Below are 288,358 nucleotides of genomic sequence, written 5' to 3'. Positions count from 1 at the left end.
GCAGACATCAAGGAGTGGTCAAGATTTTCTCTATCATATATTTACCCTTTTAAACATTTTTTTTTTTTTTCCCAATTTTTCTTTGTTTGGATTGATTATTTATCATCTAACATATCAGGGAAAATGCGACAGTAACAAAAAAAAAAAGAAATATAATTAAGCCATAGTTATGAGGTAGATATCCGTGACTTATTTACAGACACCATTTTTTTCATTGTGACGAAATTTAAAAGTTTAAAATATCTGAGTGAATAATATTTTAAAGTGTTTTTTGTTGTTGTTTTTTTTTTTTAAAAACTAAATATTAGGCATCATTTAATGATTTTAAGCTAAAAATGACAGACATATCAAATAATAAATATAACTAGGCCTGCAAGCAGGACTGAATGGGCCCTCGCAGTTTGGCGCAACTCAGACACCACGCAAACTCTGACGGCATGCAGGTCGGGGTGGTGGCAGACAGCCCCATCTAAATCTCCCAAGTTATCACTGTTCAAAATATGTGGAGAGAGAAAATGATGACAGTCATAATCACTTTCCTTTTGGACCCTTCTGCTTTACCCAAACCTCAATAGTTTTCATCAGCCATCTCAACACGTCTTAAGGCTTCCCTTATGCAGGTTCGAGGTTGATTGATTTTTTTTTTCCCTTAGAGGAGTGTGTCCCGTAAAAAAGTGCATTTCCTGTTCCCACTAGGAGGCGCCAGGCACAATTGGTAATATTTCAATCCAGTCCTGTTCAGGCTGGGATACCTCACACACATGCCAGATTTAAAAGAGATGGAACGTTGTATGAGGGAGTTATCAGTCATTATCCGAATTTGGCGTTTAGCCGAAAAAATGGACAACTTTGGCACCTCGCCTAGGTCAGGCCCGTGAATGAAAACACACCATTTTGATAAATTAAGATTTCATTTGTCTCATGAACAGTCTCGCCAATATTGAGGATGATCAAACTAATTCCCTCCGTGCCAAGGTCTCAAATGTGCACACTGTAAATCGATAAAAATTTCACATTCAATCCCAAATACCCGATTTCCTGTAGGATTTGGAATGTGTGTGCAATAGACTTTTTGGAGCAGTTTTGCACAAGGTTTTGACTCTCCGAATTTCATCACTCTATGTTAAAAAAAAACCTTAATGGAGAGGCCTTTTTGAAAAATTCAAGGGGGCGCCACTGAGCCATTTTGTTACATTTTTTCGTAACATTGCAAGATTATCGAACGTTATCCAAAGCCGCATGTATGTGAAAATTTTGGTGAGTTTTTGTGCATATTCAAGCCTCCAAATGTTAACTCCTACTGTGAACCCATGAAAATTTCACATTCGATCCAAAATACCTGATTTCCTGTAGGATTAGGAATACGGGTGCAAGAGACTTTTTGGAGCAGTTTTGCATAAGGTATCTACTCCCCAAATTTCCTCGCTCAATGTTGAAAAAACCCAATAGGAAAGGCCTTTTTTAAAACTTCTTTCTGTCGCCACTAGTTGGCACTGTAGAGTTGATGCAAATGACCCCTACAAGAACCTTCAGGGTATGACTCTCAACAAACACGGGAAGTTTGGCGCAGATATGTTGTATATCTGCCGAGTTATGACTGTTCAAAGTTTTTGGCGAGACAAATTGTTGACAGTCATTTTCACTTCCAGTTTGGACCTCTCCGCTTCAACGAAACCTCAATATTTTTCATCAGGCACCTGAACACATGTCTTGAGGCTCCCCTGAAACAGGTTTGAGGTCAACAGAATTTTTTTCCCTTGGAGGAGGAACCTGTCTCGTAAAAAAAAGGCATTTCCTATTCTCACTAGGGGGCGCTAGGCCTAATGGGTAATATTTCAATGTACTCGTGTTAAGGGTGGGATACACATACATGCCAGATATGAAAAAGATTGAACGTTGTGTCAAGGAACTATTAGTCATTTACTGAATTTGTCATTTTGCCGAAAAAATGGCCGACTTTGGCACCACGCCCAGGTCAAACCCGTGAATGAAAACGCACCATTTTAAAAATTTAAGATCTCATATGTTTCCTGAACAGTCTCACCAATTTTGAAGATGATCCAACTAACTCCCTCGGCGAAAAGGTCTCAAATGTGCACCCTGTAAATCGATAAAAATTTCATATTCGATCTAAAATAACTGATTTCCTGTTGGGTTTGGAATATGGGTGTAAATGCTTTTTTGGAGCGGTTTTGGACAAGGTATAGACTCCCCAAATTTCATTGCTCTACGCTGACAGACCCTAATGTTATAGGCCAATTTTAAAATTTCAAGGGGGCGCCACTGAGCCATTTTGTTAAATTTTTTTGCAACGTTGCAAAATTATCGAAATTTACAATTTTCCGCACGTATGTGCAAATTTTGGTGACTTTTCATGCATGTTCAGGCCTCCAAATTGGCCTGAAAAAAAAAAAAAAAAAAAAAATCCTTTGCAAAACAATAGGGCCTTCGCACGCTTAGTGCTCGGGCCCTAATTACTTACCTTCTTTTTATGGCTGGGTTGAAACAAAAGCGGTTGCACGACGTCTGTAAACAGGGGTTTCCAGGGTAAAACGGACAAATTAAAAATAGTTCCGGGGCTTAATGCACCATGAATCTGCTATTGCAGCATATATACATATTGATCTATCAAACACAACAGTTCTTTTGGCTTAAAATACAGCAGTTTATTTTAAAGAGGGGTTCAAGAGCAGAAACTTCTTTTTCAGACTTATTTGTTTGTCACATTGGTATCAAATATTTGCCCAAAAATCTGCCGTATTGTGGTCGACCTATACGAGGGTGAATCTAAAATAACTACTTTTACTTAACCACAAAGTATGGGTGCGACCTATTTCCCGGTCGCCAAATACTTCACCAATCACTCCAAAAACGGTTCCTTTTTTGTTGTCGTCAATCATAGGTGTTACAGTTGAGCCTTCTTAAGTCCTCTGTGCTCCTACACTTAATGATTTGTCTTCAAGAATTATTTATTTGTTGACTCATGTTGTGTTTTAACACCAGGAGTCAACTGTAGATTTGCAAGGAAAAGTTTCTTGCTTTTTGTGTGTGGGTTGCTAACTAAGCAACCACAAATAAAATACAAAACAACCCAGAATGACTAACATCTCCTATGTGTACAGCTGAAGCAATCACTTGAACCTTGCACATTTCCATCAATAGGTCTGAAAGACCAGTCAGTTACAGTTTGTTGTGCAATTGCAGTTCTCCAGCCGAGAAATACTCAGGTATGCTAAATATTTTGTTCGCGTTCTCACATAATTTTCCAGTAAACATGCCCAAAGACATCACTGCAGGGAGATCAAAATTAGTGGTTTTGGGATTTTATTTTGTGGGAGGTTTGTATAATAAGTATGGAAAACATGTTTTAACAAGTCATCAAAAATGTTTGCTTCAGGTACGAAAAAATGCAACCAGACAAAGACGTGATTGTTTTTATGATTTGACTGCTGATAAAGAGTTGAAGAATAACAATGAGACACCTGTGCTGTGTGGGAAAATTCAATTAAGTTGAATAATAATGAACCACTGGAACACGAATGATTTCCGTGTCGTCAAGGTTTCTCAACTTGTATTAGTCTTTAAAATAACAAGATATGTTATTCTAAGCGATCAAAATAAAAGGCATTGTTTAAAAAAATATGTGTGTGTGTGCAGGTGTTGCAGTGTAAATGTGCATCGTTATCAAACCTGTCAGGCATTGACTTCGTAAAGCACTTAGTGCGCATCTACACCGGCTGTAAACTCCTCCAAGTGTGTTAACTTGTATTGTAACAAAGTGACTTGAGTGCATTTTTTACGGCCATGTTATGACATCCTGAATGGTCCCACCATCTGCAGGTGGTCCTTCAAACTTTTGCTTGACCTTCCCATGTCATACCCTTGAGTTGTGACAAAGGAAAACAGGGGGAGTGTCCTAGCAATTCCTGTATGTATATATATATATATATATATATATATATATATATATATATATTAGGGCTGTCAAAATTATAGCGTTAACGGGCAGTAATTAATTTTTTAAAATTAATCACGTCAAAATATTTGACGCATGTAACGCACATGCCCCGCTCAAAAAGATTAAAATGACAGCACAGTGTAATGTCCACTTCTTACCTGTGTGTTTTGGTGTTTTTTTTACCCTCTGCTGGCGCTTGGGTGCGACTGATTTTATGGGTTTCAGCAACACATGAGTATTGTGGAATTATTGACATCAACAATTGCGAGCTACTAGTTTATTTTTTGATTTAGAATTTTATAAATTTTATTAAAACAAAAACATTAAGAGCGGTTTTAATATAAAATGTCTATAACTTGTACTAATATTTTTCTTTTAAGAACTACAAGTCTTTCTATTCATGGATCGCTGTAACAGAATGTTAATAATGTTAATGCCATCTTGTTGAATTATTGTTATAATAAACAAATACACTAAGTACACTTATGTACCGTAATTTGAATGTATATATCCGTCTTGTGTGTCTTATCTTTCCATTCCAACAATAATTTACAGAAAAATATGGCATATTTTAGAGATGGTTTGAATTGCGATTAATTATGATTAATTAATTTTTAAGCTGTAATTAACTCGATTAAAATTTTTAACCTTTTGACAGCCCTAATATATATATATATATATATATATATATATATATATATATATATATATATATATATATATATATATATATATATATACACATATATATATATATACATATATATAGGAGGAGCGACTTATGTGTGAAATTATTAACACAATATGATATCATTTCACATGTTATTTTGGAGTGACACTGATGGTTTGGTAAACTTGTTAGCATGTTCTTTATGCTATAGTTATCTGAACAACTCTTAATAGCTATATTACGTTAACAAACCTGCCGTGTTCACATTTCGTTGTACATTTATTCAGCATGTAGTTCTCTATTGTATTTTTATTTGAAATTGCCTTTCAAGATGACATATCTACAGTATGTGTTGGATTTTATCTAGTAAATTTCCCCCAAAAATGCGACTTATGTGTTTTTTTCCTCTTCTTTGGGCATTTTAAGGTTGGTGCGACTTATACTCAGGTGCGACTTATAGTCCGATGTGGTAAATATATCTTAATTCATTCATTTTCTGTTTGTCCTTATTAGGGCCACAGTTATCCACTGCTTATTGTAGAAGACGTTATGCAATCTTTTTATACTTTTGACAAAAATGTGATGTATACTCTTTTTAGCACTCAAAAAACATAACATACATGTTTTTGGAATTAGAAACTCCAAAAAAGCACTGGGAGAACATGCAATCTCATCACAGGAGGCCCTGAGCCAAGATTTGAACCCGTGACCTTTCGATTCTGAGGTAGACGGGCAACTCACTTGATCCGGTTGCAGGGTTGTCAATAGACTTGCAGGGGCCCGGGGACAAGAGACCATTATAGGGCCCATCCACCCCACCCCACCCCTGCCACCGGCTTGTCACGACAATATATGCAGTACTTTTAACGCTTTGCAAACAATGACAGTGTAACGTTTCAAATAATTTATTTTGAGATGGACAATTAAATTTAACAGGCCGTAATGTAATGTGATACAATATAAACAAACAGGCTACAATACAATACAACTGAGGGTGCTATGCCAGCCGGCTAAGAAACAAAACAGACTAACATATATCCCTGATCTCCCATCACCTTCTCTCTCCTCGGCTCAACGCGAGCAGCATGTCTTTTCATACCGTCTTTTCATAACGTTCAGTGTTAGCGGCTGTTGTTCACTTACCGACGTCACAGTCCACAGCCAACTCGGGCCCTAATTCTCTGGCTTCTTGTCCCCCTTTTAAAAACTTCATCATTTTTTCTTGTTCACCTCGATGATCTTCATCTCTTTTTCTTTTCTTTTCTCCGCACCCGATTTATGATGACTTGCTATATTAAGAGTTTATAACGATGAAAGATTTTCATTGGAGTGGGAACCTATTGGTACCTCACGGTACGATACGATTTGTGATACCAAGCTCACGATAACGATGATCTGACGATATAGCGATACAACGATTTTCGATACATTGGTCAGGAAATCATTATAGGATACTCTACAAAAAACTAATAAACAGAAAAACAAGCTTCTTCTGTGAATTGGAATGAGTTTATCACTAGTAGACATCCAATCCATTTGAACTGGGAGGGTGGCGAATGTTCATTCGCTGCTATCCCTCCCACTTCAAACGGATTGAACGTCTATGCAAGGGCGTAGGTTTGCATAGGGACGGTAGGGACATAACACTAGCAACTTTTCAGGATGCTCAAATTGTCCCCACCAACTTTTAAGCAGCCTTATTTCATTATATAAAGAGTTCAAATATATAGGTAATTTAGATTGTCTTACCATATGTTATAAGGATAGAATAGACCCTATCATTATTCAGTGAAGTATTTTCATTATGTTCAGACTTACATTTATCCCTTTTCACTTGTTGAATGTGCCGGTCCATTTTTTCCCCCTCAAACAAACGTTTGGTTGGCTGATGACTTGAAGCCCCCCCGTCCCGCCAAAAAGACACACACAGAGACATACTCACACAACGCCGACAGATTCATGTCGATAACATGCCACCCCTTTTGGAGAGGAAGGATATTAGATTTTTTTTTTCGGCCAGCAGCAACCACTGCAAGTCATGTAAAAAGACGATAATGTTGTGGAGGTGGGGGAAACGCCACTAATTTTTGGGAGGACAGAGCCTTCTCCATCGTTGCCCCTTCCCTTTGGAACTCACTACTTAAACCCATCTGCACCTGTTCAGAGCTTCCTACATCCACAAATGGTTAAAAACTCACCTTTTTAAATAGGCTTTTAATTTATCATTATTTTCTCCATTGTTTTGTACTGCTCACGTTGTGTGAGTCTTTTCATTGTTTCAACTGTAATGCGTCTTTGAGCAGTGGTAAAAGCGCTCTATAAATAAAATTTATTATTATTATTATTATTTTTTTTTAATTTTGCGACTGAAAGTCCGACCTGCAACAGTTAGCATAACATTAAACTTGCTAACCTTCAAAACTACTAGGGTTGGGAATCTCTGGCATGAAGCTGATTCGATATGTATATAGATAAACAGGTTACGATTCGATTAAAAAAACGATACATTTTTTAGGCCGAGCGATTCGATACGATTCGATACAGTTTAAGAATGATACGGTTCGATAAAGAGTGAAAACGATACGACAGTAAATATTTGTTGTGTGTGTTCGTACAGTATTTTAAAAATATAAAAAAGACCACATTTTTTAATAGCAAAATTAAACAACAAAATTTCACACCAATGTTATGTTTTATTTTTTTATGAGAAAAAAAAATCAAGGCTTACTATATGACCGTCATTTTGTTGGATGGGATTGATAATACAGTAAAACTCCAGTGACAGACAACAATAAAGTGCAGTAATTTAATTACTGTATTTCCTGGTGTTTTGAACACAATAGGTAAGTAATTTAAGTGCAAACTTTCAACGTAAACATGTTACAAGCAAAAAATATTATATGCAGCAGCTTTTGAAAAAAAGAATTAAACCTGTTAGTGTTATCATAAATAAATAATAAATTATGCTTTACCACTGGTATAACTGGTGGAATAAAACATGGCATTTTAGACAGACAGGTCTATAATCTTTACTTCAACCTTATACACAGCAAAGTCATTCACTTATGCCTGTGCTTCCAAATTTTTTTTATTCCTCATCACTGTCTATACCTCTTTTGAAGGGAAGATTTTTCTTGAGGAAGATCAACTGATCCACATGTTCATGTTTAAGTAGACTGCATTTTGTGGAAACAATATCTCCAGCAGATCGTGCTGCCTTTCCACCATTGCAGTGGGTTATTTTTCAGGGTTAAAAACTCACGATCTCTGTACCGCTTCACACTTCACACTCGCTCTGTCCCATGCGAACAGATCTGGCTGCCTTCGTCACGTCAAAGTCCGACTTTTGTTTTCATGGGTGCGTTGAAAATCAATCGCTGCACGTCGCTGGCGTGATGCGCAAACTGTCCATTGTTTTAGCATGTTGCTTCGTTGCCACTTCTAGTTTCATTTTGGGTTGTGAAGAAAACGCTACAGAGCGTGCGTTACAGTGGTTTTGTTAACTCTCGCGTTGTTATGACACGCCTGTGACGATTGGGTAATGACGGCGACTACTAGCGGTTCTACCTAAATGAATGGGAAGTTGAGGCAACCACGACGGCGGTCACGATCTAAGTGCCCTGTGTGGTGAATGACACAAGCGCAGCATGTGAGGTAAAAGCTAAATTATTATTATATTAAGCAATGGATTGAACTAGGCATTAGAAGCCGATTCTTATGCTCGCGATAGCGGAAATCTATCTCTACTATCGGTTCATTGAATATTTAATGGCTAATTACTGTCGAATGGTAACGTTACTATCGATACAGCTGTATCTCTCACCTGTAAAACCGGACATCCGGTCATATCGGTTTATCGTTCTCAAGCTTAAAACCTACTGCGGTCAGGCCAGCCTCCACAAGGAACAACGAAGTCAAGCTACTCCTCCCTTATTTGGATCATTGTTTGCATTGTAATTGCATTGTAATATCGTCCCTACCAATGTTGAGACCAAACCTACGCCCTTGCGTCTATGGCTGTCAGTGGCAGCCAATGCCAGGCAATGAGTAATTTTGGGCCATTTAAGTTCATTTACCTGTTGGTTTTCAGTTACTTCCTGTTGATTTAGGAGTGTTTTATGGGTCACTTGCTGTTTATTTTACGTTACAGAACAGGAAATGGCCTGTAAATGCCCTAAAATGAAAAGCAAGTGACCTGTAAATGCCCTGAAAATCAGACTGAATGACTGCGAATGCTCTGGTTTTGAATGAACGAAGATTCCCAGTCTAAATGGATTGGGCGTCAAGCACCATCAATGACAGCCTTTTATTTTATTTATTTATTTATTTTAAATGACACCTTTTTAAAACGATATCTCGATTCTTGACAGGAGCATATCGATAACCTTTTGGGATACAAAGTAGCACGATATATCACCATTTCGATATTTTGTCACACCCCTAGATTTTTATTTCCCACTTCAGGGCACATACGTAGTGTAGCCTTGAGTGCGCCAGAGCGGGGTCAAACCATTCTCTGCTAAGACAGAGGGGGGGTTGCGCAAAAAAAGGAAAACATTTATACAGTATTTGAAATAATTAATATGTTAAAGTTTTTAAGTATATATCGAGTAGAACATAATATTGTTAAAGTTTTTAAGTATATATCGAGTAGAACATAATATTTAATCAGACAATGATTTCAATAAAAAAGAAATATGTGAATGCAAAGTAAAATATATTAAGGGTCATTCAGGGGCCCCTATGGTCCTGAGGCCCAGGACAACATACCTGTTTTCCCCCGCCTGTCGACGGGCTTGTCCAGTTGCTACCCAAAAATCCATTCAGCTGTAGTGAAAACGGCTGTGCTTCGTAATAAAATAAATACTTCAACAGATTACAAGCAGCTCAACCTGGATTTTATTCATTGTTGTTTCATATGTAGAGGCTCTCGATATTTTGTGGAACTGTAAATATAAACCGTCATGTTATTGTTTTGGTTCCTAAAGTACAAATGGTTGGATAAAATAAATCGGATAAAGTAAATAAGAACATTTCCTGATGACGAAGCAGAATCAGAATGCTCAGGATCTTGTTTAAGATCCTGAATTGGCCTGGGGAAAGGTTCAAAGTAGAAGTAGCGCTTTTCTAATTGCTGGACAGTCACTCTAAATGAGTTCTTAGAGTCACCATTTATGTGTACGATGCGTCCTTCCAGTGACCTCTGTAGCTTGGGGGAATGATGAAAACTAAACATGGATCTTTGATGTGGGTTCATGGAAATTGGATCTACGTTATTGCTGTACTCCTCTCTATTGCTCTCCCCTAACTCTGGGATGAATTTAAGTAATCCAAGCAAATTCTTCCCAGAGCACACACACCCCTCAGGAACAAAAGTGGCTTAAAGAAATGATACATCTCGAATTGAGTTTTCACTTGTCAAGTTAAAGTTAATTGTTTAACTCTAACAAACAAAAACACTTAGATTCCACTTTTTTGGAAAACAAAAAATGAATTTCTTATAATGTTTTATTTATTCATTCATTAAAATGTCTAGTCCTGTTTAAATGGCATTTAATTTGACGTGAGGCCAGCCAATCATTTCGGCCTAGTATGAAGTACGGAAAAGTATTACATGTGCTAGAGGCGCCCTCATGTGTCGAAAAAAATAACTTGAAACAAAACAATAATACATATTATATGAATATAACATTATATAGCAATAGTCAATTGAAAAAAAAATCATTGGCTGCCATTGAAGGTGATACTGAGGCATTCGTTGCCATCCCTTGCAGTTTAAACGGATTGGACGTGTATAAGTAACAAACTAATTTAGATTCACAACAGAAGGATGAAAAGAGTCACATGATTCGACGTGTATCATCGTCAATAACACAAGAAAGAGAAATTGATAAACTACTTACAAATAACATTACTTTTTGACTTCCCATTCATTGAAATACTCTTGCAATTTTAAAAAGGATGTGATGCGTTCACGTGAAATTAAGCACTCTCACGCTAAACATTTTTTTAAATCATTTAAAATTCTCGGTCCAGCCTGAGGGTTTTTGAACGTGAAATTATAGACCCGTTTAATTATTTAAACTAAAAAAAGTAATTTAAAAAACAAAACAAAACAAAAAACTTGTAATGAGATGCCCCGTTAATGAACAGCAGGTGGCGTTTCAAGTCAACATTACGTCAAGCTGTTGCACCACGTTGCAGACGCGTGAATATGACGTCAAGTGAGGTATGTAAACCTGCATGTAACTCTTTCAGCCCACAAATAACTTTGAAAGTATTTTCAAAAAATATTTGCTATTGTGTTTAACTGCTATCACAAGCCATAAGCTAACCTATACCCACAGGCCACATCATCAAGTAGGGACTTGGAAATATTTTAATAATTGGTTTAAGTACAATTTATGTGATCAGTTAGAGCTTAATTTTCCTCTCAAAGATTTATCAATCTGTTTCAGAGTTATTCAAAGTTTAATGCTCCTTCGATTACTATGGATGAAGGGAAACATTTTGCGATCTGATTTCCACTAGGATTCAAAACGAAATATCTCAGAACTGAGCAAAGAATTTTGGATGAAATTTTCAACAGATTTCAATAGGTAAATTGGATGTGATGATGAGTAAATGTGTACTGTAATTGGCGAGTGTACAGTATAGAGCAGGTGTCCTCAAATACAAATCTTGAAGGGCCACAATTTTTTTTTTTTTCTTAAAAACATGGGTCCATTAACTCCATTTATTAATGTCGGTCAAGCACAAGGCAGGTCGAAGGTGGTATAGGTGGTTTTCTTTTGACCAAACAAAAATGCAGTGCACATTCTGATTAAATAAAAATAAATTAACAAAACATTTTCTTGTCTTCAAATAAAAATACCAAAAAAAACAAACAAACAAAAAAAAAACATGCAAGTACAATGTTTACACATTTATACAAAATAATTCACAAGATCTGTCATCAGGGCTGTCAACAGACTTGAAGGGGCCCAAGAGACCATTGTAGGGCCAACCCCACCCCACCCCTGCCACCGGCTTGTCACTAAAACACACGCAGTACTTTTAACGCTTTGCAAGCAGTGACAGTGTAAGTTTTGAAAATATTTAATTTGAGATGGACAGTTAAATTTACCAGCCGGTAATGTGATGTGACACAATGTAAACAATTTTCATCTATTGTCCAATGTAGGCTGCAATACAATACAACTGAGAGTGCTATTACTGCCTGCTAAGCAACAAAACAGTATAACTAAAAATCCTGTGCCTGCCCCCTCCACATCTCTGGGGTTATCAAGCCCTCAAACAGTGATGGGCCTAGATTTTTTTGACAGCAAAGCCATTTATAACTTCAGTGAAATCCAGTTTTGAGCAAGCTCAAGCTCTTAGCGAGCAAGCTCTAAGTGAGCACTTCCTTGCAATTTGTTGTTGTGTCATAGATTTAACAATAACCTCCCTTGACTCTTGATAAGACTGCTTCAACTTGTTAATTTCTTGCCTTCTCAATTCTGATTTAGGAGGAAACTTCTCTTCAAAAGAGCTGTGCTCTTTAACATAATGGCGTTTCACATGTTCACTTTTTATCAGAGCAACTGTCTTGAAGCATATTAAGCACATACTAGGTTTTGTACTTGCAGTCAGTAAAATGGACGCATATTTGTCAGTCCATTCCTCACTGAAACGGCGATTTTCGTTGTCCACTTATCTTCTCTTGGTCAACTTTGAGCATGCAATTTTGTTAGATTTGGTCTTCTTCTGGTGTCACAGAAAACAAACAGATTGCAAAGTGCTGGGTGCGACTGCTGTTTCACACTGCTGCGGTCTGTCCACTCAAGCTAGCTACAGTAGCAGTATGCACGCTCTCTCAGCCAATCAGCGCATCAATGCACGCTCTCTCAGCCAATCAGTGCTTACATGCAGGCTCTCTCAGCCAATGAGCACATCGTTGTCTTAGAGATGACAACAGAAATGGGAATATGGAAGATATATGACAGTTTTCCTTTTTTCTAAAGTCCCGATTTGCTCTGGGTCTGCTAACTGAGGACCCCGGGTATAGAGTATACCATGTATTGCCCAAAGTCAGCTGGTATTGTCTGAAGGTACAGTATATTGGTGGTTGGACATCTAAACGAAATGTCAAAATAATATCCTGTACATTTTGAATTCAAAAGATTATTGCTGCAGGAGGTAGGCCTTGGTGTTGTTTAACGCAACATGTGGTTGTCACTGAAGGCCATTCACTTTTAGAGTTTGCCTTCTTCTTTTACCCTGCTCCAGGCAACATCTTGACAATAGGCCTCACTTGAGAGTAACTGAGCTGACATACATAATCTAGGTAAAAGAGATCAGTGTTCCCATAGTACAGTATGTGTCAGAGCAAATATTCTCATCCACTAGTGGCATGTTAATACATTTTAGTGGTTGTGTAGATTTGCAAAAGTTGGAGGAATGCCCCCTTTCTAATTTTTATCCGAATGTTTTCTATTGATATATTTTGTAAATCAGAAGTAAAAAAGTTTGTCAATCAATTGTTCAATTGAAAAAAAAAGCAGTATTGATTTTCAACATCTGCGGCTTAAGTGATTATTTTTAGCCTTAATTACTGTACTTTCAAGGGAAACAGAATGCATGCTGTTAGTTGATGTTCATTGATTAAACACTACACATAATGGAAATTCAAACATGGTTAGCATGCTTATCAAGGGACTGGCTAATAGACTTTTGTATTCCTCAGATGTGCTGTTTTGACTGCGAAATAGATTGAATATGCATTAGCAGTGCCTCAACCAGTGCAAACCTCAACTGACAGGCAGCCGTGTTATTTTTCTGAATAGACACCCTACCAGACATTTTATACATAGATGTGAGTCTTAATGTCATGCTGCTTGCCAAGACATCCATTCATAGTAAGCCCTTAACTTTGTCCTCGAATCACATATTTTTGGAGAAAATTCTGTATGTAAAATGTAGATTTTTATTTGTCTTGCAAAATAGCAGTTTTGTATTTCTCGGTGAAGCCTCTATACTTTCGTTTAAAAAGTCCTCTGCAAACAGTATTTTGAATATCCTGCGGTTCAGATAACCGTTGATTTCTCTAACAGTTTCTTTACAGCGCTAATAATGTTTCTCCCATCATCAGTTGTTTTTCTTGGTCGACTCGTTCGACGTCTGTTACTTAGTACTACTGGGACATTCCAAGTGATTGCCGGCTACACAAATGTTTGTGTAATGGTTTTGATTAATTTTCCTGCATATGTCAGGCTTCCAATAACTTATTTTTCACTCATAGACCCTTAAGGCCGAGTTATGCTTCCGCGTCAGACCTGCGCCGTCAAGGAAGACCCGATTTACGACCCTCCGCCGTAGCCTCTCTGACTCCTTCCTTTTTTTCTGACTTTGAGTCGCGTAAACGTTGTACAAATGGACTATGATTGGTCCGCTCAGACTGTTGTTTCCGGTTCAGCACGAAATCGCCGCCATTGTCAAACATTAATTTATTTTTCTACACGCAAAAATGGACCAGACCGACGAGAATATCAACGAAGAAGTAGGACAAGTAGTACAACTTCTACAATGTCTCGTCAAGACATTATGAGGATTGCCAAATGGCAAGCAATTCGTGGGAGGAGATTGCTGAAAATACGGGGCTAGAGGTCAGCCAGCGATTGAATTTTAAAAAAATGTAAGAACCACGAGACAAATACCGTATTGGCCCGAATATAAGACGGTGTTTTTTGCATTGAAATAAGACTGAAAAAGTGTGGGTCGTCTTATAGACCCTACCCACCGACGTCACAAAATCACGTGCTCGCTGTATGGTTCCGCCCCCTTGTCCGTCATTTTGTGTCTGTATTATCAATGGTCTCAATTGATCGAGCAATTTATAATGCATTTCATGGAAGACCCGGTGCTTTCGGATGCCGTAAACTCACTTGATGTGTTGCATAAAAGGCGTTATGTGGAAAAGCTTCAGTTTATCCATTCGCCAGATCCATATTTGATGCCTAAATCGATGTTTTTCGACCCGCTGTCTCCGCCGTATTTGCCTGACATCTGCTAGCTACCCTGATATGTACAACTATCTTGTCCACACAAAATCAGCCTATTCTCACGAAAGTTTGAAAAACTTTAAGAGCTTGGAGGCTTATAAATACTTTGTTGCTGGTTGGGTGAAACAGGTCCTCGTCCACGAAAATTCGGCAGGAATCTATCTTGTGCTTGGAAAGGTGAGTTACGAAATTTTCAATTCAAAATCTTTTGTTATTGCTAACATCCACTGTCAAGTCTAATGTATTTCATGTCGTTTGTCAATGGAGTTAGGGCTTTTAATGTTTATATGGTTTAGCGATAGCACTCTCACTACATACATACGTGTATGTTGTCGGCGATTAGCCTAGCAATGATCTTAATTGTGGTTGTCAGCCCAAAACCCTCTAAATATATATTAAATGCATCTTACCAGATATAAAATGACTACTACATAATCTGTGGTAATCGTTTGGAGCCCAGTTTTCTCGTCGAATTGCAGCAGCCCATCTCGCTCTCTTCTCTCCGGGTCTCTCGGAATCCGGTAGAACTTCAAGTCTCTCCGTCTTCTCCGTCTATCTTCTCTGTTATTGCAACCGCCCGCCACACACGCCTTCACCATTTTGATTATTAATGTTAACGAGCAGAAAAACACGTCGTAAATAGGAGGAATGTACGTAGCCGTAACAGGTAAACATGATGTGTTGACGGACAATTGGGCGGCACCAGTCAGGAGGAAGGAGTTGTGACGTCACGTGGGTAGGGTCTATATTCGCGGTCTAGACATTATACCCATTCAAGACGCTGTATGGCGCCAGATATCATTGAAGCGATGTTCTCTCATGACAAGTGTTGTTAATAACGGCGTTACAATATAACGGCGTTGCTAACTTTTCAGTAGTGAGTAATCTAATTAATTACTTTTCTCATCTTGGCAACGCCTTTACCGTTACTGAGGCGGGAAAGGCGTGCGTTACTATGCGTTACTAAGTTGGTTGAATAAAAAAAAGTCAGAGAGACGGACTCACAGAGACGAGAGAGCAGAGCAGGAGTGAGGAAGACGCCGTTGCAAACGCGATGCTTGGTGGCTCCAATAATACCTGACTGTGGCCTACAAACTACACCCACATGATACGGTAGATATCACATATTATAGAACTAGATGCAAATGATAGACATGGCTGCATTGGCAACATGTTTTAAGGACTACATGCGTTAGTAAACAGCCGCCATCTTAAAGCAGCAGGAAGGCTCTGTTGAAGAGATCCTTCCTAGCGAACTTTTTTTTTTTTTTTTTTTTTTTTTTTTAAATCTAAAATGGTCCTAAATCGGCAAAATCTTGACTTAAATCTATCTTTAAATGATGTAACAGTTTTAAAACTTACCCATGTTGAAAGTAGACAGAAGGGAACTAATGCAATAGCGGGAGCAATTTTAACAACTTTAACGGTTGATTCACAACTTTAAGTGACTTCCACACATAGCAAAGGTTACTATCTAGTTATCACAATACCCTTGTGTCTAGTTAAGTGGAGGGTAAAGAATTGGGCTAGGGCCAGTTGTCCCCAAAACCCTTTAAACTTCACATTGTGTGACCTTTTTTTTTTTTTTTTTTTTTTTTTTTTTTTTGAGGAAAAAAAAAAAATGAAAATTATCAGTAGTTACTTTGCCAAGTAACTAATTACTCTTAAATTCAGGTAACTGAGTTACTAACGCAATTACTTTTTGGGAGAAGTAATTTGTAACTGTAATTAATTACTTTTTTAAAGTAAAATTGACAACACTGGTCATGACAGATCTCAGCTACACTGAAGTTTAACCAGTTTGCATTATTTTACTGCAATGTTTTTCCTTATTCAGATTTGTTTCAAGACTATAGTTACAGTTAGACTTCACTTTGATGGTTAATGCAGTTATTGCAATTTTGTTGTTTTATCACAATAGATTGGTTTATTTACATTTCGAAAACCAGAAGCCATTCATTTACAAATGTGAATACACTTTAGTTTTTAGTTTATGTTCAAATATTAAGATTTGAATGAGGCAAAATAACATGCCTTTTCTCTCAAATATATTGTTATAATCATTTGTTTCAGATGTACTGTAATTATTTTCTGTATAAAAAATAATTCGGTTTTCAAAAAGTCTTTTTTCAAACTTGAGTCTTGAAAAAGAAGGGGTCGTCTTATAATCAGGGCCGTCTTATATTCGGGTCAATATGCTATGTGTGTGTTCGGAATCGAGTGGCCACACGAAGCGGTGACGCAGTCGGCCAAAACTGCAAGCTTTTTTTTATCACTTTATGTCGTATTTTTGGTTGGTGCACTTCCATCATTTATGGTGTACATATGTTTGCTGTGAGTCTGTGACTTATTTACATGTCACACTTCAAGTATATGAAGAATAAAGCACAGGTTTGGTGTCAAAAGAGTTGTTTTGATGTTTACTTTACAACAACAGACAGTTCACACACGATACATCACTTATTGAGAGTGCCTCGGTGCTTTTATGATAACGTTAAAACATCAAGGCTTCCAACGCAGTTTGTGAAGTTCCATAGAAGCCAGAAATCTGCTATGGCTTCCCACTGGCTGGTTGTAGGGTTGGGCATCGAGCATCGATGGGATCCGGTTCTAACGCTCCGATGCTCCCAGAATCGTTCAAATTTTAAAATTTTGATTCCTTGGTACGATGCCCTGACCACCGAGCGGACAAAAATTGCTGAAGTTCAAAGAGTGATATTTATATACAAGTTAAAAATTACCCCCGATTTTTAAAAATCGTTGAGAAGTTAAGACTTTAATATAAACTATGCCATTTTTAATGACCCTGCATTTTTTTTTACCCTGCCTCTTAAAAGAGTCTGAATCGAGAATCGTTCGGAACCGGAATCAAAACGTGGAACTGGAATCGTAACCGGAATTGCTAAATTTCAAACGATGCCCAACCCTAGTTCAGTTTCAGTTTATTCGCACATCATCAAATACAGTACATGATCATACGCTAGCAGTTCACATGTTAAGATGGGTGAATAGGACACTCCAAAGAAGCTATTCAAAGCTTTTAGCGGGGGCCCAGTTAGACAACACACATACACACACACACACACACACACACACACACACACACACACACACACACACACACACACACACACACACACACACACACACACACACACCTAGTGCTCGACGTCAGTTTGGAGCTAGCCACCACAGCTAGCTGGTTTCCACCCGAGGCTAGAACTTTATGAGGCATCAAAAGTTGGACAGACCGCCTCGAAACCCTCTTCTGCGTCGCCTGCGCCTCAACATTTGTATGATCAACATTTATTCAATGTTGATGAGCTGAAGATCCACATTCAAGTGTTCCATCTTGCATTGTTTATTTTTTCTCCATTAAACTAGACAAAATGAAGTCGACAAGCATGCCCCAAAACCGTACAAACATAACGCTACACCGCTCTAGTGGCTTGGCGGTGAATTACAGAGCAACGCGTCACCTGGCCGGAGAACCATCGAATGTCGAATGACGCCGCAGTCGCTGCGCTGTCACCGCAACGCGGGAGCATAACTCAGGCTTTAGGTCTTTTAGGTAACTCACAGACCCTTCGGTCTCTTGTCTCAAATTTGTCTCTGTCCTGATGTCAACACCTAATGTTTACAGTAAACCTTTGGTCTGGACAACACCTGTAATATAGTGGTTGAAATCCGCAAAGGGGTGGCTGTTTAAATACTAATATATTCCAAAGCTGTATGAAACTCCACACACTCTTAGGCTACGTTCCCAATGCAGTTCAAATCTGATTTCTTTACCCATATGCAACATGTATCTGATATATTTCATGTATTGTGAACAGTCCAATTGTGATTTTATTTCTCAAATCCGACCTGTACTCATTTATATGTGAATGAAATCAGAAATATCTTACGCCTCTGCAGTATGAACGCGATCTGTCAGCATCCACCTTCTACATTATCAGCAGGTTAAAAAAAATGTCACTATGGTTCGACAAAACAAACAACAGACGCGAACTAGCAATGATGGACAAAGGTGTGGAACATTTCTTTGAAGCTATCAAGTTAAGAAAATGTCTACCATAAAATCCAAAAATTACCACAACAGTGTGAGAGGGGAGACCTGCTGAAGGGACAATATTGACTTCATAAAACACTGCGACATGTGACGACGTATTGCAGTGCACACATGTGTCACTTGTTGGAAGGATACCGTTCACCTTCAACTTGCGTTTTTCTACGGTGAATGGCTACACACACAAAAAAAATCTGAGTTAACAAAAATTCTGAATTGAGCATCATTGTAAACCACATTCTTATATGCATTTCATGGACTCTTAAACGCTTTTTACCCTCCCAAAAAATACAGATAATGTTAAATCAATGAGTTAACTGCATGTAGAATTCTATTAGAGTACTCAGAGACGTAGCAAGGGTCCCCGGGGGCCCCAGGCAACAAGCAACACGGGGCCCTTCGAGCATGTGCAAGTAAGGGGGACAGTTGGACTTGGAGCAATAGAAAAAAGAGTAGCAACACAAAAATACCCCCATCAGATGCGGAGGTATATGCGAAGGTGTGAAATCAGTAGTCAGGTTGGCCCTACGACCCACCAAATTCAAATTATTCCATAATAACCACTGATTGGTGGACTACCGATCGAAATGAGTATTAAATTTGCTAGTAAAATTGTTTAGGGTTATTTTAGATGCATATATGTTGTATTTTTCTTATAGAGTATTCGACGAGGAATACAATAGACCCATTAATAGACTTTTTTTGGGAAAAAAATCACCTTTTCTTTAAGTAGTCACATGAATAATGAGGTGGCTTGTGAAAATCAACGTTAAACAACTTGGCAAGGACTTTCCAGAGAGTACTTGGTGAGTCACTCTGTAAACAATCATGTGATATTAATAGAGGGTTGGACTTTCTTAAACATGTATACTCTATGAGACATGATTAGTGCTGATTGGGATTGATAATAGAATTGTTAGATAATCTGCCAAGTGATTCCATGGTATTGAAACACTCCCTACACTTGTCGCTGCGACAGTGCAGTAAAGCTGCGTGTGCTAAATCTGTTGACCCTCTGGGGGCCCTTGCTGGCTGGGGGCCCTAGGCAACTGCCTGGTTTGCCTAATGGGACGCGACGCCTCTGAGGGTACTCTGTCCCCATCAAAGTTGAAGGGGAAAGCTTCCCGAGGCTTTTCTTTTCTCTTAACATGTCGAAAAATAGTTTTTCGGTTCCGTTATTTACATTTTTTAGGGCAGGTGCGAAACCACATAATGTTTCAGTGGCTTCCTAGGGCTCGAAAAAAAGGATTGCGATGTCTTCCATTGAGACGCTATTAGATGTTAGTCTCATGCTTATTTTATATATATATGGAATCACAGGAGTGCCAAAATTAAAAAATACAAGAATAAATACATTTATATATGAAATAAATACAAAGGTATATTTTGTTATTGGCTTTTACTTTTTGTCATTTTAAAACTGAAAAAACAATGACACTTTTTATCTTTGCAAAGGCACTTAAACCGACAGAAGGCTGTCAATTTAGAAATGGACAATGTTGAGGATTTAAGGGAATGCATTCAACAGCAACTGTTTACAATAGTTAGGTATTTGGAGGAAAACGTTCAGCCGGCCTATATTTTTTAAGTGCCCTTGTGAGTCTTGTCGCTCAGATGAGGTCCCTTCAGGTAAGCTAGGACTCATCAGTTATTGTCTACTACTCCTGGTTGGAAAGCCCCTCCCAGTGCCATTTAATTGACAGACCATTCCTTTTGGTAAAAACAAAGGAAAAGGCAATTGTGAAAGAGAAAGGCAAAAGCAAAGACAATGAAAAGCAAAATACTGTAGAAAAAGCAAAGAAAACTGCCATTTTTTCCCGTTTGTTTTTCACTAACAAAAAGTGAAAGTCAATGACAAAAATTGTCAGGGTTTTTCCGTTTGTGTTTTTCAGTAAAAAAGTCCAAACACTCAGGTGACTTGAACTTCTGCTCTGGGACCCCCTATTTAACCAAATTTCAAAATTGTCCTATATGCATGTGTGATACATCTTTGAAAGCTTAAAATCTCAACTTTCTGGGTGAAGAAATTTTTTGAACAGGAGGAAATTTAAAAAAAAAAAAAAAATGAAACCCCTAAACCCTAACTTGAAGTGAGAACATGAGAGAGCATAATTAAAGACACCAAGATTTTAACGAGATATTATCGCGTACCTACCTTGTTTTGATCCAAAAACTCAGTGTCGCATTTCTCAATTAAAAGGGCTGCAAAAGCTACACTGATATACTCTTCATTTTATTTATGTATTCATTTATTTTTTAATTTTGGCGCTCCTGTGATTCCATAATCTTTCACTTTTTGATTATTCATTCATTTTTTAAATTTTGTGCACTCCTGTGACTCCATAGTCTCTAATCACTTATTGATACAGTAATGAAATACAGTAGGAAATGCATTAAAAACCCTGTGATATGGCAAATTGCCACCAATATTAATATTTTCTTCTGCTCCCTTTGAATGGGAGTTTAAATTAGGGCTGTCAAACGATTAAAAATTTTAATCGAGTTAATCACAGCTTAAAAATTAATTAATTGTAATTAATCGCAATTCAAACCATCTATAAAATATGTCATATTTTTCTGTAAATTTTTGGAATGGAAAGATAAGACACAAGACGGATATATGCATAAAACACTGTACATAAGTGCTTTATTTGTTTATTATAACAAATCAGCAAGATGGCATTAACATTAACATTCTGTTAAAGCGATGCATGGATAGAAAGATTTGTAGTTGTTAAAAGATAAATGTTAGTACAAGTTATAGAAATTTTATATTAAAACCCCTCTTAATGTTTTGGTTTTATTTGTAAAATTTTCAATCAAAAAACAAACTAGTAGCTCGCCGTTGTTGATGTCAATAATTACTCAATGCTCGTTGTGCTGAAACCCATAAAATCAGTGGCAGCCAAGCGCCAGCTGAGGGCAACAAAACACCAAAAAACACAAGTAACGAGTAGACATTACACTGCTGTCATTTTAATCTGTTTGAGCGGGGCATGTGCGTTAATTGCTTTAAATATTTTAACGTGATTAATTTAAAAAATTAATTACCAACCGTTAACACGATAATTTTGACAGCCCTAGTTTAAATACATAGTTATATAGCTTCTTGGTGTTGAAAAGTAAACTCTTATGCAGTATCCTTAAATAAGTACTTATTTTGCACCTTAGGTTACCTCTTCTCTACTTGTCTACCCTTCCCACGCCAACTACCCTCCAGTGTCTCATATCCATCCATCTGTGTTCTTCTCTCCCTGACATTGTCATTCCTCTGAAGGGCTTCCAGCCGCATTGTGTTTTGATGTGTTTTTACTTCTAATGAGCCAATTGTTCCAGTGTTTCAGTCCCCTAAGGGAGTGAGTGCTGTGTAGCTAACAGAAAGCGTTTAATACATAGTCACTGCACCATGGAGAGATTTAGGCGGGAAAAAAAAACAACAGAAAAATGGCTAAGAGCGCATTCAATGTGAAAAATGTGTTGATGACAGTTCATGACAGCACATTCTTTTCCCGTCAATTAGACTGTGGTTATTCAAAAGCAATTTGCAACTCCCCGCAGTGGAAAATGTACAGCATCTTCTGGGGCCTGGCTCTGTGATTGCGTTAGTGATGGATCCTTACGTTTTCTCTGCGTGGGTCCGAGCTGAAGAAGCAGAAATATTATTAAGGGGAGAAACAAGCCAAAGCACTCCATCTTGATAGCGCTCTTTTACAGACAGAGATGAGGTGTACGTGCATGCTGTAAGACAGCGTGAGGAGGCAGAGTATTGATACAGCCGGTGTTGGTGTGCCTGATTAATTGACATGACATTTGGCTGTTCTTGCTAAATGTCACATCCCATGCTGCGGAGTCAGTTCACGGACGTCTGCCCACTGCAGATGCTGTCTCCCTTCACCATCCACCTCATCCTCATTCAAAGGTTATACTACTGTATGTGTGAGTTATCAGCAAGAATAGACAGGTGAGTGTGATCTCTTTTGAAGTCCATCCCTTTGACAGTTTGTCCAGTGTGGGTACGCGGTGCTGACCCTGACAACATCACTTCAAAGGAGCTTAAGGTTACAGTGGAGCAAATAAGTATTTAGTCAACCACCAATTGTGCAAGTTCTCCAACTTGAAAAGATTAGAGAGGCCTGTATTTGTCAACATGGGTAAACCTCAACGATGAGAGACAGAATGTGGGGAAAAAAACAGAAAATCACATTGTTTAATTTTAAAGAATTTATTTCCAAATTAGAGTGGAAAATAAGTATTTGGTCACCTACAATCAAAGAGATCTAACTTCTTCTAATGAGGTCTAACGAGGCTCCACTAGTTACCTGTCCACAATCTCAGTCAGTCACACTCCAAACTCCACTATGGCCATGACTAGGGTGACCATATTTTGATTTCTAAAAAAGAGGACACTCAGCCCGGCCTCAAGATACTTGAATTTTACTCGAAGTTCACTCAAAGATGCCTATATCACTTTAATATATTTAAAGTGTGCCCCCTCACTCTGTTTGGAAAAATACAGTTTGAAAAAAAAATAATGACTTAAAAAAATATATATATAAAAAATATAAAATATATATATAAAAATATATTTTTTAAATATATATATATATATATATATATATATATATATATTAGGGCTGTCAAAATTATCGCGTTAACGCGCGGTAATTAATTTTTTTAGTTAATCACGTTAAAATATTTGACGCAATTAACGCACATGTCCCGCTCAGACAGTATTCTGCCTTTTGGTAAGTTTTACAGCAAGGCTTTTTGTGCTGTCTAACAGCGAACTCTTGTGGTCGCTTTGTGACATGGTTTATTGTTTACTTGTCAGTTAAATATGGCTGCACGACGTCTCGGGCTGACGCCTGCATTGTAATGTTGTGCTTATATGATCCTTGGACAAGATTTGTCCGTAAGTATGGTTGTTGTAAAGAATGTACATATTATGTTAGTAAACGAAATGTTATATTTTTTGGATGAGACGCTTTTTGTTTATGTTTAGTGAACCTGTATAGCGTGCTAAGCTAACGTTGTTGCTAATGCAATGCTTGTGTACTTTTTTTTGTAGTTTTACGACGGTCTAAAGAGGACAATGGTTTGAGGCTATTTTATTAATAAATCAGATGAAAAAGGAAGAAGTCTGATTATTAAGGCGTCGTTCACTAGCTGTCTAGCTTTGGAAAAAGTAGACACGTCGGCATGAGGACAGCATAGACAGATTTAAATGACAGTAGAGTGAAATGCCCACTACAGTCCTTATGTACCGTATGTTGAATGTATATATCCATCTTGTGTCTTATCTTTCCATTCCAACAATTTATTTTACAGACTATATATATATAATTTACAGAAAAATATGGCATATTTTATAGATGGTTTGAATTGCGATTAATTGCGATTAATTACGATTAATTAATTTTTAAGCTGTAATTAACTTGATTAAAATTTTTAATCGTTTGACAGCTCTAATATATATATATATATATATATATATATATATATAATGCAGACCCATAGAAATGTAGTCCAGTCAATACACATAGACACAGTAGGCTATGTGCCAACTAAACATTTTTACAAATTACTATCACGACAATTGTCCTTGACAAATTGTTATTCCCATTCAATTGATGTTCTCATTCAATGTTCTAGATTGCACACAAACAAAAACCGAAATAAACTGACAAACTATTCAATCAGCATGTTTCCAAACGTAGCAGTTCAAAACTACGTTTCCCATCATGCCTAGCGCGGTTTAGCTTACTGATAGCTAGCTGAGGCAAAAATCAAACTTTGCTATAAAAGTTTACAATCATCGGCAGCGCGCCGATGCGACATCAAACGGGATTTTACAGTCAAAGCTCCGACAGAAGTCAACAATTGCCATTATATACGTATTTATCATTAAAAAAAAAAAACTTCAGGCATTGTGGCCAAATCGTCAACCCAGTAGATGGCGGTAATGCCTCATGATGGGGTAAACTGCCAACAAAAAAAAGAAGAACTGCTACTTCCCTCCATTCTCATAGGAGCCATATCAACTGCTGCCACTCAGCGGTTAGAGGGATTCTCTTCAAATTGGTCCCGTGAAAAATCATAAAAACCGGACATTTTTATGAATTTATAAAACCCGCCCGGACCATGAGGACATTACGTGAAAGTAGGACTTGTCCGGGCAAAAGAGGACGTTTGGTCACCCTAGCCATGACCAAAGATCTGTCGAAGGACACCAGAGACAAAATTGTAGACCTGCACCAGGCTGGGAAGACTGAATCTGCAATAGGTAAAACGCTTAAAGAAATGTAAAGTATAAAGAAATCAACTGTGGGATCAATTATTAGAAAATGGAAGACATACAAGACCACTGGTAATCTCCCTCGATCTGGTGCTCCGTGCAAGATCTCACCCCGTGGCGTCAAAATGATAACAAGAATGGTGAGCAAAAATCCCAGAACCACACGGGGGACCTAGTGAATGACCTACAGAGAGCTGGGACCACAGTAACAAAGGCTACTATCAGTAACACAATGCGCCGCCAGGGACTCAAATCCTGCACTGCCAGACGTGTCCCCCTGCTGAAGAAAATACACGTCTAGGCCCGTCTGCGGTTCGCTAGAGAGCATTTGGATGATCCAGAAGAGGACTGGGAGAATGTGTTATGGTCAGATGAAACCAAAAAAGAACTTTTTGGTAGAAACACAGGTTCTCTTGTTTGGAGGAGAAAGAATACTGAATTGCATCCGAAGAACACCATACCCACTGTGAAGCATGGGGGTGGAAACATCATGCTTTGGGGCTGTTTTTCTGCAAAGGGACCAGGACAACTGATCTGTGTAAAGGAAAGAATGAATGGGGCCATGTATCGATAGATTTTGAGTGAAAATCTCCTTCCATCAGCAAGGGCATTGAAGATGAGACGTAGCTGGGTCTTTCAGCATGACAATGATCCCAAACACGCAGCCAGGGCAACAAAGGAGTGGCTTCGTAAGAAGCATTTCAAGGTCCTGGAGATTTCCATAGAAAATCTGTGGAGGGAGTTGAAAGTCCATCATCACTGCTCTAGAGGAGATCTGCATGGAGGAATGGGGCAACATACCAGCAACAGTGTGTGAAAAGCTTGTGAAGAGTTACAGAAAATGTTTGGCCTCCGTTATTGCCAACAAAGGGTACATAACAAAGTACTGAGATGAACTTTTGGTATTGACCAATACTTATTTTCCACCATGATTTGCAAATAAATTCTTTAAAAATCAAACAATGTGATTTTCTTTTTTTTTTTCCACATTCTGCCTCTCATGGCTGAGGTTTACCCATGTTGACAATTACAGGCCTCTCTAATATTTTCAAGTGGGAGAACTTGCACAATTAGTGGTTGACTAAATACTTATTTGCCCCACTGTATGTCCTTCAGTGCGGTTCAGAGTAAAACTGGTATGATGAGAGTTGAGGGAGAAAGGCTGTACCTTCATGAGCGCTTGTCCCAGAAGACCCAATTTAGGATTGTCTCTATATCTTTGAGAGTGGGGGGGAAAGTATGGAGAATTAGCTTTCATTCTCAAGTGAATGAGTTTGCTCTATCTTAATGAGGTTTGCCGTGTCAGAGGGAACAGTTCAGCGCCTGCATGCTAAACAGGCAGAAATTGGACCACAGTATTAGCGTCTACACTACAAGAATCCATTCTTTCACTCCAGTTCTAATTCCAACTCTGCTACACAATTACCCTCATACAAAATGTTATCTTGTCACTTCCAAATGAGAATAAAAGAGCAAGTAAAAGCGTGACCATCTTGTATTTTTCTTTCTTTTGGGAAAACTAATTCAAGAATCTAATTAACTGCAGGAAAAACATGCCAGGAGTCTGACTGGAGACATTGAGTGCAGTTATGCAAATGAACCCGAGGATTGTAGGATGTCATTTGACAGAATCTCATTCTGGATGGTGCCAGTCCAGATAGAGAGATTACCCAGCCGTATCTGAGCGCAGGCAAACAGGAAGCGATGAGCCTCGTAATTTATTGTGTTGGTATTTCTCTTGTTTGACTTCAGACAGCTCATTAAGGGGCGACTTGTCACATCGCTGGACAGAAAGTCAGACTTTAATAAGCCGTCCTGCGCTCTGTCAGCATCAGCTTTTTTCTGCCCTATGCGTTGACGTCCTTAAAATGCATCGCCAACTGAGATTTTACACAATTCATCATCTTGCTCCCTCTCCCGGGAAGGAGTTATTTCATCCTCCCACTTGTCGTTAGTCTGCTTACAGGGCTGCTTCAGGGTAGCTATTCAGACATGGCCAGTGGGTAGAAATGAGGAGAAGCACTTTATAAAAGCTACTATGTTTTAGTGCGCATTAAGTATCATTCTGCTGAGGCTGGTAAAATGTCCTCATATGCCTAGTCCTGGTCCTCGGTGTCTCATGAAATATTTTCATGTTATGCTTGTGTGTCATTCTAGAATTGGAAGACATTTTATGCCCTGTCCTTCATATTTTAAATAATCCACATACAAGTAGAGCTGGGAATCTTTGGGCACCTAACGATTCGATTACGATTCAGAGACTCCGATTCGATTATAAAACGATTATTGATGCACCCCCCTCCTTTTTTTTTTTTTTAATGTTTTGTAAATTAGTTCCAAATTTGTTCAAAATCCTCTCAGGCTAAACCAAACTACTATTTTAGTATCAAGTTGACATATAACAGTAAACAAATATACAAAAATAACAGTACCCTAATGTTCGCACTATAAGGCACACCTGACTATAAGCCGCAGCCCACCAAATTTGGCACGAAAATGGCATTTGTTCACAGATAAGCCGCACTGGACTATAAGCCGCAGCTGTCCTCACTGTATCATGGGATATTTACACCAAAAGATATAAACCGGTACAACCTTATTTGACAGAGGCATCATACGACTTACTGTCATAAGACCAAATGAACCATCATTAAACTTTGAACCAATTACTGCAAAGCTTTATTGCTTCAAGAAGCTTCATTTGGCCATCACTGCTCCCTTGGGGGAGACAGTCAACCTCTACTGCCACCTGCTGTTGACTGTTGTCATCCAACATGCCTCTTAGCCTGCATTGCAGTGCTACAGATGTAAATAACAATCAAAAATCATGTTCTGTGCTAAATATTTCTTCAGTTACTGTTCCAATTGTTTCATCAATTGCTAGTTATGGTATTTGCTAACACTTTATTTGACAGTGGTGCCATAAGACGGTCATTACACAATCATAATTATGACATGTCTCTGTCCTGAGCAGTGTTGTTAATAACGGCGTTACAATATAACGGCGTTACTAACGGCGTTATTTTTTTCAGTAGTGGGTAATCTAATTAATTACTTTTCTCATCTTGGCAACGCCGTTACCGTTACTGAGGACGGAAAGGCATGCGTTACTATGCGTTACTATATTGGTCGAAAAGTCTGAGGGAGACGGACTCACCGAGACGACAGAGCAGAGCAGGAGTGGGGAGGAGGCAAGAAAGTTGTGACGCCGAGCAAACGCGATGCTAGGTAGCTCCAATAATACATGTTGTAGCCGATAGCCTACAAACTACGCCCGCATGTTATGGTAGATATGTTAGACATGGTAGATATCACATGTACTGTACATAGATATAACTAGATGCAAAATGACAGACATGGCACTAAATGAGTTAGTAGACAGCCGCCATCTTAAAGCAGTAGACTTTTTAGGACGGCTCTGTTGTAGAGAACATTCCTAAGTAACTTTTTATCTAAAATACTTGTAAATCGGCAAAAGCTTGACTTGAATCTATCTTTAAATGATGAAACAGTTTTAAAACTTTCATATGTCGAAAGTAGAGAGAAGGGAACTAATGCAATAATGGAAGCAATTTTAACAACTTTTAACAGTTGATTCAGGGTAAAGGGTAAATTAGGGTAAAGAATTGGGCTCGGGCCAATTGTACCAAAAACCTTCACAAAAAACTTCACATCGTGTGGCCAATGTTTTTTTTTTTTTTTTTTTGAGGGAAAAAAAAAAAAAGTAATTATCACCAATTACTTTGTAAAGAGTAACTAATTACTCTTACATTCAGGTAATTGAGTTACTAACGCAATTACTTTTTGGGAGAAGTAATTTGTAACTATAATTAATTACTTTTTTTCAGTAAGATTAACAACACTGGTCCTGAGCATTCATGAATGCTTATAACAGATGTCATTCAGTGTTATCCGGCAAATGATCTCACTTTTGAATGGATGCAAAAGATCCAAGATGGACAAAAATTGAGTTAGTGACATAATTTGCCAAACGACACTTAATGATATAAGCATTCAGTAATATCCATGATAGTGTCATGTCATAATTTTGATGATCTTATGACAGTCTTATGACACCGCTGTCAAATAAAGTGTTACCTAAAAAAAATCAACAAATAAGCCGCACTGGACTATAAGCCACAGGTATCAAAATGAAGGAAAAAAGTAGTGGCTTATAGTCCGAAAATTACGGTAACTAAAATACTCCAGTCCCCATTCTGTATCAGCAGTTTAAACTACATTCAGTTAATTTAATGTTCAAAATGAATGAATGAATGAATCAACCGTTACAGTTGTTAAAATTGCTCCTGTTATTCCATAATTTCCCTTCGGTCTACTTTTGACATGTCAAAGTTTTAAAACTGTTTCATCATTTAAAGATAAATTCAAGACAAGATTTTGCCGATTTAGGAGTATTTTAGCTAAAAAGTTAATTAGGTTCGCTACAACAGAGCCTTCTGGAGAAGTCTACTGCTTTAAGATGGCGGCTGTTTACTAGCGCCGGCAAGTCTGTCATTTCGCATCTCTGTTCAATAATACATGTTCTAACACCGCCGTCGTCTGTCATTTTGCATCTAGTTCTACATATATATGATATCTACTGTAGCCGTATGTTTGTAGCAACTAGCAACCAGGCGTTGTTTGTAGCCTCTGTCGGCCCGAGGCAGGTATGATTGTTTTTTTTTTTAATCTAACGGCATGAGTTGAACATGATATTTACTCTCGGTCCATTCCTCATTGCGTCCCAAAGACCGCGCTGAATGTGTTTTACTTCCGCTTTACCCGGTATAATTCAATAATCGGAATTTGGATGTTTGTGAATCGTTCTCGAATCTTCCACGGCCGAATCGCGAATAATCTAAGAATCGGAAATTTCGCACGCCTCTACATACAAGTGCCACAAACATGCAGTCTCAGAGTAAGTTTGCTAGTTCTGACAACAAATGCAAAACATTTGACAAGACAAACAAGAAAGGAATGCTTGATGATGTATGTTATTTTTTATTTATCTGTACATCTGCTTTCTCTGAATAATTATCACACTTTAAACAACTGCAATGCGAATACAACAAACTCCCATACATGTGGTACATTAAAGATGTCCATCCATTATCTTCCGCTTGTTCCGGGGTCGGGTCGCGGGGGCAGCAGCTTTAACAGGGAAGCCCAGACTTCCCTCTCCCCAGCCACTTCAACCAGCTCCTCCGGCGGGATCCCAAGGCGTTCCCAGGCCAGCCGAGAGACATAGTCTCTCCAGCGTGTCCTGGGTCGTCCCCGGGGATGTTCAGCCTATAAAGACACTTAGGCTAGGTTCATACTACAGGTCTTAATGCACAAATCCGATTTTTTGCCATATCTGTGTTTTTTGGCATGCCCGTTCAGACTGCCTTTGTCCTTTGGGACCGTTCAAGTATCACGCATGCGCACTAATTCTCAGTCCGTGATGCACTCAGTAAAGAGACCCGCACGCACAGAAGCATCAAAACAAATTACACATGCTAGCGGTATGTCATTCCAGAGTGATCATATTTTGATTTCCCAAAAAAGGGCACAAATAACAGACATTAATAATCCCCGTTTAGTCTTATATTCAAAGTTTACATGGACTGATAGAACGCATACACGCATTGACGTGTGTGCGTGAAATGACGTGGGTGCGTCAGTTTGCCCCGACTCGGCCATGTGTGCATTAATGAAATATTGCTCATTCGGCGCACAGAATGAAAATCAAAAATTGTAAGGCTTATTCTTTTCTTCATTTTATTTTTTTATGACTGTGGTCAAGCCCGCTTCGTGCTTAAAAGCAGAGTTTAAGCTAGGCGCTAATGCCTACATGGCTGCCATCCTCCATGCCTCTTGCTCTTTGCTGACGTAATTGCTGCATGAATTCCGATTTGGAGTCTTGACAATTCAGACCGCCAGTCACGTTCTGAAAAAATGTGGCCCGGATCGGATTTGAACCACATACGAAAGTGACTCGGATCGGATTTGAAATGGTCCACTTCTATGCGACTTGTCCTGTTCAAACGGTCAAGTTAATGCTTGACTCGAGTCGGAAAAACACGAAAAAATTGGATTTGTGCATTAAGACCTGTAGTATTAACCTAGCCTTAGATTCCCATTCTCCGTGGTGAAGCAGCTAAACAAGACAAGTAAAAAAAAAAAAATGAATGGGTAGGGCAGATTTATGTCCTCTATTTTTCATATTTTTACAAAAAAGTTAGAGCGAAACATTCAATCAAGACTGTCATTCAACTCTGATCAGATTGAGACAATTATTATTATTAAACTTAAAGTGATTAAATATAGTATGTACAGTCATGTGAAAAACTTAGGACACCCCATGAAATATTCAGTTCCTTACTAAGAAATGTTCACATATCATGTCTGATCTTGTTTTTCTTTATGCCTGGAAAAGAAAGTTATTTAATTGCATGTAAACAACCAAAATTTAACATTGTTTTACTCATTAAACCAAATATATCAACAAAAATGCCTATTCTAACTGAGGAAAAAGTTAGGACACCCTACCACCTAATAGCTAGTGTTACCCCCTTTGGCTAAAATAACTTCAGTGAGACAATTTTTGTAGCCATCTACCAGTATTTGACATCAGTCTGAAGAAAGTTTGCTCCACTCCACAATGCAGAATACTTTCATCAGTGACTGACTGTTAACGTGAGATAAAGCAGCATGGTGAGATCAAAGGAGCTGTCTGAGGCCTTCAGAAAGACGATTGTAGATGCGTATGAGTCCGGTAAGGGACTTCAAAAGAATATAAAATCTTCCATTCCACTGTCCAGAAAATAGTCTACAAGTGGAGGACATTCAAAGCAACTGCCAACATGCCCAGGTCTGGCCATCCAAGCAAGTTCACCCCAAGAGTAGACCGCAAGATGCTAAACGAAGTCTCCAAAAACCCTAAAATGTCATCACTGGCCCTACAGCCGGCTCTTGCTACTTTTGATGGGAAAGTGAAAGCCTCAACAATCTGAAGGAGACTACACAAATTGAAAACATTCATGAGAGGTGTGCGAGGAGGAAACCTTTACTCTCCAAGAAGAACATGAAGGCCAGACTGAAATTTGCTAAAGTCAATGTAGACAGAGACCAGGACTTCTGGAATAATGTTCTTTGGATAGATGAATCATAAAATTGAACTATTTGGACACCAGAACAAAAGACATGTTTGGCGTAAACCCAATACAGCATTCCAGAAAAATACCTTATACCAACTGTGAAGCATGAAGGTGGAAGTGTCATGGTTTGGGGATGCTTTGCTGCAGCAGGACCTGACCAGCTCACCATCATAGAATCCACACTAAATCAGAGGATGCATGAGGAACATGTAAGATCATATGTGAAAGCTGAAGCGAAACTGGACCAAGCAAACTGACAATGACCCAAAACATACCGGTAAATCCACCAAGGGCTGGCTGAAAAGGAAGTCTTGGAATGGCAGAGTCAAAGCCCAGATTTTAATCCCATTGAGATGCTGCGGGGTGACTTGAAACTGGCTATACATGCAAGAAACCCCTCAAACATCTCACAGCTGAAAGTAGTCTGCGTTGAGGAGTGGGGCAAACTTATTTCAGCCAAAGGGGGTAACACTAGCTATTAGTTGGTAGGGTGTCCTAACTTTTTCCTCTGTTAGAATATGCATTTTTGTTGATATATTTGGTTTAATGAGTAAAACAATGTTAATTTTTGTTGTTTACCTGGTATCATATCACTTTCTGTTCCAGAGATAAAGTAAAAACAAGATCAGACATTGATATGTGAGCATTTCTCAGTAAAGAACTGAATATTTAATTGGGTGTCCTAATATTTTCACATGACTGTATGTTATTTAAAAAAAAAAAATTTTAATCTATTTTCTGTCCATCTGCTTTCTCTGAATAAACAGCACAATATAAACAACTTCATTGGGAATACACCAAACTCCCATACGTGTGGTACATTAAAGCTGTTCATCCGTTAAAGACAGTCAAATTTCCATTCTCTGTGTTTAAGCAGCTAAACAACACAAGTTTAATAAAAACAACAACAAAAAATGGGTAGGGTAAATTTATGTCCTTTTCTATTTTTCATATTTTTACTAAAAAGTGAAACTGAAACAATCAATCAAGGCTATCTCATTCAACCCTAATCAGATTGAGACGATTATTGTTATTATTTTTATTAAACTTACAGTAATTAAAATACAGAATGTAAGTTTGTCCTCATATTCAGAAGGAACAGCAGCAGATTTGCAGCCTTGTTACTGTGATTATGCCAAATATTGCAAATAACCCCCCAAAAATCATGTAATAAAATGTTTTACCGTTGATCTGTAAGCTGAGCTAATCAAGCCTTTCATAGTTTAGCATCTATTTTCATTTCCAGATGCAAATTTTAATAGCCCTTGAATCGGAACGTATACATGGAGCTAGATTTATCTGAGGATCGCATGGAAGTGACGGAAAAACAACTCGCGGAAGAACACAAAGAAATGCCCGGCTTTTGAGAAAAACAAACTAAGGACTCTGGTCATATGGCTTCGGTCACATGAAGGAAGCCATCCTCTGCCATTTTAGCCGAAACCATTCATGCATTCATCTGTAGTCAGTGGCGCAGGAAGTGGGGTGCTGAGGGTGTAGGCGTGAAAAAAAGTGTTGGTAGAGTTTGTAGTTTTTGTTTAAAAAAATCAATAAATCATATTGAAAATATCGCGTAGCATAGCGTTTTTTTTTTCGTTATGTTGAAATTCGCCTCCCCAGTCAAGCCGCACGGAAACAGCAACAGCCAAAGCAAGTGCCGCTTGGCCAATGCTGCCTCGCGTGCGCCAACCGGGAAGGTGGAACTTTGCGTGTTCTTTTCTTATTTTAACCCTTTGTACTGACTCCATGTTTCAAAAGTTTGAAGGAGACTCACCGAAAACAGGTTGACAATTTATCCGTCGACAACGGCCAAAAACAAGGCAAAAACAGACGACGGAGGGAACAATGCTGAATCCAAAGCAAGGCTACATAGCAAATGTTTCCGAGCAGCAAAATCTGTCTTATCTCATCCAGTGTTTTTTAAGTCCGTGGGCCGGCCGAAGGTGTGTCCAGGCGTTGCTTTGGGATCATCCCTCTCTGGCCGGTTTCGGGCTGTTTAGGTTCGTGCGTGGATGGGATGTGGTTGCCACAGCGACCGACGCTGGTCTTGACGTCACAAGCGCCCGCTATCAACTTTGTTATCCGGGCTGGCTCTACTTGTTTTAGGACAAAGAGTGCTTTGTCCTTGCAGAACTGATTTGCAAGTTTTGGTGCGTCAATCTTGCTCGTGACGCATATGTTGGGCTTCTATGATAAGATATCGTTGTGTATCTATGCTGCTTTTCATTAAACTATGGTGTGCTATTTATTTTATATTAGGTGCAGTCCTACAGTAAATATGAGAAATGATACTATTCCCTGGTTAATTATATTACGTGTGTTCAAGTAATGCAAACAGACGGTGCCTATGAGAAATGGTACCCTTTTAACCTCAGGAGCCCCGATAAGGTGATTAACTTTACTGTGTCAAGGGCACTGAAAGAAGTCTGCCTAAACTATAGTTAGATGAGTGTGTTAGACTAATGCAAACAATAATATGGTGTGTGCGAGAACAGTACCTTTTCCCTTCAGTTAATAACATGGTCACCACCTGACACCTTTTTTTGCAACCAGGTCACGTTGGATAAGGTGCTATTGGAATGGAAAAATTCATTTTTTGACAGAGGACATTAACATGGCACAAAAACGAATTAGCGATTGTTTATTCACAAAAACACCGAAATTTTCTAAAATTCAATTCAAGGTCGAAAATTAAGATGATTATGACAATAGTGCCCAGCGAGGAAAAGTTATCTGCAGAACATCAAATAGTATGCATTGTAGCCATATTATTGTTTGGTGTTGCTGTTGAGCTTCTGCCGTGCAGAGCGGTGTTGGATATTGGTGCGCAATTTTATTTGAGTGTCGTGAAAAGTGGATGTTAAACCGAGGCTTATTGGGCCTCTTAGTTTTCAAATGTGTTTGTATGTCATTGCACCATGTGGCTGCGGGGATTTGCATTATAAAACATGGGCGCTTTTATTTCAAAGACAAAAACTCCAACACACACTGTTTTGAAAGATAACGTTGTCTTTGTAATAGCCTAGTATAGTTCGTAAACTATCCAGCATTTGCATATACTGTAGGGCTGTCCCAAACGACTAATTTTCTCCCGATTAGTCAGCCGACTATTTTTACGATTAGTCGACTAATCTAATAATTATTTTTTATTTTTTTTAACTAATTTAGCAATGAAATTTTTGTTGACGCTTATCAATTTAAAAAAACATATTGGAACACTCAAATCATTTATTAAAGTACAAATAAACACGTAAATAACAATAATAAATCACAAATAAACAATGAGTTCAAATGCTGATAGAATTAACTAGTGTAGCATCCCGATTGAAAAGATGGTCTCTTAAACTGATGGTTTACAACTTTTATTCCATCCTTGATGTAAACACACCGTAAGAGCTACGGCGCACACAAATAAAGCAACACAATTAGAAATTAACAAAAACTTTTCACATTTTTCCTTTTAAACCTTATTTATATATCAATGAATTGCCTATATGAATTGCCTTTACCTTATTACCTTATCATTGACAATCTCTCCCTTGAGTGCAATCACTGTATATACTGTATATATTTATGACCTTTTAACCTTATATAATTTTCTATACCATAAAATAAACCATAACATGAAATAAACCTTTCAATTAGCATTAAGAACAATACTAATAGCACTTATAGGCCCATTGTCAATGAAACATTATTATTTAGTAAGGCGACAGCACCCTCTGGTGTACAAAAAATGAAAAAAAAAAAAAAAAAAAAACTTACAAACTGCGTGAAGGCGCTTGAGGTGTTTATTCACGGCCGACGTGCAGCTAAGCTTGGCACTGAAGAGACAGGACAGAAGAGTGTACTCTCCTTTGTTTCTTTGAAATAAGTCAATGTTTTGGACACTCTGGTGCGCTTTTTTTGGCTTTGTGCCGCTTTCCCTGCTTGCAAACAGAGCATCCGACATTCTAACTTTCCACGCATATATTTTTTTAACCCTTCATTTACCGTCGACGGCATGTTGTGCTCGTCGACGGATTTACGTCATCGATGACGTCGACTACGTCGACTAGTCGGGACAGCTCTAATATACTGCCATTGCGCACGCCTTGTATGGAGAAAAAGTGTGGCCGTGACAAATTTGCACCGAAATGGCTTTTTTTGGATGTGAAAAATAAAATAAGATCCTCACCACCCACTGCTGTGGGTGACTTCCAGCGCCCCTGTCTGCAGTGTTTGCTACATCTCATCCTTTTAATGTAAACTTCAGGCATGTGTGCACTTCTGATGTTCAGTGGCGGTTGCAGATACATGCAAGTAGATGTCACCCGACTTCGTTTTGTAACCGGCGCTGACAAACGGAGACCAACTTCTTTGTTTCCAATGTGATACAGATCCTTGAAAAAGATACTGTATCCTATACTGCCGGGGTCCTCAATTAGCGGACCGCTGTCCACGACCGGACCATAGCACACCTCTCTGTGGACCCAGAGCAAATGGCAAAAAAACAAAAAAAAAAACAAAAAAAAACCTTTTTTTAACATATATTATTTGTATGAATCGCCGATCTATCACTATGCGCTACTATTCTATGGCTAAATTGTGTTTCATTTTTCGTCAAATATCTTCCATGTTCTTATTTCTGTTGTCATCTCTATGTTAACAATGCGCTGATTGGCTGAGAGAGCCTGCATGTTGCTAGCTAGAGTGGATGGACCGCAGAAGTGTGAAACACGAGTCGCACCCAGCACTTTGCATCTGTTTGTTTACATGACACCAGTGGAAGACCGAATCTAACAAAATATGATGCTCAAAGTTGACCAAGAGAAGAGAAGTGGACAACAAAAATCGCCGTTTCAATGACAAATGGACTGATAAATATGCGTCCATTTTACCAACTGCAAGTACCAAACCTATGTGCTTAATATGCTTGAAGTCAATTGCGCTGTTAAAAGTGAAAATCTTAAACGCCATTATGTTAAAGAGCACAGCTCTTTTGAAGAGAAGTTTCCTCCTAAATCAGAATTGAGAAGGCAAGAAATTAACAGCTTGAAGCAGTCATATCAAGAGTCAAGCAAGGTTATTGTTAAATCTATGACACAACAACAAATTTCAACGGAGTGCTCACTCAGAGTGTCATGGGTGTTGGCCAAACATAAGAAGCCGTTCTCTGATGAAGAAATAATAAAAGAGTGCATGACTGAAGAAATGGCAGCAATTTTCGAAGGAAAAGAAAAGGAGGAAATGACAACAAAAATCAAACAAATCTCATTCCCGGATTCATCAACCACAAGACGCACTGAAGTACTGGCTGATGATGTGAGTAAACAGCTTTGTGACCCCGAAATGCCATTTCTCTCATTGAGCAATGTTTTACAGTTAAAGTTACTGTCAATAATTATTTTGTTTGCACCTTAATGACAGAGCTTGTCATTTATGTTCTGTACATGTGAAAATGTACTGTACTACTTGCACATGTTTTCTTTTTTGTCCAGCAGTGTTTTACAGTTCCAAAATGTACTGTCAAGAGTTATTGTTTCCACCTTAATGACAGATCTTGTCAATTATTTAGTGTACATGTGTAAACATTTTACTTGCATGGTTTTTTTGGTATTTTTCTTTTAAGTCAAGAAAATGTTTTGTCAATGTATTTAATGAGAATGTGCATTGTATTATTGTTTGGTCAAAAGAAAACCACCTTTACCACCTTCGACCTGCCTTGTACTTGACCGACATTAATAAATGGACCCATGCTTGTATGAAAAACACTATTGTGGACCTTCATGATTTGTATTTGAGGACCCCCACTATACTGTATCCTCACAATAGGTGATAAAGTTGACAAAATGCTCAGGAATCAGCTATGACGTGCGCATGTATAGCATGTATAACCAGAAAAGTGTTAAACACAGTAAAACACCTTACTGAAGGACCTATGTTTGCTGCATGTGTTTGACTTCAACCCTGTCAGCTCCTCATTGTATGCCACAGAGTGTTCGCTTGCTAATGCACATAGCGACACTAAAAAGAAGAAAGGTCCACTCTGGCACAAACAAGCAATTAATTATTGAGAACACCAAACTCGGCTGCTTGCTAATTTACATATTTGTTTAAAGTTAGTTAATTTACAATTCAGGCCCTTCAGTCTTGCCACTGACTTTAAAAGATTGCAGCGTTGCATTCAAGTGTACTTTTAACTGGTCTATGACTGTGAATGCATGCAATGAATGAACACAGAATATTTTGGCCTGCCACTTCTATAGTTTAGTGCACTTGGATGCATAAACCAAACAAATTCAGACTAACATTCTTTTAGTTGTAGTGTGCTGGTTGTCCCAGTAGTTTTGCTCCTCTTGCCACCATCTCAACGCTTTAAACAGATTACAAATGTATTTATGCTGAAAACACTGGGGTGCCTTGTTAGACAAGCCCACAAGCGCTTCTTATTAATATGTTTGGCAGACTTTACACTGAGTGCTGTACATTACGAATGCAAATAACACACCGTCAAAGGGGGTTCAGCTAATTGTATTGAGATATGCTGGCTCTTGGCCCATAGCACCTTGCGTGCATTGAGATTGCGGACCTCTTGGGGGAAAAGCCTGTTTGATTGAGAGTGGGGAGTGGGGTGTACCTGGGGGAAAGCTCTTTGATCTGTAGATCCCACGGTCTGCTCATGGTTCTTCAATGTCAGTCGGCATGCTGTGGACTTGAATACTGTAGATCGGAAGGTGTATGTGTGTGCATGTTGTAGTAGAAGCTTTGTGATGGAATTATGCTTTTACAAGACCAAATACTTCCTCACTATGTTTCTTCTACAGTGGAAGGAATATAGAGGATTTTGCCAATTGAATTGAAGAGGAGAAAGCGTAAAATTGAAGAAATTTGTGGGTACACGGTTGTCATTCATAAAGCATACAACAGTTGTTGGTGCTAATATCCACCATTATTTAGGGCAGATTGTTTATTATGCATGTAATACAAATAACTGTATACATACTCTATTAGTTTCCCTTGGAGATTTGCTGACTACCAGGCTGAACTCAGGTGAAAGTAATGAGAAACAACGAGATGTACAACACAGACACACAAAATACACAAACACGGGGAAAGCACAAAATACACCAGGGACTTAAAACAAACGAAACAGGCCAGAACAGAAAATTGTAGAGTGCCAGTACATTATGACTGCAGCCAACATACAGCATTATCATAGCAATATCAATCTGAAAGTGTATAAATTACAGTTTGTACAGGCAATATCTTATTAAATTTCACCGCACAACGAGTGGCTCCGTTTACATGGACACTTAAATTCAGATTAAAAGCCTAATCGTGATAAAAAGGCTTCATGTACACATCCCATTCGTAATATTCTGACCCAATCCAGCCCATTCCAATAAAGATTCTATTCTGAACAAGAGGGCTGGTTTATGTCGATTGATGATCCGATCAGCGCGCATGAAAACAATTTATTCCAAAATTTTTGAACAGTCAAGCAAAAATCCCTTTCAGACATCCGCTCAACTCCGGTTAAATCTCGGGATTTAAACGGGTAGCCCTTATTCTGAAAGCAATTTCTCGGGTCGACTGTCACTAAGATGGCACGCACATTAACCGGGTCGCATCCCGATGTAATGTCCGGGATTGACCCAGGAAGCGGCATGTGTGAAAGCACCGGATTCCCGGATCACAACGTGAAAGCTGATGACATAAATATCCTGGCGGGCCGATCGTCATTTTCTTTCTTCGCAGTAAGACTAAAAGCGGTAAACAAACCTCGCAGTTATCAACATGGCAAACTAGAAAAATAGGAAAATTAAATTGGAAACATAACAAAATTGAATTGCTACTGGATCTTAGAGCCAAGTAAGAGACAGTCCATCATCCATCTTTGGAAATGTGTGGTTTGTTTTGTTGCCGATGCCGACCAAAAAGGACGTAATGTCCGGACTATAAAATCCCAACCCCCGCATTCACAGAGAGCACAGAGTTTCAAACCGGGACAAGTCTGAATGTGTCCAACCCGGGTAATTCCCGGTACATCTCCCCATGTCTGAAAGCCATGACACGGGTAAATCCCGCATAATTTTACAATTTAGAGGGATATAAATATTAAATGGCTAAAGAGTAGCATGTCTTTGACATCAGTATATACGTTTCTGTTAATCTGAGAAGCTGGTTGAAGCAGAGCCATCTGAAGACAGGGTAGGCTCAAGACTAATCTGGTCATTATCTGTGACGAACACATTGTTGAAGATATTTAAAGGTCTTAAAATTCTTGAAAGACTTGATGCATACCTGTCAAGCCGAGGCCGTTGGCAATCTTACAAATAGTGACGTATGCCCTTACAAATTGGTGACTAATCTTACAACGTTTTATATAGTGTGCAGTATGAAACAACAATAAAACTCAATTTTTTAAAAAATAATTTCTTGGTAATATTATCACGTATAACCTGGTGCAATCAAAGAACAATCAATATCTACAGCTACATCATCATTACTAAAATTTAACAGTGACTTTTGTTATAATTGTATGTAGCACTTATGGCAATTTCTGAACTTCAGCTCGCAATTCAGTTTGACTTGAAGGTAGTTTGTTAGTGTGTCCAATTATGAATTAAAAAAAAGGTCATTTGATAAAATTAACTGACCGATGCAATCTTTGAGTCAGGGAACATTCTTATGCTAATTCTGAGTAGTGATCCGCAATAGTTGCAGGAAAATTGTGTTCGGCAACAAATTGGCAGAATAAAATCTCTGCTTTCGTCACAGCATAGCTTTTCATTCTGCAGACTGCATCTTTATGACCAGTGTTGTTAATCTTAATTTTAAAAAGTAATTAATTACAGTTACAAATTACTTCTCCCAAAAAGTAATTGAGTTAGTAACTCAGTTACCTGAATCTAAGAGTAAATAGTCACTTGGCAAAGTAACTGGTGTTACCTTTCATGTTTTTTTTTTCATTCAAAAAAACCCCAAAAAACAGTAACCTTTGCTATGTTTGGAAGTCATTTGATGTTGTGAATCACCCATTAAAGTTAAAATTGCTCCCGTTTTTGCATTAGTTCCCTTCTGTCTCCTTTCAACATGTTAAAGTTTTAAATCTGTTTCATCATTTAAAGATGATTCAAGTCAATATTTTGCCGATTTAGGAGTATTTTAGAGATAAAAGTTAATTAGGTTCGCTAGGAAGTTTCACTACAACAAAGCCTTTCTGAGAAGTCTACTGCTTTAAGATGGCGGCTGTTTACTAACGCCGCCGAGTCTGTCATTTCGCATCTAGTTCAAAATGCATGTGATATTTAGTGTAGCATCAACTGGGCCTGAATTGTAGGCTCTCGGCTACAGTCAGGAAATATTGGAGCCACCTAGCCTAGCATCGCGTTTGCGAAAGTGTCACAACACTCTTCCCTCCTTCCCATTCCCGTTCTTCTCTCTTCGTGTCTCTGACTTTTCTCGCGTCATTCAGCCAACGTAGTGAGGCATAGTAACGCATATTGTCTCGTTGCCGAAACGGTGACAAAATCCAAACGGAGAAAAAAACTAGGGCTGTCAAAATTATCGCGTTAACGGGCGTTAATTAATTTTTAAAATTAATTCCGTTAAAAAATTTGACGCAATTAACGCACTTGGCCCAGCTCAGACAGATTTAAATTACAGAGGAGTGAAAGGCCCACTTGTTAATTGTGTTTTGCGGAGTTTTGCTGCCCTCTGCTGGCGCTTGGGTGCGACTGATTTTATAGTGTAAGTAATTATTGCCATCAACAATGGCGGGCTACAAGTTTATTTTTTGACTGAAAATTTTACAAATTTTATTAAAACGAAAACATTAGGAGGGGTTTTAATATAAAATTTCTATAACTTGTACTAACATTTTTCATAAAGAACTACACGTCTTTCTATCCATGGATCACTTTAACAATGTTAATAACGTTAATACCATCTTGTTGATTTATTGTTATAATAAACAAATACAGTCCTTAAGTACCGCATGCTGAATATATATATATCCATCTTGCGTCTTATCTTTCCATTCCAACAATAATTTACAGAAAAATATGGCATATTATATAGATGGTTTGAATTGCGATTAATTGCGATTAATTACGATTAATTAATTTTTAAGCTGTAATTAACTCGATTAAAATTTTTAATCGTTTGACAGCCCTAAAAAAAACGTAATGCACGAAAAACGTACAGATTTTGAACGTACGGCGCACACATTTAAAAATCAATACTCACATGTACAAATTAAGCCGAAACCGTACAACTATGCAGGTATGCTTGATGGTAGAAAAGGGAGTAATACACAAAATAACGGTAACGCTTTATGTAGGAATGGACAGAGCAATGTTTTGTTGACACGGAAGTCAGTACGGCTTGCTGGGAGTACTGCCTCGGGAGACAGCGGCTTTTATGTATGCGGAAGTGAGGGTAGTACACTAGTGCTGCAATGATTAATTGATTTACTCGACTAATTCAATTATAAAAAAGTTTCGAATCAAATTTTACTACTTCAAGTATTGAAGTTGGCTTTGTAATGGTTTGTTTTGAAAGTGTTTGCATTTAGTTTTATCGATATGGGCGAATACACTGCCCCCCTAGTGGCAACAGTGAGTACGACATAAGTAAATTAACATGGCTGAATTCAGCCGCTCCCTGTTAAGACCAGCATGAGGTAAGATTTTTTTTTAGGAATTTGTAATTTAGTTTGGAGGTATATTTAGCCGTTTTTTCTTGGGATTATGTGTCTCAACGATTTGTTAAGAGCTATGTTTTAAAAAACCCATTTTATAGCATTTAAGATAGCGGACTTTTGCTATGCAAGTTAGCCAATTTGTCTTTTGTTGTACTGTTTGAGGCTAAGACCAGCTCTTTTAATTCGATTTGAAATGAAAGTGCAATCCTGCGTAGTTTGAAGAAACACTCAGGAATTTTATTTTGTATTCACATTTAATGCTCATTTGCAAATGCAATCTTAGCAAGCCTTTGTTTTACATCTCCTAAAATTTATTCTTCAACGCATTAAATGTTCCTAATCCGATTACTCAATTATTCGAACTAACTAGTTGATAGATTAATCGACTACTAAAATAATCGATTGCTGCAGCTCTAGTGCACACACAGTTTTGTTCATGGTGTGACACTGATTTTACACTTTGGACAGAAAAAATAATAATACTAGTTTAATCTTTCAGGAGTACCGTGGGTGTATCTTGCATATACTAAACATGTTTTGAGACTTGTTAATGAGAAATGCTATTACACTCTCAGTGAAATGATCTCCTTGAAAAAGCTTATGTGGTGCACTAGAGCCTGCAAAGAGGCTTGTCTAGGATGACTACACCTTTTAATGAGCAAATATTGTACGGGGGTAAGAAAAACACCATTGAACGGAATTATCTGTTATCTATAAGAGCCTTTATTCCCCATTAACACAACCAACCGTGTAAGCCTAATCAGGGATATTCAACTAAAATTTAAAAGAGCTGCTGGATGAGAAAATGCCCTTAAGCAAAAATGTTCAAGTAGCATGCTTGAAGTCAATAGTACAGTCTCATCAATTAAATTGAATACAATAAAAACATAACAGAACCAAATGAATATGTGAGACTGTCAATATGTAAAAATGTGCGCATACTGAAAGTTTCTTGATGCAGAATTAGTGAAGTAATTGAAATGTTTTCTGAAAATATAACTGATAACTGAACTGGATCCTTCTCATTATTTTCTTGATTTCTATAGTTTAATGATTGAAATGCCCCATACAGTTTTAGTTGATTTGGATGTGTTTGCCACTTTTAACCCAAGAGAAGATACAAAGATTTTTACCCAAATGTTTAGTCGAAGTATAAAAGTGCGTAACATGAACGACCATCAGTGCATAAACTACTAACGATAAAAAAGCAACATTGCTGTAATTTGGGCAAACAGCCTTTAGTAGCTTCAGGCTGTTCACTCAATTTACAAGCAGATCATGTACTTTCAAGAAATTGTTTAGTCCCGGCTTTTTATAGACAACTGTTGTTATAAATTCCCACACATTCTGGCACTGCTTTGGATATTCGATTTCCAGAACACAGAATGCCTTGAAGCAGACATCAATAGGTTGATTCTCTTCTCCTGTATTGTGGGTAGTGTCATATTGTGTTGGCATCATGAAGATAATCCCCTAAAAAAATAACGAAGTCATGCAAAAGAAGCTGTCGGACCACCACCATTCACACAACAAAAGTACATAGGTGGTGCCAAAACTATTTATGAAAACACTGCTATGCTAACCAGTATACATGTAAATTGCGCTAATATTTTCAGCTTTTTGCAATTCCCCCAAAAGTTTCCAGGTCTTCCTGGAATTGTACGTAAACTCGCAGATTAGCCATCGAGCAAAATAATAGGCTGCAAATTAGATTTCAAGCTAACGAACCAAATCAGCAAGCTAGCCGACAAGCCAAAAATAAACATAACCTCCGGCATTGTAAGCAAGTCTCATTAATTTATTTGTTTAATGACAATGAAATAAAACTGAAAAGCTGTATCAGTTTGTGCCTCTAAAGCATGTGCTGAGTAAATGCCAGATATAAATAACCCAGAATGGGTAAAGCAGTTGAGTAGATAAAATTACCCATTCTAGATTAACCCAGTACAAAAATAACCCAAAATGAGTCCAGGTGAAATTACTCTCCCTTAGCTAATAAATTATGCTTTTTGAACATATCCAAACCATGTATATGGCTCAGTTTCAGATTCTTCACCCATTTCTTTTATACTAACTGTGAATTGACCCACCGACATGTGTGTTTGAGTATGTAAATAAACAAACAAAAATGCCTACAGTGTGTATGCAAGTGACTGGACTGTCAGGTCTTTACATTATATTGGTGACTGATGGTTGCAATATGGTGGCCTGGGAATCTGCAGACAAGTGTTTACATTAGAGTAAGGGTGTAACGGTACATGTACTTGTATTGAACCGTTTCGGTACGTGGTGCTCGGTTCGGAACGGAGGCGTACCGAACGAGTTTCTGACGTAATGTAACTAGGGCTGCAGCTATCGAATATTTTAGTAATCGAGTAATCGACTGAAAATTCTATCGATTAATCGAGTAATCGGATAAAACAAATATATTTTTAGGTGAAGAGCAATTATAAATATACATGAGAAAACAAGACATTTCATCCAATCTTGAACCATTTTCAGTCAATCAATGTCTTTATTTTCGATGTATATTGTTGAAAACAGCCAACAATTGCATCTCAGATGTAACTAGAATAAAAAAAAAGACAAATTCACTGCTTTCACTCAAAAAACCTTTAGATCTTATTAAAATATATATATATTTATACCTAAAAATGCCATTACGCTTGATAACACACATCACTTAAAAGTTAGATTTTTTTCCCACCTGTTTCAATTGAATTTCTATTTGTGTCAAGCCATTTTTAAGTTCTAGTTAAGTTTTACGCTACTCTAAACTGTAAGTCCTGATAGGATTTTGTGTTTTTGCAGTGTTCAAGATAAATGTATGATACAGGCTGTATTGGAGCACATTAGGGACCAGTGCTACTTGGTGTTTTATCCAGCAATGACTACTAAGCTAAAATTGATAGTTAGCATTATTGAGTTTTTATTTTACACACTTATCACTCCACAAAGCTATGTTATGTTAAAGCCTGTATGTAAGACACGTTAGCCACGCATCGAAAGTGGTCATAATTAATAGAAACCTAGTCTTCCGCAGGGCTAACGTTGCGTGAGCTAGTGACTCAGACAGTAACGTTAATCTTATTTTTTTAGCGCTTAGCGTTCTTTATTAGCGCTTAGCGCTCTACTGCTTTAAGATGGCCGCTGTTTATTAACGCTGCCCAGACGCGGCCGAGTCTGTCAAATTGCATCTAGTTCAACATACATGTGATCTCTATGAGACTCCTAAGATGCTACCTGCTACCAACTTTACATCACGCGGGCTAGTTTTTAGCAACGTCGGCGTAGTTTGGAGCGGCTGTCGGCTGCGGAAATGTTTTTTATATTTTTTTATTGCTTCTTCCTCTACGCACGTGACGTCAGCGCGTTGTCCCGCATTAAAAGTAGTCCGAGCGAAACGTGATGCTTAGAGCTGTCAAAATAAACGATTACTCGAGGTGAATAAAATTACTCGGATCAGTTTTTAAACTCGAGTTACTCGAGTTGCTCGAGTATTCGTTTCAGCTCTAAATGTAACCCTTACTTTTCGAGGCTGTGAGTCGATCGGGTTACAGTTTCTTTGTGTAGAAATTATATTTACTCCGTCTTCTCTACTATAATGAGGACCAACACGCTACGACAGTATAACCCAGAAACGTCAACGGCACGACAATGTGGCCGCCACGAGAACGCAGTGAAACACGGGCGTCAATCAGCCATTGCACACCAGTCGCTGTGCGGCCGCGTGTTAAACGCATCCCAGATGCGGCTCAACACGACGCACGCGAAAAGAACGGCAGAGTTTATTATTTGACGCGAGACGCGACCCTCCTGCATCAACACTACAACCGGTAGCTAGGATCGGGCAGACCGGAAGTCACTTGTGTAAAAATACGGTGGATCCGGTCAATTTTCAAACTAATATGCAATCGTAACCCACTTTTTGGGTCCATCAGATCTCTTGAGAGGTAGATCTGGGCACAGTTGACTTGTCTTTGTTTATTTACTGCTGTCTTCTCTGCTATAACCAACACGGCCCCGTGTTCAATACAAAACCCTCCTACCACAACAAAACAAGTAGGAACTAATATTCACATAGGAACTAAAGTTATACAACATAAAATATACAATATAAATGAATACTACATCACATTTGTAAAATATAAACACATAATAAAATAAATAAGCGCATTTAAATAAAATAAATTGAAATGAGCTAAAACACCTGTAATTAAATAATAATAATACACAGATCCTGCTTACACAATTAATTTTATTGATTTCTGTGTGGCGCTTTAACTTCAGAAAATCCACCAATAAAGCTTTTGAAAACCGTTCATAAGAAGAAAAAAAAGATTCATTGAGGCATTTCATTTGTGAAATACATGTTAAAATCTTTGTCATTGGGATTGCTTTTCTCTTTAGCACAGGACTTCTTTTTTCTTCTTTCTTTCAGAAAGAAAGCTGACCAATACGCGGGGTCTGAAAGGCAAATTCTTGTTGGATTATCTATTAATACCCGCTACTTTTTGAGCAGAATTCTAGCTTTGTATAGTCTAATGTTCCTATTGTTGAAAGCACAAGGTGTGTAATAAACAACTAGCACATTTATATTTTGCATTTTGTTTTCTAACTGTACCGAAAATGAACCGAACCGTGACCTCAAAACCGAGGTACGTACCGAACCGAGATTTTTGTGTACCTTTACACCCCTACATTAGAGTACCTGTTTTTGTGATCATGGTGGTCACACATATTTTTAAGTTGTGTGTATTTGAATGCCTAGTCCAGTCGTTCTTAAACTTGGTTTGGTGAGTAAGTCCAAGGGGTTCAGCGAAGGTAAAGAAATGCAGAGCCCTATTTTCGTACGCTGATTAAATCTAGGCAAAGTGGCTTTTTACACCAGGTTTTGGACTTGTTTGTTCCCAATGTACTGGTTTAATCCATATCTTTTAACTGCAAGTCCTCGATCTGATGGGTGGAGGAACTGGTTTGCTCAGTGGAAGGTTGACTCACTCTTGGTATGAGGGAATATAACATACCAATGGGCAGTGTGGGCTGAAATTTTGACCTGTTTATAAAACGCTGTCAAAATGAGAAGAATTTTGAACGGGAATTTGCTAAATTATTAGCTTGCTAGCTTAGGCAATTCGGTTTTAAATTTGAAAAAAAAAAGTTGCTTTATTATCTAATTCCGTAGGATTTGGTGAATCCACATGTAAAAACTTGTGGGGTTCGGTACCTTTAGCAAAGTTAAGAACCACTGGCCTCGACAGTTTGGCTTAATGTACTGTATATTTACTAGGGGTGCATTGAAATTAAAATTCTTGGCCGGAAACAAACTTGAAAACAACTGAGGCCGGAAACCGAAACACATTGTTATTTAAAATATTAAATAGATACTGTATATACATATATATGTATATATGGTGTATGTACGTATACACACAATTAAGCAAATTATTTTTCAAGATTTTTATTTTTTTTATGATCATTTTATGGACTGTATTTATTTAAAAAGATAGAATTCTTAATGCTTAGATTTACAAAAAAAAAACATTTATTTGATATCTATTTACTGACATTTCAACAATGTACAACATAAAATAAAAAACCTGCCATAGATTAAAAAGCACTTTTTGTATTAAATTTTGATATTCTCTCCCTTTTGTGTTAGCGGATGGTCATTGAGAGTACCATTTGAAAACATTTTCTCCCAGCAGCATGAGGGAATGAGAGCAAAATATACGTTTCCAAACTGGAAAGCAAACCTGGTAGTCCTATTTTTCGCTTGTCAAAGAAGGGTGAGAGACAATCTGAATGTGGGAAGTGAATGTCGCACTTGTCGCAGGTACTGTTCCACCTACGGAATATCAGAGCTTCTCAATTATTTTCTGTCAACTCAAGGAAGACGTAAATGTTTCACCCCCTCCCTGCTGCCACTGTAAATAGTATCATTTGTCTATAAAATTAATATTAATATAAGTACACATGTGGATAACATTGTGCCCTTTTTAATATTAAAGAAAAAAAGTAATATAAAACTTATAATGAAGTATAACTTTATTAACTTTTTGTTTGTAACAGAAAAGACTTGAAGCGCATGAATTTGACTGAATTAAAAAAAAACCTGTAAAAATAAAAATACGCTCAAAGTACTTTTTTAACAATTTTATACTGGAAAATAAAATTTAATAAAATCCATAAATAAAATCCATAAATAATAATTCAAATTGATTAGCAACATTAACACATGAGGACAATATGTAAAACAATTTGACTGAAAAGACAAAAAAGAATACGACAAAAACGACAGTGTCATTGGACAGAGGGACAATTTTTATTTTTGCTGCAGGCTGTATCAGCTCCTTTGCTATGATGTGGGGTTATTTTGTACTGAGCAACTTGGTATGACACCTTATATGATGGTAACAGTGCTTGCTGGTTTACTGATGTAACACTAACAAAGCAGGGCTATTGTTGGCAATATTCGACATGTTTTCGCTGGAAAACATTCGCGTGCTCTCACCTCCAGATAGGGTTTTGCTGTTTAATTTTTCAATTTTTTTAAAAATGGCCTCCCGTTCAAAAATTTTTCTTCCCCCAGAAAATTGAGATTTTGAGCTTTCCAATGATGTATCACAAATGCATATAGGACAATTTTGAAATTTGGCCAAACTGGGGGTCTCAGAGCTGTTGTTTTCCACCATATGTGAATGGACTAATAGATGTTTGCCACAAGTGTCCATGTGAATGGGTCAAGGGCTGTTGGACTTGCCCAGAATTATAAACAGAACATCTGCAAATGTGAAAGGCACAGTAGTTAAAATTGCATAACTTGCATGAATTGATAAAACAAGTTTTAAAGTAGGATTAGGTATCATGTGCAGGTCACAGTAGCGTTGTTGGATTTTTCTGAGAGTGGGGTCATCAGTTCAGTTATGTCATGATTAGGGATGTCCCGATCCAGTTTTTTGCACTTCTGATCTGCTACCGATATTGTCTTGCACTTCCGATCCGATACCGATACTGGCCGATACCAATACCGGCCTATCTGAGCATGTGTTAAAGTTTAAAGTTATTTAGCCTCCTTACTTAGTTGTCAGACTCATGTTGAAAAGAGTTTTAGTACTCTCGATATCAACTAGCCAGCTGAATTAGGTGAGTTTGAATAACACACAACGGTTGGTAACAAGAAACTGACCTGTTTATTCAATTACAAACACAAAACATTATAAATAACAAACAGAAATGGCATAGTCAGTCCGTAAAACGTGCAAATAATATTGTAAACTGTCTTAAAAAAGCAAAACACACAAACAACCTAAGTGGACAATCCCACAACCCCCCCCCCCCCCCCCCAAGCTATTAGATGCTTTTAATGTGCATTAGTTACAATAATTGTATAAAAAGCCTCTCAGGTTTAAATCAACGACTATTTCAGTATCAAGTTAACATTTTGAAACAGTAAATAAAATACTCAAGTCCCAATTCTGTATCAGCAGCTTTAAACGACATACAATTCATTTAATTTTCAACTGCTAAAGTTGTTAAAATTGCTCTCCTTATTCCATAATTTCCCTTCTGTCTACTTTCGACATGTGAATGTTTTAAAACTGTTTTGAAGATAGATTCAAGTCATGATTTTGCCGATTTAGGAGTATTTTAGATAAAAAGTTAATTAGGTTCGCATGGAAGGTTCACAACAGCCTACTAGGGAAGTCTCCTGCTTTAAAATGGCGGCCGTTTAGTTTTCCATACTTCAATGTTGCTAACGCCGTCGAGTCTGTCATCTTGCATCTAGTTCTATATACATATGATATCTATTATCTACAGTAAAACAATGTTGACGTAGTTTGTAGCGTCTGTCAGCAGCAGTCAGGTATTCTTGTGTTTTTTTTCCAGCGGCATGAGTTGAGCTAAAGCCGTGAGTTGAGCATTCGCATTACCCGTGTCTATGACAAAAATGATGTTTACTCTCGGGACGCAATGCGGTCTGTTTCTCATGGCGTCCCATGGCTTTGTATTAGTTCCACTACACTTGACATATTTCAAGAAACGGAATTTGGATGTTTGTGAATCGTTCTCGAATCTTCCACGGCCGAATCACTCAAGGATGTAATGACGGCTGGGCATGTTGTACCAAGGTTCTAAGTGTTGGATGGTGCGTCTTTACTCACGAGAGATAATGGCTTGTCATCCAGAATGTATTCTTCTCTTGTTATTCCCTGGGCTTTGGGACTGTCGGGTGCCAGTTTGCCACGCATAGCAAAAGTTTCTGCCAGTGTTAGTTGCGTAGGACCTTTCTTTTTGTCTTTGGTTTTCTCAACATACGCCTTATATTGTTTGTGGTGGTATTTCGCTAAAAGCTTGATTAGGTTGGTTGTATTAAAACTTCTTACAGCTTTACCACCACGCTTGACTTTATTGTGGCATATGTTGCACTCTGCCTCTTCGTCTTTGTCGTCCTTTGAGGTGAAATGATCCCACACAGCTGACATTTTTACCGATAAAGTCTCTCGGTAAATTGGGAGACGGTAATGTAGTGTGTTGAAGGCGTGCCGTAAAATACGGACTGGACTTTAAAAAAAAAATAGATCGGAAGTCTGGATCGGCATTTTTCCGTGTCGGCTGATCCGATACCGATGCGCATTTTTTTGCCCATATCGGCGTCCGATCCGATCCAAATATCGGATCGGGACATCTGTAGTCATGATCATATATACAGTTTCAAATTATTCTTATGGACTGCTGCATATGCACTCATTATGCAGACATTTGTTTTAAAGGATGAAAACAATTGCCTTGCATACAAGAAAGCTCCCAAATTACCCTACTAAAATTATCACAATCATTACCATGTCACACACAAATATGCACACAAGCAGTAGGTACATTTGTGTCACAGAGAAAAGAATGCTAGCGGCAATGAATCAACAACCCAAAGAATAATTGGAGCTGTAGGAGAGAGTGTGATGAGTACAATACAGTAGAATGAGGGGTCTGGCTCATCTGCACCCCTCCTCATGCAGCGGCTGACAAGGGAATATTTTATCAGCCTGGCACAGGAACAAGGAACAAATTCATTTGTAACCACACACTCCCAGGCAAGGACACAATCACAGCAGGATGGAACATTGCACTATCATTCATGGTTATGTATGCACCTGCCACTGTCTTATTATCAAATGGTTTTGTATAAGGTCTCACTCAGTTCTTGTCCCCAGAAAACTGTAAACACACTCCCTGAGGCTTCTATTGTTTTTTGTGAGAAAAAACACATTTTTTGTTGCTTTTCCTTCGAGTTTCTTAATTTTTCTCTTGCACTGCATCTGAGGTTTTTGTTCACGTCCTGTTAGATTTGGGATACAACTGTTGATCTATGCTAAACCCAATTAGAAGTCAGCTGAAGAGCACGCAAGAGTGAGCAAGAGAGTTGGAGCATGAATAATCCATGGGCCTAAGTATTGTCAATGGGCTGCTGTGTTGGCATGTCGGCACCGCTCAGGAAAAACATGACTGTCTCTGGGGCATAGTCTGGAAAACAGCATTTTGGGGAAACTTACATGAGTCTTTTATGTGAACAGTCCCCACAGACTTAAACGTCAACTGATACGTATTAAACACATCTATATTCATGGAGCAGGAAAATGTGCTGGTTTTCTGCTATGTATTCATGAATGATAGGTAATAAAATATCGAAGGCTGTATTAGCTCATCTTTCTGATCAAAAGTAAAATTAATGTCACATGATTTATTCGATATATACAGTATTTGGCATAATCACAGTAACGGTGCTGTTGGTAACAGGGTTGCAAATCTGTACTAATGTAAGATTTTTTTCATTAGTAGAAGCTAGCTGTTTAGCTAGCTGTTACTGCTGCTTAAGCGGACAAACCCACTTATATTCATAAGTAAAGAAAAAAAAATGAAATAATAATACAGTGATCCCTCGCTACTTCCTACTTTAAACTTCTCGCCGTCAGTCCATTGCGGATTTTTTTTTCAATTAAAAAATGAATAAATAAATGCAGTATTTTATAGAGCTGTCCTGATCCAATCACATAGTATCTCACTCTCGCTCCTACCGCTTTTCTTGGTCAGGCAGTGTACTAGAGTTGCTTATTAAAGTTAACGATGAGTGACAGAAAGTTGAGGTTTGATCCTGCCAGAGACACTTGTAAGCTGAAACTTCAAAGTGCTGCATGCGTCAACATCGTCTAACTTGTTAAACAGTTGCTGTGGCAACTCATTGTGTGTAAGCGAGCAGCTTGAGTGGATTTCAGTGGACTCACTCAATGAAGCATTTAATAAAGACAAGCATTTTTCTACTTTTAATGGATTGGGCGTCTACTTTTTTTTCTTGTTTAAAAATAATTCGGTGTTACAGTAACATGTTTAAAACTATATACATGTATATATATATATATATATATATATATTTATATACTGTACATTTTCACTAGCTATTCTTTTTCAGAACTGTCTGATTCAGCTTGTCATATCTGTATGCCTTCTCAGTTGTTTTTTCTTTCCAGCATCTGATTCAGCTGGATGGGCGGGGCTGTGGCCGCACACCTGTGGCGCATTAGGAGCGCTCACTATTTAAGGACTCCTGTCACCGTCTGCGAGTGTCGGACTATTGCATATGCTTGTTCCTGCCTTGCTTACCGCTGTGTGCTCATCGTCATCCTCGGTGCCTTCCGACGTTCTTCGGTCGTGTTCTGGTTTGATCTTATTTACTTTTGTGCTCTTCTGGATTTTGTAGTTAGGATTTTGTACTCTGTTATATTCACGCCATCTTGGGTGCTCTTTTAGTTATACTTGTTATATCCGCGTTTTCTAGCGTGCGTCCTAAGTTGTACTTGTTATATCCGCGTTTTCTAGCGTGCGTCCTAAGTTGTACTTGTTATATCCGCGTTTTCTAGCGTGCGTCCTAAGTTGTACTTGTTCTATCCGCGTTTCTAGCGTGCGTCCTAAGTTGTACTTGTTATATCCGCGCTTTCTAGCGTGCGCCCTTTGTTATACTAATTAAACACAAACATTTGCTCTATTGATCTCCTGGTCTGTGTTTTTGGATCCACAATAACGGCTTGCCGTCATAACAGAATAGTCCGACCATGGATCCCACAGACTCGGAGGGTATTCGCCACGCGCTTGCCGGTCATGGTCATATGATCAGCAAGCATGAACAATCGTTAAATGAACTAGTGAACGTGATCACCGCGCTAACCACTAGAATTGAAAATATGGCCCCACCTGCACAGTCCGGTGGCGTAGGTAACGCTGCCGCGGCGCCCGATCACTCCGCCCCGTCTCCGGTTGTTCCACCGGCTGCTTTCCGGGAGCCAGTGTTGCCACACCCCCATCGTTACGAGGGAGAACCCGGTGCTTGTCGACAATTTCTGCACCAGTGCTCCCTTGTATTTGACCAGCAGCCATATACGTTCGCGAGTGACAGGTCCCGTGTAGCGTATACCATGAGTCTCCTCGCCGGTAAAGCGGCCACTTGGGCAATGGCGGTAAGCAACGCTAATCCCGCAATCCGTCAGTCATTCGAGACTTTTAAAACAGAGTTTGTGAGAGTGTTTGATCACCCGGTTAGAGGCAAGGAGGCAGGCAGCCGCCTGCTGGATTTTTTTCAAGGCGAGCTTAGCGTGGCGGACTACTCCATCCAATTCCGCATTTTGGCCGCGGAGTGCGGTTACGACGAGGCGGCGCTGTGTGGAATTTTTCGGAGGGGGCTGTCGTCTGCGGTGAAGGACGAGTTGGCGGCCCGGGAGGATTCTTCGGGCCTGGAAGACCTTATCTCCTTGTCCGTGAAGTTGGACAATCGATTGAAGGAGCGCGAGAGGGAACGAGCCTTGGAGCAGCGGGGCCGTCGTGGGTCGTCATCGCGGTACGGTCCGGCAACGTTACGTGCAGACGGCTTCGTCGAATCACCACCAACCTCTACGCCGACGCGGAGTCCGGTCCTGGCGGGGGAGGAGCCAATGCAACTCGGCAGCGGTCGTCTTTCTACGGAGGAGCGGCGGAGACGGATGAGGGCGGGCTTATGTCTTTACTGTGGCTTGCCGGGGCACCACGTTGCCGCCTGTGACGCGATCTCTTCACGTCGTCCTGGATCTTCGGCCCCTGGGGTTCCTCTCGCCAGAGGGGGGACCAGGTTCGTACATTATGGCAATCAGTCAAATGATTTGCCTCGCAACGAGTCGATTGAACTAAAACAAACTCGAGGTGAAATGAGACTGCAATTGCCGGGAGAGGTTTCGCATGGGGGGGTTAATTTTAGGTTCACTGCTTTAATAGATTCAGGGGCAGATGAATGTTTTATAGACCAGAGTGTTGTTGATGCTCTTAAATGCCCATTAATAAGACTCTCTACTCCTAAAAAGGTTCTAGATCTCGATGGGCGACCCCTGGCGGACGTAAGGTTTATAATGCCCCCGCTTAAAACAAAGCTGTCCGGGAACCATTTTGAGGTTCGTAGCTTCTTCGTTATGCCATGTAAATCGGCTTCGGTTGTGCTAGGGCTCCCCTGGCTAAAGATGCATAACCCTAATATTGACTGGACTAAAACACAAGTAGTGACTTGGAGTTCCTTCTGTTACGCGCACTGCTTACGCTCGGCGTGCCTACTTCCGGATCAAGCCCAAACAGTTGCCGAGCCTGTAAATTTAGTAAATGTTCCTGCCGAGTACCATGATCTCGAACAGGTTTTTAGTATAGACCAGGCTAAGACCCTGCCTCCGCACCGCCCTTACGACTGCGCCATTGACTTGCAGCCCAATGCCCCACTACCTAGCTCGAGGTTATATCAAATTTCTAAACCTGAGCAGGAGGCTATGAGAGATTATATAACCTCTTCCTTGGCAACTGGCCTAATTCGCCCTTCGTCCTCACCGTTGGGAGCGGGGTTTTTTTTCGTTGGCAAAAAAGATGGGGGTCTTCGGCCATGCATTGACTACCGGGGCCTTAATGAGATTACTGTTAAAAACAAATATCCGCTGCCATTATTAGATTCGGCCTTCGCACCGTTAAAGTCAGCCACCATATATACCAAGTTAGACTTGCGCAGCGCTTACCACTTGGTTAGGATTCGGGATGGAGATGAGTGGAAAACCGCTTTCAAAACCCCGCTCGGACATTTTGAATACCTAGTCATGCCTTTTGGTCTGACTAATGCACCCGCTGTTTTCCAGAGCCTCATAAATGATGTGCTTCGTGACATGCTAAATGTTTTCTGTTTTTGTTTATTTAGATGACATCTTAATATTTTCTAGAAACTTGCAGGAACACCGCCAACATGTCCGCATGGTCCTCCAAAGGCTTCTGGAGAATAGGCTGTTTGTCAAGGCCGAGAAGTGCGAGTTCCACCGCGGGTCAATGCAATTTCTTGGTTTCATCGTCGAAAAAGGGCAATTACGGCCTGACCCAGCCAAAATTCAGGCAGTTGCAGATTGGCCAACCCCCACTTCACGTAAGCAGTTACAAAGGTTCCTCGGGTTTGCCAATTTTTATAGGCGTTTTATCCGGAACTATAGTATGAGGGCCGAGCCCCTTACCAGGTTGACCTCTAATAAACGCCCGTTTGTGTGGTCCTCTGTGGCGGAAGCCGCTTTTGTAGGTCTTAAAAGGGCATTCACTAGCTCACCTGTCCTTGTTCACCCTGACTCAGATCTTCCTTTTGTGGTCGAGGTTGATGCGTCGAGTTCCGGAGTGGGGGCCATCCTATCCCAGAGGTCTGCAGTCGACCAGAGACTACACCCCTGCGCATTCTACTCCCGCCGCCTCACCCCCGCGGAGGCAAATTATGACGTCGGCAACAGGGAGCTGCTCGCTATAGTTCAGGCTTTACAGGAATGGAGGCACTGGTTGGAGGGGACGGAGGTGCCGTTCCAAATACTCACCGACCATAAGAATTTGGAGTACCTCCGGGCTGCCAAGCGCCTCAACACACGCCAGGCCCGTTGGGCGCTGTTCCTGACACGTTTCAACTATGTGATTACTTACCGTCCGGGATCACGCAACGGGAAGCCCGATGCCTTGTCAAGAATTCATGAACCGGTGGAGGAAATGTCTTCAGAGGAGCCTGTTGTTCCAGAGAACCTGATCATCGGCGCACTCCGATGGGAGGTTGAGCGGCTAGTGGAAGACTCTCTACGGGGTGTTAGGGTGCCCGGAGGCTGCCCTGCTGGCAAACTTTTTGTTCCGGACGCTCAGCGTGCAGGAGTGCTAAAGTGGGGGCACACCTCGAAGTTCGCCTGCCACCCGGGTGTGTCCCGCACGTTCTTCCTCATTTCCCAGAGGTTTTGGTGGCCGGGTTTGCGAAAGGACGTCATGGACTACATTTCTGCGTGTTCCATCTGCGCTCGGGGCAAATCGGCCCATCAAGCTCCAGCAGGACTTCTGCGTCCGTTGCCTGTTCCATCTCGTCCTTGGTCCCATGTTGCACTCGATTTTATTACTGGCCTTCCACGCTCAAGGGGATATTCCGTCATCTTGACAGTGATTGACCGATTCTCCAAGATGGCGCACTTCGTCGCTCTCCCCAAGTTGCCTTCAGCTCTGGAGACCGCTGACCTGCTGGTAACACACGTTTTTCGAACCCATGGCATTCCGTCTGACCTAGTTTCTGACAGGGGACCCCAGTTTGTGTCTCGGGTTTGGAGAGCATTCTGCAAAGCTCTGGGGGCCACGTCAAGTATGTCTTCCGGCTACCACCCACAGTCCAACGGACAGACAGAACGGGTCAACCAGGAGCTGGAGGCTGCCCTCCGTTGCGTTTGCCAACTGCATCCGGCCTCCTGGGCCTCACACCTGCCTTGGGTGGAATATGCCCACAACACCCTCATTAGCTCAGCCACTGGGAGGTCGCCTTTTATGTCGGCATACGGGTTCCAACCACCACTGTTCCCTTCTCAGGAAGCCGAGGTCGTCGTGCCGTCCGTCCAAGTGCACCTGCGGAGGGCCCATAGAGTCTGGAGGGACGCTAGGGCTGCACTAGTCCGCACTGCAGCCCGCAACCGCCTGATTGCTGACCGCCACAGAAGACCCGCTCCGGTCTATCGTCCGGGCCAGATGGTCTGGTTATCAACGCGGGATTTGAACCTTGCTGGGACTTCCAAGAAGTTGGGCCCTAGGTTCGTGGGCCCTTTTGCTGTGGACTCTGTGGTGAACCCCGTCGCGGTCAGGCTACAGCTTCCCGGTTCAATGAAGATCCACCCAGTCTTCCACGTGTCTCTGCTCAAGCCGGTCTCCACTAGCCCCCTGAACCCTCCACCAGTGCCTCCTCCTGCCCCTCGCGTGGTTGACGGTGGGCCGGTATATACGGTGCGTACTATTCTCGATTCTAGGAGGCGGGGAAGGGGGGTGCAGTACCTGGTCGACTGGGAAGGTTATGGCCCTGAGGAGCGCCAATGGGTCCCCCGCTCCTGGATCCTCGATCCATCGCTTTTGCGGGATTTCCACTCCCTTCATCCCTCGAAACCAGGTGGTCCGCCAGGGGGCGTCCGTTGAGGGGGGGGTTCTGTCATATCTGTATGCCTTCTCAGTTGTTTTTTCTTTCCAGCATCTGATTCAGCTGGATGGGCGGGGCTGTGGCCGCACACCTGTGGCGCATTAGGAGCGCTCACTATTTAAGGACTCCTGTCACCGTCTGCGAGTGTCGGACTATTGCATATGCTTGTTCCTGCCTTGCTTACCGCTGTGTGCTCATCGTCATCCTCGGTGCCTTCCGACGTTCTTCGGTCGTGTTCTGGTTTGATCTTATTTACTTTTGTGCTCTTCTGGATTTTGTAGTTAGGATTTTGTACTCTGTTATATTCACGCCATCTTGGGTGCTCTTTTAGTTATACTTGTTATATCCGCGTTTTCTAGCGTGCGTCCTAAGTTGTACTTGTTATATCCGCGTTTTCTAGCGTGCGTCCTAAGTTGTACTTGTTATATCCGCGTTTTCTAGCGTGCGTCCTAAGTTGTACTTGTTCTATCCACGTTTCTAGCGTGCGTCCTAAGTTGTACTTGTTATATCCGCGCTTTCTAGCGTGCGCCCTTTGTTATACTAATTAAACACAAACATTTGCTCTATTGATCTCCTGGTCTGTGTTTTTGGATCCACAATAACGGCTTGCCGTCATAACACAGCTTAAATGTTCTAAACACATCAAATCCTCTTTCTCATTCACAAACTTTTTCGTGACATCATCGTAACCAAATCTCTTGGTGTCGTCAAGCATGTGCGAGTCACATCAAGTGCAGTAGATGCTCAAAAAGGTCGCAAACATACGCATGCGTGTTTAGCTTGTGCATGTACTGCGCATGCACCACTCACGTCCTATAACATAGTTATGTGATACATTGCTTTCTTCTTCTACTAGGATAAAAAGGTAAGGGTAACAGTGTTGGAATGCATGTTGTAGGACACACATTCCAAGATTAATAATTAGTATTTGAAATTTTATGTTTTTTAAAACAGATGTTGTCACCAAAGTTAAGAGACGCCAATAAAATAATGATGTCAAATGTCAAAAATGACATTTAAATTTCATTTTAACTTGTTTATTCAAGAATAAATTTCATTACTAGGAGGGTGGGACAAAAGAAGAATGGCATTTTATGAGGTACTACAGAGTTACTTGGCACAACAGTATGGCCTAGCGTTACCGGGCATACTACGGCTATGTTGTTTTATATATATATATATATATATATATATATATATATATATATATATGTATATATATATATATACACAGTGGAGAGAACAAGTATTTGATACACTGCCAATGGGTTTTCCCATTGGCAGTTTATCAAATATTAAACCCTAACCCTGTATATACATATATGCTGGATAGATTTGTCAAGCAGTATGGCCCGGCGTTGCTCGGGTGAAAAAGTGAAAATTGGCATTTTCTATGCTAATTTTTTAATTCATTTTCCACACTAAATGGAGGCCTACAGAGATCAAACCCATCTAAGAACACTCCCAGACACATAAAGTACAACTGTGTAAAATTTCGTTAAAATACGCCCAGCCGTGCAGCGTCCATAAAACACGAACACACAGACACCCACTCAGACAAACTCGCCTTTATAGAAATTAAGATATCTGTTCCAAATGAGTCCCTTATCAATATTCAAGAAAATTGTAACAAAAAAATAATAATAATTAAATCCAGCTTGTTGTGGAGTATTCTAAGCCACAACATATCAATACAAAACATTTAAATTTGCACATTAAACCGGTAAGTTTGAAAGCCAACTGCTACATTGCAATCGCAAGAGATGCCTCTTTTGCCCAAAAGATGGCGCTGTCGCCTTCATAATCAGGGGTTTTCTATGCTAATTTTTGGAGTTTCAAAATCATTTTCCACACTAAATGGAGGCCTAAAGAGATCAAACCCATCTAAGAACACTCCCAGACACATAAAATACAACTGTGTAAAATTTCTTCCAAATCCGCCCAGCCGTTTCGGCATCCATAAGACACGAACACACAGACAAACTCGATTTTATAGAGATTAAGATAAGTGTTTTGGGACTGAGAAAGGCGTGTGCCTGGGCGGGTGCACATTCGAGCAAAGTGCAGCCACCTGTTGAGATGTTCGAGGAAGTTTTGATCTGTGTGTATTTTTTCTTCATTATGGAGGGTTCCAGCGATAGGTTGGAGCTGCTACATGCGCAACCGTTTGTAACTTTGCCGTTGCAATGGCGGGTAGTCATCGGCAAGCATTGTTTACATCATATTCGTGTTGCACTTTTATGCCATGAGGTGACGTCTTCATTTAGCATCTATGGGATGTGTTTTAAGTCCAATTGAATGTATAGTGCTTAGTTGCCGCCATGTTTTGTGGCTCAATTGACCGCGTGTGTGTATGACGTGTTCCGGGTTGTGCGCGCATCCACAACCGTCCCCACCTTAGTGTTTATTGCACTGTGCAATTCATTTGTGTGTTGTTGATTATTGTGCAGTCAATTTGCATTGTTTTACATTGGCACTAGTATGCTGTTAACCTTAACCCCTAAACCAGGAGTCAAGAACCTGTCTGGCGAGCCATATATGATGAGCGCATAAGGCTCTCTGCCAACCCGTCATCTTAAATGTGGAACCCACCAGCTCGCTTGACATGAAGCTACAAGGCGCTGGTGGCGCATTCGAACATTAATCTTGGACACTTCAAGGACTGCCGACCTGACTGTTGTCCAGAAGGTAAATGGTAAATGGTGTTATACTTGTATAGCGCTTTTCTACCTCTCAAGTCATCATTGACACCCTCAACCAAGAGGCTAAGACACAGAAAGAAATTTCTAAGCGAATAGGCTGTTCCCAGAATGCTGTATCAAAGCACCTCAGTGGGAAGGAAAAAGTGTGGCAGGAAATGCTGCGCAACCAGAAGAGGTGACCGCACCCTGAGAAAGATTGTGGAGAAGGGCCGATTCCAGACCTTGGGGGACCTACAGAAACAGTGGACCGAGTCTGGAGTAGAAAAATCCAGAGCCATCGTGCACAGGCGTGTGCTGGAAATGGGCTGCAGGTGCCGCATTCCCCAGGTCAAGCAACTTTTGAACCTGAAACAGCGGCAGAAGCGCCTGACCTGGGCTACAGAGAAGCAACACTGGACTGTTGCTTAGTGGTCCAAAGTGCTTTTTTCAGATGAAAGCAAATTTTGAATGCCATTCAAGTACGCACAGCCAGTGCTGGTCTGGGGTGCCATGTCAGCTGCTGGTGTTGGTCTACTGTGTTGTATCAAGGGCAGGGTCAATGCAGCTAGCTATCAGGAGATTTTGGAGCACTTCATGCTTCCATCTGCTGAAAAGCTTTATGGAGATGAAGATTTCATTTTTCAGCACTACTTGGCACCTGCTCACAGTGTCAAAACCACTAGTAAATGTTTTACTGACCATGTCATTACTGTGCTCAATTGGCCTTCCAACTCTCCTGACCTAAACCCCATAGAGAATCTGTGGGATATTGTGAAGAGGAAGTTGAGAGAGTCCAGACCCAACACTGTGGATGAAGCTTAAGGCCGCTATCAAAGCATCCTGGGCCTCCATAACACCTCAGCAGTGCCACAGGCTGACTGCCTCCATGCCACGCCGCATCGAAGCAGTCATTTCTGCAAAAGGATTCCCGACGAAGTACTGAGTGCATAGATGATATAATTAATTGAAGACTTTTTTTGTATGAAAAAACACTTTTTGTATTGGTTGGATGAAATATGCTAATTTTTTGAGATAGGGATTTTTGATTTTTCTTGACTTTCTGCCAAAATCATCAATATTAAAACAATAAAAGGCATGAGCTACTTCAGTTGTGTGTAATGAATCTAAAAAATATGAAAGTCTAATGTTTATCAGTACATTACAGAAAATAATGAACTTTATCACAATATTCTATTTTTTTAGAAGGACTAGTGCACTGTGTGTTTATATAGTATATACTGTACATACATATAGACACACACTGTATGGCTCTTGTGGAATAACATTTTAATATATGTTGGGTTTTGGCTCTTTGTCTAAAAGGTTCCTGACCCCTACCCAAAACCCTAACCCAAAATTCAGAATTTTTGACATTTAGCTTTATCTTCAAGTTAGTGGGATTGAATTAGTCGGTGGAGTTGATTTTAACCAATTCAATACAGTTTGTCAGTTATTTGTTAGTTTCAGGGATCGGGAGGGGCCAAGGTAGTGCGAGTCAATGGTGGTTGAAATCAACTCAATCAACTAATTAAAACTCTGCTAACTTGAAGATTAAGCCTTACGTGAAGAATTCTGATCTTTTTCAAAAAAACGTATTTATTATTTTCATTTCATTTCTCCTTTAAATTCATTTATCGGAAAGTCAATTACATGCAATGACATATTTCTGTTGTCATTCTTATGTTGAGAGGGCAAAGGGAGAAACATTGGTAAAAGTAACCTAAAGATTACTTTTGAAGTAACCTAGTTACTTTGCTAATAAAGTAATCAGTAAAGTAACTAGATTACCTTTTTGATGCATAATCAGTAATCAGTAATTAAATTACTTTTTCAAGTAATCTATGACAACACTGCCCTTGACACACCAATCTGCCTGCCCACTCGATTGACTAAACCTGTATTAGCAAACAAAAAAAGTAGGACTGTCAAACGATTAACATTTTTAATCAAGTTAATCACAGCTTAAAAATTAATTAATATTAATTAATCGCAATTCAAACCATCTATAAAATATGCCATATTTTTCTTTAAATTATTGTTGGAATGGAAAGATAAGACACAAGACGGATATATACATTAAACATACTGTACATAAGTACTGTATTTGTTTATTATAACAATGAATCAACAAGATGGCATTAACATTAACATTCTGTTAAAGCGATCCATGGATAGAAAGACTTGTAGTTCTTAAACGATAAATGTTAGTACAAGTTATAGAAATTTTATATTACCAGCCCTCTTAATGATTTCGTTTTAATAAAATTTGTAACATCTTCAATCAAAAAATAAACTAGTAGCTCGCCATTGTTGATGTCAATAATTACACAATGCTTATGGTGCTGAAACCCATAAAATCAGTCGCACCCAAGCGCCAGCAGAGGGCGATATAACACCAAAAAAACACAAGTAACAAGTGGACTTGACACTGTGCTGTCATTTTAATCCGTTTGAGCGGGGCATGTGCGTTGTTTGCGTCAAATGTTTTAACGTGATTAATTTAAAAAATTAACTGTCGCCCGTTAACGTGATAATTTTGATAGTCCCATAAAAAAAAAAAAAAAGCCAACAGGGAATGAACAATTCCTCTTTTCCTTTCTCTCCCTCAAATTTCCTTGGAGAAATACCTCTAAGCTCAGATAATAGATTAAAATAATGTCGTTCCACCAAGTAAGAAAGGAGAGGCGAGGAGTTCGCCATCACCAATCTCTCTGGCTGTGACTGCATCTAAATAACCTGCAGAAAGGGATAAACAGTTGCATCCATCATGGAACGGCCATGCAAGACAATGATTGATGTCTCTGCTCTCCATTTTGCCTCTCCCTCCACGGTCAGGGTTAGGAGGTGACACGTGCACTCAGGAGAAATGCCTGGCATAAAACTAGGAAGAAAACCTCATTGTGAAGAAGGGATTTGGGACACATGGTTTCTTTGACTTCATAGGATTATCCATCTCAATTGATCCTGTTTGTAAGGAAAAATTGTGTGTTTTTTTCTTTTATTTGGTTCGTGAAGTCACCCGTGGAAGGAGTTTGCATGCTTCCGGATAAATCGAGGTATCTGTCTTCTATTTTTGTGCCTACGTGCCATATCGCCAATGTTGCCTGGACCCACTGTGTAGCTTGCTGGCCTCAGAGGTGCCAGCCTAATGAATATTGTGTGTGTGCCAGGCACTGCGAGTGTTCTCTCCCCACGCCTGCCCCGCTAAGATTGATCCCTCATTCCCTCCCATTTCTTTCTCTCAAAATCCTATGTGCCTCTGCCTTTATCAGAGTGTGAAGAGGTGAAGCTCTCTTGTTCCAACAGATGGCTTGGGCTGCAAATGAGAAACTCTTACCAAAGTAAGCATTACAAGAGATAAAAAGCAAAAACTTTTTGACAACATGGCAGAACAGTTACGGTGAAGAACAAAAAAAAGCCAGTAGCGAAAACAATGATGAGGGACGTTAGAAGAAAAAAAATCTAGCAAAATTGAATTGTAAATTGAGGGAAACTCACTCCTCCTTCTTTCCCTCCCTCTTGTATTTATCCCGTATGAGACCACGCCTCTCTCCTTTCACTTGTCAGTGCGTCTATAATAGTGAGCTATCTGCACCGGGGCTGCGCGGGGGGTGGGAAGTGATCCTCACTCTGCCAACGGAGGCGACTGGATCCGAACAGACCGGAAAGGACTAGATGCTACGGACTTGCCGGAGCAGGTGTGTTCTGTTATTTGCTTACATGTGTGACTCAATACAAAGAGGAACATGTGTATGAGCCTTTAGGTGGTCGCTTGTTCCTCTGCGGGACTTGTCTAGTGTGTAGATGGAACAGTGCTGGAGCTTTGCCCTAGTTTACACTTGAATACTCTCATCTGTTCTCCTCGTCTCTGAGATTTGTGCATGTAGCAAGACCGGACTCCATGTATTTAGCTGCTCACATTATCAAAGCCTTCTGCGGTTAGGAATTCAAGGACAAAAGTTTATACTTTGGACACTATTAGTGCTTTTAAAACTATAGTTTTCTACATTGTCATGCTGAATTGATCAGTGTTGCGTTAAGTATCCGTCGGGGTAAAAAGTCATCTGTTTCAGTGATTAGGTATTGACTCTTTGTTTCCGCGGGTGCTGTTTTTAAATAAGGTACATTCATTGTGTCAGACTCTGTCTAGTCAGTCAAATATAATACTTGCAGTCGCTGGGTTAGCGCTGGTCTAAATTTAGAGATACAACTTAAAGCATGAAAAACTATGGAATTCTCTTGTAACACTTTTAGACTTTGCCTCCATCCATTCAAGCCATTACGACAGTATCTGCTGCCTCTCCAAACGAGCCAGCCTCATATTCTTGGCAAAAGAGTGTTCTCGCTATCAATGTTTTGTCAATATTTTTATGGGTCAATCGCGTGTGTCAACACTTACCACTAAACTGTAGTGGTTACGATAGTAGAGAAGGCTGCGAGAAGTGACCTCGAGGTTGAAATATTCATGTTGAAGCTGGCTCAATGGTCCATGCTGTGAGCAGCGATATGGGTGGATGGATGAACAAATGCGAGGATGAAGGGATGGAAGGAAATAAAGAAGCTCCGGGAGATACATGTTCTTAAAGCATTCATTATTTATCGCAACGCACTCTGCCATGGAATCGCTAACCCCCACATCAACTGGCCTCTTTTCTCACTGAGATGCCCGTGGACTCAAGTAGGAAGATGCTCCAGCTAAGTCTACCTGTCGACAGGTCCCCAAGGCAACACACACAAAACGCCCGTGCACACCCACAGATGTGCAAGTCATTTTCTACATACTCACTATTAGGGGTGTGACAAAATATCGAAATGGTGATATATTGTGATATTTTGTATCCCAAAACGTTATCGATATGCTCCTGTCAAGAATCGAGATATCGTTTTAAAAAGGTGTCAATGTCTAAAGAAAATAAATAAAAATGAACTAACAAGTTGCTACCAAAATCTTGCATCATAATAGTGTCTCAGTTACCTCTAAGGCTGCCATTGACGGTGCTCGACGCCCAATCCATTTAGACTGGGAACGTTCGTTCATTCAAAACCATAGCATTCAGTCATTCGGTTAAAATTTCTGGGCATTTACAGGTCATTTTCTGTTGAGTTTGAGTCACTGCCTATTCATTTGGGTGATTCCCAGGTCACGTCCTGTTCTGTAACTCAAAAATAAACAGGAAGTGGCCCATAAATTACCCCCAAATAAACAGGAAGTAACTGAAAATCAACAAGTAAATGACCTTAAAGTGCATGTGACACGAAAAAGCATGTTTATTTCATAATACACACGGTATTTTATGCTCCTGAATGATATGGACCGCTTGGATGTGTGTAGAAGCGATCGCTATATTTATTTAGTTTTTTGAATCTCGCGCCATGAAAATGAGTGACTTCCGGCTTCGGTCTTGCATTGAGGAGGAGGGCGCTGTGACGTGTACGGGTGAAGGCGTCCTCTTCACTAAACAGCCGTACTGTTGTGTATGAGGACTAAGGATTCAGCTGATTTTGCGGATTAATACGTTTATTTTTCGCATCACGCCAGCCAAACGGCTGCAGAAAAATCTTGCTTTATGAGGAGAGGCGCGTTCGCCTTTTTGGAGTTTCAAAAGGTTCCCATTCACCGTGGATATTGGCCAAAACAAGCCCTACTACTACTGTGGGACCATTGGACTTACGAGGAAGTGAGTAAACATCTTGTTTTGTCTTATGTCAAATACGAATACAGCGATTACAAAGTAAACACTACAAACTTTCTTTAAATAAAGGACTACTTACGTTTGCTCATTGATAGGCATATAAAAAGCTCTCCTCATGCACATTAGCTGCACGTTAGCTGCACAACAACTGCAGCCGCCCTCCTCCGGGGAACGAGCTGTAAATAGCTCTCCGCCGGGCGGTTTGCCGATCCGCAAACACAATCGACAACCCAGTTGTCATGTCAAATAATCCGGGCTAGTTATGTGTGATTTTCCGCTTCGAAGACTTTGAAACATCACTCGATTCGGGTTAGCATGTCGGCTAGCTGTCACGCCTCTTGGTTTGTTTACATTCTCCGAAGCCGGGGAAGGGAAATAACATATGTCCGATTCGGGAGGTGCGAGAGTAAAGGTGAAGTCGACAGTTTTGACCATTATGGAGTAATTTTGCCATGTCCTGAATAAGTGCATTTTTATTATTTCATATTCCATTTAGCACAAGACTGTTATTTGTCATGACCATGCCATTTATTTAGCAATTGGGGAAAATATTTGGATAAAAAGAATATCCTGTAAAAATATTTAAGTAAAGAGACAGAAACAATGACATTTTGCAGCTCTCTTCGTCGCGTTTTCCTCGTTGTGAATAGTTCCCCCTTGACGGGCTGACTGGTCCTTCTCAAGCCATTTATTTAGCTATTGGGGAAAAATAATTGGGTAAAAAGAATATCCTGTAAAAATATTAGAATAGAGAGACTGAAACAATGACATTTTGCGGCTCTCTTCGTCGTGTTTTCCTCGTTCTGAATAATTCCCCCTCAATGGGCTGAATAGTAAAACCGATGAGCCCAGTCGCCCGCTGACGTCATCCACCTGTTGGGGACGCTAGAGCCCTATAATGGTAGGCGTGGCTAACTGGCAGATTAAAAGACTAATTTCTCGTCATCTGCGCTTTGCTAAATTGTTGTATAGAGTCGAATCATCTCAAAATATGATTCTAATTCACATAATAATGCTATTTAAGACTTTTTTTCTCCTGTCATATGCTCTTTAAATGGCCCAGAATTACCTCATTGCCTGGCATTGGCTGCCACTGACGGCTATAGACGTTCAATCCGTTTGAAGTGGGAGGGATGGCAGCGAATGAACGAATGTTCATTCGCTGCCACCGTCCCAGTTCAAATGGATTGGACGTCTACTAGTGATAAACTCATTCCAATTCACAGCCAAAGCTTATTTTTCTGTTTATTAGTTGTTTGTAGAGTATCCTACAATGATTTCCTGACCAATGTATCGATAATCGTTTTATCGCCATGTCGTCAGATCATCGTTATCGTGAGCTTTGTATCGCAAATCGTATCGTATCGTGAGGTACCAAGAGGTTCCCACTCCTACTCACTATGTTAATGGGGAAGTGAGCACAAATTTTTTTCAGTTATGTGGTTAAATATTAGTATTTTTCACCTTCGGTCATCTTATTCTGAGGCAAATTAAAATCATTCACAATCTAGGAGCGGCGACCTTGAGACCTGTTGATGTTGTTGTCTGCCGCCGTGCTGTGAATGCCTAAGTGACCGTGTGGGATTTGTAAGGCTCTTGACGTGCTGTTTTGTAAAGTGGCTGGAAAATGTGCAGAAGAGGTGGCGATGCAGCCAAGGCACACACATGAATATGTATTGCATGCTAATTCTGCGGCTGTTGACGCAAGCTGTTGATGAAGCAGAGGACATCGTCCTGATGGCGTTCGATTGATAAACGCATTGTGGACGCTCAGGTCCGCATCTCTTGCCACAGGGTGACAGGTGGCGGATATCAGTGACAGCCGTCAAGGTGACACCACACAATTGCCTCTGTGGGGATCATATATATGACTAGAGATCACTGACTTCTTCCCATTTTATTGTCGCCACAACCTAAAGGGAATGATTGGCATATTCTGCATATCCGCTATTGTCAATTAACCTTCTCCATTAGCAACATGTTTAAACTTTTATAGAGTACTCGTTTAATAATATGAAAAAAAAAAAAACATCTCTCAAGTGTTATTGGAGGCCATAACCAGAGTATACTTCTGTTTTTTTAATTTTCTTTTAATTACCATTTTATTCATTTATAAAACAGTGGTACCTCGACATATGATCGCTTCGACACACGATCTTTTTCGACATCCTACATAAAATTTGACTGGCCATTTGTTTCTAGATCCGCTCTAGATCCGACGACATGCTCAAAATACGACAATTTATGACAGCACCGCAGTTTCTTTGTTTTCCCGCAAGACGGACGCACGGCAGATTTTCATGCGAGAGAAAAAAAACAGGGATTCCAAGAATGTTAGTGCAGGTGGTAAAAAAAAAAAGAAAAGAAAAAGGTGACCCTTACCAGTGAAATGAAGATGGAAATGATAGAAAAATATGAGTGTTGTGTGCGCGTCCGTGAACTGGCTCTACAATACGGCCGTAGAATGTTGTCTACTAGAGGTGGGACTCTTTGGGCACCTAACGATTCAATTACGATTACGATTCAGAAGCTCCGATTCGATTCTAAAACGATTATTGATGCACCACAACCCCCCCCCTTTATTTTTTGTACACTAGTTCCAAATTTGTTCAAAAATCCTCTCAGGCTAAACAAACTACTATTTCAGTATCAAGTTAACCGTTAAAAACAGTAAATAAAATACTCAAGTCCCCATTCTGTATCGGCAGCTTTAAACTACATTCAATTAATTTAAAGTTGTGAATCATCCGTCAAAGTTGTTAAAATTGCTCCCGTTATTCCATAATTTCCCTTCTGTCTACTTTCGATGTGAAGGTTTTAAAACTGTTTCATCATTTAAAGATAGATTCAAGTCAAGATTTTGCTGATTTTTTTTTTTTTTTTTTTTTAAGATATAAAGTAATTACAACAGAGCCTTCTAAAGAAGTCTACTGCTTTAAGATGGCGCCTGATTACTAGCGCGGGAAAGTCTGTCATTTCGCATCTAGTTCTTGGTATATGATCTAACACGGCCGTCGTCTGTCATTTCACATCTAGTTCTAGATATATGTGATATCTACCATAGCCGTCTGTTGCCGTATGTTTGTGGGCAACTAGCAACTGGGCGCTGTTTTTTTATCTAGCGGCATGAGTTGAACGTGATATGTACTCTCGGTCCGTTCCTCATTGCGTCCTGAAGACAGCGCTGACTGTGTTTTATTTCCGCTTTACCTGGTATAATTCAATAATCGGAAATTAGATGTTTGTGAATGGTTCTCGAATCTTCCATGGCCGAATCGTGAATAATCTAAGAATGGGAAATTTCGCACGCCTCTATAGTCTATGATCTCGACGGTCCTCCTCCGACCTCCCTTCGCCAGTCTTTATAAGTTAAGGTGACAATTATTATTGTGTTAACATCGCCAAAGAAATCGAAACTGTGCAACACGACACGTCTACTTGCCGCCGCAGCTGACGCCAAGTTCGCCAACAAAAGATGAAAAGTGAAAGTAAAAACTCTAATGCACCTCTTACTCAGCCACGCAAAACACATCCGTAACATTAGAACCCGATTCGTTACATTATTACAGGTATTATGATTATTTTTATTACTATTATTTTATTTTTATTCCGATTTTTATTTAGAATTTATTTGTTTTGCTCTGTGTAATTGCTATTTGCAATGTACCAGCAGTATTTATGAAGAATTTAGTGTAGGTTTTCGGGCTGTGAAACGAATTAATGAAATGATAATTTATTCCTATGGGAGAATCCTGCTAGACATACGACCATTTCGACTTACAAACAAGGTCCTGGAACAAATTAGCTTCGTATGGAGAAGTACCACTGTATTAGTATTGTGTGTAATCTGTATAAAATAATGTTTAAAAATTAAGTTTTGACTAATAATATAATGACACCTGGCCATATATGTGTACATCACATGTTGGTTCATACATACCAGGTCTTCATGGAGTTAAGTTTCTATTTATTTATTTTCAAATCAAACATCGTCACTTGCCCTTTAAACGGATCCACGGATAGAAAGACTTGTAGTTCTTAACAATAAACGTTATTATGAGTTAAAATAATTTGATATTCAAACTCCTCTTGATGTTTTCGTTGTTATACAATTTGTAAAATTAGTTTAACGAGTAAGTCGCCATTGTTGTTGACGTCGCAGGGAGGTGACGTCACATGGTTACGCTGCCGGGCTTCCAGAGTATGACTCTAGTGACAGAAACAGGTAATCTGTTCAACCCTTTCAATTTGAACCCAAGAGGAACATTAATGAGCAGGACAGCCCTGTCGATATTTCACAAAACAAGCAGCAAAAGCAAAATGAACAGGAAAAACTGGATGAGAGAGACGAGAGGAGGGAAAAGTGTCATTGCATCTAATTGACTTTCCTAGATAAACGTCATCGCTACGAGCATCCATTGGCGCATAAAACATGGCGTAGGTCAAAACATTTACTAAATATTATAGATTTTTAAATTAATGGCAATACTTTATGTGTTTCTAATAACATATTTTAGTAAAAGAGAACAATTGTGGCTTATAGAGCTTGTAACTCTTTAAGTCCAAGGTTCCCTTTAAAGAGTTATACAGTTTGCATATGTTGCGCAGTCTGGCCAAAAAATATCATCCGATCACAATTCACAATTTTTTTTTCAAACTTGGTTTTTATGTTGTCGATTTTTAACTGGTAGTTTTTATACATTGGTGTCTGTACGTTAGCATTTAGTTAGCGGGCACTTGTATTATAGTGCACAATATGGGTAATTTTCTTTTTGTGTTTAGCTTTATAGTTACACCTGCAGTGTAATAAACCATTTGAAAACCAGCAACATTGGGCTGTTTTTGAGGGACCATTCAAAATCTGCAGAAACCAGTCAGTTTGCATCTTCATATGCACATAGTCGAGTTCATCTGTGACTCAACTGACCACTAAGATTGCAGAGTGGTGCAATATTAATGTAATTTGAGCAAGATTTTTTATTTATTTATTTATTTTTTATGTAGGGAAAAAAACCATAAACGATGCAAAAGACGTATTTTTTTCCCCCACCCATTATTGATAGAACTTATCGACGGAGCAGATGTAGGTGGTCCACCCACTGAAATACACTTCTTACATAACTGCAAAGACAAAAGTGTATAACAGTATAGACATGAACATCTTCATAACAACCACGCTAGTTGCCAAATGTACTTTTCAGCCTTCAAATTCTGCAAATACATTTGAAATAATGATTCTAAGTACACTTTAAACCCATTACAGCCTTTCTTTGTACTGTCATGATAATGGTAAAAGTGCAACTATTCTGACACTCACAAAATAGCATGTACTTTAGAAATTACACCTATTTTGCTGTCTGCTTTGTGAATGCAAAATGTCTACCACATCAGGCACTTCAGATGGCATATCCCGTATTGCCTCAACATAATGACACTGTCAAGTAGGGGTGTGACAAAATATCGAAATGGTGATATATCGTGATACTTTGTATCCCAAAAGGTTATCGATATGCTCCTGCCAAGAATCGAAATGTCGTTTTAAAAAGGTGTCAATGTCTGAAAAAAATAAAAAGGAAACAAGAAGTTGTTACCAAAATCTTCTACCATAATACCCAGATAGCAGACCGACGTTGAACAAACGTTGATTTTTTCATCAAAATCATCAGTATGGTTGACATCAAAATTTTCGACGTCAAGTGACGTTGAAACAACGTTGTTCTATAGCATGTCAGGCGATGGTTGGGTTAACATTGTTTTATAGTTGATGAACTAATGTTGGCAAATCGTTGATTTATGATTCAACAGGAAAAATGATTGAATAGTCAATGAATTATGGATGAGCAGGCGTTTTGGTCGAAAACATAACATTGACTCTCTAAGGCTGCATTCACGATGCTCGACTCCCAATCCATGTTGACTGGGAACGTTTGTTCATTCGAAACCAGAGCATTCACAGTCATTCTGTCAAATTTTCAGGGCATTTACAGGCTACTTGCTGTTCATTTTAGGGCATTTACAGGTCATTTTCTGTTGAGTTTGAGTCACTGCCTATTCATTTGGGTGATTCCCAGGTTTCTTCCTCAAAATAAAATGGAAGAGACCCGTAAAATACCCCAAAATCAACAGGAAGTAACTGAAAATCAACAGGTAAATGACCTTAAATGGCCCAAAATTACCTCCTTGCCTGGCATTGGCTGCCACTGATGGCCATAGACGTTCAATCCTTTTGGAGTGGGAGGGATTGCAGCGAATGAACTAGGGCTGTCCCAAACGACTAATTTTCTCCCGATTAGTCAGCCGACTATTTTTACGATTAGTCGACTAATCTAATAATTAAAAAAAAAAAAATTATTTTGTTTTTGTTTACTAATTTAGCAATGAAATTTTTGTTGACGCTTATCAATTCACAAAAAACATATTGGAACACTTAAATTATTTATTAAAGTAAAAATAAACACATAAATAATAATAAATCAATTAGTTCAAATGCTGATAGAATTTACTAGTGTAGCATCCCTGATTGAAAAGGTGGTCTCTTAAACTGATGGTTTACAACTTTTATTCCATCCTTGATGTAATCACACTGTAAGAGCTATGGTGCACACAAATAAAACAACACAATTAGAAATTAACAAAAACTTTTCACCTTTTTCCTTTTAAACCTTATTTATATATCAATGAATTGCCTTTACCTTAATTTATTACCTTATGATTGACAATCTTTCCCTTGAGTGCAATCACTGTATATACTGTATATATTTATGACCTTTTAACCTTATATAATTTTCTATACCATAAAATAAACCATAACATGAAATAAACCTTTCAGTTAGCATTAAGGACAATACTAACAGCACTTATAGACCCTACTCACCTACGTCACAAAATGGGCGTGTCGCTGTTTCCGGCCGCCATATTGTACCTCTTTTTCAGACTTATTCTCATTGTTTTCAATTAGTCGAGCAAGTTATAGAGCAATTCATGGAAGCCCCGGTGTTATCTGACGCTGTAAACTCATTGGATCCGTTGCATAAAAGGCGTTACGTGGAAAAGCTTCAGTTTATCCATTCGCCAGATCCGTATTTGATGCCTAAATCGATGTTTTTCGACCCGCTGGCTTCGCCTGACATCTGATATCCTGATATTTACAACTATCTTGTCCACACAAAATCAGCCTATTCTCACAAAAGTTTGAAAAACTTTAAGAGCTTGGAGGCTTATAAATGCTACGTTGCTGGTTGGGTGAAACAGGTCCTCGTACACGAAAATTCGGCAGGAATCTTGTGCTCGGAAGGTGAGTTACGAAATTTTCAATTCAAAATCTTTTGTTCTTGCTAACATCCACTGTCAAGTCTAATGTATTTCATGTCATTTGTCAATTGAGCTAGGGCTTTTAATGTTTATATGGTTTAGCGATAGCACTCTGACTACATACATACGTGTATGTTGTCGGCGATTAGCCTAGCAATGATCTTAATTGTGGTTGTCAGCCCAAAACCCTCTAAATATATATTAAATGCATCTTACCAGATATAAAATGACTACTACATAATCTGCGGTAGTCGTTTGGAGCCCAGTTTTCTCGTCGAATTGCAGCAGTCAATGTCGGTCTCCTCTTCGGGTCTCTCGGAATACGGTAAAAATTCAAGTCTCTCCGTCTATCTTCTCTGTTTTTGCAACTGACCGCCACACACGACTTTACCGTTTTGATTATTAATGTTAACGAGCAGAAAAACACGCCATAATAGGAGGAATTTACGAAGCGCTAATGCATTAACATGACTAGTATCCGGACATCATGGCGCGGGGGCGTGGCTGTGACGTCACGTGAGTAGGGTCTATAGGCCCATTGTCAATGAAACATTATTATTCAGTAAGGCGACAGCACCCTCTGGTGTACAAAAAAAAAAAAAAATTACAAACGGTGACGGCGCTTGAGGTGTTTATTCACGGCCGACGTGCAGCCAAGCTTGGCATTGAACAGACAGGACAGAAGAGTGTACCCTCCGTTGTTTCTTTGAAATAAGTCAATGTTTTGTACACTCTGGTGCGCTTTTGGCTTTGTGCTGCTTTCCCCGCTTGCATACAGAGCATCCGACATTCTGAACTTTCCACGCATGTATTTTTTTTAACCCTTCATTAACCGTCGACGGGATGTTGTGCTCGTCGACGGATTTACGTCATCGATGACGTCGACTATGTCGACTAGTCGGGACAGCTCTAGAATGAACGAATTTTTCCGTTTATTAGTTATTTGTACAATATCCTAGAATGATGTCCTGACCAATGTTTCGATAATCGCTGTATCGCTATATCGTCAGATCATCGTTATCGTGAGCTTTGTATCGCAAATCGTATCGTATTGTGCGGTACCAAGAGGTTCCCACTCCTACTCTCAAGTGAAGAACAGATGATAAAATGTAAGAGGGACTCAAAGATTATATTTAATATACGGTGTCAATGTCAGACTGCAAAACAATGATAATGATGATCATGTAAAAAAAAAATCTCATAATTTTACTTAGTTCCTTAGAAATAGGTTCATTCTGTATGATGCGTGGCCACAATATATGGCGAAAAACACTCAGGTGACTTGAAGTTCCGCTCTGAGACCCCCAATATGGCCAAATTTCAAAATTGTCCGATATGCATGTGTGATACATCATTGGAAAGCTTAAAATCTCAATTTTCTGGGGGAAGAATATTTTTGAACAGGAGGGCATTTTTTTCTTCTCTTTTCTTATGTTTTTTAACGCTAGAAAACCCAGCAGAGGCCGACTTGGCCTTTCCCTTGACAAACACTCCTAATATTCCCTAGCAATGGCCGATTTGGCCTTTCCTCCTTGACTCGTGTGATAGTTTGTGTCAGTTCAAGTCAAGCTACATTTATTTAATTGCATTTATGACACTTTTTACACATTTTTTAATTCACTTCTCCTATACTCCACCCACACATTACAACAGAAAGAATGGCCCAAATGTGTACATTGTTTTGAAGAATTAAAAAAAAAGCATTTTAGAATTGCAATTTGAGGAATTGTGTCTTTCGTTTAGAAGGACTGAATCAGGGGCATGGAATATGGATTGTGGTCATTGTGTCTTGAAGTTAATGTATGTCTAGTGGTTGCATTTCCATATGAACGGCTGTTGTCTGTCCGACAACGACGGGCCAATTCAAAAGCACTTGGGTCATTTTTGCCACCTCTGGGTTTTCCGGGGGAGAGGCCATATCAGCCATTGTTTGGGACGAGTAGGAGTACCAGAATTCTCTGGGACTTCTAGTGTTAAATAGCAAAACCCTATCCGGAGGTGAGCGCACGCGAGAGCAGAATTACAGACGCCATGACTTCAACGAATTATTATCACATTTTTTTGATCTAAAAACTCTAAAACATAAATTTAGGATGTATCATTGAGTGTCAAGACACAGCTGTGAATAGCCACAGCAGGATTTTTTGGGGAATTTTATGGGTGAAGCATGGCAATATAACAAGGGTCGCGATGCAGAAATCGCAGACATCAAGGAGTGGTCGAGATGTTCTTTTTCATATATTTACCCTTTTAACCTTATTTTTCTTTGTTTGGATCGATTATTTATCATCTAACATATCGGGGAAAATGCGAAAGTAACAAAAAAAAAAAATACAATTAAGCGATAGTTATGAGGCAGATATCTGTGACTTTTTTACAGACACCAATTTTTTCATTCTGAGGTAATTTGTTTAAAAGTTTAAAATATGCGAGTGAATAATTTCTTTAAGTCTTTTTTTTTTTTTTTTTTTTTTTTTTTTTTTTTTTTAACGAAATATTGGACACCGAATAATGATTCTAAGCTAAAAATGACAGACATTTTGAATAAATTTTTCTGGCTGGGTTGAAACAAAAGCGGTTGCGCGACGTCTGTAAACGGGGGTTTCCAGGGTAAAAGGGACAAATTATTAATAGTTCCGGAGCTTCATGGGCCATGAATCTGCTATGGCAGCATATAGACGTATTGTTCTATGAAACACAACAGTTCTTTTGGATTAAAATACAGCAGTTTATAGAAATGTCTCGATCGGGTCCGATCACGTCATTTTCAAAGTATCGGAATCGGCAAAAAAATATCGGATATGCCTTTTTTTAACATATATATATTTTATAATTAAATCGTTATCTAATTGTATTTAACGTTTCAAACATAATATGTTACTACATTCATCCAGAGTCTTTAGATTAGGCTTAAGGTAGGATTATCAAATTTATCCTGATAGCGACAATAATTAACTTTTGTTAAAATGTATCACGTTAAAATATTTAACACAATTAATGCATGCGCTGCAGGATCCCCACTCTAGCTTTGTCGCACTCGATCTGTAATGGCACTGTTTTACCCATATAGAGAGATTAAAGACAGTGTATAATAAGAAGGGTGAATTTCGGCAGCCTTTGGAACCGACTTTTAATTGGTTAATGCCTTACAAAGCTTCTCTCTATGAATAGAAATATCATTGGAAGTAATGTGGATAAGCAAGGTAGCAATTGATCTTTATTTTAACACCTTAAGTTGGGCACCAACGCAGAGAAGATTTATCAAATGGTAGCACTACGCACAGTCATGGATGCACTTCCCATCATGCATTTGGGCAGAACTTAAATGCCTGAATTATCATTTACTGAAAGCTCATAAAAATCCACTAGATGGCAATATTTAGTCACAATATACAAAGTCACATCTGAATTACAAATCTTTCTATCCGTGGATCCCTCTTACAGAAAGAATGTTAATAATGTAAATGCCATCTTGAGGATTTATTGTCATAATAAACAAATACAGTACTTACGTACTTTATGTTGAATGTATATATTCGTCCGAGTTTTATTCTTTTTTTTTTTAAGCATTGCCAAAATGTATATGATCGGGAAAAATGATCGGGAATGATTGGAATTGAATCGGGAGCAAAAAAAAAGCAATCGGATCGGAAAATATCGGGATCAGCAGATACTCAAACTAAAACGATCGGAATCGGATCGGGAGCAAAAAAACAGGATCGGAACAACCCTAGCAGTTTATTTTATAGAGGGGTTGCCAGACCAGAAACTGCTTTTTCAGTCTTGTCTGTGTTTTCCGCCATATACAAAAACATGCATTGGAGGCTGATAAGCACGCCTTTTGCACATTTATTTTTCCTCCAACTGTGACTGCTGGAGTGGGAATCGCGTTTTTTGGCAAACATTTAATGTGCAGTGAGCGTTCCAATGTGATCTACAGTTAACTGGCCATGCACTGAAGTGGCATCAGTGTGTAAATCTCACTGCCATGGCTCTAATGATAGTGTAGCAAAGGGACTCTTTTGATGACACTCCCATTCCAACAGTAGCAAATTCGGTATCGTTTGCATCTGTGCCTGTGTGCGCATATTAAAATTCCAGTGTGGGTGGGCCATGTGTTAGAACAATCAAATTCCAGTAATTTCCCTGTATGTGGCTGAGCTGCAGTGGTGCAGGTGCTACACGGGCTGCTGCATTAAGACCCCTGCTAGCCGTAGAAAAGAGCCTTACTGCTCTTTCAACCTCATGAGACTCACCATCATTAAATAGCAAAGATGATACTAAAACCTTGTAATATTACCACTTTTTATATTGGGGCCTGGCTCCAATCAAATTTTAGATCTCTGGGTCATCTGCGACCTTTATCTGCAGTTTTGTCGCAGTTGTGAATAACTTATGATGCTATTAACTCGCTAAGGGCAGTGAGTGGGAGATTGGAGCCCTCCACACGCTGCGATCCTGTTGGATAAGGCAAATCTCATTTCCATAATCGTAATTACTACCATAATTATTTTTATCTGCTTCAGCCAAAGATTGAGTGTTGATTTGAAGTGTTTTATCTTTCTTTTTAATCTTCTCGTCTCTACCATCTAATGAGTGTGTGTCCTCCAGTATTTGCAACTGGCTCCTCAGGTACGTGCTCATTCATTGAAGGCACTTTGACAACAGATGGCTGAGATGCATGCATAATGTCAAAAAGATTTTGTGAGATTTTATAAAAGCGGATAATATACTCGCAAATTCACATGGTTGAAAACATACAGTGAAACAATGAGTTCTAAAAGCAGCTGACATTTTGTGTGGCTGTGTGATGAGTTTGCTTCATTTTGTTGTTGGTTTGTTTGACATCAACTCTACTAGTCAGCGTGTTTCGTTGGGTGTGTTTACATGGAAAATTTCTTTGAATCCGATCAGCAATCGGATTAAAATTATGATCATGGACACTAAAAATATTGATCCGATTAGTTCTTGAGTGTTCACATAAGCGGATTTTAAGGGGGGGGACAGGCCCTCCTGGTGGCCGAAAAGTCTCATTGCATCTAATTGACTTTCATATATACAATCGTGAAGTGGAACAACATTTATTGGATAATTTAAACTTTTTTAACAAATAAAAAACTGAAAAGTGCGGCGTGCAGTATTATTCGGCCCCTTTACTTTCAGTGCAGCAAACTCACTCCAGAAGTTCAGTGAGGATCTCTGAATGATCCAATGTTGTCCTAAATGACCGATGATGATAAATAGAATCCACCTGTGTGTAATCAAGTCTCTGTATAAATGCACCTGCTCTGTGATAGTCTCAGGGTTCTGTTTAAAGTGCAGAGAGCATTATGAAAACCAAGGAACACACCAGGCAGGTCCGAGATACTGTTGTGGAGAAGTTTAAAGCCGGATTTGGATACAAAAAGATTTCCCAAGCTTTAAACATCTCAAGGAGCACTGTGCAAGCCATCATATTGAAATGGAAGGAGCATCAGACCACTGCAAATCTACCAAGACCCGGCCGTCCTTCCAAACTTTCTTCTCAAACAAGGAGAAAACTGAACACAGATGCAGCCAAGAGGCCCATGATCACTCTGGATGAACTGCAGAGATCTACAGCTGAGGTGGGAGAGTCTGTCCATAGGACAACAATCAGTCGTACACTGCACAAATCTGGCCTTTATGGAAGAGTGGCAAGAAGAAAGCCATTTCTCAAAGATATCCATAAAAAGTCTCGTTTAAAGTTTGCCACAAGCCACCTGGGAGACACACCAAACATGTGGAAGAAGGTGCTCTGGTCAGATGAAACCAAAATTGAACTTTTTGGCCGCAATGCAAAACGATATGTTTGGCGTAAAAGCAACACAGCTCATCACCCTGAACACACCATCCCCACTGTCAAACATGGTGGTGGCAGCATCATGGTTTGGGCCTGCTTTTCTTCAGCAGGGACAGGGAAGATGGTTAAAATTGACGGGAAACTGGATGCAGCCAAATACAGGAACATTCTGGAAGAAAACCTGTTGGTATCTGCACAAGACCTGAGACTGGGACGGAGATTTATCTTCCAACAGGACAATGATCCAAAACATAAAGCCAAATCTACAATGGAATGGTTCAAAAATAAACGTATCCAGGTGTTAGAATGGCCAAGTCAAAGTCCAGACCTGAATCCAATCGAGAATCTGTGGAAAGAGCTGAAGACTGCTGTTCACAAACACTCTCCATCCAACCTCATTGAGCTCGAGCTGTTTTGCAAGGAAGAATGGGCAAGAATGTCAGTCTCTCGATGTGCAAAACTGATAGAAACATACCCCAAGCGACTTGCAGCTGTAATTGGAGCAAAAGGCGGCGCTACAAAGTATTAACGCAAGGGGGCCGAATCATATTGCACGCCCCACTTTTCAGTTTTTTATTGGTTAAAAAAGTTTAAATTATCCAATAAATTTTGTTCCACTTCACGATTGTGTCCCACTTGTTGTTGATTCTTGACAAAAAATAAAAATTTTATATCTTTATGTTTGAAGCCTGAAATGTGGCGAAAGGTTGCAAGGTTCAAGGGGGCCGAATACTTTTGCAAGGCACTGTATGTGTGTATATATATATCTATATATATATATGTGTGTGTGTAAAGCAATAAAACTGCAACAAAAATGAATGAAATGAACAAAAAACATTATTATAATGGGTCAAAATTATTTTTCGAGGACCTTAGACAGTGATTTGTTTTGCATATAATTAAATATATATATTAGAGAAAAAAATATTTTTAAAAATGATTTTTTTTCCTTTGAATTTTTTTTTTATTTGAATTTTTTTTTTTTTTTTTTTTTTAAATTGAAGCAACTTTTTGGGGGTTTGAATAATTTAGACACAAATGTCCTAATCATAATATGGGCCAAACACAAAAAGGATTGCTTAAGTCAAAGAAAACTTTTTCAATAAAAAATTCAAATGTGTTCAAATGTAAATTTTTCAATCTCAAATATTTTTTCGCATTCAAAAACTTTTTTCTATGATTAAAATTTTTCTTTTTTTGATTGAAGTGATTTTTCTTTTTGAAAATCTATATTTTTTTGAAGCAACTTATTTTTTGATTGAATAATAATAAAGAGAAAAATGTCCTAGCCAAAATGTGGCCCAAACACAAATCAACATTACTTCAATCAAAAATTTGCTTCAATCCCCCCAAAAAACTTGACTTCAATCAAAAAAATAAATAGAATTAATCAAAGAAAAATAGCTTTCACATGCATTTTTTTTTTTTTTTTTTTTAGTTTTTTGAGTTTCAATTTTATTTATGCATTCAAACACATTTCTTTATTGAAGCGCCTTTTTTTGGGTTGAAAATATGTTTTGATTGAAGCAACTTTTTTTTTTTTTTTTTTAATTGAAGCAACATTTTTTTGATTGAATAATAAAGACCCAAATTTTTGACTGGGGCAACTACTTGAGGGGAATTCTAAATCAGGCTGCTTGGGCAATAGTTTTCGCCAAGATCGTCATCCATTGAGTTTGGTTCGCCCGGTGTTGTGCCGAAAAATAGCCGCCCCGCGTGAAGTGTCCCCCCTGACGGGAACGCTTAATTATAACGCTTTATTGAGCGTTAATTTTATTTATTTGTCCATTTATTTTATTATTGAGCGCCCACACGTCACTCGAACAGCTTTTTCTTACCAATCGATGGACATGGAAACGATTTTCTTGTACCGTGAATATGTCTTATTTTACTCTGCTTGAATTGATAAATGTCATACCTGTGTGATTCTTATTGGGATATGGTCGTGAAAACTATTAGACTAATACATTTCTGTTCAAAGATGGTTATGTGGCCCAGTCCACTATTTTTTTACTAAAATACAGTACTAGCATTTTGTGTAATTTATTTATTTAAAACTGATTTTACAGTCTTAAATCCATTACTGTAAAGCATCCATGAAAACATTTGATGTTTTCACCTCAATAAAGCGTTATAAATAAGCGTTCCCGTCAGGGGGGACACTTCATGCGGGTCGGCTATTTTTCGGCACAACACCGGGCGAACCAACTCAATGGATGACGATCTTGGCGAAAACTATTGCCCAAGCAGCTTGATTTCCCTTAAGAATGTTTGGAAACAAAAAACGCTCATTAATAGTCAACTTATTATTTTAAATATTCTTGTAAGTTAATTTTATTGCTGACACTGCGTTTTGGGGTCATCAACATATTGTGCCCCCCCCCACCCCTAAAGTCAAACTCCGCCTATGCCTGCTCATGCATTAGAACAGTTGGAACAAATTATTTTGACGTGTGCAGGTTGATAATACTAAATTTTAAAGAACATTTGTTGTCAATTTACACGTTTTTTTTTTTTAACACCAGAATTATAACCTAGAGTAAACATTATTTTCGAACCAAGTGTTTGCTAAAATGTTCAGTTACAAACAAAACTTACCGTTTGTATTTTGATGCGTGCAAAAACACAAAAAAATCTGATTTGTGCAAGACCTGCGGTCTGAACCTAGCCTTAGTACCTGGCAAGTTGCGCCTACCCTGTGTTCTGCTCGCTCTGCTTCTACTAGCTTCCGGGAACAAAAGAAACGCATATATTGAGGTCACAAGTAATGAATTTAAGGACGGTTTGTTCCAAAACTTTGGAATTAATGGTTTACATGCACGCCGATCGGAATGTCTTTAATTATTCCGAATGGGGTGTATACACGAAGCATTTTTATTCCAACCAGGCTTTTAAACCGAATAAAAGTGTCCATGTAAACATACTTAATGAGGGGATTCACAATTCCCACTGTGTCCTTGCAGTGTATGCTTCCAGTTGTGCCATTTTTATGGTTCGATGTCAGCTGTCTCGGGGGGGGCCACCTTGAACTCGGGCTCTTAAAAATTGCCTGAGTTGACTCCCCTGTTGTGGGTTACATTTGTCTGTGTTCATTATAGTGTTGCCACAATACAACATCTTAACTGCACTTTTATGTCTGTATAAAGAATATGAATACTGGTATTCATTAAAATGAATACCACGACAAGACCATTGGAAAATGAAAAGTGTAATGAAAGGGGACAAAACGACTTCAAATTTTTACTTTTTGTTTTTAATGATTGAAAAATTCCAATGATCATAATTCAAACACACTTTAGCACTTCATGTTATATCCTAACTGTATAAAAGTCTTATTCCACCAAAAGATTTGTTGTTTTTGTAATTTTATCATGACCATCATTAGAAGGCTACTTACGCGGTAGAGGATGTCATCTCCACCAAGGATCAGCTAGAAATGTGAAAACAAGCCATCGGGCCATATTTGGGTTTGATTGTCCATCCTTTTGTTAGCTAGCATACAAATTCCTGGAGAATGGACAACCCACAGGAGGTGCCGATATATAATTCTGGGGGTGCACTGTTGTATTGTTGTCATGGTGACTTATAATTAGGGCTGTCAAAATTATCGTGTTAACGCACGGTAATTAATTTTTTAAATCAATCACGTTAAAATATTTGACCCAATTAACGCACATGTCCCGCTCAGACAGTATTCTGCCTTTTGGTAAATTTTACAGCAAGGTTTTTACTGCTGTCTAACAGCGAACTCTTGTGGTCGCTTTGCGACATGGTTTATTGCTTTCTTGCCAGTTCAATATGGCTGCATGACGTCTCGGGCTGACGCCTACTTTGTAATGTTGTGCTTATATGATCCTTGGACAAGATTTGTCCGTAAGTATGGTTGTTGTAAAGAATGTACATATTACGTTAGTAAACGAAATGTTATATTTTTTGTATGAGACTCTTTTTGTTTATGTTTAGAGAACCTGTATAGCGTGCTAAGCTAACGTTGTTGCTAATGCAATGCTTGTGTACTTTTTTTGTAGTTTCACTACGGTCTAAAGAGGACAATGGTTTGGGGCCATTTTATTAATAAATCAGATGAAAAAGGAAGAAGTCTGATTATTAAGGCGTCGTTCACTAGCTGTCTAGCTTTGGAAAAAGTAGACGCTTCGGAGTGAGGACAGCATAGACAGATTTAAATGACAGTAGAGTGAAATGCCCGCTACAGTCCTTATGTACCGTATGTTGAATGTATATATCCATCTTGTGTCTTATCTTTCCATTCCAACAAATTATTTTACAGAATATATATATATAATTTACAGAAAAATATGGCATATTTTATAGATGGTTTGAATTGCGATTAATTGCGATTAATTACGATTAGTTAATTTTTAAGCTGTAATTAACTTGATTAAAAATTTTAATCGTTTGACAGCCCTACTTATAATACATATAAACACATTACTATCTGTACCTATTAATTCAGATTGCCAACAACATTAAATTCCTTGTCACAAACCCTTTTTTCAAAGATTTATGGAAACTATTTCTAATTTTTATGTGTAAGCCTCACTATTCAAAGCATACAGTACGTAAAAGGGAGCCTTTACTTTTGAGTTATGTATACATTGTGTGTAAGATTTAACCTACATGTATACATCGTTGTTACTTTTGACTGTATTTTTCTTCCATTACAAACAGTATATTTACATATATTTATTAGAGTACTTTTATGTAAATTTCTTCATTTAATTGCTACTGCTCCAATGCAACTCCGTACCCTGGGGCTGTTCTGTGTGCTGTACTATAAACTGTGCCTCATTAATACAACCAGTCTGGAACATGGTTGCTTATCACAACATAATTCATTCACATTTGTTGCTTGAATGTGTAGCTCTTTGTGATAGATCTATCAATCCTATCAGTGAGGACTTAAGATAGTTACAAAATAGTTATAAAAAAAAAAAGAAGCTACAATGCTCAAGTAGGTCGAAATCCAGCGTAGGGCTACTGCACCTTAAAACATGTTATGTTTTCTCCTTGAAATAACTGTTGTTGTGAATTGTTCGAAACAAAAGTTGATTTGATTTTATTTGACTTAGAACACATCCATAACTGAACAATATGGACATGCAGGTGACAATGTTTTTGTTAGGTAACCTAACGGTTTTATTATTATTATACTGTAGTTATTCTTTGTTCCACAACCCCTTTGAGCTCAATTTAACCCCCTGAGAATGCTTCAAAATGCACCAAAATCGGCAGGCAGGTCAAGACAGGTGCAATCTTTGATAGCGTGTAAAGACAAATTCCAAATACACTATGTAGCGCCCCCTAGCAGTCATTCTTTGTCTAGCCGACTCTTTGAGCCCTACTTTGACCCCCTCAGAATGCTTCAAAACTCACCAAACTCAACAGCCAGGTGAACACTGATGAAAATGTTGATAAAATGTTAAAAAAAAAAAAAAAAAAAAATTCAAAATATGGGTAAATGTGTGTAGCGCCCCCTAGGAACGAAAGCAACATTTCAGTGTATTATTATTATTATTTTTTTTTTTTAAGGTGTAAGAGGAGGTTTTCTGTTGGCTCGCCCACCCGAATCAGGTGACGTCCTGCAACAACACAAAGTTGAAACTTAGAACACATCAGTACGATATGAATGGGATACCATACGCGGTGCCCAGACTGCCGTTATTACTACATCCAGTTTTCTTTGGCTGGGCAGAGCATGTCCGTGGGTAGGCACTGCCCACCCCTGCCCCCCCGGTAAAGCCCCTGACAGACAGACTTTCCCATGGCAGTTCGGTGCACTAAGCCTGTTTGCCACGGGAGCAAAATAATTTCTGATAACACAGAAAATGTTATGTTTTAGAGCTGAAACAAATACTGCAGCAACTCGAGTAACTCGAGTTTAAAAACTGATCCGAGTAATTTTATTCACCTCGAGGAATCGTTTAATTTTGCCAGCTCTAAGCATCACGTTTTGCCCAGACTACTTTTAATGCGGGACAACGCGCTGACGTCACGTGCGTAGAGGAAGAAGCAATAAGAAAAGGAAGGAAAAAAAAACTTACTGCAGCCGACAGCCGCTACAAACTACGCGACGTTGCTAAAAACTACGCCCGCATGATGCTAGTGTGGTAGCAGGTAGTGTCCAATGCGTCTCATAGATGTTGCATGCATTTAGGACTAGATGCGAAGTGACAGACTCTGCCACGTCTGGGCAGCGTTAGTAAACAGCCGCCATCTTTAAGCAGTAGACTTCTCAGCACTAATAAATATAACGTTACTATCACTCGCTCACGTAACGTTAGCCCTTCTGAGGGCTTGGTTTCTATTGATTATGACCACTGTCGATGCATGGCTAACATGTCTTACATACAGGCTTTATTTATTCTGTAAAAACACAGCACTGTGGAGTGATCAGGGTCTAAAATTAAAACATAATAAAACTAACTGTCAGTTTTAGCTCAGTAGTCATTGCTGAATAAAACCTCAGTAGTCATTGCTGAATAAAACGCCAAGTAGCACTGGTCCCTAATGTTCTCCAATACAGCAGGTATCATACATTTATTTTGAACACTGCAAAAACTTAAAATCCTATCAGTATTTACAGTTTAGACCAGGGGTGTCCAAACTTTTTGCGATGGGGGCCAGATTTGGAGTGGTAAAAATGTGGGGGACCGACCTTGACTGACGCCCTTTATGTAGAACAATATATTTAAGCAAATTTTAGCCATTCTGTGTGTCACATTTGATTGATTTTTTTTTTTTTTTTTTTAATGAATAATTTCAACAATCTCGCAACTAGCCTTTGTGGCCCTGTCTTTCATCTCTCGGGCTCCTGCGAAATACTGCTGCTATAAAATTAAACTAAATTAGAGTTGCTTCATTTTCTCGCTACGTATCTCCCCTGTAATCTTGTCGTACATGTCAGCGTGTCTTGTTTGGTAATATCGCCTCACATTGAACTCTTTAAAAACAGCGACTGTCTCTTTGCAAATGAGGCAGACACAGTTGTTGCGTATTTTAGTGAAGAAATATTCCAATTTCCACCTATCCTTGAAGCGTCTGCCGTCGCGGTCAACTTTCTTTTTTTTGTTGATTTTCGCCAATTTAGAAAATTGAGAGTAAAGGGTCACACGGCGTAATGTTTCATAGAGTACTGCTGCCTTTTAGTGGGTAAATGAGGAGCAGCATTTAGTGTGGAGGCAACTTCATATGCTGGTAGCAGTACTGCTGACCAATTTATTAGGTCTGTGTGCGGGCCAGACGTTATTGATTTTATGACAGAGGCTGGGGGCCAGATGAAATTTGGCCGCGGGCCGCATTTGGCCCCCGGGCCGGACTTTGGACATGTCTGGTTTAGACTAACTTAAAACTTAACTAGAACTTAAAAATAGCTTGACACAAATGGAATTCAGTTGAACCACGTGGGAAAAACACGTTGCTTTCAAGTGATGTGTGTTATCAAGCGTAATTACATTTTTAGATAAGAAATTTGTTGTTGTTTTTTTATAAGATCTAGACGTTTTTTGAGTGAAAGCAGTGAATTTTTTTGTTTTAGTCACATCTGAGATGCAATTGTTGGCTGTTTTCAACAATGTACATCGAAAATAAAGACATTGATTGACTGAAAATGGTTCAATATTGGATTAAATGTCTTTTTTTCTCATGTATATTTATAATTGCTCTTTACCTAAAAAAATGTTTTATCCGATTACTCGATTAATCGATAGAATTTTCAGTCGATTACTAAAATATTTGATAGCTGCAGCCCTATTATGTTTTTTTCTGCAAGTATGTCAGCAAGGGTTTGTCACCTCTTGTTATATGCGTATTTATCCGGCTTGTGTATTTTAAAGTTTTTATATCTCTTCAAATACCTGTACTTAAAAATGACGTTTTCGACAAATTTTTGACTCAAAAAAAAAAAAAAATCACAAATTAGTTGTTGGACCGGTACTTTGGGCAACTAACTCTATTGTACATATCGAGATGATCTTTTGAGGCCTGTCAGGCGTAGGTGTAATGAGGTATGCTGAAGTTTGGCGCTTATGACCCGTGAAATTGTATGACTTCAGTGGCATTCGATTTCAAAGAATCTATTGTATAGATAAATGTAAGGGATGAATTCATGTCACAACAACCGATTCCAAGTCTCGTTGTATTATGATACCCCCCGTCTTATTTTGGTCTTCCAGAACACTGTGTGAGCTTGTATATTCCTCTTATTTTACACACTCCAGCTGCCTAGATTTCCATTTCTGTGTCCATCACCCTGCCCGCGCCCCGTGTTGATCCCGGTCACAACTCCAGCAGGCACGATCTCCCTCCACCCGCACCCCTCCTTCATGCCTCAGGGTGCAGCAGCCATTGTGTTGCTGTAATAAGGTTTATGGAATTACAGATCTCTGAAATTGGATTTTCTCACTCCACCAAAGCAGTGTGACTACAGGTTTAAAACTGTGTGCATCGGGGGTACAAGTGACCTGCAACTGAACTGCTATTCTCTGCGACTGAGTCCTCAAGGTATGCGTAGGAGTATGTATTTGTTGAGTGAGTTCATGTCAATTAAATCAAATTAGAGTCAGACAGTGTTTATTCTATTTGTAGGTGAATGCCACTCCTATAAACAAAAACTTAGCTTCTTTTCCCTCACAACCTGTACATTTGAAGCAATCTTTACCCAGTGCATTGTTTTCTCTACTTTGTCTCGTAGGGGAGAACGGAGTTTGTTGTCACACGGATTGGTTGTCACACTTGCTTTAACTCGACCACCAGAGGGCGGTGTTGTGCAATATCGGTACTGAAATCATTACAATTGCGCCAATAGAGAATAATCTACAATGTGTTCACTGTATCACTTTTAGGTAAGAAGCATTTTTTAAGGTCAATTTAAAAATGTTAAATCTTTACTATCCTTTATGAGCTTTTGCAGAATTGGTTTCTAGTTATGAACGTGTTACCAGTAAAAAACCTGAGGACAAAGCTATGGTTTTTATTCACATTCTCTAGCTAATCCTTTGCTTGCTAGCTGTTAGTCTAGTTGTTAGGCTATAGACTCAACCATCAGTTGACAAGACGGCTCCCACAGACATTGTGCCACACCGTCCTGTAGGGAGCCGGCCCAGGTAGAACGTTGAGTTGGCCTTTACTGTGATAAACACACGCTGCGTTCTAACGCCGGATTTAAGTAGAAACAGGACGAAGGTTTTACTGCATACAAGCAAGCAGGAGTGTCTCAAGAGTGATTTGGTTGAGGATTCAAGGTAATTTTTATATTAAATGGCAACATGCAGGCACTTTGAAACGTGAAAAAAAAAAAATCAATGGATAAAATGAGTGTAACTTTGACTTGAAATATTTATGTAAAATGAATGCTAACTGCCCGTTTTTTGCTTTTAACCACATATCTAGACAGTTTTTTTTTTACGTTCATGTTGATAGAAATTCCGTGATTTAAGCATTTGTTTTCAAGCATGTTCAGCTTAAAAAGGTCTTTGTTTCGTGACGGCCGTCATGTTGGATTACACAACATTAACTTTTGCTTGAAATATTTACGTAAAATAAAAGATAACTGCCCGTTTTTTTGTGCTTTTAACCAAGAATCTAGACTGTTTTACGTTCATATCTATGGAAATTCCATGATTTAAGCATTTATTTACAATTTTCAACTTAAAAAGGTCTTTGTTTTATGACGGCCGCTATGTTGGATAACACGATACCGTAACTTTTGCTTGAGATATTTCCGTAAAATAAACAATAACTGCCCGTTTTTTGCTTTTAACCAAGAATCTAGACTGTTTTACGTTCATGTGTATAGTAATTCCGCGATTTAAGCATTTATTTACAAGAATTTTCAACTTAAAAAGCTCTTTGTTTTTTTGACGGCCGCCATGTTGGATTACACAATACCGTAACATTGGCTTAAAATATGTACGTAAAATGAACGATAACTGCCCATTTTTAGTGCTAACCAAGAATATAGACTGTTTTACGTTCAAATCTATTGAAAGTCTGTGACTTCAGCATGTATTTCCAAGAAAATTTCAACTTAAAAAGCTCTCTGTTTTGTTACGACTGCCATGTTGGATTTTGTATCGCTACACAATAGCCCACAACAGCCAAATGTACACGCTTTCAGAAAGTGAAAAGCGGATGGACTCCAGCAAGCATATTTACTATAGTCCCATGCGCCAATGCATATATTTTTCATTGTTGCACAAGAAAACAGCGACTTTTTCTATTTCAAGGTATAGGGGAGAATATAATAGCCGTGTAAAGAGTTTTGCATGCTTTTTTTTGTTATTCATGAACTACATTTCCACAAAAATGCACATTGCGATATTATTTAGCTCAGCAAGGAGAGATGTGAGACTCATTTTTCCTTGTTGTCCAGAGATCGTGAAACCTATTAAAACAGCCCATTTATCAAGGTTTCGTCATCCGTGATTTGTGTGTATCCGTCCGTCAGCCTGATAACACAGATATCGGTTCGCCTGCGACTCTGCTATTGGATGTGTTATTGACGTCAGCTCGGCAACGTTGTGAAAATGGAACAAGTTTCTAGTTTGGGCCCCACCCGTCTGAGAAAATCCACTCATGACCTGTCGCTCCGTCCAAAACAGCCACTTTCACCGAGAAGCCCCTCATATACACAATGGATGGGTTGCCGGCACCCTTTCTAGCTGTGACTATACCTCAAATCTGGCTGCCTCTGAGGAGATTTATCCTTTACAATGTATGGGATTTTTCCCCTTGTCTTTAATGTGCATTAAGAGTCCTTTGCTATCCCCAGTACAATCAACTACATCTTCACAAATACCAGCTGCATTGTTCAGAGGGTATTGAGCATTCAGTCGACGGATAGAGTAGCAGGGATGTGAGGCAGAACTTGGGAAAGAGGTGAGACAGGCAGCCTAGCAAGAGTAACATTAGGGTGTTGGCAGGGACTTGGAATTCATTAGGAGTATTCTATAGTGGCGGCTTAGTGAACTCTTAATTGGAAAAGAGAGAGCATTCGGGATGGGGGATCGATAGGGGCAGTCCTGGGGTTCCAGCCCACTGAAATCAATCAGCCTCCTACCAGATGAGGAGAAAGCAGACAATCAAAAAAAGACCATCAGGGCTTCGGCGCTTTTATCCCCTCAGCCAAAATTCATTTGGATCAACCTAAACAGATGTGAGGGTCTCTTTTGGCCCATCCCTGTCACGTTGGAAAAATGTCAAGAGCTTTTCTCTCTTATCGAGTATATTTGATCTCATTTGGAGTGCAATCCTTGCAAAACTGCCAAAACAAAAGATTAGAGGATACACAAAAACAATGATATCTAAAGAATGTGAAAGTATACAGTCTGATTCAGTCCCTATTATTTAAACCCTATCTCTCTTTTCGTTCTTATACCTTTAATATTCTCCTCAGGCAGTAGCAGCTATAATTCTTGTGTTTTATTTACTAGGGATAACAAAGTGGTTGCTCCTAATAAAAAAAAAAAAAAAACAGGACTGATTATTACATAGCAGCTCTACATTTAGAGAAATATTAAATGAACCCCTAGCGTATTTTTACACCATAGCTGCTAAAAATAGTCACTTTCTCCTCATTTTCTTCTCCCGGGTAATAGCCTACGCTCTTTCCTTTGACTTTTTGATGTATCATGCTCTTACTCACATCAAGGACAAGGCCAGGTGTTGCATTTTCGCTCAGTTGTCATGCTTGTCACACAACAGTATTGCCCACACCCTTTCCCCACTCTTTACTTCTATCACTGTCTCTCCTGATTCATATTGAATCTCTCACTACATTATTGTCGCGAGACAAACTAAAGTATATCTCCGTTGCAAACTGCTGCATTAGCTGGCATGGGCATGGAAATGCGGATGTCATGTTGGGCCAAATAATCCCGTCAAAAAAAAAAAAATGTCTGCGGTGTTGGACAATTATATGTACTCATTCTTGGCACAGTTGTGTTAACCTATCCAAGAAATGTGACCCCAGAACAAAGCAAACCTTGACAGAGGCCAATGGTCTTATTGGATTGTACTGCTCCAGATGGACAGACAGAAAGATTGACAGGCACAGGTGTCCACTCAACTCTCTTTGATGCCCATGAGTGGTTTGGCAGAACTTCCCAGAAAAGAGCAGCTGGGATCAGAGATTTACTTTGGCAGCAACATATACTGTATGTGTGCCCACACGCTTAATCAAACCCTTATAAGCAAGTAACTCTATGGATGCTATAGGTAGGGTCAGACATCCAATCCATTTAGACTAAGAATAAAGTTAGATTCGATTGGATGTTGATCGCCTTTGATGGCTGTTTTAACTACTTCAGACCGAAGCATGCTGCTGAAGGACATGACACGTTCATGTCTTTGACCAGGGGTTGGCATACCAAAATGTTGAAAGAGCCATATTGGACCAACAAAATAACAAACTACAAATATTTCTGGAACCGCAAAAAATTAAAAGGCATACAGTGGGGCAAATAAGTGAAATAGTCTCTACGCCGTCACTGCAATGCTGAAGCATCAGGCTTTTTACAGGTGAAATTTAAAAAATGTAAAAAAGGATGACCTACTGTATGTTTTTTTTTTAAATGAAAAAGACAGTTCAATTAAATCAGTTAATATAAACATACCGTATTTTTCTGACTTTAAGTCGCACCAGAGTATAAGTCGCACCAGCCATAAAATGCCCAACGAAGAGGAAAAAAACATATATAAGTAGCATTGGAGTATAAGTCGCATTTTTGGGGGAAATTTACTTAATAAAATCCAACAAATAGAACAGATATGTCTTCTTGAAAGGCAATTTAATATAAAAATTAAAGATGAGATCGGGTCCGATCACGTCATTTTCGAAGTATCGGAATCGGCAAAAAAATATCAGACATGCCGTTTTTTTAATATATATATTTTTTTAATCAAATCGTTTTCTAATTGTATTTAATGTTACAGACAAAATGTCTCACACTCATCCAGAGTCTTTAGTTTTGACTTACAGTAGGGCTATCAAATTTATCGCGTTAACGGCAGTAATCAATTTTTTATTAATTAATCACGTAAGAATATTTCACGCAATTAACGCATGCGCTGCACGACCCACTCACACTTTGTCGCGTTCAATCTTTAATAGCACCGTTTTACCTATATATAGAGCTAAAAGGCAGCGTAAAATGAATAGCGTGAATTTTGGCAGTCTTTGGAGCCTATTTTTAAATTAGCTAAAGCCTTAAAATCCCTCTCTCAACAATTAGAAATATAATGTGAAGTAATGTGGGGAAGAAAGGTAGGAGTTGATCTTTTTCTTAACACCCTATGTTATTTCCCAACGCAGAGAAGATATATCAATTGGTGCAACTACGCACAGTCATGGTTGCACTTCCCATCATGCATTTGGGCAGAACAGTTAAATGGCTACAGTATCATTTACTGAGAGCTCAACAAATACACTAGATGGCAATATTTAGTCACAATATACAAAGTCACATTTATCCTTTAAGAATTACAAGTCTTTCTATCCGTGGATCCCTCTCACTGAAAGAATGTTAATAATGTAAATGCCATCTTTAGGATTTATTGTCATAATAAACAAATACAGTACTTATGTACTGTATGTTGAATGTATATATTCGTCCGAGTTTTATTCATTTTTTTCTTAATGCATTGCCAAAATCTATATGATCGGGAAAAATTATCGGGAATGATTGGAATTGAATCGGGAGCAAAAAAAAAAAAAAAAGCAATCGGATCGGGAAATATCGGGATCGGCAGATACTCAAACTAAAACGATCGGGATCGGATCGGGAGCAAAAAAACATGATCGGAACAACCCTAATAGAAATACAATAGAGAACAACATGCTGAATAAGTGTACAGTATGTCCATGATGCATGAACAACGAAATGCAAATATACTGTCCTCACCAGGACGCTGTGGCTCGGTCCTGGCTATACAGTGAGCTAAACTCCCAAATGACGATGCTGGACGTCCGTATAATTTGCTGAATCAATTTCGTCCTCGATACCAAACAGGTTCGCATCAACGTAAATAAATGATAATTAGGTGCCATTACAGCAATGACACAAACGGTTAGCATGCGTTCATCTAGCATTAGCACATCGTTCAAACAACCACACAACTGGCTCTAACTGTCCGATCGCGGGTGGAAAACACACAACAACAACAGAAAAGATGATAAACACAGGTGTTGCCTCTGTAGATTTTAAAAGCATAAACAATGAACGTAGGTTCGCAGCCGTGTTTCTCTCTCTCTCGCCCACTCGCTCAGACACGCTGCGTAGCTGTTCGTCTTCTTCTGGCGTCTGAGCGCTATTCTACGCGTAAACAAGTGCGAGTGCGCCCCCACGTGGGCGTGAAAGTTCCACAAACTAAAAGCATGCATTTCAATATAAAAAAGTCAATAATACAATTGATCACACATTGCCAAAGGCAGAACGTGAACCTGGCCATAGCTATTAAGTTATTCAAATAACTATAGCATAAAGAACATGCTAACAAGTTTACCTAACCATCAGTGTCACTCCAAAATACCAAAATAACATGTGAAATGGTATCATAATGTGTTAATAATTTCACACATAAGTCGCTCCTGAGTATAAGTCGCACACCCAGCCAAACTATGGGGGAAAAAAACTGCGACTTATAGTCCGAAAAATACAGTACTTGATGTGAAAGACATTATAGAATGGATCATGTAACAACATTTAGACCATGAAAAGTAACGTCAGTTACTTTGCCGTGTAACTAATTACTCTTACGCGGAGGTAACTGAGTTACTAACTCAAACTCAGTTATTTTTGGGGAGAAGTAATTTGTAACTTTTTTAAAGTAAGATTAACCACACTGTGTAAAACACATTTCAAGCAGAAACAAAGCCATGAATGCATCTTGTTTTCTAACTGACACCTAAAGCCCGAGGGGATTTTAAAAAATATTTTTCATGTGACAACTACTCATCTACTCTGGACTTTGTGTTTGTTCCAGAGAGAGTGCCTTCAAAAGCAGCGGACGTTGAGCTCTACTTGTTGTTTCAAAGACAGGTAAGATTCTTTGTATGCATAATACAACAAAGTCGGATCAGCATTTCTACGGGGTTTCCCTTCAAATGACAATTTAGTAATAGTGGTAGTAGTACTAATGAGCTTTGGTCATATAAAACACTCGTATATGAAAACATTTTCACTTCTCATTAGGACAGCGAAATGAAAATGGGTCCCCATGCACAATTATAATTATGACTATCCAAAACAATTGTACAAGCCACTAAACCGCTGTATTGCGTGTCTTCAATTCTAGTAGCCAACAGTTAATAGGCTGAGACACAGGATCATTTAGGTCATATTCAGTGTAGCCCTGTCTAGTGTCTTAATATTTATTTGGGTGTTACAGCAACTGATTTTTATCTTTTAATCTACTCGTGTTTATTTTGCCTGATGTTTGTTAGTGCAAGAAATCATGTGCATCACTGAAGAGTAATTGCAGTAACGTGATCTGTAGGAAGCGCAATCTGTCAGTGGTTTATTATTGATTAGCCTCAAGAAATCCCTTTACATGTACTCATCCAGCACATGTTCAGGTAAACCTGCACAATGTAATGATTTACTGTTTGTTGTCATAGAGGTATAATATTTGATTGTGTGTGTGTGTGTGTGTTTACATAATTAAGTGTTTTGTTATTGTTTAAAAATGTTTGCTTGGAATAGTGTCAAACGCAGATTATTGTTACTGTTTCAGTCGATTTATCATACCTCGGGAGAAACCAACAATCGAGCATACTTCTGTAAGCTGTTTTTTTTTTTCTGTGAATTCGTCACATCCAGACACAATCCTGGCGTCTTTGTGCCTTCGATTTGTCGCCTTAATTTATCTGTCTGACAGTGATTAGCACAAAGAAGAGAGCGTGCTTATTGTCGGCTTCTGTGGATGAATCTGTGATGGTATAGCCCTGAAGTGGTCGCGGCACGTTTCCCCGTCTTTGGTTGTCAAGGCTGTATGGTAATTAGAAAGAGATGAGGACAGAGTGAAATGAAGCATCGAGGAGAGAGAGAGGGAAAAAAGATGAGCATTACGGAGCAAGCCAAGAAGGGTCAGGATTATTAAACCGATAGCTGGAAAAATAGCCTTCACTTCTCACAGCTTGAAGCTGTAAACCTACTTTCATCTCTAAACAAGCGAGGATAGTGGGAAGTGTTTCATGCTTGAAATTAATATTGGAACTGTTGGGCTTTTCTTAAGATGACATACACAGTAATTGTGGGGATGTTTTGCAAAGCAAAGCTCCGCACATGTAATATTTGTATTTTTTCTCTTCTATTTTTTTGGGCGTGCTGCACAGATCACGTTGTGTCCTATTCACAGTGCTCCAACTTTGAAACATTCCATAAAAGGATACAATACAGCCTCTGTCGAGTTCCCCCCTAATATTCACAGTTGCACCAAAAATATGATTTTTCGGGTGGGACCAAAAAAAGCCCAATAGCGAGCGTACCGCACGCAACACGTCACCTTTGCTCATTAATATTCATGACGTTAGCAACTGTTGCTAGGGGGGTCAAACTTGCGTTTGTCCCTCATGCTAGATGCATGTAAATAGTGTCGAACAGGATGTTTACTAGGGTTGTTCCGATCATGTGTTTTTTGCTCCCGATCCGATCCCGGTCGTTTTAGAGTATCTGCCGATCCCGATATTTCCCGATCCGATTGCTTTTTTTTTTTGCTCCCGATTCAATTCCAATCATTCCCGATAATTTTTCATATACATTTTGGCAATGCATTAAGAAAAAAAATGAATAAAACTCGGACGAATATATACATTCAACATACCTTACATAAATACTGTATTTGTTTATTATGACAATAAATCCTCAAGATGGCATTTACATTATTAACATTCTTTCTGTGAGAGGGATCCACAGATAGAAAGACTTGTAATTCTTAAAGGATAAATGTGACTTTGTATATTGTGACTAAATATTGCCATCTAGTGTATTTGTTGAGCTTTCAGTAAATTATACTGTAGCCATTTAACTGTTCTGCCCAAATGCATGATGGGAAGTGGAACCATGACTGTGCGTAGTGGCACCAATTGATATATCTTCTCTGCGTTGGGAAATAACATAGGGTGTTAAGAAATAAAGATCAACTACTACCTTGCTTCCCCACATTGCTCTCCATGAAATTTCTAATTGTTGAGAGAAGGATTGTAAGGCTTTAGCCAATTAACAAAATGCTCCAAAGACTGCCAAAATTCACTTTACTCATTTCATACTGCCTTTTAGCTCTATATATACGTAAGACGGCGGCGTGCGTCGCATGCGTTAATTGCTTTGAATATATTAACGTGATTAATTAAAAAAAAAAAAATTACCGCCGTTGACGCGATAAATTTGATAGCCCTACTTTAAGCCAAAACTAAAGACTCTGGATGAGTGTAAGGTATTTTGTCTGTAACGTTAAATATAAATAGAAGACGATTTAATTAAAAAATACATATATATTTAAAAAAGGCATGTCCGATATTTTTTTGCCGATTCCGATACTTTGAAAATGACGTGATCGGACCCGATCGATCGGCATCCTGACCGATCGGGACATCTTTAATGTTTACTGAGCTAAACCTACCAAATCTGTCCTAAAATGATGTCCTCGGGGCCAAATTCACTGGCATGTGGAAGAACATACAAATGTTTATTTAAAGAGATGGCTTGAGAGTCAAGGGCTGAAAAAGACGGGAAAAAGAACTGAACTGATTCAGTGGTAGCTTTTTTTATCAACACCTTTTTTCTTGTGTGCATTGCCTTACGCCGCATTCTCCTGTTTCAACAAGCTATCCTTTACCACCATATGCACTGTCTTTCTTATATATTATATCCTCTGGTTGTCTTACGTCTCTGACCGTTCTTGGGGGTAATTTATATTGCTATTTTTGTGTAGCAATCGCAAATGCTTCTCAGTGACAGCCAACGAACGCGTTTATTTTTTTTTCATTAATTTATTTACACTTCCCCCTTACTATAGTTGTTTCTTTACAACAGAAAAGGTAACGACAGTGGCAGTCAGATACCATTTTAATTTTTTTCAGGTCATTCATTGTCAGACAGAAGCAGCACGGCAAAACGCCACGCTAAAAAATAAGTAAAAATATCAAAATGGCTTACCTTTTCGGGGTGGGCTGTGGATCAGAATTGTCATCTGTAGAACCATGGCCCCCAACAAAATGTTTACTGTATATGAAGGTGAAAGTATTCACCTTGCTGGCATTAAACTGGTCTTTTGGACGTCCGCACAAGTCGATATATTGTTCACATTTTTTCCTTCGGGAAACGTATGAAGAAAACATCCTCCATATGTTGTAATGTCTGGAGTCGTTTCTATAAGTTCCAAAGCAGCAGTGTTACTTGGCATGTTCTTTTTTTGAAAGATTACTGGCAGAAAACAAGCAGTATGGGCTCTATGTGAGCGCGCTTCTATGTTGACCCCCTTCCGGTTTACGATGGTGACGTCTCACAGCCTTGCGGTCTAAAAATAGCATTTGTGTGGTACGCTATTCATTTACAATGGTAAAAAACATACATTTCCTAAATGCTACTTGTCCTAGAGTTTTTGTTCAATTCACATAATTCACACCTCAAAAAAATCACATAAAAAAGGCGTGCAAAATTTGTCATCCAAAATTGGCAAAAACATACGATTCTGCCAAAATTTGATAAAACTTCCCATAATTTTTCAATGGCCCTGCTTGCTTCCAGTGCTTCCATTAATTTCCAAAGACACATTCAACCTGCACAAAAATGTTTTGATCCACTCCTACTGATTTTCAACTTGAATCTGCAAAAAATCTCCATTGATGGAGAGATCGATTGGTGGAAATTTTCATTGACAATTCATTGACTTAATTATCAGTTGATTGGAAACAGGGCGGGAGGTCGCTCCGTAGGGGGTCTATTCTCAAAAACCTAAAATTCAAATGTTTTCAAAACCAAATCCGTTAGCGACCTAAAACCAAAACAGGCACCTTCGTTAGGCAGATATGAGTCTCCATGAGAGGCGGCATCAAAAAATTCATAGTTGTACCCTCATAAAATCCTGATTAATTATGTTTTATATAAGTATAACAAAACTTAAAATGGCTATGACATTCCCAGATTTTACGCTAGATGCACAAAAATCACCAAATGCAGAGATAACCAACTATTTTTTCAGGATCAAGAGCAATATTTAACAAGTTTTTGCTCGAAATAGTGACTTGATTTTTTTTTTTTTTTTTTTTTTTAATTTTAGTACAATTTTGAGTTTTCAAGAGCTAAAAAAAATCACACAACTTTCACATCAGAAACGTAAGACTCGAGGAAACATGCAGAATCATCTTAATTTTACTCAGCAAAATCAAATGTTGCGTTTTTCTATATACAATCACAACTTATTTAGGTTGAAATCCGATGTCATTAATATGTCAATACATCTTGCTGGCTATCTGTCCCTCGTCGTTTTTCAATTTGGAGCGTTACATAAAACACGTAAAAACTGATTTTTTTTTTTTTTTTTTTAATTACCGGTTTTTGTTGGCCCAAAATTACCTGATTTTTTAAAATGTATTGTGTATGGGTACAAAATCCAATATGGCAGCCGTCACAAAACAAAGAGCTTTATGGGTTGAAAATTCTTGTAAATATATGCGTAAATCCCTGAATTTCTATACATATGAACGTTACGTATAAACGTAAAACAGTTTGGATTCTTAGTTAAAAGCAAAAAACCGGGCAGTTATCATACATTTTACGTAAATATTTCAAGCTAAAGTTATGCAAATTTTTTCCATACTTTCATTTTTTTTTCACAGCATTATTTTATATAATAATTACCTTGAATCCTCGACCAAATCACTCTTGAGACACTCCTGCCTGCTTGTATGCATTAAAACCTGTTTCCACCTAAATCCAACGTTAGAACGCAGCATGTGTTTGAATTTATCACAGTGAAACCACCTCAACGCTCTGCCTGGGCTGGCCCCCTACGGGAAGGCGTTCGCATCGGCGTTCGTTGGAGCTGTCTCGTCAATTGACGGTGAGTCTAAGGGCAGTTATTTTTTGGGAGGGAAAAAAACTTCTAATTGCTCCAAAATCCACGAAAATGCCATTTCTTTGCATCTAACTGACTGGAACCATTTGTTGTGAGATTTGTTCCCATATGTTTGTTCATAGTACCTGGTACATTTATCTCTACTATATCATTTTTTCTTTCTGACCAGATAATAATAGCTCAGCTCTTGGCTTCTTCTCTGAAGCAAGGCCATAAACAGATAACACAGCTGCCTCACAAATTCCACTTTCATGTGAGCCACTTTATTGGTTAACATGGGGGCCTGTCTATTCACATTGGAAATAACAAAAAGCGTATGCGTTGAGAGCTTGGGGCGTATCGTCTCAAGGGCACTCGGGGACGTCAGTCCTAGCCAGCCAGCTTTTAATTTTTATTTCCTGAATAAATCTATTTATCTTAGGTGATGATTTTTTTTTTTTTTTTTTTTTTGTTCCTGAATTGTGTGTCGTCATCTCCTGTTCATTAAGAAAAGAACCTGTGAAAAGAGAAAATCAATTTTTTTCTTCTTCACATTTAGCGTGAATCAACACACAGCAGTCAGGTTCATTTACTGAATAAGAATAATTGCAATGTTATGATCAGCTTCCCATTTAGCAAGTAATAGGATAATAGTTTATTCACTCTATATCTGGAAAATAAAATAAGCCTGCTGACTCGACTTTGCTGGTCGCTTGCGGGCTAAGAACTTTGATTCTTCTTTTTGTCGCACTGACACTATCATGAGTCGACAGGTGAATGATATGCCTTTGGTAAGCTATTCTCTTTGAGGTCTTCAATGCCCCAGTATGAGGACACAATTCCCTTTTCTCTTTGTTCCCTTTCTCCTTCGCTCTCTGGCAGAGGCTACAACAGTACAGTGACGAAAAACCAAAAAGTATTCCAATCTGAAAAATGTTCCATTGGTGCAGTTTATCTGGCATATGTAGACATAACACAACATCAACTTGCCTTCTTTTAAGCTCATGATTTTTTCAGTGCTGTTTTATTTTTGCATCATTCCGCGCAGCTGGTTGCAAGAGTGTGATCTGACGGGCTTTCACATCTTGTGAGGACAAGAGGTTCTTACCCTTTTTCAATGAGAGCAGCTCGTTGTTTGGGGCTGTTATATGCGACACACGTTTTTGAGCACCGTGCGATCCTTCGCTGACCCTCATTTTCAACATCAGCAAGACTAGAAGTGCCAGCTTGCGTCCATGCTCCACTGATTAGAAGTCAAATATTAAAGTGCTGTGTTGTGAGCTCAGCCTAATTGATTCCTTCCGCATGGTGCACACATAATGGCCTGACAGCAGGCGATACCAGGCTTTGTCAACATTGGGCATTCTGCCCAGGACAGCACCCCACTGAAGACCCCCTATGAGTGCGCCAACCTGTGGCCCCACAGGCAGAGAGGCTTCTTGGCAGACTCCTGAGGCCCAACGCAGAAGCAGCTCATTGTCTGTGTCATCAGTCGCCTCGTTACTGGCAAGGAAGTGCTTGGCAACAGAAAGCGTTGTACTTGTTCATCATGCAAAATTGTATCACTTTTCAAAAACTTTCAGATCGCCATTATCCAATGTTTTTAGAATTCCTCCCTCTGATTTCCTCTGTTAACACTCACTTACAGTAACCCTTGAGTTAAATACAATGGTACCTCGACGTACGATCGCTTCGACACACGATCTTTTCGACATCCGATGTAAAATTTGACTCGCCATTTGTTTCCACATCCGACGACATGCTCGAAATACGACAATTGATGACAGCGCCGCAGTTTTTCTTTCCCACAAGACTGACGCACAGTGGTTATTCAGATAATTATAATTATCGGTCCGATATGGGAATTATGACATCATCCCAATTAATCCGATAACTATATGTTATCGGCCCTATTAATAATATTTTTGGCACAGTTTCGGATTGGGATGTGTGCGTTTGTTTCCACTCCTGTTTTGCCAGTATTCAAAGTTTTGTTCTGTTCTAGAGGCTATATTTTACCTTCACTGAGTTATAAACCTTACTATAACAATTAGCAAATATTTGCATTTTACAGTGTTATGTTTACAAGTTCTTGAGAGGCCTTTTGATTATTGACAGGCTTGCTGTTCTACAGTATAATTGCCAGGTTAAGAAAGTTGTTTCATGGCCCAAGACGACAAAAGTCTCCTTTCCTGTTGCACTAAATGTTTTATCTGCTGACAAAGCACAATACCTGTTGGGTTTATGTTTGTTTTCAGTTCTCATTGTTCAGGGGGAACACATCGTCAATGATACTGACTGATTGTGATTGACTGAGATTATATTCATTTGAAAAAAATAATATGGGCACTTTATTTGAAGTCAAAACTGTTCTTTGTTTTGTTCATTATAATAATGTTCATGTCATCATTCTGTCATCATTCTGGTTCGGTCAAAGGCAAATGTATGCTGAATCAACCACTAGTATTTTTGACCTAAGGGTATTCAAAAACTAAGGCGAATATACATAGAAAAATTATATATATATTATCGGTTATCGTATCGGTATCGGCCTTAAGGAGCAGGAAGTTATCGATATCGGTATCGGTTTGAAAAAATGGATATCGTGCACCCCTATTATTCATGTGAGAGAAATGAACATGGGTTCCAAGAATGTTAGTGCAGGTGGTGAAAAAAAAGGAAAAAGGTGGCTTACCTTTGGAATGAAGATGGGAATGATAGAAAAATATGAGCTTGGTGGGCGCGTCAGTGAACATGCTTGACAATACGGCTGTAGAATGTCTACAATCTCGACGGTTCTCCTCTTACCTCCGTTCGCCAAACTTTATGAGTTAAGGCGACAATTATTATTATTGTAACACTGCCGAAACATCGCCAGCTTCGTCAGGTTTTTAATCTTTTATTTCAGAACTTGTGCATCACAACATGCCTACTGTCCGCCACAGCTGAACAAAGTGAAAGTAAAAAGTCCCACTCTCACACTGTCAAGTCAGCCAAGCGTTGCGTTGAGGTACACCACGTAAAACACATCCGCCACATTAGAACCCGATTTATTACATTATTACAGTTATGATTATTTTTATTATTACAACTACTATTATATAATTATTCCGATTTTTACTCATAATTTATTTGTTTTGTGTTGTATAAATTCTATTTGTAATAGTACCAGGGCTGTCAAACGATTAAAATTTTTAATCGAGTTAATTGCAACTTAAAAATTAATTAATCATAATTAATCGCAATCCAAACCATCTATAAAATATGCCATATTTTTCTGTAAATTATTGTTGGAATCGAAAGATAAGACACAAGACGGATATATACATTCAACATACTGTACATAAGTACTGTATTTATAACAATAAATCAACAAGATGGCATTAACATTATTAACATTCTCTTAAAGCGATCCATGGATAGAAAGACTTGTAGTTCTTAAAAGATAAATGTTAATACAAATTATAGAAATTTTATATTAAAACCCCTCTTAATGTTTTCGTTTTATTAAAATTTGTAAAATTTTCAATCAAAAAATAAACTAGTAGCTCGCCATTGTTGATGTCAATAACTACACCATGCTCACTCATGGTACTAACCCATAAGATCAGTTGGACCCAAACGCTAGCAGAGGGCGCCAAACACCAAAAAACAAGTAACAAGCGGACATTACACTGTACTGTCATTTTAGTCTGTTTGAGCGGGGCATGTGCGTTAATTACGTCAAATATTTTAACATGATTAATTAAAAACATTAATTACCACCCGTTAACGCGATAATTTTGACAGCATATCGATATTTTGTCACACCCTTAATGTCTACGTGTACAAACGGCAGGTTTTTATGAGGTTGTTTTTTGAAATGACCAAAAATAGTCACTTGCCCTATGAAGGGTTAAGCTTAAGCCTAAATTACTTTTACTGGCACACACTTAGCAACAAATGAAACAAGCATGGCTATCACGTGTGTTAAAAATGTTGGCAATATATCCCCATCGCTTGTCTGCTTAACCCATGAATTTACTGGCCATTTTATGTGCTTCTCGAATGGACTTTGCACCTTATTTATTTTTAATGCCTCTGATGGAGGAGAGTGCAACCAAAGACCCCGCGTTATACTATGTTAATTGAGGACACATTCATCCATGGTCCTTTTTTTCATGAATATGATTGACCTTGCTCAATCTGAACTACAATAAATGGTTAAATGTACCTATTAATCTTCAGTTGCTTGGAAAGCATGCTAAATCTTTTGTTCCGTGATGGTTAATGTTCCATAGGAGCTGATGGAATGCTGTGATATAAGGTGTAGGAGGTTGATGTTGTAGAGCATGTCGACAGGTGTGCTAATCGCACTATGACGGAAACAGAGTAGCGCTGACATTAATTACAACACAGGGGTGACAAAGCTGATCAAGCCGCTGCTGTGTCCTGTGTAATGGAAAAAGACTGAGCGAACACGCACAGAATGTGGGTGGAAGAGAGGGAGCTGGTTGAATGTTGTTGTTTTTTTAATATTTGGATGAGGACAAAATCTCAACATGTACCTTTTCCACCCGGGAAAATCCACAGAATTTCATTCTTGAGCGTTTCATTTCAGTGTGACCAATCAGCAGCACAGCTGTGGAACATAGGGTGGATTCGGTACTAAAGGCCACAGAAAAGTAATCACAATGTCCTCTCCCCTGAGAAGCAAACAGGGCTTTCATTTCTACCTCCGTCCCGCTACTTTTCTGCCATGGATCCCGGGGGGGCTGCAGTCTGACTGGGGGGGTCATGATGGCAACCGCAGGAGGGGTGACAGTTGGCTTCGTCTCTGACAGCAGCCTAATAGAGGGCTAATGGGAGTCCCAAAGACATTTGCTGTTGTCCTGTTGTCAGCCTGTGCAGGGAAGCAGTTGGAATGGAGGGACACAAAGGTGAAGTGGAAGAACAGGCTGAACAGCCTTCTTTCTCTTTCTGTCATCCCTCTGACTCTTTTATACATGCTGACTTCTGTAGCTGTGTTATAGACAATGTGGGTAACCCAGTCTAATAGTATTTTACATTAACTGCAACAGTGACGTTTTAGTTTTGTAATAACACCTTAATAATACTTTTTTTAATGTACAGTCACAGTTTTAGGTAACATTTCTGTCATCCACATACAGTATGAATGGAAGTTATATAGTATTAATAATAAGTCATAAAATCAAGCAATGGATTAATGTCAAACTGAATAAATATGCTAAGTAAGGTTGTTCTGATCAGGTTTTTTTGCTCCCGATCGTTTTAGTTTGAGTATCTGCCGATCCCAATATTTCCCGATCTGATTGCTTTTTTTTTGCTCCCGCTTCAATTCCAATCATTCCCGATAATTTTTCCCAATCATATACATTTTGGCAATGCATTAAGAAAAACATGAATAAAACTCGGACGAATATATACATTCAACATACAGTACATAAGTACTGTATTTGTTTATTATGAAAATAAATCCTCAAGATGGCATTTACATTATTAACTTTCTTTCTGTGAGAGGGATCCACGTATAGAAAGACTTGTGACTTTGTATATTGTGACTAAATATTGCCATCTAGTGTATTTGTTGAGCTTTCAGTAAATGATACTGTAGCCATGCCCAAATGAATGATGGGAAGTGGAACAATGACTGTGCGTAGTGCTACCAATTGATATATCTTCTCTGCGTTGGGAAATAACATAAGGTGTTAAGAAAAAGATCAATTGCCACCTTGCTTCCCCACAATGCTTCCCATGATATTTCTAATCGTAGGGAGAGGGATTGTAAGGCTTTAGCCAATTAAAAAAAGGCTCCAAAGGCTGAGTGTAACATAATATGTCTGTAACGATAAATACAATTAGAAAACGATTTAATTAAAAAAAAAAAATTTTTTTTTTAAAAGGCATGGCCGATATTTTTTCACCAATTCCGATACTTTGAAAATGATGTGATCGGACCCGATCGATCGATCGGGACATGTCTAATGCTAAGCTTTTCACTTTTTGCAAGTGTACACAATTGTTGTGTACATATTTTGTAAAATCTCTTAATTCAATTGAGGTTTTGTCAAAAATATTAGTGCGTGATTCCACCAAAACCACAATTAGTCGATTAGTCGAGACCAATGTAGTCGAAAATTGTAAATTGAGGTTTTTGACCGTCCATGTGACAGATATTTGAGATCCTATTAGAATTGTTGAAAACATCAAATTTTTTTTTTTTTTTTTTTTTTTTTGGTGGGCGGGGGGTTAGTTTTAAATGAGAGAAAATGGCCAAAGATGGTGAGAAGATGAAGTTTGACAAGTACTCAGCTGGTACACTTTATTGAAAGATGAAAACTTCTGACACTTATTTTGATGCTTTGTGAAAAATCAGGTTGTAAACCATGAAGTAAAAGTTTCTGTGGTAAGTGTTTATTCATTAATCACTTACATACAGTGATCCCTCATTTTTCGAGTTTAATGGGGACCAGAACTCGCCACGATAAGTGAAAAAACGCGACGTAGAGCCCACACTACCCCCCGCAAAAAGTTTGTTTTTTTTTTCTATGTAATTATTCAGATTTAGCATTGGAGATACATATGACATCTTTTTTTTTTTTTTTTCACTTTTTCCCAAATATAATAAAAAACATATATTTAACTGTATATATATTAATACATGTTTTAAGCACTTCAAATGTAATAATTATAAGTTTTAAACATGTTATTGTCCCACCAAATTATTTTTAACAGGAATAAAGTACAAAAATGCTTGTCTTTATTAAATGCTTCATTGAGCGAGTTCACTCAAATCCGCTCAAGCTGCTCACTTACACACAATGAGTTGCCACAGCATCTGTTTAACAAGTTAAACGATGATTGACGTATGCGGTGCTTTGAAGCTTTATGCGTCTGGCTATATCAAACCTTAACGTCTGTCAACCACCGTTGACTTTAATAAGCACATCCAGTGCACTCACTGACCAAGACCATAGTCTTCATAATGATATTGATGGGTCACACTCCGTGTGGCAGTGTGCTATTAACCGAGAATCGAGACTGTTTTACATCCATATCTATAAAGAATTTAGGGATTTAAGCATTTATTCACAAGAACTTTCAACATATAATGCTTTTTGTCTGCATTTCCACTCGGTCAGCTTTGACAAAGATAGGCCCCCTGTTAATTGGCCCCGCACCCTGTGTTCCGTCAATATATTATGAAGTGTATGATAGTGTAGATATATATAAATTCTTCATTATGTTATACTAATATATAGTATAATATAGTAATCTGCTCAAGCTGCTCACTTACACACAATGAGTTGCCACAGCAACTGTTTAACAAGTTAAACGATCATTGGAGTATATGGCGCTTTGAAGCTTTATGCATCTCTGGCAAGATCAAACCTAATATCTGTAATATCATCGTAAACTTTAATAAGCAGCTTCCGTGCACAGCCTGACCAAGAAAAGCGGCAGGAGCGAGAGTGATGGACAGATCTATAAAATACTATATTTATTCATTTATTTATTTATTTAAATTGAAAAAAATCCGCGATGGACTGAGGGTGCGAAGTTTCAAGCGCGAAGTTAGGAGGGATCACTGTATTATTATTATTTTTATAAAATCTATACGTTGCATCTAAACAGCATCATATCTTTTGACATTGTGTGATCAGCATCCGCTTTCAGCGGAGTAGTTCGCATTTATTCATAAATCTTTTAATTTTTCACCCTCCATTACACATGAGAGGGCAGGCAATCCTGTACAAACAACAAACAACTGATAAGAAGCATCTGCAGTAAAGGAAGAAGGACTGACTAACCATCTGATCAATCTAAGCTCTCATTAAAAGGCTGCCAAGGCCACTGCAACCCTATACAACATCAATACTGTAACGCCACAGTCCTACAGGGATGTTTGGCAAGCTGCTGGCAGCCTCACTGTCACTTCTAGGTAGGCAAGATGCCAAGAACCCCCTTTGTGGGCCACTTAGGCTCCCCCCATGGTCTCCAAACACAGGTCAGGACAGACAGATGGGCCGTCTGGGCAGCTGTCTCATGGTGGAGGAGAGAAAGATAGCTACTGACCTGTAGGAAAGGCACCAATGCGCTCTTGCAGTAAGAGACATGCTTTGTGATTTGACTGTAGCACCACACATATGCTGAACTTTCATCTAAGGGTATTTTGTTGAATTTCAAGGCGCTTCACATCTTTCAAATACCTACCTACTGAGCTTTTTAGGTGCTGCACGTAGGGGGAACCTTCCCCTGGTTTTGATACATCCCACAAATTCCTGCTGGAAAATCCACACTGAATGCATCGGTTTTTTTGTACAGAACACATGGTGGGAAATACAAGCAACCTAGCAGAAAAAATCTCTGTAATGTGAGTTCTCACCTCTGTGCTCCAATCTTAACCTCCTGTGTGGTTCAAATAGGGGAGTGATAGAACAGTGTGTGCGTGTCTAAAACCCCATTAATCCCTTGACAAAAGGTCCCACAGAAAACTAGCTAGCGAGGATGGGGGTTAGAACAGCGAATGGGTGGAGAGCAAAAGTAAAGGACGGGTTGCCTCCCTCACCCCAACTCCCACCGGTATGCTTAACACAAGATGAGATCATGCTGATTGTACCATCAGACCTTCACCATCCCATAAAATTATAAAACAAACAGACTAAGCTATGTCTACACTTAGACGGATATTTTTTTTCCATTGTAATTTGGCCAATATTTTATACCTGTACGCACTATGTTTAAGGTGCGTTTATAAACGCAACGCTCCTATAAAGGGGCTCCAGCTTAAAAAGGAGCAGCCTCGTGTGTGACATCATCGTCCGTGCGGGTAACCTCTGAACCGGAAGCTTATAATTTTTCAGTGTTGTTCGATGTCTTCGCCGGACATATTCAAGCGTAGAATTTACAAGCTCTTTCACTTGTAAAAAGAGCAGCAGGAAAGCCGTGTCTGTACCATTCGCCTCCATTGTTTACGATCATAGGCGGAGTTTGACTTTTGGACGGGGGAGGGGGGGGCACAACATGTTGATGACCCCGAAACGCAGTGTCAGCAATAAAATTAACGAACAAAAATATTTATAATAATAAGTTGACAATGAGCGTTTTTTGTTTCCCATCATTCTTGAGGGGAATTCTAAATCAGGCTGCTTAGGCAATACTTTTCGCCAAAATCGTCATCCAATGAAAATGGTACACCCTTTGGTGTCGTGCAAATGTAGTTACCCCAGTCAAAAATTGTATCCCCTGGGCGGAGCCATATGGAGGTAGATTTGTGTCTTTATTATTCAATCAAAAAAAATGTTGCTTCAAAAAAAAAAAAAAGTTGCTTCAATCAAAATCTATATTTTCAACTAAAAAAAAAGTATTCAATTAAAAAAAAAAAAAAAGTGTTTGCAAAAATAAATTTGAAACTTAAAAAAAAAATGCACATGAAAGCTATTTTTTGTTGATTTAATTTTTTTTTTTTTTTTTTTGATTGAAGTAATGTCGATTTGTGTTTGGGCCACATTTCGGCTAGGACGTTTTTGTCTTTATTATTCAATCAAAAAATAAGTTGCTTAAAAAAATATATATTTTCAAAAAGAAAAATCACTTCAATCCCCAAAAAAATTCAATCATATAAAACGTTTTTGAATGCGAAAAAATATTTGAGATTGAAAATTTTGCATTTGAACACTTAATTTTTCATTAAAAAAGTTTTCTTTGATCGAAGCATTTTTGTGTTTGGGCCAGAGGTTGCGCTAGACTTTTTCGTTGTCTGTCATTTTGACTGACAGGGTCATAAAAATCCGGTCATAATCTATTTTTACCCGTCACTTAAATTTTTTAAATGATGATAATGACATTGTGGTGACCCTTTGTTTGGCATAATTCACCTTCCGTACTTGTGTGTGCATTTGGCCGAGCGCATTACCGGCTACGACACAGTCACGTGACAGAGACACTTAAGAGCCGCGCGCGTTCCGGCTTGAATAGAGAGTTCACAGAGAGCAGCAGAGCTACAGCGGCTGGACACAGCAATTCGAGCTAACAAGACTCTTAACATTGCATACCGCTTCAACATATTCAATAGTATTTAGTTTTCATTCATTTTAAATTAATATTCTGTCCGAACAAGCTTAACAGAGAATCCACACCGTGCCATCACACATCAAGCAGATGAATATGTAACTTTTTCTCCGCAGTGACAAAAACAGTTCACAGTTCACCTGCTGTGGCCTGAACGGAGTCTTACACCTTCCTCCTGGTGCGCATGGACCGCTTGTGCAGTCCCTGTTTTTTCACCTCTTTTATCAACACCATCGTCGTTTTGGGGCTTTTTGAAGAAACTTCGGACACTCAGTTGCCTTGACATTTTTCAGAGTAAGGCCAACGACGTCATGCATCAAGAGAGACAATAGCTAATTAATATGCTCACTCGCCACCCTGTGGTCTGGGGTGTGAATTGCAACCGGTCAAAATGACAGATGGACTTCAGTTTTTTCCGTCACCGTTTTAAAAAATCGGTCAACGACGGAAAATATTCGGTTAACACGACCCCTGGTTTGGGCCATATTATGGGCAGGACATTGGTGTCTAAATCATTCAATCCCAAAAAACGTTGCTTCAGTCCCCCCCCAAAAAATGTTCAATCAAAGAAAAAAATCATTTAAAAAAATAAAATTGCCCTCTCCTATTTTTTTTTTTTTTTTTTTTGAAAATTATATGCAAAGCAAATGACCATCCAAGGTGCTCGTCACATGATGTGTTCGAAAAAAAATAATTAATGATTTAAAAAATAAAAAATAATAATAATTTTGACCCCATTATAAAAATATATTTTTGGGTTCATTTCATTCATTTTTGTCGCAGTTTTATTGCTGTACAACTTTTATGTATATAGGAAAGTCAATTTCATGCAATAACACTTTTCGGCCACCAGGGGGCCCCTGGCCTCCCTTTAAGAAGAAGAAAGTGGCGATGGCTCGTTCCATGATGTCACTTCCGTTGGCTCCGATTTTACAAAATTATATTTACAAAGTTTTCTAAATTATCTGGATCTCTAGCCCGTCATAGGCGAAGTTTGACTTTTGGGGCAGGGGGAGCACAGCATGTTGATGACCCCGAAACGCAGTGTCAGCAATAAAATTAAATTACAAGAATATTTATAATAATAAGTTGAAAATGAGCGTTTTTTTGTTTTCCCATCATTCTTGAGGGGAATTCCAAATCAGGTTGCCTAGGCTATACTTTTCGCCAAGATTGTCATTCATTATATATATGTGGTACGCCCACCGGTGTCGTGCCAACGTAGTTACCCCAGTCAAAAATTGTATCCCCTGGGCGGAGCCACTGCGCTGCACTGATTTGCTTGATTTCCGTGTTTTGGTGATGTTATCTACGAGGTTTTGAAACATGGCATATCCATAAATCGTATAAAGTAACATACGTACTCAACGTAAAAAAGGCACTGTTTCACCATTTTATCCATAGGATGACCTATAACTGTTACTACTGTAATTCAAGTCCTGTATGGAGTTTCTCCAGTTTAATAAACGTTGATGTCCAAAATATATAACTGTAGTTCTTTTCTGGCTTCAATTAATTGTTTAAGTCCACATAACTCATAACTAATGTGTGTGTGCGCACTCCCGCGGCCAGGGGACACAATTTTTAACGGGGGTGACTACATTGGCAAGACACCGGTGGTGGCTCTGTTGTACAATTAGCGTCTTTGGTGGGGCAAATTGAAACTCCGCTCACCATTTTGACGGTGGTCTCTTGCGTTTCATGGTCCACATTTTCCATCTTTGGTTCTTGCTCAGTAGTTGTTGTCGCTTTTGAAAGCTTAGGTTTGAAAAAATGTTGTATATCCATCTCGCCTCTTCGGTCCTCGGGTGGTTTTGGCTAAGCAAAGCAAATGAGCATCTAAGGTGCTAGACACATGATCGGTTCGAAAAAAATATTTTGACCCATTATAAAAAATGTCTTTTTTTGTTCTTTTTTTTTTTTTTTTGTTCAGTTTTATTGCTTTACAACTTTTATAGACAATATTTTACCGGAGAATTCTTAATTTTAAAATCATATACTGTACAGGAAAATCAATTACATGCAATGACACTTTTTGGCCACCGGGGGGTGCCCCCCCTGAAAATCCGTTTATGTTTGCCTGGTATACCAGACTCACCGCTGTTCCAGCGATTGAGTCTGGCGACTGTCCGGCGGATCAAATTCCGAGGGCGGAGCAAGCCACAGCAAACAGACAGCGAAGTGGACCAATTTCTGACGGGCAGACGTGACGTTGTTAAAGCGACAGGTAATTAGCATGAGCGGAGAATGGAGAAGTTTATTCAACATGGCTAGCCTGAGCCATGTTGACTGTTGTCAATGACTAGTTTCAATGTGTTTTTGGTCATTTAAAACTGGTTTTCCGCGGATTGGAACATATTCTCGGCTCTCCCGTTCGCCATCTGTGTTGTTGTAGAGACAACTTTCGGCGCGCAAGAGTGACGTTACTCGTTAACCGTCACGCAAATAAATGAATCTGATTGGAGGATTGATTTCGTACCTTGCTCGAGAGGCCGTTAATGGGCTGGGTACCAGACTTTCTCACAGTGTTTGAAAAATACAGAGAGAATCGTCTGGCTGTGCCAGGCAATCTTTATGTAGCCCTTGTAATAAAATATCAAGACAAGACAACATTAGGGTAGCCAATATGCCGTATAGTATAATAAATTGAACGTTTTAAGGCCATTATTTGTCCTAGTGAAAGCCGTCCTGGCTTTGAAGTAGACAAAGCTATTGTTTTTTGTCAAATTAATGATAACATAGTCTCCAGTGATCACTTCTATAGTTGTTGAACTGTAGCTTCCAGTCAACACGGTGATATGATTTCCTCTGTGAATAATTCAACAGGAAAGCAACCATTGAATATATGATGGGTGTAATCATGGCTCAGCCAAAAGACGTCCCTGTTGCTGGTGCTAATTAGATTGTGTATGTGGTATTGCTTGTCACCACCATTATATTGGTCAGAGAAAATGAATATATCAAATTCTCATTTTGATATACCGTATTTTTTAGTCGCACCTGAGTATGAGTCATGCCAGCCAAAAAGCCAAAAATCCCAATGCAGTATAAATCACGCTTTTATGGGGAATTTCATTTTTCTCAGAGACCAAGAACAAAAATTATATATCATAGTAATGACAATAAAATAGAGAACAACATACTAAAATGGCATCTGTAAATGTAACATTAACAGTTATTCAGATAACTATAGACTAGTGTTGTTTTTGGCAGCCCTTTTAATTTTTGTCTTAGTCTTTTGGACGAAAATACTTATTAGTATTAGTCAAATTTTAGTCATTTCAAAATGTGTTCATCTTCGTCTAGTTTTAGTCGACGAAATCTCATCCAAATTATGTGTAGTTTTAGTCGACAGTTACCCAAAATTCTACAAGGACAACTCCAACTTCGTGATGATAATACACGCTCAGCAGGAAAAGAAAGAAGTTGTGATCCCTTGCTACGTCGCGTTCTCAGTCCATCGCGGATTTTTTTTCAGTCATAAAATAAATAATGATGAGCTGTCCCGATCCGATCGCATAGTCTCACTCTCCTTCCTGCTGCTCTTCTTGGTCTGGCAGCGCACTGGAGTTGCTTATTAAAGTTAACGATGATTGACGGACGTCAAGGTTTGATCTTGCCATTGATGCTTGGACGTCGAAACTTCAAAGCACCACATGCGTCAATCATCTTTTAACTTGTTGAACAGTTGCTGTGGCAACTCATTGTGTGTAAGTGAGCAACTTGAGCGGATTTGGGTGGACTCACTCAATGAAGCATTTAATCAAGACAAGCATTTTTCTACTTTATCCTTGTTTAAAAGTATTTCGGTGGGACAGCAACATGTTTCAAACTTATCATAATTATTATGTTCGAAGTACTTGAAAAACATTTTTACATAACTCACCGGCCACTTTATTCGGTACACCATGCTAGTAACGGGTTGGATCCCCTTTTGCCTTCAGAACTGCCTCAATTCTTCGAGGCATAGATTCAACAAGTTGCTGGAAGCATTCGTCAGAGAGTTTGGTCCATATTGACATGATGGCATCACATAGTTGGTGCAGATTTGTCGGCTGCACATCCTTTATGCGAATCTCCCGTTCCACCACATCCCAAAGATGCTCTATTGGATTGCAATATGGTGACTGTGGAGGCCATTTGAGTACAGTGAAGTCATTGTCATGTTCAAGAAACCAGTCTGAGATGATTCCAGCTTTATGACATGGCGCATTATCATAAAGTAGCCATCAGAAGTTGGGTACATTGTGGTCATAAAGGGATGGACATGGTCAGCAACAATACTCAGGTAGGCTGTGGCGTTCAAACGATGCTCAATTGGTACCAAGGGGCCCAAAGAGTGCCAAGAAAATATTCCCCACACCATTACACCACCCCCACCAGCCTGAACCGTTGATACAAGGCAGGATGGATCCATGCTTTCATGTTGTTGACGCCAAATTCTAACCCTACCATCCGAATGTCGCAGCAGATATCGAAACTCATCAGACCAGGCAACGTTTTTCCAATCTTCTATTGTCCAATTTCGATGAGCTTGTGCAAATTGTAGCCTCAGTTTCCTGTTCTTAGCTGAAAGGAGTGGCACCCGGCGTGGTCTTCTGCTGCTGTAGCCCATCTGCCTCAAAGTTCGAAGTAATGTGCGTTCATAGATGCTCTTCTGCCTACCTTGGTTGTAACGGGTGGTTATTTGAGTCACTGTTGCCTTTCTATCAGCTTGAACCAGTCTGGCCATTCTCCTCTGACCTCTGGCATCAACAAGGCATTTCCGCCCACAGAACTGCCGCCAACTGGATATTCTTTCTTTTTCTGACCATTCTCTGTAAACCCTAGAGATGGTTGTGCGTGAAAATCCCAGTAGATCAGCAGTTTCTGAAATACTCAGACCAGCCCTTCTGGCACCAACAACCATGCCACGTTCAAAGTCACTCAAATCACCTTTCTTCCCCATACTGATGCTTGGTTTGAACTCCAGGAGATTGTCTACATGCCTAAATGCACTGAGTTGCCGCCATGTGATTGGCTGATTAGAAATGAAGTGTTAACGAGCAGTTGGACAGGTATATATATATATGTTTTTTTAAATCATAATTTGGGTAAAAAAATAAAAAAAAATTTAAGTTAAAAAAAAAAAAAACGGCTTATATGTATCTCTTTCCAATGCTAAATACATGTACACTGAACCATATGATATACCAACAAACCATAGACTTCATAATATATTGACGGGACACGAATAATAGAATAATAGAGGGCCTAGCATTATTCTCCGTCAAAGCTGACCGAGTGGAAACACAAAGAGCTTTATACGTTGAAAGTTTTTGGGTTAAATGCTTAAATCCCTGAGTTCTTTATAGATATGGATGTAAAACAGTTTCGATTCTTGGTTAAAAGCAAAAAAAAAAAAAAAAATAAAATAAAATAACAACAACGGGCAGTTAGCATTTATTTTATCTAAATATATCGAATGTGCTGCTAGTCTTTAAGCCACTGTGGCGCCGCCTTATCACCACAAAAAGCTTTTTACAGTGATTTTTTGGGGAATAAATGCTTAAATCCCTGAATTCTTTTTAGATATGGACGTAAAACCATTTCGATTCTTGGTTAAAAGCAAAAAGAAACGGGCAGTTAGCATTTATTTTACGTAAATATGTCCAATGTGCTGCTAGTTTTTAAGCCACTGTGGCGCCGCCTTTTCACCACAAAGAGCTTTTTACTAGGGCTGTCAAAATTAGCGCGTTAACGGGCGGTAATTAATTTTTTTAATTAATCAAGTTAAAATATTTAACGCATATGCCCCGCTCAAACAGATTAAAATGTCAGCACAGTGTCATGTCCACTTGTTACTTGTGTTTTTTTGTTGTTTTGTCGCCCTCTGCTGGCGCTTGGGTGCGACTGATTTTATGGATTTAAGCACCATGAGCATTGTGTAATTATTGACATCAACAATGGTGAGCTACTAGTTTATTTTTGAGTGAAAATGTTACAAATTTTATTAAAACGAAAACATTAAGAGGGGTTTTAATATAAAATTTCTATAACTTGTACTAACATTTATATTTTAAAAACTACAAGTCTTGCTATCCATGGATCGCTTTAACAAAATGTTAATGTTAATGCCATCTTGTTGATTTATTGTTGTAAAAAACAAATGAAGTACTTATGTACAGTATGTTGAATGTATATATCCGTCTTGTGTCTTATCTTTCCGTTCCAACAGCAATTTACAGAAAAATATGGCATATTTTAGAGCTATTTTGAATTGCGATTAATTACGATAAATTAATTTTTAAGCTGTGATTAACTCGATTAAAAGTTTTAATCGTTTGACAGCCCTACTTTTCACATTGAAATATTTGGGAATAATTGCTTACATCCCTGAATTATATATAGATATCGACGTAAAACAGTCTGGATTCTTGGTTAAAAGCAACAACAAAAAAACGGGCAGTTAGCATTTATTTTACTTAAATATTGAGAATTATGACGCCAATGACGTAGCACTTAATTTCTCCCATTGATTTTTTTTTTTTTTTTCACGTTTCAAAATGCATACATGGTACGAAAGATATAATAATTACCTTGAATCCTCGAACAAATCACTCCTGAGACAATCCTTCCTGTTTGTATGCGGTACAGCTTTCGTACTTTTTCAACCCAAATCCGGCGTTGGAGAATAACTGCGACCGACTGAAGCGGAGTGTAGTACAGTCCCCTACTTGAAGGTGTGGCGAAGTGTGGCAGGAATGTGACCCATCAATATCATTATGAAGTCTATGATTGAACTCTCACCAAAAAAACAGTTTTTCACTTATCGCGGCGGGTTCTGGTCCCGATTAACCACGAAAAACGAGGGTTCACTGTACATTATTTTCAATGAAACCCACTGAGAAGCCACGAACTGTATGTAAATTAAAAAATATATATATATGCTAACGCGAATGCTATGCTAACATGATGAGTACATTTAGTGTGTGATTATCATTCAGCATAGACTTCTAAAGGCTAAAGCAACATTGTGTATAAATTAGGGCTGTCAAAATTATCGCGTTAACGAGCGGTAATAAATTTTTTAAATTAATCCCGTTAAAATATTTGACGCAATTAACGCACAAATGCCCCGCTCAAACAGATTAAAATGACAGCAGAGTGAAAGGTGTACTTGTGTTTTTCGGAGTTTTGCTGCCCTCTGCTGGTGCTTGGGTGCGACTGATTTAATAGGCTTCAGCACTCATGAGCATTGTGTAAGTAATTATTGGCATCCACAATGGCGGGCTACTAGTTTATTTTTTGATAGAAAATTTTACAAATTTTATTAAAACGAAACATGAAGAGGGGTTTTAATATAAAATTTCTATAACTTGTACTAACATTTATCTCTTAAGAACTACAAGTCTTTCTATCCATGGATCGCTTTAACAGAATGTTAATAATGGTAATGCCATCTTGTTGATTTATTGTTATAATAAAGAAATACACTACTTATGTACAGTATATTGAATGTATATATCCGTCTTATCTTTCCATTCCAAAAATAATTTACGGAAAAATATGGCATATTTTAGAGATGGTTTGAATTGATTAATTAATTTTTAAGCTGTAATTAACTCGATTAAAAATTTTAATCGTTTGACACCCCTAGTATAAATCTGTAAGTCGCAGGCCTAGCCAAACTATGAAAAAAAGTGTGACTGATACTCCAGAAAATATGGTACTTTCTAGCGGTGCAATGTTAGACATGTTGGTGATAGTTTCAGCGGAACAATAAGCGTAGACTAATTTGTAATCCATTTGACCAAGGTGCGATTCATTGCAGGGGGTCTTTGCCTGTTGTTAGTACATGTCAATAAGGAACAGCCATCACTCAGCGGGCTGTCCTGTCCACTAGCCTGTTCACTTGTTTCAACTGCCAACCCCTGTCTCTAAGGAGCAGACCACTGGGGCACTCTGTCAGAGGTGCCACAAATGGCTCCTTATCGAAACCACAATAGGACAGGAAAGGCAGGGACATGAGCAGACTGCAAAGCAGGCGAATATACTATCAACACGTAGAGAGAAAACATTCTGATGTGAAAACAGTTACGTATTTACAAAACGCCATTGACCGGCGCTCTTTTTCTTCCTTCTAAATCCACGGAGGTAATGGGTGGGAAGGGGGGTTAACCCCAAGTAAAGGACAATCGTGGGTCTGTTTGTGTTTTCGCTTATACCTCTGTGTTCTCTTTGGGCTCTCATGAAGCAAACCACTGAGTTGCAAGGGAGGGGGGGCTAAATGTCACGACCTTGATGAGGACCTTTCTTTGGGACCACCACGCTAGCATGCCACTTGGTTGCTGCTGGATACAGAGAAGTTTGATTGTCCTAAACTGGTGTCGTCAGATGTGAAGTATGAATTCAGTGACCGAAAAAAAAAACATGGATTATATGGGATGTGGCTGCAATCCAACAACATCTTCACTTTTGTTAGATGAGTGATTCTGCTCTGTCTGGGAGAGACACAAAAGGCAGTCAGCGGGTGTGTGATGGCCCAATACTGGGCTGAATAATACCACTGTTCATATCCTGCACATTCACAGACAATTAGTCTGACTCTTGTCCTTAGCTTTTGTCAGAGGAAGATTTGATGTCTGATACACAGCATTACTGCATGCTTTATTGTATGTGTGTCTGTGTGTGTTTGGTGAACATTTATAGTCAACAGAATAGACAAAGGGAATCTGTCACAGCTTTTTGTTCTCTAGGGAACATATCTTTACTGGGCCTTGTACTCTACACACCATTATACTTACTTTCTGTACCACCTCTTTCTGGCTTTCCCTCCTTGATGTCTTTCTGGCTTTCCCTTCTTGATGTCTCTCTCGCTCACTCTCATCCTCGCCTTTTTATTTGCCAGTAAACTCCTCACCCAGCATCCCATCTCACAGAGTCAAAACCATTTTAAAGATAATGGACCTTGTAGATCACAGAGTTGCGCATGGGCATTATTAGTATTTACTGTATTTTCTATGTTTTAGTGTAGTCCAAGGTCTTAAATTGTAGCAAATCTACTATGTACAAAATATTGACATGATTTATTTGGACAGTTTTAATGGTTTTGCAATTACAGGTTGATCCGGATGTTTCATAATGGTATTCTTCCCTAATTTCCATGTTTAAAAGAATTTTGCTTATATTCCGTATTGGCCCGAATATAAGACGGCCCTGATTATAAGACGACACCCTCTTTTTTAAGACTCCAGTTTGAAAAAAAACTTGAACAGCAAATTAATTTTTATACAGAAAATAATTACAGTACATCTGAAACAAATGATTATAACAATATATGTGAGAGAAAAAGCATGTTATTTTGCCTCATTCAAATTTAATATCTGAACTTTAAATATGTAAACTAAAGTGCAATCACATTCGTAAATGAATGGCTTCTGGTTTTTGAAATGTAAATAAATCAATCTATTGTGATAAAACAACAAAATTGCAATAACTGCATTAACCATCAAAGTGAAGTATAACTAACTGTAGTCTTGAAACAAATCTGAATAAGGAAAAACATTGCAATTAAATAATGCAAACTGGTTAAACTTGAGAGTAGCTGAGAATTGTCATGACAGAACATGGCTTCAATGATATCTGGCGCCATCTAGCTTCGTGAATGGGGAGAGCAACTGAGATCAGTCATGACAGAACATCGCTTCAATGATATCTGGCACCATCTAGCGTCGTGAATGGGTATAACGTCTAGACCGCGAATATAAGACGACCCCCTCTTTTTCAGTCTTATTTCAATACAAAAAACACCGTCTTATATTCAGGCCTATACAGTATATAATTACTCGTATGTTTTTGCAATTACTGATGATATCAGAATGGCTGGGGTAAGAAAGGTTCAGAGAGAAATCACGATGCTAAATGCCTTCCATTCTTCCTTTTTGTTAAGTGTCGAGCTGCCAAGCGGCATCATCACCAACATCTGCTATGCCGAGTAAATCGTCGTCATCTGACGCCTCAGGTTCAAACATGTAGGGATTAATTGTAGATCATCTTTCCTGGGAGCCTTTACCATCATTAGCGCCACGAAAGCCCGATCCTGAATGGTTACTTATATCACTGATATCGTTGCTGCTGCTTTGCTCGCTGTGGATAGTCTTACGTTGCGTTCAGGAATTTACGTCACACTTCCGGGTTTGGGAAGGGATTATTAACGGAATGCAAACAAACTAAAAAAAAAAAAAATAACGCAAATTATCCTTGCAGTTAAGGCTGAGTTATGCTTTGCGTTGCGGTGACGGCGTAGCAACGATGTAAACCCTACGGCGTCAATGAGCATTCGAAGTTCCGCGGCAAGGGAACGCGTTTCTCTGTAATTCCCCGCCAAGCCACTAGAGAGATGTTGCGTTGTGTTTGTACGGTTTTGGGGGACTTCCTCTAGTTTTCTTCCAGTGAAACAACAATGCCAACGGAGATGGAACGCTTGGATGTGGCTCTTCAGCTTATCAACATTGAACAACAAATGTTGATCATACAAATGTTGAGGTGTAGGCAACGCAGAAGACGGTTGCGGAGGTGGTCTGTCCGACCACTAAACCAGTCTAGGTTGAGAAACGACAAATTTACAACACTGGTTTTCCCACTGCGTCTCGATGCGGAAATGCACTTTCGCTACTTTCGCATGTCGACGGACCGGTTTGATGACCTATTGCGTCGTATACAGCCCTTGCTATTGCACCAGACAATGCACAGCAAAAGTACCGTCACATTCAGGAAGCGATTACTTCAACTAAAAAGTTGTTCGAAATGACCTGATGGCTTTCTTTCAGTCACCTCAAGGAACTGTGCCATGGCAAAACGAAATGGGGTTCCGAGGCACTGTCAATCAGTGATGATGTATCAAGTGTGGAAACTGTTGTTGAAAGTTAAACAAAACAACTCATAACACCAAACCTGTGCTTTATTCTTCATATACTTGAAGTATATGTATGAATATATACAAAATAAATGATAAAGTGCACCAACCAAAAATAAAACAAAGTGATAAAAAATCTGGCAGTTTTTGGCCGGCTGGGTCACCGCTTCGTGTGGCCATTCGCTTCCAAACACACACATACTCGTCTCAGAGGTTCTTCCATTTTTTTATGCATTCACTGACCTTCAGCCCCAATTACAGTCTATTTGCATCACGTCACCACGCGTTGACGGGATGCGTAGTCAGGATTTTGTGAATGTGCACGTTACGGCTACAGCGGAGGGTCGTAAATTGGGTCTACCTTGACAGCATAGGTCCGCTGCAGAAGCATAACTCACCCTTAATACGTTAAAAATGACATGGTTGTTTTGACGAACTCATTCAGAGTTTATCTTCGTAAAATTACACCGAAACCTGAAAAGCTGTTCAGTTGCCCTTTAACTCATTCACTCCCAGCCATTTTCACCGGAGCAAGGCCCTTTGCTCCTGGCCGTTTTACTGGACTTTGACTGATTTTGCAAGGCCCACAGAAAATTCTGTTCTATTGCTATATAAACATGGAACGAGAAAGAACGAGGAACAAAGAAAGATGAGACTTTCTTCTTTCAGCAGGAAAAAAGTAACTTCATATCTTTTTCCATTCTTTAGAAATCAGCATTAAAAAAAAACCTTAGTTTGAGCAATTTTCCAATTTCTGATGAAAATAACAGAGAAATTGAGCTTTTTGTGAAAGCATACATTTCAAACATAACTTTGACTTTAACACAGCTATTTTTTTTGTGTTGTTGCTTTAGTTGCATCCCAAACATCTGAATAATGTTTTCCTTTTACAAAATACCATAAACAACAAGACAAATAGAGCTTTTGATAGCAAAGTAACAATTTATTTACACATACCTAACTGAGAGATGATGCTGTTGTTGCCGCGACAGCCGGGTTAACTTTTCCCTCATCGCCGCCTGTCTCATAAAGATGAATTTCTTTTGATTCTCTGCGGGGTTTGTTCGGCGAGCAGCACGGACTCAACGACATCGTCCGCTGCACTGGTGGTCCCGGTTGTTCTGCTCGGTCGTCCAGCGCCTGGCATCCCAGACGTCCTCTCGGTTGTTCTGCTCGGTCGTCCGCCGCCTGGCATCCTTCCACCGGCTCCCCGGTCGTGCTGCCCGACCGTTGGTTGAATCGGGTTGCGGGTCTTACCAAATGCGCTACTGCCCTCCAGTGGCCATTTTTATTGCTTTAAAATGGATTTTCAGCTTTGTGCTTTGGAGCTCAGTTAAATCAGAACCCAGAGATGTCTCTTATGAAAAAAAAAAACGTAAAAGACGTATGAATACGTCGTAGTCACACTGAAACAATTAAAAATAGAACGTATTTATACGTTGTTGGGAGCAAATGAGTTAAGTTGATGAACTGAAGGGTTAGGGTTTTGTTTTTTTTGTTATTTTGAAGGCGATAGGGCAGAATTCGATCATGCAGAGGAGCTCCAGTAGATTTATTGCTTTTTATTGTCTTCCTTATTACCTGCCTATTAAGTCTCTATAAATATAATTTATGCCATGAGATCAAAAATGTTCCTTCTCAGTTGAATTGGAACACCCACTCATGAATCCCTTTTTGCTGCAATCTCCAAAACCTTTGGCATGCTAGTAATATCCTGTTGTAACAGCTTCCACTATTCTAGGAAAGATTTATTAAAGTGTATCGCATCAGCAGGGATTTGCTGCTCCTCAATCAATTCTGAACAAGGTTGCTGGGTAGTGTGCAATAAGCCCGACACCTAAGCTCTTTTATACAGGCAGATTCTTATGAATTTGTTAAAAACTATTTCATATGAATGTTGATTTCCCCTTGCTGTTATATGTTTGCAAGATTTCTTTCAAAGTACCCTGATTGATTTATAAAAGTTAAAGAGATGACATTTTAACATTACGGTAAACTATTCATGTCAACCACAGCATTCTACAGTTTCACTTTTACTGTTGAGTCATCAGACTCCTTGCAGGATTAACGATGTGTTAAGCACCTAATTTGCTTCCCTTCTTAACTGAGTGCCCAAACAGCACATTCCACACAGCATTTTCAGGATCAGGAAAACTATACACCACAAAAAGAAAATACATTTGCACTGAATGCAGTGTTGTCACAGATTACTTGAAAAAGTAATTTAATTACTGATTACGCCTCAAAAAAGTAATCTAGTTACTTTACTGATTACTTCATTATCAAAGTAACTATGTTACTTTAAAAGTAATCTGTCAGTTACTTTTTACCCATTTTTCTCCCTTTGCCGCCTCAACATAAGAATGACAACAGAAAAATGTCATCACCTGTAATTGACTTTCCGATGATTTTATGTAAAGGGGAATATCAGAATTTTGTGCTAACTTAGCCGCTCCGGAGCCCTGAAACTAACAAATATCTGACAAACTGCTTGGAATTTGTTGAAATCAAATCCACCGACCAATTAAACCCCGCTAACTCTAAGATTAAGCCTAATGTCAAAACTTCTGAATTTCGGGTTATGGTTAACAGTAAAGATGTCCCGATCGACTGGGTCCGATCACGTCATTTTCAAAGTATCGGAATCGGCAAAAAAATATCGGACGTGCATTTTTTTAATATACACTATGTATATTTTTTAATTGAATCGTTTTCTAATTGCTATCTAACGTTACAAAATGTCTTACGCTCCTCCAGCGTCTTTAGTTTTGGCTTAAAGTAGGGCTATCAAATTTATCACGTTAACGCAGTACTTCTCAAATAGTGGGGCGCCCCCCAGGGGGGGCGCAGAGCAATGCCGGGGGGGGGCGCATGTGACCTCGGGGAACATGGTTTTTTTGGGTTTTTTTTTTTTTTGCCGTACTGGAATAAAGTGTACTTGCACATCCACTCAGTAGGTGGCAGTGGCGCTCTCATTTTCAGAGTGCGCGCAGTATTTTTGAACTAAGGAAGAGCACTCAGCACACACAGACAACAGATATGAAGAGCAGTGTGCCACCGCCGTTTTCGAAAGCCGTTTTCCGACCGGACTCACTCACGCAGCGACCCACTGTCTTGTCCGGTTCTCACGTCGCCGCCCGAGAAGTGCCATTTTCGGCTTGGGATCGTCACGACGACTGCCCTCACCTACGGTTCTACCTCGGCCGCCGTGAATGCGCTTTTTTCGTGCCGTTTGCCTTTTAGCTTTGACTTTTAATACAGTGGGTGATGATGAAAGACCACTGTCTACTGTGTCTAAAAATAATTATAGCAGACAGCAAGAAGCCAAATCAATTAAGACGCCACTTAAAGACATTAGACCCCAATCTCATTGTTAAGCCGCTTAATTTTTTCAGTGAAAACGTGCCGAATATTGCCAACAATCGTCCTGCTTTGTCAGTGTTATATCAGTAAGCCAGTGAGCATTGTTAGCATGCTAATTGCAAAATAACTCCACACCATTGCAAAGGAGGCAAATACTGTGAGCAGCAAAAATAAAAACTGTCCTGTCCAAGGACACTTCCCCCCCCCCTTTTATTCAGATTTGTTTTTTCGGTCAAATTTTTTGGCACATTGTCCTCATGGGTGAATGTTTCTAATCAATTTTAATTTGGTATTATTTACTGATTTTATTACATTTTATTTTTCTGTATCAAATGGTCAAAAATGTACCTTGAGTGTATTTTTTAGTTTGGGTGTGAATTTTTTTTTTTTTTAATTCAGGCAAATTGATGCACGTCAAGTATTCTCTGTTACAAACAAAACAATGTTAATAAAGTTATACTTTATTATAAGTTGATCTATGTTACTTTTTTTCTTTATTAGAAAAAAAGGACACAATGTTAGGCAGATGCGTATTTATAATAGTAATTTTATAGACAAATGATACTATTTACAGTGGCGGCAGAGAGTTTGGGGGGGGCGCGAAACATTTACATCTTCCTTGGGGGGGCGTGACAGAAAATAATTGAGAAGCACTGCGTTAACGGCGGTAATTAATTTTTAAAAAATTAATCACGTTAAAATATTTAACGCAATTAACGCATGCGCTGCACGACCCACTCACGCATTGTCACGTTCAATCTATAATGGCGCCGTTTTACCTATATATAGAGCTACAAGTCAGCGTAAAATGAGTAGAGTGAATTTTGACAGCCTTTGGAGCCTTTTTTTATTTGGCTAAAGCCTTACAATCCCTCTCTCAACAATTAGAAACATCGTGGGAAGCAATGTGGGGAAGAAAGGTAGTAGTTAATCTTTTTCTTAACACCATATGGTATTTCTCAACTGTTACGTGCCAACGGCACCATAACGGAGAAAAAAAACTTGGCCGGGCGTGGTACAAATGATGGCGCTGAGCGGGGGTTGTAGCAAACAAAAAAAAAACAATTTTATTTCCTAACAAAAATCCAAATGTGCAAAAGCAAGTAGTTACAGAAAAATAATTGGCAACATAACTAACAAAAACATAACTGAACCCAAATTGTTTAGCTGGCAGCAGGCAGTATCCAGCTCCCGTCAGGCTGGCCGGCCAGTCTTATATACAGGGCTGATGACAATTAGCAGCAGCTGGGCGACCTGGGGAGAGAAAATGAGGGAGAGTGACAGAACTACGGCCTAGTGCCGTAACACTCCCACCCATAAAACAAACGGTCCCAACACGACCCCATGAGCCCAGAACCCAGGAGCACCCCCTAAAGGCAGCCAAGCAGCCACCAGAGGCCGCAACAGGCACACCTAGGGGAAAAAAAAATAAATGAAATAAACCCACTTATCTCCCAAGTGCCAACTAGTCACCAGACCTGGACAAGGCATCGGCCACAACATTGTTCACACCCTTCTTGTGTTTAATCACAAGGTTATAACCCTGTACTAACAATGCCCAGCGCATCAGCCGTTGGTTATGGTTGGACATCCTCGCCAAAAACACCAGGGGGTTGTGATCTGTATAAACATAAACAGGACAATGAGTAGAACACACATAAACATAGAAGTGCTGGAGGGCCAACAGCATAGCAAGGGTCTCCTTCTCAATGGTGGAATAATTTAGCTGATGCTTATTAAATTTAGCAGAGAAGTAGGACACAGGATGGAGAACTCCAGCACCGTCATCTTGAAGCAAAACCGCTCCAGCCCCGACAGAGCTAGCATCGACCTCGAGGCTAAAAGGTTTAGAAAAATCAGGAGCAGCCAGTACAGGAGCACTGCACAGAAGTGACTTTGCTGCTTGGAAAGAATATTCACAGCCTTCAGACCACAGGAAGGGCACTGACGGGCTACACAGAGCAGTAAGGGGAGCGACCACCACCGAGAAGTTCTTACAGAAACATCGGTAATAACCCGCAAGCCCAAGGAAACGGCGCAACTCCCGCCGAGTGGTCGGAGTCGGATACGACAAAATTGCCTCCACCTTGGCATTTATGGGCCGAACCGTACCATGACCAACCACTTTCCCCAAGTACGTCACAGAGGCCTTTCCGAATTCACACTTTGCCAGATTTAGCGTGAGGTTCGCCGAGGCTAAACGTTGGAAAACCTCGGACAGTGTAATCAAGTGGTCAGTCCAGGTGTCAGAGTAGACCACAACATCATCCAAATAAACACTGCATTTGGCAACATCACCAAGAACCAGCTGCATAAGACGTTGAAAGGTGGCAGGCGCATTCCTCATGCCAAATGCCATAACAGTATACTGCAAAAAATGATCAGGAGTGACAAAGGCAGAGATATCAGATGCTCGGGGTGTTAAAGGCACCTGCCAGTAGCCCTTTAAGAGATCAAGTTTAGTAATATACACAGCAGGTCCAATGCCATCAATGCAGTCTTCCATACGCGGCAAGGGGAATGAATCCGGCACAGTAACAGCATTCACTTTTCTAAAATCAGTACAAAACCGGGACGTACCATCAGGCTTAGGAACTAAAAGGCACGGAGAGCTCCAGGGACTGCGGCTGGGCTTGGCCAACTCATTATTTAACAAGTAGGTAGCCTCTTTCTTCATGGCTTCACGCTTCTCGAAAGGGCACCGATAAGCATGTTGTTTAATAGGAGCAGCAGAGCCCACATCTATGTCATGCTCAAGGACATTGGTCTGAGAAGGAGTGTCTTTAAATAGTGACAGGTATGACCGCAGCAGGGCCACAATGCCCTCACGCTGCTCAGCAGGCAGATAAGACAAATGAGACTCAATACTTAGCATATACTCTGAATTAGTTAGCCTGCCACACAGATGAGCAGCACATGGCACCTCCAAGCCCTCCTCCCCCGATGGGCATTCAAGGGTAACCGCTGGTCCAGATGACGCTGTTACAGCCGCAGCCGTCGAACACCCTCGCTCACGGAACGGTTTAAGCATGTTAATATGACACATCCTAGTTTTTCTCCTACGCTCAGGAGTCAGGATAAGGTAATTTGTGTCAGAAACCCTTTTATCCACTACATATGGGCCAGAAAAACGGGCAGACAAGGCAGAGCCCGCTGCAGGAAGCAACAGCAAGACCTTATCCCCAGGTCGAAAGTGCCGCACCACAGCTTTCTGGTCAAACCGTGCCTTCATCTTCGCTTGCGTAGAAGCAAGGGCATCCTTAGCGAGTGACGTAGCCTGCTGTAGCCTTTCTTTGCACTTTTCCACAAAATTTGACACCCTAACCTTAGAAGAGGGCGGCGAGAGAAAATGTTCCTTAAGAACTTTTAAAGGACCACGGACGTTATGTCCAAATACCAATTCAGAGGGACTATACCCTAGGGACTCCTGAGTGGCATCCCTGATCGCAAACAGCACAAATGGTACTCCCTCGTCCCAGTCTTTTCCGGTAGCAAAGCAAAACTTGCTTAACATAGACTTTAACGTCTGATGCCAGCGCTCTAGGGCCCCTTGAGACTCCGGATGGTAGGCACTAGAAACAGAATGGGTCACCCCAAGGGACTGCAGTGTCTGCTTAAAAACCCTTGACAAAAAATTGGTGCCTTGATCAGTCTGCACCACTCTGGGAAGCCCAAAGAGAGTAAAGAATTTCAAAAGTGCCTTAGTAATCGCAGGGGCGGTGATTTGGCGCAAGGGCACAGCCTCAGGGAACCTAGTTGAAACACACATAACAGTTAGTAAAAATTGATTTCTGGACTTGGTCTTAGGCAGTGGGCCAACACAATCAACAATAACATGGTCAAAAGGCTCACCAACCGCAGGCACCGGGTGCAGGGGTACTGGTGGTACAACCTGGTTTGGTTTCCCCACAGCCTGGCAGGTTGAACAGGTGTTACAAAAACAGACCACATCCTTCTTCAAACCTGGCCAAAAGAAGTGTTGTAAAACCCGATCGTATGTTTTAGCAATGCCAAGGTGCCCAGACCAGAGGTGCTCATGAGCCAGCGATAACACATGTGGTCGATAGTCTACAGGGACCACAATCTGAAAAACGGTCCGCCAGTCCTCTGACCCAGTCCGGTTACCGGCCCTAGGAACCCACTTGCGCATCAAGATGCCATCCTCAAGAAAGAACTGTCCTTTCCCCTCCTTTCCCAAAACGGAAAAACATTGAGACAAGGTTTTATCAGATTCCTGAGCTTTAATAAGGGCATCACTTGTCAGTGGGGGGGACAGAAAGGAGACAGGCACCACACAAGGCTTCCCCACATTAGCATCCCCAATATGGCTACGAAAGGGGACCCCATCCTCCCTAAACATAGGGGCCAATATAGAATCACCCAAATCCACTTCGCCCCCCTCCGCCAGCTTTTTCGACTGCGCTCTTGTCAAAACACTGACCGTAAACACATCTGGGTGTCGTTCAGCTAACCAGTCGTGGTCAACGTCAATAGGGAAGCTGACCACTTCAGGAGAAACGTACACTTTTCCCCCAGCAACGTCATTCCCCATAATGACGTCTACCCCCCCAACAGGAAACTCCTCACGAACAGCTAAGGGAAACACTCCACTCACCAACGGAGACTGAATACAGACCCTGTGTAAAGGAGCTGGCACATATCGCATCCCAATACCCCTCACCACAGCACTGGAATGACAGTCAGTGGCAGGGCCCAGAGGCAACACCCCGGAGAGAATGAAAGACTGAGACCCACCGGTATCACGCAAGACCCTAACACTGCGCCTGGCACCTCCAGGGACTGACACAACAGCCTCAAAAATAAAAGGCTGAAAACACTTGTCAGGCGCGGAACCAGACTGCACCACAGGAGGACTAAGTCCAGAAACTGGACCAGCCTGCATAAGTCCAACGCCCTTCGGACTCAATGATGGCTGCTTTCGTTTCAGCACCTCACAGTCAGCCACCAAGTGACCAGGCTTACGACAATAAAAACAATGATAAGGCCTTTCCGACCTAGAGGCAGAAAGCGAGTATGGCTGCGACGGGGTTTCAACAGGGACAACCTTAGCCCCAGAGTCACATTTAAAAACAGCCTTATGTGTAAGAGTAAATTCGTCCGCCAAAACAGCAGCTTGTTGTAACGTGGGCACTTTCTGCTCATTCAAATAAACGTTAACACGTTCAGGAAGACAGTTCTTAAAATCCTCTAACAAGATGAGATCACGCAAAGAAGCTAAGGTAACTACCTTACTGGCCGAGCACCACCGGTCGAACAACAAGCCTTTTTCCCGGGCGAAATCCACATAAGTTTGTTCAGCTGCTTTCTTCAGCCCCCTAAAACGTTGTCTGTAAGCCTCCGGAACTAGCTCATAGGCCCGCAATATTGCACTTTTCAACGCATCATAACTTAAACTATCAGCCACCGGAAGCGAAGCGCAAGCGTCCAAAGCTTTGCCACTAAGCTTGCACTGCAACAAAATGGCCCAAAAATCCTTTGGCCAATGCAGGGCGGACGCAATGCGCTCAAACGCACCGAAATACGCTTCCACTTCCGCCTCGCGAAAAACAGGCACGAGCTGAACGTGCTTAGTCACATCAAAAGAGTCCGATGACCCCACTGAAGCGGGTCTCCCCGGGCTCAAACTGCCGCGCGCCTGTAGTTCTAATCTACGCATCTGCAACGCCGTATCAGCCTCCAGCTTTTTTAACTCTAACTCGGCCTCCAAATGCACCCGCTTCAGCTCGACCTCACGTCGGAGCTGAAACTCCCTCTCCTTCTCCTCCTTTCGAACCCGTAATTCGAGCTCCGCGTCCAACTGGATCCGTCTCAGCTCAAGGTCACGTCTGAGCTGAAACTCTCTTTCCTTCCCCTCCTCCGGGGAGGAATCCACCGGCCCGGCAAACCTATGAGGCTTATCCTCCATGCTATCCGCAGTCCGATCACCCACAGGAGGTAGCTGCACCTCCGCGCTCGCCCCGCGATGCACCGGAGAAGTCACGGGATCGCCGGACACAACCGAACCCAAAATCCCCTCCCTCAACAACACAGCGCGCAGCGCTTCCCGATACTCGCTAACGCGCAACGCCGCCGAAACAGGAACACCAAAATGCTCAGCGATCGCAACCAAATCGCCCTTCCTACAGCCGTCAAACACCGCCACCGCAGGATCGGCAACAAACGCTTCCAAATCAAAAGAAGCCATCACCCACCACAAAAAAAACGCCGAACCAAGACAGCTGACGCACACCGGAATCAGCCGGCCCACAACTAACCACACAAAAAATACGACACAAAACCCGAACCAATCACACGCGCGAAGCCACGCAACTCGCCCACCCACAAGAAAAACAGCCAACCAACAACCGGCAGACGCACCACGCGGACCCCCCAGCAACCTATCACACCCCCCACTCGCCTATACTATCTTCTGAGGCTTGCCGGGCTCGAGGCATGCAGCCCCCGCCAGAGAATCCACTCCGCCCAGGATTCGCCCCGAAAAAAACAAACTAAAACAATAAACGGATGCCCGAAGGAATGGCCGAGCAACTCGGCCAAGCAGAGCACCCCCCTACCTACGCTGGGAGACCCAAGCGAGCGTCATCCACACCAGAACAATCACAGCCGCAGCCCGCGCACACACAACCCCACTAAAACACCACACCTCACCATACCACGACTCCAAAAAGGACGAGCCCCCAATTGTTACGTGCCAACGGCACCATAACGGAGAAAAAAAACTTGGCCGGGCGTGGTACAAATGATGGCGCTGAGCGGGGGTTGTAGCAAACAAAAAAAAAACAATTTTATTTCCTAACAAAAATCCAAATGTGCAAAAGCAAGTAGTTACAGAAAAATAATTGGCAACATAACTAACAAAAACATAACTGAACCCAAATTGTTTAGCTGGCAGCAGGCAGTATCCAGCTCCCGTCAGGCTGGCCGGCCAGTCTTATATACAGGGCTGATGACAATTAGCAGCAGCTGGGCGACCTGGGGAGAGAAAATGAGGGAGAGTGACAGAACTACGGCCTAGTGCCGTAACATCAACGCAGAGAAGATATATCAATTGGTGCCACTACGCACAGTGATGGTTGCACTTCCCATCATGCATTTGGGCAGAACAGTTAAATGGCTACAGTATCATTTACTGAAAGCTCAACAAATACACTAGATGGCAATATTTAGTCACAATATACAAAGTCACATTTATCCTTTAAGAATTACAAGTCTTTCTATCCGTGGATCCCTCTCACAGAAAGAATGTTAATAATGTAAATGCCATCTTGAGGATTTATTGTCATAATAAACAAATACAGTACTTATCTACTGTATATTGAATGTATATATTCGTCTGAGTTTTATTCATTTTTTTCTTAATGCATTGCCAAAATGTATATGATCGGGAAAAATTATCGGGAATGATTGGAATTGAATCGGGAGCAAAAAAAAAAAAAAAGCAATCGGATCGGGAAATATCAGGATCGGCAGATACTCAAACTAAAACGATCGGGATCGAATCGGGAGCAAAAAAACATGATCGGAACAACCCTAGTTAACAGCATATCAGTGCCAATGTAAAACAATGCAAACTGACTGCACAAAATTGCAAAGGTGGTGGCGGGCGTGGATGCGCGTCCACAACCTGGAAATACTCCTCTCAACACACAGGCGGTCAATTTGGCCACAAAACCTGACGGGCAACTAAGCACTTTACACTCAATCGGACTTACAACACATCCCACAGATGCTAAACGACACATCACCTCTTGGCATGAATGTGCAACACGCATAGGATGTAAACAAAGCTTGCCAACTTGGAACGATGACTGCCCGTCGTTGCTACAGCAAAGCTACGAAATGGCCGCGCATGTAGGAAGTCCAACCTTTTGCTGATACCCTCCAGAATGAAGGAAAAATACTCACCTTCATTCACGGATATCCACAGATCTACATTCCGTCGAAACGTGTCAACACTCGGCTCCAATGTCCACCCGCCTGGCCCACGCCTTCAGTCCCACAACACATGTGACATGAGACCAAAACAGGAAATAGCTAAGAGGTTGTCATGGAAACACGTACCGAGAACCTTTTATTTTAGCACTTTCTATTCAAAATGCTCTTCGTATATGACTACAATAATCTTCATTTTACATACGTTATGAGGCAATGAAAAAATAGTGACGCAGAGACACTAAGAAAACTAACTTTAATCAGATTACTGGTGTAGAAAAATGAACGCGTTAGATTACTCGTTACTGAAAAAAGTAATCAGATTACAGTAACGCGTTACTAACTAACGTGTTACTGACAACACTGACTGAATGTATACCATCGCACTGTCCGGTATTGAACAGCACTGAACGAAAGAGTTGACATACTGCACAAATCTCATTTTTCACACTTTTTTCAAGCTGAAATGCTGTCATTTCATGTGTGGATGTTCTAATAGAGACATGATATGCAGGTTCTGACATCTGAAAAAGTACCAAGCTTATCAGAACCCAAGGGAAATCTAAATTAAATCTTCCCGAAGAAGGAGAGCTCAGCCTTTGCATTTATCTCTTGTCATTCTCAGTGATTTCAGTTACTCATTAGGAAGTAAAAGCACATATCTTAAAAAAAAGTAGTCAAGAGCTGTTGAAGAATTTTTTTTAATAGAATTTAAACCTTTAAAGTAATCCTTGTTTTGAATGTTGTTCATTACCTGTGGAGATGAGTCATTGTTCTCGAGAACGACATCAACTCAAGGGTTTGCTGATGGCATGCTAAGTGTTGGAGACCGGAAAGCCTTTTTCCCTCTGAGTGCTTTAATTGTGTACATCAATTAATCATGTTTACATGAAAAGGTTCTTACTCTTTTCATAATCATGTATTTTCAATCAATTAAATGAAGCCTGTGCATTAGCTTTAGACCGTTCGGAACATTTGCCATTACACTGATGAAACACATGACGTGGACTGAGTTACACATCTGATCTATTGAGAAAGTATCTCTTTTGCTAGAAAGTACAAACTTTGATCTTAGTTAAGGATGACCATCTTTTTTGGAAACTGAGACAACAACTTCTTGATGTTGATTAATGTAAAGGGCTACCAATTTGACATTCCTAGAAAATTGCAGTGTCTCACCACTGGCAAGCTATTTTTAGAACAGGCCTGTGTGTGCACTGTACTTAATCTACTGCACTTAAAAGATAAATAAAAACTGCACATTACTAATCATAACCTTTTTAAAAATGAATTGCACATGTACTAGTACAACTGAATTCTATTTGGACAGTGATTCTTTATGGAGAACAAGAGCGAGGCCAAGTAATACTTGTCAAACAATACAGATAGTCCCCAGGTTATTACGTACCCGACTTCGCGATTCCGACTTTATGCCAGAGTCTCGTTTGCCCTTTTTTTTCCAGATTTTTTTTTAGTCGCATAAAAAGTAGGGTTGGGCATAGTTTTAATTTGAACGATTACGATTCCACATTTCGATTCCTGTTCCAAACGATTGTCGATTACGATTCTTTTAATCGGCAAGGTAAAACAAATTGCATAGTTTATATTAATTTCTTAATTTCTCGATTATATTTTTTAAATTATATGAACTTTCAATTAACTTTGCTATGAATTTTTTCACAAGGCTATTTTTATCTTATATACAGTAGAGCAAATAAGTATTTAGTCAATCACTAATTGTGCAGGTTCTCCCACTTGAAAATATTAGAGAGGCCTGTAATTGTCAACATGGGTAAACCTCAACCATGAGAGACAATGTGGGAAAAAAAAAATGACATTGTTTGATTTTTAAAGAATTTATTTGGAAATCATGGTGGAAAATAAGTATTTGGTCGATACCAAAAGTTCATCTCAATACTTTGTTATTAAGGGTGTAACGGTACATCTAATTGTGTTGAACCGTTTCGGTACGGGGTGCTCGGTTCAGAACGGAGGCGTACCGAACGAGTTTCTGACGTAATATAACCCTTACTTTTCGAGGCTGTCAGTCGATCGGGTTACAGTTTCTTTGTGTAGATTATATTTACTCCGTCTTCTCTACTATAATGAGGACCAACACGGTAGGACAGTAAGAAACGTCAACGGCGCCACAACGTGGCCGCCGCAAGAACGCAGTGAAACGCGGCCGTTAAAGTCAATCAGCCAATGCAGGCGCGTTAGAAGTGTCCCAGAAGCGGCTCAACGCGATGCACGCGAAAAGAACGGCAGAGTTTATTATTTGACGCGAGACGCGGCCCTACTGCGTCAATACTACTACCGGTAGCTAGGATCGAGCAGACCGGAAGTCACTCATGTAAAAATACGGTGGATCCGGTCGATTTTCAAACTAATATGCAATCGTAACCCACTTTTTGAGTCCATCAGATCTCTTGAGTGGTAGATCGGGGCACAGTTGACTTGTCTTTGTTGATTTACTGCTGTCTTCTCTGCTATAATAATAACCAACACGGCCCCGTATTCAATACAAAACCCTCCTACCACAACAAAACAAGTAAGAACTAATATTCACATAGGAACTAAAGTTATACAACATAAAATATACAATATACCTGTAAATGAATGCTACATCACATTTGTAAAATATAAACACATAAAAAAATACATAAAAGCCCATTTAAATGAAATAAATTGAAATTAGCTAAAACACCTGTAATTAAATAATAAGAATAATACACAGATCAATTAAATTTATTAATTTCTGTGTGGCGCTTCAACGTGAGAAAATCCACCAATAAAGCTTTTGAAAACCGTTCATAAGAAAAATAAAAAGGCATTTCATTCGTAAAATACATGTTAAAATTAGGGCTGTCAAAATTATCGCGTTAACAGGCGGTAATTTTTTAATTAATCACGTTAAAATATTTGACGCAATTAACGCACATGCCCCGCTCAAACAGATTAAAATGACAGCAGTGTAATGTCAGCTTGTTGCTTGTTTTTTGGTGTTTGGCGCCCTCTGCTGGCGAAATGATTTTCTGGGTTTCAGCACAATGAGTGAGCATGGTGTAATTATTGACATCAACAATGGCGACCTACAAGTTTATTTTTTGAGTGAAAATTTTACAAATTTTAATAAAACGAAAACATTAAGATGGGTTTTAATATAAAATTTCTCTAACTTGTACTAACATTTATCGTTTAAGAACTACAAGTCTTTCTATCCATGGATTGCTTTAAGAGAATGTTAATAATGTTAATGCCATCTTGTTGATTTATTGTTATAATAAACAAATACAGTACTTACTACTTATGTTCAGTATGTTTAATGTATATATCCGTCTTGTGTTTTATCTTTCCATTCCAACAAAAATTTACAGAAAAATATGGCATATTTTATAGATGGTTTGAATTGCGATTATTTACAATTAATTAATTTTTAAGCTGTAATTAACTTTTACTTTTGCTTTTCTCTTTAGCACAGGACTTCTTTTTTCTTCTTTCTTTCAGAAAGAAAGCTGGTCTGAAAGGCAAATTGTTGTTGGATTATTATCTTTAAATACCCGCTACTTTTTAAGCAGAATTCTAGCTTTGTATAGGCTACTGTTACTATTGTTGAAAGCACAAAAGTTTCTAATAAACAACTTGCACATTTATGTTTTGCATTTTGTTTTCTTACTGTACCGAAAATGAACCAAACCATGACCTCAAAACCGAGGTACGTACCGAACCGAGATTTTTGTGTACCGTTACACCCCTATTTGTTATGTACCCTTTGTTGGTAATAACGGAGGCCAAAAGTTTTCTGTAACTCTTCACAAGCTTTTCACACTCTGTTGCTGGTATTTTGGCCCATTCCTCCATGCAGATCTCCTCTAGAGCAGTGATGTTTTGGGGCTGTCGTTGGGCAACACGGACTTTCAACTCCTTCCTCCTAGGCCTTAAAATGCTTCTTACGAAGCCACTCCTTTGTTTCCCTGGCTGTGTGTTTGGGATCATTGTCATGTTGAAAGAGTCAGTCACGTCTCAACTTCAATGCCCTTGCTGATGGAAGGAGATTTTCACTCAAAATCTCTCGATACATGGCCCCATTCATTCTTTCCTTTACACAGATCAGTCGTCCTGGTCCCTTTGCAGAAAAACAGCCCCAAAGCATGATGTTTCCACCCCCATGCTTCACAGTGGGTATGGTGTTCTTCGGATGCAATTCAGTATTCTTTCTCCTCCAAACACGAGAACCTGTGTTTCTACCAAAAAGTTCTATTTTGGTTTCATCTGACCATAACACATTCTCCCAGTCCTCTTCTGGATCATCCAAATGCTCTCTAGCGAACCGCAGACGGACCTGGACGTGTACTTTCAGCAGGGGACACGTTTGGCAGTGCAGGATTTGAGTCCCTGGTGGCGCATTGTTTTACTGATAGCAGCCTTTGTTACTGTTGTCCCAGCTCTCTGTAGGTCATTCACTAGGTCCCCACGTGTGGTTCTGGGATTTTTGCTCACCGTTCTTGTTATCATTTTGACACCACGGGGTGAGATCTTGCATGGAGCCCCAGATCGAGGGAGATTATCAGTGGTCTTGTATGTCTTCCATTTTCTAATAATTGCTCCCACAGTTGATTTCTTTACACCAAGCGTTTTACCTATTGCAGATTCAGTCTTCCCAGCCTGGTGCAGGTCTACAATTTTGTCTCTGGTGTCCTTCGACAGCTCTTTGGTCTTGGCCATAGTGGAGTTTGGAGTGTGACTAACTGAGGTTGTGGACAGGTGTCTTTTATACCAATAATGAGTTAAAACAGGTGCCATTAATAAAGGTATCGAGTGGAGCCTCGTTAGACCTCTTTAGAAGAAGTTAGACCTCTTTGACATCCAGAAATCGTGCTTGTTTGGAGGTGACCAAATACTTATTTCCACTCTAATTTAGAAATAAATTCTTTAAAAATCAAACAATGTGGTTTTCTGTTTTTTTTCCACATTGTCTCTCATGGTTGAGGTTTACCAATGTTGACAATTACAGGCCTCTCTAATCTTTTCAAGCAGGAGAACTTGCACAATTGGTGGTTGACTAAATACTTATTTGCCCCACTGTATAAATGTCAGTCTTTGAACTTGAATATGATGAAGTTTCTTTCCACAGGTGTACACTTTCACAAAGATGATTATTTTTCAAAAGCTCACGGAGAAAACATTTACACTTATTCTTTTGCCTATGTTTTCGAGTGTCTTATGCTGCAACAATTTATTTTATTGCATCGTTTGTTTTAGGTGGTATAGACCCTACTCACGTGATGTCACAGCCACGCCCCTGCGCCATGTTGTCCGTATACTCGTCATGTTAATGCATTAGCGCTTCGTAAATTCCTCCTATTATGGCGTGTTTTTCTGCTCGTTAACATTAATAATCAAAATGGTGAAGTCGTGTGTGGTGGTCGGTTGCAAAAACAGAGAAGATAGACGGAGAGACTTGAAGTTTTACCGTATTCCGAGAGACCCGGAGAGGAGACCGAGATTGACTGCTGCAATTCGACAAGAAAACTGGGCTCCAAACGACTACCACAGATTATGTAGTAGTCATTTTATATCTGGTAAGATGCATTTAATATATATGTAGAGGTTTTTGGGCTGACAACCACAATTAAGATCATTGCTAGGCTAATCGCCGACAACATACACTCAGACGTTATGAATGAACTACCTGAAAATATATAATTATAAGGGGATAATCAATGTCATACAATTAATTTACAATTTCACTATTGAGGTCAAAAGCCGAAAAATAAATTCAACTAGGGACAATCTGGAGTAGTGCTATCGCACTTCATATTTATTACATATTATATATGTATGTAGTGATAGTGCTATCGCTAAACCATATAAACATTAAAAGCCCTAGCTCCATTGACAAATGACATGAAATACATTAGACTTGACAGTGGATGTTAGCAAGAACAAAAGATTTTGAATTGAAAATTTTGTAACTCACCTTCCGAGCACAAGATTCCTGCCGAATTTTCGTGTACGAGGACCTGTTTCACCCAACCAGCAACGTAGCATTTATAAGCCTCCAAGCTCTTAAAGTTTTTCAAACTTTCGTGAGTATAGGCTGATTTTGTGTGGACAAGATAGTTGTAAGTATCAAGGTCAGGCAAAGATGGCGAAGACAGCGGGTCGAAAAACATCAATTTAGGCCAGGGGTCCCCAACCTATTCCACTAAGGCACACTGTGGGTGCAGGATTTCATTCTTACCAAACAAGATGACAACACTTTTTCCCCAATCTGGTGTTTTACAAGTGCAATCAGTTGATTGCAGTCAGGTGTGGCTTGTTTTAGCAGAAGCCTCATTGGTTCAACTGTCTCTGCTGGATCGGCTGGAACAAAAACCAGGACCCACAGTGTGCCTTGAGGACTGGGTTGAAAACCCCTGATTTAGGCATCAAATACGGATCTGGCGAATGGATAAACTGAAGCTTTTCCACGTAACGCCTTTTATGCAACGCATCCAATGAGTTTACAGCTTCAGATAACACCGGGGCTTCCATGAATTGCTCTATAACTTGCACGACTAATTGAAAACAATGAGAATAGGTCTAAAAAAAATAGGTACAATATGGCAGCCGGATACAGCGACACGTCATTTTGTGACGTAGGTGAGTAGGGTCTATTTTTACAGGTTAGGTAAGGGCTGGCATCTGGGAGTGTTTTGTCCCTAGGTCTTAAGTTGACTACTTTTTAAGTTTGATTTCTTTCTAAACTGGTATATTTTACATCCGTCCACAAGATGTCACTTTTGTAACTCCGGACTCTACAGTTTTTCTCTGGTTTTGCTATTTGCGCTTGGCTTCCCCTAGTGGTGACTTACTAGAAGCAGCATGCAAAAAGAACTTACTACTTTAGTTCTTTAGTTGGAAAAGAATCCTTGAGGTGTACAGATGCCACACACTACCTCTGCTCTACACATCGTTGGGAACTCTTGATAAAACAAAATCTGTAAGTTTGACATCAACTGTTTTGACGTTTTAACAAAAGGTCTGATCTCATTTCGGTGTGTTTATTCTATTACTTTGTTGTCATTTATGTGAAGCAAAGCAACACATTTTGTGGTTAGCTAAATTAGCCACTTCATATGATTTGCTCATAACAGAGCTACTCTTCATGTGGCTTCTTCTTGGTGGTGTTCGGCAGCTATTTTTTCCGGTTGATGGTCAGGGCATTGAAACTTGGAATCGAAATAAAAAAATTCAAACGGTTCCAGGAGAACCGTAGTTTTAGTACCAGATCCCATCGATGCTCGATGCCCAGCCCTAATAAAGAGTAACTTATTGTACCTCACAGGATCTAATTTTTTACTTAACTTTAATAATATGACGTAGGTAATTTTTGCTTTTTGAAGCTTTTTACTTTTTGACAATTTGTAAATCTGCAACACACATATGTACACAAAACAACATACATATTAACAATAAAACATTTGACGCAAAACAATTGGTGTTCAAACGTCTCTCTAGTCAGGTCAGTATGTTAAATTAGTCGATTTAATTTGCCTAACAAAAGTCTGCTATCTTAAATGCTACGAATGGTAATGTATTTAAAATTCTCATAGCATAGTCTTAGTTTATTTGTTTAGCTCTTAACTCATTGGCTACCAACAATAACAATGATAATAATTGACGTCCAATCCGTTTAATAAACTGGGATGAAATCACTGGTTGCCATTGACAGCCCTTGACAGTGAGTGACGCTCCTCCCAGTCAAGATGAATTGGACGTCAAGCGCTGTCAATGGCAGTTTTTAATATACATGTTTTTCTTCTTTTAGTAACTGTCATGACACATATTATGAATACTGTTTAGGGATCCCTCGTTTTTCGCGGTTAATTGGGGCCAGAACCCGCTGTGTTCAATGTATTTATTCAGATTTAGCATTGGAAAAAGATACATATAACACATGTTAAATTTTTAAAAAAATAATTAAAACATATATATAACGATGTATACTTAATGTATACTGTACATATATTTTAATAAATGGTTTTGCTCACTTACACACAATGAGAAACACATGCGGCACTTTGAAGTTTTGGCTTCCAGGCATCTTTTGCAAGATCAAACCCTAACATTTGTCAATCATCGTTAACTTTTAACCCATTCACTCCCAGCCATTTTCACCGGAGCAAGGCCCTTCGCTCCCGGCTGTTTTACTGGATTTTGACTGATTTTGCAAGGCCCAGAGAAAATTCTGTTCTTTTGTTACATAAACATGGAACCCACCAAAAGAAAGATTGGACTCTCTTCTTTCAGCAGAAAAAAAGTTAGTTCATATCTTTTTCCATTCTTTAGAAACCAGCATTAGAAAATAGCTTAGTTTGAGCAATTTTCCAATTTCTGATGAAAAAACGGAGAAATTGAGCTTTTTGTGAAAGCATACTGGACTGTCTCAGAAAATTAGAATACACAATATTCTAATTTTCTGAGACAGTCCTGTATATTAGAAAAATGAGTGACTTTCTATTGCCACTAGTTGGCGCTGTAGGGTTGATGCAAATGACTCCTACAGGACCCTTCAGAGTATGACTCAACAAGCACGAGATGTTTGGCGCAGATATGTTGTAGAAGTTATGACTGTGGTGAGACGAAATGGCTTCAGTCATTTTCACTTCTATTCAATTCAATATATATATACCCACTTTGTTGTAATTATCGCTTTGCAGTAATTTTGGATTGTGCAAAAAATGAAATGTTGATTTGCAAATAAAACGAGAGATTACAGAAAAAAAACGAATTTGGATTCAGCGCCACTAAAATTACTTCAGCATAAGTATTTGATTAATAAAACAATATTTGAAAAATTATGTTTATTAAAACAAATGGTCCCACAATTACGAGACAAGAATGAAACATTTCACAAACAATTCAATTTAATTTTCATTTTAAAGGGAACCTCGGACTTAAAGACTTGTAGGCTCTAATAAGCCACAATTCTTCTCTTGTACTAAAATATGTTATTAGAAACACATCAAATATTGCCATTGTCAGCTGGGATAGGCTTCAGCACCCCTGCGGCCCTCGTGGGAATAAGCACTTCAGAAGATGAGTGAATAAATTAATTTTCAAGCTTTCTTTTCTCTTAGTTTTTTTTCTTCCAGATTTGTTCCCAGCACAAGTAAATTTTAGGGCTGTCAAACGATTAAAATTTTTAATCGAGTTAATCACAGCTTAAAAATTAATTAATCGTAATTAATTGCAATTCAAACCATCTCTAAAATATGCCATATTTTTCTGTAAATTATTGTTGGAATGGAAAGATAAGACGGATATATACATTCAACATACTGTACATAAGTACTGTATTTGTTTATTATAACAATGAATCAACAAGATGGCATTAACATTATTAACATTCTGTTAAAGCGATCCATGGATAGAAAGACTTATAATTCTTAAAAGATAAATGTTAGTACAAGTTATAGATATTTTATAATAAAACCCCTCTTAATGTTTTCGTTTTGATAAAATTTGTAAAATTTTCAATCAAAAAATAAACTAGTAGCTCGCTATTGTTGATGTCAATAATTACACAATGCTCATGATGCTGAAACCCATATAATTAGTCGCACCCAAGCGCCAGCAGAGGGCGACAAAACACCCAAAAAAACACAAGTAACAAGTGGACATGACACTGTGCTGTCATTTTAATCAGTTTGAGCGGGACATGTGCGTTAAATGCGTCAAATATTTTAACGTGATTAACTCATTTGCTCCCAGAAACGTATAAATACGTTCTATTTTTAAATGCTTCATTGTCCCAAAAATGTATTTATGTCTTTTGCGTTTTTTTTTTTTTTTTTTTTTTTTTTTAAACAAGAAGAATCTATTGCTTGCGATCGATCTGAGAAACAAAAAACAAGGCTCCAAACCCATTTTAAAGCAATAAAACTGGCCGCTGGAGGGCAGTAGCGCATTTTGTAAAGACCCGCAACCCGATTCAGCAGCAATGAAAGGCCGGGGAGCACGGTCGGAGCGCTGGCGGACGATCGAACATAACAACACCTGGAATGCCAGGCGCTGGACGACGCAACATACGACTGAGACCACCGTGCAGCGGGCTGGCCAAGCAGGCCCCGCAGAGATTAAAAAATAATCCATCTTTGTGAGACAGACAACGATGAGGGAAAAGTTTACACGGCAGACACGGTGTCATCTCGGCAACAACAGGCGTCATCTCTCAGTAGTCATGTGTAAACAATTTGTTACTTTGCTATCAAAAGTTCTATTTTTCTTGTTCATTATGATATTTTGTAAAAGGAAAACATTATTCAGATGTTTTGGATGTAACTAATGCAGTGCTTCTCAATTATTTTCTGTTACGCCCCCCCCCAAGGAAGACGTAAATGTTTCGCACCCCCCAAACTCTGCCGCCACTGTAAATAGTATCATTTGTCTATAATATTACTATTATAAGTACACCTCTGCCTCACATTGTATTCTTTTTTGAAAATAACAATTGAGAAAATAACAGAGATCAACTTATAAAATATAACTTTATTAACATTGTTTCGTTTGTAACCGAAAAGACTTGACGCGCATCAATTTGCCTGAATTAAAAAAAAAAACAAAAGTCACATCCAAACTGTAAAAATACACTCAAGGTACATTTTTGATGATTTGATACTGAAAAATAAAATCAGTAAATAATAACAAATTCAAATTGATTAGAAACATTAACTCATGAGGACAATATGCCCAAAAAATTGACAGAAAAAACAAAACTGAATAGAAGAAGAAAAAAAAAGTGTTTTTGGAGAGAAGGACAGTTTTTATTTTCGCTGCTCCCAGTATCACCTCCAGTTTGCAATGATGTGGGGTTATATTGCACTGAGCATGCTAACAGTGCTCACTGGTTTACTGATATAACACTGACAAAGCGGGACAATTGTTGGCAATATTCGGCACGTTTTCGCTGAAAAACAACCAAGCGGCTTATCAATGAGATTGGGGTCTAATGTCTTTAAGTGGCGTCTTACTTGATTTTTAGAGACAGTAAACAGTGGTCTTTCCTCGTCTACCACTGTATTAAATGTCAAAGCCAAAAGGCAAATGGCCCGAAAAAAGCGCATTCTCGGCGGCCGAGGGAGAACCGTAGGTGAGGGCGGTCGTCGTGATTATCCCAAGCCGAAAATGGCACTTCTAGGGCGGACACATGAGAACCGGAGAAGACAGTGGGTCGCTGCGTGAGTCCGGCCGGAAAACGGCTTTTGAAAATGGCGCACAGCTCTCCAGCTTTTCATGAGTCTCTTCCATGTGCTCTTGCTTACTTCAAAAATACTGCGCGCAATTTGAAAATGAAAGCGCCACTGCCACCCACTGAGTGGATGTGCAAGTACACTTTATTCTAGTATGGCAAAAAAAAAAAAAAGCATGTTCCCGAGGTCACACGCGCCACCCCTGGCATTGCTCTGCGCCCCCCCCAGGGGGGCGCGCCCCACTATTTGAGAACTACTGAACTAATGCAAAAAATAGCTGTGTTAAAGTCAAAGTTATGTTTGAAATGTATGCGTTTACAAAAAGCTCATTTTCTCCGTTTTTTGATCAGAAATTGGAAAATTGCTCAAACTAAGCTATTTTCTAATGCTGATTTCTAAAGAATGGAAAAACATATGAACTTACTTTTTTTCTGCTGAAAGAAGAGAGTCTAATCTTTCTTTGGGTGGGTTCCATGTTTATATAGCAATAGAACAGAATATTCTGTGGGCCTTGCAAAATCAGTCAAAATCCAGAAAAACGGCCAGGAGCGAAGGGCCTTGCTCTGGTGAAAATGGCTGGGAGTGAATGAGTTAAATAAAAAAATTAATTACCGCCCGTTAACGTGATAATTTTGACAGCCCTAGTAAATTTACTCAAAAACAACATATTTTAGTATCTTGTAAGTGGATTATTCAAAATTCGAAGGGTGGGAAGTAAAATGTCCTCCAATTGACCTTTGATTGACCCATCTATTTGCACTAAGCTAACTGCTGATTCAGTCAACCCAAAAAATGTTTTATTTCAATTTACCCAGAAGACAACAGACGTAACGTCTGCCAAGACTCCCTCAAATCTTAGTGCTTGCAGGAAAATGACGGGGGAATAAGATGGAAATAGCAGAATATGATATCATAGGGAATAAACTTCTAAAAGCATGTGTGGGCAACAAGGATCACGTAAGGGTATGCTAATGCAAAGTGATGCATGTAAGTTGGCACAGGGAAGGAAAGTTGCACTCCAGTCATTCCCTTGTAAGAGGCTTAGGGAGACAGGGGCACTGCATCACTAGATAAAAACTTAATGCAGCCCATCTTTTATTGATAAAGCTGAATTATAAATATCGTGACAACAGTGCCGACCATGTCACAGCACGGAGATGATGGGAAGCCTGTGACAAGGGTGGATACACACACCATATCAGGATGTCACACTGCCCAGTAACACGCACAGTCGCACATCTGCGCTCTTAAATTTCACAACTCAAGCGAGGCATAGAGTGCTTGATAAATCTTCCAAAGACTTTGCAGAGGCGTTAATGTACTGTTCCCCTATAAAAAAAAAAATAAAAAAAAACACAGGCTGTTGAGAGGTATCAAGTTGGATTTGTCCATTCTGTAACCCCTTGAGACAGATTGAAACCTATAATATTACAAAACTATAGGGGAAACACATGATATGTTTATTAAGGGTGTAACGGTACATCTATTTGTGTTGAACCGTTTCGGTACGGGGTGCTCGGTTCAGAACGGAGGCGTACCGAACGAGTTTCTGACGTAATGTAACCCTTACTTTTCGAGGCTGTGAGTCGATCGGGTTAGTTTCTGTGTAAATGATATTTACTCCGTCTTCTCTACTATAATGAGGACCAACACTGCCAGTATATAACCCAGAAACATCAACGGCGCGACAGCGTGGCCGCCGCGAGAACACAGTGAAACGCGGGCGTTAAAGTCAATCAGCCAATGCACACCAGTCGACACGTCCCAGAAGTGGCTCAACACGACACACGCGAAAAGAACGGCAGAGTTTATTATTTGACGCGAGATGCGACCCTCCTGCGTCAATACGACTACTGGTAGCTAGGATCAGGCAGACCGGAAGTCACTCGTGTAAAAATTCGGTGGATCCGGTCGATTTTCAAACTATTATGCAATCGTAACCCACTTTTTGAGTCCATCAGATCTATTGAGTGGTAGATCGGGGCACAGTTGACTTGTCTTTGTTGATTTACTGCTGTCTTCTCTGCTATAATAATTAGGGTTGTTCCGATCATGTTTTTTGCTCCCGATCCGATCGTTTTAGTTTGAGTATCTGCCGATCCCGATATTTCCTGATCCGATTGCTTTTTTTTGCTCCCGATTCAATTCCAACCATTCCCGATCATTTTTCCCGATCATATACATTTTGGCAATGCATTAAGAAAAAATGAATAAAACTCGGACGAATATATACATTCAACATACAGTACATAAGTACTGTATTTGTTTATTATGACAATAAATCCTCAAGATGGCATTTATATCATTAACATTCTTTCTGTGAGAGGGATCCACAGATAGAAAGACTTGTGACTTTGTATATTGTGACTAAATATTGCCATCTAGTGTATTTGTTGAGCTTTCAGTAAAAGATACTGCAGCCATTCAACCCAAATGCCTGATGGGAAGTGGAACCATGACTGTGCGTAGTGCTACCAATTGATATAGCTTCTCTGCGTTGGGAAATAACATAAGGTGTTAAGAAAAAGATCATTGCTACCTTGCTTCCCCACATTACTTCCCATGATATTTCTAATCGTAGGGAGAGGGATTGTAAGGCTTTAGCCTATTAAAAAAAGGCTTCAAAGGCTGTCAAATTTCACTCTACTCATTTTACGCTGTCTTTTATCTCTCTATATAGGTAAAACGGCGCCATTACAGATCGAGCGCGACAATGCGTGAGTGGGTCGTGCAACGCATGCATTAATTGCATTCAATAATTTAACGTGATACATTTTCAAAAAATTTCATTACCGCCGTTATCGGGATAAATTTGATAACCCTACCTTAAGCCTAAACTAAAGACTCTGGATGAGTGTAACATATTATGTCTGTAACGTTAAATACAATTACAAAACGATTTAATAAAAAAAAATATATATTTTTTTTTAAAAAAAGGCATGGCTGATATTTTTTTGCCGATTCCGATACTTTGAAAATGACGTGATCGGACCCGATCGATCGGCATCTCTAATAATAATAACCAACACGGCCTCGTGTTCAATACAAAACCCTCCTACCACAACAAGTACGAACTAATATTCACATAGGAACTTAAGTTATACAACATAAAATATACAATATAAATGAATACTACATCACAGTTGTAAAATATAAACACATTATAAAATAAATAACAGCCCATTTAAATAAAATAAAATGAAAGGAGCTAAAACACCTGTAATTAAATAATAAGAATAATACACAGATCCTGCTTACACAATTAAATTTATTAATTTCTGTGTGGCGCTTTAATTTGAGAAAATCCACCAATAAAGCTTTTGAAAACCGTTCATAAGAAAAAAAAAAAGATTCATTGAGGCATTTCATTTGTAAAATACATGTTAAAATCTTTGTCATTGGGATTACTTTTCTCTTTAGCACTGGACTTCTTTTTTCCTCTTTCTTTCAGAAAGAAAGCTCACCAATATGCGGGGTCTGTAAGGCAAATTGTTGTTGTATCTCTAAATACCAGCTACTTTTTGAGAAGAATTCTAGCTTTGTATAGGCTAATGTTCCAATTGTTGAAAGCACAAATGTGTGTAATAAACAACTAGCACATTTATATTTTGCATTTTGTTTTCTTACTGTACCGAAAATGAACCGAACCGTGACCTCAAAACTGAGGTACGTACCGAACCGAGATTTTTGTGTACTGTTACACTCCTAACGTTTATTACTTACCCCCCCCCCCCCAAAAAAAAGCAACACACAACTCAAGGCAGATCCACTGTTCTATCCAATCAGCTTGGTGTGATATTGTATAAGAGACAGGGATGTGAAAGCCAACCTCCAGATTTTTTGTGTTAATGTATTTTAAGATTTAAACAGAAGCAGAGGAAAAAAGAAGACGTGAGGAAGGGAAAGAAGCTTGAGGCATATAGTCAGGAACGAACAAAGCCAAAGAACCTCAGTGGTAGATTCAGTTCGCTGCAACATTAACATTCAGGGCTGACGCATTCATAAAATAAAACCGAACACTTAAAAACAAGCTTAGTTCTCCTCTTTATAAGAACACTCCCTATTCTGCATGCTGCTGCTTGTAACAAATAAGAAACACGGGAGTTAAGTTTTACTAACGCCATCACGCCAGTCCTTTTGGTCATAATTGAGGCTGGCAGGGCTTTACTTAAGTGTGACTTTGTTCCCATTGGCATGCCTCGCTCTGAACAGAACGCGAGAAATCTCAAAGGACCCTTCAATATACCAACAAAAGTTGGTATTGAGATGTAAATTCAGCGAGGGCATATATTTATGTGAAGCAAGCTTCTGTCAGTTTGCGTTTCCGTGTAAGTGTGTGTGAGAGAGAAGGCCCATGCATAGCTGTGGACTGGGAATAAAGGATTTGTACTTGTCAAAAAAGAATGGAATACATTTTTTTTCAACATGTCAGCAATAGCATGTATCCTCTTTCATCCTTACCTTTTACATACAGGAAGAGTAGAGCTAAAAAAGAGAAAAATGGAATGCTACCCTTGCCAAATTTTGGAATTTAAGGGAATTGATGCTTGTTTGCATGGGTGTTTATCTCAAAAGCTCTCGTCGATCATTTCCCCTCCAAGACGTGTGATTAACTCATTCACTGCCACTGACAGTAACGGATGTACAATCCATTTTTACTTTTTAACCAAAAGATACACAGCCCTCGCTACTTCGCGCTTTAAACCTCACGACCTCAGTCCATCGCAGATTTTTTTTTTTTCAATAAATACAGATGAGCTGTCCCGACCCGATCACGTAGTCTCACTCTCCCTCCTACTCCTTGGTAGGCAGTGCGCACTGGAGTTGCTTTTTAACTAATTTGCTCCCAACAAACGTATAAATATGTTCCATTTTTAATTGCTTCAGGGCCCCAAAAACGTATTTATACGTTTTTTTTTTTTTTTTTTTTTTAATTTTTACAAGAGGCATCTATAGGTTCCAATCTATCTAAAATATAATGCACAAAGCTCAAAACTCATTTTAAAGCAATAAAAGTGGCCACTGGAGGTCAGTAGCGCATTTGGTAAGAACTCATCTTGGGCCAAGAAAGGAAGTGAAGAAAAATAGTCAGGAAACGGAAGTTGGAGGGATCTTGTGAAGACGCGTGAGAATTAGAGAAAAATGTGGAGAACGATCGGGAAAAAAAGGCAAACTACACTGGAGGAGTGTTTTGAAAAGAAAACGAAACCATCGTCAAAGAAGGATAAAAAGAAATCGTCAAAATTATCGCGTTAACGGGCGGTAATTAATTTTTAAAATTAATCACATTAAAATATTTGACGCATTTAAAGCACATGCCCCGCTCAAACAGATTAAAATGACAGCACAGTGTCATGTGCACTTGTTACTTGTGTTTTTTTGGTGTTTTGTCGCCCTCTGCTGGCGCTTGGGTGCGACTGATTTGATGGGTTTCAGCACAATGAGCATTGTGTAATTATTGACATCAACAATGGTGAGCTACTAGTTTATTTTTTGACTGAAAATATTACAAATGTTATTAAAACAAAAATATTAAGAGGGGTTTTAATATAAAATTTATATAACTTGTACTAAAATTTATCTTTTAAGAACTACAAGTCTTTCTATCCATGGATTGCTTTAACAGAATGTGTATAAACAAATAGTCTTGTGTCTTATCTTTCCATTCCAACAATAATTTACAGAAAAATATGGCATATTTTATAGATGGTTTCAATTGCGATTAATTACGATTAATTCATTTTTAAGCTGTGATTAACTATCTTGATGAGACAGACTGTGACGTCCACAACAGGATCAGGTTCCACACGCGTTCTGCGGAGCTCACGTTGCATTACTCCTTAGCCAGATGTTTAAACCAACGATGAAGATGATGAAAAAAGTGAGACCGATCTTGAGCCGGTCTCATCAAATTAGCCATGGGAGCAGCCAAGAGCCTTCCCCGTTGTTATGTGCGCAAATAGTTCAACAGTTCAATAGTTTCGTTATGTGTAAATAAATTGTTACTTTGTGATCAAAAACTCTATTTGTCTTGTTGTTTTATCTTATTTTGTAAAACATTATTCAGGTGTTTGGGTTGTTTTATCTTATTTTGTAAAACATTATTCAGGTGTTTGGGATGTAACTAAAGCAAAAAATAGCTGTGTATAAGTCAAAGTTATGTTTGAAATGTACTGGACTGTCTCAGAAAATTAGAATACACAATATTCTAATTTTCTGAGACAGTCCTGTATGTCCAGTTCTTTTCAGGTTGGTCATTATAGTTTCAAGACCTTTTGAAATACTTATTTTACAGCCCATGTCCACATGTCTCTGTCTGTTGCCGTGACGACCCTTTTTCGCTCCCTTTTTGTAGTACTCTGTCCAATGGGGGTTTTTATCTCTTTGGTGTGTGAATGTAAAGAGGCGACTTTCGAGCATGTTAGGTTCTAATGAGATGATTAGAGAGGACGATCTGCCACCACCCTGACCTGCACACTGTCCGAGTTGCGTGACGTCCGAGTTGCGCTAGATTGCGAGGGCCCGTTGAGTCCTGCTTGCAGGCCTAGTTTTTTTTTTTTTTTCTTTTACTTATGTTGGCCCTTGGTTAGCACTAATAAAACAGCTAGCTACTACTCCTGCGAAAAAGCTAACATTAGTACGGATTTGCAAACCTGTTACCTGTAACCCTAGTACTGTGATTATGCCAATGAAGATATAAAATAAATCATGTAATAATGAGAATTCATCTGGAAGCTGAGCTAATCAAACCTTTGATAGTATAGTACCTATTATTGAAGAATATTTAGCAGATAACCAAAGAAGCATAGCTTTCAGTAGATAGTCATCTCATGAATTATGATGTTGACGCTGAAAGCATCAAAGCTTTGTCTGACTGTTTGGACATTTTCAATTTCTTGCAGAAAGATAATAAAAAGAGCATATGAGAAAGCAAACTGAATAGAAAGTAATTTATGTGTCAGTTAGAGATGATAAAAGCCTGAAAATCCAATTAGTCCTTTGGTATCAGGTGGTGGGAGTAGGTCTCATGGGAGTCATGTCAGGAAATATGCACCACCACGGTGTGTCAATAGCCCAGTAATTTACATACTCTGCTATAGATGGAACGCTGTGTAATGTCGAGCATAATGTTTTCACGGGACGACATTCGGCATCCTTATGTAGGCTTTATCCACAAGAGCTAAGAAGATCTATCAAAGGGAAGCGCTGTACATTCCACACCACAAATGATGAAAAGTGGTAGTCGATCTTTTTAATTTGAGCACACTGAGTCTTTTCTTTGTTGGCCATAGATGCCCTTGAATCCATTTTTGTCACTGGGAATTCACTGCTGCTTGCAGAAAGAGACAGTTAGGAGAGTTTCTTTCTGTTCCTGCGTGTTGTCGTAACACTTGTTTCTTCCCATGCAGAAAAGTAAAATGAATAAAAGCACGAAAAACATATAGGAAAGTAACAATGTAGTCTGTAGACTGAATTCTCCATCCTCTTTTCAGTGGCTAAGCTTTGTCTCCCGAAAGTCAGACATTCACACCTATAGACAACGTTGGCTTGGAATAGCCCAGAAAATTTCTATTCAACTGTAGGGAGAACGTATAAGTAGGTCACCCTGGTGCCTTGTAGTAATGCAGTACAGGATTATTATTTGACAACTTTTGCTCATTTGTAAAGGCTTCTGAATCGGTTGTTGTTGTTGTTGTTGAGCTTGATTAAGCACCTCCTGGGATGTACGCTGTACTCAGAAAAACTCCTGTATATCTAAATCTAACAAGTAGTGCACTGTGTTAAAGTAAGCTCCTGCAACCCACTTGTGCTTGTCTTTGCATTGTTTTTTTAAGCTCTGCGCTTCTGTGGATTGTTTTAAAAAGTCTGCATGGGGAATGTGCAAATGGAAACACTCATTTTTAACAGATTGTTTCCGTGTAAACGCAGCTGTGCCCAGAAATAGTCTGTTTTCTTATCTTGGCAGAATAAAATTTTATTTAGATTGTGTTATCCCACTTTGATGATTGAATGATCAGTGCCACCACAGTCCAAATGGATTGGACATGACGTCAAAATACAGCCAAGAAGAAAGGTAGCCCAACCTTGTTCCTTGAAGCTCAATTTGAGAAAGATGTCTGCTAGTCCTCCCAGTCAATATGGATTGGATGCTAATGACAGCCAATGAGGTCAAAATGAGGTCAAGTATTATGCATGCGCACCAATTCACAGTCCGACACTCGCTGAGCAAATTGACCCAGAAGCATCAAAACAAATAACTACGCACTGTGCGCCGATGACACACACACACATAAGCCTTAAGTGTGTGCGTCAGTTTGCCCCGACTCGGCCATGTAAGCAATACTGAAATATTGCTCATTTGGCGCATGGTAAAAAAAAACGAGCATTATCAGGCTTATCCTTTTCTTTCTTGTATTTTTTTATGACTGCGGTCAAGCCTCCTCCTGCGTAGTAAAAGCCGAGTTCAAGCTAGGCGCTAGTGATGGGAATCGATAACCGTTTCTTATAGAGAACTGGTTCCGTGTGTATCAATTCCATGGAATCGTTTTGCAGATTATCTAACGATTCTCTTATAGATTCCAAACGGTACAATCAATGTCATGGATTTTACGCTTGAGTCACACCGACAAGTAAGCAAGTATCCAAGCATGCAAACTTGCCACCGTTCAGCGAAATTTCGCCGTTTTGAAATCAAGATGGGTCATTCTTCTGAATCACGTAGATCCGAGGAGAAAAAAAATGGGGTGGGGGGTCTGTCAACGAGCAAGTGAAACCGTTAACTTCAAAACCGTAGTCCATGCTCAAAACTACACTTTAGTCCAGGGGTCCGCATCTGCCGGGCCCGGACCGGTTCCGATGGGCATTTGCTACCGGGCAGCACAGAAATAATAATTTAATAACGACCGCATTCTGGCCGAATTAACCCTGTGCCCCTGCTTAACACACCAATATCCCTGTCTACTCAAGATATAATACTACGGGACAGATTAGAATGTCGTCATAGAAATCCATTGATTGGACTACTAGCAGTACATCTTGTTTGTGTATATAATATATCTATGTGCGCTTGTCCTCGATAATAGCATATTACTAGGCCGCGGGCGCAGCACATTTGTTCCCGGAAATAATTAGCCCCCACACGAGCGAAGATGGCTGGAAAACAGACGTCTTTGGAGATATTTTCACGGCGAAAAGGGCACCTGACGAGCCTACAACCTCGAAGACCCACGCACGGCGAAGGTGGATTCGTGACCTGTTTGTGAATAAACCCAGTGATTCGAGCATGTCCGTGCAACAGGAGGATCAATTTGTAGATATCGCAAATGACGGCAACCTTATTAAACGTACATTTGAGACAACAACTCTACCGAGGTTCTGGATTAAAGTCATTCCGGAATATCCTGACATCGCCACGGGAGCATTGAAAACCTTGCTGTAATTTCCAACATCGTATCTTTGTGAAGCGGGCTTCTTAATGAATGCTTAACGACAAGGCGAAGTCGTTAATGGTGAGAGCGGTGTGCAGTTTTTGTGTGCAGCTAACATGGCAGGATGTATCTGTGGAGAACTTTTCTACAAGTCCTTCCATGATCAAACGTAAGTTAATATTCCTTTCTTTCAAGAAAGTTTGTGTAGTGTTTACTTTGGAATTGCTGCATTTGCACATTTTGTGGCTATGTTTAACGTTATGCGCATGCGCAGAACGACATCGTTGCAATTTTTGATGGGTTGCAAAATTTGTCAGAACACCGGTTCATGAAAAAGAGACTCAAATAACACCGGTCCGTGATGCAAAAAAGGTGGGGGACCCCTGCTCTAGTCCGATGACCTAGACCTATCGCCACTCTCTTCTCGTGACAACAAATGACTGACAATAGTGAGAGACGGGAGTACAGCTGTTCTCTGCTTAATGCAAATGGGACATACTGTATATTTTATGATTTTGATTTTGTGTAATTTGCTACTTAATGCGTCTTATATGTTCTGATTTCAGGATGAGAGATTTAGACTTGTATATGTTAAATTATTATGTACTGTGTTTAATTCGAGATGTCTCTGGTTGCACTATGAAATGCACTTTTCCGCTCATGCCGTGTGTCAATGTTACTTTGTCACCTTTTTCACCCCTAACCAGTTTGCATACCTGAGTATCACAACATGAACGCTCACAGTGCAACCACATACCAAGTGAACCATGAGGTGTCGCCACCGAGTGATGATGTAGTGGTATGCACAGGCCAAATCAATATTCATGAGACTACCTAAAGAAATGGTGATATTTCCAAAAAAGGCTATTAATGGGTCTATCATTTTCTCGTCGAATACTCTATAAGAAAAATATAACATACATGCATCAAAAATAATCCTAAACGATTTTATGAGCAATTTTTATACTCCTGTTAGAAAGATTTCATGGGTATGCATTCGTTCCCATAGCAACCAGTCCATTTCCTTTTATTCTCCTACGTCATGCGCGCTGTGTATTCTGGGACCGAGAATAGGCGTAAGGTGCGCATTTCGAGCAGAGAACGGCCACCTTTTTAGAGGAAGTATTAATTTTTGTGCGTCCATGAACGAATGTAAGTATTTCCTCTTCATGCCATAAAGTTCTTATGATAAATCAGAGCCGTTATTAACGCGACCGTTTCGTGTTTTTACTGTAGGCTGGTTGCTCCGCTCGTCCTCGCTGCGTCGAGGAGAGTGTTGTTTACATTACATTCGCATTGCATATTTGTGTTAAGAGGGAATGTGTTAGTTTAGCATCTTAAGATGATGTTGTACGTCCATATGAGTGTACAGTGCTTAGTTTTCGCCACTTTTATGGCCAAGATGACCGCACGTGCACGCAGCGTGCTTGCGGGTTGTGCGCGCGCACTTGTGCCCCAACCATTATATTCGCGTTGCACATTTGTGTTAAGAGGGAATGTGTTAGTTTAGCATCTTAATATGATGTTGTACATCCATATGAGTGTACGGTGCTTTGTTTTTGCCACTTTTATGGCCAAGATGACCGCACGTGCACGCAGCGTGCTTGCGGGTTGTGTGCGCACACTCGCACCCCCCCTTTGTGTTCATTACACTGCGAGTCATGTATGTGTATTATTGACTGCTTTACAGTCACTTTGCATTGTTTATTGCATCAGCACTAATTTTCTTTCCTTTCAGAACTACACATATATCCACACATTCCAGTCTTTCAAACACGTACAAATACATCAACATCTTTCCACGCTTGCTCCCACCTGCTCATTGAGTGTTTCTCTTATCAAGTGCCATTGCCTGTACATAGTTGTGCCTGTTGCCAAGTTGTATTAAAAGTGCAAAAGACCAACTCCACTCTCCGCTCAGTGTGTTCAGGCAAATGGACCATAAAACATATTGAACCCAGAACCTCATACAGTCCATTGGTCCAAATTAGAATCGATAAGAGAATCGATGAAGAATCGAATCGTTAACCAATATCGATAATGGAATCGGAATCGTAAAAATCTTATCAATTCCAATCCCTACTAGGCGCTAATGCTAATGAACAGCTACATCACTGCTGTCTTGCCTGCTAGTCTCGCTCTTATTCGCTCTAATTGCTGCACGGATTTAGATTTCGGAGACTTGACAGTTCAGACCGCCGCCACATTCTGGAAAAATTTGGCCAAGATCACCATATTTTGTCACACCCCTAGATAATAGCATATATTTGTATTTTTTGTCCCTGGAAATGTTCTTTTCTATTTTGAGGATGACTACCCAAGTACACAAAACAAGGTCAATAAAGACATGAATGGATGAGTTGGGTCTGGAAGAACAAAAGTCCTGACATCAGCCATATTTGGAATGAATAAATGACATCAATTTCATTTCACAAATTGTGAAGGAAACGGACAGTCTTGATACTTGTCTCCATTTCAGTGCTATTCATGCCTTAATACCTTTGACCATGTGATGTATTAGACATGTCATCAGAGATGACTGGCATGTCTTTCTTTAGTCAACTGTAATCTGCCAGTATATTCCAGTCATGTTGCAGTAAAGGAAGAGTAAAATCCCCACTGGACTCAAGTGTTGTTATTGTCTTCATCTGCAGACAAGATTTGTTCTGGCCACATCCTTCTTGTGGTTGCACACACACACACACACACACACACACACTTTCCTCTTTCTGACAGCCGAGCGTCTCAGTGGACATACTTCAGCTGCTTGCAAACTGTTTACGATTCTGGTCACTAGGGTGTCTGTCTGCTTTGATTGTGTCATTAGATAAACACGTTATTGCAGCATGTTAGTTCTGCTTGCCAGCTCTATAATTGGTATTAGGTGTTGCATCCTATAATTATTTTCTTTATTCTATAGGGTTTATACTAGGGCTGTCAAATTTATCGCGTTAAGGGGCGGTAATTAATTTTTTAAATTAATCACGTTAAAATATTTGACGCAAGTAACGCATGCACAGAATGACCCGCACACGCATTGCCTCAAACAGATTACAATGACGCCGTTTATGTACATTGAGAGTGAAGAGAATGCCACCGGCCGCTTGGGGGCAGCGCCGTTCCATATTAATTAGTAGTTGTGAGACGTTTATGCTGTTGCATCGTGCTATTTGTGCTCCACACATATTTCTGTAAGTTTACTTTCTTTTAGTGGCAATTATGTGTCTCTGTTTGTATTTTGGGTAAGATATGTACGGAGGTATATATGTTATAAAGGCGCGTGGACACAGGCGTTCATTGGACGTTCATTGCCGTTTATTGGCATAAGCTTCGGCAACTCCTTCACAACAAACATAAGTATCATTTAGTGAAAGCACAACCAAAATAATATTCCTATCCCTAAAAAAAAATAATGTTCACAAAAAGAAAAGCACTTCAGTCTGTAGTAATGAGGCCCTATTCTCACACAGTTAAACAATGCAAAGTGAACTGGCATTCCCGATCAAAATAGCTATGCAAAGTACACATTAAACTTACTCAGACTTTAGTCACTCTATTCTTATTATTGTTATTTTTATTCTTATTATTATTATATTAACTCTACTTTTGTTTGAAAATTTTACAAATTTTAATAAAACGAAACATTAAGAGAGGTTTTAATATAAAATTACTGTAACTTGTAACTATAACATTTATCTTTTAAGAACTACTGGTCGTTCTTTTCATGGATCCCTTTAACAGAAAGAATGTTAATAACGTTAATGCCATTTGTGGATTTATTGTTATAATAAACAAATACGGTACTTATGTACAGTATGTTGTATGTAAATATCCGTCTTGTGTCTTATCTTTCCATTCCAACAATAATTTACAGAATAATATGGCATATTTTAGAGATGGTTTGAATTGCAATTAATTGCGATTAATTAATTTTTAAGCTGTGATTAACTTGATTAAAAATTTTAATTGTTTGACAGCCCTAGTTTATACACGTAATATTTGCTACCATGTTATATAAAGCCAGTGTTTCCTGTAGAGTGTTTTATAGTACCCCACTGCAATCACGCTTTTAATCGACAGGTTTTTGTAAAATGCTGGAGTGAATAATCATTGCACATTATCACGGTCATTGTTTTAAAAGTACTGTATAGCACTTTGTACAGAGGTTTGTATATGTACGTATTTTTCTTTGTTTTATTCTCACCTATTGACTGTTTAGATTCTTAAATTTATCCAAGAGTATATATTTTATTTGAATGTAAGGACTAGCCTGAGTACCCGGAGAAAACAAACGGAAGAGCCAAGATTCAAACCCAGAACACCTCATTGATGTGCTTAGTATTACTTTTACAGTACACTGCCTTAAATGTAATTTAATCAATATTGTTGAACTCCAGTTATGGTAGCTATGAATCAAAATTCACTCACACATTACAGCAACACTAGGTAACTTTTTGAATGACACCTCTTTTATATCTCGAGAGGGTCCGTATCGCTTTCACCAGCACTAATTAACTTTGAGGAGGGTAGCAGGAACACTGCCACACCAAAAAACTACAAATGTGCTGACTGCTTTGCTGCATACGTCACTTCCCCCTTTCCCCAATCAATTTAAAGACTGATATTGATGGAAACACTTTCACGTAAATCCTGCAAAGATGGCAGAGCCAAGAGACAAAAAGTTTTGTCTGAGGAGGAAAAAAAGGGGAGGCTACCAGGATACTCAAGAATAAACACTGGCTCGGCTTTCACTTGCTGGCGTGACAACCCTCCCTCAACCGAACTCGTCAGCGCTGGCAAGTACGGGTGGGGTGGGGGGTTTGCCGCATGTATGCTAACTGTCACATGCTATTGTTTAGCCACAACTGGATTCATTACCTTCAATCAATCAATCAATGAATTTTATTTGTATAGCACATTTTTTTAAAATCCGCAAAGGAGTCCAAAGTGCTTTACATACTATGGGTGTGACAAAATATTGAAATGGTGATATATTGTGATACTTTGTATCCCAAAAGGTTATCGATATGCTCCTGTCAAGAATCGAGATATCGTTTAAAAAAGGTGTCAATGTTTCCACCACAGGTTATCAATATGGTTGGGATCTGGGCTATTTGCAGGCCATGACATTGAATGGATAAGTCTTTCTCCAAGGACTGCTTTAACAGTTTTAGCTCTGTGGCATGATGCATTGTCATCTTGAAAAATGACAAACATATTTTCAATTGAAGGGATAAGAAATCTAAAATGTCTAAAATTTCAATGTAAACTTGTGCATTTATTGAAGATTTAACCACAGCCATCTCCCTAGTGCTTTTGCCTGACATGCAGCCCTACATCAACAAGGACTGAGGGAATTTTGATGTCTTCTTCAGGCAATCATCTTTGTAAATCTCACTGGAATGGCACCAAACAAAAGTTCCAGCATCATCACCTTGTCCAATGCAGATTTTTGGCTCTTGACACCTTGTCCAATGCAGAATCTTGACTCCTTGTCCAATGCAGATTCTTGACTCTTGACAAGGTGATGATGCTGGAACTTTTGTTTGGTGCCATTCCAGTGAGATTTTCAAAGATGGTTGCCTGAAGAACCTGTTCCAGTGAGACCTTAAATGGCCCTAAAGTACCTAATTGCCTGGCATTGACTGCCACTGACAGCCATAGACGTTCAATCAGTGTGAAGTGGGAGGGATGGGAATGTTCATTCGCTGCCACCCTCCCAGTTCAAATGGATTGGACGTCTACTAGTGATAAACTCATTCCAATTCACAGGAGAAGCTTGTTATTCTGTTTATTAGTTGTTTGTAGAATAACCTAGAATAATTTCCTGACCAATGTATCGATAATCGTTGTATCGCCATATCGTCAGATCATCGTTATTGTGAGCTTTGTATCGCAAATCGTATCGTATCGTGCGGTACCAAGAGGTTCCCACTCCTATTACATACCATGAACCAGCAAAATAAGTTAACATTCAAAGATAAAAGAAAAACATAAAAAATAAAATAAATAAAAGATGAGGTCATAAACAGTCATTGCCCATTAAAAGCTGAAGAAAAATAAAATGTTTTAAGGCGTGATTTGAAATCCGTAAGTGAAGGGGCCTGTCTAACAGTAAGTGGAAATTGGTTCCACAGCCTGGACGCCATCACCTCACATGCACAGTCACCCCTAAGCTTCAGCCTTGATCTTGGGACTAGAAGCAGGTGGTCAGCTGATCTGAGGGTTCTGGTTGGACTGTAAGGCTGAAGCAGTTCTGACAGATATGGCGGCGCAAGAGTATTCAAACATTTAAAAACAAATAGCACCTCCGCGACCCTCGTGAGGAAAAAAGCGGCATGGAAAATGAATGAATAATATCTTTAAATGTATCCGGTAATGTACTGGGAGCCAGTGAAGAGATGCTAAAATCGGGGTGATATGTTCGCGCCTGCGGGATCTAGTTAGGAGTCGAGCAGCAAAGTTTTGTGCAAGTTGCAGACGGGCCAGTGCAGCCTGACCCACACCTGCATACAAAGAATTACTATAATCCAGCCGAGTTATGACAAAAGCATGAATTAATTTCTCCAAATCAGAGCGTGAAACAATAGATTTCACCTTAGAAATTAGGCGAAGCTGATAAAAACAGTCCCGTACAACACAAGAAATCTGCTTCTCAAATTTAAAATCAGAAATTTGACCCCCAGATTTTTCACATAGTTCTTAAGAAACGGAGACAATGAACCGAGGTCAACATTCAGGGAGGACTGGCTACTTGCAGAACACTATAGGCTAAATGCTGGGATGACGAGCGCACATGCCCTCTACTGGCTAATTCATAACCTACAGGCAAAAATAAGCCCACAATTAGTCAGCCCCAATACAAAAATAAAAACTGGCTCCAGAGATTGATAGCTACTGGGCTATCCTACATAGCTACCCAGTTTCAAGACAATCGGCTCACGAATAACGGAGAAGTTGGACTTCAAAATTAATGTCCACAAGAAGAACAACAACAGCTTCAGCCTGTAAAAAAGGCAGAATTTGCTTATTTTGTCTGTTCCGTTAAATACCGTATTACTTGGACGATAAGTCACACCAGTCAAAAAATGCTCAAAGAAGAGGAAAATAAACATAAGTCTCACTGAAGTATCAGTCGCATTTTTGGGGGGATTTTTATTTAATCGGTGACCAAGAAGAAACAGGACATTTAGCAACGGGTGGTCCTGTTGCCTGGGGGTTGATTCTTTCTGGCAGCAGGTCCACAAATAACATTGGATAATAAATAATACACATCTCAAGAACAATTGTTATTACCATAAGCACCAGTAAAGCTGTGATTACATATTTTGACTCTTGAATGTATGATCAATGTATGGGGACAGTGGTGATGACGACGATGATAGTGGTGGTAGTGATGCCGTTAGTGATTGTGATGATGCAATGATGATGACCATATTCAGAAGTAACCTGTATTCTCAAGGAATTTTGATTGGGATCTGAAAAAAGCTCGGCTTCTTCCCATTTCTTTTCGAGTTATGTATGTATATATGTTATTATTTTTGGTATAATCATCATTACTGTTGTAAATGTTGTTGTTTTTTTCTCTCCACTGTTGTTATTGTATTTTGTTATTACTGCTCGAAATAGATCAAATCAAATCAAGCATAATAATACCAGAAAAATTGAGAACAACAGGCTAAATAGGCACTGTTAACATAGCATATCAATACAGTTATACCTCAACAAACAATCGCTTCGATACACGATGTTTTTGATATTCAATGTAAAATTTGACTCGCCATTTGTTTCTACATTCGATGACATGCTCGAAATATGACGATTTATGACAGCGCTGCAGTTTCTTTGTTTTGCCGGAAGACGGACGCACAGCGGATTTTCATGTGAGCGAAAACATAGGTTTCAAGGTTAGTGCATGTTGTCAAAAAGGAAAAAGATGACGCGTACCATTAAAATGAAGATGGAAATGATAGAAAAATATGAGCGTGGTGTGCGCATCCGTGAATTGGCTCGACAATACGTCAGTAAATGTCTACGATCTCGATGGTCCTCTTCCGACCTCCATTCGCCAGTCTTTATAAGTTAAGTTGACAATTATTATCGTGTTAACATAACCAAAGAAATCGCCAGCTTCCTCAGGTTTCTATCATTTATTTATTTTTATTTATTTATTTTATTTATTTTTCATATCATTTATTCCATCATCATGTGCAACACAACACGCCAACTGTACGCCTCAGTTGATGCCAGCAACAAAACATTAAAAGAGAAAGTAAAATCTCTACTGCACTCTATATCTTACATTCACGTCAGCCACGCGGTGCGTTCAGATACAGCACGCAAAAAAACGTCCGCCACATTCGAACCCGATTCGTTACATCATTAAAAGAATTATTATTATTAAAGATCAAGGGTTCAATCCCGGGCTCCGGCCTTCCTATGTAGAGTTTGTTCTCCCTGTGCCTGCGTGGGTTTTTCCGGGTACTCCGGTTTCCGCCCACATTCCAAAAAAATTGCCATTTGTAATACAATAGTACCAACAGTATTTATTAAGATTTAGTGTAGGTTTTCGGGCTGTGGAACCAATTACCGTATTTTTCGGACAATAAGTCACACCTGAGTATAAGTCGCACCAGCCATAAAATGCCCAACGAAGAGGAAAAAACCATATATAAGTCGCACCGGAGTATAAGTCGCATTTTTGGGGAAAATTTACATGATAAAATCCAACAAATAGAACAGATATGTCCTCCTAAAAGGCAATTTAATATAAAAATACAATAGAGAACAACATGCTGAATAAGTGTAAAGTATGTTACATGATGCATGAACAACGAAATGCGAATATACTGTCCTCACCAGGACGCTACGGCTCGGTCCTGGCTATACAGCGAGCTAAACTCTCAAATGACGATGTTGGACGTCCGTATAATTATCTGAATCAATTTCATCCTCGATACCAAACAGGTTCGCATCAACGTAAATACAGTAAATGATAATTAGGTGCTATTACATGAATGACACAAACAGTTAGCATGTGTTCATCTAGCATTAGCACATCGTTCAAACAACCACACAACTAGGTCTAAGTGTCCGATTGCGGGTGGAAAACACACAACAACAACAGAAAAGATGATAAACACAGGTGTTGTCTCTGTAGAGATATTTTAAAAGCATAAACAATGAACGTAGGTTCGCAGCCGTGTTTCTCTCTGTCTCTCTCGCCCACTCGCTCAGAGACGCTGCGTAGCTGTCCGTCTTCTTCTGGCGTGTGAGCGCTCTTCTTCGCGTAAACAAGTACGCGTGCGCCCCCACGTGGGCATGAAAGAGCCACAAACTAAAAGCATGCATTTCAATATAAAAAAGTCAATAATACAATTGATCACACATTGCCAAAGGCAGAACGTGAATGTGGCCATAGCAAAAAACATAATAACATGCGATTGGCTGGCAACCAGTTCAGGGTGTCCCCTGCCTACTGCCCGTAGTTAGCTGGGATAGGCTCCGGCACCTCCGCGACCCTCGTGAGGAATAAGCGGCATGGAAGATGAATGAATGAATGAATGAATAACAACATAGCATAAAAAACATGCTAACAAGTTTACCAAACCATCAGTGTCACTCCAAAACACCAAAATAACATGTGAAATGATATCATAATGTGTTAATAATTTGGCACATAAGTCGCTCCTGAGTATAAGTCGCACCCCCAGCCAAACTATGAAAAAAAAACTGCGACTAATAGTCCGAAAAATACAGTAATTGAATTGTAATGTATTCTTATGGAAAAATCCTGCTCGACATACCACCATTTCAACTTACAAACAAGGTCCTGGAACGAATTAACTTCGTATGTAGAGGTACCACTGTAGTTATTCTGATAAGTACGTATAGCCTGAAAAACACCACATAGCCTGAAAAACACCACATAACTTGTTTACCGATCCTCGAAGTCCCTATCAAATTCATGAAAGTTTTCATCTGCAGTATCACTTCTGAATAACTATGGAAGAAGAAGGCACATCTAGAGTGCACTTCTTGCGTTGGTCAGTATGAAAATATAATATAAATAACACCTGCTTGTAAGTCACAGGCATAAGCGGAGTTTAAGGTGACTTTCCTCTATATATAAAAGTTGTAAAGCAATAAAGCAAACAACAAAATGAATGAAATGAACAAAAAATTATGTTTTTATAATGGGTCAAAATTGTTTTTCGAACAGATCATGTGACCAGCACCTTAGACGGTCATTTGCTTTGCATATTATTAAAAAAATAATAATAGTAATAATAGAGGAGGGTGATTTATTATTCAAATGGTTTTTTTCTTTGTTTGAAAATATTTTTTTTGATTGAAGCAACTTTTCTGGGGATTGAATGTGTCCTACCCATAGTATGGCCCAAACTCAAAAAGGATTGCTAAAATCAAAGAAAACTTTGTAAATCAAAAATCAATTGTTCAAATGCAAATATTTGAGTCTCAAATATTTTTTCGTATTCAAAAACTTTTTTTCTATGATTGAAATTTTTTTTTTTGATTGAAGTGATTTTTCGTTTGAAAATATACGTTTTTTTGGTTGAAGCAACATAAAGACACAAATGTCCTAGCCAAAATGTGGCCCAACGCGAAACAACATTACTTCAATCAAAAAAGCTGCTTCAATTTAAAAAAAAAAAAAAAAAAAAAATTCAAAGAAAAATGGCTTTCAAATGCATTTTTTTGAGTTTCAAATTTATTTTTGCATTCAAACACATTTTTTTGGTCGAATAATGAAAACATCAATTTACCTCCATATGGCCAACTTATTATTATAAATATTCTTGTAAGTTAATTTTATTGCTGACACTGCGTTTTTGGTCATCAACATGTTGTGCCCCGCCAGGCCCAAAAGTCAAACTCTGCCTATGGTCGCAGGCCCAGCAAAACTATAAAATAAAAGTGACTTATAGTCCGGAAAATACGATAATTAGAATTTGATTATTTTCTGATTCTTTCTTCTCATAATCATGCTGATTATTGACCTCCGTCCTCATCTTCCTCCTCTCATCCCCTTTTCCTTTTTGAGTCGGTCTTTCACCTCTGTTCCCCATCCCTCCCTCACCCTCTCACAGGGTGGCAAGGCCAAGCTGGCCCCCAGCCCAGGCCCATTAGCCCCCCTCCTTGCAGCCATGTGTTCATCACCAGAGATCATTACACCAAGCCAATGACACCGCTCTAATGCATCATTAATGATTGATTAATGAGCTGAGCTCAGCTCAAACGTGTGCATTTGTATGGAAGAGCAGACTGCAATGGCTGTGTAAAGCTTGCATCTGCTCTTTTTCACCCGCTTTCTGTGTATGTGTATGCGAGCGTGTTATGTACAGTACTGTATATCATTTTCAATCTGGGCCTTGTCTCACAGGTCGTGGGAGGTAGCTGAGCACAGTGTTACTGAGGTGAAAGCGATCAGTGAATAGCGTGATGGCAGAGCGGAGGCTTTCCACTCCGCTTCCACTTCTCCTCCTCCTGCTTGCCCTTGGAGGAGTTCTTCCAGTGGCACAGGGCTCTAGTTATCTCTCTGGATATCGCATGAGGTCTCGCCTGCAGCGGGACCGGCAAGTCCGCAACATTCGACCAAATATCATCCTCATCCTCACAGATGATCAGGATATAGAGCTTGGTAAGACTATCATTATGTTGACTCTGTAGTCATCCATCTGTTTATGTGCATCTTCCATACACATGATTATTCGGTCCAGAACGAGAAAGCTGGCCTCATGCGGCCCCCTGGCACTATAACAAGTGGCTTAGTCAAAGTCATGTGCTCCCTTTGCCATCCCCTCCATCGCTGGCATGAATGCAGGCTGCCTATGCCTACCATTGTTAAGGTGCCAAATGCTAGCCATCTCCCTACCCACTTAAGTTCTTTAGTTCGTATTGGTTTGGAGTGGCTGCATAATAGCCTTGGTGACATCCTTTGTCCTCCACTGATGGCTAGTGGGAAGACTCCTATTGAAAAGCAGGAATTTATGGTCAAGCATCTGTTTCCCCAAACAATTACCATCAGCTTGAAAAGCTTTTACTACACAGGAGTCCAAATGGGTCACACTTAACAGAAAAGATTTATTCCTTCATCTATGCACACGCCTTTTTCTGTCCACCTTGAGATGCAATGGCGCTGTTTCTCTCATGCCCTATGTTGATACTTTTCCACTTTTTACCCCTTTACTCCCTTTTCGGTTCTTGAACTGCTTTATGTTGTCTTCTTGAGTTTCGCTTTGGAATCTCATTCTCCTTTTAACACGCTTTGCTGTTTTCGCCCAGGCTCAATGCAGGCCATGAACAAAACTCGGCACATCATGGAGAAAGGTGGAACACATTTCTCAAACGCTTTCTCTACCACGCCAATGTGCTGCCCGTCGCGCTCCTCCATCCTGACTGGGAAGTACGTCCACAACCATCACACCTACACAAACAACGAAAACTGCTCCTCGCCCTCATGGCAGGCCCACCACGAACCGCACACCTTCGCCGTTCACCTCAACAACTCTGGATATAGGACTGGTGAATGTTGAATAAGAAAAAAAGTGTTTCATACAGTTTGCTATTTACTAATATTATGTGTTCTTTCTGGTTTATTAATTAGCTTTCTTTGGAAAGTATCTCAATGAGTATAACGGATCCTATGTGCCTCCGGGCTGGAGGGAGTGGGTGGCCCTAGTGAAGAACTCACGCTTTTACAACTACACGCTCTGCCGAAATGGAGTACGAGAGAAACACAGCAGCGACTATTCGAAGGTACACGTACAATTCTTATTAAAGAAATCCACTCTAGAACATTTAATTATGAAAATGTTAATTCTAGGGCTGTCAAAATTACCGCGTTAACGGGCGGTAATTAATTTTTTAAGTAATCACGTTAAAATTAGGGCTGTCAAATGATTAAAAATTTTTAATCGAGTTAATTACAGCTTGAAAATTAATTAATCATAATTAATCGCAATTAATCGAAATTCAAACCATCTCTAAAATATGCCATATTTTTCTATAAATTATATATATATATTCTGTAAAATAAATTGTTGGAATGGAAAGATAAGACACAAGATGGATATATACATTCAACATACGGTACATAAGGAGTGTAGTGGGCAGTTCACTCTACTGTCATTTAAATCTGTCTATGCTGTCCTCACTCCGAAGCGTCTACTTTTTCCCAAGCTAGACAGCTAGTGAACGACGCCTTAATAATCAGACTTCTTCCTTTTTCATCTGATTTATAAATAAAATGGCCTCAAACCATTGTCCTCTTTAGACCGTCGTAAAACTACAAAAAAAAAAAAGTACACAAGCATTGCATTAGCAACAACGTTAGCTTAGCACGCAATACAGGTTCACTAAACATAAAAAAAAAAGCGTCTCATACAAAATATATAACATTTCGCTTACTAACATAATATTTACATTCTTTACAACAACCATACTTACGGACAAATCTTGTCCAAGGATCATATAAGCACAACATTACAACGTAGGCGTCAGCCCGAGACGTCGTGCAGCCATATTGAACTGGCAAGAAAACAGTAAACCATGTCGCAAAGCGACCACAAGCGTTCGCTGTTAGACAGCACAAAAAGCCTTGCTGTAAAACTTACCAAAAGGCAGAATACTGTCTGAGCGGGACATGTGCGTTAATTGCGTCAAATGTTTTAACGTGATTAATTTAAAAAATTAATTACCGCGCGTTAACGCGATAATTTTGACAGCCCTAGTTAAAATATTTAACCCATTTAACGCATGCGCGAAACGACCCACTCACGCATTGCCGCGAACAGATTACAATGGCACCGTGTTATGTATATTGAGAGCTAAGAGGCAGAGATAAGCAAGTGGAGTGGACACAGGCATTCATTGGAGCCGTGCTATTTATTGATATAAGCTTTGGCATCTTTTCCACAACAATTATTACTATTGTAGCAAGCGACATGGGGAGGAACGATAAGAGATGAGCTTTTTCTTAACACCCTGAATTGAACATAACGCAGAGAAGATATACCATTTGCAGCCACCACTGACAGTCATGGTTGCCAACTTCCCATCATGCATTTGGGCAATTAAGAACAGTTAAGTCGCTACAGTATAATTTAGTGAAAGCACAAAAAAAATAATAGTCCTATCTCTCTCAAAAAAAAAAAAAATAATGTTCACAAAAAGAAAAGCGCTCAATGCAAAGAGAACTGGCATTCCCAATCAAAATAGCTATGCAAAATAATACTCAATTTGGTAAAACTCTATTCAAACATTTCGTTTAGCTCAAAAAATACACTAGATGGCAATATTTAGTCACAATATACAAACTATCAAAATTTCTATAACTCACATTTATCTTTTAAGAATTACAAATCTTTCTATCCGTGGATCCCTTTCACAGAAAGAATGTTTATAATGTTAAAGCCATCTTGTGGATTTATTGTTATAATAAACAAATACAGTACTTATGTATATCCGTCTTGTCTTATCTTTCCATTCCAACAATAATTTACAGAAAATATGGCATATTTTAGAGATGGTTTGAATTGCAATTAATTACGATTAATTGATTTTTAAGCTGTGATTAACTCGATTAAAAATTTTAATCGTTTGACAGCCCTAGTTAATTTCAGTTGTCAGGTTTGACATAGACTTAAAGCAGAAAAAAACATGAAATCGATGCACATGATTTACTTTCGCAGGCCACGACACACAAAATGACGTATCACATCTTATCTGGCCCTCGGGCCTTGAGTTTGACACCTTTTTCTTCAGCAACACTGAGGAAATGTCTGCATGGTTTAGGGCAGGGGTGTCCAAACTTTTTGCAAAGGGGGCCAGATTTGGTGCGGTAAAAATGTGTTGGGCCGACCTTGGCTGACATCCTTTACGTAGAACAATATATTTAAGCAAATTTTAGCAAGCCATTCAGTGTCACATTTGCTTTATTATTTTTTAAATTGAATAATTTCAACAATCTTACAACTAGCCTTTGTGGCGTTCTCTTTCGACTCTCGGGCTCTTGCGAAATACTGCTGCTGTGATATTAAACTAGCTTTAAGTTGCTTCAATTTCTCGCTGCAAATCTTCCCTGTAATCTTGCCGTACATGTCGGCGTGTCTTGTTTGGTAATATCGGCTAACATTGAAATCTTTAAAAACAGCGACTGTCTCTTTGCAAATGAGGCAGACACAGTTGTTGCGTATTTTAGAGAAGAAATAGTCCAATTTCCACCTATCCTTGAAGCGCTGGCCGTCACAGTGAACTTCCTTTTTTTTGGTTGATTGTCGCGATTTTAGAAAATGGAAGTAATGGGTCACACGGGGTAATGTTGCTTAGCCCTTCAATACCTGCAACTTGAAGCCATTTTCAGAGAATCCCAAAATTTGAAAAATAAGGTCCTAATGAAACCATTTTTCAAATTTGTAAAAAGAAAAGTCAAAATGAATGTGTGTAATAAGCGCTCTAATATCTATAACCCATGCTAAATCATGTTTTTTTTCTCATAGAACTTGCAAATGCATGTGTTGACTTGCATCCTTCGTTTTTTGTTTGTTTGTTTGTTTTTTCCAAAAAGAAATGTCAAAATTCTAAATTAGTCTCAAAATCATGAATTTTTAGGTGTATGAAATGTGATACATTTGGCAATAAAGGGTTAAAGTGCTGCTGCCTTTTCGTGGGAAAATTAGGAGCAGCATTTCGTGTGTAAGCTACTTCATATGCTGGTTGCAGTAATTCTGACCAATTTATTAAGTCTGTGTGCGGGTCAGACGTTATTGATTTTATGACAGAGGCTGGGGGCTGGAAATTTGACCAGGGGCCGCATTTGGCCCCCGGGCCGGACTTTGGACATGTCTGGTTTAGGGAGACGGAAGAGGTGAAACAGGCGTCATTTATGTCTCAGGTGGAAAAAAGAGAAGTATGTATTGTTTTTTTCCGTCATTAGCAGCCTAAACAATTAGCGATTATCTTTTCCTGAAGGTCATTTTTGCCAGGAGCTGTCTTCTCCTTTAATGAAAATAGAATAGTCATTGTATAGTACAGTTACAACAAAACTGGGGTTGTAACAAAAATTAAATGTCACAGTTTGAGATCGTCACAGTATTAATGATAATGTGCTCATAAATGTGATGTCTAGGGAAAAATCACGGAATTGAAGGAAATTTGTACAATGGAGGCTGAGAGCCGCACACAGGAGAATCAAAACATCTTTTTATTGCCAGTCAAGGCCACTCGTTTTTGTGAATAAACCATCTTCAAATTATATTTTAGCTTTGCACTTCTATTCCCGTCCATTCAATTTTTACATTCAGACTTCTGAAACGCTATTATTGTTCTAGCAAAAAAAAAAAATCAAGCTATGCTCACATCAAAAAGCTGTTCATTGAGAAATTGTCTGTTCACTAGTTTGACAGTATTGACTAGTACAACTCAGATAGGCATAGGGACCCAGCGCTGTGAGCAAGGGCGGAGGTTAGCATCGGCACGGTAGGGACATTCAATAACACTACCAACTTTCCAGGAGGCTCAAATTGTCCACAGCAACTTAAGCAACCTTATTTGCATTATATCATGAGTTCAGTTGCTGTATATCATAATAATAATAATAATAATATATAATAATATAAAAAAAATAATTGTTAAGTGAATCATTTTCATCATGTTCAGACTTACATTTTTCCCTTTTCACTTGCTGAATCTGCCGGTCCATTTTTCCCCCTTAAACACACGTTTGATTGGCTGATGACTCAACCCCCCCACCCCACTCCCACCCTCGCCCGCCACACAGGCACACACGCACACTCACGCAGCACCGACAGATTCATTTCGACAAAATGCCGCCTCCTCCGCCCCCGTCGAAGAGGAGGGATATTTAGAAGTTTTTTTGTCAGCCAGCAGCAGCCACTGTAAGTAATGTAAAAAGACATCAATGTTGTGGAGTTGGCGGACACACCACTAATTTTGCTACTGAAAGTCCGACCTGCATCAGAGTTAGCATAATAAAACTGTGTGAACTTGCTTACCTGCAAAACTACTGCTTTCAGGCCAGCCTCCACAAGGAACAAGATGTCAAGCTAGCCATCCCTCATTTGAATTGTTTGCATTATGTGCATTACTGTAATGCAACGCGGTGGCTTTCCAGTGCACGTCCCTTTAAAGGGGAAAAAAAAAAAAAAAAAAAAAACGGGAAGCTATCCAAGAATGGGTCCACTTCAGGAGGACACTGACATGAACATGATCTGGCATGAAAACAAAAAATCTGAATTTAATGAGAGTACTTTGGATTTAGGTCTTGGGGTAGTCTAATATGCCTCAGATGTAGATTGGTCCTTGAATGTCTGAGATGTTATTTTCATTATTTTTTCCCATATCACTTTTATATTACAATACTTTAGTTACTTTAGTTTAGTTTAGGGGTGCTCTATTGTCACCAAGAAGTGGACCCATTTCTTAGATAGTGCTCCGTTTTTTAAATGGAGGGACTTGCACTCCAAAATGTTTTAGTAGTTTTTGAAAACAAAGGTTTGAGTTGAATGCTGTAGCACCTGAACCAGTGTTTAATTTGTAAAACATAAGGTGCCGGGACGCAAAATACATACAGTATGACAGCGTAGGGATGAAGAGACGGGTACAGGTCCCGGAACATATGCAGAAAATGGTGCTGAAAAGAACATGCAAATGCGCACTTGCCATGCTGTGGGACTAGCAAGCCTCAATGGCGTACCACACGCAGGCTATTTTTAGACCGTGACGTCGCATCGTAAAGCGGAAGTAAAGCCGAAGTGGGACATTATAGACCCGCCCTCGCATTGACACAACGTAATTAGTGCTACTTTTCTCCGGTAATCTTTCCAAAACGAACATGCCGATCACGCATTGCTTTTTTGGAACTTGTAGAAACAACTCTAGACATTACGACACGTGAAGGATGTTTTCTTCATACGTTTCCGGAAACCAAAAACTCGGGAGGAAAAAATGTGAAGACCGAATCAACTTGCGCGGACTTTAACGCCAGCTCGGCGAATCCATTCGCGTTTCATATGCAGCAAACATTATGTTGGGTTGACATGGTCTTTCAGAGGACAAAGAAGTAAGCTATTTTTATATTTTTAACTTATTTTTTTAGCGTAACGTTGTGCCGTACTGCTTCTGTCTGACAATGAATGACCTGAAAAGAATTTCAATGGGTCTGACTGCCACTGTTACCGTTTCTGTTATATACTGTATATAAAAAAAACAACTTTAGTAAGGGGGAAGTGTAAATAAATTATAAGATTAAGATGTGTTATCAATGAAAAATTGTTCGTTGGCTGTCACTGAGTAGCATTTGCGATCGCTACACAAAGCTAACTAAATTACCCCCAAGAACGGTAAGAGACGTAGGACAACCAGAGGATATATAAGAAAGACAGGGCTGATGGTAAAGGATAGCTTGTTGAAACAGGAGAATGTCATTGTCAGTCGCGTCGATAAAAAAGCTAAAGCTATGCTTAGGTCAGCTCGTTTTTTTTGTCTTTTTCAGCCTTCGACTCTAAAGTCATCTCTTTAACTGAACATTTTTATGTTCTTCCACATCTTTGCCAGTCAATTTGGCACCAGGCACATCATTTTCGGAGAGATACCTAGCAACAGTAGCTAATGTCATGAATATTAATGAGCGGAAGTGACGTGTTGCTTGCGGTACGCCATTTCAGACATCAGAATTTCATGAGAGTATTTTGGTTCGAGTCTTGGGGTAGTCCAGTATGCCTCAGATGTAGATCGGTCCTTGGATATCTCAATTTTTTTTTCATTATTTTTTTTTTTCCCCAATCAATTTTATATTTCAATGCTTTAGTTTGACTCTTGGGGTGCTCCAATCTACCCCAGAAGTTGACCCATTCTTGGAAAGCTCCCCGTTTTTTAATAAAGGGACATACACTTCAAAATGTTTCTTTAGTAGTTTTTTGAAAACAAAGGTTTGAATCGAAAGTTGTATCACCTGAACCAATACGCATGAAAGTTAGTATAAGTCAATACAAATTTATTTTGTAATGATCATTGAGCCTACCAATATTGAGACCAAACCTACGCCCTTGGCCGTGAGTTACATTCAAAATGTTGATTATCAGTGTGTATTGCAATTCACATTAGTTCTGTCTATTTTATCTCTTGTTGTTTGATCAGATGGTGACATGTTTTACACGGCCAATCAGATTCGATAACACTGGACAAAGGGAGTGGACCAGGCGCTGTTGACTCACATGTGTTTGCTTCACAGGATTACCTTACAGACGTCATCACCAACGACAGCATCAACTACTTTCGAATGTCCAAGCGGATGTACCCTAACCGTCCTGTCATGATGGTTCTGAGCCATGTTGCCCCTCACGGCCCAGAGGATTCTGCCCCGCAGTACAGTTCCGCCTTCCCCAATGCTTCGCAGCACATGTGAGAACTGAATAACACAATTCACACATAATTTACACTTGGATTGTCCTGTATAACATCTACTTCTGCAGACCTATTGCCTAATTAATCTTCACTGACAAGCACCAAGATCAATTTTTACATTTTGACATCCACGGCTATTTACTTTCTCATAAGTCATCTTCATAGTCAAGCTGCATTTCATTTCCCCAATAATTTAATAACAAATTCAATAATCACATATCAATGTTATCTCCCTCCGCTCGCAGGATGTTGGCAGCCCAGCTTCTTCTGAGTGCAGCCAGCGCTTTGCTCCAATTTCTTTGACTCACATGTTGTTAACGCTTGTGGTGCCACTGTTAATGAGCCCTGCTAATTTGTTCCATTTTGTCAGCAATGATCAAGGAGAGACATGGATGTTGTCAATGTAATGCAGAGCTAATGATGACAGACGCAGACTCCTACGGAACACCCGCGTCTTTGTCTTTGCAACGCTCAGTGCTCCTGACTGGTGCTGCTGGCTAATAGAAGGGTCCGCTATTGGCCTCTTGAGACAAATTCAGGACCAGTAATTAGACTGCACTTGCTACCCCTTCCCTTCCTCCAACGCCCCATTCTCTTGATTAATCAAATCCCCCCAGCATCATTAACCTGTGCCATGCAGGCTTTAGGAACTGAATATTTGTAAATCTGGCCCCAGTGCCTTCATACAAACTTTTAATTGCTCTTTCTCCATACATTTTCATCCCTTGGGTAATTTTTCAGCGTGTGTTGCCTGGCTCTTTTTCTTTCTTTGTCTCCCACTTGTTCTCGTCTACTACATTAGGAGAGGGTGAGATAGTGATTTCCTGTTGTCCTCTGTTGATGAACTTTCTCACCTTGGCACCTTCTTCACACTACATTACATTTGATACTGTGAATTCAAGCACAAAGACATTAGTGTTTATTTGGTTTAATCGATCCTATTTAAAAGATTAAATTCATTTGCTTCTTAGATGGCCTTGATTTAGGATTGTTTATTTCCAAATAATTGAGCGTCTATGTGATTTGCAGAGGATATTGATCAAACTGTGCTCCCCGTGTGCAAGACTATCGATTGTACTGTTTTGCATTTTACATGTTCGGAGGTGCCTCCGGTTTAGCATTGCATTAACATCATTTCTGCTACTTTGGAAAGAAAAAGGTCAGCAGAAATCGACAAAGGTCATTACTGTGCGTATGCGGAGAAAACTTGCTTTGCTGTAGAGTGGAACTTAAGGTCAAACACTATCTGTGCAGATTTTTATTCATAGAAAAGATAAGAATTTGAATGAATTTGGGCTGTCTTTTGTTGTATATTAATGCACTGGTTGATATTGACAGCGAGAGACGTCAAATATATTTGGCCTGGGAGGGCTGGCAGCGAATGTGCATGTTTTAATGGCGTTGATCGCAATAGATGTCCTATCTATTTAAACTGGGAGGGGCTGCCAGGCCAGATGGATGAATGTCTATTGCTGTCAGTGGTGTAGCTCGGGGGAATCAAACTCATCTATTTGTGGGCCGCATCATAGTTATGGTTTCGTTTGGAGAGCCATTATGTCTGCCAACTAGGGCTGCCACAATTGATAAACTAATCAACAACTAATGGATTAGCAAATGAATCGACAACTTTTTTTTATAGTTGATGAATCGATTATATTCATTTTTCCAAATCCTCTTTTGTTCCTCATTTTCTATTTAAATGAACAAAAATAATGTGGTCTTTTATTTTATTTTTATTTAAAAAAATAAAATAAAATAAAAAAAAAAAAAGGAAACCCATATGCAATGATCCCTTGCTACTTTGCGCTTCAAACTTCGCGCCTTCAGTCCATCGCAGATTTTTTTTTTCAATTAAAAAAAATACAGATAAGCTGTCCTGAGCTAATCGCGTAGTCCCACTCCCCCCCCCCACCCCCCGCTCTTTGTTGCTCAAGCAATGAACTGGAGTTGCTTATTAAAGGGGCAGTTTACATGGCGACTCTGCGACACAAAGACGCACTGACTGAGTTGCGGACTCGCCTCGCGTGCATATGGTGTCGGCGAAGGCGAAAACGAAAAATTTCTGAATCCTGCCTCCAAAGTGGAAGAATCCGATTGCAGGGGGTTGAGGGGGGCTTCCTCGGCATGCATATCAAAGGCTCCTGCGACACGAGACCGCGCTGTTAACGTCAGCTTTCGTACACGTCACATTGGGCGTGTGCAGCGGTGCTACTAAACATTAAAAACAGCAAATATGGCAGAATGTCGGCTTTAATTTACTGTTTTGATAATATTTTTGAATTAAATATGTTGAACGTTTCAATTTTTGTGGCTTTTTGAACAAAAGAAAAATGACATTGCTTCGAGTGGGCAGGTATATTTTTTTCCGAGCTGAGGGGGCTTGGTGGGGTCAAAGTGCATAATTCTCTGTCGCCCAGTAAATCTGCACTGCCCCCTAGGGCCTGGCATGAATACTACATCGTTTTCATGCGGAATTGCGACTTTGTTCAAATAGAGACGCAAATGCAAATTTGAAATTGTTCGTATTCTCAGAGAGTCACAATGTAAACGGCCCCAAAGTCTTCTGTTTGATCTTGCTACAGATCCCTGTAAGCCTCAGCATCAAAGCGTCAATGCGTCCATCATTGTTTAGCTTGTTAAACAGTTGCTGTGGCAACTCGTTGTGTGTAAGTGAGGAGACGGAGCGGATTTGAGTGGACTCACTCAATGAAGCATTTAATAAAGACAAGCATTTTTTCTACTTTATTCTTGTTTTAAAATGATTCGGTGGGACAGTAACATGTTTAAAAATTATAATTATTACATTTGAAGTGCTTAAAAACATTTATTAAAATATAAATAAACATAAATATATTTTTTAATTATACTTTTGGGGAAAAAACGTGTCTTATATGTATCTCTTTCCAAAATGCAAAATCTGATTAAATACATTGAACACCCAAAAAAAAAAAAAAAAAATAACGGTGGTTGGGGGGGGGGGCTACTTCACGGTTTTTCAATTATCGCAACGGGTTCTGGTCCCCATTAACCACGAAAAACGAGGGATCACTGGACTGTTTTATTTCTTTATATTTTTTTTCTCATTAAAAACAAAAGAGGGGAAAATTGTAAATATTCTATTTTTATTTCTTGTTTTTTTTTTTTCTATTAAAAAAGGAAAAACAAATATCTTCATTTTTAAATACAATTGTTCTTTTTTGTTTTCATTTTTTTCAAGGGGAAAAAATAACAATATTCTTTGATTTCTGTGGGTCTTGATTTCTCACTGAGCATTGCAGGAATTTTATTGGAATTTTATTTTAGCAAGAAGCATGAAGTCAACCCACATGATTTGCTTTGGCGAGACACGCAAACATAATGTGGCCCCCGGGCCTTGAGTTTGATACCTATGGTGTAACCAGAGATAAGTGACTTAAAGTAATATCACATTACCATATTTCACTGTCATATAAAAGTAAAGAGAACTGTAAAACAAAAGTGAAAAACTTATCTAAAAAAGAAATGGAGTGGGAGTATTGCTGAAGGCGAGGTAACATTTTGCAGTTGAACTCGGATTTTGGTACATTGATTCAGAAAGAGTTACCCAATATTGTGGCCACACATTTTAAGTTACCGTTGCTATGGAAACATGGACATCCATGAATTCTATAGCTTTTTTTTACTTTTTCTGATCAAATAAATTCAACTGGATTAACTTTTGCAGCTCAAAATCATGTGCTGAAAATTACGACAGAAAACCAAAACTCTAATTTGCTATTATACCCTTTAGAAACAAACATGATTTGTTTCCTGTAAAGAATTTTTTGTCTGTCCTTTCAGAACTCCGAGCTACAACTACGCTCCCAACCCAGACAAACACTGGATCCTCCGCTACACTGGGCCGATGAGGCCTGTGCACATGCAATTCACTAACATGCTGCAACGCAGGAGGATGCAGACCCTGCTGTCTGTGGATGACAGCATGGAGAAGGTAGGGGGCCAAGTACACATCCATTCCATGCTACGGCAAAGAGAAACAAAAACAAGGCACAGGCTATCACAGACACAGAAAAGTAAACCATTTACTTTATATCCCAGTGTCTCCCGTCCTGAGAGAGCTGTGCTGGTTCTAATAGAGACTTTTTAATGTATTCACTGACACAGTTGTAATGTCAGTCAGTTCCATTTGATTTTCAACAGTTTTTCTCTGGACAAGTATTGAGTGGATTATATCCCTTATAGGTGTACAACATGTTGGTGGAGACGGGTGAAATGGATAATACCTATATCATCTACACATCCGATCACGGCTACCATATCGGCCAGTTTGGACTAGTAAAAGGCAAATCAATGCCTTATGAGTTTGATATCCGGGTTCCCTTCTATGTACGAGGGCCGAATGTGGAGCAAGGTGCCATGTAAGTCAGGATGCACTATCGATTTGATGTATTGACAGTTGATTTAGAAGTTTGTTGAAAGCCAATTTGAGTCCATGTTTTGTTTTTGTTGCCCTGCAGTAACCCCCATATGGTCCTGAATATTGACTTGGCGCCCACTCTGCTGGACATGGCTGGTGTTGATGTTCCTGCAGAAATGGACGGAAAGTCTATCCTTAAGCTGCTAGACACTGACAAACCAGTGAACAGGTGATCACTTTTTTTTCTCTCCCTCTACATTCAAAACAATTCTAAGAATGCCAATCACGGTATGTTTAAGTATGTTTGAGGACAACACTACACTATAACTTCCTGTAATATTTTTTTCATGCTTTCCCTCTGTCTGGTATATGGTGATAAACACCTAGAAATGTGAGGTAGATGTGCTAACCCTGAAGGCGAGACTAAATTTAATTGCAAATGACTCTTTTTATTTAACGATGATGTCTAGCCCAACCTAAAAGGTTTATAATAACCTAAGGTTTCAACAAGATGGTACCCAAGCAATACCATTTTCTTAGACAGGGCTCACAACACGCGATAATTTTGACAGCCCTAGAATATGGGTGAACACACAATTTTTGATCTGAGCTCAAGTTTTGACTAGGCTACCAAATATGTAACACTGTGTTCAAAGTTGTAACAGTGTTTAAGCACTGTAGGTGGTTTTGAAACTATTTACACCAAGTACTATCTCATAAAATACTTATTTCTACATGTTACCCTATAATGAATAATATTAAAATATGGTAATTCTATTCTATTCTATTCTATTCTATTCTATTCTATTCTGTTAGTATTGCGAAATGTTGATGAATATTACGGGAGCAGTTTCATTACATATTATTACAAGCCACCATTTTAATATCAAGACTGCTCTTAAATATAGGGGAAAATCTATTTGGGGCCCTAGCCAAATGAAAATTCGATATGAATGAATGTTTGAAAATGAATAATTGACTAACCCTATGCACATCTATTGTAGTAGTGGTAGCGGTAGTGGCGATAGTAGTAGTAGTGGAGACAAATGCAACTAAACTGAACCAAATAAATGTACTGTCGTGAATTCAAAAATAGTTTGAAGATTTGAGTCAGTGAATATTTTGCTTGAGTGAGCCCACTAGAACCACTGCTAAAGGTGGATAGAGTAGCAAAAAAAATCCCTAGGTATGAGTAGTGTTACTTAAAATAATATTACTAGGGCTGTCAAACGATTAAAATTTTTAATCGAGTTAATTACAGCTTAAAAATTAATTAATCGTAATTAATCGCAATTCAAACCATCTATAAAATATGCCATATTTTTCTGTAAATTATTGTTGGAATGGAAAGATAAGACACAAGATGGATACATACATTCAACATACGGTACATAAGGACTGTATTTGTTTATTATAACAATAAATCAACAAGATGGCATTAACATTATTAACATTCTGTTAAAGTGATCATGGATAGGAAGACTTGTAGTTCTTAAAAGAAAAATGTTAGTACAATTTATAGAAATTTTATATTAAAACCCCTCTTAATATTTTCGTTTTAATGAAATTTGTAAAATGTTCAATCAAAAAATAAACTAGTAGCCCGCCATTGTTGATGTCAATAACTACTTACACAATGCTCATGGGTGCTGAAGCCTATAAAATCAGTCGCACCTAAGCGCCAGCAGAGGGCGGCAAAACTCCATAAAACACAATTAACAAGTGAGCGTTTCACTGTACCGTCATTTAAATCTGTCTGAGCGGGGCATCTGCGTTAATTGCGTCAAATATTTTAACATGATTAATTTAAAAAATTAATTAACACCCGTTAACGCGATAATTTTGACAGCCCTAAATATTACTTAACTATAGTTCTGTACAAGTAAAAAAAAAAAAAATTCAGTCAAAAAATACTCAAGTGATAAGTAACACTGTGAGTGACTTCTTACAATGTCTGATTTTTTTAAACAATGGAATTTTTTTTTCTCAGTACAATGTCATCTACATTAAGTCTTATTATTATGCGATACTACAACCAATTACCGAATTTTTCGGACTATAAGTCGCAGTTTTTTTCATAGTTTGGCTGGGGGTGCGACTTATACTCTGTAACGACTTATGTGTGAAATTATCAACACAATATTATATCATTTCACATGTTATTTTGGTGTTTTGGAGTGACACTGATGGTTTGGTAAACTTGTTAGCATGTTATTTTTATAGTTATCTGAATAACTCTTAATAGCTGTGTTACGTTAACATACCGGCCATGTTCGCATTTTGTTACTGATGCATCATGTAACATTATCGTACTGTACACTTATTCAGCATGTTGTTCTCTATTGTATTTTTATTTTAAATTGCCTTTCAAGATGACATATCTGTTCTATGTGTTGGATTTTTATCAAGTAAATTTCCCCCAAAAATGCGACTTATACTACGGTGCGACTTATATATGTTTTTTTCCTATTCGTTTGGCTTTTTATGGCTGGTGCGAATTATACTCAGGTGCAATTTATAGTCCGAAAAATACGGTACATTACCATATTAGGCCAAAGAAATACACAAAAATCGAGGAATGAATAATCGTAGAGGAAAAATTGTTGTTGTTTTTTGTTGGTTATTTTGCGTGCGTGTGTTCCTGGTGTAGTCTTTTTATGGTATTAATTTGATGGTGTGAATTATTTATTTGAAAATCAATAAAAATATTGTGGGGGAAAAAATAGAGGAATGAAACATCCCCTGTCCAAAGAGCACGAGTGCCCTCTAGTTGAGAAAAAAAATATTTCCTACTATGAAATTAAAACGATAATATCTCCGGTTCTCCGTTATCTGTTGGTGGCAAATAAAAACTGGAGAGGATGAAATCTGTACAGGCAGGCCTAATCATAGGACTGACTACAAGCTACTGTTACATTTGATTGGTATAAATGAATCCTTTGATTATTGTCTCATTGGTGAAACTTGTAGAGCCACTGTTGGCATCTCTGGAAAAAGTAAAGTAAAATCTAATATGTAAAGAGGAAAATGTAATGCAATGTAAAAATGTAATGACTTTAATGTAGCCAAAATACTCTTTGAAATAGGCTACATATTTCTTCAAAAGTTACTCAAGTAAATGTAACAGTGTAAATGTAATGCATTAATACCCACCTCTGACCTCTGTGAAAGTACTGTATATTTTTACTCTCATTTAAGTGCTGACCACATTTGTTCTCCTTTTTCGCCAGGTTCAATTTAAATAGAAAAGGTAAAACCTGGCGAGATTCCTTCCTTGTGGAGAGAGGGTATGTTTTATTGTGACTTTCAGGACATGTCTGCTAACATCAGACTCTTTGTCTCTCTCTTCCTGGTGGTCTAGCTTATGATTAATTCCCTGTTCTTGCAGAAAGCCTCTGCACAAGAGGGCCGATGGGAAGGAAATGGCTCAAGAGGAGAACTTCCTGCCCAAATACCAACGAGTGAGGGAGCTGTGCCAGAAGGCAGAGTACCAGACTTCCTGTCAACAGCCGGGACAGGTATGTGACTACATGACCTTGTGGTTGGTTGCAGTTAGAGTACAGTGGGTATCTAGTTGACCAAAGACTACATGACAAGAAAATTGTATTGCTAGAATTTGACAATGAAAGCTTTTAAAAGCAATTATTTGGAAGAAGGTGTACATGTGTATTTAAACTAAAGGGCTATTTTTAGTAATTAAAAAAAAAGAAAAAACCTAACCTCACTAAGAACTGGCATCTACATACTTTATGTGAATGACATATTTTGGGTCTAGTAGCCCACAATATTAACATTGGGTAAACAAGTGTGGCCTACATAGCCTAAAATTTGATGTCCATAATACTGTACTGTATGTGGACGCCAGGTCTAAATTATAATTACAGCATATTTTTTTAACCATTACTCTATACTGTATTTTTCTATTATCTGTAGTGTTGCACCGATGCAATTTTTTCTCAAAGACCAAAATAGTGCTAAATTTGTGAAATCAAAATGTGTATAATACTAGGCCAACAGTAAAAAAGTAAAAATGCAATGAATGAATAATTAATAAACTTTTTAAAACCCTGAGTTTTGTCTCTCAAAGGCCAAACACTGCAACTTTCATGAAATTATAAGTAATAATAATTGACCACAGAACTGTCTCTGTTAGTCTCCCTCTCTGTGCACCAGCAGCAACACACAATTAGCCACTTAACTTGGTTTACTTCGCTTACTTCTACAGCACTTTTGAATAGGCTTGCCAGTTGCCACCCATCCTTTGAAACAATGAATCGTTCTGATTTGGGAATTAAAAGTTCCGTTCTGTATTGAACCAATACAGAATATATATATAAATAGATAGATTTCTATGCATTTTAGGAGTTGTTCCTTTTTTTCGGTGCCTGTACGGCTTATGGGGAGCGTCCCCATATTTCTATTTCTGAAAGGTGGCATCCCTACTTTTGAAACAGGTCTCGAATTACTGTGGCATTTCTTTCAGTAAAAGACAACAAAAGTAAAGTAGACGAACTGAACTTACCAGAGATTGTTGCTTCGGTCGAGCTCCCTTCCTCTGGATAGGGTTCCTGCTGTTACAGCCTCAAACTTTTTGTGTTCCTTCACTTGTTTCGTCTACTTTGTTTTTCCTACATATGAAAAAGCTTCCCCGGCATTGGTTAAGAGTGGCTATTGGTCCACTGTCATTGGTCTGGAGCAGGCCAGTATCGATAGCTGCCTGACATTCAAAGTGATCACATGTCATCACACAACAGAGTGTAGTGAGCGTCAGGAGAAAAAAAGGCTGCGGTCAAGTGTTATAGTACTAGACTGGTAAATGGTATTTGTGCCCTCTTTGTTGGTACTCGCCGATAACAACACAGCCATTTCGAGCTGGATCCCTCCCCGATACTAGTATTGGTATCGGCGCATCTTTGATTATCTATAAATATTTTCTATGAATAAGTGAAACTTTGAAATAACAAAATGTTCATAAAAACATCATCAGCAATATTAAAACTAATAAAGACAGAAATACACTCTAGTTATGGTCCCCAATAACACTCTAAAGTTGATTTATTTTCAAAATGTCATATGGACATTGACAGAAAAAAAATCAATTTAAACCATCGAGTGCACACCAAGATAACAAACAATGTGCATTTAATGCAGTAATATCTTTACAGCTGAGTCCAAGATTGAAGTAAAGCTCAACTAAATCCTGTATTATTATTTTTAGCTCGTCGAAACTGCTGGTGTCCGATGCGCGCTGCAGTTTTTGGACTATAAAAGGGGAAGTTTCCGGTGCACACCAGATAGTTTCTAGTGTGCACCACATATTATCTGGTGCGCACCAGATGGTGTAAATTTATTTTATTTCTGTCGATGTCCTTTTACAGGCTCTGAATATTTACATGATTCACTAACATTACATTTCCCACTGTTCAGAAGTGGCAGTGCGTAGAGGACCCGAATGGCAAATTGAGGCTGTATAAGTGTAAGGGCATGGCTAGTCTATATGCCCCCCGAATGCAAGCTCTGATGGCCAGAGGTGGCCCCCAGCTGTTCTCCTCATCCAGTGTGGACAGCTGCAACTGTGGCAATGTGGCCTTTAAAACACCCACCCTGAAGCGGAAGAAACTGCTTACAAAGAAGAGTAAGGTTTTTTTTCTCTCTCTCTCTCTCTCTCTCTCACCATTGTGTAGCTATTATTAAGTCAGATTTTTTTTAAATTCATGACCTTTATTTTAAAATGTCCTTGCAGTAGCCAACAAATCTTTGTCAATGGGGTATTCATTAAAAATTTGAATTACAAGGGTTTCACAGTTCAAGAAAAAAGAATGTATCTATGCTGCCATCAAGTGGTCATAAGAAGATATAGCATTAGCATTTGTGTTAATGTATTTTATAAACAATATCCTTTTCATTAAAGTCAAATATTATGTCACATCTTTTTCAGAGATCAAATCCAGCAAGTCTGCCTCTAGAAAGCGTTGGGCCCGCTCTGTGTCCTTTGAGCTGGATGGAGACATGTACGCTGTGGACCTGGAAGAGTCTTATCATCCTGCGCCCTTCCAGAACAACAGCTGGACTTTCGACAGAAGTAGAAGAGTGGGACAAGATGAGGATGCTGAAGAGTTCAGTGGAATGGGAGTCACAGCCAGGCCCAACACTGAAAACAAACTGACTCCATCTGATGCTCTTAAGGTCACATACAGGTATGTATATGCATTATGCACCTGTGATAAGGAGACATCATTTATAAGGCTTAACATATTTGAGTTTCCCTCTTGACAGATGTTCAATTTTAATGAATGACACAGTAAAATGTGACGGTGGCCTGTATAAATCACTGCAGGCGTGGAAAGACCACAAAATGCACATTGAGCATGAGGTACAGTCTTTTTTATTGCATTGTTACACACAAAAATAAGACTTTGTTACTGTCTGGAACTCAGCTTGGTGGGTTATTGTGCTTGCCAGATTGAAACCTTGCAGACCAAAATAAAGAATTTACGAGAGGTCAAAGGACACCTGAAACAGGTGCGACCAGAAGAATGTCAGTGTAACACTCCCAGGTAAGTATGAGCCTCATGTCGCAATTTAATTTAGTTTGCTTAATTGAACAAATATCAAATCTCCATGTTGTATGATTGTTTATTGGTTTTTGTAATGAAAATAACTTTAGCCAGAAATGCATATATAAAAAACGTGTATTTTGTTTTTTGAAATATGTAACTTGTGGAACAAATTTGTCTTTACAGTTACCTGCTGAAAAATAAAGAAAACATTTTGCTGGGCACCGGGCGCATGCATTCATTCAGGTACCGTTTGACAGTGTTGTTCATCCTATTTTTTTTAAAGTAATTAATTACAGTTACAAATTACTCCTCCCAAAAAGTAACTGAGTTAGTAACTCAGTTAAATCATTGTAAGAGTAATTAGTTACTCAGCAAAGTAACCGACGTTACCTTTCATGTTCCACACGATATCACATTATACGTTCTAAAACATCTTTTCCATCAGAAGATGTTTATATTACCTGATTGAAGAATAAAAACACTATCTACGATATTTTAGAACATTTGGTATTTAATTTGGATTAAATATATTAGTCTGTTAAGAAAACACAAATTTAAATTAACCAGTGCAAATCTCTGAAATTGTATATTCGCCCTACTGCACAATGAGCAGAACACTGTCCTTAAATATTCCGAAAAGTAACAATATTAAATAGTGAAAATGATTCAAGTTTGAGAACGCTACCTTTGAAATTCCCTGGCCTGTCACCATTATCGCTGTCTTGTTGTTTGCGAGAGCGTGCACTGAGACAGCGTGAGTTAGCAGAGCATGATCCGCCTACCTAGCCAATCATCATCACGTTTGCAACATTGTCACTACCCCTTCCTTCCTCCCGCATCCCCTGTCCCGCTCTGCTCTCTCCAAGGGTGCTGATGTGTGACAAAATTAGACAACTCGCGCTTCATTCAACCAAATTGTTGTAACGCGCTCCTCAACATCCTCAGTAACGGTAACGTCATTGCAAAGTTGGGAAAAGTAATTAATTGAATTACACTGTACCAAAAAAAAAAAAAAAATAGAAAGTTATTAACAACACTACCGTTTGACTCATTTTATATGATAACTGGGCACGATAAGCAGTTTCAGTGTTTTTTTCTTTTTCTTTTATTCAGAATGCCTAAGCAGAAGACTCAGTGGCTACAAAAGGAGCAGAAGCGAAGGAAGAAACTCCGGAAATTCCTGAAAAGGCTCCAGAACAATGACACTTGCAGCATGCCAGGCCTTACTTGTTTCACCCATGACAACCATCACTGGCAGACTGCTCCCTTCTGGACGAGTAAGAAGTTACTCAATGTTAACATTACAGGGAATTTTTTGTTTTACATTTACTGACACTTAGGCTAGGTTCATACCGCAGGTCTTAATGCATGAATCCAATTTTTTCGTGTTTTTCCGACTCGAGTGAGGCATTAACTTGACGGTCTGAACGGGACAAGTCGCATAAAAGTGGATCATTTCAAATCCGATCTAGGTCGCTTTCGTATGTGGTTAAAATCCGATCTGGGCCACATTTTTCCAGAATGTGGCTGCGGTCTGAATTGTCAAGTCCCCCAAATTGGAATTCATGCAGCAATTACGTCAGGAAAGAGCACGAGAGGCGCTACGGTAGCGATTGAGCGGTGCATTAGCGTTAGCACTAGGGTTGTTCCGATCATGTTTTTTTGCTCCCGATCCGATCCCGATCGTTTTAGTGTGAGTATCTGCCGATCCCGATATTTCCCGATCCGATTGCTTTTTTTTTTGCTCCCGATTCAATTCCAATCATTCCCGATAATTTTTCCCGATCATATACATTTTGGCAATGCATTAAGAAAAAAAATGAATAAAACTCGGACGAATATATACATTCAACATACAGTACATAAGTACTGTATTTGTTTATTATGACAGTAAATCCTCAAGATGGCATTTACATCATTAACATTCTTTCTGTGAGAGGGATCCACGGATAGAAAGACTTATAATTCTTAAAGGATAAATGTGACTTTGTATATTGTGGCTAAATATTGCCATCTAGTGTATTTGTTGAGCTTTCAGTAAATGATACTGTAGCCATTTAACCTCTGCCCAAATGCATGATGGGAAGTGCAACCATGACTGCGTCGTGGTACCAATTGATATATCTTCTCTGCGTTGGGAAATAACATAGGGTGTTAAAAAAAAAAAATCAACTACTATCTTTCTTCCCCACATTGCTTACCACGATTATTCTAATCGTTGGGAGAGGAATTGTAAGGCTTTAGGCATTTAAAAAAAGGTCCAAAGGCTGCCAAAATTCACTCTACTCATTTTACGCTGCCTTTTAGCTTTATATACTGTATGAGTAAAACGGCGCCTTTATAGATTGAACGCGACAATGCGTGAGTGGGTCGTGCAGCGCATGCGTTAATTGCGTTAAATATTGTAACGTGACAAATGTAAAAAATATTAATTCTCGCCGTCAACGCGATAAATTTGATAACCCTACCTTAAGCTTAAACTAAAGACTCTGGAAGAGTGTAACACATTATGTCTGTAACGTTAAATACAATTAGAAAACGATTTAATTTAGAAATATATTTAAAAAAGGCATGTCCGATATTTTTTTGCTGATTCCGATACTTTGAAAATGACGTGATCGGACCCGAGCGATCATCTCTAGTTAGCACCTAGCTTGAACATGGCTTTTAGGCAACAGGCTGGCTTGACAGCTGTCATAAAAAAATAAAATGGGGTGTGTGGGGCGGAGGATAAGCCTGAGAATGCTCCGTTTTCTCTCTGTGCTCTAAATGAGCAATATTTCAAGGTTGCTTACATGGCCGAGAGTCAGGGCAAACTGTCCGTATGTGTGTGCGTCATGCATGCACAGTGCGTGCATGTGATCATCCACATAAATTTTACACATAAACACTATATAAGACTAAACGGGGATTATTTTTGTCTGTTATTTGTGTCCTCTTTTTGGAAATCAAAATATGATCACCCTTGAATGACGTTGAGCCACCATTTTTGATGCTCCTGCACATGCGGGTCAGTTTGCTCAGCGCATCTCAGACTGCGAATTAGTGCGCATGCGTGATACTTAAACGGGCTCAATGAACAAAGGCAGTCTGAACAGGCACGCCATAAAAACAGATATGATAAAAAATCGGAATTGTGCATTAAAACCTGTGGTATGAATCTAGCCTTATTGCTTAAAAATAACTTTGGTGCCATATCGTGTTTTTTCTTTTTTTTTTTCCTAAGTAACTGTATTGAAATGATGACGTGGCGAGTTCAGTTCACTGTATAAAAAACATGAATACACAAACTTCTGATTAGTTTGTTGGAAAGTTGGCCTGTGTTTAACTTCTGTACTTCCCAGGACAAGTTAGACGAAAACAATAGTTTAAAATACTGTTGTGCTTTCCATTTTCCACCTGTCTACGCCCTCTGTGCCTCAGTGGGGCCATTCTGTGCATGCACTAGTGCCAACAACAATACCTACTGGTGCCTGAGGACCATCAATGACACACACAACTTCCTGTTTTGTGAGTTTGCCACGGGTTTCCTGGAGTATTTTGACCTGAACACAGACCCATACCAGGTATTCCACACAATCTGAATTTCCATGCTTATCGGTGTGAATAATGTTGAGTTCAGCTACAGTGTATTTGTATAATTCCTGCAGCTAATGAATGCTGTCAGCACCCTTGACCGCAACGCTTTGAATTCAATGCATCAACAGCTCATGGAATTACGAGGTTGCAAGGGACATAAGCAGTGCAACCCTGAAAAGGGTGAGCGGACGAGGCCCTAAAGGCAAACATGATTGATTGTAGCGTCTCCAGTCATGTCAGTGTGAGATTAATGTTACTTCTATTTCTTTTCAGGAGGCAAAGAGCGAAACTACTTTAGTGAATACAGGTACTTTTTTCCTTTTCTTTCTTCTGATTACTTTTACAAACGCCGCAGATGGAATTCAGTTTTACAATAAGAACCCGGGGAGGTTTTGGCTTCCCTCTTGTGTCTTTGCTTGTTTTCCTTCTCAAATTACTTTGCCGAAGTTCCAACCATTTTGACTCTGGAACAAAGCATTTAAAGAAACCTAAGATTTATTCTCTCTTCGTCTTGAAATGAAGTGTAATTTCTAATCTCTGCTTTTTCTGTGTGTGTGTCTCTGTGCATGCATGCGTGGGTGTGTGTTTATACCTGTGTGTTTGTCTACATGCATTTGCTCTGCACATATTATCGTGCTGTGCATGCTTCAGACCAGTTTATCGTCGAAAGAGGCCAAAAGTGAAGAAACCGTCCTCCAAATCGCTGTGAGTTTGTCATAAGCCATCTGTTCTCTTGTAGCATGCCAAGCACCCATGGCAAACCATCTGAGACTTTATTTGATAGCCTACAAATGTCCTGAATTGTCCATTTACGAGTATGGTCTTTTGTCCTCTGTACTAAGATGATTCTACAAATACGGAAGTTGAACGACTACAGTGGTACCTCTACTTACAAACATCTCTGCATAGAGAATTTTCAGGTTAAGACATGCCTCAATGGGAAAATATTGCCTCTTGTTACGTTAAGAAATTTCAGGATACGAAAGACGAGAATACAGTATTGCTAGTACTCACAGCTCCCAGAGTTTACTGAATGTAATATACTTATAGCTGCTCTGCTGTTGGCTATTGCCTAGCATTCCTGGCAACCAATTGGCTAAGAGAGACCTCTACTGTATGTGTGTATCCCAGCATCCTCTTCATTCGCCCTTCGTGTTCCGTCAGCTTTACATGAGTGCATTAACTTTTATTCTTTACTCTATTCTTGTTTTTTACATTATGCACAACTCTGATTTTATGTTTATTGTGCGATAATCTAATTGTAACATGTATTTGTTACATGTTTTGATGCATTTTTATGCATTATAAAAGATTTATGTCTGAATTTTGGGGGGGGCTTGGAACGGATTAGGGCAGGGGTGTCCAAACGTTTTGCAAAGGGGGCCAGATTTGGTCTGGTAAAAATGTGGGCGGCCGACCTTGGCTGAGGTTCTTTACGTACAACAAAAATATATTTAAACAAATTTTAGCAAGCCATTCTGTTTCACATTTGCTTTTTAATATAATTTCAAGTCTTAAGCATGTGTTTTGGTTCATTTGAAACATGCATATCACATGCAGTTGAAAATTCACTTTTTTTTCTTAAACAAACTAGCTTCAAGTTGCTTCAATTTCTCGTACTGTTCCTTCCCTGCAATCTTGTCGTACATATTAGCGTGTCTCGTTTGGTAATGTCGCTTGACATTGAACTCTTTAAAAACAGCCACTTCTCCTGGCAAATGAGGCAGACACACTAATTGCGTATTTCAGTGAAGAAATGGTCCAATTTCCACCTACTCTTGAAGCGCCGGCCCTCACAGTCAACTTTCCTTTTTTTGTTTATTGTCGCCATTTTAGAAAATTGGGGGTAAAACGTGCAGTGATGTCACTCAGAGTGCTGCTGCCCTCTAGTAGATAAATGATGAACAGCATTCAGTGCAAACTACTTCATATGCTCCTCAATTTAGTCTATGTGCGGGCCAGACGTGATGGGTTTTATGTCAGAGGCTGCGGGCCGGATTAAATTTGACCACGGGCCGCATTTGGCCCCCGTGCCAGACTTTGGACATGTCTGGATTAGGGCATTTACATGAAAAACGGGTCTCTATTTATGGAATTTTCAGGTTTCAAAACTACTTCCAGAACCAATGTATTTCTTAAGTAGAGATATAATTGTATTTTACTAGTAATGCTTCTCCCCTACTTCTGCCTTCAGCTCCTGTACAGTATATTTCAATGCACTGTCGAACAACTTCAAGTAACTAATAGGTAAAACTGCACTAGTTGACTACGATTATCAGGACAATTGTGTTGAAAATTATTCAACCCCCACCCCCCACCCCGTTGGAGAATTTTGAGTATGATGGATGATGATGATGACTCATTCATAATCACATCACATTAAGACTTCTAAATTGGCTATTGCTTTTGCCCACATGATATATTATTTGATCTGCCTATGAGTGAGCATAGACTTGACTATCAGTTGACGGAAAACGGGGCACAGGTCCGTTCTGTTGGGGGCCAATTTTCAAAAACCTAAAATTCAAATATTTTCAAAACCAGAGCTGCTGCCGACCAACCTAAAACCAAAACATGCACCTCCCTTAGACATACGTATATGAGTCTCCGTGAGCAGCGGCATCAAAAAATTAAAAGTCGTTTCTTAATAAAATCCCAATTAATCATTTTATAAATAAAAGTACAGCAACACTTAAATGACTCTAAAATTCTCAGATTTTACAGGAAATTCAGAGATAATCGCCTACATTTTCAGTATCAAGTAGGAGTATTTAACAGTTTAATAGTGACTTTTTTTTTTGTGTGCAATTTTGACACAAGTTTTCAACAGCTAATAAATTACTCGATTTTCACATCAGAAACTTAGTAATTGAAGAAAACATGTAGAATCATCTTTATTTTACTCAACAAAAGCAAAATGTTAATTTTTCAATAATTAGTCACAACTTATTTAGGTTGAATTCCGATGTCACTATTGCCTCAGCAAATCTTGCTTGCTATCTGGCCCTCGTCGTTTTTAAAATAAAATGTTACATAAAATAAAGCACGTAAAAGCCAAATTTGTTTTTATGTATGGACACAAAATATCTAAATCACGAGTATTTAAATGGGCAGTTGGCTGAAAATTACCTGATTAATTGAATCGAATGTAAAATTACGCTATTGTGTATAGATACAAAATCCAACGTGGCAAACGTCACAAAACAAAGAGCTTTTTAATTTTAAAATTATTGTAAATAATTGCGTAAATCCCGGAATTTCTCTCTCTCTCTCTCTCTCTCTAGCTAGCTAGCTAGCTAGCTAGCTAGCTAGCTATCTATCTATCTATCTATCTATCTATCTATCTATCTATCTATCTATCTATCTATCTATCTATCTATCTATCTATCTACATAAAACAGTCTAGATTATTGGTTAAAAGCAAAAAAAAAATGGGCAGTTGTCACTCATTTTAAGTAAATGTTTCAAACTAAAGTTACGCTGATTTTTTCCCATTTCATTTTTATCACAATGTTTCAAAGTGCATACATGGTTCTATTTTATATAATTATTACCTTGAATCCTCGACCAAATGTCTCTCGAGACACTCCTGCCTGCTTGTATGCACTAAAACTTTTGTCCTGTTTCCACCTAAATCCCTTAGAATGCAGTGTTTCTAGTGCATAGTTGTCATTCTACTAGTTCCCAGAAATGTTATGCAGTGGTGCTCTGAGATATGAGTTTACTTCATTCTGTAATCATGCTTAAAATTTAAAATACTTGTTTATTTACAGTTGATAATAAGATAAATATATAAATAACAATCTGAATGCATTAAAATACTAGAAATAAAAAATATTGCATCTTGTACCATAAATAACAATTCCCCATAAGTCCCCATCAGTCTGTTCCAGCTTCCCCCCAAAAACAACTCAAATTATAAATATGCCGGAAAACACTCAAGTGACTTGAAGTTCTGCTCTGAGACCCCCAATTTGGCCAAATTTCAAAATTGTCCCATATGCATGTGTGATACATCATTGAAAAGTTTAAAATCTAAATTTTCTGGGGGAATAAAAATTTTGAACAGGAGGGGCATTTTTTTTTTTTTTTTAACCCCTAAACCCTAACTCGAGGTGAGAGCATGAGAGAGCATAATTAAAGACACCATGATTTTATTGAGATATTATTGTGTACTTACCTTGTTTCGATCCAAAAACTCCATGTAGCATGTCTCACCTACTGTCAAGACACAGCTATGAATGGCCACAGCTGGACTTTCGGGGGATTTTATGAGTGAAACACGGTAATACAATATAATAAGGGTCGGAATGCAGAAATCGTAGACATCAAGGAGTGGTCGAGATTTTCTTTTTCAAATATTTACCCTTTTAACCATTTTTTCCCCGTGTTTCTTTGTTTGGATCTGTTATTTATCATCTAAAATATAAAAAAAATTCAAATAAGCAATAGTTATGTGGTACATATCCATGACCTATTTACAGACACTATTTTTTTCATTGTGATGTAATTTGTTTAAAAGTTTAAAATATGCGAGTGAATAATTTCAGAAAGTCGTTTTTTTTTTTTAAACTAAATATTAGACATCCATTGATGATTGTAAGCTAAAAATGATAGACATTTCAAATAACAAGTATAATTACTTACCTTTTTTTATGGCTCGGTAGAGACAAAAGCGATTGGGCGGTCTCTGTAAACGGGGGTCTCCAGGGTAAAACGGACAAATTAAAAATAGTTGAGGGGCTTAATGCACCATGAAACTGCTAGGGCAGTATATAGACATTGTTCTACATATTGTTATATGTTCTACATATTGTTCAAACACAACAGTTCTTTTGGCTTAAAATACAGCAGTTTATTTCAAAGACAGGTGTAAGAGCAGAAACTGCTTTTTCAGCCTTGTTTGTGTTTTCTGCCATATTTATATGCACAATATGCAGGCTGTATTTGTATGCTATGCTGATCTGAATCACAGTAATTGAGGCTAAACTATCATGTGCAAAAAACATTTAAACTTAAATGAAAATCTGCTTAGAAGAAAAAAAGGCATCAATCAACTTTTGATTCATACGAAGTCGTGTGCATGTAAACCATAATAGTTTTAGGAGGTTGATGGCAATGCAAATTTAAGATCCATTCTGACTGGTCAAACGATTAAAGGCTATAAGCTTTATACAAAGCATACAACACTTATGTACATGTTAGTATTAATTTACCATGTCGGCATGCAGTATGCGTTTTGGACATGCTGTTATCGCTACATTTTTCCCCCTTAAATCGTCTGCAGCCCTATATGGACAATTCACTGCACTCGTAGGATGTCAGATAAATGTTCCAATAGCTTTGCTCAAACTCCTCCCTCCATCCACATTTTTTAAATTGGGTCATATGGCAAAAGCTTCTTCTCCTGACTGTCTAAACCTTCAATGGAAACATTTAAACTTTTTTTTAAACTCTATTTTCATTTTTTCATTCATTCAAATACATGTAGATGTCATGTTGCGTACTTACCACGTGTCTAGTAATGGTCATTTTGTTAATTTCCATATCTTCTTAGCAGGAACAGACCACAACTGGAGACCTGCTTTCGAGTAAATGCTGCAAGTCACTGATTGATTTGATGTGTTTTCTTGACAGGGGTCAGATTTGGGACGGCTGGGTCGGTTAACCTCCTGTCTTCCATTTCCAACCACAAGGGGCAGTCCTGCTATACTCTGATGACATCATTAGTTTGGGTTCTGATTTCTGACACCCAGGCAGGCGGCATGAAGAAACTGAGAAGCTCATAAACTCTGTAATTATCAGTTGTTCTTCATCACACATTTCATTCTCACGTCAAGGTCCGTCCACGTGAACTGGATGCTGCGATTTGAACAGTATGTGTATGCACAAGCCACTCAGTTTCACTGCTTGTAGAAATAAATATTAGCTTTAATCATCTTTCATCCGTGTGACACTGGACAGGAGTGGACCGAGCTGTTGACTCTGCTGCTACTCATTCATGTTACTCATGCTTAGAACCTAAACCGTAGCAATATGATCCATGGTCGTGATACCTTCTGTCTTTACCCATATGAACGCTTCTGTATACTGATGTGTGAACGCTTTGAATTTCCTGAAGACAGACTGACCTTTGGCCATGACCTTTTGTATCTCTGTTCAACTTTATCAATGAATGTCCCCAATGAACCCTTCTCAAACAAGCGATGCATGAGGGGTATCAACATGGCACTATTTGGAGAAAAGGTCCTATCAAGCCCATCCATTCAGTCCAAACTATCTGATTATTGGCAGAATGTGTATTATTGTTGCCATTTATTTTCTCCTTTTTAAGAGAATAGCACACAGTAGATGTTTCAATCTAGCTTGCTATACATGGTGCTACAGGATAACCATACAGAAGTAAACTTGCTGTACAGTACAAGTTTGTAATTGAATGTATGTTGTGCAATTGATATACTGTAAATGTTTACAATATTTTTATAATACTGGAGAGGCAGACCTCATTGTGTGAGCTGAAACAAATGGACTACTATCAAGGGGAATGTAGGTTGTCCTTTGCTACTTTACATGAGAAAAGCACTTAAAAGGATTCACTGTGAAGACTTCAACCTACAACATTTATTATGTGCCAGAGGAACAACACAGCGATGTTATGTACATGTTCATGTGACTTTAAGAACTCTGCTTTTTTTTTTTTTTTAGTTTGTTCAATTTTGTTTTCTTAGCAGGCCGTAGACATGAGTGCTGACAGTAAATGTGAATAAAGTGTTGTTTGATCAAAACAAGACATCAGTCAGTACTATGTGTCCAGCAGGGGTCACTGTCTGTCCATATGGCAACACTTGACGAACCTGAGCCAGAATTGATCAAACTGGTCAACAAAAGTAATATAAAGATAATAAAATTGTCATAAAGTTGAAGGCAACAGATTTTTAGAAACAAGTTTGTCGTCCCGAGTTATCAAAACGATTTGCATTGATTACCCCTATTATGACAAGCTTAAATTCATAAGATTTAAACATTTCAGAACCTGTTTACGTAAGAATAGTGGTGTAATTGATATTTTACAGTAACCCTTTTGGGGAAAGTGGTCACTACAGTGGACAGATATTCAAAAGTTCACACTTTAGACCTATAACCTTTTATAGAGTAAGTGATTAATATTTGCCATCAAAAAAAAAAAAAAAAAACTTTGGGGGACATTTAAGAGCCTTTACCCTGAAGTGAATCTTATTGGTAATTTAACAAAAACATGTTAAATATTAATTATTATCATCTTTGTTTTAGTTAATCATCATATTTTTATATAATTAGAAATGTATTATCTTAATAAAAGCTAAATCCATGAAAGAAAAAAATGAATAAAAACTGAAATACACTCTGGTTATGGCTAGGGATGTCTCCATCACATATTTGTGCACCTGAGTCAGATTCACCTGATTTTGAGAATCTGCCGATACCGAGTCCCAATCCGATACCGATTTTTAAATTTTTTATTCTTTTTTAATTTGATCAAAAGTTTCAAACATGTTCCAGTACAGTACTGTTAACAGTACTTCCTTTTCCGCTTTTTACAGGAGTGTTGTAGAGTATTACACGTATTTTAGTTTCTCTTCGCAATGCCATTGTTTCTCTGAATTATTTTGTTACTTTTTAGCCCTTGATTTTTTTTTTCTTTTTTTAAGAATTTATTAAAATCCTGATCCTTTCATCTGATTCGAACCTCTGAAAAATGGCGCAATCGTCCCGATTTATGATCTCGTGATCGGATCGGGGACATCCCTAGTTACAGCCCAAGTAACACACTTGATGAGATTTTTTCCCCCTTAGTATTTAGCTCATTGAATGACATTGACGCCGATCAACGTCTATTTTTTTCAAACTGGGAGGACTGCCCGTGTATGTTCATCTTTCAATGCCATTGACAGTGCTAGATGTCCAATCCATTTTGACTGGGAGGGGCGAATTCTTAAGGAAGGTGTAATTGATGTAATACTACTGTCATCTATAGCAGTGGTCTCCAACCTTTTTTTGCACCTAGGACTTGTGTGACATGGACCTTTTTTTCACGGACCGGCAATGTGTGGCAAAAGATTACAGTATATATAAAATAAAAAGACAGTGCTAAAAACGGCTTTTAAGTGCAGGGAAAATGTAACTCACCACATGCTGAATCAACCTTTTTTAACAGCGTCCTCTCCTAAAACTTGACGGCAAATATCCTTGGTCGCAAGCATAATGAGTTGAAAGGTTTCCTGGCTTTAGCAAAACGGTCCGCCACGAGCTGTGATGCTCTCAGAGCATATCCTTTTGTTGCCTCGTTTGCTAGCCTTTAGCCACATATCATGCAGAATGGACATGGTTGTAGGCTCCTCTTCTGGCTCAGCAGGTGGCCTTTTCTCCATAAAAAAGCCGTCCAAAGATGTCGCCATCCGCAACACACAGCCGTCAGCAGCTAACATTACTGTTTACATTGACTGACGCTGGGGTGCAAACACCCCAGTTAGGGCGGTTATCCACTAGAGGGCGACGTACACACATCTCTACTCAGATTAGTATTGATCAGGGGTATCCAATTCTGGTCCTTGAGAGCTCCTATCCAGCTTGTTTTCCATGTCTTCCTCCTCCAAATCCCATTGATTCAAATAATCAGGATCGTTATCAGGCTCCTGCAGAGCTTGCTGATGAGCTGATTATTTGATTTAGGTGTGTTAAAGGAGGGAGACATGGAAAACAAGGTGGATAGGGGCTCTCGAGGACCGGAGTTGGATACCCCGGGTATACAGTCATGTGAAAAAATTAGGACACCCCATGAAATATTGTTCTTTATTAAGAAATATTCACATATCAATATCTAATCTTGTTTTTCCTTTATCCCTGGAAAAGAAAGTGATTTAATTGCAGGTAAACAACAAAAATTAACATGGTTTTACTCTTTAAACCAAATATAGCAACAAAAATGCATATTCTAACTGAGGAAAAAGTGATGACACCCCAACACCTAATAGCTAGTGTTACCCCCTTTGGCTGAAATAACTTCAGTGAAGCGCGTTTTGTAGCCATCTAGCAGTCTTTGACATCGGTCTAAAGAAAGTTTGCCCCACTCCTCAACACAGAATACTTTCAGCTGTGAGATGTTTGAGTGGTTTCTTGCATGTACAGCTCGTCTCAAGTCACCCCACAGTATCTCAATGGGATTAAGATCTGGATTTTGACTCTGCCATTTCATTTCTCCATTTTCACCCAGTCCTTGGTGGATTTACTGGTATGTTTGGGTCTCTCTCATGCTGCAGGGTCCAGTTTCGCTTCAACTTTAATTTTTTCACAGATGATCTCATATGTTTCTCAAGCACCCTCTGATAGACGATAGAATTCATGGTGGATTCTATGATGATGAGCTGGCCAGGCCCTGCCGAAGCAAAGCATCCCCAAACCATGACACTTCTAACTCCATGCTTCACAGTTTGTATGAGGTTCTTTTCCTGGAATTTTGTATTGGGTTTATACCAAACATGTCCTCTGTTCTGGTGTCCAAATAATTCCATTTTAAATTCATTTGTCCAAAGAACATTGTTCCAGAAGTCCTGGTCTTTATCTACATTCTCTCTGGCAAACTTCAGTCTTTGTTCGTGGAGAGCAAAGGTTTCCTCCTTTCACAACTCCCATGAAGGTTAAACTTGAAGTCTCTTTCTGATTGTAGAGATATGCACTTTCACATCAACAGTAGCTAGAGCCTGCTGTAAGTCCCGTGATGACATTTTAGGGGTTTTGGAGACTTCTTTTAGCATCTTGCGGTCTGCTTTCGGGGTGAACTTGCTTGGACGGCCAGACCTGGGCATATTGGCAGTTGTTTTGAATGTCCCCCACTTGTAGACTATTTTCCGGACAGTGGAATGGCTGATTTTATATTCTTTCGAGATCTTTTGAAATCCCTTGCCAGACTCATAAGCGTTTATAATCTTCTTTCTGAAAGCCTCAGACAGCTCTTTTGATCTCACCGTAGTGTTTTTTCTCACTTCAACAGTCAGGGGCACACCAAACTAAATGTGAGGTTAAAATAAGGCAAGCCTCCTTCAAAACACTAGGTAATGATGTTCTAATCACGTCCACCTGATGTGAAACACCTGTGTGTGATTTTAGCCATTTTTGGTGGGATTGAATGTGGGGCTGTCCTAATTTGTTCCCCAACAGAAATTGCATTTATTCAAAATTACATTTTACAGAACGTTATTCAGTTTTTTTCCCCAGTTTTAACTGTTTATTTCTATTACTTGAATCTCTCAAGATTGTTAAAATTGATATTAAATATCTCTATGACCAAATATGTTACAAAATACACAGGCTTCCACAGGGTGTCCTAATTTTTTTACATGACTGTAGATGTGTCAAGAGGCACAGACCAGATTGCGGTCGTTAACAAATTATTCAGTATACTCTGTACTGCTGCAATGATTAATCAAATAACTCGAGTAATTCGATTAGAAAAAAAGATTCAAATTAAATTTTGATGCTTCGAGTATTCCTTTAAGTTATGTTGTAATGGTTTGTTTTAAAAGTGTTCTAGTGGCAACAGTGAAGATGACATAACATCACATGGCTGAATCCTGCTGCTCCCTGTTAAGCCCAACATAGGCCAAGTTTTTTTTTTTTTTTTTTTTTTTGGGAGCTAATATTTTTAATGCATTTGTAATGAATTTTAAAGGTATATTTAGTTTTTTTTTTTGTGGGAATATGTGTTTGAACCATTTGTTAATGGCATAGATACATTTTTTAAAGCATTTTATAGTATTTAAGCCAATGGACTTTTGCTATGTAGATTAGCCAATTTTTGTTTTGTTGTACTTACGTAGATCCTCATTTATTTATTTTTTAATACCGTTTGAGGCTCAGCTCAGGTATTTTAATTTTTTTATGTTCCTTATCCGATTACTCGATTATTCGAATTGACTAGTTCATCGATTAATCGACTCTTAAAATAATCGATAATTCAATAACATATATAATAATCGAAAAGATTTTTTTTTAACTACAATTCGACCCTCCAAGTCAAAATGGACTGGACGTCTAAACGCCGTCAGTGGCAGCCAATTACTGTAGATAAAAGTCATAACTCGTACATGAAAAGGTTCAAGTTAAAATTGATAATGGCTATTCTTGCCACATCTTGTTGTGATTTCTGTTTTCAAATACAGTAGCAGTAGCATTTGCCTTTAAAAAAAACGGTTTCGTGTAGTCCAGTACAGCCATTGAGCATTGGCAAGTGGGGGTCTACTGCAGACCGCTAACCAATCCCCTTCTCTATCTCCACCCCCCGACACCACCTATGACTCACGTGCGGGGGCGGAGAGACTCCTTTTTCGGATTCCCCAGTGGAGGACTCCCCCCGCCTGACGCTACTCTCCACTCGGACCGCTTGGTGTGCTTCGTGTAACCACTTTCATCTTCGGAACCCGAGCACAGACCTCATTCTAACCTGCTTTTGCGTCCTCTTTTACAATGTGAAGAAAATGGCCGGGACTAGGTAAGTTTTTTTTTTTAAATTTGACTTTATGTGGAAAAAAAAAACGATAGAAAGTTTGAGAAAGTTTTCTTGTCTTGCTGCCTCGCGAGCAATTTGCCGCCCACCGCAAACCACACTCGATAGTGACGTTGATTCGTGATTATTTTCGCACTGTATCTCGAGTAATTAAAAAAAACACCGGTATTTTGTTCGATGCCGTGTTCATGACCATTTCAATGTGACGTTTTGCTTTGAACGTACAGCACCGCATGCAATGATTTTTGTTTTATCGTTTGCGTTTCGAAAGCAGGGGGGGAACAGTTGTTCTACAAGCAAACATTTAGGCTTTTATTTTATTGAACCCGTACACCGTTTGGCCATATATAGCGCCTTAGGTGCTTTTAATAGCACCAATAAACAAAACAGAAGGCAAATGTTCCGAAGTCATTTGCCACTCAAAAGTCGTATTTGTACTGGTGCTCCGCAACTGGGATTTGTCTCGAGCTCCTAGTTTGAAGTTTCCCACATGGCACTTTCTTCAGCATCTACACAGGCTGCGTTCAAACTCAGGTTTTTATGATTTTCACGTGCTTTCACCCACGAATTGTATTCCAAGATACTTTATATGTAGATTATGATGCTTCTGTTTTATGCAAAATCACCTAATGCAGTGGTTCTTAACCAGGGTTCTATTGAACCCCAGGGGTTCGGTAAGTTTAAGGCAGACATGTCTTAAGTCCGGCCCAGGGGCCAAATGCGGCCCCTGGTCATATTTCATCCGGCCCCCAGCCTCTGTTATAAAATCAATAACGTCTGGCCCGCACACAGACTTAATAAATTGGTCAGCAGTACTGCTGTCAGCATATGAAGTAGTTTACACACTAAATGCTGCTCCTCATTTACCCACTAAAAGGCAGCAGCACTCTGAGCAACATTACCCCATGTGACCCTTAACTCCCAATTTTCTAAAATGGTGACAACACAAAAAAGAAAGTTGACTGCGATGGCCGACGCTTCAGGGATAGGTGGAAATTGGACTGTTTCTTCACATACGCAACAACTGTGACCGCCTCATTTGCAAAGAGACAGTTGCTGTTTTTAAAGAGTTCAATGTGAGGCGATATTACTAAACGACACGCTGACATGTACGACAAGATTACAGGGAAGATACATAGCGAGAAATTAAAGCAACTTGAAGCTAGTTTAATTTCACAGCAGCAGTATTTCGCAAGAACCCGAGAATCGAAAGAGAACGTCACAAAGGCTAGTTGCGAGATTGTTGATATTATTAATTAAAAAATAATAATAAAGCAAATGTGACACACAGAATGGCTTGCTAAAATTTGCTTAAATATATTTTTCTACGTAAAGGACGTCAACCAAGGTCGGCCCCCGACATTTTTACCACACCAAATCTGGCCCCCTTTGAAAAAAGTTTGGACACCCCTGGTCTAAGGGGTTGGGTGAAGGTTAAGACCAGTGTTGTTAATCTTACTGAAAAAAAGTAATTAATTATAGTTACAAATTACTTCTCCCAAAAAGTAATTGCGTTAGTAACTCAATTACCTGAATGTAAGAGTAATTAGTTACTTGGCAAAGTAATTGGTGATAATTACTTTTTTTTTTTCCTCAAAAAAAAAAAAAAAAAAAAAAAAACATTGGCCACACTATGTGAAGTTTTTTGTGAAGGTTTTTGGTACAATTGGCCCGAGCCCAATTCTTTACCCTAATTTACTCTTTACCCTGGATCAACTGTTAAAAGTTGTTAGAATTGCTCCCATTATTGCATTAGTTCCCTTCTCTCTACTTTCGACATATGAAAGTTTTAAAACTGTTTCATCATTTAAAGATAGATTCAAGTCAAGATTTTGCCGATTTAGAAGTATTTTATATAAAAAGTTACTTAGGTTCGCTAGGAAGGTTCTCTACAACAGAGCCGTGCTAAAAAGTCTACTGCTTCAAGATGGCGGCTGTCTACTAACGCATTTAGTGCCATGTCTGTCATTTTGCATCTAGTTATATCTATATACAGTACATGTGGTATCTACCATGTCTACCATATCTACCATAACATGCGGGCGTAGTTTGTAGGCTATCGGCTACAACATGTATTTTTGGAGCTACTTAGCATCGCGTCTGCTCGGCGTCACAACTTTATTGCCTCTCCCCACTCCTGCTCTGCTCTGTCGTCTCGGTGAGTCCGTCTCCCTCAGACTTTTCGACCAATATAGTAACGCATAGTAACGCATGCCTTTCCGTCCTCAGTAACGGTAACGGCGTTGCCAAGATGAGAAAAGTAATTAATTAGATTACCCACTACTGAAAAAAATAACGCCGTTAGTAACGCCGTTATATTGTAACGCCGTTATTAACAACACTGGTTAAGACACAAAGGGCCTTATTTTCATACTCTGATTAAAGGCCAATTGTCATTTTAGACCAGGTTTTGGGCTGAGGAGAAACTAGTTTGCTCAGTGGAAGGTTGACTCACATTTCATATGAGGACTTGATAGGAGTAGACTGATAGGCAGTGTGAACTGCGCAGATAAAAAAAAAAAAAAGGTCACATTTTACGCCGTGAAAATGGCATGCGATGCAAGGATGAGACCATAAAATGACAATGTACACATTTTTAACATCACGTCCCATGTTATACATTTAAGCTGTTCAGACCAAAGGATACTCAGTTTCCTATTCGCCAGCTGAACAGGACAGGTTAAAAGTAAAATAAATAAATATAAAATAAAATAATGTAGAATGTAAGAAAAAAATCCAACGTGAAAACTAACTGCAAAACACCAAATTTATTTGTGATAAATTTGAATACATTTCAATGAGAATTTGCTTGCTAGCTTAGCTATATCGGTTTTGAATTTGGAAAAAAACATTATTACATTTCGAAGGGTTCAGTGAATGCACATGTGAAACCCGTGGGGTTCGGTACTTTTAGCAAGGTTAAGAACCACTGACCTAATGTCAAGTACATTTGAAAATTAATCTTATTTCTTTGCTTGAACTTGGCTGCAAAAGGCCCTACACTCCCATTTAGAGCAGGTTTGTACAAAGTTTGATCTGGAAGGCCATTTCATCCTGCCAGCCATTGTTGAGCCACTGCCATATCTACTACAAATATTTGACATAGAGCTCACATAGCCCACAGCTCTATTTAAAAAAAAAAAAAAAAAAAAGATCTCAACATTGGTAGGGACTATTTAACAGCATAACCTACATTTGCACTTTTTGCTCGGGATGGGACATTAATAAGACCAAGCCGATCGGGTGAACGGGGGTCAGGGCTAAATTTCTCACGAATATGAACCTAATTAATTGATATGCTAAACCAGGGTGCTCCTTACATCGATCATGATCGACCAGTCGATCGCAACGCTAGTGTGGGTAGCTCGCAGCATCACCATACATAGTTAATTATGATTATGTTGGGTGTATGTTGTGTTGTGTGAGCAACATGTGAGGTTATGATGCACCCGTCTCTCTCTAAGCAGCTTCTTGCTCACATTTTCGAGTTTTTTCATTTCCAGCAAGTTCACTACATTTCTCAGTTCAATTCATGTTAACAGTAGAAAATACAAAAAGGACACTTCTCAGCAGCTTCCTACTCAAGTTATGCAGGTTAGCAAGTTCACACAGTTTAATGCTATGCTAACTCTGATGCAGGTCTGACTGTCAATAGCAAAATTAGTGGTATGTTTCCCACCTCCACAACATTGGCGTCTTTTTAAATTGCTTGCAGTGGCTGCCGCTGGCCGAAAAAAAAGCTTCTAATATCCCTTGTCTTTGAAGGGGACTGAGGAGGCGGCAAGTTGTCGACATGTATTTCTGTCGGGGATGTGTGAGTGTGTGCGTGTTTTGGAGGTGGGTCATGTCATCAGGCAATCAAACGTGCAATGTAGGGGGTTAGGGAGACTGGCGCATTCGGCATCTGAAAATGGTAAATATAAGGTTGAATATAATGTATATAATTCACTTAATAATGGTATGGTTAATTTTATCCTTACAACATATGGGAAGACAATCTAAATTACCTGTATAACTGAACTCATTATATAATGCATACAAGGTTGCTTAAAGGTTGGTGGGGAAAATTTTAGCATCCTGGTAGTGTTATGTCCCTACCGTTCCTATGCAAACCTACGTCCTTGGGTGCAGCATGAAAAATATGAGTGTCAAAAGTATGGGTGTCATGACCTTGACAACTACCACTTGTCTACCATTAATACTTTCAGTTTCGAGAACAAGAGAACTTGTCAACCAGACCCCAGATGCTAAGTTCTATTGACGAAATTCTCATGTCTCCCAGTTGCCTGTCAAGGACAAAAATTGACGTCCAGTTCATTTAAAATGGGAGGACTGGCTGTGAATGCTTGTGTTTTAGTGTCATTGATGGCACTAGATGTCCAGTTTATTTTGACTGGGAGAGTTGGCAGCGAAGCCTCTTTCAGTCAACTTGGAATGGCCATCTAGCTTTGGCAATGGTAGCCAATAAGCCTGCAACAACTAATCGATTACGTAAATCGATTAATAAATTTGATGCCAAAGAATTATCAATTTTTGCCGGCAGCTATGAGCAGTCCCGTTTGGGTCCTTGTATCTGAGGCTGTGCGCACCAGTGATTAGAGCAAGAGAGTAAGAGAGTTCATTGCTACACTCAGGTTGAGTTGCTGAATCAATATTTACGACTTGTTGAGTTAGATTGATTTGAGTCGTGTGAATTTTGATCCAATGTGCCGCCGTCAGAGGTGAGTAAATGAAGTCAATTGTATTGTTTGTATTCGTTGTTGATGAGACGTTAGTCTAAGCCTGTCGCAATATGCAATATTTCCATTTATTGCACGATAAATAAAAATGAAGGCGGTAAATTTTCCGCTGCGATTTATCGCCTAGCGCGCACGTGCGGCAGACATGCTGATGGACCTCTATAACTGTCAATGGCAGTGAATGAGTTAATAAATTGGTTTTATATAAAGGCGTAGAGTTGGTTTCCTTGACTTATTTTTTGGATCTTGTGTCAAGTAAGGTCAATTTTGCTCCTTTCTTATCCTTTGAGGGAGTGAGGAACAGAAACTAAAATAGGATATTATCTCACTGTTACACTGCACAATAATGTGCTGACCAAAGAGAACAAAGTATTTCCCTAGCTAGATGGATCCTGCACATGCATAAGCAGGATGTCCATCCTTCAAGCATTTTGACAATAGATCCCATAGAGAGGAAGTGATTCTCAAACCTGTATGACAACAACAGTGTTGATGTATCCTTGTCTTTGCTACTTTTTGTGGACCTGATCTGATGTTGATAAGTAAAGTAACACTTTTCTATATGTCCAGTGCCTGCCATATTGACACTGTAACGAAATTATGGTGATCTGCCCTAACTCGTTTCTCTGTACTATTGAAGTTATCCACTGTATTTCTTGGGGCTCAAAATAGCGGTCAACATGGACTTTGTTGGGACTTGTTTCTTTGTGACTAGTTTGAACTGCACCTGCAACAATGCTAAGATAAAATTGTTAATGATGTTGCATTGTTAGTGGAGATTGACCGATATGGTTTTTTTTAGAACCGTTACCAATTTTTAGTATAGTGGAACCTCTACATATGAAGTTAATTCGTTCCAGGACCATGTTTGTAAGTCGAAACGGTCGTATGTTGAGAAGGATTTTCCCATAAGAATACATTATAATTCCATTAATTTGTTCCACAGCCCAAAAACCTCCACTAAATCCTTATTAAATACTGCTGGTACTATTACAAATGGCAGTTGCACATAGCAAAAAATAAATAAATTATAAATATAAATCGGAATATTATTACATTATTACAGGAATTATTATTATTATTGTAACGAATCAGGTTCTAATGTGGCGGACCTTTTTTGCTGTACCTGAATGCACCGTGGGGCCGACGTGACGGAGGGAGCGGTAAGGTTGAGAGCTTACTTTCACTTTAAATGTTTTCATGAGAACACTGTCAACTGCGACGGACAGTACTGTAGGTGTTTTGTGTTCTGAAATATATGATAATAACCTGTTGAAGCTGGCGATTACTTTGGTGATGTTATCACAATAATTATTGTCACCTTAATTTACAAAGACTGGTGAACAGTGGTCGGAAGAGGACCGTGGAGATGTATTGTTGAGCCAATTCACGGATGCGCATCCCACGCTCATTTTTCTATAATTTACATCATCGTTGCAATGGTAAGCGTCACCTTTTTCCTTGTTTCACCACCTGTACCAACCTTTTTGAAACCTGTGTTGATTTCTCTCAGAAGAAAATCCACTGTGCTTCGTCTGCGGAGACTGCGGTGCTGTCATGTCGTCGGATGTAAAAAACAAATGGCGAGTCAAATTTTACGTCAGATGTCGAAAGATCGGGTTTGGAAGCGATCGTATGTCGAGGTACCACTGTAGTTAGAGGGGCTAGTAACCGATTTTTGGAGCCGATATTCATATGATGGAAAATTGTAAAAAGTGGCGAAAAAATTAGAATAATGCAAACACTGAACTTCATTGAAATGCCTGAAGAATGTTTATTTAATCACACAAATAGAAAATAGCTAACCCAGAGGTTGTGGGTTTGATTCTCCACCCTGATGACCTCGTCTATCCTTGAGCAAGATAATAAACCCCACGTTGCTCCCGATGCTGCGTCACCAGTAGGTTGATGAGGATATAGTGTGAAGCGCTTTCAGGGCCTTAAAAAGGCGCAATCCAAGTGTAACTCCATTGACCATTACCATTTAACCAATCAGAGGACAGGGTGAATACTACTAGTGCATGAGACAGCAGGAAGGAGAGAAACGTGCGGCTGCATCAGAGTTGAAATAACCCAGTTTTAAATGGATTTGTTCATATCGTCCAATCGGATTTTTAAAAATGGTCAATAAGTCAAATTGCCAAATATCGGCACTGATAATCGGCCCGGCCAATAATCTGTCTCTCTCTAATTGTTAGTGTTTTAGCATTCCATTTTATCAGAAGTCATAAATGTTCTTCTTAGTTTTGACATGTATCGAGTTTGAGACCTGTTACTTTTCAAATCATTTGGGCCTTTTGCCCAGGCTTTCAAGATGTGTTGTTTATTTTTGAGTCACGCAGAGGTAATTTAACTCATCATTTTAATAACGAATAATTCTTAAGACTTAAGGTTTGGTTTATGTACAAGACAGGCCTTTCCCATTTTTATGTGGCACCAATAGCAAGATGGAATTAGAAACGACAAAACACAATTTTGCCCACTTTAGTCTTGCCCACAATGTTATTTATTATAATAAGTAGGGATGTCACAATACCATGTTATTGCGAGTTTAAAACTGCCTCAATGTTGTTTGACCTCAGTCTTGCTATTGTCATGTTCCTATGTATGTTGCTTGAAATTTTGACTTTGGAAAGGCGTTGTAAAACGACAACATATCTTTCTTGGCCCCGTCTGCAGTTTGACACCAGTTTAGGAAACTTTATGGTGGTGAAACTGCTCTAGTGCTCAACAATTTATAACAATTTTTATCTGTGGCAAATTTCTCAGAACAGGATGTGTTCTTAACAAACCATCCAGTTTCAAAGCATAATCCCTGACAGATGAGCTACTGCTGCCCCCAAAACTATAAATTAACGCATTTTTGGTCAGACACTGACCAAATTAGACAGAAGAATATATATTTTACGTTTGCAATATATCAATCAGTCTCTTAGCTACAGACTCACATGGACCCACAGAACAAGCATTAGCATAATCACAAGGCTGTCCTGCATTTCTAATCCAGGCGGACCCGCATACTGCACCTTCACTTCCTCTTTAGGACAATCAGGACTCTTCTCTGGATTCGTGGTCCGTCGCTGACCCCCCACTCACCCTGTAACTCTACTCTGGGATTAGACGTGGCCTCGTTTGTCATGTCAGCAGGGAGGTTTGGGGAGGGATGGTGGGGGCCTTGTCCAAAATGAACTTACAAACTGCTGCTGATGGAAATGGGGCAGAGATTGGTTGTTCAGCTAGGACAGCATTTTAGTTTGCTTGAGTTGGTCATCCTTATTAGAAGTATCCATTCAAAGATTTCGTACGATTATTGATTATGAGTATTGTTAACATCCAAACAGGTTAATTTATCTTCTCTTGTTTGAACAAGTGACCCTATTGTTCCTACTCTTGACAGCTGGTGAACTAGACAGAGAGGCCGCTGTGTGTAGTAAACACACAGATCCCCTCCTTACTTTGCCCCTCCGCTGCACATGTTCACTCTCGTCGAGTATTTCTGACTCGAAACATTCTCACGTGTTTCCTTAGTAAGGAAAAAGGGGATTTTAGGAATGACAGTGACTTGTTTGGGAAGGAGTTTACTAACACTATGGAGAGTTAAGTCCCAGCCGAGAGGTTACTGGTGGACGATACAAACTTGTGCCAGATAATATTTTTGGAAATTAGGTGGACAAACATTGAAGATTTACATGAGTTGTCATAAAGTAACATAGTAATAGTAACCTGTTTTTTTGTTTTTATTTTTCATTTTTTAAATGCAGGGGCCAACATATTTGACAGCAAACGCAATCAACAAGTGGAATCCATTTAAGACTAATTGAAATAATGCCTAGGAAATGATGGTTTTTGTTGAATGACCTTGTTTAATCCAGTGCCATAAGTGAAGGGAAATTGTGTGCAGTTTTGGATCAGGGCAGCTGTTAAACTACGTCACCCAAGACCTGTTGAAATGCCCTCCTCTTGTGCCTCTGATTCGCCCGTCCCTCTTGTGTCGAAACAACAGAGTCCACGCTGAATGAAGTTCACTTGTTGTTCTGACAATAGTCTGCATTGTTCTGTACCATTGCAGGCTTTAGTTAAAATGGGCAGTTGGGCTTTGTGATGCATATGATTGTGAGCCATCACAGGACATTCTCTTAAAAAGGTAACTGCTTTAGATCCAAAAAGGCTCTACTAGGGATGTCCACAATCCGATCACGAGATAGGAAATCGGGCCGATCGCACAATTGAAAAATACACATTACATGTATTATTTTTTAGCAAAAAGTAATCAATTAATCCAGAAAGACAAAGGCATTGCCAAAAGAAACAAAAATGTATACATTTTATGCTCCACAACACTCCAGGAAAAAGCGGGATAGGAAGAACTGTAAACAGGGTTAGGGTTACAGTATTGTAACATGGTTTGAACTTTTGTTCAAATAAATAAAAAAAAGAAAGAAAAAACTTTTTGTAATTGAATCGGGAATTGGTACCGTCACATTCTCAAAATCAGGCGACTCTAACTCAGGTGCAAAAATATGCGATAGGGTCATCTCTAGGCTCACCTGTTGATGACTTGGATAAAAAGCGGCCAATAAATAAATTAAATTTTATTTATTGTACAATACAGTATGTATCAGTGTTGTCATCATTACGGTAAGTTCTGACTTGGGTACAACACCTGCATAATAAACCTTGATACGGCACCGAACATTTTTTTGTGAAAATCGAAACCTAACTTTTTCACACATAACTTGACACTAATGGTATACAGTGTTGTTAATCTTACTTTAAAAAAAGTATCTAGTTACAAATTACTTCTCCCAAAAAATAATTGAGTTCGTGACTTAGTTACTTGGCAAAGTAACTGGTGTTACTTTTCATGTTTTACACGCTTTTACATGATCCATTCTATAATCCAGTCTTTAACAAAATCAAATATTTTTATATTAACTGATTGAATTGAACAGTTTTTTGTTTTTTTTTTTCATTTCATTTTTAAAATTCAAAACCCGAACCTTTTCACCTGATTCCAAGCAAAAGATATAGAAATCTAGATGCAAAATTACAGACTTGCCGGCATTAATAAACAGCCGCCATCCTAAAGCGGTAGACTTCCCTGGAAGGCTCTTGTAGCAAACCTTCTAAGCGAACCTAATTCATTTTTTTATCTAAAATACTCTTAAATCTGCAGAATCTTGACTTGAATCTATCTTTAAAACAAGTATTAAAACTTGCACATGTCGAAAGTAGACAGAAGGGAAATTATAGAATAACGTGAGCAATTTTAACAATTTATAAGGGTTGATTCACAACATTAATTGAATTTAGTTTAAAGCTGCTAATACAGAATGGGGTACTTGAGTATTTTATTTACTGTTTTGAAGTGTTAACTTGATACTGAAATAGTCGTTTATTGAAGCCTAAGAGGATTTTTGTACTTTTTTTTTTAACTAATGTACAAAACATTAAAAGCAGCAAATAGCTGGGGGGCGGCTGCATCAATAATCGATTTATAATCGAATCGTACCCTCTGAATCCAATCGAATCGTCAGGTGCCCAAAGATTCCCACCTGTAGTTGAAACGCGTCGTGAATCATGACCTGTCCCTCTGTAAATACTTTAAAATACCGGTACTAAAAATATACCTAGCACTACATTTTTTTACATGGAATAAATATGGTATTTGTACCAGTATGTAAAAGCAGATGGTTCTCATCATTAAGAGAAGAGGCACAAGTATATGTTGACGCCTTGAAGGCAATTTTGCTTTTATTTTAATGCCGGTGAATCATATTAAACTCGACCAAACGGTCACATTTGGAGAGGTTCAGCATATTGCACTTTAACCTAAACCAGACCGTCAAGTTCTTAAGAGTTTTAGACCTATGAGCGGACTCAATCCTGTCAATCATTCCTGTGTCGGGCGATACCAGATGGCGTGAAAAAGGTATCAAAATTGATAGTTACACATCTTGACTGATTGCAGTCATTGTGATATGTAATTAATTTGTATGAGTTTGCAGCAACTGTCAGTGAGGCATTGTTGGACTTAAACGTTTATGGATTGTTAATTTCTCAAATGTAATGTGTCATATCCGAACGTTAGGGTTTTGCCCTGCCTAGAAACCTGCTTTTCAATGTTTGAGTCAGAAGACATAAGGCGGGGTCTGTCCTTTTGACATATTTTGCTGTGAAAGACGACCCTGCAAAGCACACAAGAGTGGAATTGACACCGACAACTGCTGCTGGGTACTGGAATGATGGTGGATTGTCACATGGGGTGCTTTTTGTATAGATTTGAACACGTCCCCTCACAAAGCGTGTGCAATACAGTTATTGTGTGTAGCAATACTCAATAAAACAACGGGGCTATCAGCACCTGAGATTCACGCTTACATTACAGAGATTTTCAATTCCCTAGCCACTTAAGAATGCTTAATGAAAAATGGCAAGCAAACAGTAGAACAGCTTGGGGTAGTAATGGCCCTTTTGGTTGAATATTAATCAATGATGCAAACAAAATGTTCCATTAGCATGTTAACTATTTATAAACACTGTCGTGACATAATGTTATTGATCCAAACTGGCAGTGGGGCTTAATGGTTTGGAACAATGGATTTTGTACTTGCTCTTTTGCTTGCACGTGGCCAGTGGAACTTGAAAATAATTATTTTACCAATGTTGCGTCTTAAGTCAGGTATGTTTGGGTGCTAACATTAAGGATGCAACAATACTTGGTTTTATACTGAAAATTCGATCCAAATGAAAAACTCCAAGCATGTATTTTCTGAATTTATTTTTGTCGTCTCTCTCGCTAAAATGTATGGCGCAGCTTTGCCTCGATAAAACAAACTCTGCTGCTAGCAGCCCCCCTCCTCCCCCACTGCATGAAAGGTGGGAGTTGTGGCGCACGAGAGTCATTGCTCGTGAGGAAAGATTGTAACTTAAGGAGGCGGCTTGCTGGCTTCAATATCGTACAGATCCGTTGTTTGGCCACATTTTGGGTGAGCTGATATGCTATCATATTAAACAAAGACTGTCTTTATAGATACGCACAACAAAGTACGCCAATATAATGTTGCCGACTTGGCTGCTACGAAGAGCCTCAGATTGACACCAGACAGCTTAAACCCTGGGACACAGAGCGCTAACTCACGTTTACATGATGAACAATGAGTAGAAAATTAAGACCGCTGTACTTGAAACTCGTCCTGTTTATGAAAGTTGATTGTCAAGTGCTGGTGATGTGCTGTAATGAGCAGACGTGACTTCTGTGGCGTTTAACTTTTTTTAATGCCCGACAACCAGTGTTGGGAGTAACGCCGTGATAAATAACGCCGTTACGTAACTGCGTTATTTTTTCAGTAACGGGGTAATCTAACTAATTACTTTTTCCGCCGTTACAACACCGTTACCGTTGCCCAACACTGCCGACAACACTCGCGCGCACAAACTAGATATAATCAAATAGCAACCTAGATGTGCTACATTAGACCCCACCCCCCACCCCCCCAAGTCCCATGCCATTGGCTGCGTGAGCCCAGAGTGATCATGGGACGCATAGTCCATATACTACATCGATGAAGTAAAAACCACCATGACTGAATGGAAGTTAAGCTGGCCAAATCAATCCATACCAGTGACTATAGATAATGCTGCAAATATTGTTAATTTAGTACGTAACACAGATGGACTCGGACCACAAATGGGATGTTTTTCTCATTTGATAAACATACCTGCTAAGAGAGTAATAGCAATCAACAGTGTGACCCGCCTCACTTTACGAACAGTAAAAATTGTTCTCGGTACTTTTATACAAAATTTCTTCGGATCAGTAAGAAGTAACAAACACATAAATATTATAAATATATATAAATAAATATTATGCACTATAATGTATGTTTATGTGATGGCATTATTTTTGCTTGTTAGCAAAAAAAAAAAGAACACTTGTATTTTTTTGTTTCAGAGCATTAAATGTATTGAATCAGATCGAAAATCGTGTCCCTCATATCGAAAATCGTATCGAACCGTGACTTAACTGTATCGTTGCATCCCTAGCTAACACATGCACAAGTTCTTGCTGAGTATAGTTCAGACGGGGAATGTACTCCTTTAAAAAAGAAGTCTCGTTTAAATGGCAGAAGCATGCATTTATTAAGAATAAACAAGAATTTCATCTAGTGCTGCAACGATTAATCGATTAAGTCGAGTATTCGATTAGAAAAAAGATTCTAATTAAATTTTGCTGCTTCGAGTATTCGTTTAATTAAAGTGGTGTTGTAATGGTTTATTTGGAAAGTGTTTGCATTTAGTTTTATTGATTAGGGTGGATACACTGCCCTCTAGTCGGCCTCATTTCACATGGCTGAATCCAGCTGCTCCATGTTAAGACCAACATAAGCAAACATAAGTTTTTGTTTGAGGATTTTTTTTTTTTTAAAATGCATTGGTAATTTAGTTTATTTGTATATTTAGCCGTTTTTTTTTTTTTTTTTTTTTTTTTTTTTTGTGGGAATATGTGTCTGAACCATTTGTTAAGCGCATTGAAAAAAATAAAAAATAAATAGTGTCAGCGTTTTATAGCGTTTAAGCTAGAGGACTTTTGCTACGTAAGTTAGCCCTTGTTCTTATGTTGTACATAGATCCTTATTTATGTTTTAATACCGTTTGTGGCTCAACTCGGGTATTGTAATTTTTCATGTTCCTTATCCGATTACTCGATTATTCAAACTAACTAGTTCATCAATTAATCGACTACTTAAATAATTGTTAGCTGCAGCCTTAATTTCATCAATAGTTGTTGGGTATGCATTAAAACTGATGCTAAGAATTCCATTATTTACAGACTCTTCCGCCATTGGGTCAACCTGTAATTGCAACACACAGAGATCAATTAGTCTAATGTTTTCCAAGTTGTACTGACCTTTGTGGCTGGTGACACAACAGGAATTGGGGGTGTTAAACAAAGGGACAAAGAATTTGAGTTTGACAGGTGCAGTGCTTTTTTTTCTGTCATCTGAAACATGTGCAGCCTCCCCTCTCTCTCTCTAACCGTTCTGGATGCCTGAACACGTGTTTCTCAACCCTTTATACACAAAGACTCGTGCACATCTTCTAGCCTTCCATAAAAAGGAAATTTATTTGCAGAGTATTGGCCTTAAAAGGAAATGAAATGCCCATTGATGATTGATGAAGATTTTTTTTTTTTTTTTTTAATTCATGAGGTGATTGAGTGCTCAGTTGTGAACATTACATCATTGTGAAATACTTAACAATTGGGATTCGACTTTATTAACTCATAATTGTTACCAGCGTAGCTTCAAAACTACAGTATTAACCAAAATGTAAGACGGTTAAATTTAAAATTGCAATATGTTGTCTAGTCTACACTCATCTGCTCACTCACGTTTTGGATCAAAGTAGCAATCATTATTAAAAAATAGAGCTTTTGATTAAAACATTCACAGTTGTTAACAGATTTTTCTCATCCTTTGCTTTTCAACAAAGCAACTGGATCTATCAGACCCATCGTTTCCCCTTGTATCAGTTCAGTTGTTTTACAACATCTAGATAACAAGTCAGCAAGCTTCAACTTCACTAGACTTTGTACAAGGACAGCAAACAACTGTTCCAAAGTAAAAGGTCAGCTTACTCTGTAATAGCACCTTTGAGTCTTCACAGCTTCTCTACTGGATAGTTAACTTGGCAATCAAGTGAGTGTAACTGCTTTCAGTTTTAAGTTATTTATTTTAGGATTAGTAAAAGGGACGGTCTTGTGTCTCCAAATAGGAAAAATAAGGTCCATAAATATACCAAGCAGAATAAACTGTGGAACCTGTTGCTGTGCCTAGGAGAACAGACAGCTAAGGTTTCCTAGATGAATGGCTAGCTCTGTGAAAGAATTTAACCACAAGAGACAACCCAAGAATAGTTTGTTGTTGGAAAGGTTAAAGTTCACCTTACGGAACTGCTAAATAGTTATGAGAGTTTAACTGGTGTGCTGGTTTTTATCTCTTGTTTCACTCTGGTGAGTTCTTGGAAATCTCCAGGTAATCTGTGTCGTTTGGCTTTTAATTTTTTCAAGCAAACTGGAAACATTTTTCATCTAGTGTGGAGGCTCAAGAGTAGAGTAGAGATGCAACAAGTAACCGATTAAACTTTTGTGTTTTTCAGTCAACACCCTAGTGCCCAATGCATCATTTAGATTGGGTTTGTGCAACTTGCAGTGCTGGACAATGACACAAGGCTTCATGTTGACTTGTTTCAAGTGAATGGTATTGTCCAGTCCTCTGTGTTTACCGCTGCTGGGAAAAGTGCCAGTTACATTTTGGCATTGATGTGGAACAATAGGGCAGATTCCATGAGCTATATGCTGTTGTTTCCCTTACACTGGGGGAACTGCTCTCATTTCTAGTTATTTTTGGAGGGGTCTATCAGTTCTGAATGCTAGATTTATGATTCCTTTTGAAGGCCCCTTGGACTTGAAAATTAGCAAGAGGGGCTAAAAATGAGTGCTTATGCGAAAGTGTCTGCGTGTGTTATTGCTGTTTGTCATTTCATGGCTGCAGGACTCTAAGTCACGCTTCTTTGTGCATTTGTCAAGCTATATTTTTATTTGCTATGAAGGAGGTAACCACAGTATGCACAAGCATCTCCTTGACCAAGAAAGACAGAGGCCCTGTGTACTCCACAAGTACCAAATCCAACGAAAAATGGGTTTCTTGGATTATAAATTCTGTTGATAAGATGCTTTTGCTACTTGCATCATATATATATATATATTTTTTAAATATAAACTTTAGCAATCAAGAACTTCTCAAGTTTTTGCTGAAAGCAGACAAATGCTTACTTTTAACTTCAGCAGCTTTGTGTGTAATGAGTTAATTTTAGATCAATAGAAAACATTTCAGTCAGAGAATTGCTGAGCTGGTGCAGACTGCATTCCAAACCATTTATGAACATTTTCAGGACAAGGCTGGCGGCCACGGTACATTGGAGTTTTGCTCTCTACTTAAAGGCCTTTTCACTCAGAAATTTCTCATTTTGCACGGTTCATAAAGCCTCTCATCAAGAATGAAAGAAACAATAACAGTGAGTTCTGCGTTGCTTAGTCTTTTTATAAAGAATGCTCATTCTGAATCATTACATTTTGATTGCATATTTACTCGTCATTGTGTGTTGACAGGCAAATCCTGTTTCTCCCCAGTCCAATTGTTTTACACAATCCAAGTAATCGAGTTGTTTTATGTCCAGTGCTCCCTAAAGTGATGTTTCAGGAATTTCTGGAACTGAACTTGGGAACGTCTTCCTGCTTATCTGGTCTTGTCAACAAAGCCCAGCAGGTTCACACTCTGCCATTTATTTTTCTAGAGGGAACGGTCCTTATGCAACCACTACAACATGTGTGAAGGAAACAAGTCAAGCTATGGCCTTAACCATTGACCCTCAAAGACAGGCTTCCTGTTGGTTATTTGGGGCTCTGTCCGCCATGTCCGGCATGTTGAATTTCCCATTTCCTCGTGTCATGATCATCACAGCGTGGAATTTGAAGATGCAAAACCCCAACCCCTGAAAAGACACAGTATGAGGCACACAGTCTCTTTGGCTTATTTAGATACGAATAAGGATTGGAGCACACATGGCAACACTACATTATCGGATTACTGGCATTTGAGCACATCTTTTGTAGGGTTAGAGAATACCCTAACTGTTCGGCCTCAGCTTTCACTCTCCCATTACTCCCAGTGCTTCCTGTCCAAGTGTCAAACAAGGCAGGCTTTGGGATTGTTACACGGAACGATTTTAACTAATAATTACTGTAAAAAAAAACAACGTGGAAAGGGTCTCACTTCTCAGTTTTAGAGTAACGCTAACACAGCCATTATTATATACCGTATTTTTCGGACTTTAAGTCTCAGTTTTTTAAAAAGTTTGGCTGGAGGTGTGACTTATACTCTGGAGCGACTTATGTGTGACGTTATTAACACATTATTACATCATTTCACATGTTATTTTGGTGTTTTGGCGTGACACTGTTGGTTTGGTAAACTTGTTAGCATGTTCTTTATGCTATAGTTATCCGAATAACTCTAAATAGCTATGTTACGTTAACATACCAGCCATGTTCGCATTTCGTTGTTCATGCATCATGTAACATTATCATGCTGTACACTTTTTATGTTTTTTTCCTCTTCGTTGGGCATTTTATGGCTGGTGCGACTTATACTCAGGTGCGATTTACAGTCCGAAAAATACGGTAAATGTTAATAAAGCAATGTTGTTGTTGTTGTTGTTTTTTTTTTTACATTATTTTTACACCTGCAGTGCATTGTGAGACTGTTTTCAAGAAACACTGACTTTTGCTATGCTAAGTTTATACATTTGTTTTCCTCTTTACGCTACCAAATCCAGATTAGAGATTGCTCATTAGAAAGTCCACTATAGAAAGTTGTGGACACATAAGTTTTCCCAAATTTCAGGGATAAAAGACATGGTGCACAGTGGAAAACCTTGTGCACATTGCACCACACAAGGTCAGGCTACTTCTTGGTGTGTGGGATCAGACCAGATGGCCTCCCAGCATAGCGCATACAGCCACATGGGTGGATAGCATGAGGGACTCTCCTACATCATCTCTATGTTCTTTTTACATTAGCTGCTGACAAAAATAACATAGTGTAATGTATTGACTTGATTAACAGGTACTGCAAATTACCTCCAGGCTTTCCAGTTAAAAAATAGAACAGCAGTTGTTGCCACATTGTGACATTGGCGCCAGAGTACACACAGTTTGGACTTTGCTTCTGCGATGGGAAACAAATGTAGCTATTTGATATAAGCATATGAGAAACTTAAGAGACTGAAAAGCATAAACGTGGGAATGCATATTTAAACTACCGGTACTCCTTTTGCATCATATAGTTGGTATTTTATGTAGGGTTTTCAATACCCATAAGGTAGATTGTTGTTATTTTACGTGTTCTTAAAATATAATTCGTTATCTGACTTGACTTGTGACTGTTCGCCTTTATGTACCCTTTGTAGTATTCTAGAAAATGGGTTGTCCCCATTTCTATTTTCAGTATTTTGACTTCTGGGCCTCGCTACTGTCTCATTTTTGTTGTGTACATGTATTCTGCTGAGTTGGCTTTTGTTACTCTGTGATTGTAGCTAAGCACAGTGGTTTTTGTGTTAGTGGCACTCAGGCGCGTATGTTTCTCTTTGTGCCCTGCTGACTCCATGCCTGGTGGCTCAATGTGTATATCCACCTGTCACCTTATTCAGGACAAACACACAAGCACCATCACTGCCCTGTGGCCTAGTACCTTCCAAATTAATGACATCACTTGAAGCCTGCACACATACAAGGAGAGACTTTACATTTTTAGCCAGCATTCACACAATATTGGGATTGAAAAACAATTCTAGGATAATGAGGATGCTATTTTAACCGATTGGTTGATTAATCGCCTTTTTTAGTTTACAAAAGTTTACAATTTTCTGATGAATAACATTTTTGTATTGATTCTCTGTTTTCATTCAGCTCTGATTGGGTGGAGATCCTGGAGCCACGCTCCCGTGAACGCATGTATGTGAACTTGACCACTGGTGAATGCGGCTGGGATCCTCCCCCAGGCGCTCCCGTTCGCCAGGCAGATGGTAACCAGTGGTGGGAGCTCTTTGACCCCCAAAGTGGCCGCTTCTACTACTACAACTCTACGGGTCGCAGAACTGTCTGGCATCGGCCACAAGGAGCAGATATAGTGCCCCTCTCCCAGCTTCAGGCTATGAAGCGCTGTAGTGAGGCCAAGCGGGCGGCAGCGGGTGTGGAGAGCCACCAGCAAGGGACTACAGGGAGTCTCAGCAGTGTGGGGAGCCAGAGCCCGTGCATCTCCTTGCCTGAGCAAGATGGAGACTGTCCTGAGACGACTGAGGTAGCTACCAAACCGGAGCTGGACCCAGCAGTGGATGTCAGATCACAGGCAGACGGATGCAGCAATGAACTCAAAGAACCACAGAGGTATGCACTTACATGTACAGTAATTGGAGTAAGAATTATGGTTTATCATTTGGGGATCAGGTTACCAGGGGAAATTGTGATTGTAGAATGTGGCATAGTGCGTCATAATTGCTTTCAAATGTTCCTGAAATGACAACTCAAAGCATTATTTTGACATTTGACCAGCTGGGTCAATTTCAAACTGTGTTTCCATTTTTCCTTCACTTATCTAGCAGTTCCATATGCTCTATGTTTTCTTTTCTACTGCCTTTGAACCAAATTCATCTCTTTCAACAAATCACTACCAAATGCTCAGTTATTCATATTGCAGAGCACAACATTCACGCCTTTATCCTAGGTTTACTGATGCAGAACAAGCCCAAACAGTAAGTCATTCAAAGATCCAGTCATATGCTTCACGTTGTAGCCTCATCTAAACCACCATCTCCTCCCTTGGATTCCACGCATGCCACTTCTGTTTCATCTGGCAAACGGCCGCTGCAACTGTCTGAGTGTCCTTCTGTTTGCTGACCAGTACCCTGAGCTACTTTGCTCCACTCCGCTGCTCATTTTATTTTCCTAAAACAAATCTAGGCTCCCGGCCATGAAAAAAACTCTAAGGCCTCTCCAGTATGAGACTCTGCGGTTACATGAGAGGCAAGTGCGTTCCCTGTGATTAATAACAAGCCGAGCCGCTACATTCCAGCTGCATACATACAAGGCTAAATTTTCAAAGGCCATGCCACAGTGAGTTTGGCTCTTCCACAGTCTTCGTTTCGGTGGCGTTATCACTTGGGGAATTGCTTAGTCATGGCTTCAGAATGAAACTATTGAAGACGTTTTTTTTTTTTTTAATTTTTTATTATTTTTATGTGATAGCGTGTGGTGATAGTTACTGCAAATCTACCCACTGGGACCCACTTTGCCCTGGTGACTCAACATTTCCCAGAACCCTTTCTGTGTATTTCTTAAACAGTGGTCAGCTGTGTTCTGCAGGGGCTGAAGAGTGTTTTGCCCTCCAGGATTCAATAATGTATTTTGTCATAGTGGTCCCTTCAAATTCTTTTCACTCAACATATCTTGGTAAGTAATTGGAGGAAAAAGATAAACACTCAAAAAATGTTCGTCTTCAGTCAACGCTCTCCCTTATTGATTGTGACATGGATGAATGAGGGAGGGAGAAAGATGAAACGAGAGAAATAAATTAAGATTGTAAAGCTCACAGTGGTTTGTGGTTTAACATAATTGACCCGTGCTGTTAGATCCTCTGATGTGGACAGAATTTTATCAGTTTTATTCTGTTTTTACTATATAATCTATATTACATCACTTGTTAAATTATGTCTTTATTGGTGACATCTCAGTAGTGAGAGCAGCTTTTGGAAAAACAAAACAGTTTTCTGTAAAGCTTGGACTTGCTGGTTGTTCCACTACCAGCTTCCTTTTGTTTTTGGATATTAACATTTGATTGAAATAGATAAAACTAGTGTTGGGCATCAATGGGACCCGGTGCTAACACTCAGGTTCTCCCGGAACCGTTCGAATTTTTAAATTTAGATTCCATCTTTCGATGCCCTGACCACCGAACTGAAAAAAAAATACTGCCAAAAACCATAAAGAAGAAGCCACAAGAAGCGCGTGTTTGTGCATTGCAACTTGATTACAACCATGGACACGGTGCAGCGGCGCTCAAAAGTTTGGTTTAACTTTACAAAAAAAAAATACCAGTCAACTCAGTGTGACATTTACAACACAACTATATCATGCAAAGGTGGCTGCACGACCAGTTATGCACGATCGGCTTCATGGAATATAGCCTAAGTGCAAAGTGCAAAGCTCGCTGAGTGATACGTAGTTGACACGCTGCGCCATCAGAACCAGGTAAGTAAAACAATACATTACGTCTGTCTTCTGCTGTCCCAGCGACCCGACCCAGGATCAAGCAGTAGCTGATGGATGGATGGAATAGTATGAGAATAAATCGTATTATTACGTCGGGCTATGGTTAATATCACATGTAAATAGAACTAGATGCGAAATGACACTCAGCGGCGTTAGATCATATAAAGAGAACTAGATGCGAAATGACCGACTCACTGGAGTTAGTAACAGCCCCCATCTTAAAGCAGTCTCTGCCTCCGTTAAAATCCTCATTATTAAAAGGTTTTTTGTTTTGGAATCTGTTGTGTTGCTTATTTAAAAAGAAGCAGCCATACGAAGCATTTGATTACTTTTTTTAATGAACTCATAGCGGTGAAAACATAGCATCACATTACACAGCATCCTACCCAGATGCTCTCATCTCTTCTTCTCCGCATTATACGTACACACTCCTACAGCGCCACTCACTGGCCTAACTGGCATTGTCACAACATAAACATTGCATGTGTCTGTAAACACAACAGAATCTGTTTTACAAATAAGGAAACTTATTATTTTGCCTCATCTACATCAAATTATAATCAATAGAATAATTTATTCTAACACTTCGTTGTAGCTCCCAGCTAAGGTACATGTATGGCAAAAGAATATAAGTAAATGTTTTTGGGAAAGTGTACTCCTGTGGAAAGAAACTTCATCACAAACAAGTTCAAAGACTGATATTTGTATACAAGTTAAAAATAACCCTGTGAGAAGTTCATATAATTCATAAATTTCATATTAATTGTATTCATAATAAATAATAATAATAATAAATTTTAAATTCATATAATTTTAGAAAAATCAGGAAGTTAAGACATTAATACTAATAAAAAAATTAAACTATACATTTTTTTACCCTGCCTCCTAAAAGAATCGGAATTGAATCGTTCGGAACCGGAATCGAAACATGGATCTGGAATCGGAACCGGAATCTTTCAATTTCAAATGATGCCCAACCCTAGATAAGACCATTTCAAATGTTTCGAAACAGCATGGCAGTGTGTTTTTTTATTCAGTAATGTTTGATGCCGTTTCAATTTTCTCTCTCTATATATATATCCACCTCTCCGAAGTGTAGCATGCTAAAGGACATGATCTGTTTCTCATCGGCTTAGTCTTATCATGTCCTGGGAATTTGGGGGCACTCTAGAATGTGAAGCTCATCAGGCACATGCTGAGGTTTACACAGGTAACTATGATTTTCACATGTGGTAACTGGTGCAGGAAACAGGTTCTCCAGAACCTTGTTAAAAACACCTGCATTATATTTCAACGTCATTTTATTCACATGTCCGTTTATTGTTGCAAAGAAATACAAATCTATATGGGATTTTTGCACACAGTTTATATCACCAATGTGTGTGGGCTTCCTTCTGTAGACCTTTCAAGTTTCAGTAGAGCTGCTCAACCTGACTCATGGCGTGTGGTTTAAAACGACCGACATGGTTCACATGTGGGTCATGGTTTTCTTTTGTCTTATGGTCAAGTCATGGGTATATAATGGGCCTCTAAGAAGGAACAAAGGCTCACATTCAAAACCCAGAGGTCCATAAGTCAGGTCAACTGAAAGCTTTCTCTTTAGTGGGAAGACAAACTATGTTTAAAAAAAAAAAAAAAAAGAAAAGAAAAAAAAAAAAAAAAAAAGAAACATGGGAAAAATGCTTACATTTTGGCCTCTCATTTAGATCTAGTATATGGTTATAGCCATGCTGAAGCAGTCATGTCTCATAATTTACCACACTTGAAGTTCAGAGCATTTTTTACAAGTTGGATGTTTAATGAAGAAAATTAAAAAAAGCCTCTCCCCACGTGTTTGTGTCTGGCAATGAGTCATGTAAAAAGGTTATCATCACTTGGTTCATTTAGGAAACGAGGGTGTTTTAGAGTTTTGATAAAGTTGTTTGAGTTGCTAATGAGTCGCATTTTGACTCCATGCATGCAGCGGAAGTCTTTAGTGTTTTTCATCTGTCGCCACTCTTAGGGATATAACACAGAAGTTTTATGTTCACTGGAAAGATTTCTTTTATCTTAGCTTCTGGTGTGGTTAGCTCATTTTCAACGTTTTCCCCATTATGTTGTGGGTCTGTATATCATAAAAATTCAGTTTCCTTTTTTCTCCTGTGACAAAGGGTTAGCGTTGACTAAATCTTGAACGTAAGCGCTTTGGTCCTGTTTTATATCTTCATTGGCAGATGTTTTTCCAAGATTGAAATTCTAATAAAAATTCATGCATATGTTTAACACTACTTTAGACTACAAACGGGGAAAAAAAACACCCAGCAATGTGGTTGCCGCTCATTTATTATTAGCTCTTTTCTATTTGTGGTCTGTACTTGCTATTGAAGTCTGACTGCTATTTTGGAGTCTTGAAAATTGTACGGTAATGAAATCTATCCTCACAAAAAGAGATGAAGATAAAATTTCAAATACCAGAGGCAGGTCTACTAGGTCTTGCATACTACTTACCCTGCCCCAGCTTGCCATTCCTCACACTGGCACCCAGAGCCAAAGACATGCACAGCTGGTAGACATCTTGGCTCGAATGGAGGTGTGTAACTTCAGCTGTTATGAGACAGGTGGGCTTCAGAAAATATGGTTTAAAAGTAAAATTCAGCCAACAATATTTATCAAAATCCCTGTGTCTTATCTAGTTTATTTCCTGTACATGGATGCCCTTGATCGGCCACTGTTCTGAGGTGTTTGTGTATTAGAAGCTTTTGTTGTAAAAATTAATTTCCTTCTACGTTATTGCCACTGTTAATAATAACACTGATTCTCCAGACACTATTTGCAGCGTGTGAATTTAAAAAGAAATCAACCCCTTAAACCTATCTGTCACGGGGTCTATGTGTGACCTTCCAACAATGGATACAAATACCAAGCAGCAAAGAATGGTGAGAGACTGCCTGCAATTTTTGTCACGAGTGTCGAGTGTACGTATACTCTACAATATAGAGTTGGTCAGTGAGGAGACCTGATCACAGCACTGCAGTGAGACTATGTGGGTGTGAGACACTAGAGCTGCTGAGACTAATGTAAGTTTGCTGACCATAAAGTTGATTTGCTGCCTCTGAAGCCAATCAGATTACTATATAGGTTTTGCAAAGGGCCCCTAACTTAATTTCATCCTATATTTCCCTGGTGCCTAAAGGTCTCACATGCTCATGTTAAGCTCATCATTAGGCATCATTTGTGTGAATGTTTAGATTTTTTATTTTTTATTTTATTTTTTTGCTTGAAGATTAAATGCAGTCGATTTGGAATCAAAAAATGCATTTTATAAAATTTGTGATATGAATAGTTGTGCTGAATTGCATTTTTGACCAACTCAGGATGTTTAATGAGGTTTGGGTCAGTCCCTTCCTCCCCCACCTTGCGTTCTTCGAGTCGTTGTCATTTACAGAGGCGTCTCCGTGACGATGGCACAGCCATGCATTGTGTGAGACTCCCCACACAGCCACTGAGGCCACTTGAAAGAGCTCTATGGAATGCCAGTTTTCTCACTCATTCCCTTGCTGCACTCTCCCACGACTAATCCCCACCCCTTCTCATTTACACATGCCCTTACCATCCTCTTGTGTCGCTGGTCTCCCTCACCCACACATTTGTCTCCAATTTCCCACTGGTTGGATTTTCTCACATTATCATTTTTGAATTAAAGACGATGTAATCATACTTAAGTAACTTAAATCATATTTTACACGTTCATAGATGATAAGCATACACAATTCTTAGATATAATGTGCATTTGCATAGAAAATGCAGTCCAGTAGCACGGCCATGAAAATAGAAGGGAAAAATACAAGTGCAAAAAAATAGGACCCACACTGAACAGTACTAATAGCAAAATGGTGATATATAGTCATACTTTGCATCCCAAAAGGTTATCGATACGCTCATGCCAAGAATCAAAAGATATCCTTTTAAAATTGTCAAAGTGTCAGTTAAAAAAAAAAAAAGAAAAAGGAACCAACAAGTTGCTTCCAAAATCTTCAACCGTAATAATGTCTCCGTTAACTCTTTGGCTGGACCACAGCATTTACAGTCACTCTTTCCAATTTTTGTGCTTTTACATGTCCCTTCCTGTTGAGTTTGAGTCACTGCCTATTCATTTGGGAGATTCCCGGGTCACTATCTGTTCTGTAACTCAAAATCAACAAGAAATGACCCATATAATGCCCCAAAATCAACTGGAAGTGACCTGAAATGGCCCAGAATTACCTCGTTGTCTGGCATTGGCTGCCACTGATGCCCATAGAAGTGGGAGAGGTTCATTTGCTGCCACCCTCCTAGTTCAAATGGATTGGATGTCTACTAGTGATAAACTTACAGCAGAAGGATGAAAATAGCTTGTTTTCTGTTTATTAGTTTTGTAGAATATCCTAGAATGATTTCCTAACCAATGTATCGTTAATCGTTGTTTCGCAATATGGTGAGATCGTTATCGAGGGCTTTGTATCACAAATCCTATCCCTACTGAACACTGTTGTATAAAAAAATGTTACTTTTTCTTTGAGTTACATAGTAATCTTTTGCCTGGCAATTTCTGAGTCTGATTTTCGAGTTCATTGACCAAATTCCATTGTCATTTTTGTTTCTGTGACTGCACAACAACATCAAGTCTTTTTTTCATAGCAAGTCCACTATAATTTGATGACCATGATGCTGACTGACAGATTTTGTTTCATCAGATATATTTTATATATTGATATATTTTTTTACTTTAGAAGCTCAAGATGTCATGGCAACAATATAAACAGAGAGAGGGAACTTGATTTTGCCCTCTGCTTTGGTTAACAGAGCCAGTCTGCAGTCCAGACTTTGAGAAATGTAGGTCAAGAGGCAAGGGCGTAGGTTTGCATAGGGACGGTAGGGACATAACACTACCAACTTTTCAGGATGCTTAAATTGTCCCCACCAACTTTTGATTAACCTTATTTGCTTTGATAATGACTTCAGTTATATGGGTAATTTAGAATGTCTTCCCATATGTTGTAAGGATAGAACTGACCCTACCATTATTTAGTCAATTATTTTCATTATGTCTAGTCTTACAGTACATTTACATCTTTTGACTTGCCAGTCCATTTTTTCCCCTCAAACGCATGTTTGATTGCCTGATGACTTGACCCCATCAACAAAAGCACTCAAAGCCCTGAAAGAAATACAACATGTCGACAACAATGCCGCCTTCTCTGCCCCCTTCGAAGTTTTTTTTTGTGACCAGCAGCAGCCACTGTGTTTAAAAAGACGTCAATGTTGTGTAGGTGGGGAACACACCACTAATTTTGCTATTGAAAGTCTGACCTCAGAGTTAGCAGAACATTAAACTGTTTGAGTTTGCTAACCTGCAAACTTGAATAGGAAGCTGCTTAGAGATTTTTGATTTTTGTTATTCCCTGACTAAGAAGTTGTTGTTTTTTTAGTTATATTTAATTTCTTTATTTAGACAATGTTAAGTGGTCTTAACACAGATGTTTATGTTTTTACATTCCTGGATAGTTGAGATTCTTAACAACAAGTATATGTTAATAAATTTATGTTCAAATATTGCAATTTAAATTTGTTAATAAAATCCAGACATTTATTCTGGAATTTAAAAAAAAAAAATGCTTCTTTAGTAGTTTTTGAAAACACAGGTTTGAATTGAACAGTGTATCACCTGAACCAATACACTTGAAACGAAGTTAGTATAAATCAATCCAGATTTACAGATTTGCATTAATCATTTAGCCTATCAATTAATTAGGTTCATATTCGTGAGAAATGTAGCCCCAGTTCACCCAATCTGTTTGGTCTTATTAATGTCCCGTCCCCAGCAAAAACTCTACATGTAGGTTATGCTGTTATATCGTCCATACCAATGTTGAGACCAAACCTACGCCCTTGTCAAGAGGACATTTAACAACAATAATATTGATACACCACTTAATCTCTGTGTGATCTTGAAAATACTTGTTTGGGAATGACACTGCTTTGAACAAAACATCAATATACAGTATGTCTTGAAAATTAACATGTAATTTCTTGTACACACACAAACTGTAATGTCACATCTCTGAAAGCAGATTCTTAGATGTGAGTTTATTACCACAATCACATGGTTTTAGTAATGATTTGAAGGTGTGGAGGAAAATGTAAACTATTTTGATAATGGGATTATGGGTCATTACAAATACTGTTTTACAATTACAAGTTTTAAAAAAAATGCATCTGGAATAATCATAGCCCTGTGAGTCATTCAGTAAGTGAAGCAAATTAAATCATGAAGCTCAGAGATTACCACCCCTAGCATCTCCTGTTTTTGTAGCATTAGGGGAAGACCTCTTCCCATCCACCAATGAGTCTGCTTTTGCAGGAAGTTGCTGTTATGGTTATGTCAAGAATCCCACCCACCCACCAAGAATACAGAAGAGAGATTTATGTTGGCCATTGCATGAACCCCAGAAGTTGATTTGTTTGAGGCCTGATCTGGTTGCTGATAAGGAAAGGGGAATTTGCTTATAGTGGTCTCGTATGTGAGGTTTGTTGTGTTTTCACTCATCAGAAGAACAACCTCGATGTTTTTCGGGTAAGTTGTTTAACTTTGCCGTACTGATGCAAAGCTGTCAGCCATGTGTAAATTGAGAATAACTGTCATGTTTGTCTCTCCTCAAACAACTCAACATGACCAAGGTGACAAAACATATCGTGTTTCAAAGAGTACAAACAGTGGCTTCTCAAGTTCACAGTTGTCACCTATCTGCCCCCTATGTTACCATACAATGTCTCACCTACTTGTCGCAAACAAACACTGGTGATTTGGGGTGAATTCCATTAGAGCTTGTTGTCTTCGCGCGTGTCTGTGTCCTGTTGAGTGTTAAGGCAGTAAATTGTATTTGTGTCTGTGAGGCAAGGGCTTTGGTACCTTCCTAGCGTTTGTCGCTCTCTTGGTGATGTGCCAGGTGGTGTGGACCCAGCTGTTTATAGGCATCACTTAAATGGGGAGTCCGTGCGACTGTCTGAAGACAAGAGCCAATCAAACTGCTCAAGGGGTGTGAATCAAACTGCGGCCCCATAGAAAAAGAGTGAGAGAAGGCAAAGTTTTAGCTGTGAGGGCTTAACGGAAGTTTGCCGTTGGACTTTGGACCTCAAGGGAATTGTTTTAGTATTGTTCCAAAGAGATGTGGGAAGGAATGGGGGTGTTCACTTTGCCATCGTCCCTCCTCCTTTTTGCATCCTCTTCCTGCTGTTGCAACCCATTTTCAAATAATTCTCAGTGCTCTAAGTTTGACTCTACGTTTGCTCTGTAACTGTATTCGGGTTTGGATTAACACGACAGGAGGTGATCAACGTTGGTCTAATTAATCACGTCAGTATTGAGTTCAGACTATTAAGGTAAGTGTTTGTTCTACTTATGACCTCATGTGTGCTTATTGTATGTATGCTGCGCCACATGTCTATTCCTCACACCTAACCAACTTATCTCTCCCGTTTCAATTGAGGAGTTTAAGAGGGCAAGTCTGATAAACCATTTCAGTGTAAGGTTATAATGTTGTAGACGTGCAAAGACAACAGACCGCAGTAGTATGACCAGACTGATGGCAGATTGCTGGGAGTTAGCTCAGCTACTCAACCAAAAGGAGAAGAATTAACCTTTGGACACAGCAAAGGTCTTTTCATCTTAACTATGGCATTTCTGACTACTCTGCTGCCTACACTCATTCTGTTTACTTTCAGAATTTGAATCGTTTTTTTAAAAAGTCATTAAAAACAATTTGGACTTGTCAGTTGTCAACCTTAGATGGCACTGTCAAAAATCTGCTTTGGTTGGCTTTTTTGTAAACTTTTTGCAAGGTCTTTTTTTGAATTCAGTTGAACTGATTTCATATTCGTCTTGCTGCAGTATCATTCTCATGTTATTTTTGCACCTGTCTTTCCCTCAGGGATGCCCCTCAAAGATGGCAGCCTGCACCTGGTTCTAAGGCAGCAATGTTGGTAAAGGTGAACAGCATGAGTCGGAGCCAGCCTTGTCCAGCCCCACAGCAGCAACTCATCCAGCACAGTGCACTCAACAAAGCCAACACCTTCACGCAACACCCGTCCAACAATAAAGTCCAAGGAGGATGCTTAGGCTCCACCCAGGGATATAAAACTGCCCCTTCTGGCAAAACAACAGCTGACCCGCGTCAGGCCCATCACCTGAGAAAAGCTAGTAATGGCAGCTTTTGTTTAGTGACATCAGACAGTAGTCAACCCAGTCCACTTCTTCTTAGGTCTCAGACCAGCACACCACGCCCAAACTCCCCCCAGTATGCTTGCAGTGCCCCAATCTATGATGAGCCAGTTACAGACTGTCCCATTTATGATGAACCCCCAATAGACATGGAGGTCGAAGGAGCACACTTTTTCAATGGGCAACAACTGTCTCGTTTCACTCCCTCCCATAGTCTCCAGAAACCAAAACTTCTCCAGCACCCTGGTCCATCTCTTCCAAGTTCCAGACACAAGAGAAATCCTTCTGCTTCTGATTATAGCCCAGCAGGTCTAGAGTGCATCAAGCATATGATCAATGTAGACCCCAAGCAGCACCTATCTGGCTCCCCTGTACCTACACGCACCCCCTCTCCTACATCTCGGCAGGATATTGTCACAATCCAGCCTAATTCGCAGGCTCACTCTTTGCCGCAAGTTCAAAGCCAGCTGCGAGACAGAGAAACGGGGACCCCAGGCCCAAGTTCACTGGATAAGAAGCAGAATTGGAGAGCCCTGGAGGCCACAGTACAGCGTGCTATCGATACACGACACAGTAGGCAGAGCAGCCAAGTTTCACAAGACTTCCCCTCCTCGACACCTCAGGCAACCGCAAACTATCAGGACTCTGGCTACTCCACTGGGCCCTCTCCGAGTCTGAGGAGAAAGAGTAGGAGAAGGATGGGAGCCAATGGAGGAGCAGGAGGTAGGCCTGGATCAGTAGGGAGTAGTGGAGAGCTGTGTGCCCTCAATGAGAGACTGATGGCTGAGATGAGGGAAGTTGTAAGTCGCTCAAACACCATGAGGGAAATGAGGGTGGGACCGGAACAGGAGGTAGGCGAGAGGGTGGTCGTATCCCGGACACGCTCCCCCGTAGAGTCACTAAGATGGTACGGAGGAGGAGCTGGGGTATCCACCGGTAGATACTCTTCCCGAGAGGACATCAGTGGGGCTTCGCATTCACTGAGTAAGACGGGAAATGCTGCTCTGACCCCTCTTGAGATACCAGGGAGACAGAAAAGGACATATGAAAAAGTTGATACCTTGGAGATGAGCATCAATAGCCAGGCCAGCCTATCTTCACCTGAGACTCCCGGACCACCATCCCAGGTAGGTCTCTACAACAGGCAAAAACTACTGTATGTATGGACTATAAGAAACACTTGACTATAAACCGCACCCACCAAATATCTAAAGAAAACTGTACGTGTCCATATATAAACTGCAGTGGACAATAAGCCTTAGAGATGTTTACACCTAAAGACATGCAGCCTATTAGCCTGTAAAAATCCACATGGCAGAAAACACAAACAAGACTGAAAAAGCAGTTTCTGCTCTTGCACTCCTCTTTAAAAGAAACTGCTGTATTTTAAGCGAAAACAACTGTTGTGTTCAATAGAACAATATGGCTAGGTTCATACTACAGGTTTTAATGCACAAATCCGATTTTTTTGTCATATCTGTTTTTTTGGTGTGCCCGTTCAGACTGCCTTTGTCCATTGAGACCATTCAAGTATTACGCATGCGCAGTAATTCGCAGTCCGACAAGCGCTGAGCATCCGTAGAAGCATCAAAACAAATGACCACACATGCTGGCTGTCATCCGTCATTCCAGGGATATCATATTTTGCTTTTTAAAAAGAGGACACAAATATCAGACATAAATAATCCCATTTTAGGCTTATATTTAAAGTATATGGATCGATAGCATGCGCGCACTGTCCGTGCATGTCTCACACACACATACGGGCAGTTTGCCCCTACTCTCGGCCGTGTAAGCAATGTTGAAATATTGCTTATATGGAGCAGACAGAAAACCGATCATTCTCGGGCTTATCCTCAACCCATTTTAATTTTTTTATGACTGTTGTCAAGTCCGACCCTTCCTAAAAAGACGTGTTCAAGGCAAACTAGGCGCTAATAACGCACAGCTGCACCGCTACCGTAGCGTCTTTCTCGCTTTTTGATGACGTAATTGCTGCATGAATTCCGATTTGAGAGACTGGACAGTACAGACCGCCGCGACAGTCTGGAAAAATGTGGCCCAGATCGGATTTGAACCACAAACGAAAGTGACCCAGATTGGATTTGAAATGATCCAGTTCAATGCGACTTGTCACGTTCAGACCGTCAAGTTAATGCCTCACTCGAGTCGGAAAAACACGAAAAAATCGGATTCGTGCATTAAGACCTGTGGTATGAACGTAGCTTTATGTCTATATGCTGCCACAGCAGATTCATGGCGCATTAAGCCCCCAAACTATTTTTATTTGTCCGTTTTACCCTGAAAACCCCCATTTACAGACGTCTCGCAACCGCTTTTGTTTTAAACCAGCCATAAAACTAAGATAATTAATTATATTTATTATTCAAAATGTCTGTCATTTTTAGCTTAAAATCATTAATTGATGTCTGTTTCAAAAAAAAAAATAAAAATAAACTTATAAACAAATTATGTCATAATGAAAAAAATGGCGTCTGTAAAAAAGTCACCAATATCTACCTCATAACTATCGCTGAATTGTATTTACTTTGCTACTGTCGCATTTTCTCCGATATGTTAGATTAAATAATCAATACAAAGAAAAATTGGGAAGAAAAAAAACATTTAAAAGGGTAAATATATGAAAAAGAAAATCTCGACCACTCCTTGATGTCTGCGATTTCTGCATCGCGGCCCTTGTTATAGTACCATGTTTCACCCATAAAATCCCAAATAAATCCAGCTGTGGCCATTCACAGCTGTGTCTTGATACTCAGTGATACATGCTACAGGGAGTTTTTGGATCGAAACAAGGTGACTTTTTTTTTTTTTTAAAAATGCCCTCCTGTTCAAAAATTTTCTTCCCCCAGAAAATTCTGATTTCAAGCTTTCCAATGATGTATCACAAATGCATATTGGACAATTTTGAAAGTTGGCCAAATTGGGGGTCTCGGAGCGGAACTTCAAGTCACCTAAGTGTTTTCCGCCATATATAAGAGACTATAAAGTGCAATGTTCAAAGCGGGGGTAAAGGTGGCAGCTTATAGTCTGAAAATTACGGTACAGTAACCATACTTTGAATCTTTCAGTGTGTGGCATACTATAGAGACTGCTTGTCTGGTTTGGATTTTTACACCTTTTAAACAGATTGCTGTCCTGCGTGTCTTGGTTTACTTTTTGAAAGGGACGGGGGAAAATTCCCAACTGTTAAACCTTTGAAGCTTTAATTTCCTGGGAAGCCATTGCGAAAGTGACTTTCAGTTCTAATCCCCTCCACAAAATATTTACCGAATTGGCAAGGTGGCCTCTGAAGACTAAATGGCTCTGGTCCCAGCATTACCTGCCATCCTCCATCTGTCCTTCTCTGTAGGTACTTTATACTCATATGCCAGCATCTGTGCTTGGGCATCTGGTGCTTATGCCAAAGCAGAGATTCAGGACATGGCCTCCCTCCTTCAGGAAGGAGCGACGCTGTGGTCCATATGGTCCAGGCTTGGCAGGAAAATTGTAGAAGAGGAACGCTAGTCCTGAGCTTTATTGGTTCCACTGTAGCGCTTTGCCTTTAAGTCGACTGCCAAAGAGCACTCGACCCTACTAAGTCTGTCCTGGAATGTTACTCAGACCTGCTGGCAAATCGCTTACACACATTCACCAACTGTAGGATTATGGATCATTAGTTACAAGATTGATGAATGGCGTATTTTAACACTGTTTTTGCTGTCAGACCTATGATTGACCTTGTTCACTGAAAACATTTAAACCCCAGCCATTTTCAACAATGAATGAATCAAGTGTATTTGTCCATTTCCTAGTGTAATTTACTCACTTGGAATGGAAAGCTTGTACTTTCAGATGTGTTCCAGTTGACTGTCAACCACATAAACAAAAGTACCAAAAGAAATTAACCAATCCAACGTGTAACTGCTCTACCTTACATCAATAACTAAAATTGAAAAGACAGGTCCTCATAATATAGTAAATCGGAATTTTTTTCTGGCTCACTTTTAATGTTATTCTTGGCTGTTTCCAAATGTTTTCTAGATCACTGCTTTCTCCATTTTGGGAGTTGAGCCATTCATATTGTCATAATAACCACAGAGATCACAGGAAGGTCTTGATTTTAGTTTGGGGGGAAAATTGGACCCATTACAGGGAGAGCTTTATAGCAAGGGGTCCCCAACCTTTTTTGCACCACGGACCAGTATGATTTGGGTCTTTTTTTTTCACAGACCGATGTTCTGTCAAAGTTTGCACCCTTATAAAATTTTGCTCCCAAAGCTTTTGTGGCGGTGAAAAAGCCCTCTCAGTGTTATCCAAAACAAAACTAACAAAAAATATTTACATCATAAACATACATGTGCAACACGAAAATGGCGTAAATTAATGCTTAACGGCACGGTGAAGTCGTTAAGTGAGAGAGCTGCGTGTTGTTGTGTGCAGCTAATATACCAAACGTAAGTTAATATTCCTTTCTTTAAAGAAAGTTTGTAGTGTTTACTTTGGAATCGCTGCATTCGCGGCCATTTTTCAACATTATGCGCATGCAGAATTTGTCAGAACACCGGCATTGTGCGGCAGAAAAATACGGTAAATATAAAATAACATTTGTTTTTAGCCCCGTCGTGTTAAGGGCAGGGAAAATATAACTCACCAGCTGAACCAGTGAGAGGCCTGAGTGTTTCGTTGAGACGAGATGGTCCCATCAATGTGTGATGGAAGAGTGAGAGAAGCCCACTTCACAAAGATACGATGTTGGAAATTGTAGCATGGTTTTCACTGCTCTCTTAGCGATGTCAGGATATTCTGAAATGACTTAAATCCAGAACCTCGGTAGAGTTGTTGTCTCAAATGTATGTTTTAAGGTCGCCGTCATTTGTGACAAATTGATCCTCCTGCTGCACAGACAGGCTCGAATCACTCGGTTTATTCACAAATGGGTCACAAATTCACTCCTTTGCAGTTTGTGGGTCTTTAATGATTGGGAAGTAGCATATATTTTGTTTTCTTCGAGGTTGTAGGCTCATCTTCTGGCTCGTCAGGTGCCCTTTTCCCCGTACAAAATCTGTCCAAAAACGTCTGTTTTTCAGTCATTCTAGTGTGGGGGCTAATTATTTCCGGGAACAAATGTGATTCGCCCACCCTACGTCAGACATTAGAATCGAGGACAAGCGCACATAGATATACAAAACAAGATGTACTGCTAGCAGTCCAATGAATGGATTTCTATGACGACATTCCATCCTGTAGTATTATATATAGAGTATACAGGCATACTGGTGTGTTAAGGGGCACAGGCCAAAGTTAATTTGGCCTTTATGCAGTCGTTAATAAATTATTTCTTTTGCGGCCCGGTACCAAATGCGCCACGGACCGGTACGGTCCGCGGCCCGGCGGTTGGGGACCCCTGTTGTATAGTATTTAACAAATGCTTTTATCAAGACATCTTGCTTCCAAGACCATGCATGATTAATTTTGAAATGGAATTAATTCTCTGGCATGATTGCAGACTGGACTGGATAATTTTATTTGCTGACCCAGCAGTGTCTTCCTGCTAAAATAGTTTTTACCTTACATCTTGGTACCTAATTTTAAGGCTTGTGTACATCTTTGTAGGTGAGCACCCTTGAACTACAGGCTCAGCTGAAAGGCCGAAAGAAAGACATGGTGGATGGACGCAGTGCATCCCTCGGCCCGCACCGGCCTACCAACCATGACAACAGAGAGGGCTCTGAAGGGGCCAAAGGGGCGGAATCGTCTTACCAGTTCTCCTACGCCACTTTACGGCAGCCACCGCCTTCAGACATAGCCATGGAGGACTGGGCCAGTAAGCACCTAAACATGCACACACAAGGCCTATTCCGGCGCCGCGTCTCCATCGCCAACATGTTGTCTTGGAACCGAGGCTCCATTAAAAAGCCAATGCTTGTCACAAGTAACCGTGCTGTCAGGAAGGAGGCTTGCGAGATGTTCAAGCTGGTGCAGGCCTTCATGGGAGACAGACCTTCGCGTCTGGATCGCCGTCACTGTGCTCTACTCATTGTCACCAAGTGCTGGGACATGCAAGGCCTGCGGGATGAGCTGTACGTGCAGCTAGTGAGGCAGACTACGGGAAATGCAAGCCCCAGAAGCTTGGCTGCAGGTTGGGAACTGATGGCAATCAGCTTGGCCTTTTTTGCCCCATCACCAAAGTTCCGCTGTTACCTGGAGGGCTATATCCAGAGACACACGGAGCCCACCAGCGACAAGAAATGTGAGTCTCAGACTGAGCAACAGGGTGGGTCACCTTTTAAATGCCTTCTAAATGTCCCTCTTTTTCGGGTAGTCAGTTTTACATCGAAGCGTAATGTAACTACATTTTTGGTTTTCATTTGTCTAATTGAACAATTAATTTTACAGTGACTCAGTTCATATTGGAACAGCAGGACCTGAAATTAAAGAAGAACTCCAAGTCAAGGAAAAAGCGGAAACAAAATACAGATGAGGAAGAGGGTAATTTTATTCTCATTTACTCTAAACAGTACTTATGGGAGTGTGACTTTTTTTTTCATGAACAGCCATATTCCTCTTTATCAATTAATTAATTTCTGCTAACATCAACTGTCTTGTAATAAACCTTGAGCTGTCACAAGCCAAACCTCAGAGTGACCACTTGGAGTGTGGTGGAAAATGCTGCATGATGAGGCCATAGTGCAGTAGTATGTGCAGATTTGATGAATAAGTTTCACAGAACTTTGGTTTGGGGGAAAAAAAAAAAAAAAAACTGTCGGGAGGATCTGTTTGCTCTCAGTGGCCTGTTCTGTGAATCATGTCAGTGGTCTTGGCTGCCTCATCAGCACGTGTCCCCATTAGAGGAACCCACATTGCCAGCTGTAAGGATGATGTCACCAGAAGACCACAGTCATCTCTGCAGACATCACAGCAGTCTCCTCTCACGATATACTAGAGTGACTCACGCACAGTGTTCATCATGAAGATACTCAAAAACACTTATCAGAGGGTCCCTTTATTGACTGGACCAATAACTAGAAATGTATGCATGTTAAAAATAGTATAATGAGCTCTATTGAAAAAGGGATTGTGGAACACACAATTCTTTTGTCTGAGATGTCATGTATGCACAGAGAGCCATATTGTTTTCTCTTAGCAGTCATACACAGTCTTAAAAACCAGACGAGTCCAACGCCACCTCATCAAACTTGCTTTAATGATTCTCTATTTTACTTAAGCTCTAGCCATATGTCAACAGGTGTCCCGCTTGCCTGTCACGGTTAAGTACACTCCAGAGCTTGTTGATTTTACACTGTATATCTCTGTGGACTTTGGTTGCCTGGTTTCAGTTTTCATGTAGTGACTTTAAATTTAGAAAGAGGTGTATACCCCTGTATCACAACAACTCGGGTCCTTACACATTTGAGTGATACTCTTCTACAAGATCACCCAAGCTATCGCTTTAACCAGACATAATTACTATCAAGCGGATGAGTCACATTAGCACCGCTGTTGGGAGTGCAGCATGGGAGTCACCTGTTTGCTATAAATCTGAGGGGATTTGACTAAAGGAACATGCTGGAACATGTCGGCTACTCTCGAAAATCGCATCAGTAAGTGTGTCCATCTGGCTGAGGTTCAGGTGCCTGTTGTGGACTCCGGGATATGGAAAAGATGAGTGCAACCTGATATGATATATGACTACATCCTGACACAAAGTCAAGGTTTTTTATTTTTGGCAGCAAGCAGACAGAATTCAGATCTTTTTCCCCTCTAAGGCAGATTGCCAGAAAGTCTGTGCTGCAAAAAACAAGACAAAACATTACAGAGTCTAAAATCAATTCTGCCCGTACAGTAGCTAACACATGTTTTCTCCATTCATCCCAGAGGCCTTATGTGTGTATACTGATGAATCACCTGAACTTTGGGTTTGTAGGCGGATCCTGGGTCTAAAGCTTTTGTTGAACAGCAGTAAATCTTCTCTCAACCTGACAGTTCGGGCAGGCCTCCTCTAATCCCCATATGCTAGAATTACATTGTCAACATGTCTCAGATTACCACTCGAGGCCTGTCCTCAATACTTTGACATTTGTGGGAAAAATTACAATAGGTTTTATTTGTGGGAACAAGTTTATTTATTTTTTTTCATTTTACTCATCTCTGAGGGTTATACTTGAGATTTTGGCGGAACTACAGAATTTCGGTTGGATGAGGATATTTTTTTTTTATGCTCCTCTGCTTAATATCCTCCTGTCTTAACCAACAGGCCTGCCTGTCAGCACATATGCCAAGTTCTGCCATCGGAAGTTGCAAAAGGTGGCCATCACAGGAGGGAAAAAGGTATAACAGGAGTACAATGAGCAGGTCTGGCACATGCAATCGCTACTAGGCAAAGGGTGGGAAAACCGGTCCTCAAGGGCCGCAGTGAGTCCTGGTTTTTGTTACAATTTATCCAGCACAGGCAGTTTAACCATTGAGAGGGCCGGAGAAACAAGAAGCACCTGACTGCAATGTACTGATTGCACTTGTAAAACACCAGCATAGACTTCACTATCAGTTGACGGGTCTCGGGGCGGATCCGTAGGGGGGCAGTTTTCAAAAAGTTGAAATTCAAATATTTTCAAAACCAAAGCAGATAGCGACCTAAAACCAAAACAGGCACCTCCTTTAGGCATATATGAGTCTCAATGAGCAGCGACATCAAAAAATTCAGTGTCGTTCCCTAATAAAATCCCAATTATTATTATTATTTTTTTTTTTATACAAGCATAACAAAACTTAAAATGGCTATAAAATTCTCCAATGTTACGCTCGATGCACAAAAATCACCAAATGCAGAGATAATCACCTATATTTTCAAGATCAATCGCAATATTTAACATGTTTTTGACGAAAATAACAACTTAATCTTTTTTTATTTAGTGCAAGTTTTCAACACAATCACTCAATTTTCACATCAGAAACTTAATACTTGAGGAAAGCATGCAAAATCATCTTAGTTTTATTCAACAAAAGCAAAATTTGCATTTTTCTACATACAATCAGAACTTATTTTGGTTGAATTACGATGTTACTATTGCCTCGGCACGGAAGTAAGTTTTGCCGGCTATCTGGCCCTTGGCCGTCATTTTTAGATTGAAATTTTACATTAACTAAAACACGTAAAAGGCAATTTTTTTTGTATGGACGCAGAAATGTCTAAGTTACCACTTTTTTTGCCCCAAAAAATAGGCAGTTGGATGAAAATTACCTGCTCATTTAAATGTAAAGTTACGCTACTGTGTATGGATACAACATAGCGTCCATCACAAAACAAAGAGCTTTTTAATAAAATTCTTGTAAATAAATGCGTACATCCCACAATTTCTATAGATATGAACGTATAACAGTCTAGATTCTTGGTTAAAAGCAAAACACCGGGCAGTAATTCATTTTACGTAAATATTTCAAGCTAAAATTACGCTATTGTGTTAATCCAACGTGGCGGCCATCATGGAACAAAAGAGATTTCTAAGTTGAAAATTTTTGAAAATACTGTAAATGCGTACATCCTGGAATTTGGAACAGTCTACATTCTTGGTTAAAAGCAAAAAAAAAAAAAAAAAAAAAAACAGGCAGTTATTTTTAATTTTATGCAAATACTGTATTTTGAGCTAAAGTTACTCAAATTTTTTCCATGCATTTTCTTCACAATGTTTCAAAGTGCAAGCATGGAGCTATTTTATATAATAATTACCTTGAATTCTCGACTAAATCACTCTTGAGACACTCCTGCCTGCTTGTATTTTGTAAAATTGTCGTCCTTTTTCCACCTAAATCCTTTGAACGCAGTGTGTGTTTGAGTTTATCACAATGAAACAGGAAGGCATGGTGCAATGTTTGTGGGAGCTGTCTTGTCAACTGATGGTGAAGTCTATGACACCAGATTGGTGAAAAGGTGTCCTCTTTATGGGCTGAAAATCTGCGCCCACGCCGGTCAGTTGTGGAATAGTTTTCCCATCCCTTGCATAACTGGATTTTAAAGGGGGGGCAGGTGGCCGAAAAGTGTCATTGCATGAAATTGACTTTCCTATACACAGAAAAGTTGTAAAGCAATAAAACTGCAACAAAAATGAATGAAATGAACAAAAAAAATTTTTTTTTAATGATGGGTCAAAATTATTTTTCGAGCAGATCATGTAACTAGCACCTTAGATGGTCATTTGCTTTGCATAAAATTAAAAAAAAAAAAAAAAAATTAGGGCAATTTTATTTTTAAAATGATTTTTTTCTTTGATTGAACTTTTTTTTTTTTTTTTTTTAGAGTGAAGCAACTTTTTGGGGGATTGAATGATTTAGACACAAATGTCCTACCCGTAATATGTCCCAAACACAAAAAGCATTGCTTCAATCAAAGAGAACTTTTTTAATGAAAAATTAAGTGTTCAAATGCAAATTTTTCAATCTCAAATATTTTTTCGCATTCAAAAATGTTTTCTATGATTGATTTTTTTTTTTTTTTTTTTTTTTTTTTTTTTTTTTTTGATTGAAGTGATTTTTCTTTTTTTAAAAAAAAAAAAAATATTTTTAAGCAACTTATTTTTTGATTGAATAATAAAGACAAAAACGTCCTTGCCAAAATGTGGCCCAAACACAAATCAACATTAATTTGATCAAAAAAGTTGCTTCAATCAAAAAAACTTGACCCAAATAAAAAAAATTAAATCAACGAAAAATAGCTTTCATATGCTTTTTTTTTTTTGTTTGTTTCAAATTTATTTTTGCAAACAATTTTTTTTTTTTTTTTTTAATTGAAGCGACTTTTTTTTGGGTTGAAAATACATATTTTGATTGAAGCATCTTTTTTGAAGCAACATTTTTTGATTGAATAATGAAGACACAAATTTACCTCCATATGGCTCCGCCCAGGGAGTACAATTTTTGACTGGGGTAACTACATTGGCACGACACCAGCAGGCATACCATATTCAATGGATGACGATTGGCGAAAAGTATTGCCTAAGCACCCTGATTTAGAATTCCCCTCAAGGATGATGGGAAACAAAAAAATGCTCATTGTCAACTTATTATAATAAATATTCTTGTAAGTTAATTTTATTGCTGACACTGCGTTTCGGTGTCATCAACATGTTGTGCCCCCCCTGCCCCAAAAGTCAAACTCCGCCTATGATCCCTGGGCCAGGCACTGGCCGATATCAGTTTCTCATCGTTTATCATGTCACAGAACCAAAATCTGAACATCTAAAATGTGCTGAAGAATTGTGGTTAAAACTTTTTTCCCGTTGATTTTTAAAAAAATGTATATTGAAACTAAATATGAAATACCGTAATTTCTGGACTATAAGGCGCACCTGACTATAAGCCGCCACCCACCAAATTTGACACAAAAACTGCATTTGTTCATAGAGAAGCCGCACTGGACTATAAGCCGCAGCTGTCCTCACTGTAGTATGGGATAGTTACACCAAAAGATATAAACCGGTAACACTTAATTTGGCAGCAGCATCATAAGACTGTCATAAGACCAAATGAACCACCATGAAGCTTTGAAACAATTGGCTGCAAAGCTTCATTGCTTCAAGAAGCTTCATTTGGCCTTCACTGTTCTCGCTTCATTTGGCCATCACTGTTCTCTTGGGGGAGACCGTCAACCTTTGCTGCCAACTGCTGTCAATACTGTTGTCGTCCAGCATGCCTCCTATCATGCATTGCGGTGCTACAGATGTAAATAACAATCAAAATTCATGTTCTTTGATAATTATTTCTTCAGTTACTGCTCCAGCTGTTTCATTAATTGCTAGTTACGGTATATAGTAGCACTGTATTTGACAGTGGTGCCATAAGACTGTCATAAGACCATCATCAAACTTATGACAGTTGTCATTTTGTGTCAGCCAGCAAATTATGTCACTTATGAATGGATGCAAAAGATCCGAGCTGGAAATAAATGGTCTTAGTGACATAATTTGCCGCATGATACTAAATGAAATATGTCATAAGCATTCATTAATGCCCATGATAGTGTCATCTCGTAATTATGACGGTCTTATGGCAGTCTTATGACGCCGCCGTCAAATAAAATGTTACCTATTAAGTAACCCAAATAAATCATTAAATAAGCCGCACTGGACTATAAACCGCAGGATTCAAAATGAGGGAAAAAAGTAGCGGCTTATAGTCCGAAAATTACGGTACTTGTTGTTGAAAAAAACATTTTCTACCCGATGTTGTTCTTAAATCAAAATTTTGCGTTCCTAATGAGTTATTAAAACATAAGCGGGGTAACTTTAGTACACATCGGGGAGCTACCAGATGCCTGCAGGAACCATGTTTTTTTTAAACTCTCCTTTACAGAAAAAAAATCTGTGACAAACATAACTATTAACAATCGAACTTTTACCCAGGTGAACAGTCCACACAAGATTTAGGCTTTATACTTATGACACAAAATCACTGTAAAACACAAGAAAATGTTATTAAAATATGTAAAACCAAAAGGAGGGGAAAAACAGCAAACACTTTGATTTGGGGATCTGCATTTACTTCATAGGCATTAGAGTGCCGCTTGTTAAGGCTAGTCGACTTTAAAACCTCAGTATTGTCTCAAACGAGTTCCTGGCACATGCCTTGCAGCGACATACACATTGACCTCAAAATTCTTGATATTTTGAATATTCCCATGGAAATCATTTCTAGGTCACGCCACAATCATAAAACCCATAAACTTTCAATTGTTTCCTTTAAAAACCAGAATGATTTAAAAAATGCATATGGAAGCAGAAAATTATTTTCTGTTTTGTTAAGCACTTTTGTATAGCCACAGCTGTTGTGAAAGTGCTATATAAATTGGGGTTGAGAGCATTATCAAAGTACATCACTTTCACACGCGAATCATCATTTAGTGCCGCCGGATTTTTGTCGTAGAGCGCAACTTGATTATATTTACACAGATAGGCAAACACAGACCTAGTGCAGTTGTAGACATAGACATTGTCGGGTCGTAAATCTGCTGTTGTGTTCTTTTTTGTTGCCCGCCAGGGGCTACGTAAGCCCACCTTGGAAGAGGTCGATCACAGTCGACGGGCCATCATCACTCCCTCCCTGTTTGGTAGCTCCTTGGAGGAAGTCATGGAGCGACAGAGCGAGCTCTTTCCAGACAGGAAATTACCCTGGGTGCAAGTTCAACTTTCCCAGTATGTTCTGGCTCTGGGCGGGGCTCAGACAGAGGGCATCTTCAGGTAAGACGCAACAATTTTAATAATGACATGCTTAAGCTGGAGCAGAGGGGAGAGTCCAGGAAATTTGAAGTTTTTTTTTTTTTTTTTTTTTTTATGTATACATTGTATTGTATATTTGTTGTGTAATAACAAATGTGTATGTGGTCTTCTGTATCTCCTCACATCAACGTAGCCATTTTTCAATTTTGAGAACTGCATTTTTTAACCCTTTACAAGGCACTCATCTAACTCATTTTGACTGGAAGAGGCTGGCGGAAAATGATTGTTGCCAACCCTTTCAGTCAAAATGGTTTTGACGTCCACTGGCATCCTTTCGTTGTCAATAGCAGGCAATAAGTTATTTTCACATACCGTGATCCCTCGCTACTTCACGCTTCAAAATTCGTGCCCTCAGTCCATCGCGGATTTTTTTTTTGTCAATTATTTTAAAAAAGCCGATCGCATTGTCACACTCTCCCTCCCTATCTCACCCTGCTCTTTGTTGGTCAGGCAGTGAGTGCATTGGAGTTGCTTATTAAGGTGAACGATGATTGATAGACGTTTAATGTTTGAAGTTCGCTCCTCTGGCTAGATCAAAGTGCCACATGTGTCAATCATCATTTGCTGTGGCAACTCATTGTTTGTGAGTGGATTTGAGTGGACTCACTCAATGAAGCATTTAATGAAGCCAAGCATTTTTCTGCTTTATTCTTGTTTTTATTCTTGTTTAAAAATAATTTGGTGGGACAGTAACATGTTTAAAACTCATAATTATTATATATGAAGTGATTAAAAACCATATGTGTCTCTATATATCTCTTTCCATAGCTGAATCTGAATACTTTGAACACACACACACACACAAAAATAAACAAATTAGGGCACGGTGGGCCTACTTTGCGGTTTTTCACTTATCGCGGCGGGTTCTGGTCTGGTCGCGAAAAACAAGGGATCACTGTATTCCCTTTTCAAATGTTTAAACTTTTTTTTTTTTTTTTTTTTACATTAAAAAAGGGGAAAACTGTCAATATAATTCTTATTACTCTTAAATAGAAACTATAAACTTCTATTATTACCATAAAATGATTATTAGATTTTATATTTTTAATTAAAAACAAAAGGGTTTTTAAAAAATGTTGTTTATAATGCAATGTTGTTTTTTTTTAATCAACTTTATAGTGCTATAGAGTGCCATAACCAGTGTATTTGTTTTTACTAATTTTATTAACAAAACAAAAAAAACGTTTCATTATTGTTAGACGTTCAATCACGTGGCTCTTTTCTTCCCTTCTGCTGTGAATTTAAATTAGTTTGGCGCAAGTAGACGTCCAATCCATTTGAACTGGTTGGCCTGATGGCGGATGAGCATTTATTTATTCGTTTCCAATTCTTCCAGTTCAAAAGAATTGGACTTCTGTCCCTGTCAATGGCAGCCAATGAGTTCATATTAAAACAAATAATAATGATTGATACCTGGCGTCCACATGGACATCAAATTTTAAGTCATACTGGCCACCCTTCTACTACAACGAATGTTAATATTTTTGCCTACAAGGACCCAAAATGTGATGGTTGTATGTGTACGCCAGGTGTTTTTTTGTTTTGTTTTTTTTACCTAAAATAGTTACTTGCGCTTTAAAGAATGATACACCATAACTGTATATTTGTTCAAGGGCTTCTCCAAATTGGGAAACTGTTGCTTCTATAAATACACACCACAATAACCCTTGGAAAAATTTCACCTCAGCGGTAATCCTTTATTTTAGTGTATTCTGTCAGTTTTCAAAGCATTGTAAAAGACAATGGAGAATCGCTACTGATAGATGTAGGGGTCCCTCTTGCGGCCACTTACTGTAAGTGACGAGTTTTGTATTATACTTCAAGAGTGCCGGGAGACATTGATGAAGTCAATGCATTGAAGCTTCAAGTTGACCAGTGGCGGATCCCTGAGAACTTGTCGGACCCAAATGTTCCTGGTGAGAAAGGTTTTATTCCACATTATATATTTTTATTTCTGTATGGTCAGTGTACTTAATTACAAATGTCTCAATCAGCCTCTCTGATGAAACTCTGGTATCGTGAGCTGGAGGAGCCACTTATCCCGATGAACTTCTATAAACAGTGTGTCAACAACTGCGACGACCCAGTTGCAGCCATCGCTGTGGTTCAGTCTTTGCCTGATCTCAACAGGCTGGTGCTCTTCTACTTCATCCACTTCTTGCAGGTGAATGAGATGCATGCATATTGTGTCTACACAAGGGTGAGAGGTCACAGGTCAGTCTAGAGGTGGGAATCTTTGGGCACCTCACTATTCGAATGTTTCGTGCATTAGTTACAAATATAGTACAAAAATCCTCTCAGGTTTAAATAAACTACTATTTCAGTATCATGGTAACAGTTCAAAACAGTAAATAAAATACTCAAGTCCCCATTCTGTATCAGCAGCTTTAAACTACTACTATTAAACTACTTCAATTAATTTAATGTTGTGAATCAACCGTTAAAGTTTTTAAAATTGCTCCCGTTATTCCATAATTTCCCTTCTGTTTACTTTCGACTTGTGGCAGTTTCTCTTCAAAACAGTAAATAAAATACTCAAGTCCTCATTCTGTATCAGCAGCTTTAAACTACATTCAATTACCGTATTGGCCCGAATATAAGAGGGCCCTGATTATAAGACGAACCCCTCTTTTTCAAGACTCAAGTTTGAAAAGAGACTTTTTGAACAATTAATTTTTATACAGAAAATAATTACAGTACATCCGAAACAAATGATTATAACAATATATTTAAGAGAAAAAGCATGTTATTTTGCCTCATTGAAATCTTATTATCTGAACATTTAAAAATGTAAACTAAAGTGCAATCACATTCGTAAATGAATGGCTTCTGGTTTTTGAAATCTATCTATTGTGATAAAACAACAAAATTGCAATAACTGCATTAACCATCAAAGTGAAGTCTAACTGTAACTGTAGTCTTGAAATGAATCTGAATAAGGAAAAACATTGCAATAAGATAATGCAAACTGGTTCAACTTGAGAGAAGCTGAGATCTGTCATGACCAGTGTTGGGAGTAACGCCATTATAAATAACGCCGTTACGTAACGGCGTTATTTTTTCAGTAACGGGGTAATCTAACTACTTTTTCCGCTGTTACAACGCCGTTACCTTTACTGACGGTCAAAAGTGGTGCGTTACTTACTCTGAATAAATTGAAGAAACTACCAGCCGTCTCTGCTCTGTTGATTTGTCATCCAAGACTTGAGGTGCGTTCAGGTTCGAGAATAGCGCACGTACTACTGACCCCAAGCTGTTTGTCCCTGCTCATTCAATTAGACAATGCTTTCCAAAGTTTGGTAACGTTTCTGTGTTTGCTACACCTGATGCTAGCCTCATTCCCATCTCCCACTGTCAGCCAGCAATAATTCTGCTTCCATCTTGAGGACGGCAGACGCTTTGAAGGTGACGTGAATTGTCGGGAAACGAGCCTACCTAAATGCAGCCCCTCGAGAGATGCGATGGAAGTGATTGTGATTGGCTGAGGGTTAGAGTCATGTGTAGTGGTAAGCCAATCAGAGCCGGTGATTATACAAGCAAACCGGAACAGCGCGTGCGGCAAACACACACACGCAAAACAGATGCACAGAGTCGGGATGGCAGCGCATTCAGAAGAATAATTGTCCTTTAAGAGGTGGAGATAAAGACACTATTTCAAGTTTGTTGAAATTAAAGGAAATAACCTGCATGTAATGTGTAATTTATGTCCCGGGGCAAAGCTTTTGTCGACATCTGTGGTAAGCAATTCAAATCTGCTGAAGCACCTAACAAGTTAACTACCTGTCTGTTCTTCTCTATTCCACTGACTTGAATACTGCTAAGAAAATTTCAAATTGTTTGACATACAACAAGTTCTTTTTAATGTAACGGAAATAGTTACTTTCCGTGGTAACTAGTTACTTTTACTATAGAGTAATTCAGTTACTAACTCAGTTACTTTTTGGAAGAAGTAGTGAGTAATGTAACTAATTACTTTTTTAAAGTAATGTGCCCAACACTGGTCATGACAGAACATCGCTTCAATGATATCTGACGCCATCTAGCGTCGTGAATGGGTATAACGTCTAGACCGCGAATATAAGACGACCCCCACTTTTTCAGTCTTATTTCAATGCAAAAAAACACTGTCTTATATTCGGGCCAATACGGTAATTTAATGTTGTGAATCAACCGTTAAAGTTGTTAAAATTGCTCCCGTTATTCCATAATTTCCTTTCCGTCTACTTTCGACATGTGAAAGTTTTAAAACGAATCATTTAAAAATAGATTAAAGTCAAGATTTTGTCGATTTAGGAGTTTTATATATGAAGTTATTTAGGTTCGCTTGGAAGGTTCGCTACAACAGAGCCTTCCTGAGAAGTCTACTGCTTTAAGATGGTGGCTGTTTACTAACGGCGGCGAGTCTGTCGGTTCGCATCTAGTTCTCTATACATGTGCTAACGCCGCCGAGTCTGTCATTTCGCATCTAGTTCTTTACACATATGATATCTATTGTAGCATTATGTGGGCAAACTTTGTAGCAGCTGGGCGTTGTTTGTAGCGGCTGTCGGCGGTTTATTATCTAGCGGCATGAGTTGTGGACGTTTACTCTCGGTCCGTTCCTCATTGCGTCCCGAAGACCACGCTGACTGTGTTTTACTTCTGCTTTACTTGGCATATTAAAATAAACAGAATATGGCTGTTTGTGAGTCGTTCTTGGATCATTGGCGGCCGAATCGCGAATAATTTAAGGATTGGAAATTTCACACACCTTTAGGTCAGTTATCTCATTACTTTCTTCAATCTTTGTATTTTCAGGTGTTTGCTCAGCCATCTAATGTAGCCATCACCAAGATGGATGTGAACAACCTGGCCATGGTGATGGCTCCAAACTGCCTCCGGTGCCAATCAGACGACCCACGGATTATCTTTGAGAACACTCGTAAAGAGATGTCCTTCCTGCGAATGCTCATAGTTCACCTGGACACTAGTTTCATCGAAGGAGTGGTGTAGGCTCACAGAATATCTCTCTGCAGAACACACTGGAAACTCGTGGGATTAAATATGACACCAAACTACAAACAAATCACTACAGGGTTCATTTGGTCATACGTATAATTACTTAGTGATAGAGGCAAGAAATTCATAACTGAGCCATTTTTGGGTTATCTTTATTTAACCCATGCAAGTCATGATTTAAGAGCTTTGTACGACTTGAGCTCAACATATTCATATTCGTGCAAATATTCACAATAGTTTGTCTCATGTTTATACTCCCTCGTATCATTTAAGTGATTGTCAGCATGAGACACGCCATTTGAACGGAAAATACTAAGGAATTATATAATATGCTTACATTCGTCTTCTGATCACTGGTCTTACTACATTATTTTGAGTATAGTGTACATTTCAGAGCGCAAACTATTGTTATAACTTGAGTTTTTCTGATTTTCTTTTAAACACATTTGGGAGTGCTTCAGTTTTCTGACCTTCAATACTCATTTGATGGAGAAAAAGATGTGCATTTACAACACTTTGTGAAGTGGGAGATTACTATATTATAATAATAATAATCATAATCTATAATCAGTTGGACTACTGTTCTATATTCTTGTGATGTGTGCCGCTCAGGTCTTAATGAGAAGGGGGGGGTGGGGGGGGGTGATGGGGTAACTGTACTGAATAGTTTACCCACAGACTAAATATGCCATCATTGTCTCAAACCCCTTTACTGAGAATAAACAGTTGTTCAACTGTCAAGCATTACGAGAACGTAGATTAAGTTTTAAGTCCTCTCTTTTGTAATGTATATATTGTGTGTAAATACTATTAACACTATGGTGAATTCAAATCATGAAGGATAAGGACGGAAGTTGCTGCAAAGAGCAAAAGAAAAGATTTTGTAATTATTGTTTTAGTTCTGCTGTAACCATCTTCATTTCCAACATAGGACTGACTCAAACCACTCAACATGTGTATGTGTGTGTATAATGTACCTTTGTTTGACTAGATAAAAGGTTTGTTCAGTTGGATTGTTGTTTGACTTTGCCTCTTTTTTGTCGTTTTGGATTGTGATGAAATGACCGATTAACCTATTCTTAAAGGAATGACTACCTAGTATATAATGAACATGTAAAAGATGGTAGCTCAAAGTATTTAAGTACGTAGATTTTGAATTTCCCAGACCTCTAATAAGAGAAAATTATGTTTAAACACAAATGGTACCGCTTAAGGGTGAAGCCATTTTGTGATGTCAGTTATACCCATGCGGATACAGACTGATACTCGAGTCCAATTGCATGCGATAATTGGTGTTAATGGCATAATAAAGAAGGGCGGGCGAAGCATTGATAAAATGTCAGCCCCCATGTTGGGTGACCACTTCCAGGAAATATTGGCTTTCATTTGTTCTTCTCTATTACGCGTCAGAAAAATAAAATGTTTTTTCAATTTATTTATTAACTTGTTACTAATTTATATTTTAATTTTCATTATGCAAGTGGTGTTTATGATAGACGTATAATCGTAGCTATTTATCTCCTGATTTTTTTTTTTTTAAATTACAATGTCACGAGTAGACGTCTATCACTGATAATGGCAGCAAATTGTTCAGTTAATAATATATATATATATATATATATATATATAGGGCTGTCAAAATTATCACGTTAATGGGCGTTATTTTTTAAAATTACGTTAAAATATGACTCCTTTAACGCACATGCCCCGCTCAAATATATTAAAATTACAGCAAAGTGTCATTTCCGCTTGTTACTTATGTTTTTTGGTGTTTTGCCGCCCTCTGATGGCGCTTGGGTGCGACTGATTTTATGGGTTTCAGCACCATAATTATTATTGACATCAACAATGGCGAGCTACTAGTTTATTTTTTGATTGAAAATGTTACAAACTTTATTAAAACGAAAACATTAAGAGGATTTTAATATAAAATTTCTATAACTTGTACTAACATTTATCTTTTAAGAACTACAAGTCTTTCTATCCAGGGATCGCTTTAACAATGTTAATGTTAATACCATATTGTTGATTTATTGTTATAATAAACAAATAAAGTACTTATATACAGTATGTTGAATATATATATATATATCAGTCTTGTGTCTTATCTTTCCATGCCAACAATAATTTAAAGAAAAATATGGCCTATTTTATAGATGGTTTGAATTGCGATTAATTACGATTAATTAATTTTTAAGCCGTGATTAACTCGATTTAAAAAAACTATATATATGTATATATATATATATATATATGTATAACGTCACATATGGACGCCAGGTCTTTATGGAGCAAGTTTTACATGACCAGAAATAGTTTTTCCCTACAAAGACGGGCATATAAAGGGTTAAATGAATAAATCCACAAGACAGCCTCGAATTTTTTATCCTAACGTGTTAAAATATTCACAGAAAATTATTATAACAGTAAATGATACTTAAAATCTACCCAGAGCTAAGTAACACAAAACATTGCCGTTTTCTGCAACAAAAACAATGCCATTTAAAAAAGTGCTTTTTATCGTAAAAAAAGAAAAAATGGGACCATGACGCGACGAATGTTGTTTGCGCATGCGCACACGTGCTCCACGCAGCCCGCGCCGGTGGTGAATGTAACTGCGAGAAATTCAACTGCGTGGTCTGTGAAGCAGACAGGCGGAGGCGGTGGTAACTGTTCTTAAAAGGATTTTGCTTCATATTTGATACCAAACCGGACTAAAGGTGACTGGGAAACAGGTAAGAAGCCCAAAGCGTGTTTCTCGTCGCACTCGTGAGCACATAAGTGGCGAAATAGACCCTTTTTGGTGGACGCATCAACATCGTAGCTGGCGTGGTGCCGCATGTCGGCTTTTTGAGTTCAAAACAAATGTGACGAAGTAGGTAACCCAACGTTGATAAAGGCTAGCGGCGGTGCGTGAATCTGGTCTCTGCTGATGTGTATTATCATCTCGGTGTCTGCTTGGACCATTTGGGTGGCTAAATGCTGTTGTAGTTGAGGAACTTAAATGCTTTGTGTTCCCACGCCGCCGCTCTCCAAAGGAGAAAAGTATGGAGAAGTAAAGGCCTAGCGCGAGGCCCCAGCGCGCTAGCTTGAGTGACTACTGCTTGACCAATCAAAATGCTTCTCCCCGCCCACGTAGGACTCTTTCCACCAATTGGGTTTGCGTTCATCTTGACGTGGGCAAAGGGTTTTCGCGCTACGCCTACTCGTTATAAAACAAGACTTACTGTATAATAAAGTGTCAAGACCCGATAGAGGCGTTAAAAAACAGCAGCATAAGTAAGTGTGTGAAATAAAACCAAGTTTATCCTATTGGATGCCCAAAGTTTAAACCAAAAAAAAGAACGTGAGGATAGGAATTGTACATGCAGATTGACCCGGTTTTAGAGAATCGCGCGTTGACATTAATTTTACATGAATAATTTTGAACGGATTTCTACTTAAATGAGTCGTTGTTAAGCTGTCATCGCGTGCTTTTAGTGATCGCGGCATTCCCTCAAAGTCTCGTTTCCCGTGTGTGTCTTGGTGCTCTATGTCCTTGATCTGACCATAAAACGCACCCACTTCAATTGCTGTGTTGTGTTTGAACACTTTTCGAGCGAAACGTAATGATAGATCGACGGCTTCTGACGCACGTTGTCTTCCATGTACTGTACCGGTCCCCATTGTTTCCCATTGTGTCTGGTGTTGGGATCGCCTGCTCACATAACACGTGGGCCGAGACGTGAACATATCCGGTTTGTAGATTGCAGTGGTAGCCCTTTAAGCAAGCCTTGGCGGCCGTTATCCAGCCCCAAGTAAGATCTTTTTTATCCCCTTGTAGGTCTCTATGTGTATAATGTATATAATAATATTTGCATTTTTATAGGCTGATCCTGTCCACTGAAGTCTAACCTTGATCTAGCCTTTTATACTATAGGTGTCATACTATTATCAGTGGCTCTTTTGTGTGATGATGATATCAGTTCAAAATGATCTTGTCATCAACCAATTCAGATATGAACGATATGGTATCAAGGTTGTGTGATGCACTGCACTGGCTGCTACTTAATTGTTCCTTATTATGCATGGTTGGCTACGACAGTTGATTTAATTTCTTTCATAAAGGTGAAGGAAATCCTGAATCTTAGCAACAATAAATTACTCATTTCATTACCATTCAAGCGGCCTGGCTCACCGTAGTTTGATATTTTCCCCTTGCATCATCTTCCAGGACTGTGTGCTTTGTCACTGTTCTATTTCCCCCACACACAAGATACTCAGATGGAATGCAGTGGTAGTGAAATTAAAGCATTCTAAATAGTGACATTTATGAGTAGTATAGCTGTTGAAATAGTGCCTTCATGGGTTATATGTGTTTGTCGTGTGTACAGGAAGAGAGCCTTGATGTGGGCAGTATGAATAAGACGCCCCCTAACAGAAGAGGGATAACATTTGAGGTGGGAGCTCAGCTTGAGGCCAGAGATAGCCTCAAAAACTGGTGAGTCATGGCCTCATTCATTCCTTTCCATCCTTGAAACTCTTCTCCACTCTCACGTTTCCTTTATGTTCTCCTTGGGACAGTATTTAGTTGTTGTAGTCTCCTTGCCTGTCATGCTCAAAAGTATATTGGAACCTAAAAAGATTAACTCAATCTGTTCAGGGGATCCAGTTGTTAACAAATATAATGAAAAGTGTTCTGGGTATTAAAAAAACAGGAACAAGACCTGCACATGCATTGCTGACATTAAAGGAGACAAATGAAGTGATTTTGAACAATTCTTGTGTGTCCTAATGAAAGTCCTGGACCATAAATCTGGTGCCCTAAACGTGACCAAACATGTTTCGCTGTTTTGGTCGTAGTGCGGCTGTCCACAGTATTCCTCACTAGCCAATACGAAGCTCGACAGCAAAGGAATTTAAGGAAAAAGAGTAGCGATATCCATACAGACTTCGATGTGAGTACTTTAAAGTAGCAGTCCCCAAGATATTTAGTTCTACAGGCTGGTTTCAAATGAAACATTTTCAAAAAACTGCACGAAACACATCCAGGACTAAAAAAAGCACTGATATGGTTGATATGACATGGTTTCTGACTCATTTGTGATGAAGTCTTTATTGAGGCTACCGTTACCATTTTTATTCTGTAAAATATGTCCACGCACTTTTGCCATCATCCCACTGCCGAGTTCGTTGCTTCATTATTACCAGCCTCAATAACCTTGTGGGGACGATTGCTTTAAAGCCTATTCATTGCTTGAAAGAGGTAAAGTTTTTGTAATATATATTCAACCGGAATTAACAAAGTAAATGAATAGAGCTGAAACGAATACTCAAGAAACTCTAGTAACTCGAGTTTAAAAACTAATCCGAGTAACTTTATTCGCCTAGAGGAATCGTTTAATCTTGCCAGCTCTAAGCATTACGTTTTGCCCGGACTACTTTTAATGCGGGATAACACGCTGACGTCACTTGCACAGATGAAAAATCAATAATACCTGACTGTAGCCGACAGACGCTACAAACTATGCCAACGTTGCTAAAAACTACGCCCGGCACGATGCTACTGTGGTAGCAGGTAGCGTCTGATGTGTTTCATAGGTATCACATGTATATAGAATTAGATGCGAAATGAAAGGCTCAGCGGCGTTTGTAAACAGCCGCCATCTTAAAGCAGTAGCCTTCTCAGCGCTAATAAATAAGATTAACGTTACTGTCTCTTGCTCACGTACCGTTAGTCCTGCGGAGGGCTAGCTTTCTATTAGTCATGACTACTGTCGATGCGTAGCTAATGTGTCTTACATACATACAAAAACATAGCGCTGTAGAGTGATGATGGTGTAAAATAAAAACGTAATAAAGCTGTCAATTTTAGCTCTGTAGTCATTGCTGGATAAAACACCAAGTAGCACTGGTCCCTAATGTGCTCCAATACAGCAGGTATCATACTGTAACGTTGACAAAGAGTCACCCGCTTCCTTAGGTTGCAATTATTTATTTTTTGGGAACTTGTGGAACAACATTTATTATGAATATTGCAAAAACTAAAAATCCTATCAGGACTTACAGTTTAGACTAACTTAAAACTTAACTAGAACTTAAAAATAGCTTGACACAAATGGAAATTCAATTGAAACAAGTGGGAAAAACACCTTACTTTAAAGCAGTGCTTCTCAATTATTTTCTCTTACGCCCCCCCCCCCCCCCCAAGGAAGACGTAAATGTTTCGCGCCCCCCCAAACTCTCTGCCGCCACTGTAAATAGTATCATTTGTCTATAAAATTACTATTATAAATATGCATCTGCCTAAAATTGTGTCCTTTTTTTCTAATAAAGAAAGAAAGTAACATAGATCAACTTATAATAAAGTATAACTTTATTAACATTGTTTTGTTTGTAACGGAGAAGACGCGCATCAATTTGCCTGAATTTAAAGAAGAAAAAAAAGTCACATCCAAACTGTAAAAATACACTCAAGGTACATTTTTGACCATTTGATACAGAAAAATAAAATGTAATAAAATCAGTAAATAATAACAAATTTAAATTGATTAGAAACAATCACTCATGAGGACAGTATGCCAAAAAAAATTGACCAAAAAAAACAAAACTGAATAAAAGAAAAAAAGAGTGTCCTTGGATAGAAGGACAGTTTTTATTTTTGCTGCTCACACCTCATTTGCAATGGTGTAGAGTTTTTTTGCAATGAGCATGCTAACAATGCTCACTGGTTTGCTGATATAACACTGACAAAGCAGGACGATTGTTGGCAATATTCGGCACGTTTTCGCTGAAAAACAATCAAGCGGCTTATCAATGAGATTGGGGTCTAATGTCTTTAAGTGGCGTCTTAATTGATTTGGCTTCTGGCTGTCCGCTATAATTATTTCATACACAGTAAACAGTGGTCTTTCCTCATCACCCACTGTATTAAAAGTCAAAGCTAAAAGGCAAACGGCACAAAAAAAAGGCCGAGGTAGAACCGTAGGTGAGGGCGGTCGTCGTGACGATCCCAAGCCGAAAATGGCACTTCTCGGGCGGCGACGTGAGAACCGGACAAGACAGTGGGTCGCTGCGTGAGTGAGTCCGGTCGGAAAACGGCTTTCGAAAACGGCGGCGGCGCACTGCTCTTCATATCTGTTTTCTTTGTGCTGAGTGCTATTGCTTAGTTCAAAAATACTGCGCGCACTCTGAAAATGAGAGCGCCACTGCCACCCACTGAGTGGTTGTGCAAGTACACTTTATTCCAGTACGGCCCAAAAAAAAAAAAGCATGTTCCCCGAGGTCACATGCGCCCCCCCCCAGAGGGGCGCGCCCCACTAATTGGGAAGTACTGCTTTAAAGTGATGTGTGTTATCAAGCGTAATGACATTTTTAGGTAAGAAATAAGATTTTTTTTTTTTTAATAAGATCTAGAAGTCTTTTTGAGTGAAAGCAGTGAATGTTTTTTTTTTCATGTCACATCTGAGATGCAATTGTTGGCTGTTTTTAACAATGTACATCGAAAATAAAGACATTGACTGAAAATGGTTCAGTATGAAATTAAATGTCTTGTTTTCTCATGTATATTTACAGTGGGGCAAATTAGTATTTAGTCAACCACCAATTGTGCAAGTTCTCCTATTTGAAAAGATTAGGCCTGTAATTGTCAACATGGGTAAACCTCAACCATGAGGGACAGAATGTGGGGAAAAAACAGGAAATCACATTGTTTGATTTTTAAAGAATTTATTTCCGAATTAGAGTGGAAAATAAGTATTTAGTCACCTACACACAAGCAAGATTTCTGGCTGTCAAAGAGGTCTAACTTCTTCTAACGAGGTCTAACGAGGCTCCACTCGTTACCTGTATTAATGGCACCTGTTTTAACTCATTATCGGTATAAAACACACCTGTCCACAAACTCAGTCAGTCACACTCCAAACTCCACTATGGCCAAGACCAAATAGCTGTCGAAGGACATCAGAGACAAAATTGTAAACCTACACCAGGCTGGGAAGACTGAATCTGCAATAGGTAAAACGCTTGGTGTAAAGAAATCAACTGTGGGAGCAATTATTAGAAAATGGAAGACATACAAGACCACTGATAATCTCCCTCGATCTGGGGCTCCATGCAAGATCTGACCCCGTGGCGTCAAAATGATAACAAGAACGGTGAGCAAAAATCCCAGAAGCACACATGGGGACCGAGTGAATGAGCTACAGAGAACTGGGACCACAGTAACAAAGGCTACAATCATTAACACAATGCGGCGCCAGTGACTCAAATCCTGCTGCCAGACGTGTCCCCCTGCTGAAGAAAGTACACTTCCAGGTCCGTCTGCGGTTCGCGAGAGAGCATTTTGATGATGCAGAAGAGGACTGAGAGAATGTGTTATGGTCAGATGAAACCCAAATTGAACTTTTTAGTTGAAACATAGGTTCTCGTGTTTGGAGGAGAAAGAATACTGAATTGCATCTGAAGAACACCATACCCACTGTGAGGCATGGGGGTGGAAACATCATGCTTTGAGGCTGTTTTTCTGCAAAGGGGCCAGGACGACTAATCTGTGTAAAGGAAAGAATGAATGGGGCCATGTATCGAGAGATTTTGAGTGAAAATCTCCTTCCATCAGCAAGGGCATTGAAAATGAGACGTGGCTGGGTCTTTCAGCATGACAGCGATCCCAAACACACAGCCAGGGCAACAAAGGAGTGGCTTCGTAAGAAGCATTTCAAGGTCCTGGAGTGGCCTAGCCAGTCTCCAGATCTCAACCCAAAAGAAAATCTGTGGAGGGAGTTGAAAGTCAGTGTTGCCCAACTGCAGCCCCAAAACATCACTGCTCTTGAGGAGATCTGCCTGGAGGAACGGGCCAAAATACCAGCAACAGTGTGTGAAAAGCTTGTGAAGAGTTACAGAAAACGTTTGGCTCCCGTTATTGCCAACAAAGGGTACATAACAAAGTATTGAGATGAACTTTTGGTATTGACCAAATACTTATTTTCCACCATGACTTGCAAATAAATTCTTTAAATATCAAACAATGTGATTTTCTGTTTTTTTTCCCACATTCTGTCTCATGGTTGAGGTTTACCCATGTTGACAATTACAGGCCTCTCTAATATTTTCAAGTGGGAGAACTTGCACAATTAGTGGTTGACTACATACTTATTTGCCCCACTGTATAATTGCTCTTTACCTAAAAAAAAAAAAAAAAAAAAAAAACAATGTTTTATCCGATTACTCGATTAGTCGATAGAATTTTCAGTCGAATACTCGATTACTAAAATATTCGATTGCTGCAGCCCTATAAGTGAGGCTCGCCTAGATTCTATGGGTCCCCTTGAGATTACATTGCATCTATGGTTGACTTCCGCCCACTCCAAAGTACCCAGTAATAGTAGTCATAGAATATTTATTTTAGACTTCAAACAAAAAAGTCCACTTCTCCATTTCTGTTCTTTTAATTTCACTTCATTTTATTTTTTTCAAAAATACATATGCATGTGTGTGTAAAAAACTGGGGTGGTGTAAAAAATGTCATAGTGTACATTGGCAAAAATGTGGAATTGTGCCAAAATAAAAATCTTAGGTTTTTGTTGAGACTTCTATATACAAGTCACCACGAGCTAATAATTATTTTATGTAATAATATTGTAACTATGAGTAGTTTAACATACCTGTCTTGACCACAGTACTAAAACAGCCAAATAATACTGTAACCCCAGTTTTGGCACGTCACGGTGAGAGGCCCTTCACCCCCCTCACCCAACTACCAATTTCAGCTCAGTTGTGCAGTGACCATTTGCACAACTCTTCACTCTGACTTATCTCCTAACACACTTAACGAAGAGGGAATTGAAAGGATAAACATGCTATTTGCTAACAAGGTTGTTTGATCTTTTTTTTTTTTGTCATTGTTTTTTTTTCTTCATCTTCATCACGAAATGTGTGTATACTTAATTATTGTTGAGCTCATTATGGTGTGAAATTGGACATTTTTTCAGGAAATTAAGTCAATTATTGTGGTATTTACTCCTGTCATTTACTGGCATTGAGAACACCTGAGTCGCTTAAAGGTTACTTAAAGGTTTTTTGCAAATTCCCATGACTCTCACGATATAGACCCTACTCACTTGATGTCACAACCACGCCTCCGCGCCATAATGTCCGTCTACTTGTCGTGTTGATGCATTACCGCTACGTAAATTCCTCCTATTGTGGCGTGTTTTTCTGCTCATTAACATTAATAATCAAAATGGTGAAGGCGTGTGTGGCGGTTGGTTGCAATAACAGAGAAGATAGACGGAGAGACTTGAAGTTCTACCGTATTCCGAGAGACCCGGAGAGGAGAGCGAGCTGGACTGCTGCAATTCGACGAGAAAACTGGGCTCCAAACGATTACCACGGATTATGTAGTAGTCATTTTATATCTGGTAAGATGCATTTAATATATATTTAGAGGTTTTTGGGCTGACAACCACAATTAAGATCATTGCGAGGCTAATCGCCGACAACATAGTTTCAAATTCAAGATGCTTATTTCTTCCACCATCATTACATTTTGAATAATATTTAGCTGGTACCAAGTGAAAGAAGCTGGCCTCGTCTACGGATCATCAGTTAAACAGGTGTGTCCAAACCTTTTGCAAAGGGGGCCAGATTTGGTGTGGTAAAAATGCGGGGGGCTACCTTGGCTGATTTACATAGAACAATATATTTAAACAAATTTTAGCAAGCCCTTCTGTGTGTCACATTTGCGTTATTTTTTTTTTTAATTCATAATTTCAACAGTCTCGTCTTTGTGGCTTTCTCTTTCGACACTCGGTTTCTTGCGAAATACTGCTGCTGTGAAAAAATAAACTAGCTTCAAGTTGCTATAATTTCTCGCTGCGTATCTTCCCTGTAATGTTGTCGTACATGTCAGCGTGTCTTGTTTAGTAATATTGCGTCACATGGAACTCTTTGAAAACAGCGACTGTCTCTTTGCAAATGAGGCAGACACAGTTGTTGCGTGTTTTATTGAAGAAATAGTCCAATATCCACCTATCCTTGAAGCGTCGGCCATTGCAGTCAACTTTTTTTTTTTTTTTTTTTGATTGTCGCCATTTGAGAAATCACACAGGGTAATGTTGCTTAGAGTGCTGCTCTTATAGTTTTTCAAACGTTCGTGAGAATAGGCTGATTTTGTGTGGACAAGATAGTTGTAGATATCAGGTTAGCAGATGTCAGGCAGAGAGGGCGAAGACAGTGGGTTGAAAAATATCGATTTAGGCATCAAATATGGATCTGGCGAATGGATAAACTGAAGCTTTTCCACATAACGCCTTTTATGCAACGCATCCAATGAGTTTACAGCGTCTGAAAGCACCGGGGCTTCCATGAATTGCTCTATAAACTGAACGGCTAATTGAAACCATTGAGAATAGGGCTAAACAGAGACGGACAATATGGCGACGGGATACAGCGACACGTCATTCTGTGACGTTGGTGAGTAGGGTCTATACTAGAGCTGTCCCGACTAGTCGACGTAGTCGACGTCATCGATGACGTAAATCCGTCGACGAGCACAACATGCCGTCGACGGTTAATGAAGGGTTAAAAAAATATATGCGTGGAAAGTTAGAATGCCGGATGCTCTGTTTGCAAGCGGGGAAAGCGGCACAAAGCCAAAAAAAAGCGCACCAGAGTGTCCAAAACATTGACTTATTTCAAAGAAACAAAGGAGAGTACTCTTCTGTCCTGTCTCTTCAGTGCCAAGCTTGGCTGCACGTCAGCCGTGAATAAACACCTCAAGCGCCTTCACGCAGTTTGTAAGGTTTTTTTTTTTTTCATTTTTTGTACACCAGAGGGTGCTGTCGCCTTACTAAATAATAATGTTTCATTGACAATGGGCCTATAAGTGCTATTAGTATTGTTCTTAATGCTAATTGAAAGGTTTATTTCATGTTATGGTTTATTTTATGGTATTGAAAATTATATAAGGTTAAACGATCATAAATATATACAGTATATACAGTGATTGCACTCAAGGGAGAGATTGTCAATGATAAGGTAATAAGGTAAAGGCAATTCATATAGGCAATTCATTGATATATAAATAAGGTTTAAAAGGAAAAAGGTGAAAAGTTTTTGTTAATTTCTAATTGTGTTGCTTTATTTGTGTGCACCGTAGCTCTTACAGTATGTTTACATCAAGGATGGAATAAAAGTTGTAAACCATCAGTTTAAGAGACCATCTTTTCAATCGGGATGCTACACTAGTTAATTCTATCAGCATTTGAACTCATTGTTTATTTGTGATTTATTATTGTTATTTACGTGTTTATTTGTGCTTTAATAAATGAGTGTTCCAATATGTTTTTTTTGTTTTATTGATAAGCGTCAACAAAAATTTCATTGCTAAATTAGTTTAAAAAAAAATTTTTTTTTTAAATTAATTATTAGATTAGTCGACTAATCGTAAAAATAGTCTGCTGACTAATCGGGAGAAAATTAGTCGTTTGGGACAGCCCTAGTCTATACCAAGTTTTTCTTTGCTGCACCCTTAAAAAATGCTGCAGGTGACCATCCATGAACAAAAGCGCTAACTCTCACGGCATATGCTCTTTGCATGCTGCAAAAAAAAAAAAAAAAAAAAAAGATCAACAGAGCCATTACAGGACTATTTCTACTATTGCATGCTACTGACATTGCTTCTCTACAGAGCACTACTGCCAATGCCAATGTGCACACACAACTCAGACCAGGGAAAATGAATATTTCAACAATGTATGTCTTAAGAATCCATGAATAGGCAGTTTCTGTTCGGAGATGCGCTTGAAAATGGACTCCAAGTGTGCCCTGGCAATGATTGTTGGAATGTAATGGTACACTCACAGTACTCAAAGTGGCTGAGTGAAGTTTCCAACACACCAAAAGCAACAAAGTGACCGTGACACTGACCAGAGTACAGTCAATGGCTGAGAGCGATATACTTCCCCAAATTGGAAGGGGCAAACTTGAGGGAATAATCCTTTTTAATGCAGTGAAATATTATATTCAAGTACATAACCCTACTTGACTTGACTGTAACCATTCCTTTCTGGCATCAGCATCATGCCTTGACTTAGGTCTTGTACCATAAACAAAAATAACCCCTAACTACTTTTGATGCTCTTTAGGTATGCTGCCAACATAGAGAAGATTGATTACGATGATGAGAAAGTACTAATTCATTATCGTCAGTGGAGCCATCGTTATGACGAGTGGTTTGAGTGGACAAGTCCCTACCTGAGACCTCTAGAAAGGGTCCAGCTGAGGCGTCAAGGCTTGCAGGACGACGCACCTGTGCCTGTAAGCCAAAGACTTTTATTTTTATTGTTTGATGTACAGGATATTCTCTGACTGATAAACAAGTTATCTCATAACATTAGTATTTTTTTTAATTTTGTTTAAAAAAAATGAATTACATGTTATTCTGTCTTCTTTGTAAAAGCTAAGAATGGGAGTAAAGAGCCATTTGATCCCTAATTTTAGTTCTGTTTGCTGGGAGTGAAATATCTTTTTCTTTCTAGGGTTTCCAAGTGAACGACAAGGTCCTGGCAAGCTGGTCTGACTGCCGTTTCTACCCTGCTAAAGTAATCTCGGTCAATAAAGATGGTGGGTGAATTAGAAAAATGCATAATGAAGTTGGTTTTTAAGTCAATTGTTTATCAATGTCAGAATAATTTTTTTTCCCCCTTCATCATCAGTTTCTTACACTGTGAAGTTCTTTGATGGCGTCATTCAGACGGTGAAAGGAATACACGTGAAACCTTTTATTAAAGAGGTATGTGTCAAATAATCATATCATTGATTTTCTGTTACCTCAACTATCTTTCCCCCCACCACACACAAATAGAGAGGTGCTGGAAAGTCACGGAGTACAGAGAGAAACATGGTTAGACGAGTCCCAAACCGCAAAGACCGCAGACCTCCAGTAAACGGTGAGCCCAGGAACAAGCGGGCTAGACGCAGCACCTCTGACCAGGAGAATGACAGTAACAGTGAAGATGAGGAGGGAGAAACGAGGATGGTCAATGGGAAAAACAAGAGAGCAAATGGTAAACTTGAGACCTCGCCCACTCTGATAAAGGTAGAAGAAAAATCAGGGCAGGCAGACCAGAAGAAGCCCAGTGATGCAGAAGATGGCTGCCAACTTACAAATGGCACAAACGACTCTCACAAGCAACATGATGAAAAATGTCATGTAAATGGAGATGTGAAAAAGGAAGAAGAGGAAGTGGAAATGGATGTGAATGCAACACAGCCATACACTAACTCAACTAAGCCATACACAGAGGTGCCCAATCAGCCAGAAAAGACAACCACAGTTTCCAGTGAAGATTTGGAGCAAAAACCAAACCTTGAATCGGAGAGCTTGCAGCCTACCATGCCGCCTTTGCCTCATCCTGTGAAGCGTAAGTCAAGTAATAAAGTGAATAAATCAACCAAAAAAAACCAAACGTGACTGGACTGTATAGTCTGCCTTAAAACATCATTAATGTATTTTTTCCTGCTTTTGACAGCTGTGAGGAAGCAAGGTTTCCACAACCCCAACAGATTCAGCAGAGAACCATGTAAGTGTTCCTTTTGATATAAAATTGCCTGTATTTTTAATGGATTCACTTATACCCGATTCATCTTGTTCCTTAATTCAGTGTACAGGGTCATCAAAAACCAACCACCTCCTGTACTTTCCATCAACCTGGACCATAACCCATTCAAATGTAATGTCGCGGGCTGCACCAAGTCATTCCGTAAGGCCAAACTGCTTCATTATCACATGAAATATTACCATGGTGAGGAGCAGCCATTAGAGGCTGAGTGCAGTCCCACGAGAAGCAGCCACACCAGGTCATCAGAGAAACAAGTTACTGGCGCCAGTTCGGATGGTCCAAAGAGGAGGCGAACCATATCTGCTTCCATGCGTGAGTTTCGCTCTAGCTTCATCTCTCCTGAGTTTTTTTAATTGTATAATGAATGCAAACTTATATCGTCTGATTATTGTTATCAATACCTTTCATTTTCTTCAGATACAGTAGCTGCTCCGGCCACTCGGGGTGAAGTAAAGGCTCCAGGCAGGCGCACATCTGCTCCCTCTGCAATCAGCACGCATGGCCATCAACAGAGGTTGCTACTAAGGGAGAAAAGCAAAGAGAACCAGCTTGATAGGAATGGATGCCAACCGCAAGATAAAGAGTCAGACAAGTGTGGCTTTGACATTGGTCAGTAACAATTCCTATTTGATTCTTATGGAGTATTTTTGCAGTCTTTCCTTGCGTGTTTGTGATGGGCTATCCTGAAAGGGATAGATATCATGTTCATCCCAGTAAAAAGATTCTTGTTTAAAAGGATTCACGGATAGAAAGACTTGTAGTTCTTAAAAGATAATGGCTATTATGAGTTAAAATCTGATATTAAAACCCCTGTTGATGTTTTGCGTTTATACAATTTGGTCGCCATTGTTATTGACATCACTGGACGGTGACATCACATTGTTACGTTTCTGGGCTTCCATAGGATGAGTCTAACGACATAAACATGTCATCTGTTCAACCCTTTTAAGTTGAACCCGAGAGCATCATTAATGTCGATATTTCACAAAACGAGCAGCAAAAGCAAAATGAACAAGTAAGATGGGATGAGACGAGACTATAGTAGGGGAAAAAAAACGGTGTTCTGCCAAAATGTGCTACACCGGTGAAACGTCCTACATGATGCGAATTTGACACCCAAAGTACTACAGTGCGCTTTTAGCTTGTTTTTTTTAGATGTATACAGACAGGACATACTAAAGATGCCTTAAGAAAATACTTAAATGTAGTAATATCAAATAAGGGTGGTTTAAATTAGGGTTGGGAATCTCTTGCATGAAGCCGATTCGATATGTATCAAGATACACAGGTTACGATTCGATTAAAAAACGAAACATTTTTAAAGCCAAGCGATTCGATACAGTGTAAGAACGATACGGTTCGATAGTGAAAACGATACGATAGTAAATATTTGTTGTGTGTGTTTGTACAGTATTTTAAAAATATAAAAAGACCATATTTCTAATATAGCAAAATTAAACAAAATTCCATACCAATGTTATGTTTTTGTTTTGTTTTTTTTTATGAAAAAAATAAATAAATAAAGCTTACTATGTGACCGTCATTTTGTTGGATGGGATTGATAATAAAATAAAACTCCAGTGACACACAACAATAAAGTGCAGTAATTCAAGTAGTGTATTTCCTGGTGTTTTTAACACAAGAGGTAAGTAATTTAAGTGCAAACTTTCAAAGTAAACATCTTACAAACAAAAAATATTAATTATATGCAGCAGCTCTAGAAAAAAAAAAAAAACCTGCTAGTGTTATCATAAATAAATAATAAATTATGCTTTACGACTGGTATAATTGGGGGAATAAAACATGGCATTTTAGACAGACAGGTCAATAATCATTACTTTAACCTAATACACAGCAAAGTCATTCATTTATGCCTGTGCTTCCTCATTTTTTATTCCTTATCACTGTCCATATCTTTTTTGAAGGGCAGATTTTTCTTGAGGAAGATCAACTAATCGACATGTTCATGTTTAAGTAGACTGCGTTTCGTGGAAACAATATGCCGCCCTTTCCACCATTGTAGTGGGTTATTTTTCAGGGTTAAAAACTCATGATCACTGTACCGCTCCACACTTCACACAAGCTCTGTCCCATGCGAACAGATCTGGCTGCCTTCATCACTTCAAAGTACGACTTTTGTTTTCCTGGGTGCGTTGAAAATCGATCGCTGCACGTCGCTGGCGTCGGTGATTACACTGTCCATTGTTTTAGCATGTTGCTTCGTTGCCACTACTAGTTTCGTTTTGGGCTGTGAAGAAAATGCTACGGCGCGTGCGTTACAGTGGTTTCGTTAGCTCTCGCGTTGTTATGACACGCCCGTGACGATCGGGTAATGACGGCGACTAGTAGCGGTTCTGCCGAAATGAATGGGAAGTTGAGGCAACCACGACTGTGAGTAGTGCTTGTCCATATTATATCATACGTGCGGTCTCGATCTAAGTGCGCTGTGTCGTGAATGACACAAGCGCAGCATGTGAAGTAAAGGGTAAATTATTATCATATTAAGCAATGCATTGAACTAGGCATTAGAAGCCGATTCTTGTGGTCGCGATAGCCGAATTCTATCTCTACTATCGGTTTATTGAATATTTAATGGCTAATTCCTGTCGAATGGTAACTTTACTATCGATACATTTGTATCTCTCGCCTGTAAAACCGGATATCCGGTTGTATCGGTTTATCGTTCTCAAGCTTAGTTTAAATATGCTACATGACTAATGTCGTCAACAGATCAACAATCTGCTTTAAAGCTACCACAAGAAAACACAAAACACAATTTTGAGGCAATGAAAAGGTAATAAAAGACTCAATAAAAACACAAATAGTAAGTACTCGCCGCTTTTAACCGATGAGTGCATGTGTTGGACGTCTCGCCGCGTAGAAGGAATTGCAGCAACCTGGTTGTATTCGTCGAGTGACAGTGACAATCTACGTCATCACCCCGAACGTCTATTGTGCGCTGAAAAGATTGCTCCCTTCGTAGGTCAAAACATGTACTAAATATTAGTAAATAAATAAGTATATAAATGAAGATTTTTAAATCAATGGCAATGTTTTATGTGTTTCTGATCACATATTTTAGTAAAAGAGAACAATCGTGGCTTATTAGAGCCTACAAGTCTTAAGTCCGTGGTTGCCTTTCAATAAATAAATCAATCAACTTTATTTGTATAGCACATTAATAAATTAAACACTGAATTTCTAATAATACTGGAGAAAAATGTAAATGAACCGAATATTTCCAGGAAGTGGCAATTGTAAGTGTTGACAGCCATTTAACAAATGCCGGTGCTATTTCAGCCAATCAAATGTCCCACATTGCACACCTTCCTTGTGATGTCATTAATACTCATTATTTCTTGTACCTACGCTTGAATCTATCAGTGTATAAGTCTGTTGGTATATTAATGCGCTGCAAGTGGGGTCATTTTTTTGTGTTCAACATTTTTTTTCTCCATTATCAAAGAAATTCATGGTTTGCATACTCAAATACTTTGAGCAAAGACCTTCACATGAAGGTCATTTAACTAGGTGTTGTCTGTTCCTTTAATGTAGTACGTTACTGCCATATATACACTGATTGCTCACAGATGATTGCTGTAGCAGGGGAACCCCTTAATGATAAATTGGAAATTTAAAATTGTCTATTTTTCAGGGCCTGTAAAAGAAAGAACAAAAGAAAAACTCAAACAGAAAGACTTCCTTCGCATTAAGCTTAAGAAGAGGAAGAAAAAGAAAAAGGCCCAGTCTGGTAAGTAGGGATTCTGCGCATCAAGACCAATTGCATTGCTGCTGCTTTGCATGTGCACTCACTGTTACATTGTGGAAGTTGCTTGGCTGCAAAATATGAAGCCCTTCATTTTTGTCTTGTTGGTGTGGTTGCTGAGCCTTTCTGTGTGTGGGAGAAGTGTTACATCTGCTACTGGCCAATTAGTTCAACCCAATAATTTATATCACATCCGTTTGCAGTGTAATTCCATGACAATTCCTCAATAGTGGTGATTATCAAACCAGATTGTATTGTAGCCCTTACAATAACTAACCCAAACACAAAGTCCAAAACTTTTATCTGGAATTCATAGTCAGTGTAGTTTGATGTGTAAAATGTAACTCAAATATGGGGGGGGGGGAATAGCAACTCCTTTATATAGTTGCATTCGCTGGACAAAAAGGCAAAATTTTCTGCTGTCAATATTTTACAGGCCACTGGGACACTGTCAAAATGAAAAGTAACGGTAAATGTAATAACCCAGGGTTGCGTAATAGGTAAACGAAAATGATCTTTACTCATACTTTTCAAGTCGAAATGGCTTTAAAAAATACATTTCAAATATGAGATGCGTAATCCACCCATCGCAGCAGTGAGTTAATTTCTAACACGGAATGACTAATGCTTATAGTCCATAGACCAATCCGAGCAAAATGACCGGAAGTACCCCGGCCGCCATTGCTGAGGTGTGCCGCCCGCAGCATACAGCCAATAGCAGCTAACATTACTGTTTACAGTTGCCACGTTTACATGGAGCCAAATATTCCAATTACAATCGGAATATTTGTTCAAACCGAATAAATGTGTTCCATATAAACACCTCGTTCGGAATGAACAGGCCCAAACCGAATAGAATTTAATTCCGATTCACAGGGGTGGAATATTCCTTTTCCCAAACTGATTAGAAGTAAAATTATATCATGTAAACAGGGAAGCGGAATGGTGTCTGGTTGCGTTCTTTCTGCACATGCTCCGTAATGACGTGGTGACGTCTCTTGGTGACGTAAGTAACGTCACTTGCAACATGGCTTCCAAGCACACGCACAGCGCACCCACACAACTTTTTAAATGAACGGCGTATCATTCTGAAGTTTTGTTTCCACTCGAAAAGTTAAAACAGCAGCTGATCTGACGATCGATCTCCATGTTTTGCAACGTGACGCTTTGTTTTGATTAATCTGCGCATGTCAGACGGCAGTTGTCAAACGTCCTTTCGGAATAAAGGCAGACACATGTAAACGCTGGATCGGAATAGATGAAGTGACATGTAAACAGCTGATGTGAAATTTCCATTCGGAATGATTTGAATCGGTATGAATAAAAGTCAGCATGTAAACGTGGCTAGTGACTGACGCTGGGCTGGTATAGGTAATGGCGGCTAACCACTAGAGGGCAACGTATACAAATCTCTACTTCAGGGGTCCCCAAACTTTTTCCTGTGAGGGCCACATAACTTTTCCCTTCTCTGATGAGGGGCCGGGGTCAGTTTGTAACAGAAAAAGTGTGACGATTGCAGGAGTGCCTAAATGTAAAAATTTATTGTTTTTCAGAAAGCCAAAATCAAATAACCCTTTCTGGATTCTTCACGGAACAAAAGTAAATAAAAATAATAATATAATATGATATAATATAATAATAATAATAATAATATAATAATAATAACACTATTAATTAAATAGATAATAACCAAATAACCCTCTCTGAGTTCTTCACAGAAAAAGGCCAGGAAATAAATAACACTATTGAGAAAAAAAAAGAAAAAAATTCAAAATGCTCTCTGGTATTGTTCAGGGGGCCGGACCAAATGTGGAGGCGGGCCGGCCGTAGTTTGAGGACCACTGTTCTACTCAGACTAGTCAATAGAATGCAAGGCGTTCTCGGTATACAACTGTCCAGACATAGAAATTTGGAGGTTAGGAACAGCGAGCTAATAAAATATTTTCTGCACTGATGCAAGAGTGTGTCGTCACGTGGCAAAGTAAGGCACACTACTTACTGTTCTCAAGTAATTACAATTATTTTTGTGCAAAAGGGTGCACTTGACCATGAGCCACACACAATTTTTTCAAGAAAATGGTATTTGTTCATATATACATAGGATGCAATGGACTGACTTTAAGCTGCAGGGGTATTCACACCAAAAGACATGCAGCTCATTAGCCAGTAAAAATCCACATATCTGAGGCACACTGTACTGTAAGATGTAGGGTTCAAAGCAGGGGAAAAAGTAGCATCATAGACTGAAAAATTAGATTATTTCCTATTTACTAGGGAATTACTTTTAGATTTCAGTGTAAAGTAAAGAAGTTGGGGTTCTCCGATTCTATGCGAATTTGTTACATGTCAAGTTTTTGCATCTGGACAAGGTTCAGTGATATCCAATACAAAAGCTGCAACAAATATTCTAGAATATAATTATCTGTTTTGGTCTATGCTGTTGGAGAGTTCATTAAATATTAAAGATACACGATAATATCGGTCACCAATAATTATCGGCCGATAATGGCAATTATGACGTCACACAGATAGTCACACAGATAATCCAGATAATAAAAAAATTCAACCGATAATGCAATCCGATAATTATATACTTGATTTAGCCTCCAAATGTGCGCAACCGAAGAGTTCAGCACGCCGCCTCCTCAACCCCTCCCCTCTCTGATGCCCCTGAGGAAGGAGGGGTTGAAGAGGCGGAATTACACGACAAAAAGTAGTTGAATATTATGGCGGCTGTTACTTAAAAAACGACGCCCTCGCCATCTGTGAAACATGTACCGTAGAAGTTCCACGAGGCAGAAAGAAAGCGTCCTCATTCAAAACCACTAACCCAGCAGCCATTTAAAACTGCATCACAAAGATTTTTGGAACGAATAATAGCGGGAATGCTAAAGCTATTGTAAACACTAAGTTAAAGAGCATATGACACGAGAAAAAAAGTCTAAAATGTCATTATTATGTGAATTAGAATCATTTTGAGACAATTCGACTATATACAACAATTTAGCAAAGCACAGATGGCGAGAAATTAGTCTTTTAATCTGCCGGTTAGCCACGCCTACCATTATAGGGCTTTAGCGTCCCCAACAGGTGGATGACGTCAGCGGTAGACTTGGCTCATCGATTTTACTATTCAGCCCATTGAGGGGAAATTATTCAGAACGAGGAAAACGCGACGAAGAAAGCCGCAAAATGTCATTGTTTCAGTCTCTCTACTCCAATATTTTTACAGGATATTCTTTTTACCCAAGTATTTTTCCCCAATAGCTATATAAATGGCTTGAGAAGGACCAGTCAGCCCGTTGAGGGGGAACTATTCACAACGAGGAAAACGCGACGAAGAGAGCGGCAAAATGTCATTGTTTCTGTCTCTTTACTTCAATATTTTTGCAGGATACTCTTTTTATCCAAGTATTTTCCCCAATTGCTAAATAAATGGCATGGTCATGACAAATAACAGTCTTGCACTGAATGGAATATGAAATAATAAAAATGCATTTATTCAGGACGACATGGCAAAATTACTCCATAATGGTCAAAACTGTCGACTTCACCTTTACTGTCGCACCTCCCGAACGATATTTTATGACACCTAAATCGGACATATGTCATTTCCCTTCCCCGGCTTCGGAGAATGTAAACAAACCAGAAGGCGTGACAGCTAGCCGACATGCTAACCCGAACCGAGTGATGTTTCAAAGTCTTCAAAGCGGAAAATCGCACATAGCTATCCTGGATTATTTGACATGACGACCCGGTTGTCGAATGTCTTAGCGGATCGGCAAACCGCCCGGCGGAGAGCAATTTACAGTTCGTTCCCCGGAGGAGGGTGGCTGGAGCTAACGCAGCTAACGTGCTGCTGCTAATGCATTAGGAGAGCTTTTTACATGCCTATCAATGATCAAACGTAAGTAGTCCTTCATTTAAAGGAAGTTTGTAGTGTTTACTTTGTAATCGCTGTATTCGTATTTGACATAATACAAAACAAGATGTTTACTCACTTCATCAAAGTCCAATGGTCCCACAGTAAATATCCACGGTGAATGGGAACCTTTTGAAACTCCAAACAGAACGCATACAGAATGATTTTTCTGCAGCCGTTTGGCTGGCGTGATGCAAAAAATAAAAGTATTAATCCGCAAAATCAGCTGAATCCTTCGTCCTCATACACAACAGTACACTGTAGTGTGAAGAGGACGTCTTCTACCGTACACGTCACAGCGCCCTCCTCCTTAATGCAAGACCGAAGCCGGAAGTCACTCATTTTCCTGGCGCGGGATTCAAAAAACTAAATAAAAATAGCGATCGCTTCCACACACATCCAAGCGGTCCATATCATTCAGGAGCATAAAATACCGCGTGTATTATGAAATAAACATGCTTTTTCGTGTCACAGGCACTTTAAACTACAGGGCTTGTGACGATACAGAGTCGGGCTGTTTGGGAATGCAGCCCAAGGCGGGTGGTAAATTCGCATCTAAGGCTAAACACTGGCACGACTGGAGACCGATAGTCGGCAAGTAACCGTCCTCCGACGGAGCCCGCCGCTCTAGCCGGTCCGGCAGGCCACCGCCTCGCCATAGGTGGGGCGGGTCGAGCCCGGTTCCCCGGCCTCAAGTTTCTCGAGCGTTCCCCCACGGCGTGCGAGCAGAGCCAGGAACCGAATATGCCGTGGCGAACCGGCCGGGGCGGGCGGATTATCCGGTACGAACGTAGCTACCGCCGAGACGAGACACTTTTTTTTTTTTTTTTTTTTTAACCTAAATGACCCGAGAACCAAAGCCCTGGATAAAAAAATAATGCAGTTTATACGACCACCATTCTTCATGAAAAAGTGATGTCAGGTAAGCAAGATTATCATGACGGCACAGTGGTTAGATGATAATTTAAACATGGAGAAAACGAAGTCAGCCAGTCAATAATGCATTCAGTATGTAAAATGACGAAGGGTCAGATGACTTTGTAACGCTGCCTTTATTTTCGGCTTAACAAAACTCAGGCACAAAACAACACGCACGCGGATGCGAGCTCCAACTCCGTCCAAATAGTACTGCCGTGTAGCAGTTTAGCTGCTGTAAAGCAAATGTCGTGAAAGCCGCAAATGTAAACAAAGCGCTGCGGAATGGGTACATGACATCTCGCTCTTTTGAGTTAATCATTTTCACAGCGTGCAACAAAGCATATAACATTAGCAATCACTTTTCAAATTATTTAACTTATTTCTCTGCTCAATTACAGTCCCAGTAGATAATCAAATTCTTAAATCAATATTCTGTAGCCACAAATATTATTCAAAATTTTCCTTCTTCAGTTTTTTTTTTTTTTTTTTTTAATAGGATTAAGTATAATAATGTATTGCTTAAAACAAGGCTGTTAAGATTATTTTCAGCTAGCTATTTTTCTTCCAAGAAATCTGAGAGAAATACACTTGAAGCGATGGCAGATAATTTCACTTATTTCCAATAGATTTACACTTAAAACTGACTAGTTTTAAGGAGGTGTGTTTTGCAGTGTATTAATGTTATATATGTTAGGAATGGCTTACTTTTAAAGGCATTTTTGTGCAACTTAGGTATTTACTCAGTAAGTAATTGTTGCCAAAGGTTTACCATTACACAATGTCAGACAATCTGTCATTATTTAGATGTTTGAACTGATGACTTGTTCATATTTTATGTTGAAAAAAAGAGCAATAAATTATGTTTTTGCACAGTATATTTTCTTTTGTGTATACTTTAAAATTTTACATAAATCTTTTAATAGAATTATCGGCTTGACATTATCGGTTGGAATGAGGAGGAAATTATCGGTTATTGGTACCGGTTGAAAAATGTATTATCGTGCATCACTATTAAATATGTTCGCGATTGTGGTTGTAGTTTGCAGTGGTGTCGCTGTACTACATCGTACTGACTAAGCTTTTCCTAAATATTCTTGACAATCTTAAAACAAAGCTTGCCCCCAGTAACTGCTCTTCATTTGATCCCAATGTTCAGAAAAATGTTTTGTCTCCCCCTAATGGACAAAGTTCTATGCCTAATGAAATAAATGTTCCAACTTGTTCTACATCTGCTTCCCCCTCCCCTGTATTAACAGACTGCACTGGTAGTGAGGAGAATATTGACTTCTCAGTACTGTGCCCTCCACCCAAATTGAAAATGCCATTCAAATATCCCCCCTCGCACAATTACAAGCGTGAGGCCTACCGCGGCAGGCCTGGATACAGCGACTCATTGGAGATAAATGTGGATGGTGGGTATCTGTTTATGTGTATTTGTTTGTGCAGTATGCGTGTGAATGTTTATGGCTTTCTCTCCTGTCCTGTTAATGCTATAGCCATCATTTGCTTCATCAAACGTGCTTATTGTGTTTTAATGTTGCTTCATGTAGCGTAGAACAAACGTGTTAAAGGAAGAGGGAAGCTGTAGTATTCACGACCTTTATGTGAAAAACGGCTGCTCAAATAATCTAAATAAGGCAAATCACAAATTTCTTATAATTTTGATTAGATATATTTTGAAAATATTTGAACACAAAAAATAACTCATATTCGCTGCCATGTTGGGACAAATGTGACATCATTTATACCCAAGCTCCTTTTTTCTGGAGGTAGCCTACCGACTCCAATCCAGGATATGTCTGAACGTCACAGGAGGCTGTAGCCTTATCAGTTTCGCACTGCGAGGCAAAATAAAATGGCATACGTTCCATAAGTTCCAAACTCGGTTCGAGTGATGAGTCATTCTCAAATTGTTGTAAAACGAGAGGCGGTTGGGCTGCTGGCTCACGGTTTGGGACCAGTCGAGAGATAGCGTCTTCATTGGGAGACGAATCATCGTGTTAAAAAAAGCAACCAAGAAATCAATGTGTAGACGAATCGCTTATCATACTTACATAAATGTACAGTATGACACACTGTCACATATCAGTGGCAGATACTCTGATGTTTGTGCACTCTTTGCGATAGAATACTCTGTTAGCATGCATTGTTAGCGCACAGCACATAAGCTCTGATAATCAGCAAACGTAGTTATTTTGAAGCAAAACACAAAATTAGCACATATTTTTAAAGTTACCGTTACCTGTTCTGGTGTTGCATTCTTTCTATTTTTCCATCAGGCCGTTTCACATTTTGCAACCAGCATGTAATCCTACGCGGTGTCTTTTTTTCACTTGTTCCCTTTCATTTTTCTCCTTTTTCGCAATGAAAATAGCATGTACTATAGACCCTACTCACGTGACGTCACAGCCACGCCCACGCGCCATGTTGTCCGTCTACTCGTCATGTTAATGCATTAACGCTTTGTAAATTCCTCCTATTATGGCGTGTTTTTCTGCGCGTTAACATTAATAATCAAAATGGTGAAGTCGTGTGTGGCGGTCGGTTGCAAAAACAGAGAAGATAGACGGAGAGACTTGAAGTTTTACCGTATTCCGAGAGACCCGGAGAGGAGAGCGAGATGGACTGCTGCAATTCGACGAGAAAACTGGGCTCCAAACGACTACCACAGATTATGTAGTAGTCATTTTATATCTGGTAAGATGCATTTAATATATATTTAGAGGGTTTTGGGCTGACAACCACAATTAAGATCATTGCGAGGCTAATCGCCGACAACATACACTCAGACGTTGTGAATGAACTACCTGAAAATATATAATTATAAGGGGATAATAAGACAGTTGTCAGACAATTAATTTACAATTTCACTATTGAGGTCAAAAGCCAAAAAATAAATTCAACTTGGGACAATCTGGAGTAGTGCTATCGCACTTCATATTTATTACATATCATATATGTATGTAGTGAGAGTGCTATCGCTAAACCATATAAACATTAAAAGCCCCAGCTCCACTGACAAATGACATGAAATACATTAGACTTGACAGTGGATGTTAGCAAGAACAAAAGATTTTGTATTGAAAATTTCGTAACTCACCTTCTCGAGCACAAGATAGATTCCTGCTGAATTTTCGTGGACGAGGACCTGTTTCACCCAACCAGCAACGAAGTATTAATAAGCCTCCAAGCTCTTATAGTTTTTCAAACTTTCGTGAGAATAGGCTGATTTTGTGTGGACAAGATAGTTGTACATATCAGGGTAGCAGATGTCAGGCAAAGACGGCGAAGACAGCGGGTCGAAAAACATCGATTTAGACATCAAATATGGATCTGGCGAATGGATAAACTGAAGCTTTTCCACATAACGCCTTTTATGCAATGCATCCAATGAGTTTACAGCGTCAGATAACACCGGGGCTTCCATGAATTGCTCTATAACTTGCACGACTAATTGAAAACAATGAGAAGAGGTCTAAAAAATACGGACAATATGGCGCCGGATACAGCGACACGTCATTTTGTGACGTAGGTGAGTAGGGTCTATAGAGCTGAAACGAATACTCGAGTAACTCGAGTTTAAAAACTGATCTGAGTAATTTTAGGAGGAGGAAGCAATGGGAAAAAAAAAAAAAAAACTTACTGCAGCCGACAGCCGCTACAAACGACGCCGACATTACTAAGAACTAGCCCGCATGATGCTACGGTGGTATCAGGTAGCGTCTGATGCGTCTCATAGAGATCGCATGTATGTTGAACTAGATGCGAAATGACAGCGTCAGCGGCGTTAGTAAACAGCCGCCATCTTAAAGCAGTAAACTTTTAAGCGCTAATAAATGAGATTAACGTTACTGTCGCTCACGTAACGTTAGCCCTGCAGAGGGCTAGGTTTCTATTAATTATGACCACTGTCAATTTGTGGCTAAAGTGTCTTACACACAGGCTTTATTTAATCTGTGAAAACAGCGCTGTAGAGTGATGAGGGTGTAAAATAAAAACTTAATAATGCTAACTGTCAATTTTAGCTCAGTAGTCATTGCTGGATAAAACACCAAGTAGCACTGGTCCCTAATGTGCCCCAATACAGCAGGTATCATACATTTATTTTGAACAATGCAAAAACTCAAAATCCTATCAAGACTTACTGTTTAGACTAACTTAAAACTTAACTACAACTTTAAAATAGCTTGACACAAATAGAAATTCAATTGAAACACTTGGGAAAAACACCTAACTTTTGAGTGATGTGTGTTATCAAGCGTAACGGCATTTTTAGGTAAGAAATATATATAAGATCTAAAAGTTTTTTTGAGTGAAAGCAGTGAATTAATCTTTTTTTATTCTAGTTACATCTGAGATGCAATTGTTGGCTTTTTTCAACAATGTACATCAAAAATAAAGACATTGACTGAAAATGGTTCAATATTAGATGAAATGTCTTGTTTTCTCGTGTATATTTATAATTGCTCTTCACCTAAAAATATATGTTTTATCCGATTACTCGATTAATCGATAGAATTTCAGCCGATTACTCGATTACTAAAATATTCGATAGCTGCAGCCCTAGTGTACTGAGGAAAGACCTCCCGTGGAATTTATGGGCAAACGGATTGTTTTAATGCCTGGCTTCCACCTCTATCCTACTCTCGTGCTGCCCACAGTTAGCTGTCAGATCCCCGGTCCGCCTTTTCGTACAGCTGAAAGCCAAACACATTGACGTGCTGGCACAGCCATCTCCTTTTCTTTATCGTTTTTGCGAGTAAACATCTGCATATGAAATTCTTGTATGAAGCGACTGAGCACAGCAGACCTGCAGATTGGGAGCCACAGATATGCCACACAGAAAAAAATATGGCAAAATAGACCGACCTACGGCAACACAGACCATTCTAAAGCAGCAAGAGAAAGACAGACTTCACATCGTTCCCTTTTTTTCTCCCGAGTAAAATCTGTGTGCATAGAAACACGACTATTTCAGTGACGACAAGTATGTAAGCAATATTTTCTGCACAATTGCTTAGGAAATTTGGGGTATAACTGACGTCACGAGCAATAGTGGACTATCTAAAAAAAAAAATCACATTTGATTAGCCAGAACTTTTCTGACATTATCAAAATGTCGGCTGACAGCATGTCCGTCTACTTCTTGTATATTATAAATACTGACTTTTATTGCCATTTTCTCCACTATTAAGCATCATAAAAAGGAATTTTTTTTTTCTTTTCCTCAAATTGTTAAAATGTTCTTTACGCTGGGATCCAAAGTTTCCCTCCTCCTTTAATGTTATTGCTTCAACGTACTCATATTTGATTAACTACTGGACTGCTCTTTTTATCTGTCATTTTATCACCCATTCCATGAATTTTTTAACCAAGTTCAAACTGTTGATGATTGGAGAAGATGGATCATAATAGTTTGAAAGAGACAAACAGTAGTATGATAATGTATGAGCACCCCTGGTAATTTTCAAAATTTCTTTATACTATAAATCATTGGTTGTATGGATCAGGAATTTCAGTTAAATACAGTGCCTTGCAAAAGTATTCGGCCCCCTTGAACCTTGCAACCTTTCGCCACATTTCAGGCTTCAAACATAAAGATATAAAATTTTAATTTTTTGTCAAGAATCAACAACAAGTGGGACACAATCGTGAAGTGGAACAAAATTTATTGGATAATTTAAACTTTCTTAACAAATAAAAAACTGAAAAGTGGGGCGTGCAATATTATTCGGCCCCCTTGCGTTAATACTTTGTAGCGCCACCTTTTGCTCCAATTACAGCTGCAAGTCGCTTGGGGTATGTTTCTATCAGTTTTGCACATCGAGAGACTGACATTCTTGCCCATTCTTCCTTGCAAAACAGCTCGAGCTCAGTGAGGTTGGGTGGAGAGTGTTTCTGAACAGCAGTCTTCAGCTCTTTCCACAGATTCTCGATTGGATTCAGGTCTGGACTTTGACTTGGCCATTCTAACACCTGGATATGTTTATTTTTGAACCATTCCATTGTAGATTTGGCCTTATGTTTTGGATCATTGTCCTGTTGGAAGATAAATCTCCGTCCCAGTCTCAGGTCTTGTGCAGATACCAACAGGTTTTCTTCCAGAATGTTCCTGCATTTGGCTGCATCCATCTTCCCGTCAATTTTAACCATCTTCCCTGTCCCTGCTGAAGAAAAGCAGGCCCAAACCATGATGCTGCCACCACCATGTTTGACAGTGGGGATGGTGTGTTCAGGGTGATGAGCTGTGTTGCTTTTACGCCAAACATATCGTTTTGCATTGTGGCCAAAAAGTTCGATTTTGGTTTCATCTGACCAGAGCACCTTCTTCCACATGTTTGGTGTGTCTCCCAGGTGGCTTGTGGCAAACTTTAAACGAGACTTTTTATGGATATCTTTGAGAAATGGCTTTCTTCTTGCCACTCACTATAAAGGCCAGATTTGTGCAGTGTACGACTGATTGTTGTCCTATGGACAGACTCTCCCACCTCAGCTGTAGATCTCTGCAGTTCATCCAGAGTGATCATGGGCCTCTTAGCTGCATCTCTGATCAGTTTTCTCCTTGTTTGAGAAGAAAGTTTGGAAGGATGGCCGGGTCTTGGTAGATTTGCAGTGGACTGATGCTCCTTCCATTTCAATATGATGGCTTGCACAGTGCTCCTTGAGATGTTTAAAGCTTGGGAAATCTTTTTGTATCCAAATCCGGCTTTAAACTTCTCCACAACAGTATCTCGGACCTACCTGGTGTGTTCCTTGGTTTTCATAATGCTCTCTGCACTTTAAACAGAACCCTGAGACTATCACAGAGCAGGTGCATTTATATGGAGACTTGATTACACACAGGTAGATTCTATTTATCATGATCGGTCATTTAGGACAACACTGGATCATTCAGAGATCCTCACTGAACTTCTGCAGTGAGTTTGCTGCACTGAAAGTAAAGGGGCCGAATAATATTGCACGCCCCACTTTTCAGTTTTTTATTTGTTAAAAAAGTTTAAATTATCCAATAAATGTTGTTCCACTTCACGATTGTGTCCCACTTGTTGTTGATTCTTGACAAAAAAATTAAATTTCATATCTTTGTTTGAAGCCTGAAATGTGGCGAAAGGTTGCAAGATTCAAGGGGGCCGAATACTTTTGCAAGGCACTGTATATCATATAGTAGACAAATATGTTAAAACGGAGGGGGGTTAAAACATAACCTTGCAGCAGGTGGTGTCATTGTTCGTTCAGTTGTACAGTGGTATTTGTTGTAAGGTACTATGGACTGATAAAACTAAAACTGAGTTATTTGGACAAAACAAGGAGAGGAATGCATGGAGGATGAAGAACACAGCATTCCGAGATAAACACTCGCTACCCACAGTAAAGTTTGGTGGTCATCCAGTGCAGTTACTTGCAATCTTGATTAAAGTCGAAGGTCTTATTGATTCCAGTTGGTATAGGCAGATACTTCAGAACGATAGAATCAATGACAAAGTTGAAATTGCGTCAGGGCTGGATGCTTCTACAAGACAACCCTGAACCCTGCTCAAAATCTATAAAGGCATTCATGCAGAGAAAAAGGTAGAATGTTCTGGCCATTTCAGTCCCCAGACCTGAATATTATTGAAAACCTGTAGTTTTCAATAGATTGGAGGCTGTTATTTTTTTGCAAAAAGAGGATATAGTAAATATTGATGAAATTTTTCTTTTGTATTTTTTGTTTCGATGCAAAAAGTGCAAAAATTATTTAAACTTTTTTTCACTTCCCAAAAATTAACGTTTGTCTACTATATATATTTAACTGAACTTGCTGATCCATACAACCAATGGTCTATAATCTTAATAATTATCAGGTGTGCCCAAACTTTTTCATACCACGCTAGATTTGTTTTGCTTTTATTGACAGCTAATTTTCGGTTTGTCCTGAAATCTAGACGACGAAAGCTTCAGTGATTGGTCCACTGACAGCTGTGGGTGGAGTGACGAAGACTACGGGTTGGATGTAGATGTTACCACCCCACCCCAGAGCCTGGACTGTGGTGCCGATGGTGACGACCAAGAAATCGTGCGATGCATCTGCGAGGTGGAAGAAGAGAATGATTTCATGATCCAGGTTATTATTTATGAATATCTGGTTGGTATAGTTTCAAGAATTTTCCTTGAGTGTTTGACGGTTGTCTTCATTTTGTTCGTCAGTGTGAAGAATGCTTATGCTGGCAGCATGGTACCTGCATGGGCTTGCTGGAGGACAATGTTCCAGATAAATATGCTTGTTATATTTGCCGAGACCCTCCAGGTGAGAGGACCTTTTGAGTTAATATGCTTTGTCATTCTTCTGGTCACTGATGCTGTAATCTAGACGTGTCAAACTCGGACATTTCGGAGCTATTTATGGCCTAATTTGATATTGAAGGAGCCAGTAAAGTCATCATAAGTAATCCAAACAACAATTTACTAATGTTCATTAGGTACTTCTTTTTTCCAAAGACAAAATTAAAGTGTTATTGTGCACCAATTTATCATTGCAAATGTATGTGTAATTCCAGGCCAGAGGCAGAGTCTGCGCTACTGGTATGACCGCGAATGGTTGAGCAATGGCCACATGTACGGCCTGTCGTTCTTGGAAGAAAACTACTCCCACCAAAATGCCAAGAAAATAACTACCACACACCAACTGCTGGGAGATGTGCACCATGTGGTCGAGATCCTCAATGGACTGCAGCTGAAGTTAAATATTTTACAGTGAGTCCACGGAGCATGCATGAAGCTGTAGGTTTTTATCCCCCTAAAACAAATTTTCTGCTTTTCTGATAACTTTTTATGTTTTTGCTCCAAAGGAAGAACACTCATCCCGACCTAAAGTTGTGGCGCCAACCTTGGAAGAGAGTTGCAAGGCCACCAACATGCTCAGACTCTTATCAAGGCAGTGATGCTGCTCCCTCTCCTGTCACTCCAGATGAAGACATGAGTCGGGGAGAGATTTTAATGTCCAATGCCCTGGAAAAGCTTAGCCGAGCCGCTGCCACCACTTCATCCTGCTCCTCGTCCCCGTTCCCTTCATTTCAGGACTCTTACATCACCAGCGAACACTGCTACCAAAAACCACGGGCCTACTATCCAGCGGTGGAACAGAGACTGGTCGTTGAGACCCGACAGGGCTCAGAGCTGGAGGACAGCATGAGAAGCACTGAAGAGCTACTGGAGCGTGAGCAGCGCTTCGGCAGCTTGCTAGAGACGGACAAACCTAGATCGATCAGCATGAGCAACAAGGTTTGTTCTTTGCAGTCAATCAGTTAAGCTCATTTAAGTGACAATTGACTACATAACATATTACTCTAGGCTACGTCTGGAGGTTCATGGTCAGATGTTGAAATGAAGAAAGAGGTTTGGAGTCATTCAGAAGAAAGTGCTGATAACTGCAAGCAACAACAACAGTGGCAGATCAACCTGCTGGATCACATCGATGCAGTTCAAGACGAAGTCACACACAGGATGGACTTTCTTGAGCGAGAGTTGGATGGTAAGTCTTAATTGACAAGGAATTTAGGATTTCACATAGTGGATATAAAATAGTAGGGTTGGGAATCTCTGGCATGAAGCCGATTCGATATGTATCTAGATACACAGGTTACGATTCGATTAAAAAACGATAATTTTTTAAGGCAGAGCGATTCAATACCATTCGATACAATTTAAGAACGATGCGGTTCGACACAGTGTGAAAATGATACGATAGTAAACATTTGTTGTTTGTTCTTACAGTATTTTAAACGGATAAAAAAGACCAAATTTCTACAAGCAAAATTAAACAACAAAAGTTCATACCAATGTATGTTTATGTTTGAGACATGAAAAAAAAAATAAGGCAAACTAGATGACCATCATTTTGTTGGCTGGGATTGATGATAAAAAAAAAACTCCAGCGACAGACAACAATAAAGTGCAGCAATTCAATCTCTTTATTTCCTGGTGTTTTGAACACAAGAGGTAGGTAATTTAAGTGCAACCTTTCAACGTAAACATCTTACAAACTAAAATTATATGCAGGAGCTCTAGAAATAAAGAATTAAACCTGCTAGTGTTATCATAATAAATAAATAATAAATAAAGCATAATGCTATTATTCTTTACCTCTGGTATAATTGGGGGAATAAAAACATGGCATTTTAGCCAGATGCGGTCAATAATCATTATTTTAACCTAAAGTTTAAAGTCATTTACTTATGCCTGTGCTTCCACATTTTTATTCCTCATCACTGTCCATATCTTTTTTGAAGGGCAGATTTTTCTTGAGGAAGATCAACTGATCCACATGTTCATGTTTAAGTAGACTGCGTTTCGTGGAAACAATATCTCCAGCAGGTCGTGCCATTGTAGTGGGTTATTTTTCAGGGTTAAAAACTCACTCTCTGTCCCTTACAAATCTGGCTGCAGTCTTCACTTCAGAGTCTGACGTGCGTTGAAAATCAATCGCTGTCATTCGTAACTTTCGCCTGGCAAGCTGGCGTCAGCGCTCGTGTTGTTTGTCCATTGTTTTAGCATGCGCGACTGTGGTTTTGTTTGCTCTGGCATAGTTGTGACACGCCCGTCACGATCGAAATGCATGATGGGAAGTTGAGACAACCACGACTGTGAGTGGTAGTTGTTCATGTGATGTGTGCTGTGTGTCACTAGAAGTTCGGCGATCCTTGGGGCCGAGCAGTGGGGAAGGCAGTGTGCGGCATTAGTGAAGTTCAAGCTAATTATGTGTCATTCATTTACACATCGCTTGGTACATAAAACTAGCAAAGCAATGGTGTGGACAATGATAACCGGTTTTTGCGATCATGATAGCCGAGTCCTTGTTATACTATCAATACATCTAAGATTTACTGGATATTTACTAGGGTTGGGAATCTCTGTCATGAAGCCGATTCGATATGTATCTAGATACACAGGTTATAATTCGATTAAAAAACGATACATCTTTAAGGCCGAGCGATTCGATACGATTCGATACGGTTTAAGAACGATAGGGTTCGATAGAGTGAAAACGATATGATAAATATTTTGTTTGTGTGTGTTTGTACAGTATTTTAAACATATAAAAAGACCACATTTCTAATATAGCAAAATTAAACAACAAAATTTCATACCAATGTTATGTTTTATTTTTTTATGACAAAAAAAAAAAAAGGCTTACTATATGACCGTCATATTTTTTTGCTGTACTGGAATAAAGTGTACTTGCACATCCACTCAGTAGGTGGCAGTGGCGCTCTCATTTTCAGAGTGCGCGCAGTATTTTTGAACTAAGGAAGAGCATTCAGCACACACAGACAACAGATATGAAGAGCAGTGTGCATACACCACCGCCGTTTTCGAAAGCCGTTTTCCGACCGGACTCACTCACGCAGCGACCCACTGTCTTGTCAGCTACACCTGTTCTCACGTCGCCGCCCGAGAAGTGCCATTTTTGGCTTGGGATTGTCACGACGACTGCCCTCACCTACGGTTCTACCTCGGCCGCCGTGAATGCGCTTTTTTCGTGCCGTTTGCCTTTTAGCTTTGACTTTTAATACAGTGGGTGATGATGAAAGACCACTGTTTACTGTGTCTAAAAATAATTATAGCAGACAGCAAGAAGCCAAATCAATTAAGACGCCACTTAAAGACATTAGACCCCAATCTCATTGTTAAGCCGCTTGATTTTTTCAGTGAAAACGTGCCGAATATTGCCAACAATCGTCCTGCTTTGTCAGTGTTATATCAGTAAGCCAGTGAGCATTGTTAGCATGCTAACTGCAAAATAACTCCACACCATGGCAAAGGAGGTAAATACTGTAAGCAGCAAAAATAAAAACTGTCCTGTCCAAGACACTTTTTTTCCCCTTTTATTCAGATTTGTTTTTTCAGTCAAATTTTTTTGGCACGTTGTCCTCATGAGTGAATGTTTCTAATCAATTTTAATTAGGTATTATTTACTGATTTTATTACATTTTATTTTTCTGTAACAAATGGTCAAAAATGTACCTTGAGTGTATTTTTTAGTTTGGATGTGAATTTTTTTTTTTTTTAAATTCAGGCAAATTGATGCACGTCAAGTCTTCTCTGTTACAAACAAAACAATGTTAATAATACTAATAATACTAATACTAATACTAATGTTAATAATACTTTATTATAAGTTGATCTATGTTAGTTTTTTTCTTTATTAGAAAAAAAGGACACAATGTTAGGCAGATGCGTATGTATAATAGTAATTTTATAGACAAATGATACTATTTACAGTGGCGACAGAGAGTTTGGGGGGGCGCGAAACATTTACGTCTTCCTTGGGGGGGCGTGACAGAAAATAATTGAGAAACATTATGACCACTGTCGATGCGTTGCTAACGTGTCTTACATACAGGCTTTATTTAATCTGTGAAAACCTAGCGCTGTAGAGTGATGAGGGTGTAAAATTAAAACTTAATAATGCTAACTGTCAATTTTAGCTCAGTAGTCATTGCTGGATAAAACACTAAGTAGCACTGGTCCCTAATGTGCTCCAATACAGCAGGTATCATACTGTAATGTTGACAAAGAGTCACCCGCTTCCTTAGGTTGCAATTATTTATTTTTTGGGAACTTGTGGAACAACCAACACACGACTGCTGTCTGACAAAGCCGACACACACGCACCCGCTAGAACCACAACAACAACAACAGGTCGCTCGCTCTCCCGCACCTCCCTCACCCCGCAGTGCATTCAGGAACGCATATAAATAGCCCCGCCATATTATAACTTGATATGTTACGATACATCTACAGTGCCTTGCAAAAGTATTCGGCCCCCTTGAATCTTGCAACCTTTCGCCACATTTCAGGCTTCAAACATAAAGATATGAAATTTAATTTTTTTGTCAAGAATCAACAACAAGTGGGACACAATCGTGAAGTGGAACAACATTTATTGGATAATTTAAACTTTTTTAACAAATAAAAAACTGAAAAGTGGGGCGTGCAATATTATTCGGCCCCTTTACTTTCAGTGCAGCAAACTCACTCCAGAAGTTCAGTGAGGATCTCTGAATGATCCAATGTTGTCCTAAATGACCGATGATGATAAATAAAATCCACCTGTGTGTAATCAAGTCTCCGTATAAATGCACCTGCTCTGTGATAGTCTCAGGGTTCTGTTTAAAGTGCAGAGAGCATTATGAAAACCAAGGAACACACCAGGCAGGTCCGAGATACTGTTGTGGAGAAGTTTAAAGCCGGATTTGGATACAAAATGATTTCCCAAGCTTTAAACATCTCAAGGAGCACTGTGCAAGCCATCATATTGAAATAGAAGGATCATCAGACCACTGCAAATCTACCAAGACCCGGCCGTCCTTCCAAACTTTCTTCTCAAATAAGGAGAAAACTGATCAGAGATGCAGCCAAGAGGCCCATGATCACTCTGGATGAACTGCAGAGATCTACAGCTGAGGTGGGAGAGTCTGTCCATAGGACAACAATCAGTCATACACTGCACAAATCTGGCCTTTATGGAAGAGTGGCAAGAAGAAAGCCATTTCTCAAAGATATCCATAAAAAGTCTCGTTTAAAGTTTGCCACAAGCCACCTGGGAGACACACCAAACATGTGGAAGAAGGTGCTCTGGTCAGATGAAACCAAAATGGAACTTTTTGGCCACAATGCAAAACGATATGTTTGGCGTAAAAGCAACACAGCTCATCACCCTGAACACACCATCCCCACTGTCAAATATGGTGGTGGCAGCATCATGGTTTGGGCCTGCTTTTCTTCAGCAGGGACAGGGAAAATGGTTAAAATTGACGGGAAGATGGATGCAGCAAATGCAGGAACATTCTGGAAGAAAACCTGTTGGTATCTGCACAAGACCTGAGACTGGGACGGAGATTTATCTTCCAACAGGACAATGATCCAAAACATAAAGCCAAATCTACAATGGAATGGTTCAAAAATAAACGTATCCAGGTGTTAGAATAGCCAAGTCAAAGTCCAGACCTGAATCCAATCGAGAATCTGTGGAAAGAGCTGAAGACTGCTGTTCACAAACACTCTCCATCCAACCTCACTGAGCTCGAGCTGTTTTGCAAGGAAGAATGGGCAAGAATGTCAGTCTCTTGATGTGCAAAACTGATAGAAACATACCCCAAGCGACTTGCAGCTGTAATTGGAGCAAAAGGTGGCGCTACAAAGTATTAACGCAAGGGGGCCGAATAATATTGCACGCCCCACTTTTCAGTTTTTTATTTGTTAAAAAAGTTTAAATTATCCAATAAATTTTGTCCCACTTCACGATTGTGTCCCACTTGTTGTTGATTCTTGACAAAAAATTAAAATTTTATATCTTTATGTTTGAAGCCTGAAATGTGGCGAAAGGTTGCAAGGTTCAAGGGGGCCGAATACTTTTGCAAGGCACTGTATTTTGAACACTCAATCCTATCAGGACTTACAGTTTAGACTAACTTAAAACTTCACTAGAACTTAAAAATAGCTTGACACAAATGGAAATTTAATTAAAACACGTGGGAAAAACACCTAACTTTTCAGTGATGTGTGTTATCAAGCGTAATGGCATTTTTAGGTAAGAATATATTTTTTATAAGATCTAAAAGTTTTTTGAGTGAAAGCAGTGAATGACTTTTTTTTTTTTTTTTCTAGTCACATCTGAGAGGCAATTGTTGGCTGTTTTCAACAATGTACATCTAAAATAAATACATTGATTGACTGAAAATGGTTCAATATTAGATTAAATGTCTTGTTTTCTCATGTATATTTATAATTGCTCTTTACATAAAAAAATATTTGTTTTATCCGATTACTTGATTGATCGATAGAATTTTCAGTCGATTACTCAATTCCTAAAATATTCGATAGCTGCAGCCCTAGACGTTTCATATCCCAGTATACCTTGAAACCGGTAATAGGCACATGTCTAATCTAGATACATATCAAATCAGCATTATGCCAAAGAATTCAAGTAAGAATCTAATCAATGACCTATGCTAACTATGAGGAAATTTAGAATTAGTTTTAGTTTCTGAAAAAAAGGTCAGCGATTTGATCAAAGTGGCCCTTTTTGAGTCTTGCATTTGACTTGATATTTAAGATGTTAGTCTTCAGTTATATAGTTATATAACTCATGCGCTAATTTTTAGTTTTGGCTGATATTTGTTAGGGAGGTACCGTTTTATCTTCAAGGAAATGCTGGATATTACTATTTGAATCCTTGAAGTCTTTGAACCCAAGTAGTGGGATTAAGTCAACTGAATTGATGTCACAGTGTCAACGGCATATGCTAAGAAGGCTAGAGATTTTTTTTTTTTTTTTTAAATTATTATTTAACCCTCATTTATTTTGTGTTTCTATTCAGTGCTGGAGAGCTGGTTGGACTACACAGGGGAACTAGAGCCTCCCGACCCTCTGGCGCGTCTGCCTCAGCTCAAACACCGCATGAAGCGACTGATGTCACAGCTGGGAAAGCTGCATCAGCTCACTATGTTGAGCTCCACATGAGGGCGCCACAGAACAGCTGTACTGTAGTTGAAATCTCGCTGAGCTTGGCAACGCGAGCAACGCGGACCTGATGTCTGCAGCTGTTTGTCCTTCTTTTAAGGGTTCTATGTGGTGAATTCGGATGCTCCAGCCACTTACAGCCTTGTATGGAAAATCAGCATTATGAATCAGGATTAAACACCATAAGTAACCTCGCAAATACAGGAGAAAGTCCTTTAGTGGACCAGATGACACAATGGCTCCCATGCAACTTGATGCCTTTTGTCTGCCTGTTCAGCTCAAGGTGGCTTGTATTTCTCTCAGTGCATACATAGTGCATTACACACTAGCTTTATATTCAGCTTGCAGTTAAGTTCCGTAAACAAATACGAGAATATTTTTGAACATGTTCAATATATATGTTTGTGCTCCAGTCATGCGTTTTAGCTCATCCTGTTAAAAAATGGCTTGATCCCTTGATGATACCCGGTATGTAATGGCACTTTACAAGCAGTCTTGACAAACTTATTTCCTGGAGTTTTGTATTTTCTTCTACACTGTGAAGTTATTTTTGTCTTCAATCAAAGGTTTCTTTGTTCTTATTTTTCCACAGCTTTTGAAACGGTGACCAGCGTGAATTGTGTTTTGTCTTAGCGCTTCTCTCCAAAGCGTTAGTTTTTATTTGTTTTCCAATTATTCCATAATAACACTCTCTCCATGGTTGCCGTAGATCCAAAAGGTTTCACTGAAGACTTACTATGGACTGCATCCCTCCTTAACTTGGTTCCTTGCTCTTGCCCATGACAACATACTCTTTTGACAAGTTTCATTTCCATTTTCCACCTCTTTGTTTACAATACTTTGTAAATATTTTCATCTTAATGTGCTCATCTTTTCAGAAAAAAGTCTCTTCATATACAGATGTCCCACGCTACTGTACTGTCTGGCTTAGAGCAGGGAAAATGTTGGAACAATGCAAAAAAAAAAAAAAAAAAAATCTGTTGGTACATTAATAAACGATCAGCATCATTAACCATAATGCAAAGTTTCTGTATTTCACTAGAATTGTCCACCCAACTCCTGGTCTCTTTATTTAGCTGGCAACACTGTCACTAAATTGAAGTTGCGTCATCATTCGCAGTTTTGATGTAACATGCATTCTTAGCCGATTTGGTCTCTTACACAATCGGATCAAAATTTGGGGCAGCAGTCTGTGACTAAATGCTTTCAGAGATGGAGAATATCAACAGGACCTCTTTCTTTCCTGACGAGGTGCCAATGAGCATGGCGTTCATCCTCAACAACAACCTTTACTCGCGAACGGCTGGGGAGAAGGACCTTTTCTAACAGAACAGATTGCATGCATACTTGATATGATTTCATAGCTGACCGGTAGTTATATAATCAGATTGGAAATGGGCTGTGGCAGGTTCAGTCAGTTAATCGCTCAATATTTGACAGCAGAACGAGCTGTCCAATGAAAACACGAAACTAGGGCTCATCTAATTTTGTAACAGTTGGACATGGGAGTTTGCAAATTCTTTAAAAGTATGACATTTAAAAAAAAAATGGTAATAAAAAAACGATAAAGACTTGACATCCACATATGCGAGCATCACATTTTGGGTCATTGTGGCCTACGTTAGCCAAAATGTGATGTCATTATAGCATTTTTAATATTTGTATATTGTATGAATAGATAAAATTCAAAATTGAATATAAAATTTAAATGAATAAAAGCTGGAATACACTATAGAGGACCCAATAACAAAGTTTATTTCATTGGGGGTGTGTGGGTGTTTTTTAATTGCATTGTGTTTAACTCATTGACTGCCATTGACCACGATCGACATCATTTTTGGATTATAAGGCGTACCTAACTACAAGCCGCCACCCACCAAATTTGACATGAAAATGGCATTTGTTCATAGATGAACCGCACTGGACTTTAAGCCGCAGCTGTCCTCCCTGTAATATGGGATATTTACAACAAAAGATATTAACAGGTAACACTTTATTTGACAGCGGCATCGCAAGACCAAATGAACCATTATGGTTTCAATAAGCTTCATTTGGCCATCACTGCTCCCTTGGGGGAAACGGTCAACCTCTGCTGCCACCTGCTATTAACACTGTTGTCGTCCATCATGCCTCCTAGCATGCATTGCAGAGCTAAAGATGTAAATAACAATCAAAATTCATGTTCCGTGCTAATTATTTCTTCAGTTACTGTTCCATTTGTTTCATTAATTGCTAGTTATGATATTTGGTAACGCTTTATTTGACAGTAGCGCCATAAGACTGTCATAGGAACAACATCATTATGAAATGACACTGCCATGAGCATGAATGATTGCTTATGACATGTCTTTTTGTGTCATCCGGCAAATTATCTCATTTTTGAATGGATATAAAAGATCCGAGCTGGACATAAATGGAGTTAGTGACCTAATTTGCTGGATGACACTTAATGACATCTGTAATAAGTAAGGGCGTAGGTTTGCATAGGGACGGTATAGTGACATAATTTGCTGGATGACAATTACATCTGTAATAAGTAAGGGCGTAGGTTTGCATAGGGACGGTAGACCGTGCCAGTCCATTTTTTTCCCTTCAAACACACATTTAATTGGCTGATGACATGACCCCCACACACACACACTCAGAAATACAATATGCTGCCTCCTCTGCCCCCTTAAAAGACGAGGGATATTAGAAGTTGTTTTTTTTCCCACCAGCAGCAGCCACTGTATGTAATGTAAAAAGACCTCCATTTTGTGGATGTGGGGAACACACCACAAATTTTGTTACTGAAAGTCCGACCTGCATCAGAGATAGTATAACATTAATCCATGTGAATTTCTTGAAAATCGAGGAGGGAGCTGTGTGGTAAGAAATATGTTCCTGTATGTTTTCTACTGTTAATATTAAACTGTAAGAAATATAGTGAGGTTTACCCACTTATAGATACTTAATTGATGATTAAAAGGTTTGTATTTCATGGTGTGTATGTTAATATAATTTGTGTTCAAATATTGCAATTTAAATTTGCTTATAAAATCCAGACATTTATTCTGGAAGTTTTCATAATGTTTCTTTTGTAGTTTTTGAAAACAAAGGTTTGAATCGAAAGGTGTATCACCTTAACCAATACACTTGAAAGTTATTAAAGGTCAATACAGATTTATTTTGCATTGATCATTTATTTAGCCTATCAATTAATTCGGTTCATATTGGTGAGAAATGTCGCCCTGCCTGACCCCCGTTCACCCAGTCTGTTTGGTTTTATAAATGTCCCATCCCCAGCAAAAAGTGTACATGCAGGTTATGCTGTTATATTGTCCCTACCAATGTTAAGACCAAACCTGCGCCCTTGGTCATAAGTAGTGCTGCAACAATTAATCGATTAACTCGACTATTCGATTAGAAAAAAATATTCAAATTAAATTTTGTTGCTTCAAGTAGTTGTTTAATTAAAGTGGCGTTTTAATGGTTTACTTTGAAAGTGTTTGCATTTAGTTTTATTGATGAGGGTGGGTACACTTCCCTCTGGTCTGCCTCTTTTCACATGGCTGAATCCAACTGCTCCCTGTTAAGACAGACGTAAGATAAGTTTGTTTGAGATAATTATTTTTTTAATGCATTCTTAATTTAGTTTATTGGTATATTTAGCCGTATTTTTGTGGGAATATGTATCTGAACCATTTGTAAAGAGCATTGTTAAAAAAAAAAAAAAAAACTGAGCATTTTATAGCATTTAAGCTAACGGACTTTTTCTGTGTAAGTTAGCCAATTGTTCTTTTGTTGTACATAAATCCTCATTTAATGAATGAATGAAATTTTATTGTCATCATCATCGGTATCATTGACAATCATTGACAATTACAAAATGTGATATGATTTGCCCGAAGGAACCGAAGAAGAAGACAAAGGTGGACGGGAGGAAGCATATGCTTATCAGTTTCCTGTCCTCCATACAACTAAAGACGCTTATTCAGACATGGTACATAGATCAGATGGCCACAAAACTGTACAATAACACAATCAACAATCTGGGTTTAGTAACTCAGAGTCCAGTCAAGCAGCTCGATTAATTTCAGGGCGTACAAGGTTATGGCTTTGTCATGTCCC

The 288,358-nt window shown here is 39.1% G+C and overlaps 3 protein-coding genes across 7 annotated transcripts; all 3 read left to right on the top strand.

The window, feature by feature from the left end:
• The first annotated feature begins 64,626 nt into the window (after window positions 1-64,626).
• sulf2a (sulfatase 2a) lies at window positions 64,627-193,663 on the top strand. 4 transcript variants are annotated; one of them, XM_057845632.1, is made up of 23 exons: window positions 64,627-64,745; window positions 94,873-94,928; window positions 99,864-99,951; window positions 164,299-164,556; window positions 165,201-165,440; window positions 165,523-165,674; window positions 172,168-172,337; window positions 176,160-176,310; window positions 176,562-176,737; window positions 176,837-176,965; window positions 179,967-180,023; window positions 180,125-180,254; window positions 182,164-182,371; window positions 182,675-182,933; window positions 183,013-183,109; window positions 183,199-183,293; window positions 183,480-183,539; window positions 184,410-184,573; window positions 186,720-186,862; window positions 186,947-187,055; window positions 187,149-187,182; window positions 187,527-187,580; window positions 192,513-193,663. In XM_057845632.1, exons 4-23 carry the CDS (start codon window positions 164,358-164,360, stop codon window positions 192,541-192,543), a joined length of 2,658 nt encoding a protein of 885 aa, XP_057701615.1. In that variant the 5' UTR covers window positions 64,627-64,745; window positions 94,873-94,928; window positions 99,864-99,951; window positions 164,299-164,357; the 3' UTR covers window positions 192,544-193,663. The 4 variants fall into 4 exon arrangements, with proteins under 4 accessions (XP_057701615.1, XP_057701614.1, XP_057701616.1 ...); XM_057845631.1 differs by lacking the exon at window positions 99,864-99,951; XM_057845633.1 differs by lacking the exons at window positions 99,864-99,951; window positions 192,513-193,663 and adding an exon at window positions 187,718-188,095.
• A 4,559-nt stretch (window positions 193,664-198,222) lies between these two features.
• arhgap46a (Rho GTPase activating protein 46a) lies at window positions 198,223-246,923 on the top strand. Of its 2 annotated transcripts, none has more exons than XM_057845894.1 (10): window positions 198,223-198,399; window positions 216,685-217,161; window positions 226,989-228,405; window positions 232,892-233,528; window positions 233,675-233,767; window positions 235,533-235,606; window positions 240,305-240,504; window positions 242,368-242,459; window positions 242,538-242,707; window positions 245,341-246,921. In XM_057845894.1, the coding sequence occupies exons 1-10, from the start codon at window positions 198,386-198,388 to the stop codon at window positions 245,533-245,535; spliced, it is 3,369 nt and encodes a 1,122-aa protein (XP_057701877.1). In that variant the 5' UTR covers window positions 198,223-198,385; the 3' UTR covers window positions 245,536-246,921. The 2 variants fall into 2 exon arrangements, with proteins under 2 accessions (XP_057701877.1, XP_057701878.1); XM_057845895.1 differs by having other exon boundaries at window positions 198,229-198,399; window positions 232,892-233,552; window positions 245,341-246,923.
• A 1,191-nt stretch (window positions 246,924-248,114) lies between these two features.
• phf20a (PHD finger protein 20, a) lies at window positions 248,115-285,266 on the top strand. Its single transcript, XM_057846100.1, has 17 exons — window positions 248,115-248,276; window positions 249,915-250,021; window positions 258,666-258,837; window positions 259,059-259,143; window positions 259,236-259,312; window positions 259,385-259,943; window positions 260,052-260,102; window positions 260,184-260,453; window positions 260,559-260,750; window positions 263,797-263,892; window positions 270,004-270,159; window positions 276,670-276,848; window positions 276,932-277,031; window positions 277,282-277,477; window positions 277,573-278,005; window positions 278,075-278,255; window positions 284,106-285,266. The coding sequence occupies exons 2-17, from the start codon at window positions 249,939-249,941 to the stop codon at window positions 284,246-284,248; spliced, it is 2,973 nt and encodes a 990-aa protein (XP_057702083.1). The 5' UTR covers window positions 248,115-248,276; window positions 249,915-249,938; the 3' UTR covers window positions 284,249-285,266.
• The last annotated feature ends 3,092 nt before the right edge of the window (window positions 285,267-288,358 follow it).

The sequence above is a fragment of the Corythoichthys intestinalis genome, chromosome 9 (genome assembly GCF_030265065.1).
Source record: "Corythoichthys intestinalis isolate RoL2023-P3 chromosome 9, ASM3026506v1, whole genome shotgun sequence".
In the NCBI taxonomy this organism is placed as follows: domain Eukaryota; kingdom Metazoa; phylum Chordata; class Actinopteri; order Syngnathiformes; family Syngnathidae; genus Corythoichthys; species Corythoichthys intestinalis.
This window is presented reverse-complemented; position numbering and strand designations above follow the sequence as displayed.

Coding starts and splice junctions, on each gene's coding strand:
- sulf2a (XM_057845631.1), top strand. CDS start 164,358: ATGGCAGAGCGGAGGCTTTCCACTCCGCTTCCACTTCTCCTCCTCCTG. Junction 180,024..180,124: donor TCCTTCCTTGTGGAGAGAGG/GTATGTTTTATT, acceptor CTGTTCTTGCAG/AAAGCCTCTGCACAAGAGGG. Junction 184,574..186,719: donor GACTGCTCCCTTCTGGACGA/GTAAGAAGTTAC, acceptor TCTGTGCCTCAG/TGGGGCCATTCTGTGCATGC.
- arhgap46a (XM_057845895.1), top strand. Junction 240,505..242,367: donor CAGACAGAGGGCATCTTCAG/GTAAGACGCAAC, acceptor TTATACTTCAAG/AGTGCCGGGAGACATTGATG. Junction 242,460..242,537: donor GTCGGACCCAAATGTTCCTG/GTGAGAAAGGTT, acceptor TGTCTCAATCAG/CCTCTCTGATGAAACTCTGG.
- phf20a (XM_057846100.1), top strand. CDS start 249,939: ATGAATAAGACGCCCCCTAACAGAAGAGGGATAACATTTGAGGTGGGA. Junction 259,944..260,051: donor TTTGCCTCATCCTGTGAAGC/GTAAGTCAAGTA, acceptor TGCTTTTGACAG/CTGTGAGGAAGCAAGGTTTC. Junction 260,751..263,796: donor CAAGTGTGGCTTTGACATTG/GTCAGTAACAAT, acceptor TCTATTTTTCAG/GGCCTGTAAAAGAAAGAACA.